The sequence below is a fragment of the Bos mutus genome, chromosome 27 (assembly GCF_027580195.1).
Source record: "Bos mutus isolate GX-2022 chromosome 27, NWIPB_WYAK_1.1, whole genome shotgun sequence".
Lineage (NCBI taxonomy): Eukaryota > Metazoa > Chordata > Mammalia > Artiodactyla > Bovidae > Bos > Bos mutus.
In genome coordinates this window covers 30,263,339-30,551,696 of record NC_091643.1, presented here as the reverse complement: position 1 = coordinate 30,551,696, position 288,358 = coordinate 30,263,339, and the positions used below count along the sequence as shown (strand labels likewise).

The 288,358-nt window shown below is 43.7% G+C and overlaps 4 protein-coding genes and 1 pseudogene across 7 annotated transcripts; 1 reads left to right on the top strand and 4 right to left on the bottom strand.

Moving 5' to 3' along the window:
* Window positions 1–81,245: 81,245 nt before the first annotated feature.
* On the bottom strand, window positions 81,246–106,328 carry CASP3 (caspase 3). The gene is made up of 7 exons (XM_014480600.2): window positions 106,242–106,328; window positions 91,707–91,775; window positions 90,157–90,281; window positions 85,831–85,959; window positions 85,343–85,518; window positions 84,879–84,999; window positions 81,246–83,587 (listed from the first exon to the last, which is right to left on the bottom strand). Exons 2-7 carry the CDS (start codon window positions 91,763–91,765, stop codon window positions 83,364–83,366), a joined length of 834 nt encoding a protein of 277 aa, XP_014336086.2. The 5' UTR covers window positions 91,766–91,775; window positions 106,242–106,328; the 3' UTR covers window positions 81,246–83,363.
* Window positions 106,329–106,503: 175 nt separating this feature from the next.
* On the top strand, window positions 106,504–157,086 carry PRIMPOL (primase and DNA directed polymerase). The gene is given in 14 exon segments (XM_070364073.1): window positions 106,504–106,765; window positions 112,361–112,598; window positions 113,830–113,927; window positions 115,116–115,245; window positions 125,594–125,741; window positions 132,693–132,980; window positions 146,713–146,826; window positions 146,829–146,874; window positions 147,696–147,781; window positions 149,472–149,561; window positions 149,639–149,747; window positions 154,024–154,106; window positions 154,187–154,233; window positions 156,828–157,086. Coding segments are annotated over 13 exon segments (1,665 nt in total). The 5' UTR covers window positions 106,504–106,765; window positions 112,361–112,418; the 3' UTR covers window positions 157,074–157,086.
* Window positions 135,634–137,580, bottom strand: LOC138985960 (large ribosomal subunit protein uL24-like; annotated as a pseudogene).
* A 590-nt stretch (window positions 157,087–157,676) lies between the features above and the next one.
* Window positions 157,677–203,439, bottom strand: CENPU (centromere protein U). 3 transcript variants are annotated; one of them, XM_070364074.1, is made up of 14 exons: window positions 203,369–203,405; window positions 200,612–200,841; window positions 200,295–200,343; window positions 197,502–197,619; window positions 181,492–181,597; window positions 170,184–170,244; window positions 169,467–169,700; window positions 165,949–166,009; window positions 164,744–164,852; window positions 162,878–162,956; window positions 162,632–162,679; window positions 161,443–161,504; window positions 159,240–159,396; window positions 157,677–157,814 (listed from the first exon to the last, which is right to left on the bottom strand). In XM_070364074.1, the coding sequence occupies exons 2-14, from the start codon at window positions 200,713–200,715 to the stop codon at window positions 157,701–157,703; spliced, it is 1,302 nt and encodes a 433-aa protein (XP_070220175.1). In that variant the 5' UTR covers window positions 200,716–200,841; window positions 203,369–203,405; the 3' UTR covers window positions 157,677–157,700. The 3 variants fall into 3 exon arrangements, with proteins under 3 accessions (XP_070220175.1, XP_070220176.1, XP_005906615.2); XM_070364075.1 differs by lacking the exon at window positions 203,369–203,405 and adding an exon at window positions 202,225–202,428; XM_005906553.2 differs by lacking the exon at window positions 200,612–200,841 and having other exon boundaries at window positions 203,369–203,439.
* A 14,072-nt stretch (window positions 203,440–217,511) lies between these two features.
* Window positions 217,512–282,463, bottom strand: ACSL1 (acyl-CoA synthetase long chain family member 1). Of its 2 annotated transcripts, none has more exons than XM_070364249.1 (21): window positions 282,311–282,463; window positions 261,521–261,747; window positions 246,977–247,091; window positions 246,226–246,290; window positions 242,711–242,812; window positions 240,160–240,259; window positions 239,767–239,945; window positions 237,076–237,108; window positions 236,872–236,923; window positions 235,885–235,958; window positions 233,433–233,510; window positions 231,030–231,164; window positions 229,056–229,190; window positions 228,109–228,204; window positions 227,216–227,288; window positions 224,292–224,380; window positions 223,218–223,334; window positions 221,616–221,759; window positions 219,702–219,803; window positions 219,499–219,570; window positions 217,512–219,145 (listed from the first exon to the last, which is right to left on the bottom strand). In XM_070364249.1, the coding sequence occupies exons 2-21, from the start codon at window positions 261,716–261,718 to the stop codon at window positions 219,005–219,007; spliced, it is 2,100 nt and encodes a 699-aa protein (XP_070220350.1). In that variant the 5' UTR covers window positions 261,719–261,747; window positions 282,311–282,463; the 3' UTR covers window positions 217,512–219,004. The 2 variants fall into 2 exon arrangements, with proteins under 2 accessions (XP_070220350.1, XP_070220349.1); XM_070364248.1 differs by lacking the exon at window positions 282,311–282,463 and adding an exon at window positions 276,286–276,405.
* Window positions 282,464–288,358: the final 5,895 nt, after the last annotated feature.

Here is a 288,358-nt window from a genome sequence, read left to right as displayed (position 1 = left end):
AGTGGGTTGTGTGGGCCTGGGACTGCCGGCCCTCTGCAGGGGCGTCCTTAACAGTCTTGAGGAGACAGGAAAGAAAGAAACCTGGGTCTTGACCTTGAGGCATTTGCAGTTGGGAGATGGGACCCACAATGGAAAGATGATTATTTCAAGACACAGATTATATGTGGCCCCACTCCCAGGTAATATTTTAATACATTTTTTAATCTGCTCATTCAGCATCTGTTTCTTGACTTGATAGTACTTATCTATTTTTATATTCTAAATGATATTTCTAATATAAATAATATATATTATTTATATATGTAAATACATATATACATATATGTATTATATTATACAGATATGTAGTTATATATGTAAATACATATATGTATTATATCTAATATATTACAATATCTATATTATATATCTAATATATTACATCTAACATAATAATACATATATGACAGTAGGAATGCTGAAACTACCATAAAATTGCACTCATTTCACACGCTAGCAAAGTAATCCTCATAATTCTCCAAGCCAGGCTTCAACAGTATGTGAACTGTGAACTTCCAGATGTGCAAGCTAGATTTAGAAAAGCCAGAGGATCCAGAGATCAAATTGCCAACATCCGTTGGATCATTGAAAAAGCAAGAGAGTTCCAGAAAAACATCTACTTCTGCTTTACTGACTACGCCAAAGCCTTGGACTATGTGGATCACAACAAACGGGAAAATTCTGAAAGAGATGGGAATACCAGACCACCTGACCTGCCTCCTGAGAAATCTGTATGCAGGTCAGGAAGCAATAGTTAGAACTGGACATGGAACAACGGACTGGTTCCAAATAGGGAAAGGAGTACATCAAGGCTGTATATTGTCACCCTGCTTATTTAACTTATATGCAGAGTACATCATGAGAAATGCTGAACTGGATGAAGCACAAGCTGGAATCAAGATTGTGGGGAAAAATATCAATAACCTCAGATATGCAGATAACACCATCCTTACGGCAGAAAGCGAAGAACTAAAGAGCCTCTTGATGAAAGTGAAAGAGAAGAGTGAAAAAGTTGGCTTAAAGCTCAGCATTCAGAAAACTAAGACCATGGCATCTGGTCCCATCACTTCGTGGCAAACAGGTGGAGAAACAATGGAAACAGTGATAGTCTTTATTTTCTTGGGCTCCAAAATCTCTGCAGATGGTGACCGCAGCCATGAAATTAAAAGACGCTTGATCCTTGGCAGGAAAGTTATGACCAATCTAGACAGCATATTAAAAAGCAGAGACATTACTTTGCCAACAAAGGTCTGTCTAGTCAAAGCTATGGTTTTTCCAGTAGTCATGCATGGATGTGAGAATTGGACTATAAAGAAAGCTGAGGGCCAAAGAATTGATGCTTTTGAACTGTGGTGTTGGAGAAGACTCTTGAGAGTCCCTTGGACTGCAAGGAGATCCAACCAGTCCATCCTAAAGGAAATCAGCCCTGAATGTTCATTGGAAGGACTGATGCTGAAGCTGAAACTCCAGTACTTTGGCCACTTAATGGGAAGAGCTGACTCATTTGAAAAGACCCTGATGCTGGGAAAGATTGAAGGCGGAAGGAGAAGGGGACAACAGATGATGAGATGATTGGATGGCATCACTGACTTGATGGACATGAGTTTGAGTACACTCCGGCAGTTGGTGATGGACAGGGAAGCCTGGCATAGTGCAGTCCATGGGGTCACAAAGAGTCGGACACGACTGAGGGACTGAACTAAACTGAATGATGACAGTAGAAAATAGAGCAATGCAGACTTATTTGTCATGACAAAATCAGGAAGAACTTGAATGTCTGTTGGTAACTGAATGATTGAATAAACTAAGGTTGATCTATTCAGTGGGATATTAGGCACCAATAAAAAAGAAAAAATTAAGAATATCTGTTTTTATGGATAGGGGCCAAGATGTAAAGAATGATGATCATGATGCAATGAAATGTTCATAGTTTGATATCCTTTTGTGCAAAGACGACAGTGCTAGTAGTATTAATTGCTCAGTTGTGTCTGACTCTGCCACCCCACGAACTGTAGCCCACCAGGCTCCTCTGTCCATGCGATTTTCCAGGCAAGAATATTGGAATGGGTTACCTTTCCCTTCTCCAGGAGATCTTCCCAACCCAGAGATCGAACCCGTGTCTCCTGCATTGTAGGAGGATTCTTTACTGTCTGAGTCACCAGGGAAGCTCAAAAGACAAATCAGTGGACCCCTCCACAAAACGTTTGAATTTAAAAGGATAATGATGCAGATACAAAGCTGCTAATGTTGGTCACCTTAAGGACAAGTGGGCTACTCGTTTTTTTTCTTTTTGTATTGAGGAAAAAGAAGATAATCTTAAAACAAAATGAAAATTTGGAAATACAGAGCAGATTAAAGAGAAAGATGAAAATCCCTTTGAGGGGCTTCCCTGGTGGTCCAGTGGTTAAGATTACACCTTCTAATCCAGCCGGTGTGGGTTTGATCCCTGATCAGAGAACTACAATCCCACATGCTTCAGGGTGCAGCCAAAATTCTTTAAATTATTACTATAAGGTAAAATAAAATTTAAAAATGTGTTTAAAAAATTATATTGACTTCTGATTTCTGTTTTGTTTGGTATTATGTGTGTGTGAGAGAGAGAGAGAAAGAGAGAGAAACTGCCCTTAATAATTAATTATAAATAGCCTTCTTGAGGGTCCACTAGTCTACGTCACTTCAGGGCCCTTCTGGCAAGATCGCTCTAACCCAGAGCCACCCCACAGAACCACAACGGAGAGACCTAAGCAGGCTGACATTTCCCTTCCCGAAGGCGCTGCCCTCCCTGTGGGAAAGGCCTCAGATCCCTTCTGTGTATCTCCACAGCCTAAAAGGAGAGCAGGAGTTTCCTAAAGTGTAAAACTATGGGACTAAAGGCCGTGGCTTCATGCCAGCTTGACCCTGCTCTTGTTAAGGCTCTTCTCTGGTCACCCTGAGGAATTCTCCTACGTCACCGTACAGAACCAAGATGGCGTCCCCCTGGGCAGGCCGGATGCGCCCACCAGAGGGACGCCAGCAGCTGGTGGAGTCTGGTCCACTGAATACCTTTTGACAAAGTGTGTGTTCCTGCTCAAAACAGTGCTTGTGCCTCCATGACATCAGTTCAGTGGCCTCAGGAAAAGCAGGGACCTTAGTCCAGTTTTCTGTGTACCTCTTCTGAAGGATAATTCACCGAGTGATAGGCGTCCATTGCGTCAGTATGGCACGTCATCAGTCAAGCACAAAAGGAAACGGTTCCACGTGGTAAACAAGGAAGCAAGGATACCAAAGGAAGGGATGGGGCTTCCACTGATGGTGGAATTTGAGCTGTTCCTTAACAGGTTCACAATGAGTAATTAAAAATAAATTCATCTGTGAGTGTGTCATACTGAGTCGTTAGCCTTAAAATTTCTTGCCAGGAGCTTTCAGAGTTTAAAATGTCCTCGGATCCCACACGGAACACCTAACAAACTCATCTGGTCCTACAGTCCCAACCAATTCGGTGTTTAAGCCAGAGGGGTTTTGTTGAATTATACATCAAATGTATTTCTAGAGTTAAGAAACTAGTTTGTTTTCAATTAAAAATTAGATATGGGAGTAGGGGGGATAGAAACACTCCTACATCCAACATGTGGAAGAAATATGTGCATTTAATAAGATCTCTGAGGCAGCTCTTCAGCCTCTCAAACTATAGGTTGAGAACTATTTCCTTGCGATACTTTGATTCCATGGGAATGAAAGGGAAGACAGACACCAGATCAGTGCCTGCAGACATGAATTCCTTGAACGCTCTGAGGTTCCGGTGTGTGTCACTGGATGGGCAGATGGAATACTGTGGACCTGCCCTTAGCCACATTCAGGATGTATAGAAAAGTCTGTGCTCAGTCGCTTTCGTTGTATCCAACTCTTTGTGACCCCAAGGACTGTAGCCCACCAGGCTCCTCCATCCCTGTGATTGTCCAGGCAAGTATAGCAGAGTGGGTTGCCTTGCCCTCCTTCAGGGGATCTTCCTGACCCAGGAATTGAACCCGCATCTCTTATGTCTCCTACATTGGCAGGTGAGTTCTTTACGACTAGTGTCATCTGGGAAGCCCCATATAGAGGAGTAGCCTCAAGTTATTAACGCAGCATTCTACTCACAAGTTATTTTAATTACATGGCCTTGACCATTCCATGATACCAGACAGCTGGTGAAAACTACAGAAGGAAAAAAATCTAACGTCCAGATGTTTGTGGTCATGTAGGCAAAACACCTGTGCACCAAACTAGTAATTTATCCAGATATTTGATGACCTTTAACCCTTTTCTGTATAGTTTATTTCTTCCTATTAGCCACTAGATTAAAATTTAATTTATCTCCAAGTTTAGGCTTTAATGAAACAAAAATAAAGGAATTATAAGAATCCACCCCATGTGGTAAGTCCTGTTTTCTGCTACAAAAATATGGGAGACTCTGGTTTCAGAAGGACAGAGTAAAGACATACCCACCCAACCCCTTTCTCTCAGATTTGACCAAAAAACATCAAGGAGAACAGGTAACAGAAATTCACACCCATCATTCAGAAACTGAAGATGTCTGTGCTCTTGGTATATGGAGACAGGATTTCGAAAGAGGAATATCAAAGAGTCAGAGAGAAGGAAGGTCAAACCTCAGTGTCTGCAAAGGGTGTGGGAGGAATGTCTATGAGAAGTGAGCTAATTTTCCATGCAGAACCCAGAAAAGCACAGGAATGGGAAAATCTGGGCAGGGGCCAGCAGGATTAAATTGAACCCGCCCCATCCCCCACCCCGGTTCTCCACCCTCATCCAGTTCCCAAGCAGTTTATTGACCTCTCTTCTCCTTCCAGACAGTAAGGTGAGCATAAAAAGTGAAAGAAAGTGAAAGTTGCTCAGTCATATCTGACTGCAACCCCATGGACTATACAATCCATGGAATTCTCCAGGGCAGAACACTGGAGTGGGTAGCCTTTTCCTTCTCCAGGGAATCTTCCCAACCCAGGGATCAAACCCAGGTCTCCCGCATTGCAGGTGGATTCTTTACCAGCTGAGTAACATAACTCTCGTCCCTTAAGTGCAGGACACATGTAATGAATTCTTTCCAAAGAGAACAGTATGGAAATAGAGGCAAAGGTAACTTTATAGTGGAGAAACCTGACCAACTACCTCACCCAAGTGATCAAATTTAACATCATCAGTGATAAATTGTGTTGATGGCACGAACCTTTGATATGATATAATGACAATGACTCAGCGGCCTTTGTCTCAAAAACCCATAACTCCAATGAGGTAGGCAGAATAATGGCCCCCCTCCCCCGCAAATGTCCACATTGTAAACCCCAGAATGCATTGTGGTGGTTTAGTTGCTAAGTTGTGTCTGACTCTTGCAACCCCATCGACTGTAGCCTGCCAGGCTCCTCTGTTCATGGGATTCTCTAGGCAAGAACCCTTATGGGAAAAGAGACTTTGCAGATGAGATTAAGGATAGGGACCTTGAGATGCAGAGATTATCCTGGATTATCTGGGTGAACCCAATCTAATCACTGCTGCTACTGCTGCTAAGTTGCTTCAGTCGTGTCCGACTCTGTGCGACCCCATAGACAGCAGCCCACCAGGCTCCTCTGTCCATGGGATTCTCCAGGCAAGAACACTGGAGTGGGTTGCCATTTCCTCCTCCAATGCATGAAAGTGAAAAGTGAAAGTGAAGTCGCTCAGTCGTATCTGACTCTTAGCGACCCCATGGACTGCAGCCCACCAGGCTCCTCCATCCATGGGATTTTCCAGGCAAGAGTACTGGAGTGGGGTGCCATTGCCTTCTGCAATCTAATCACTAGAGTTCTTAAAAGTGGAGACCTTTTACTGCTCTGTCGCCAGAGATGAGAAGTGACGATGGTAGTAGGGTCAGAGGTGAAAGTGTCGGAGAGAGTCGCTCAGTTTGTTGCTCCAGGAATGGACCACTGGCCAAGGACTGTATTGATAGACGGCTTCTAGAGACTGGAAAAGGCGAGGACTCAGTATCCCCCAGAATTTCCGGAAAGGAATACAGCCCAGGTGACTGATTTTGTCCCAGTGAGACTCATGTCAGACTTCTGACCTACAGAACTGTAAGTAATAAATTTGTGTTATGTGGTTTAAGCCACTAAGTTTGTAATAATTTGTTACAGCAACAATAAAAAAAAGTAATACGCTCCATCTAACCATGATGAAAACGTCACCGAGATGCCTAAGGAGGCAGGATAACTACATATAAGGTGGCGTGCTAGATGAGAAAAAGGACATTGATAAAAACTAAGAAAATCTGAATAAAGTATAGACTTTAGTTAATAGTATCATAATGCTATTATGGTGGTTCACCAGCTCTAATAAATGTATCACGATAACATGTTAGCAATACAGGAAATTGGGTAAGAGTATATAGAAACTCTGTACCATCTTTGTAATTTTTCTGTAAATCAAGAGTTTTCTCAAACAAAAGTTTATTTAAATAAATTCACTGGATAGGAATAGCAGTAGATTAGGCACAAAAGGCCAGGGAATATGAAGTGATACCAATACAATCTATCCATAGTAAAGCACAAAGATTAAGAAAAAAAAAGATTGACAGAAAATATAAACAAAGACAAACAAAAGTCTTGAAAACTGACTTAAAGCCACCAGAAACTGGAAGAGACAAGGAAGGATTCTCCCCAGCACTTTTCCAGGCCAGAAGCTATGGTCACATGTACACTTTGTTGCATGTATAATAACTATGATCAACCAACCACCCCTACCTTTCTAAGTACATAAAGTCAAATCGGTATAACACCACTAACTCTACAACTATCTGCTTCACAGACAGACTCTGGATTGGTTAGAGTTTTATCATCCTTCATCTTAACCTCATGGTCTTATGTTGTCCCATATGGAGTTCAGGGTGATTCATCTCCTTTTCCAAGTTGATAATTTTCCAATATCAGGCAAATTCCTGACTTTAGTGTTCTGTACCTTTTTATGCCAATACAATGCCATGTGAGATCCAGAGATTGGGAGAACAGAATGGCACATAAAGGCTAGTTGTTAATTCTAGCAAAATGATCAAGTACTTTTTTTTTTTTTTCCCTCTGTACCTAAGGATAATTTTTTAAAACCTTTTGGATACATTTTCCCCAGTTTTATTGAAAAACAGTTGACATACATCACTGTGTAACTTTAAGGCCACCAGGATAATGGTGTGATTTACACGTTAATACTTTTAATGAGGACAATTAAATAGATTGAAACTAAATGTGTTTTCAGAGCATCAGTAAGGCCAGTGATCTTGATAAACCTTAATCGGTAGAAAAATTTTAGCTGTTTCATGTGGCTCAACAAAAATATGGACACACCTACACATATATCAGAGAGTCATAAACAAAATTTGAGCGTGAGTCCACTCACTTTTTTTAGGGTGTTGTTTTTTTTTTTTGATGTGGACCATTTTTCAAGTCTTTATTGAAGGTTTGTTGCAATATTGCTTCTGTTTTATGTTTTGGTTTGTTGGTTATGAGGTATCTGGGTTATTAGCTCTCCAACCAAGGATTGAGCTCACACCCCCTGCATTGGAAGGTGAAATCCTACCTGCTGGACTGCCAGGGAAGTCCATTCATCCGCTTTTAATGATGATATCTGACCTGTTTTTAGTAGAATGAATCATTTTTCTGAGAGTGATGAGAGATTTGGACCAAACCAATACTCCCAGGCTTTTTATCACCAAAGAAGGAAGGAAAGTGTAGGGAAGGAGCATTTACTGGGTACACAGTATGGACTAGGTGCTCTGCTTAAACACCCTACCTCCCTAATACATCACTACCTCTGAGGTTGGGGTTCTCATTCCCATTCCAATATTTTATCATCTCTTTTCAGTCTTCTTTGTTTCCTGAACGTTCGCTCTGGACTCAGAGGCACTGAAGTGTTACTAAAATATATCACGTCACACTCCTGCCTAACGTGCCTCAGGCATTCCCCAGAACAATTAGAATAAAATCCACTCACTTCCATGGCCTACAAAATGCCTGCTTGGGGTCTGGTCCACACACACCTCTCTCTGTCTCTCTCACCCCATCTGGGATCACTCTCTCCCCCATTTGCTCACCATGCTTTAGCTCAGGGGTCAGCAAACGACGGGTTCCTCCGATGGTTCAGCAGGTAAAGAACTCACCTGCCAATGAAGGAGACACAGGTTCGGTTCCTGGATTGGGAAGATCCCCTGGAGAAGGAAATGGCAATCCACTCCAGTATTCTTGCCTGGGTAATCCCATGGACAGAGGAGCACGGTGGGCTACAGTCCACGGGGTCACAAAGAGTCACACACAACTGAGCAAACGACAGCCCACAGGCAAAAGCCAGGGAACCTATTTTTGTACAGCCCCTGAGCTGAGAATGGCTTTTATTAACACGTTTTTTGTTGTTCAGTCGTTCAGTTGTGTCCGACTCTTTGCAACCCCATGGTCTGCAGCGCGTCAGGCTTCCCTGTCCTTCACCATCTCCCAGAGCTGCTCAAACTCACGTCCTTTGGATCAGTGATGCCATCTAACTGTCTCGTTCTCTGTAGTCCCCTCCTTCAATCTTTCCCAGCATCAGGGTCTTTTCCAGTGAGTCAGCTCTTCTCATCAGATGGCCAAAGTATTGGAGCTTCAGTTTCAGCATCAATCCTTCCAATGAATCTTTAGGATTGATTTCCTTTAGGACTGGTTTGATCTCCTTGCAGTCCAAGGGACTCTCAAGAGTCTCCAAAACCACAGTTCAAAAGCATCCATTTTTTAGCACTCAAACTTCTTGATGGTCCAAGTCTCACATCCATACAGGACTACTGAAAAAACCATAGCTTTGACTAGATGGACCTTTGCTGGCAAAGTAATATCTCAGCTTTTTAATATGCTGTCTAGGTTTTCATAGCTTTTCTTCCATGGGCCAAGCATCTTTTAATTTCGTGGCTGCAGTCGCCATCTGAGGTGATTTTGGAGGCCAAGAAAACAAAGTCTGTCACTGTTTCCATTGTTTCCCCATATATTTGCCATGAAGTGATGGGACCGATGCCATGATCTTAGTTTTCTGAAAGTTGAATTTTAAGCCAGCTTTTTAAAATGGTTGCAAAAAAGTCAAAAGAAGAATACTGTATTGCAACATGTGAAAATGATAGGCAATTCAGTTCTCTGTGTCTTTAAATGAGGCTTTATTGGAACACAGCCACCCTCATCCATGTGGGCTTCCCTGGTGGCTCAGATGGTAAAGAATCTGCCCACAATATGGGAGACCTGGGTTGCATCCCTGAGTCAGGAAGGTCCCCTGGAGGAGGAAATGGCTACCTACTCCAGTATTCTTGCCTGAGAAATCCCATGGACAGAGGAGCCTGGCAGACATCTCTAACCTATACGAGCATCCCTGGAGACTGGGTTGAAGATTCCTTCTTTCCCATCCTGCGGCAGCAATGAAATGAGAAGTTTTCTGGAGACCAGGCTTCGTGCTCAAGGACCTGGCCATTCCTCCTGCAGTCAGTGTGAAGGATGCTCCCCACCTAAGCACCAAGAGCCTAGGGAGCAGGAGGAAGGGACTATGAGCTCCATCTCCCAGACTCCAGGCAACAGAGGAGCTTCAGAGCCCTTCCCTGGGGTCATTCCTGCCATGGCTCCGTCAGATCACAGCCGGCAAAGCAGCAAGCACCGCCCAGAATTTCTGGTGTAACTTGTGAACACGGGGAAGGGGGTGAGGCGTTCCTTCATCGCATCGCTCTGGTCTACGGGAGCAGTCTGCCACTCTGGATGAAAGGGACGGGAACTTAGTGTGAGGAGGAGTCAAAGCGCACAACTCTTCAACCAGAAGGCTTGTTCTCTCCACAACAGCTGCAGGACCACGGACAGTCACTCGCCCACTCAGAGCCAGGATCCTCGAACTGCTATTATCAACTTGTCTACCTTATCTACCTGGTAAACTCTGACTTACAGGACTATAAAGTCTTCATTCATTGTCTCTTTAAGGCCATGAAGCTGAGAACGCCAAAGTCTACCTAATACACAGCCCTGTGACAGCCCCACAATGAGGCCTACTTAGTTAAATTGATACATCCTTTTTTTTTTTTTAATTGGATCATCCCTAGGTGTAGTATTTTTGTTCTTAAAAATATGAAAAGAGAAGATGTGTGTGAGTCTTTAAGGGATGCCAGCTTAAAATGCAAATACATCGTGTGAGATGCAGGGGGAAGTCTGTCGGAGGCAGCGATGAGAAAGGGAGATTCTGAAAAAGAAGAAACAGATCACGGCTGGCCGGGGAGAGAAATGCCTTGATACTTCCGCTCACGTTTAGTGGCAATTTTCATTTGGAAACAAAATATTTCCCAAAGCAATTCAGTGAGTGGGGCTTGGTTAGGAATGGTTTTCGTGGAACTGAGAGCACTGAACTCCAAGGCGAGCATTCTGATAGAGGCTGTGGGGGGATCTTGAACCGAAATTTAGAGGGAAATGCAGTGAGTCCACCGAGAGTGAGGACAATGCTGGGCTCAGAGCTGTTTTAACATAAACCTATGTCTCTAAGACTCTGATGCTGAGAAAGATTGAAGGTGGGAGGAGAAGGGGACGACAGGATGAGATGGTTGGACGGCATCACCAACTTAACGGACATGAGTTTGAGTAAGCTCCAGGAGTTGGTGATGGACAGCGAGGTCTGGTGTGCTGCAGTCCATGGGGTTTCAAAGAGTCGGACATGACTGAGTGACTGAACTGAACTGATGTCTGTTAAGGCTGGTTTTGAGAGCCTTGGCCCTGGATTTGGGAGATGGGGGCCCAAGAGGATATTCTGACACTTTCTAGCTATGAGAAGCTACTCTCGGGCAGGGAAGGGGGGCCCGTTTTCACTGTAAAATTGGGATTCTACCATTCAGGGCTATTGTGAGGAGCAAAAACCCTGCATGTAAAGTGACTTCCATGGTGCCCTGTTCAGAGGGAAGCTGTCAATGCTGTGTTAACCTGCCAAGTCAGTCGCTGTGTAGACGCACACTTCTAAAATCACCTCACCATCTTCACTAGGCTGCGAAGCTACCAGTGTGAAAGCTTAGCTGATATATTGTTCAGTCGCTCAGTCCTGTCCAACTCTCTGTGACCCCATGGACTGCAGCACGCCAGGCTTCCCTGTCCTTCACTATCTCCTGGAGTTTGCTCAAACTCATGTCCATTGAATTGGTGATGCTATCCAACCATCTCATCCTCTGTCGCCCCCTTCTCCTCCTGCCCTTGATCTTTCCCAGCATCAGGGTCTTTTCCAATGAGTCGGCTCTTCACATCAGGTGGCCAAAGTATTGGAGCTTCAGCTTCAGCATCAGTCCTTCCAATGAATATTCAGAGTTGATTTCCTTTAGGATTGACTGGTTTAATCTTACTGTCCAAGGGACTTTCAAGAGCCTTCTCCAGCACCACAGTTCAAAAGCATCAGTTCTTCAGTGCTCAGCCTTCTTTCTGGTCCACTCTGATATGAAAAGCTGACAGATTCTACCTGGGGTACCTGGAGACGCTTCACCATGAGAGAACCACAAGAACAGAAAGAACCATCTGCTGCCACAGATGCCAAGGGAACAGTGAGGGTCCTTGCTTGGCTGAGTGAGTCTGGGGTCTGACTCAGATAATTCATGCAAGGCCAGAGCCACAGGAATTGTTCAGAAAGGGACGTGGGGCCCAGAGAAAGCACTCTGGCTGAACGGAGAGATTAGGCTGGAAAGACAAGAGTGGGAAGCAGAAAGTGGGTATGGGCCAGGAAGGTCTGAGCAGGTGGTACACACAGTTAGCTGGCTGACACGCTGGCACTGGGGCGTGGCAGGGGCACTTTCCTCCGCTATCTCGCAGAACACACTGATCTTGCACAGGGGTGACCTTTCTCACCCATCCCCAACCCACTCAGACCAGCTGTCAGCTTCCTTGTATGGATGCTTGCCCAGCTGCCTGTCATGCCCCAGTGGCATCCAGAGCTCTGCTCCTTTCCTCACCTGCAACAAACAAGAAGACAAAGAAGAGAGCAGAGGCAGGGCAGAGTGAAAGGCCACTTGCCCTGGCTTGCAGTTAGAGGTGAACCAGGAGGCTCCAGGCCCCTAGCATCTGGAAGATTCCTTGGGTACAGGTGGAAGAGGCAATTCCATGTAGCAAAGGCCAACCCTCTTGTACACTTACAAAACCATCTCTCACCATCCATTTACAGCAAGCACCTTCAAAGTTTAAGACTTAGAGGTGGGAGAGAGCAGGACAGTGCTGATGAGAAATAGCCCCGAGTTCTAGTCTGTACTGCTCTCCTCCATCTCTCATGCATCTTCCTGGCCTGGCTGTTGGCACCAGTTGGCAGATAGGATCACTGTCCAATTGTTCAATATTACCAGCCAATCTATATGAGACAAAAGACAGTTTAGGATCCTTGATTTTAAAATGTATGAAACAGTGGGGTGGGTGAAAGATGAATACTGAATATTTTTCAAGACTTTGTATAATATTTTATATACAAATGGGCTTTGTGGATTTCCAAGAAGAAAACAGAGCATGTAGCATTTCTCTTGTACTGCAGAAAACGCTACAGGCTGGGTTGAGTGCCACTCCGAATTCACAGGTTGGAGTCCTGAACCTCGGAATGTGACTGAATTTGGAGATAGGACTTTTAAAGAGGTAACTAATTTACAATAATCAGAGTGGGCCCTAATCTAATGACCGGTGTCTTTATAAGAGGAGATTAGGACCCAAGACACCAACAGGTGCACCCACTAAGAAATGATCATCTGAACACATAGCAAGAAGGCAGCTGCCTGCAAGCCAGAGAAGCCTCAGAAGAAACCATCCATGCAAAAGGTTGATCTCAGACTTCCAGCCTCAGAAAATAGTCATGATAAATTAGAAGTAAGCAACGACAGATTAAGCAATACTGTAGAAGCCAAAAGAATAGAATGTGGCCGTCCATTAAAGAAGGACGCCAAACCAAAGAAGCACATTCTCTCCTACCTGCAGCCCTTGTACAATAAACCATCATTATATGAAGAGAGACAGAAGGAGGCTGTGACCTGTATTTCCAGTTTGGGGTGAGATAGATTCCAAGAAGAGAAGATAACTTAGTCTATTTCATTCATTGTTTTATTTAGTTTTATTCCTTGTAGCACCCTGGTTAGAGAGGGCTTGTAACACAGCATTCCAGCCAGTGTATTTGGCCAAATGGGTGACAGGAGGGGCCGGAATGGATGAATCCCTCATCCTTGGGGTGACCAAGTGCAGTATTTTCCCCAGCATGCAATAGACAAACGTGAGTTTCCATCATTATCATTCTCTATATGTTTCCAGTGAGATGAAGAAGGTTGGGAGGTTGGGTTGTAGCTGAAATGGTTCTTGATCTATGAGGCCTTCATGTAGATAACAAAAGTCTGTACGTAATCTTACCTGATTCCAGCTAGTTATGGAGAAGGGAAATCCACTTTGAGTGATCTCACTATTCCCCTGGGACACTCTCTGCCCTCACCAACTCGTGCTCTCCTCTCAAATTTACACAGAAGAGAAGTCAAGTAGAAGTGTAACTGGGTAAATGTTCAATCGTCACTGATCAGTGTAGTGACCTTGGGCAAATTACAAAGATCATATACTGAACTCCCTTGAATGTATAGATGAGGAATTGACTACATAGTTTGAAATATCAAAGAAGTAGTTAGCGGTAACACCAAGGCAAGCATCCTTATTCTCTCTAGTTCAGGTATTTGGCTGCAGTTGCCCTTGAACCAGAAAACTGTCATCATGCTGCAAGGAAATTATTTACTGATACAAAACGAAAAAATCACCATGTGCGCTGTCATCACGGCAGATCAGCCGAGCTGTGATCCAACAAGACTGGCTTCCTCCAGACGGGATGGTCAAAATGGACAAAGAGCCTTGGCATGCTCATCGCGTTCAAGGATCAGGGTTCTGGTTTGCTGATGCAGAAGCCCCAGAATTGGTCGTATCCAGGACAGACTCACATCAACTATTCCCGAAGACCTGAGATCTAAAGCAGAATGCTAGTTTATTACATTATAAGGAAGGATAGATCTTTCCGTCTACTTACCCCAATCTCAGCAGCTCCTTCTAATTTTCCAGGTCCCTTAGAGGCTGTGTGATGATCATGAAATCAGAGCGCGGGGATTCCCAGGCCCCAGAACACCTGATGAAGCAGCCTGTTGCTTAATACATAGAGGGTTTCAGTGCCTGCCAGTTACTTCTTCCCTCTACATACCCCCACCCCCCGCCCCCACTGCTGAATTCCTGCCATCCAGCTCCTTCCTTGAGAGGGTGGTGTTCAGCCTTGCCCCTCCTGTTAGCAGTCATCCTTCCCTAGATAAAGCAAGCACAATTGATTCCTATTCCTCTTGGTTAATAACACCTATTATGTCCCAGCCTCAGATAAGTTGGTATAGATGTCCTGATATAACGGCATTGATTAGCCTAGGGCATCTCTATCTCCTTAGTCAATAATTTACTGATTTCACTCATTATCTTTTGGTACTTCCTCATTTGGTCCTGAAGTTGAGTGTCTTATTGTTACTCCGTGTACTGACTACAATATCTGCTAAAAGCAAAGCCTACGTGAAGGAGGAAACAGACAGAACAGGCTCCATCTTGAAAGCAGGACTCCATCTTGGGCTGGATTGTGGACTTTGAGCTCTATGCCCAGTATCTATGGAAACGACATACCAACTGGAAAACCAGACCCCCCCCTCCCCATGGAAGAGCCCCAGGGCTCGTACCTAGGCTCTTTGTCGCCTAAAAGAATACCCTAATTATCTGTGTAACCAAGTAGAATCATAATTTCTATTATGCTTATTGGGGTATGACCACAGGCCTATTGTTAATTGTCCACTGTTAACTACCTAGGCTTAAGGCATATGAATCATGGGTTAACTTTGATTGTATCTTTCTTTTCCTTTGTTCAGACTAGTTTCAGAGAATTTGGGGAGGTGGGTTTGAGCACGTACACTTAGGGTATATAAGGTTTTCACAAAAACTGGTCGGGGTCCTTGGCTAAGAGGATTCTCTGCCTTGGGCCCGCTGGTGTAATAAACTGCACTCCACTATCTGCATTGTCCTTCTGAGTGAGTTTGTTTCCCAGAACGCGTGGCTACAACATAACTGACCAGCTAGGGTGCCAACCAAAGAATTCTCACGGACCCTCTTTGGAGAAATCATGAAGCGTAGCACATTCTGTTGTTATTGTTTAGCTGCTCAGTCATATCCAACTCTTTTGCAACCCCATAAACTGTAGCCGAGGGCTCCTCTGTCCATGGGATTCCCCAGGCAAGAATACTGGAGTGGGTCCCCATTTCCTTTTCCAGGAGGTCTTCCCGACCCAGGACGAGCTTCCAGCATTGGCAGGCAGCTTCTTTATTGCTGAGCCACCAGGGAGGCCTGTAGCACATATTACAGCCTCTCGTTTCCTATTTTCACCCTTCGGCACATGGGGCTGATTTTGTTGCCCTGAGCCACAGTTTGGCATAACTTCTCTAGTAATTCTTAGCTCTCTTTTGTCTATATTCCCTTTCGTTTCTAACCTTCCAGCCACCTTTCATCTCCATACTTACACCCAGGCACTCACACACAAGTATTGGCTGTACTGTGCTAACAAACACCCTCAGTGCCTTCTGGAAAGCAGTAGAGATTAAATCCTTATTTCTGGTGCAGAGTGCCACTGCCACTTCTCAGCCCTGAGACCTCTTGGAGCCTCAGTTCCCTCACCTGCAAAATGATGGTCACTGTTGTCTCCTGCTTCCTTCTCAAGATTGCTGAGAAATTCAGAGAAGATGATACAGGTCAGAACACTCTGTAAAGGGCTTGGCAAGCCACCCAAAGTTAGGGAAAACAGTGCAGATAATTTGCAAAAAAAAAGGGGGGGGGGCATTCATTTAAATGTGGCTTTGTTCCTTTGTTGCATCTAATTAAATCAAAGGAAATGTCAGATTTAATTCTTAAGGACCAAGATTATGTTTTTGCCCAGGCAGAGAAATGTGCCTTGGGGATACACTTAATTTGGTTTTTCTATGCTTTAGGATTAAAACCCTATCTGGAATTCTCATGCCTTTTTATCCTTCTACGCATTTTGATGCTAATGTAGGAAAGTTAAACAGAGATGAATATTCTAAATATTTATTACTTTATTTAATGAGTATCTTCATTAATACTTAGGGTTCATCACATGACTGGGCTTTTCAAAAGCAAGAGTAGGCAGATGGCAAGCCAAGCCTTGTGCTTGCTTGGAGAAAAAAAAAATTGGAGACACAAATAAGTAAATTTAATTAGGGATTGCACAGGACACAATTGAGCCATGCAGGCAGATTTACCCTGCCTTCCAGCAGGAGGGTTTTGTCCTGCTGGGTAACATTTCAAAGGCCCTGGTTCGTGGGAACCATGTCTCCTTTCTGCCTAGATGCTCTTGCAAGCTGCTGTCAGGTGTAGAGATTTCATTTCAAATACCAAATCTTCTCCAGCTCCGTAATAACCCGCAGCTGTTTGACCACTCGGCTGCAAGAGGCTGGATGTTGTACATTGCCCTGGAGCTGCCTCAGACCAAAGCACAATATTTTCCGCTTCCAAGAATCAGTGAAGGGCCACCGATTAGTGGAATTTAAAATATTTTTTCCAATTAAGTTCCAGACCTACCGAGTCAGTTTTGAATGTGAGAAGAAAGGGACAGCAAGTGAACGGAGTTGCTCTAAAAACGCTGTTTCTTGAGATGACGGAGTTTGATGTTTGGAGCAGCCCTCCGCCCTCTTTCTGAATAAGGAAACACCTGTGTTAAGCCTCGAGGGACAATGAGAAAGAAAACACTGTGGATTTTTCAGCGCTGTTATCCAACGGTCAAAAAGTGAGTGTCTAATAAGCAGTGGAGATAGTCGGTAGATAAGCCATGTTTGTTGAATGAATGAATGAATTAGTGAACAGCATACTTTTAAAAACATTATAGCTTTGCAAAACTCCATTACTCTGAGTTCAAGTTGTTTTTTTTCCCCCCTTAAAATTCTAAAAATACACACTTGGAAGGTTGTCACACCCCACTAGGACGGGCACCCAGAGACGGGTGAAGGGGAGATGGGGCATATCTGTGACAGGCCGGGTCAGCCGACCCAAACCTGGCTTGGCGCTTAATGAAATCAGAGAGGTTCCGGCAGCATTCGCATGTCCTTTTCTATCTGTACGTTTTAGGAGCAGACAGTGGGCCCCGGTTTGCGTGCGTGTGGGTGTGAACTGAGTCGCTTCGGTCATGTCTGACTCTTTGTGACCGTGTGGACCATAGCCTCTGTCCATGGGATACTCCAGGCAAGAACCTGGAGTTGGGTTGCCATGCCCTCTTCCAGGGGATCTTCCCCACCCAGGGATCAAACCCGTGTCTCTTAGATCTTCTGCATCAGGAGGCAGGTTCTTTACCACTTACTGCTTAACTATTACTTTTTTTCTTTCTGTTTTCTTTTTTTTTTTCCTTTTAGATTGTTCAGGATTGACCATACTAGACTTGGTCATATTCCAAATACTTGTGCGAAGTATGTGTATAACACCAAGTGCAAGACTAAATGGTATTTAGTTGTCCAGAAGGCTATGTGGGTGATGATTATAGACTCTAGAATTAGGAAAAGAAATAATGGGTATGATTTTCATTGTTTTCTGTTATCCATTCAACCCCTCTGCCTTGCTTTTCTTTCTGTCATAAAAGTAGAATAGAAGCAAAATGTCAAGGTCTTGTTTTTGCCACTGAATTGTCATGTGTATCCATCTAAATTTTTTCCTCCCCAGAACCAAGATGTCCTTGACTGAGGGGAACTTTGGGGCCTTGGATACAAGGTTACACAAGAGGGTTTGCACAGAGTTGCTGCAGCTGACCGCTTCTCTCTCCTCGTTCCAAACCTGAGGACCTTACTCTGAAGACACTCTGAGATTGGTCGTGTTGTAATGTCCACAGGAAATGAGTTGTGGGCCTGATAAAACCAACCTTGCTGAGGCTTCTCATGTGAGAGCTCGGTAGTATTTATCTGTGTTCTCTTTGTGCTGAGCAGCTTAGGGACATAGTGGAATTGGAGTCTGCAGAGTTAAACACCAGGATTCCAAGAGCAAATGTCTTATGTCAGAGCTGTGGCTCAGAGGCGCTGGTAGAATGTCTTTATCTTCTGCGTTTTCCCAAGAGCTGAAGGGCCTTTCACAATATGTGTGTGCTCAGTCAGTTAGTCGTGTCAGACTCTTTGCAACCCCATGACTGTAGCCTGCCAGGCTCCTCTGTCCATGGGACTTCCCAGGCAAGAATACTGGAGTGGATTGCCATTTCCTTCTTCAGGGGATCTTCCCAACCCAGGGATAGAACCTGACTCTCCTGTGTTTCCTGCATTGCAGGTGGGTTGTTTACCCACTGAGCCATCGGGGAAGCCCCTGAGCCATTGGGCAACTATGAAGGGAATGACAATTTGGGATCCTTGTGAGATACACTAAGAGTATACAGGAATGGAAGAGGGCGATGGAGAGGCGAAAGGAACATCCCCTCATTTACTCCCTTGCATTGAACCCAGTCTCACAGCCTCACCAGTCATGGGCCATGGCCTCCTGAATCAAAGCCGTGACACCCAGGAGTCCTCCGGGACCGCTCTTGATTAATGGTTATGCTGAATGGTTGACCCAACCTGGAACTTGCCTTTCCTACTCCCCACACCTCTGACGTCCCTGAGCTCCTTTCCAATGAGATCACTAGTTTGAGGAACGTGCCCAGGAAACCAAACCACACTGCTGTGCCTTTTTTTCAGCTTCTTTTTATTACAGACTTTCCCCTTCTAACACATTGAAGAGTGCCGGTATTGAATGTACATGCGAAGTTGTCAGGACCGAGAAATGTGATAAAGCATTACGGATGTCCTCGTTTTCAATCTACAGTGTCAGCAGATCCTTCTACTTAATTATGCCAAAAACAAAAACAGAGTGAAATTCTGTGTATTCCAGCCTCTGTCACCCTGGCAGTGCCTCGCTTACGTCACTGCTGGGAGCTTGGATTGATGGCCAGTTTTCAAAGACTGTCCCTGAGCAGAACCAAGATGCTAAAGTACAGTTTTCAAATGTGGAGTTTCCTGTTCAGGACCTCAGGCTCATTCGTGCTCCGGCCCACGGGAGGAGTACAGAGAGAGTCACTTGCTAAAAGGCTGAGTGCCCGCAGCTGGCGGGGCTGAGCTGTTTCTGAAACTCAGAGCAGCTATGACTCACCCCTCCCACAGTCCGTTAACTTCTCTCTCCTCTTAGGAGACCAGCTACCCTTCTCACTCTGACTCCTACTTATTTTCAAATTTGCTCAATAACCGTGACATTCAAACCCAACCTGCTCCATGCACAGGGTGCTAAGAAAACACGCACAGGGAGTTGAGAGTCTACAGAAAAATACAGTGACCAGAAAGGCAGGACTGTTCAATTCTGGGTGTTGAGAAGGAGGTGCTAAGAGGAGCCTCCAGCACATTTTAGGACATGTGCCATCCTGCCCAGTCGAGTTAAAGGAATGTAGTCGTCCCAACTGGTGATTTCGGGAAGTCACACCAGATGCTGAATTGAATTCACAAGTTCCTGTGTGATTAGGAACATGATACTTTGGTGCCCAAACCGGACTGAACTGGTGACAGTAGAGCTAAATGGTTTCCTACCGTAAAGCAGTGATGCTCAAAGTTATTCTCCCTCTGCTACTTTCAGGCTCTGTTGCCAAAGTCACAAAAGGAACATTTTTAAAACAGAAAAAACCATTTTCAGAGAAGGTTCAGGTCTTTCTTCTGTGGCTCCAACTGGCAATGCAAAAAAAAAAAAAAAAAAGCAATGAATGCATGAGAGAACTGCAGCTGGATTTAAGAGAAACTTTGAAGAAAGGGTAAAACAAAAACAAAAAAACATCAGTTTGGTGGAAAGCCACTGAAACCAGGTAGCAAGTAGCACCAACCCCTCCCATCCTTCCATCAGGCATTATGAATTTAAGAGCCTTCAGTTGTGCAGCCATTTCTGAGTTTGCCTCCTAAGCTCACCTGTGTTCACAGTCCATGGAATCCAGAAGCCTCTGAAAGTTGGCAAAGAGGAAATATTCAACAGATTCACTTAGCAAATATTTGTTGTGTGTTTACCATGTTTCAGCACTGAGACATAGAGAATTACCATAACAATAATTGGCTTGGATATCAGCCCAATAACATTAACCACTGGACTATCAGTGGGGACCCCAGAGAAATGTATTCGATGTATTCAAATATATTCAATGTATTAAAAATATAAGTGATTTTCTACATTGTAATATTTTTTCCGTATTTCTTTGCTTTAGAAGTTAGATTAATGTGGGCTGTAACCTTTTACTTGGAACTCTGACAATCTGTACACAGCACTCAGTGGAAGGCTCATCAAGGTGTCTGTCCAGGCAGCTCAGTGGTAAAGAACCTTCCTGCCAATGCAAGAGACACAAAAGACATGGGTTCGATCCCTGGTTGGGGAAGATCCCCTGGAGGAGGAAATGGCAACCCACTCCAGTATTCTTGCCTGGAGAACCCCATGGACAGAGGAGCCCGGCAGCAAAGAGTTGGACACAACTGAGCATGCACACATGCCCTAGTTTAAACTTCATCCCTTCTGTCTCCTTATTGGTTTCTCCACCTTCAGTGTCTTGTTTTTAGCCATACCATGTGGCATTCAAGCTCTTAGTTCCCTGACCAACGATCCATTCTGTACTGCCTGCATTGGGAGCATGGAATCTTAGCCAATGCACCACCAGGGAAGTCCTTTTAATCTTTTTTCCCCTCATTTCTTTTTTTACCTTTATTATATTTTTAAAGTCAAGTTTATAAAGGCAAAGTATATAAAAATAAAACTCACTCCCTTAAGTACAGTTTGATGAGATTTGCCAAATGTATATGGTTGTGTAACCACCACCATAATCAAAATACAATAGATTTCCATCACCCCAAAAAGTTCTCAACCTTTTATAGCCAATCTCCTTTCCAGGTTTGGCAATCACTAACAATTTTTCTCTCTAAAATGTTGCCTTTTAAAGAATTCTATGAAAATAAGATAATATATAACCTTTGTATCTGGCCACTTTGACTTAACATAAACCTTTTGATTTCATCCATGTTGTGGTTATCAATAGCTCAGTCCCTATTGGTTTATCCATTCATCAGTTGAAGGACATTTTTAGTTTCCATTTTGATGATGCTATGAATAAACCTCTAGAAACATTCACAGGTGGGTCTCTGTGGGAATACTTCCTTTCTCTTATGTTAAGTAAATACATAGGAATGAAGTTATGGACCATATACAAAATGTATGTGGATGTTTGGCTTTATAAAAGTCTCTCAAACTGTTTTTCAAAGTGGCTGTATAATTTTATATACCAACCCGCAGTGGATAAGAGTTCCAATTGCTCTGTATCTTTATCAGGACTTAGTGTTGCCAGTCTTTTAAATTATCTAAGATATCTTTGCCTAAGCTAAGGTCATAAAAACTGTGTGTAAAATTGATACTATTCATTTCTTAAATGGTTGGTAAAATTCAAGTCATCTGGTCTGGAATTTCTTTGTGGAGAGGTTTTTAACTACAAATCCAATTTCTTTCATTCAGTTTCTTTAGTAGAAGGCTGTTCAGGTTATCTGTTTCTTCTTGAGTGGGCTTTAGTGGTTTGCGTTTTTCAAGAGCTGTCTATATGTGAACTATCAAACTTACTGGCATGAAGTCGACCATCATATATCCTCAGTATCATTTTAGTATTTGTAGTGGTGGCCCACTTTCTTTTGAAAAATTGCTCATTTGTGACTTTGTTGTTCTTTTTTTGTCAATCTGGCTAGAGATTTATCAATTTTATTGATCTTTTCAAGAAACAGCTTCTGGTTTGTACTTTATTTTCACCTGTTTTCTAGTATAGTAATTTCTGTTTTTATTTTTGTTATTTCTTTCCTTCTGCTTGCTTTGGGCTTAATTTGTTCTTGTTTTTTAACTTTTTTAAGGTGAAAGTCTAGGTTAACAGTTTGAAACCTTTCTTCCTTCCTAATATAAGCATTTAATGCTATAAATTTCTGTATAAGCCCTGCTTTAGCTGTAAGCTAGAAATTTAATATGTGTGTCATAAATTTTACTCAAATGATATTTTAAAATTTTCTTTGTAATTTCTTCTTTAACCATGGGTTATTTAGAAGGGTAATGATTAATATGCAATATTTGAAGGTTTTTTCCTAGAAATATTTCTGTTATGACTTATAGTTTAATTTCATGTGATCAGAAAACTTACTTTGTATGAACTACTTTTCTCCTCAAAGCCACACTCTAAATGAAAAACATCTCTATGTATTGCTATGGAGTGGTCTCCAGAATACAGTGTGAATAAAGCAAGGTGGAGATATATCTCACATATGTTTTCAAATGGAAGGAAAAGCAAAATTGAATGAAAGTAAGAGAAAAAGACAAAAACTCTTAAAATCAGAAACAAAAGGCTCCCAAAACTGTACAGATGGGCAAAATTTCTAAGCAAATACAGTGCTTTGTATTTGCTTAGAAAAATAAACAAATGTTTCATGTGGACCTTCTTAAAAGAAGTATTGTGGCTAAAGTTGGCAAACTAGTTTTTCTCTGGGAGCCAAAGAAAAAAGATGCAAACATAAACCCTAAATCTTAAAAAGGACATTTTTATAATGAGAAATGCCTATTTGCTCATTCTTATCCTATATAAAAATTTTTTAATTTCTATTTTTCAGAAAGAAAGTAAATCTAATAAATCATTCCTCTGCTAAAAACCCTCCAAGGACCCTACTGCTTACCCAAACAAGCACAATACACATTCATTCTCTCAGTGCTATCTGAGACGATTTTTTTCTTTTTCTTCTTTTTTTTTTTTTTTGAGATGATTTTTAAGTGATCCATAGATAGATATTTTCTAAAATTTTAATTGTAACCCATTTGTTGTAAAGTGTATTATTAGAAATGTAAAACTAGTATAACAAAACTGGTTTGGGGGATATTATTGCTTAGGGCAAGATTAAGTAAAAAAGACCTGATTTTAATATTAAGCAAATAATAAGACAGAGGGCATGGATATGGCAAAATGTTAAAAAAAAAAAAAAAAAAAGTAGGGCAAAGATGTTTGGCAACAGTGACTGACAAGATGGAGTTCAAGTGTTCCGCAGGGCACCCAGGGTACTTTCCTCCCCAACCTCATTTCTTGCCACTTTTTGCCCTGCATCTTATGCCTCAGCCACAAACACCAAATATCACTGGTTTTCCACTCTCCAAAAGGTGTCTTGCCTTCCTAAGCCCACCTTTCCCTACTCACCTACTCTCTGAACTCCAGATTATCCTTTAAGGCAGCTCTCAGGCAGACCATGCATCTTGACTTCCACTCACTGCACTTATCTACAGTATCTGGGAACGCTCTCTGTGTGTTTTTAACCCACAGGACTTTGAGCTCTCAGGGCGAGGACTGTCTTATTTATCTTCGTATCCCCAGTGGTAACACAATGATTATTAACTCACAAATGTCTTGCGTAAAACCTAGAGTGGGCATGGAATATGCTTAGTCATGAAACAGTAGCGCTGTTATTGAAGTCTCTTCTCTGTGCAAGGCACAGTAATGGAAATTGGAATCAAAGAACATGAATAAACTGTGCAGGGAGCTTACAGTGATCTCATTTAACCCTCAGAATGATTTTATGGGTTAGGAATTATTCTCTATCTTAACAGATGAGAAATCTGAAGCTGAGTGGCAGCAATATAGCATAATGGCTAGATGACTGATTTCTGCCATTCAAAAGCCTGCATTCAAATCTGTTTAATAGCTCTGAGTGGATTACTCAACTTCTCTAAATCTTGATTTCCTCTTCTATGAAATAGAATACTGATAACAGTACCTATCTCTTAGGGTTATTTTCAGGATTAAATGAGATAAGGTTGATAAGGCCACGTCAACAGTGCCTGGCCCACAGTATCTATTAAGCCTGTGTGTGTGTGTATACATATATATATCTCACATTTATGAAACCGTATATCACAATGAATATAACATAATAAACACAAAGTCTGCCTCAAGAATAGAAGACATAAGTAAATTTTATCCAAAAATAATAGAAAAGCAACTTAAAACTTCACACATGTTTTGAAAGTACCATAGAAGATTTCCTTTATAATACACAATGAAATGTCTATGAATATCCTCCTTATCCAGCATATAACTGCCCAAAACACTATGGATCACAGCATTCAACCTCCCCCAATCTTTCTCTTTCCATGTCTCAACCCCATCCCCACAAAGGAAAACAAAATCTTCTCTCAAACACACCCTGTGCTGGTTCTTTCACGTTTTGCCCATTTCATTTCATTTGCCAAACCCGTTATCTCCTTTCCCCAAGTAACTTGTAACCTTTCCATTGTGAATCAGTTTTGTTGTGAACTTAAAACTGGTCTAAAAAAAATTAAAACTCTATATTTTTAAGAAATCTTCAGAGCCTTCTCGGTGTATATGCTGCATCACAACTCTTCAGCATGGTCTGGGCAAAACCGACTGTATTATTCATTAGACTAGTAACTTCCTAAAGGAGGAAATGGCAACCCACTCCGGTTTCCTTGGGCTTCCCAGGTGGCTCAGATGGTAAAGGGTCTGCCTGCAATGCAGAAGACCCAGGTTCAATCCCTGGATTGGGAAGATCCCCTTGGAGAAGAAAATGGCAACCCACTCCAGTACTCTTGCCTGGAAAATTCCATGGACTGAGGAGCCTGGTAGGCTACAGTCTCCATAGGGTCGCAAAGAGTCAGACACAACTGAGCGACTTCACTTTCCCTTTCTTTCACTTTCCGGTTTTCTTGCCTAGAGAATCCCATGGACAGAGGAGGCTGGCGGGCTCAAGTCCTTGGGGTTGCAAAGAGTCACACATAACCGAAGAGACTGAACAGGCATGCCCAACCTCTGCCTCACCACACCAACCCTTAACTTTACTCCGATCTTTTGAGTAAGGTTGAGATAGGAGATGACAAAGGCAGACATCCTTGCTGGGCCGGACCTTATAAATGTTTCCTTTTCTTTCCATGCCTCATTAAGTTAACCTCCCCCAATCCCATACTTAGTAATGGAGGACACAGCTGCTCTCTCTGACACAAAAACCCCATGGTCTTTGCAAACTCTGTGAGGATAAAAGACAAAATGATTCAAAGTAGAGCTGTCTCAAACTATAGTGATGGGGAACAGATCAGTGGCTGCCGAAAGTGAGCATGACTACACAGATACATCCCCGGGAACATTACATGGTGGTAGAACCGTTCTGTATTTTCACTGTGCTGCTAGTTACATGAATCTACACGTGTTAAAATTCATACAAAGTCCATTTACCTGTATGATGACTTTTTCTTTTTTAAAGCAAAGCTGTTTCAACACTTGGAAATTTTCTCCTATGCAATGTGGATACAATTAAAATTGACTCTAAAATTAAAAAGTAAAAAGTGTAAGCTGTCTTTCCTCCTCTAGCAGAGCTGTACCCAAGGGTCAGCCCTTGGTAAAGCTGTCACTAAGCAAAGGCTCAGCTTTCTTTATAAAGAAACCTGAGAAAGAATTGATGCTTTTGAACTGAGGTGTTGGAGAAGACTCTTGAGAGTTCCTTGGACTGCAAGGAGATCCAACCAATTCTTCCTAAAGGAAAACAGTCCTGAATATTTATTGGAAGGACTGATGCTGAAGCTGAAACTCCAATATTTTGGCCACCTGATGCAAAGAGCTGACTCATTGGAAAAGACCCTGATGCTGGGAAAGATTGAAGGCAGGAGGAGAAGGGGACGACAGAGGACAAGATGGGTTGGATGGCATCACCGACTCAATGGACATGAGTTTGAGTAAACTCCGGGAGTTGGTGATGAACAGAGAGGCCTGGCATGCAGCAGCCCATGGGATCGCAAAGAGGTGGACATGACTGAGTGACTGAAGTGAACTGAAAGCAAAGTCTCCTCTTTTCCCTCCTCCTCCTCCTCCCTTTCTAAGCACCTACCTTCCTCTCCTGGTGCCCTCCCCTCACCCGAACTGCAAGCGGAGCACCCATGGCCTCATGCTGCCCTCCCCACCAAAGCACAAGCTCTGCTGTGTGCAACATCCAGGCCCACTGCCCTTGAACCCCTGCATTGGAGAGTTCCTCCTATTCAGCAACTATTTATCAGTACTTGTGGCCACCTGATTCAAAGAGCCGACTCCTTGGAAAAGACCCTGAGGCTGGGAAAGAATAGGGCAGGAGGAGAAGGGGCAACCAAGGATAAGATGGTTGGATGGCATCACCGACTTGAGGGCCATCAGTTTGAGCAAGCTCCAGGAGATGGTGATGGACAGGGAAGCCTGGAGTTGGGATTTCTCTTTCCAGTGCACGGAGTATGGGTTCGATCCCTGGTCGAGGAGCTGAGATCCCGTATGTCTTGTGGCCAAAAATCCAAAACATAAAATAAAACTAATATTGTAACAAATTCAATAAAGACTTTAAAAATGGTCCACATCAAAAAAATCTTTAGCATAAGAAAGAGTAAAAATTTAAAAAGTCTTCTGAAACTTCTCAGTATATACTCTACAATTCTTCAAAACTGACTGTATTATTCATTAATAATGATAGTAACTATTACTATATATACAGTATTTATATATTAAATAATTAGTACTATAAACTTATATTGAATAATTATTATATTTTAAGTAGTATAGTATTAAAGTTTAAGTATTATAAATAATGATAGAATGATACACAAGAGTAGCTGCTAGTCTTTTTTGAAATTTTCTCATATGACAAGCACTATTCTTAGCGTTCCCTGTGGGCTGTTGTTGTCTAGTCACTAACTCGTGTCCAGCTCTTTGCGACTCCATGAACTGTAGCCCACCAGGCTCCTCTGCCCACACAAGAATACAGGAGTGGGTTGCCATTTCCTCCTCCAGGGGATCTTCCTGAGCCAGGGATCGAACCCACATCTACTGCATTGGCAGGCAGGTTCTTTATCACTGAACCACCCAGCAAGCAATGTGTTACCGTGCTTAATTCTCTAACAATCCTAGCAGATGGATATTATCTCAGTTTTACAGGTGAGGAAATGGAGGCAAAGAAGGTTAAAGCAACTTCCTGTGATAGACACAGAGATGTTGCACCCTGAGGCCTGGTCATGTTGCCCACCTTCGAGAAACAGAGAGGTCAGCCTTCTGCCATCAGCTCCTTCAGGGTCAGCCACAAGTGCAGCGCACACCTGGCCTGCGAGCCTGCCCTTCCAGGGCAACACATACCAAACTTTAGCACAGTCTCTGTAAAACGGCCTGGCCATTTCAGCCCAGCACAAGACATTGATAGTCGGGGTTGGCTGAGGCTATGTCAGACCTGCAGCTCACTTCCATCTTTTTCTCCAGCCAGCCCTGCTTCTGCCCTGCCTTCATAAGTCCCGATCCTTCATAAACATCCTACACCCCAATCTCCATCTCCATGTGGGCTTCCAGAGGACACAACCTCCAGCACTCAGCAAGGGTCATGAAGCTGCTAAGTGGTGATGCTTCTAAGCACTATGAGATGCTGTTCCCAGATATAAAAACAAATACAGGACACTCTGAGAGTGATTGAACAAGGGCTGAAACTATTACTTGGAAAATCTGAAACTCTGCCTTTAATTTTTTGCTAGGTCGCTTCAGTCATGTCTAACTAAAGTCTTTGCGACCCTATATTGAGATAACATTTACATACCATAAAAATTCACCCTTCTCAAGTATACATGTGAATTGCTTTTAGCATATTTTCAAAGTCATGCAACCATCAACACGATCTAATTCGAGAACATTTCATCACCCCAAAAAGAAACCCTGTACCCTTGAGCAGTCACTCCCCATTTGTCTTCAGTTCTGGTCTTCCTGAACAATAATTAAACTATTCATCTCTTCGTGCCAGTGATGAGAATTTTCTACCATCATCCAAGGTACAAACTTTCCTAATTTCACTCTCTTTCAAAGTACCAAAGTCATAAACATGTTCAAATTCTTGTTTGGTAATCTCACTCTTGGGAATTCTTTATTTTTCTTGGGGGGGTGGGGAGTTTATTCTTTAAAAAAAAAATTACAAAAAGATGGGGGGAAATCAGTTTGCATAGTTTATAAAACTGAAAAACTGAGAATAAGATTTGCTCATCAGGGGATTTTGTTAATTAAGTCATGGCTCATTAACGAAATGGAATATTATGCATCCGCTACAGACTAAACAGGAACAAGAAAATGCCTGGTATAACATTCACCATAAAAGCAAAATATAAAATTGCATCTATAGCTATGTGAAATATGTACACGTGGATAAGGATCAAAAGGAAATGGACAAAAATGAAAACAGTTACTGAGACAGGATGTTAAATTATTTTCATTCTCCTGAGTTCCTTTATTATTGTCCAAAGGTGATGGTTGCAGTGAATCAGACTTGGAGGAAAATATGCATGTAATCTACTCTCACCAGTGAGACTTCGAATTCAGAAGGGGAGGTAAGTACTGCATACAATTCTTGTTAAGAGCAAAGGTTTTGGAGTCACACGGACTTGGATTTTAATTCTGGCTCTGATACTTCTGAGATGTGACCTTGGACAATAATCTAACCTCTGTAAGACTCATTTTTCACTATTAACAGGGGCTCATAGCACATCAACCCAACAGGGCTGCTGTGAAGATGCAGTGAGACAGTCACTTCATATCTGTTCAGTCGCTACACTCATGTCCAACTCTCTGTAGACCGCCAGGCTCCTCTGTCCATGGGATTCTCCAGCCAAGAATACAGGAGTGAGTTGCCATGCCCTCCTCCAGGGGATCTTCCTGACCCAGGGATTGAACCCACATCTCCGTGTCTCCTGCATTGTGGCAGATTCTTTACAGCTGAGCTGCTGGGTGCCACTTAACAAATGGTAGCTGCTGCTGCTTTTGTTGCATAGGTAATGGTGGCAAGAGTGATGGCCATGGTACTGACAAGGGACAGGAGTCAGAGAACAGAGATTTTTGCTTATGAAAATATTCCTAACACTGGGAAACTTGAATGGCAGTGTTATTTTATACTGAACACACAGGCAGAGGACTTCTCATTATTTCTATCAAACTGATTTCTCCAATTCAGACCAAGGGAGTGTTGCTTCAAAGGAGAGCTAGGGTTGCTGGCATCACCCTTTCTCAGCAGGAGACCCAGAAATCTGTACCAACAAGATGCTCATGGGTGTCCTGGTTGAAAATTTTACCAAAGAAAATCAAGTTCTACTGAATTGGTGTGACTCATTTTATTAATGAATACGGCACCTACTGACTATTCCCATTGCTGTGATTGTGGATATCGTCTTCATTACTAACAAAGAGCCAGTGTGGCGTATGAGGCAAGCCCCACCCTTGTCTGTCTTGTCTCCCGTTGTGGATGAGCTGTCCTCTTCTCCCAGGCCCAGGCCTCCCTCGCACACAGGATACCAGCCCAGACTTTCCTGCCCACTCAAGGGCTCTGGCAGGTCCTCTTACTCTTGCATCTGTTTGTTGTCTCTGCTCATCAGCGTCTAAACATGCTGTGGCATATCCCAGCTTCATAAAAGACCAAAATCCTCGCTTGATCTCATAACCTCGTCTAAGTTCGCTATTTCTTTCACCTGCCCATTACCCCCAAACTCCCTGAAAGAGAACAGCAGAAGGTTGCAAATTATTGAAGCTATAACCAGCACAGGCTTCCCAGGTGGCTCAGGAGTAAAGAATCTTCCTACCAACGCAGAAGACGCAGGAGATGCAGGTTCAGTCCCTGGGTGGGGAAGATCCACTGGAGTAGGAAATGCAACCCACTTTAGGATTCTTGCTTGGAAATTCCATGGACAGAGGAGCTTGGTGGGCGACAGTCCATGGGGCTGCAGAGAGTCGGACACAACTGAGTGACCGAGCACACAATATACCTAGCAGACAGTAAACTCTATGTATTTCCTATGTACAATTTAATGATGTACAGTGGGCGTATGATGTACCCACGAAACTCCCACCACACTGAAGATAATAAACATACCACCCTATCCCTTCCCTCCCATCCCTGACTCCCCAGGCAACCACTGATTTGCTTTCTGTCACTTTGTGTTCATTTGCCAGAATTTTCATAAATGAAAGCATTCAATAGGTACTCTTTTCTGTCTTTCTTCTTGTATGTACCACAATATTTGTGAGATTCATCCATGTTGCGGCATGTACAAACGTTTCTATCCTTTTTATTGCTGAATATCATTTATCTGTACACCAGTTTGATTACTCATTTACCTGTTGATAGACACTAGCATTATTTCCAATCTGGGGCTATTATAAGTAAAGCTGCCATAAACAATGATGTACAAGTCTTTGTATAGAAATACGCTTTCATTTATCCTGGGTAAATATCTAGAATGGAATGTCTGGTCCAAACCAAAAGCAAAATCGTTTCCAGGGTGTTTGTACAATTTCACATTCCCACCAGCAACAGAGCAGAGTTCCACATCCTAATCATCACTTGCGATGTAGTCAGATTTTATTGTATTTTTTTTTTTTTTACCATTCCAACAGTTGTGGTTTCTTATTATGGTTTTAATTTGCATTTTTCTACTGACTAATGAAATTGAGCATCTTTTCATGTGCTTATTTGCCATCCAGAAACATTTTTTGGTGAAGTTTAGTTCAGTTGCTCAGTCGTGTCCAACTTTTTTTTTTTTGGTGAAGCATCTAGTCAAATCTTTGCCCATTTTTAAAATTGTTTTCTTATTGTTGAGTTCTGAGAGGTTTTTTTTTTAATATCCTGGATGTATATTCTTTATTGGATGCAATTTACAAATTTTTAACCCAGTCTTTTCATTCTCTTGACAGCGTGGGTTTTTTTGGAAAGGATTTCTTAGAAAGTTTATTTTAAAAAATACATTTATCTTTTTTTTTTTTTTTTTTTCATGTGGAAGGTGGTTCTGAGGTGCCTACACTTGGATTTTTTTTTTTAACTTTTTACTTTGAATTGGGGTATAGCTAATTAACAAATAATGTTGAGACAGTTTCAGGTGAACAGTGAAGGGACCCAGCCATACCTATTCATGTATCCATTCTCCCCAAACTCCCTTCCCACCCAGGTGACCATACAACATGGAACAGAGTTCTATGTGCTATATAGTAGGTCCTTGTCAGCTATCCATTTAAAACATAGCAGGGTGTACATGTCCATCCCAAACTCCCCAACGATCCCTTCTCCCTTAACAGTGTCTTTTAAGAGCAGAAATTTTAATTTTGATGTGGACAATTTATCAATTTTTATGCATAGTTCTTTTGGTGTTGTAGCTAAGAAATCTGTGCCAAATTCAACGTCATAGATGTTTATCCTATGTTTTCTTCTAGTAGATTCACAGTTTTAGGTTTCACATTTGTCTATAATCCATTTGAGTTGATTTTGTATATTGTGTGAGATATTTAGATTAGTGAAGGACAGGGAAGCATGGCGTGCTGCAGTCCATGGGGTTGCAAAGTTATAAACAAATGAGCAACTGAACATTTAGATTGAAGTCCTTTTTCTTGCTTGCTTTTTTTTGCATCTAATTGCAGCACTATTGGGTAGAAAGACCACTCTTTCTTCACAGCATTCCCTTTTACACCTTTGTTAAAATCAATTGTCCGTATGTATTTAGAAATACTTCTGGTATCTTCATTCTGCTCTGTTATCAATTTGTCTGTGTCTATGACAGGGACTTCTCTGACTGTCCAGTGGTTAAGACCTTTAGACCACTGCCTTCCAAGGCAGGGGTTACAGGTTCAATCCCTGGTCAGGAGCTAAGTAAGATCCCATGTGCCTTGTGGCCAAAAAACCAAAACATAAAACAGAAGCAGTATTGTATCAATCCTTCTTAATTTGACATTGAATTAAAGTGACATTTAATTACCCTTAATTTGAAAATAATACATGTGAAAGAACTGTTTTGATTCTTTATTATAAACATGTCGAAAACAAAATACACAGAAAAGCAAGGAGGAGCTCCATTTAAATCCATTTCTTTTCATTTGGGAAACAGCACAGAACGATGATCCCTTTTTGTCCCACCCCTAACATTTAGACAAGAAATTATTTTATAATCTTGAAGGAAGGTCAAGGTGACCCTTGTTCCCCACCAAAGTCAGCCATCCCAAATTGGATGATACTCAAAAATAAATGTTACTCCAAATTCCATAGTCTTCCCTATGTGAAGAAATGACCTGGGGTTAAAGAACTGCTGAAAGAATCTATCATTCTTAAACACTTTCGTTTATTTCTTATAACAAGTGAGCAAAGCAGAAATCAAGAAACAAAACACAGCTCAGAATGCTGCAGCCAACTGTCTATTTTTTCACAATCTGCCCACTCCTTAAACAAACATGAAACGTTATAACTAGCTGTAGTCAGATACTACGGGAAGCAAAAAGACCAGAAGAAAAACCTCAAACATCCGGCCTTCATCTGTCTTCTGCATGAAATCTACTTGGCTTGTGACTGTAAATGTTTCCCTCTTAAGAAGTTAAAATCAGACATGATGTCATAGAATGACCAGGTCCACACTATATTTTTCAAAATTAGTATTTTTCTGATGAACACACAACCCACATATCATAAAAACCATTATGTTTTATCAGAGGGGATCAAAACTAGAAATTGTTTGTATAATATCAATAGGTAATCAACAAGATGTGTATTGGTTTCAACGTGTGTATTTCCTTGTATCTTTTTAAAAAATGTTTGTAGCTGTATGTGGTAATAATTACCGTGGAGTTGGGTCAGGGTAGATATAAAGCTTTTTTGGAATCTAGCATTTCTCTTGTTGCCCAAAGCAACGACCTCAGGGGAAAACAAAAGAACCCTGGTGAGAAAACATCTCAGTTAAAATGTACATTTTTCTCTCAAGTGTTGGTAGGAAGCAAGTGAATGGGGCCTCTGACCTGGAACCAATTAACCCTGCAGTTAAAATGGCAGCTTGGGGCAAAATGAAGGGTTTGGTGTCAATTCATCTGTTTTCTGGACTACATACACTACAAGATGTTCATCCTGTTTTAAAAAAAATTAAAGGACCCTGACCTAAAATGTAATATGCCCCTTACTCTCTGCAGGACCCAAACTTGTATATTAATGTCACTTCAGACTTTAGCATCCCAAGCTTACAGGCCCTTAAGTCTTATGCTTTTAGTCTACTTTAATGATTCTTATGAAGGTCCTTACTCTGATACTGAATGATAATGATGATATTAACAATAGCTATCTCTTACATGCTCACTGTGGCAGGTCCTAAGCTAAACCTATTTTAAGTTCCTCATTATTGGAACAACCCTGAGTGTGTGTTCAGCATCTCATATATGTGTATGCATTACACATACATGCATATGTACTCTATATGTACAGTATACACCCATATATGCACATATGGTAGATGCGCACACACACACACGCACACATAAGGTATACTAAGAGATTTCTTTTAAAGAATTGGCTTCTGTAGTTGTGGGGGAGCAAGTCTGAAATCTCTAAGGTGGGTTGGAAACTTGGGTGGGAACTGATGTTTCAGTCTTGAGGCAGAACTTCTATTTCAGCAAAACCCCACCCATTATGGAGGGTTGACTCCCACACAACTTATAGATGTTAACCACAGCTCCAAAATAGCTTCCCAGCAACACCTAGATGAGTGTTGCTCATCTAAATAACCAAGTACTATAGTTCAGCCAAGTTGACACATAAAGCTGACCATCATATCCTGGAAAATCTTTGCTCAATATTGTGTTTTTATAACATTGAAAATCGTAGCCCTCCACACAGATAGCCTTACATACCTATCTTCCTCTTTTCTTATGTTGCCCTTAGCACCTATTATCTTGAACCCATCACCCTATATTTTATTTGTTTACTATCTTTCTGCCCCTTGTAGAATGTAAGCTCCACAGCACAGTGATGTGTGGGTTTTTCACCGATGTATCGTCAGCACCCCCACCAGTACCTAACACACAGTAGGCCCTCGAGAAATCTTTGTGAGTGACCAAAGCGAATATGAAGGTGGGCAGTCAGTAAATACTTGCAGAATAAATGGAGGGTCTCATCCTGAAGTATTCCTGAACAGACTCTTTTGAAGGGTGGAAGGACAGTGGATCGTAGGGGAGAAAAAGGAAGGATTTCAGAGTTCATATCCATGAGGTGGAAGAAGTAGTGAAGAAGCAGCATACACAGATCCAGTTTGCCTTCCCTTTGCCCTTTTACTTCGCTGTGTGACTTTGGGCAGATTATCTCATGTCTCTGGGTCTCAGTGTTTTCATCTGTAAACTGAGAATAACAATACTTAGTATACAGGGTTGTTCTGATCTTCCCAGGCAACTCAGTGGTAAAGAATCCACCTGGCAATGCAGGAGAAGCAGGAGATGCAGGTTCAATCCCTGGGTCAGAAAGATCCCCTGGAGAAGGAAATGGCAACCCACTCCAGTATTCTTGCCTGGAGAAACCCGTGGACAGAGGAGCCTGGACGGCTACAGTCCATGGGGTCGCAAAGCGTCAGACACAACTGAGTGCATGCACACCATAAACACACACACATACATACATACATCCTACTGGCTGTTTCTCTGGAGAACCCTGACTGATATATGGGGTAAGAGTGTTCCAGGCAGAGGGAAGGCAAGAGCAAAGGCCTCATATGTTGGACACCATGCTAGGCATCATGCAGACCAGTGTGAACAACACAGATGTGGCTCCTACCTTCCTTAAGCTCAGCGACAAGTCATAGATATTGCCAACTGACCCATCTGTCTCTCCCCGATTCTCAGCTCTTCCCAGACTCATTTGCTTTACTCTTCAGCCTTGACCCGTGGTCCCCAGTTTCAACTTTTAACTAGCATTCCTAGTTGCCCTGGCCTTTCATTACACTTGCCACATAACTATCATTACCAACTCACTTTGGGGTAATTATGGAGTTTAAGAACTATGTTCACATACTTTAACTTGCCTTCACAAAAACATATGGGGAGGAAAGGAAAATTCATCTTTATTTCACAGACTAGGAGACTGAGATTCAAAGAGGCAAACTAACCTGGATGAAATTACAGTTAATAAATACCAGAGCTGGGAATCCAGCTTTCTCCTCAAGAACACATTTTTTAAAAACGCACTTTATGGTTACCTGTAATTGTTCACCTCCCACCCACCATTCACTCTTCAACCCATTTCTCTCTGATATTCCCCACTCTTGAACTGGAACGTTTCTGTTTCCAGCGGGGGTTGGGGGTGGAGGCTGTAGTTTCCCACGCATTACATTTATTGTCATATTACATTTATTAATTATATATATTAAAATTGTTAGTCAAGTGATTACTTAGGAGACTTCCTATTCGCTTTAAATACAGGCATTCCTCCACGCTTCTGTTTTCAGAGCATAGTAACAATCAGGAGTTGAAATATTACGAAAATAGAAATCCCAGGCCCAACCAAAACAAACTACAAAACTATAGGAACAATCTATCAAGAAGCGCGCGTGGATTACTAGGGTAAAAATATCTGACTTGAAGTCTCCTCTGGAGTCTTCTAATTTCCCGCGAAAATATAAAGATTGAAAAAAACAATCCATCACTCCAAGAAAACCCAGGATTGTCAGCCTCTCCCACGCCCTCGGAGCGATGTCGGACAGCTTCAAGGAACAGCTGATGGCGAGGACCAACGCAGGCCGCGACCACCTGTGCAGGTGCCTGAAAGACTCTTCTCCCAGTTGAGAAGTCAAGCCCGTGCACACCACAAAGACAGGCAGCCGCGCACCAGTACACTTCGCTGTAGATCAGCAAAGGTTTTGTGTGATCGAAAAAAATAAGCGGCGCCCAACAGCTTCCCACGCAGCCCACAAACTCCACCCATCTTTAACTTTTCTTGGACTCGCGGAGCCACTGTTGCTCAGGACACGCCCCGGCAGGAAGTAGAGCGGCGAGAGCGGCAGCACGATGCATCCTGGGAGTTGTAGTCTGCGCTCAGAATGCGCAGGCGCACGGGTAGAGGCGGGGCCCCCAGGAGCAGAGCCCCACGGGAACTGTAGTTTCTCTTGCATTACACAGAGCGTTTTAGAAGGTCTGCTAAGTCGCTTCAGTCGTGTCCGACTCTGTGCGACCCCATAGACGGAAGCCCACCAGGCTCCCCTGTCCCTGGGATTCTCCAGGCAAGAACACTGGACTGGGTTGCCATTTCCTTCTCCAATGCATGAAAGTGAAAAGTGAAAGGGAAGTCACTCAGTCGTGTCCGACTCTTCGCGACCCCACGCACTGTAGCCTACTAGGCTCCTCCATCCATGGGATTTTCCAGGCAAGAGTACTGGAGTGGGTTGCCGTTGCCTTCTCCGGGTTAGAAGGTCAGACGCATGCAGTTCTGAGAGTTCTCAGTTCAGTTAGCGGTGATGGTTTCAACGAATGTCTGAAGGACAGGGCAACCTGGTTTGGGAACTGTGAGTGCCGTCTTCTGTTCGACAGTAGATCTGAGATGGGTTGAGATATCCCTAAGTGAACTGTGTGAGCCGAAGGACAAACCACGAAATCTGCAAACGGGATTATGGAGCTGTGAGAAAATACTGTAGAATTAATTCAAATTAGTCCGAAAGACTCAGAGAAAGAACGGACTTCAGTATCATTCACCTCATGAATCAGAACATTTTTGAGAAATTCTGGCCCCTTTGAAAAAGAATACCAAAAAATTATATGTACGACATGCAGGTTAATGGAAATATGGCACTATCTGGAAGAATGTTAAGTTCATTTTTTTGGATGAGGGTTTTTTGTTTGTTTGTTCTTTTGCACTTCTGTATATTTTCTGAATTGTTTACCAGAGATCAGTATTCCCTTTTGATATAAAATATGAAGAAAAGTATACAAAACAATTTTAAACCTCCTGGAATCTATACCTTGGAGTTTTGTCTTACTTACCTTAGTTAGGTTCTTCTTTCCTTCCTTCCTTCCTCTTTTGCTTCCCTCTTTATTTTCTTCATTCTGAAAGAAAAAATTTGCTGGGGATAGAGGGAGATTCTACAAATAGAGATGTCCTTTATGTAGTCCTCTGTAATGCAGAGAAATACACACACGTTCTGAAGAGTTTTTATGTATATATCTGTGTAAATATCTACATACACGCGTGTGTATATTGTATGTTTTTCAGATAATGGTGTCATACATCCTGTATGATATCATTATTTAATTTGCATTTCTGCCTATTCTGTATCCTGTTTTTTTAGATTTATTGTAAAACCCAATACATACAGATCTAATTCATTTTTTTACTTCCATAAGAACATATACTCATATTTGCTTATTTGTCCTTAATAAAGTTATGCCACTTAAAAAAATTTTTTTGGCTGCCCCTCTCAACCTGCAGGATCCTAGTTCCCAGGATCCCTAGTTCCCACATCCCCTGCAGTGCAAGCGCAGTCTTAACCACTGTACCACCAGGGTAGTCCCCGAGCCATGACATATTTTAAAGTGTATGTTTAACTGTGGTGTTGGAGAAGACTCTTGAGAGTCCCTTAGACTGCAAGGAGATCCAACCAGTCCATCCTAAGGGAGATCAGTCCTAGGTGTTCATTGGAAAGACTGATGTTGAAGCTGAAACTCCAATACTTTGAATACTGGAATAGGTTGCCATGCCCTCCTTCAGGGGATCTTCCCAACCTAGTGATTGAACCTGCATCTCCTGTGTCTCCTGCATCGGCAGGCAGGTTCTTTACCACTAGTGCCACTAACCTATTTATTGACTTCTCTGATCTGTACCACCTCAAATCCTTGCCCACGTGTGTCCCTGTGTCTCCACTTTCCTCTTCCACTCATCCCTACCTCATTCCCTTTGTCCCAGTTGCACTAAACTATTAGCAGTAATTTGGACAAATTATGTGGTACATCACATTACATTCCATGTACAGTATGTGCTGGCTAAGGGGTAAGATTATAAATCATAGAATTTGGATCAGTTCAGTTCAGCTGCTCAGTCATGTCCAACTTGTTGGCTCCTCTGTCCATATGATTCTCCAGGCAAGAATACTGGAGTGGGTTGCCATTCCCTTCAGGGATCTTCCCAACCCAGGTCTCCTGGATTGCTGGCAGATTCTTTATCATCTGAGCCACCAGGGAAGTCCTTAATCCAATAATACTGGTGGCCTTATAAGGAGAGGAGAAGAGGCACAGAGACAGACACCCAGGGAGAATGCCAGCGACCACAGAGGTTCAGGTTGGAAAGATGCTTCTACCAGCCAAAGAATGCCAAGGATTGACAGCCAGCACTGGAAGCTGTGAAGAGGCAGAGAAGAATTCTGCCCAGAATCTCAGGGCACAGAGCCCAAGATGACACCTTGATTTCAGACTTCTGGCCTCCAGAGCTCTAAGAGAATACAGTATGCTTAAATTGCTGATAATATCTTTATTGTATTAATTATTTGCATTTTTATACCAGTTAAGAAAATAATTCATACTAAATAGTAAATAACTAATAAACACATAAAATAATAATAGTTAACTCTGAATTATGGTACTTTGTGTAACTTTTTTAAAGCAGCCCTAGGGACCAAATACACTTGCTATGAATACTTCTCTCATGGCCAGCTGATGTGACTGCTGAATGCAGAGTCAGAAGGGCTGTACACAACCAGTTCTCATGAGCTAGTATAAGCTGTACCATTGAACTTCTGACTTTGGGCTCATCTAAGACAGACTTTACTTTCTTGGGCTGCAAAATCGCCTCAGATGGTGACTGCAGCCAAGAAATTAAAAGACGCTTGTTCCTTGGAAGAAAAGCTGTGACAAACCTAGACAGCAGTCCACCTAGACAGCTTATGAAAAAGCAGAGACATTACTCTGTCAATAAAGGTCCGTCTTGTCAAAGCTATGGTTTTTCCTGTAGTCATGTATGGATGTGAGATTTGGACCATAAAGAAGGTTGAACACCGAAAAATTGATGCTTTTGAACTGTAGTGTTGGAGAAGACTCTTGAGAGTCCCTTGGACTGCAAGGAGATCCAGCTAGTCCATCCTAAAGGAGATCAGTCCTAGGTGTTCATTGGAAGGACTGATGTTGAAGCTGAAACTCCAATACTTTGGCCACCTGACACGAAGAGCTGACTCATTTGAAGAGACCCTGATGCTGGGAAAGATTGAGGGCAGGAGGAGAAGGGGACGACAGAGGATGAGATGGTGGGGTGGCATCACCAACTCAATGGATATGGGTTTGGGTGAACTCTGGGAGCTGGTGATGGACAGGGAGGCCTGGCGTGCTGCGGTTCATGGGATTGCAAAGGGTCAGACACAACTGAGTGACTGAACAACAGTAACAATAGCCATAAGAAAGTTCAAAGCGTGTTCAGGGAAGAATTTGACATGGGTTCAAGAAAGAACTTTCAATATAGAAGTATCATCTGTGGACATTGTCTTGTGTTGTATGCACTTTATCTTTTAAAATCTCCATGTTGAGTTCAAGACGTTCATTAACCTATTTCACTTCCAGGCAAGCAAGCAAGGACGTGAATGTGAAAATACCTGAGAGTATTCAAATCTCAATGACGACATGAGAAAATATATGTCAAATTACTCAGTTTAATCTAATTCCTGTGTTCATTTTTTTTCTTTTGGGGTTATTTTTTTGGGGATGGGGATGTATAATTAATTTTCTTTCATTTGTTATTCTGACTGTTTTGGTTAAGAGAGGTTTTAAATTGCTCAGCACTAAAAGATCCTGGATCAAGAGGCCAACACGCCTACAGGAGTGTCAGAAATTTGTCACAAAAACGTACTTATCAACTTCTCAGTGAATTTGATAGATAAGAAGATGACATTTGCTCAGTGACAGCATGTGTGACAGAACTAAATGAGAAGAAGATGAAAACCACTTTACAGTAACTTCTGACATTGCCATCAACATTAAAAATGCTGAGATTTACAGAAACTCCTTCCAAGGTCGAGGTCCAGAGGAGGAGCTGTGTGAGCCTGAACAGAAGAACCAATGATTAGCACTCAAGATGCAAAACAAGAGCAACTTTGACTTCACAAAGGACCGCATTCCTGGCTGCCATTTCCTCGTGTGGATTCCTGGTTGCAGCAAGGTGATAAGCAACCAGAGAATCCTTCCACTTCATGTGTGACTGAGCCCCTCCTTGTAGAACATATTAGATGTACTTTGATGTTTTTTTAAAGAAAATACCCATCTCCAACTAGCATAGGTTCCTGGGAAAGAAAGCAAAAGAGGCAGAGAGAAGGAAGAGAGGCAGGAAGGAGGGGAGAGAGAGCAAGAAAGGAAGGAACAGAGGAAGGAAGGAAAAAAAAGATGGCTTGGCTTATGCAAAAAGATTTCTCCAGAGAGCTTGAAATAGGAATGACCAAAGAAAGCAACTTTCTGGCATGATAGAGCCCATTGGTGGCCGTTGGAAAGAATCTAAATTTGAAATCTATGTCCATTGAGTCTTAGATATCCTCCTTTGCCCTTTGTATTTCAAATAACTTTCAAAATAAAATCTTCTTTTAGCAAAAGAAAAAAAGATCTCACTACCACCTTGCCATATTTGTTGTTCACGTCTGACTCTTTGCAACCCCATGGACAGCAGCATGCCAGGTTCCTCTGTCCCTCTCTATCTCCTCGAGTTTGCCCAGGTTCGGGCATATCTATATAGCCTTGCCATTTACAGAATCATGCAAACCTTTATAATCAGGTGTTTTTACAGAACAGTCTGATGAGGGAACTAGAAGCCTGAGTATTTAGGACTCAGGTTTTAACCATGTTGTACTTCAGTTTTCTCCTTTATAAAATGATAGGGTTGTACTATGTAAGTAATTCTCAATTATCTTATATTTCAAGTTCACTAATCATTCTATTCCAGAGATTTCTTCCCACCCTGTCCTGGTACTTGGTGCCCCCAGGCCAAAAGAAATACCTAAACACTTGTCTTTATCAAGTAGTGAGGTCTAAACAGCTTAGTAGTACTTTCTGTGGTATCCAACAGATGTCTCTGGCCCTCAGAAACTTAAAATAACCCACGGTGCCTCTGTAGGTTCGCTTGTCACCCCAAAGTGCTTCAGTACACAATTTAAGAATCGTAGTTCTAATCAAAGAAACTTAGTTCTACTCTGATAGAAATTTAAGTCTTTTTTTAGAGAAAAAATGCTTGGATCATAGTTACTTACACAAGTTTTATACACGTGACCATTACAGTGGCAATTACTGAAGGTATATTTTATTTTATTTTTTTGAAGGTATATTTTAATGTCAAAGTTTTAAAACACAGATAATTTTGTTAGTAAGAAGAAACATAAAATTGCTGCTGGGAATATAGTTTACGGTATCATCATAAAGCACAAAATAAATTCTGGTAATACTACTAGAATTATAGATCTAATACATAAAAATTATTTCATTAGAAATGAAATGCTTAGGACTTCTCTGGTGGTCCAGCAGTTAAGAGTCCGTGCTCCCATTGCAGGGGGCCTGGGTTCGATCCCTGGTCAGGGTCTTAGCTCCGCATGCCGTAGCTAAGACCCAGTGCAGCCAATTAAATAAATATATCTTTTCAAAAGAAATTAAATGATAGTAATACTACTGACAATTACTTTTACAGCTATCATTATAAATTCAAAGATAAAAAAATGAATCCATCAGGAGACATATAACAATTATTGAACCTTATTGTTGAGAAACTTGTAGCTGCATTTTATTGAATAGCATCTCAGTTCTCGGGATAAAGTTTTAAACAGCAACTGGAAGAACAGCTTTATGTTTAAAAATGTTTTATTTTTAGAGTTGTCATGGTGTAAAAGTTATTCCTACATATCAAAGCTGCTGGAAAGAGCCCAAGTTTTGTGCAAGTTTTTCATTAAGTGTTTCATGGTGTCCCTGCTTTAACCCCAAACAAGTGCACACTCTTCATAAGCTGTTGAATATTGGTTCAGCTGATAAATTAAGAAAATCCCCCTTCTTTGAACTCCTAAGCCACAGAACATGTGTTACATTGCTAATAAGAAGGATTAGACAGATATGGGCCACCCAAAGTTTCTCCTATTCCTGGATCATCTGCAATGAGAAAATAGCAATTTAATTGTGTTTCTTGCTTATCCAGGTCAACAGTTAGCACCAATACGAAGATACCCAACTGCGTAGAGATAAAACCTAGAGCAGCAGGAGACAGTATCTGAAAACACAGGGTCTGAGGAAGCTGGGAAGGGGCAGAGCTATAGTTTGGAGGAGGAAATGGCACCCCACTCCGGTACTCTTGCCTGGAAAATCCCATGGATGGAGAAGCCTGGTGGGTTTCTGTCCTTGGGGTCGCCAAGAGTCGGACACGACTGAGCGACTTCACTTTCACTTTTCACTTTTATGCATTGGAGAAGGAAATGGCAACCCACTCCAGTATTCTTGCCTGGAGAATCCCAGGGACAGGGGAGCCTGGTGGGTTTCTGTCTATGGGGTCGCACAGAGTCAGACACGACTGAAGCGACTTAGTAGCAGCAGCAGCAGCAGGATGTGACTGGTAGCTAGAGGAAGAGAATTAGAAGAAATGATGCTTATCCAAGGTTATTTTGATTAACTAGCCAGAAGCCCACCAACGGATACTCACAGTAAAATGATTGAAGGAGAAATAGCACACTTGGCACATAGATTTGGAAATTGAAGGAGAATTAATTTTAGCTTTATTTTTAAAATAGTATTGATTAACTTTTATTTTAATTAAAAACACTTTAATTTTAGAAAAGCTTTTAGTTTTTTTTATTGTGGGTGTATGTATGTGTATATATATATATAAAACTAAATATACCATTTTAAACATTCTGAAGCATATACGTGATTTTTTGCCAAAGTCACACTGTTAAATTAGGGAGTTTGATATATTTTTGGAAGAACATGGAGAATGAACAAACCAACAGAGAAAGAAATTGTTTGTCGAAATTAGGTCTCCTGACTTCCAGATCAGATTCAGCTAAAAATGCTCTTACTTTTGTACACGCCTTGTCTTCACGTCACAGCTTTGACACAGCTGGAGTTGCACACCCTAATTGCTGGGCCATGCTGTATGCAGCTGTATGACTGACTCATCTTTGAAAATCTTATTTACTTTTTGAAGTCAATTGGTTTCCCTGAAACATTGTGTTGCTGCCTAGTAGTCAATAGTTCAGCGTCATTTTTTTTTTTTTGCTTCAAGAAATAGCAGAGAAAAGGACATTAGCATTTTAAGGTGGGTTTTATTTCTCCATATGTAAAAATATATATCGTTTGATCAAAAAATGTATTAGTATTCAGGTGAAGATTATAGAGATCTTTTGGAACATCTGCTTTATCTGGATTAGTTTTAAAATCAGATGCAGCAATTCCATTGCAGTTCAAGTTGTTTCTATTTCATTATACTAGGTTAATTTTTTAATATTTTATTTTTACATTTTACTTCTTTGCTTTCTGGTTGCACTGGGTCTTTATTGCTGTGCATGCAGTTTCTCTAGTTGCGTCGAGCAGGGGCTGCTCTTCGTTGCAGTACGCAGATTTCTCACTGCATTGGCTTCTCCAGTCGCGGGGCATAGGCTCTAGGGTGTGCAGCTCGGTACTTGCAGTGTGTGGGCTTCAGCCATTTCAGCTCACAGGCTTAGTTATTCTGCAGCATGTGGAATCTGCCTAGCCCAGGGATCAAACTTACATCCCCTGTATTGGCAGGTAGATTCCTATCCACTGCGCCAGCAGGGAAGTCCCATACTAGGTTAATCTTGAAGACCCCTAATAGCTTTCATTAAGTTTACACCAGAATATCACACGTCTGTAGACTGAGTAGCATAATGTTCTCTCTTCACATAAATGCAAGCTCTTATAATGTAATGACACCTCCAAATGCTAAAAGCAGACCGTGGGTATTAAGTTGAGGTAGAGAGACTATTACTCCTATTTATTATTTTCGGCAGAATTATCCCAGTTTCACTGATTACAAAGTAAAATGGAGACTGTGGTGGACAGGGACTTGGGGATCACACAGACTGGCTTATAATTCCCACCCTTACACAAAGAAACTGATGACATTGTGTGGATTGTGAACTCCCCCAGAGTTTGAATTTTCTCACCTGAGAGGTTAGCGTCTGCACACTATGATTGATGTGGGATAAAAGAGAGCTAACACGAATGCCATGGGCAGCACCTGGTCCTTAGAGCACGCGACGTTCAACAAGGGTTAGTCCCCTTCCCAGCCTTTCTCTGCTTGCACTACGAATCTGAAAATACACAGCTATAAAAAGTTGTCTTGAAAGAGACTGAACTGGAAACTTATGTTTGGAATAACGGGATTGCAAGGGTGTCACTGTTGCAGCATAAGGATTTGTTGGCAGACATTTGGAGCTTTATGCCTGCAAGGTGTTTGCAGAGCTCTTATAGTTTTAAGAGAATAGTCTGTTACTGTCAGTGAGGTTAAGCCTCTTTTCAAATGTTCAGAAGCCTTTTCCTTTCCTGCAAAGGATTCTGGGGAACCTTACTTGAGACCTAAATCAGAATGGCCAGGTTCCAGAAGTTTTGATAACCACTATGCCAGAGGGACAAGCCCTGTGGGGGAGTTTGGGCCCCTGGGTCAGAACCACGGGCCTGTGTTCCCCACCCCCGCACCCCGCCTAGCGGTCCCACTTCTGAACTTAGTCTTGTATGTGTTCTTGTTCACCTGTGCAAGGATGTTTATCACAGACCCATGGAAGTATTCCTTGTGATTGTAAATGGCTGGAAGCAACCTAAATAGTACCAACAGTGCATGCGTGCAGGCTAAGTTGCTCAGTCCAACTCTTTGTGACCCCATGGATTGTAGCCTGGAAGGCTCTACCTGTTGATGGGATTCTCCAGGCAAGGAACTGGAGTGGTTGCCATGCCCTCCTCCAGGAGATCTTCCCGACCTAGAGATCAAACCCTCGTCTCTTACATCTCCTGTATTTACAGGTGGGTTCTTTACCACAAGCGCCACCTGTGGTAAAGAAGCCATGTGGGAAGCCATGCTAGCAATGGTAAATATTAATTAAATGTTGGCATATCCCTACTATTAAAAAAAAAGAGAGAGAGAATAGTCTGGATGCTATCTTCTTCCTCTGGCACAGAACTTCCTTCCCTTTGGTGAGATTTGTGGACAGTACTTTGCTCAGCTCTAAAATAATGCCATTCTTTTCCAATTGTCTGGACTCGTCTAACAGTTACAAAACAGTATTTCACCAGCAGAGGCTACTACAGTTTATTTAAAGGTTACAAACTGAAACTTCCTCTTAAATTATGCAATGGTTTTTTTTGGTGGTGAGGGAAGGGAGGAAATATTTCAGTTTAAATTTTTATAAAATAAATGGAAGATGATGGCTACTTGTTGCACAAGTCTATAGAACTGTATTTATATTTATAGGCATATCTGGGTCCTGTTTTAGAGTATAAGTTACTTGAGAGCTGAGACTGTGCCATAAGTTTCCTGTACCCTTCGTGCCTCGCTAAGTAGAGTACACAGTAGGTGCTCAACAAGTACTTTTCAAAAATGCACAAAGAATAAATCTTGGTAGACAGAAAAATATATGAGTATTGACATGGCCAGGCCCACAAAATTCAATTTCCTGTCAAAATCTTCCCCATCTTTCAAGGCCCAGCTCAGGAGCAAAGGAACTTCTTCCTAGACACTCCACTGACCTTTCCACAACTCCAAGAGATCATTTTCCTCATGTTTGCATACTCACAGCATTTTATATCTCTTATTTTTGAACATCTGCAATCTTCTGCCTCATGTTATAATCTGTTTGATGACTTAAGTATAAATTATTATTAACTTCTACCTGTCCATTATTGCATCATCCTCAAATTTCTCAGAGTCCTCATCAAATGTGTGTCGAATTCACCCCTTATTCAACAGTTAACGTTTGAAATACTGAAGTTTTTTAAAAGTTTTAAAGTAGCTTCAAAACCCTTTTGGAACCAGGTATGTTCATAACAACATGAAAATAGGAAAATACTGAAAGCTTCATATAGTAGAAGGATACTAACTGGATTTGCATCTGGGCTCCATCATTTATTAGCTGCTGGATCTTGGTCAAGTGCCTGAGCCTCTCTTTGCCTCAGTCCCTTCATCTGTAAAATGGGGAGGATAATAGTACCTAACGAGGCTGGAGACAGTATAGGCAGAGGTCTCGGAAGAGACCTTGTCACCTAGGGAGCACTCAATCACTGGCATGTACTGCTTGGTCGTCACCATCATAATCGACTCAGAGAAAGAGTCCTACTTTATATGCAGCTTCTCAAAAGAATACCAGGCTTTGGCAACGTGAAAGGAAATGACACTGATGTGATTGGTAAAAAAATTGTGTTGTGATAAGAACACTTACCATGAGATGTACCCTCTTCACAGATTTTTAGGTTCACAGCACACTACAGTATTGTCATCTGTAACATAATATTGTACAGCAGATTTCTAGAACTTGCATCATCGTGTATAATTGAAAATATGCCTATTAGCTGTTCCCTGGCAACATTCTAAAGAATCTTTGCTTCTATGAGTCTGACTGTTCAACATATCTCGTATAAGTAAACCATGCAGTATTTGTTCTTTTGTAACTAGCTTATCTCACTTAGCATAATGTCTTCAAGGTTCTTCCGTGTTGTCACATATTATTGTGGTATATCCTTCTTCTTAAAGGCAGAATATGGTAATAGTCCGTCATATGGATGTTTTCCTTTATCCATTCATCTGTTGATTGATAGGTATGATAGGTCTTGAGGTTGTTTCTGCATCTTGACCACTGGGAACAGTGCAGCAAGGAACACAGGAGCGTCAGTGTTTTGTCAAGATCCTGTTTTCAGTGTTTTCGATACATACTCAGAAGTGGCATTGCTGACTCACATGGTGGTTCTATTTTTAATTTTTTGAGGAACTTCCATACTGTTTTCCATAGTGGCTGCACATTTTGCATTTCTTCCAACTTTGTACAAGGGTTCCAGCTTCTCCACATCTTCACCAACATTTGCTGTCTTTTCTGTTTTGAATTGTAGCCATCTGAAGAAGTGTGAGGTGGTATCTCATTGCGGTTTTGACTGGCATTACCCTGATGATCAGTGTTGTTAAACAGCTTTTCCTATACCTGTTGGTTACATGTATCTGCTTTTTGGAGAAATGTCTTATCTGGTCTTTGTCCATTTTTTAACCAGATTATATGTTTGTTTATTTGTTTTTGTACTGTGTTATATGCGTTCCTTACCTGTTTTGGAAATTAATCCCTTCTCCGATATATGGATTGCAAATATTTTCTCCCACTTCATAGGTTGCCTTTTCACTTGGTTTTTATTTTCTGTGCTTGGCAGAACCTTTTCGTTTGATGTAGCCCATTTATTTCTTTTTGCTTTTCGCTTTTGTTGCCTGTGCTTCTGGACTGATATCCAAGAAATCTCTTCCAAGACCAACGTCCCGAAGATGTCCCCTATGTTTTCTTCCAGGAGTTTTACAGTTTCAGGTCTTACATTTAATTAATCCACTTTGAGTTGATTTTTGAATGCGATGTAACATACGGTTCTAGCTTCTGATGTGAACTTTTTAACTTTACTTTTATTTATTTATGGCTGCACAGGGTCTTTGTTGCTGCATGCTGGCTTTTCTCTAGTTGCAGCGAGTAAGGGCTGCTCTCTAGTGGCAGTGCAAGGGCTCCTCGTTGCGATGGCTTCTCTTGTTGTGGCGCAAAGGGTCCAGGCACGTGGGCTCAAAGTTGTGGCTCACCAGCTTGGTAACCCCACAGCATGTGGGATCTTTCCAGAGCAGGGACTGAACCTGTGTCCCCTGTGTTGGTAGGTGGATTCTTAACCACTGGACCAGCAGGGAAGTCCTATTTCTGTTTCATTATATCATACTCAGTTCAGTTCAGTTGCTTGGTCATGTCCAACTCTTTGAGACGCCATGAACCGCAGCAGGCCAGGCCTCCCTGTCCATCACCAACTCCTGGAGTTTACTCAGACTCACGTCCATTGAGTCGGTGATGCCATCCAACCATCTCATCCTCCGTCATCCCCTTCTCCTCCTGCCTTCAATCTTTCCCAGCATCAGGGTCTTTTCAAGTGAGTCAATTCTTCCCATCAGCTGGCCAAAGTATTGGAGTTTCAGCTTCGGCATCAGTCTTTCCAATGAATATTCAGGACTGATTTCCTTTAGGATGGACTGGTTGGATCTCCTTGCTGTCCAAAAGACTCTCAAGAGTCTTTTCCAACACTACAGTTCAAAAGCATCAATTCTTCGGAGCTCAGCTTTCTTTATAGTCCAACTCTCACATCCATACATGACTACTGGAAAAACCAAAGCTTTGACTAGATGGACCTTTGTTGGCAAAGTATTGTCTCTGCTTTTTAATATTCTGTCTAGGTTGGTCATAACTTTTCTTCCAAGGAGCAAGTGTCTTTTAATTTCATGGCTGCAGTCACCATCTGCAGTGATTTTGGAGCCGGAAAAAAATGAAGTCTGTCTCTGTTTCCATTGTTTCCCCATCTATTTGCCATGAAGTGATGGGACTGGATGCCATGGTCTTAGTTTTCTGAATGTTGAGTTTTAAGCCAACCTTTTCACTCTCCTCTTTCACTTTCATCAAGAGGGTCTTTAGTTCTTCTTCACTTTCTGCCATAAAGGTGGTGTCATCTGCATATCTGTATATATCATACTAGGTTAATCTTAAAGATCTCTAATAACTTGCATTCAATTTAGACCAAAATATCACAAATCTGTAGACTGAGTAGTGTAATGTCACTGATTCAGATAAGAGCTTTCTAGTTACGGTGTGAAGGCTTCTCACTGCAGTGGCTTCTCTTGTTGCAGCGCACATGCTCTAGAGCTCGGGCCCAGCAGTTGTGGGGTAGGGGCTTAGTTACCCCATGGCGTGTGGAATCTTCCTGGAGCAGGGCTGGAACCCGTGTCCCCTGCATTGGCAGGTAGATTCTTAACCATGGACCACCAGGGAAGTCCTGAAATTTTACACTGATAAATTGGCTGTTTATTTCGCCATTCAGTTTCTGCGGTCCCCTCTTCAAACTCACAGTCCATCTCTTTCCTTCTTCTAAAATGTTTTCTCTTCTTGTAAGTTTCATCTTTGCCTGGGACAGGGCCTGTTTCTCTCTGCTTTGCTTCCCACATCCCTAACTGACCCAGATACGCATCACTCCTGGTGCTTCCCTGCCCCGCCTGCAGCCAGCCCTGAGTCAACAAGCACAATCTCTCCTGTCATATTCTGAGATTCAACCCTCAGGTGATAATTCTCCTGTGTTTAGTCATTCACATCCTTTGGTTCACAGAGATGTTCAGTCTAGTGCCTTCAAATTGCTGACCTAAATAATATCCCTGGATTTTTAAAAATAATATAAAGTTTATTTTAGAAACAACCATGAGTCATTACAGAAGCTAATGAACTTGGGAATTCTATATAAAGTCATCCAAGCATATAAAGCCTATTTTTTTTCAAGGTTCCTGTTTCTTAGTTCAGTTCTGTTCAGTTCAGTCGCTCAGTCGTGTCTGACTCTGCGACCCCATGAATCGCAGCACGCCAGGCCTCCCTGTCCATCACCAACTCCCGGAGTTCACTCAGACTCATGTGCATTGAGTTGGTGATGCCATCCAACCATCTCATCCTCTGTCATCCCCTTCTCCTCCTGCCCCCAACCCTCCCAGCATCAGAGTCTTTTCCAGTGAGCCAACTCTTCGCATGAGGTGGCCAAAGTATTGGAGTTTCAGCTTCAGCATCAGTCCTTCCAAAGAACACCCAGGACTAATCTCCTTTAGAATGGACTGGTTGGATCTCCTTGCAGTCCAAGGGACTCTCAAGAGTCTTCTCCAACACCACAGTTCAAAAGCATCAATTCTTCAGCACTCAGCTTTCTTCACAGTCCAACTCTCATATCCATACATGACCACTGGAAAAACCATAGCCTTGACTAGACGGACCTTTATTGGCAAAGTAATGTCTCTGCTTCTGAATATGCTATCTAGGTTGGTCATAACTTTCCTTCCAAGGAGTAAGCGTCTTTTAATTTCATGGCTGCAATCACCATCTGCAGTGATTTTGGAGCCCAAAAAAATAAAGTCTGACACTGTTTCCACTGTTTCCCCATCTATTTCCCATGAAGTGATGGGACCAGATGCCATGATCTTTGTTTTCTGAATGTTGAGCTTTAAGCCAAGTTTTTCACTCCTCTTTCACTTTCATCTTAGTTCAAGGCCACAAAAAATTGGAATGTGATGGAGCTTGACTCCCACATTTGCCATATGTCTAAATAACTGTGAGTTATAAATCAAGCCAACAAACTGTTAAATAAAACATGCTCTATTCTCCTACCTTGACAGATACCCCATAGGAATGACCTCTAGAGATGGAGGTTGAGTTTCGAATTCTCAGACTCCTTGGTGTTCTGTATGTGGTAGCCAAGGGAAAGCTGGCCCCCCAGCCCTGGGCCACTCCCCTCCCCTCTCCCCCCAGCCCTGTTCTCACATGAGGGGGTTTACATCCCTGTGTGGATGCCCTAAGCCCCAGTCAAACCCCATTCACACCTTCTTGCCCACCTTAGACAGCAGCACCTTGGGTACTGTTTGGGTAAGCAACCTGCCTTTGAAGATAGGAGAGGCCATGCAGACTCACAGCCGTTCAAGGAGGGTCCTCAGGACACAGCGTGTGGTCCAGAAGAGAGGGTGCAAGCTCTGGATGGGAAGGGGTGCAGCTGGGGGATGGCCAGAGGGGCACCTTCTAAAGCACAAGGTCCAGGCAGGGGCCTCCTTGCCCAAGTCAAACAAAGGCTCAACCAACGGGACCTCATGAGCTCTTAGACCTTTCCTTTCAGTCCCAGCCCCAGGGGACCGTTTCATGGAAGCACAGACTTTCCTTGTACTCCAGCATCTTACCTCAAGCTCAAGTTCAAGCCAGACTTCCTGCCCCAAGGTCAACTCCAACACACACAAATGCAGCTCAGAAATACCAGGCACTTCACAGCCCAGGAGGAAACCTCAATGAATCCAAGTCAGAAGCAGATGGGCAAACCTCAAGCCACTCCGTTTTTTTTTTTTTCAGGTGGACAGTTCTAAACAGGTTTCCATGAGGTTCTTTTGAGATCCCAGTGGAAACAAGCCCACCGCTCCCAGCAGCAACCTCAGCAGCCCACCCTGTTTACGCTTTTCTTCCTCCCTTCCTCACTCTCCTGCCTCCTGGAGTCACCACCCAAGTAAACCACCCACACTCCTCAGCCTCTGCCTTGAGGGGTACTTAAAGGAATTGTCAAAGCTATGGTTTTTCCAGTAGTCATATATGGATATGAGAACTGGACCATCAAGAAGGCTGAGCACCAATGCTTTCAAACTGTGGTGCTGGAGAAGACTCTTGAGAGTCCCTTGGAAAGCAAGGAGATCAAACCAGTCAATCCTAAAGGAAATCAACCCTGAACATTCATTGGAGGGACTAATGCTGAAGCTGAAGCTCCAATACTTTGGCCAACTGATGCAAAGAACTGACTCATTTGAAAAGACCCTGATGCTGGGAAAGATTGAGGACAGGAGAAGGGGACAACAGAGGATGAGATGGTTGGATGGCATCACCGACTCAGTGGATATGAGTTTGGGCCATCTCCAGGAGATAGTGAAGAACAGGGAGGCCTGGCGTGCTGCAGTCCATGAAGTCACAAAGAGTCAGACACAACTTAGCGACTGAACAACAACAACAAAGGAATAAAGAGACAAAGCCAGGAAACAGAAGGACCAGCCCCTTCCAAGTACAGCTGTAGCATCAGCACAATCTTGCTGATGACCTTCATCAACAATCGTGTAAGAACATTTCCTAAGGGTAAAGTGTTCTCGACAAATTTATGTTACAACCTAAACACGTATTCAAGAGATCTTTTGTTTGATTTTGTTTTTCTTGCAGGGGGCAATCCCTTTGCTCTTTCCTGTATTTCAATGTCTAAATTCCTCATGCAATGCCTCACTTTCAAGCTTAAAATTTCCCTGAATCGACTGTGGCCTGTTGGGAGGCAGAATGGAGGGAACTGCATATGGAAAATGAACAAGGAGGGGAAGCCAACCAGAAGCCAAAAGCTGTGACTAATTTTGACACCAGAGATGACAATGGACATGACAAAGTGCAAACAGCCCTTTTCACAGCTGACCTTCCAGCTGAGGATGGCGGACTCCAAATTTTCCTGGACAATTCCATTTCAGATTTTTGACATGAGATTTATAAACACATTCCTCTTGTCAGACCGTTTGTCCAGATTTAAGCTTCAGAGAATACTGTCCCAGACCATCCACAGCGATGGCCAGGCCAAGGTCTGCTTTCTGTCACCTGGGCACCTTGCCCGATTCTCAGGCTTGGCCTCCACCGGGACACATAATACCCAGGTCCTGGGTACCCCTGGGATAAGGCTCCTTGACAAGGCCAATCAACCTCTCTTCTTACACAGCCTGGCCCTGTTAGGGGTGCCCTGCTGCAGAAAGTGCCCTGCAGCTTGGTGACTACCAGCCTCTGTTGTTGTTGTTTAGCCGCTAAGTTGCGCCCGATTCTTTGCGGCCCCATGGACTTCAGCCCACCAGGCGAGGCCTCTAGAACCACCTCTCCCTAGCACCAGCTCTTACTAGCAGCTCTGAATGGAGAATCCTGTGCCCAGACTTCGGGCCCTCTGGGAGGCAGCCTGGCTGCCTTCAAAGAGTTTGGCTCTGAGCTTCCTTTTTGTTGTTGTCTTGTTTTTTCTTTGAGGTTTCTCATGTCTAATTTTTAGGTAATTTTTTGAACTGGATCAGAAAGAGGATGAAAAGGGGGAAAGGCAAATTAAAAAAAAAAAAACGCAAGAAGGGACTTCCCTGGTGATCCAGTGGTTAATATTCTACCTTCTAAGGCAGGTGGCATGGGTTCCATTCCTGGTCAGGGAGCTAGGCTCCAGCAAGCCATGCTGCATGGCCAATAAAAGGAAAAATTTTTTTAAAGAGAAAGAAAATAGGGTCGCCATGCAATAAGAGGCCTAATTAGGGTCCTGGAGCTCTTCTTCCTTACAGCCTGATTCTGCCCTGAGGCTTCAGACATTCTTGACCTAAAAGTGAACCTGCTTATCTACTACTTACCCCCACATTTAAAAACCAAAAACGGGGTGTGCAGCAGAGAGACGATCAACTTGGAAAACCGGTCATCTTAGAGCTGGAAGGAACCTTAGACTAATCCCTCACATAAAACAGGAGATTCTGTCACTGGATTATAGCCTAAGGTAATATGTTGGAGATTTCTGTCGATTTGGAAAAAAGAGTCCTAAAACCTGAAATGGTGGCACATTGCTATTTAATCACGTTTTCTGGGGATTCTCTGGTGACTCAAAAGAATCTGCCTGCCAACGCAGCAGACATGGGTTTGAATCATGATCTGGGAAGATTCCACATGCCACAAAGCAGCGAAGCCCGTGTGCCACAATTATTGAGCCTGTGTTTTAAAGCCGGGAAAAGCAACTCATGAGCCCATGTGCTGTAACGACTGAAGCCTGCGTACCCCAGAGCCCTAGCACTGCAACAAGAGAAGCCACCGCCATGAGAAGCCCATGCACTCCAACTAGAGGAAACGTGCGTGCAGCAAGGAAAACCCGGCACAGCCGAAAATAAAGAAATAAATTCATATAAAAAATAATGTTTTCTACAAGCAAGGGGCTATTTTGTATTATAGATGGTGTGGCGGGATCCTACACCGTGCAAGGGGACAGAGGTGATTTCATTATCTATGCTGCCCCCAAGTGGTGGAGGCAAGAAAATACATCCAGAATGGGGCACAGGCTTTAGCGACTCCAGGGAACAGACGTTTACATACAGAATAGACAATTCCCCATCATTGTAAACAGTGCTACAATCATCTAGGTTTTATCCTCCTCATCAGAAATTAGAACACCATCCATATAATTACGAGTAACACCTTTTATGTACAAGCCCTGGAAAAAATCACATTTTAACCTCCAACAAAAGGCCACAGAAAGACGTTTTAAATATTCTAAGTATTATTCAGCAAACATTTATTGAAATAAGCCATGGGCCAGGCACTGCTCTAGGCTCTTGGGATAGAAAGATGAATCATACAGAACTCTTGGCTTAAGGAACCCACAGTTTTTGCCCAGGAATGAACAATCAACAAATCACTGACCAGTGTGATGTGGACTATAACAGACAGTATAATGATCTTTTTCATATTTTCCTTCTAGGCAACAGCGATTCAACAAAATGTAAATGGAGGAGTACACGGATTCTCTCTTCCCTCCTAATATTTGGAGCAAACCTTCCACGGCTGCCTCTCCGGGCTCCTCTTCTAAGATGCAGACACCTAAGAAGCACAGTCTGCTTGTCAAATCAGTTGCCTCTTGCTTGAGATTAGCCTGAGGTCACAAGATGCAACTTTCACCAGATAATTTTCCCCATCTTTCATAAACTTTTAATTGTAGTCTGTGAAAAACCTTGAGGACAAAACAAACAAATGCCCCCACCCCCAAGAAAAAAACCTGCTTGCCTACTAGTCACGTTTTTAAAAACACCTATTACCTTTAACTGAATGCAGAGTTCCAAAGACTAGCAGGGAGAGAAAAGAAAGCCTGCTTAGGTGAACAATGAAAAGAAAGAGGGAAACAATAGAATGAGAAAGATGAGACATCTCTTCAAGAAAATTAGAGATACCAAGGGAACATTTCATGCAAAGATGGGCTCGATGAAGGACAGAAATAGTATGGACCTGAAAGAAGAGGATATTAAGAAGAGGTGGTAAGAACACACGGAAGAACTGTACAAAAAAGGTTTTAATGACCTGGATAACCACAATGCTGTGATCACTCACCTAGAGCCAGACATCCTGGAGTGTGAAGTCAAGTGGGCCTTAGGAAGCATTACTATGAATGAACAAAGTTAATGGAGGTGATGGAATTCCAGCTGAGCTATTTCAAATCCTAAAAGATGATGCTGTGAAAGTTCTGTACCCAATATGCCAGCAAATTTGGAAAACTCAGTAGTGGCCACAGGACTCGAAAAAGTCAGTTTTCATTCCAATCCCAAAGGGCAATGCCAACAAATGTTCAAACTACCACACATTTGCACTCACTTCACATGCTAGCAAGGTAATGCTCAAAATCCAAGCTAGGCTTCAACAGTATGTGAACTGAGAACTTCCAGATGTACAAGCTGGATTTAGAAAAGGCAGAGGAACCAGAGATCAAATTGCTAACATCTGTTGGATCATAGACAAAGCAAGAGAATTCCAGAAAAACATCTACTTCTACTTCATTGATGACTACACCAAAGCCTTTGATTGTGTGGATCACAACAAACTATGGAAAATTCTTCAAGAAATGGGAATACCAGACCATTTTACCTGCCTCCTGAGAAACCCATATGCAGGTCAAGAAGCAACAGTTAGAACCGGACATGGAACAACAGACTGGTTCCAAATTGGGAAAGGAGTACATCAAGGCTGTATATTGTCACTCTGCTTATATAACTTATATGCAGAGTACATCATGAGAAACGCTGGGCTGGATGAAACAAGCTGGAATGAAGATTGCCAGGGGAAATATCAGTAACCTCAGATATGCAGATGACACCACCCTAATGGCAGAAAGTGAAGAACTAAAGAGCTTTTTAATGAAAGTGAAAGAGGAGAGTTGGCTTAAAACTCAACATTCAAAAACACTAAGATCATGGCATCCGATCCCATCACTTCATGGCAAATGGAGAAACAATGGAAACAGTGACAGACTTTATTTTCTTGGGCTCCAAAATCACTGTGGACAGTGACTGCAGCCATGAAATTAAAAGATGCTTGTTCCTTGGAAGAAAAGCTATGACAAACCTAGATCAGATCAGATCAGTCGCTCAGTCGTGTCTGACTCTTTGTGACCCCATGAATCGCAGCATGCCAGACAGCGTATTAAAAAGCAGAGAGATTACTTTGCCAACAAAGGTCCATCTAGTCAGAGCTATGGCTTTTCCAGTGGTCATGTATGGATGTGAGAGCTGGACCATAAAGAAGGCTGAGTGCTGAAGAATCGATGCCTTGAACTGTGGTGTTGGAGAAGACTCTTGAGAGTCCCTCGGACAGCAAAGAGATCAAATGAGTCAACTCTAAAGGAAATCAACCCTGAATATTCATTGTAAGGACTGATGCTGAAGCTGAAGCTCCAATATTTTGGCTATCAGATGCAAAGAACTGACTCACTGGAAAAGACCCTGATGCTGGGAAAGATTAAAGGGGAGAGGAGAAGGGGGTGGCAGAGGATGAGATAGTTGGATGGCATCATCAAGTCAATGGACATGAGTTTGAGCCAACTCTGGGAGATAATGAAGGATGGGGAAGCCTGGCGTGCTACAGTCCATGGGGTCACAAAGAGTTGGACACAACTGAGCAACTGAACAACAACTGTACCTTTATCACTTTATTATGTTTCCAATATCAGTGTAGAAGCAACAAATTGTCTCTTTACAGTAATAATAGATTGACAGCATCAAACATCAGAGATATCAGAGAAGAGAAATTAACTTGCTAAATATAAGGTTGCCAGAACAAAACAGTGGAAACGGAAAACTTTTAAAATAGGCCAAATTACAAATTAAATAGAGGACTTCCCTGGTGATTCAGTGCTTAAGACTCCATGCTTCCAACACAGGGGGTGCAGGGTCAATCCCTGGTAGGGAAATTAGGATCCCGCATGCTGCATGGTGTGAGCAAAAATAAAATAATAATAATTTTTAAAATAAACAAGATTAAAACATGTTTTTAAACATTGAGATAAACCAAATTAAATAGAAAATAGCTGGAAATATGGTAATGAAGCCAACAGGAGAAACTTGGGAAGCAGTATTAGGCAAAGAAAAGAAAATACAGTGACAGGAGCTTTGGGTGTCTTTGTCATGCAGTATGGAGTATGCAAAAGAGGCAGTATGCAGTGGTCCAAATGTATTAAAAATTTCAGTAAAAGCAAATTGAAATGTATTTATTCTTAGTAGATGAAAGGAATAATGTTTCAGATTGGACCAGCTTTGCTTTAAAACGTGGAAGCACTTTTGAGCCATTTAAGAAGAAAGAATCAGGCCAAAATTTAGGATTCATTTCATATAATTAGCACTTAATGAATAATTTAGGGGGAAATCTAACCTGAACAAGTGATAGCCAGGGAATAACAAACACATTCTAAAGTATCAAAAGCGAATGATGTCTTGGTGTCGGTATTTCTGAGAAAGGACCAAAAAATGACAGTTTATATTCTTAAAGAAGATTGAAGTTGGACCACAGAGTCTACCTCCCTCAATACCTAATGAAATAAAGTATCCCAAAAGAAACAGCATAATTTTCTTGGCATAACCAACATGGAAAAGGATATAATTAATGCCAGGCTATACACTTCAGAAGGAGATGATGATTGATGAAACAGAAAGGAAACTTTGACAAGGCTGTGCCAGGCGTCAAACCGACTCTCACCCACAGAATGAGACCAGAGCCACCGGACTGAAGAGGTGCGCGCCCAGGACCACAAGACCATAAGGACTTCCGAGAATGCTCACTGCTGTCTCAAAGTGAAAAATGAAAATTAACAAAAACTTCATTGCCGTATTGTTAAAATTCCTTCAAATATTTTATAGGAACATCATATGTAAAGTGAAATATGTGATCATTTTATCATATCTAATATGGTAAAGAACAAGAGTGTCACCAAAATTGAAGACCTGACATAATCTCTAAGAGATCCTATTAATATTTTCCTTATTGAGGAGAAGGGATTGAGGCAATACCTTTATATTGTCGTGGAGTGAAAAAAAATAATTGCTCTAAAGGTCAGCGTTGAATTCACTTTTATTTCAGGGTTTTTTTTTTTTGTTTAAATTCAAGCAAAATACAATAACTCAAAAAGGTTGTTTTTTAATCTTGCTGAATAGACTCAACAGGAGAGTGGAAATGATAGAAGATAAACGCTTAAGAGCAGTGACTAGAAATTACTCAATCTGAAACACAGAGAAAATAGATTGAAAAAAAAATTAAAAGAGCTTCAAAGACTTGTGGAGCAACAAAAAAAAAGTTACACTGCTTGAGTCACTGGAGTTCCAGAAGGTGAGAAGAAAGAATGGGGAGCTGAAAAAAACATTTGAAGAAATAGTGACTGAAAGACGGAAACCTATCAATTCACGGAACTGAATGAAGCGCAAATCAAAGGAATCCACACCAAGACAGTCTCATAAGCAAACATTTGAAAACTAAAAGCAAAGAAAAAACTCCAGAAGCAATCAGAGAAAAATGATACATTACCTATAGGGGAACACCACTTCAGATAACAGCAGATTACTCATCAGAAACCATGGAGGTTGGCAGGAAATGACACAACCTTTCTCAACAGCCAAAAGAACGGAAGAGGCTCTGTGAATTCTGTGTCCAGAGAAACTATCCTTGGGAAAGAAAAAGAAAGACATCCTCAAATGAAAGAAAACTAAGACGACGTGTCACTAGCAGACCAACCCTTAAAGAATGGTGAAGGAAAGTTGATCAGGTGGGAAATGACAACAGAAGAAGGCTTGGGACTTCAGGAAGAAAAAAACAAACGATGGAATGGGTGAAAATAAAGGTAAATATAATAAGCTGTCCTCATGCGTTTCTGAAATCATATGTGACAGTTGAAGCAAAAATTATAACAACATTTTTTGATGCTCAATATATGTAGAAGAAATACTTGAAACGATTATATTTTAAAAGCAGGGGTAAAAAAAGATATAAATGGAAGTAAGTTTTCAGTACTTCACTTGTAGTCGAACATGGATATCTATAGATTGTAATGTCACGTCTGTATATTGTAATTCCTCAGTTCAGTTCAGTTCAGTTGCTCAGTCGTGTCCGACTCTTTGCGACCCCATGAATCGCAGCACGCCAGGCCTCCCTGTCCATCACCAACTCCCAGAGTTCACTCAGACTCACGTCCATCGAGTCAGTGATGCCATCCAGCCATCTCATCCTCTGTCGTCCCCTTCTCCTCCTGCCCCCAATCCCTCCCAGCATCAGAATCTTTTCCAATGAGTCAACACTTCACATGAGGTGGCCAAAGTACTGGAGTTTCAGCTTTAGCATCATTCCCTCCAAAGAAATCCCAGGGCTGATCTCCTTCAGAATGGACTGGTTGGATCTCCTTGCAGTCCAAGGGACTCTCAAGAGTCTTCTCCAACACCACAGTTAAAAGCATCAATTCTTCAGCGCTCAGCCTTCTTCACAGTCCAACTCTCACATCCATACATGACCACTGGAAAAACCATAGCCTTGACTAGATGGACCTTTGTTGGCAAAGTAATGTCTCTGCTTTTGAATATGCTATCTAGGTTGGTCATAACTTTCCTTCCAAGGAGTAAGCGTCTTTTAATTTCATGGCTGCAGTCACCATTTGCAGTGATTTTGGAGCCCCCCAAAATAAAGTCTGACACTGTTTCCACTGTTTCCCCATCTATTTCCCATGAAGTGATGGGACCAGATGCCATGATCTTCATTTTCTGAATGTTGAGCTTTAAGCCAACTTTTTAACTCTCCTCTTTCACTTTCATCATGAGGCTTTTTAGTTCTTCTTCACTTTCTGCCATAAAGGTGGTGTCATCTGCATATCTGAGGTTATTGATATTTCTCCCGGCAATCTTGATTCCAGCTTGTGCTTCTTCCAGTCCAGCGTTTCTCATGATGTACTCTGCATATAAGTTAAATAAGCAGGGTGACAATATACAGCCTTGATGTACTCATTTTCCTATTTGGAACCAGTCTGTTGTTCCATGTCCAGTTCTAACTGTTGCTTCCTGACAACCATAAAGAAACCTATACAAAGGAATATACTCAAAAAAGGAAAAATTAAACAAGATAAACCTTAAAAAAAAATTGCCCAATCGCCACAGAAGAAAGCAAGAAAAGAAAAACAGGAAACAAACAAAAAATAAATTATTAAATGGCAGGCTTCAGCTTAAGCATTTCAAGAATTGGCTTAAATATAAGATCTATACACATTAATTAAAGGGTAGAGATTAGCAGAATAGATTTTTTTTTTTAAAGAAAAGAAAGTATGATCTAACCAGATGCTGTCTGCAAGAAACTCACTTCATACCCAACCAAACGGGTAGTTTGAAAGTAGAAAGATAAATGTCATGTTAACAATAATTGTAAAAGCAAGAGTGGTTCTATATTGTTAACAGAAAAAAAGAAAAGGGATGAGGGACAATATATAATGATTTTTAAAAATCCACCAAGAAGACATAGAGACACTAAATGTGTATGCACCAAACAATAGAGTTTAAAAATTCAACTAAATGTAAAACTTTTAATCAGAATTAGCACTGGTGATATCGTTTATTCAGAATTATTTTATTATCCACTCTTCCGTTTTCTATTTTTCGATCTTCCTATTTATCTGTATATGGGCCCAGAGGATGAACGGCATGGTGTTTTCCTATGTTAATGATGGTTAACGCTGTGTCCTTCCACTGGCTTGGAAAGAAAGAAGGTGAAGGAAGTGAAGTCGCTCAGTCGTGTCCGACTCTTTGCGACCCCATGGACTGTAGCCCACAGGCTCCTCCGTCCATGGAATTTTCCAGGCAAGAGTACTGGAGTGGATTGCAATTTCCTTCTCCAGGCTTGGAAAGGGAAAGTACAAATGCTGTGAAGTGTGACTCATAACGTTTGAGGGGGTTTGTTTTTTCATCAAGATAACCACAGTGGTGTGGTCACTCGCCTTTCACTGCTCAACTGTCACTCAGCATCTCAGGTGAAAAGGGCCTCTTGTACGGGGATTTCCCCATAGTTCTTTGTGGTGCATGTATGCAGACCCTGCATTTAGAAGCATTTAAGTACTTTGTATACCAGTGTGATGATTAAAGGAACAAATTATTGTTGTGTGTTTAGTTACTGAAGATAAGGCCACAGTGACAGTAACGAGTTCAGGACAAGTTATCTGGCAGAGTGAGACTTGGTCTTTGAGAGTGGATCCCCTCTACCTCTCTGCCACGACTCATTGACCAAAAAAGTTTAGGTGGAGCAATGCAACAAGAAACAAACACCCCGGTGTGTGATCACTATCGTGTGCTGCTGATACTTGTGATGTGACTAGACCTGTCTTCCTGTTCACAACAGATAGACTGAAAAAAAGAAAAATGTCTCCTTGGAGATTTCCCAGTCTCCCAATTGTATCAGGATGAAATTACTTAGAATTCAGGAAGCTAGGAACATGGATTTTATTTTACTCTTTGGCAGATGTAGACCGGAGTAAGGGTCTGGCCGTTGTCCTTGTGGTCTCAGGTCAGCCTTGGGAAAACATCACCGTGCCACTCCTGATTTTATACTCGATGGGCAGTGGGTGGCTAACCCGTGTCCAGGGAGAAAAGCAGACTTGAATATCTAGAGTTATCAAATGAATGGCACTGACATCTGCTTATTGTGCATGGGATAAGATAGAAGAGCTTAGGACTGGACAGCCACATTCACTAATGGGGCTTGATAAAACCCCTTCCAGTGACCTTTAGGCAATGTGAAAACTGATGAACACAAAGGTGAAACCGGTGTTATTTCATGATCCTCCAGATCAGTTGGTAGAGCTCTCCTTCTTGTGAATGAAATATCACACCTCAGAGCTATTGTTACAATCCAACACAACACCACTCAACTCGTCAATTCTGCCACCTATGTCTGTTCTGTCTATGTTCGTGCCTAGAAAGGCAAGTGCTACAGATTAATATGTCATATGGGGAGAGTGCCTGTCTTTTTTAAGCTATAGATTTTATGCTTATAAGAAATAAGGGCAGGGCCAGTTTTAACACAGATCATGGCAAGTTTAATTTTCAAAATGTACTTTTGAGAGTTTACTATTCCTGTTGGGTAAAAGAGGCATTGTTGGTGTTATAGGGCTTTACAAACTGTTTACACCATCCTGTAAAAAACCCACTCACTCTTTTTTAAAAAAATTTATTTGTGGTCTTGGTTGTGGCACACAGGATCTTGTCTTCCGGCGGTGAACAGGGAACGAACCCGGGCCCCCTGCATTGGGAGTGCAGTCTTAGCCACTCACCCACCAGGAAAAGTCTCCCTGCTCACTCTTAATGGACAAGGTGTTTCAAATGTTGAAATAAAATATTTTAAAATTTGCTGACAAATATTTGTATGAAAGCTGCTTCTCTCCACTCTGAAAAGATAGCAGAGTGTATATCTATAAGGACAATACTTAATTTACTAGAGTATATTTATAAGGATAACATTTTGTTTGAGTGGACTGTCTGAATAATTACAAATGTCCTTTCAGGAGAAGGACGAACTGCCTTCTTTGTCTGTAAGGTTTTTCTCTTACTGTGAGCTTGAAAAATTGGGCAGTTCTGACATTCCTGTAGAGCTCCATTGGCAAAACTGTGGAGCTCATTACTCACCTCTCATTATTCACAGAATCCCTTCTTTGTCCTTTTGTGCCAAGTTGTGAGTTAAATTCGTGGGAAACGGGAGTATTTTTTTGGCAATCCCACATGGCCATTGAGGGAGTGCCAAAGATATTTTGGGTACTTAGTCACCCTAACAGACTGCTAAGTATTACTGCCCCCCAACCCCACCCTGAATTTAGGGTTGGCAAAGAAAAGTGGTCATTTTTAAAAATCCAGCTCCAATCTGAGAACGGGGAATAGCAATCACTTGTGTTAGCGACCTAGCAATGCAATAGTCAATAGAAGGACCATCTGGACATCTGAGCTCTGTACAAGGGAGGTGCCCTTATGGTTTCATAACCACATTGGCTATGAATTACCCCAAAGCATAGCCAGTGCCATTGAAAATGTTCACAGGTTTGGGGGGACTTTTTTAAAAGAGGAAACTATACTCACTTGAAGAGTTTCTGCTGTGTGGGCGCCCGCTGCTCAGGTTGGGGGAGGTTTTTTCTGTAGTGCTGGCTTGAGTGGGCTGGTTATTTCTGTTTTCTGTCTTCTTAGGCTGCCCCTTTCTTTGGAAGCTCTTTTATCTTTTTTTTTGTTTGTTTGTACCATTGGCCTTTCTGTGTTGCCAGCTTCTCTGTTATTCAATCCAGGATGCATGAGACAATGAGAAAACTCACTGCCACGTCACTCTCTGGGTTCTGAGGTCGCTCCCCCGTCTTCCTCCTTCTCTCCCCTTTCCGAGTTTTCTATATTTGCTTTATAATATCCAGGCTTTCTAGCAGGAGGGATAGGAGGAGTGCATTGACTCTACCTTAGTCTCTGTGGTATTTTTATATCAATCAAACAAGAATTCCATTGGAATTGAGACGCAGCATACATTTCAGAGGTCTCTAGGGATGTGCAGTGAACTTCATCAGTGTTTTCTCCAGTAGAAACCCTGCATCTGAGTCATTGTTTAAAAAATCAACTTTTGGGAATTTCCTGGTGGTCCAGTGATCAGGACTCTGCACTTTCACTGCCGAGGGCCTGGGTTTGATTTCTGATCGGGGAACTAAGATCCTACAAGCTGCATGGCATGGCCAAAAAAAAAAAAAACTTGTTAGGTTTATTATTCATATAATAATGACTATTTTACATAGACTTAAATGTACTCATTTTAAGACTGCACTTTGATGCATTTTGACAAATATATACACCTACGCAGCCATCACCACCATCAAGCTGGCAAATATTCTGTATTTTCTAAAACCTTCCTTCTGCCCCTTTGCAGGTTCTCTGTCCTAATCTCTGCCCCAGGGAGGTACACAGATTTTTCTCACCGAGGGCTTGGTTTTTGCCTGTTCTCATCCTTATTTAAATGGAATCTTACAGTATACATTTTCTTGTCTGGTTTCTTGCATTCACAACGATGCTTCTAGGACTCATCCATATTGTATGTATTGGGAGTCTTACCTTTTATTGGTGAAGAGTATTCCTCAATCTCTGTATCCATTCACCTCTTGATGGATATTTGTGTCATTTCCATTTTAGGCCCTTAGGAATAAAGGCGCTGTGAACACTGACGTACAAGCCTTTTGGTGGACATGCATTTCTATTTCTCTTGAATAGACACCTAGCGGTTGAATGAGCGGCTCATATAGTAAGAGTGTATTTAACATTATGAAAGTGCTAAACTGATTTCACAAGTGGCTGCTCGAGTTTGCATTATCAGCAGTTGTGCACGAGAATCTGAGTACTTCACATCCTTGGGCTCTGGCCCTGGTCCCTGCCACCAGCACTGATGAGGATTCTTCCAAAGCTAGTGTGGTTTCAGCCTTTGGCACTTCTTACTAAAACTAGTCCCTGCCCCCACCATCTCAGCTCTTTACATTCCCTTCACTGGAGCTAGGACAGACTCTGGGATCTTCCCTTGCACAGACCCAGAACCCACTCCTCCCATTTAACTTTGGAGGTCTGGATTTTTGACTCCAAGAAGTCTTTCTCATACCCAAATCCACATGTTTTTCAGCACAAAGGAGTCCTTCTTTAAGGGAAAACGATTATTTCCAGGTGTCCTTGAGAAGCTTAGCCTGAAAGAGATGTAAAAATCATTTGGGGCTTTCCTGGTGGCTCAGGGATAAAGAATCTGCCTGCCAATGCAGCAGACACGGGTTCAATCCCTGATCCAGGAAGATCCCACATGCAGTGGAGCGCTAAGACCTTGCACCACAACTATTAAGCCTGTGCTCTAGAGCCCGGGAGCTGCAACTACCGAGCGCACCTGCCGCAACTACTGAAGCCTGCGTGCCCTAGAGCCTGTGCTCTGCAACAAGAGAAGCCACTGCAATGAGAAGCCCAGGCTCCACAACGAGAGAAAGCCTGCATGCAGCAGTGAAGACCCAGCACAGCTGAAAATAATCAATGAATAAAATAAAATAAAAACCATTTGGAGGTGTACTAGAGACCAGCAGACCAATCAAGTTTCAGTTATCTGGATAGGAGGTAATGAGCAGGATCAATTTGTGCTATTTCCATCCTAGTAGATGTTGAAAGGAGAAGGCGATGGCACCCCACTCCAGTCCTCTTGCCTGGAAAATCCCATGGACGGAGGAGCCTGGTGGGCTGCAGTCCATGGGGTTGCAAAGAGTCGGACATGACTGAGCGACTTCACTTTTCACTTTTCACTTTCATGCACTGGAGAAGGAAATGGCAACCCACTCCAGTGTTCTTGCCTGGAGAATCCCAGGGACGGCGGAGCCTGGTGGGCTGCCGTCTGTGGGGTCGCACAGAGTCAGACACGACTGAAGCGACTTAGCAGCAGCAGCAGCAGACCTTGAAAGATCAGCAAGTTACTTACTTTCAAAATGTGGCTTGTCCCATGGAGCCTATTAATATTAACACAAAATTGTTATTTCATTGCAAATTTGGGGAAAAAAGGTTTTATGCAAAAGAAATAGTCCTCCATTAATTCCATTTCAATCAATTTGAAAATAATTTTTATTATCTCTTGGACTCTTGTGGTGTCTAAGGTGGTTTCAATTCTCTATAGTGGTAGTCATCAGGACATTAAATTTTATTTGGAAAATGCCTCAGCCTCCCCTACACTGGCTGGTAGTTTTTCCATTTTCTGGTGTTCATCTATTTATTAGACCACCTGCAGGAATCTTATTCAACTGGTGGCTCAGATGGTAAAGCACCTGCCCGCAATGCAGGAGACCCAGGTTCCATCCCTGGGTTGGGAAGATCCTCTGGAGAAGGAAATGGCAACCCACTCCAGTCCTCTTGCCTGGAAAATTCCATGGTCGGAGGAGCCTGGTCGGCTACAGTCCATGGGGTTGAAAAGAGTCGGACACGACTGAGTGACTTCACTTAAACGACTTCACTTCCGTCGATAGCCAAGGCAACCAGTCTGTGGACATTTTGGTCAAGACATCACTGCATGAGGCCCGGAGCAGGGGACCAGGTGAATTTAATCCTGTCTGAGCATTAGTTTCCCCATGTTTAGCTTGAGAGTATTTTAAAAAGTACATCTCATGACCTGAATTCCTGTGGATGTACATTACAACCTCAAGATGTCTGCAGAACAGAATGGAAGGTGTCTGAGATGGTACTAGAGGCTTTCTCCAGGGCAAAATATTTCCCAAAAGGACAATATTCTTTCCAGGTGTGGTATCTGGGATTTTTTTTTTTGCTGTGATTCTGTAGAATACGGCAATTTCACAAGAAGAAAAATCACCTGGTGAACTTCCAAGTGAATCAAAGCTGATTCACAAGGTGTCTACCAAGTGTTACTTAAGTCCGGGCTCAGCCTTGGCCCTGACTTGGAGCTGGGCGTGACCGAGCAGGCACAGGAGGTAGAATTCCTGCCCCTTGAGGTCCATGCACTGTGTCATTCTCACCCTTTGAGTGTGGATGAGACCTCGGAATGTGGTGGGATTTCATTCCTGTCAGGCTAGGTCACGTGGCAGAAGGGAAGGGATCTCGCAAATGCATTAATAACCAAGGCCTCTAACTGGTTGCCTGTAAATGAATCAAAAAGGGAGATAATCCTGGCTGAGCCCCACCTGAGCAAGTGTGAACACCTTGCAAGGGGGCCTGGGCCTTCTTTGGAAAGAGGAGATACTTGAACTGAGATATCTTCCTCCTGGCCAGGAAGGAAACAGAATGTCATGAACTGCCTATAAAGAGGCTCTCGTGGCAGGGACTGCAGGGTGGCTCGTAGTTGTCTGAGGGTGGTGTCCAGCTGACATTCAGCCAGAAAACAGATGTAAGGGACTGAGTTCTGCCCATAACGTTTATGTGGCTGGCATAGCCCACTAGCATCTTGATTTCAGCCTGGTTGGCCCCTGATCTGAGGTCGTCATGCCACTGTGCCTGGACTCCAGACCACAGAAACTGTGCAAGAATAAATATGGGCTGTTTTAAGATGCTGTGGTGCTGGTTTAGTCGCCAAGTCATGTCCTACTCTTGTGATCCTATGGACTGTAGCCCACCAGGCTCCTCTGTCCATAGGATTTCCTAGGCAAAATACTGGAGTGGGTTACCATTTCCTTCTCCAGGGGATTTTCCCTACCCAGGGATCAAACATGCATCTCTCATGTCTCCTGCATTGCCAGGTGAGTTCTTTACCACCAGGGCCACCTGGGAAGTTGGTGTGTGGTAAGATGCTGAGTGTGTGGTAAATAGTTTCACATCAGTAGAAAATGACTTCAGCAGGTTCCAGACATTATTCACATGCTCCCAGCTTTCTGCAAAGCTGTTTTCACCTTGAAGTCACAGTACTGGCACAGACCTTGCCTATACGCAGTAGGGCAGTGATCCAACCTATTGTGAGCACTAGGAATCTGAGGCAAGCCATGGTGGGTCCCATAGGAAATAAATGAGCCTTGATGTAAGACAGCACTGATTGCTTATGGGCTCCTAAGCTGCGTTCTTTTTAAAAAATTATTATTTATTTTGCTGGATCGGGTCTTAGTTGCAGAACTTGGGATCTTCCCTTAGGGACTGTCCAGTTGTGGTGTGTGGGCTCAGTAGTGAGAGTGCATGGGCTTACTTGCTCTGCAGCATGTGAGATCCTAGTTCCTTGACCAGGAATTTAACCCTCTTCCCCTGCATTGTAAGGTGAATTCTCAACCACTGGACCACCGAGGGAGTCCCCTAAGTTGTGTGCTTTATGTGTATCCGCTCTAATCTTCCCACCCACACTGCAAGGATGCTGTATGGTTATAATTATTTTCTGACTGAGGAAACTGAGGTTCGCAGAGGTGAACTAAGATGGCCAAAGCCATGTTGTTAATGAGCAGAGATATTAAGCTCCGTGGCTGGATCTTGCTGACCCCAAAGCCGGTGAACTTTCAGCTGTTTTACAATGCTGCTTCCTGTTTCTCACCTCCACTTTGAGTTCCTAAGAGCCACAGCGTCATTTGGCTCCCCAAGTGCCCCACTCTGTGGCACGCTCACGCAGTTACTCCTTGCTTGGAGCCCAGACTTGTGGGTTTTCTTGCTCACATCTGTTTGCTGCCGCCCACGTGCAACACCATGACTGATGCTCCTGACTTCAGTCCCTCAGCTCGAGCAGCTATCTGTGTCCTAAAGTAACAGAAAGAAGAATGCAGCTGGATAGAAACTCAAAAAGAAACGTAAGAAAAGAAAATTATGGTGTTTAAAATGTGTTGCCAAGAGACTTCAAAAAACCAGGGTACACAATGCCAAGACAGGGATCTGCCCATTTTCAACCAAATTTGACTCTCCAACTCTGTAGGGTTCCCCCTCTATTCTGAGACTTGTTGCCCCTCCTTTAAGTCGGCTTCTTTAAAAAAAAATTTTTTTTTTTTTTGGTATTTATTTGTTTTTGACTGTGCTGGGTCTTTGTTGCTGTGTGGACTTTTCTCTAGCTGTGGTCAGCGGGGGCTACTCTCTAGCTGCAGCGTGCAGGCTTCTCATTTTGGTGGCTTCTCTTGTTGCAGAGCACAGGCTACAGGGTGCATGGGTTTCACGAGCTGCAGCATGAGGGTTCAGTAGTTATGGCTTCCAGGCTCTAGAGCACAGGCTCAATAGTTGAGGCACGTGGCTTAGTTGATCCATGGCATGTGGGATCTTCCTGGATCAGGGACTGAACCCGTGTCTGCTGCAGTGGCAGGCAGAATCTTTGCCCCTGAGTAAGGTGGCTTCTTCAAGTGATGTGCTGAAGTATAGTTGTGGGTCCTTTTGAGGGCAGGTTCTGGAAAAGTGAGCCTCTGATATATTTATTCAGATTGTTCATAGGGATCTGAGATCCTGTATTCATCTGCTCTTCCCTCCAGCTAACGTCCCCCCACTCAGCCAATAAGAGATTCTTTCCTATCTTCCACACTTCGGCCAAATCCACATACACATGCTAATTTGGTATCTCGGGAGAAATGGAATGTTTCCTGCCATTATCAGTAAACAGAGGATGTCAGAGTCATCAGCCATTTCAGCCACCGTGGATGGTGAGCCAGTGAGCCCTGAGGAGCTCAGGAAGCAAAGAATACCCGCCATCTAGCAGCCATCAGACTGCAGCCAGTCCCCATGGTGAGCCCTGAGGAAACTCAGGTGTGAAAACACCGGATACTAGCCCCAGGTGCACATCAGGGGAACGATGTCAGTGAGCCCAGACTCCTGCATCTTCCCATACATGGAAAACCACTAAACTCCTTAACTTGAGATATCCGGTTTTCTTTAATTAACAATAATCTTTTGATGTTTGGACTGCCTGCCTTTTGTTACAAAACTCCTCTGTAACCTGGCTTCCCTCCTCGCCTCCATGGGACAGTTCTCTAAGGGTCACTTGAGATGCTGTCTCCAAGGCTTGAAGTCTTAAAAAATCCCACTGAATCAAGCGTAACTCTCAGCTTCTAGGTTATGAATGTTTAAGTCCACACTCACAAGGGCAAAGCTGTCAGTATCAGGGGCCCGGTGTTTCCTCAACCTTTACGGATGCAGACTCTCTGCTAGACGTCAGCGAATGCTTTGGCTCATGTTTTTAACTTGGTGTCCTTTGGAGAAGTAAGTTGTTGATGGGACAGTAGAAAGAACAAAGACTTGGGAGGCAGTAATCCAAATTCACGTTCAGGCGCTACCGGCTGCAGGCTGGGTGACCTTAGGCCAGCTGTTCAACATCTTTTCCGTTATGAAATTTCAACCTCAGTTACAAAACGGAGATGATAATACTATTTCATGATTCTCATGAGAATTGAGGGAGATGAAGTTTGAAAAGAGCTTGGCATAGAGATTCTGCCTAAGAGCTACTACTAAGCACTTGTGACAAAACCCTCATCCTCACTTCCTTTCACTCTGTCGCCGCCTCCTACTCCCACACGGTTCATTTAGCTTTTAGACACAGGTCTTTGTGGCCCCCAAGGAGACTTGGCACATTAAGTTCTTGTGTTTTGCCACTTAACAGCTGAAGGCCAGGTGTGACACAGAAAGACAAGGTAATCTGCCTCTTCCCTCTCGGCCCTTCCCCACAACTGGACCAGTGTCCTCCAAGCTGGGGAAGAGGGGCAAGAGGGGAAAGAGTCGGGATGATACACTGCTGAGGGCCTCTGGGAAGGAGCCCTGCTCTCCAGCCACTTGGATTTGGCGTTCTGCAAATTAGAACAGACTGGCGCGCCATTTCCTGGTTGGATCCCTGAAGGAGAAGCCACCCCCCCCAACCCAGCACCCTCCCCATCACGGTCACTGTAGAAAAGGCTTAAGCAGGTGGGCTGGGGGCAACCTCCCGGATACCTTGCTGCCCCCACAAGGCTCAGGAAACAGCACGATAATCTTCCTCTGTGGTGAAGACACAATGGACCTTGATGGGTGATGGGTAGAAGCAGAAAGGTGGTGGTGGTTTAGTCGCTAAATCATGTCAGACTCTTGCAATCCCGTGGACTGTAGCCCGCCAGGCTCCTCTGTCTGTGGGATTTCCCAAGCAAGAATACTGGAGTGGGTTGCCATTTCCTCCTCCAGGGGATCTTCACAACCCACGGATTGAACCCACATCTCTTGCAGGCAGTCTTTGGCATGACAGGCAGATCTTTTTACTGACTGAGCCACCTGGGAAGCCCAGCAGTAGAATATGCCCCACTAAAAACATACCTCTATGGCACAGGATTATTTTGAGAAACTACAGACAGACAAGAAGCTCTGAAAACAAAGGAGAAGTTAGTCTTTTGCAAGAGAAATGTACATTTGCCAAGGAAATTTCCACTTGTACCGTTGTCTCCCTCTCTGGACCAAGAAGAAAAGGATAATCCTAGGTCACAGGGGACCTACCTATCCATGGAGGAGACAGCCTGAAATCCATAGAACAAAGCTTACCCTGTCTACCTCGCTCTTCCTGGTAACGGCCCCATAACCAGCCTCCCCTTGCTTGTCTAAGAAAGACAAGATTATTTAAGCCCGTGGTTTAGATCACAACTGGGGAGTTACTCAGTTTTGCTGGGTGTCTCCCATGTACACATATAAACTCCTCTTTTTTTTTTTTCTCTTCTGAATTTGTCTCTTATTTACAGGGCCTCAGCCAAGAACTTAAAAGAGTAGAGGGAAAATTGTTTTTCCTCTGCTTTAAGGACGGGGATGACTGGAACGGGAGAAGGCAGAATGGCTGCAGAGCAAACGATAAGAGCAGAAACTCCATGGGAATGCAGATACCCTGATGGGTGCCTGAGAAGGGGAGGGGCGGGGAGGGGGCCAGCCCAATGGGGAATGACATGCATCTCAGCAGGACCCACGGGTCACCTGTGACAAGGGAAGAGCAAATGTCCCCAACCCCCTCTTCCGTCCATGACAGGGTGCTTCACGAACTCCCAGGCAGGGAGGGAGCCCCAAGTTGGCTGGGTTAACTCTGAATGGGTCAGGTTTGTCCCAAACACTAGCAAGCAGAATGGAGGTTCAAGTAACCTGACTTATTAACAGAATGATAAAGCTAGTTCATGTATTGGGACCCTTAAAATGGAGGGCACCCCAGTGAGCCCACCCATGTCACAGATCTAAAGCTACATCAGCCTGCACTTACCAGAAGCACCTGTCCAGGAAACCACTCACAATCCTCCAGCTCAGCTTTGGCTAGCACAGCTTACCCTGGAAAGCAGGACCTGCGAGTCTTAGAAGGAAATCCCCAACCTCCTACCCAGTCACGCTCTGGTTCCACGTTGCCATTTCTAACTCTGTAAAACTCCCTCTTGTCCAAAATCTCTCAAGGAGAGGGTTTCACAGCTGGCAAGATGCTCCTTGAATAAGGGACAGCAAACTCATTACTAAATCATTTTCATTTTGTTATCTAATGAGAACGTTACGTAGGGGAACAGAATATGACACTCCAAAATATGCCACTCTGACATGCGGGTTGTTTTGGCCTGAAGGCAGTGAAGACACAGCAGACCTTGAAAGCTCTATGAGTCTCCCTTAACTGCCTAAAAGAATTTAGATAAAGGACTGGTAGCAGAAAAAGTTACTACCAGAGATAACTTTTTTTTAAGACTAATTTAGGGTTCTACTGGGGTCATAGTCCAACCTGTGTTTCTTTTTAGGATTAATGCATTTTAATTTTCGGCTGTGCTGGGTCTTTGTTACTGCACATGAGCTTGCTCTAGTTGTAGTGAGGGGGGCTACTCTCTAGTTGCGGGGCACAAAGGCTTGTCATTGCAGTGACTTCTCGTTGCGGGGCATAGGCTTAGAGTGCTTGTGGCACACGGGCTCAGTAGTTGCGGCTCCCAGGTTCTAAAACACGAGCTCAGTAGTTGTGGCTGCAAACTTACTTGCTCTGTGGCATGTGGGATCCTTCTGGACCAGGAATCAAATCTGTGTCCTCTGCATTGGCAAGCGGATTTGTAACCATTGGGCCATCAGGGAAGCCCCAAAGATAGCTTTTATATCAGAAAGACTTATCTGCAAAGCAAGGCAAACATTTGTTTACCAAACATTTTTTTTTCTTCTTATCTGCCTGTGATTTGTCCTCCTCCCTTTTGAAGCCCCAGACCCCCTACTCCCTTCTCCTTAGCTCAGGATGGTAGGTAAGTCTCACTGAGAATAGAAGGGACACAAACTTGAGCACTGTAAGGAATGATAAGTCAAGAAAGAAGTTCTATTGACCTTTCCAATGACAGCAAAATGATGGATATGTGGAATAACCTGCCATGGTTCTCTATAGCTTTAATCTGTCAGAAACTTTTCCGTCGTTATTATTTAAAAAAATACAATGGATTAAAAAAAATATTTAGTTCTATTTATTTATTTATACGGCTGTGTCATGTGTTAGCTGCGGCATGCGGATCCCTGAGCAGCGATTGAACACGGGGCCCCTGCGTTGGGAGCGCTGAGTCCCAGCCACTGGATCACCAGGGAAGTCTCCATCATTGTTAAATGTTCTCATGTCACTCCTACTGGAAGGAATATAGTTGACCTCATTTTAGAGCAAGAGAAACTGGAGTTCAGACTGGGGAAGAGACAGCTAGTAAGAAGATTCCAGAATTAGCACAACTTGAACAGTATGAAACCAACCAACAGAGGAAGTGTGCCCGTGGGAGGTGAAGTGGGGATGGGGGAATTCTGAGTTGAAATGAACTGTGACTGTATTTAGTGAAAAACATTTCTTAGTCTTGGTTTACCTGTAAGTTTCACATGCTGAAAAAATGGGTTGCCCAACAACCATAGGACCTTCAAAGACAATGCAGATGTCAACTCAGTATTTCTAAGAATTTACTTGATGAGATTCGAAAGTATGCTCCTCTCCAGCTAAGCAAGTTGATAGCAATGCAGTGGTTTCAAGGGACTTTTACATCGAGGGTTGAACACAGAGTAGATGCCCTTAAAGCTCATAGATAAACTTTCACAGTAAGCTGCTGTCAGTGACTTGATGACTTTTGAGAAGAAATTTGTGAAGAGAATTTGTAACATTTTTAGCAGTTAACTTTAAGGATGTGAATGTATTACAGTAGCTCTAAGTCTAGCTTTTTTATTATTTACTTATTTTCATCACGCATGGCATGTGGGATCTTAGTTACCTGACCAGGGATCAAACCTGTGCCCCTTGCATCGGAAGCCTGGAATCTTAACCACTGGTCAGCCAGGGAAGTCCCTAGCTTATCTTTTTATGTTCTTGGATCAGCCAAAGCACCCTTTTGGTTAAACTATTTCAGCCTTTTAATTCTGTTCTATGCTTGAGGGCATGTGGGAGGATGGGAGAAAGCAGGGATAAATCCAATTCTGATTTTGTATGGTTTTGTACTTGTATGAGAAATTCAAATGAAATATAAAGAATATGCAATTGCTTTGAACATCAGAGAGATATACCCAGAAGGTTCATAATAAATTTCTCACATGAAGATTTTTTGAAAAAAAAAAAAAAATTGTTTAGAAGCTACCAAATTGATCAATAGGGATAAAGTACTGAAACTAAAATACACAGATGGAATCTGTCCTCCATGGACAGACTTAATATTTAAATCATTTAATTTTGTATCAGCCTGGGTTGGGTCAACAGATGATGATAAATCAGACCTAGAGTTGATACACACAAGCCAGACAAATCTGGTTGGTTTCTCACTGCGAGGTCCCAACTGGTAGCTGGGGACAGAGAGCCAGGAGGGCTGGAAGGGGAGCAGGGGATGGAGAGGACAGGGTGGGGTGTGGATGCAGAAGATTTTGGTATCCAGACTGCCTCCATCACTCACCCCCACAGGAATCCAACTCGTTCTCACAGATTTACAAATAATTGAAACTCTCAACAGGCACCACTTGCAAATTTGATTGCTCAGTCTCTTCCCTCTGAATTTGCATCAGCAACAGGAGCTCTGGAGGGAAATGTTCAAAACAGAGGCCCAGCAGCATTGTCTGGAAAGAGGGAACTGCTATTTCTGCCTGGTACTTTTGACAATATTAGGTTCTGATTAAAAACTGAAAGCAAAAATGAGTATTTTAAGGTTTTGAGCAGAATTTTCAGTTATTTTTCTAAGCTGTAAAAATGAGTAGGCACCTTGAAAAATGTGAGAGTATGTCCCGTCTGATTTTGGGGATCAAGGAGGAAATGGGAAATTCATAAAATGTTCTTTTATGAATAATGTTGATAACAGGTGGTAGTTCTAAAAGTGTTATTTGGCAAAAACAAAAGATGGGTTTTTAAAAAATTCCCTAAAATGAAAGGTTTGTAAACATGACTACATTGTATCGCATTATCTTGTTTCTGTACTCCTACACATGGAATGGGCTTCCCTAGTGGGAAAGATGGCAAAGAATCTGCCTGCAGTGCAGGAGACTCGGGCTTGATCCCTGGGTTGGGAAAATCCCCTGAAAAAGGAAATAGCAACTCACTTCGGTAGTCTTGCCTGGGGAATCCCATGGACAGAGAACTGGTGGACTACAATCCATGGAGTCAGCAAAGAGTTGGACACAACTAATCGACTAACACACGCACACACACACACACACACACACACACGGAGTCTCATTTCAGCACATCATTGCTGGTAGGGAGGAGGGCACATCCAACATTCTCAGCCCTTAGATCCACAACCTCATTTCCAAAATGGTCCTTCATTCTACTTCACGGTTTAACTCAACCAGTCACACTTTTCCACGATCAAACGTGCCTCACCTCCCATCCATACTCTGACTACAATCAGCAATCATTTCTTTTTCTTAATATATATACATTTTATCAAAGTATAGTTGACTTACAATGTTTCAGGTGCACAGCAAGGTGATTCAGTTATACATTTATACATATATTATTTTTCAGATTATTTTCCATTATAGGTTTTTATAAGATATTGACTGTAGTTCCCTGCGCTATAAGCCTTTGTTGCTTGTTGCATATCTTTTTAAAAAAAAAAAATTGTTGAAGATAGCTTTTGGTTCTTTCTGTTTACAAATGATTCATTTTGATTGGGCTAGGTCTTTGTTGCTGTGCACGGGCTTTCTCTAGTTGCGGCAAGCTGGGGCTGCTCTCTAGTCGCAGTGCCCCGGCTTCTCACTGTGGTGGCTTCTCTTGTTGAGGAGCGCAGGCTCCAGGGGCACAGGTGTCAGCATTTGCAGCATGCAGGCTCAGTAGTCGTGGGGCACAGGCTTAGCTGGTCCGCAGCATGGGGGATCTTCCCAGACCAGGGATCGAACGCATGTCCCCTGCATTGCAAGGTGGATTCTTAAGCACTGGACCACCAGGGAAGCCCTATTAGCCATCCTTTAGTCTTATTTTTTTCACTATTGTATGATGAGGGGTCTTCAAATTCATCAAGACCTCCAGGCCATGGACCACTTGTCTTATTCCCTAAAATTACCCCCTTTCTGTATTCACCGTCCTATCTATCCAGCCCAGCTTCCATGGTCCGTCAGATGAGTAACTGATCTTGCAGTCTTCTGAAATCTGTGACTTCTCTTTTTTCGCCATGCCACACGGCACATGGGATCTTAGTTCCCTGACTAGGGATCAAACCCATGCCCCTTGCAGTTGACCCTTGGGGTCTTGACCACCAGGCAAGTCCTACTACTCTTTTTTTTGATTTTGGGCAAATTTCCAAAGTTGGATGAAGCCAACTAATGCCAGTACCAAAGCAGCTGAATGTTCCCAGATAAAACCCCACAATGGGGCAAGTTGGTTCCACTGTGATTTCAACTGGGCCCTAAATGCTGCCCAGAAATCTCACTAAACCTCTCTGGTTTATCCACTCTCTAGCTCTTGACAGTGATGGTTTCAAACCTTCCTTATTCTTCTAACCCTTTGAACAGCTAACTTTGAGTAGAGTCCTTGTCTTCTACTTCTTAAAAAATATAAGAGAACTTCCTGCCACAAAACTGACAAGCCTAGCTTTATTCACACCCAGCTTTTCATATTTCCTCCTGTTAAGAAAAAAAAAAGGCTTCTTCTCTGGATCCCCACAATTATGTTAATTTAAATTGATTTAAATTAACATAATTGCTAAAGCTGAAACTCCAGTACTTTGGCCACCTCATGTGAAGAGTTGACTCATTGGAAAAGACTCTGATGCTGGGAGGGATTGGGGGCAGGAGGAGAAGGGGACGACAGAGGATGAGATGGCTGGATGGCATCACTGACTCGATGGACGTGAGTCTGAGTGAACTCCGGGAGTTGGTGATGGACAGGGAGGCCTGGTGTGCTGCGATTCATGAGGTTGCAAAGAGTCGGACACGACTGAGCAACTGAAGTGAACTGAACTGAAATTGATTTAATTCTCTCTCATTTCTTAGGAATCCTACACGGTCAGTTACTTCTTCCTCCAGTATTTTCAGTCTTTATCCTGACTTGATTCTTGCCATCAGCATTTAAACATGTTCAGTCTTGCACACATTTCAACTTCCTATTCCCCACCCTGCCCTTCCTTCGAAGCCAATTTCTCAAGTTTTCTATACTGCTAATTTCCATTTCCTCACTTGGCACTTCCCTGTCAATCCTCTCCAAGCTGGCTTCTGCCTCAATATTCGCACAGACTCCCTTTTGTCGGGGCTTCCCTGGTGGCTCAGATGGTAAAGAATCTGCCTGCAACGCTGGACACCCAGGTTCGATCCCTGGGTCAGGAAGATCCCCTGGAGAAGGAAATGGCAACCCACTCCAGTATTCTTGCCTGGGGAATTCCATGGACAGGGGAGCCTGGCAGGCTATAGTCCATGGGGTCACAGAGTCAGACATGACTGAGCGACTAACACGCACACACCCTTTGTCAGGATCACTTATAACCCCCCGTCGGGAATCCAATGCGTATTTCAAATGCTCCTTTCCTTGCCATTTTCAGTAGTGTGTTCCCAGCTGGCCACTGCCAAGCAGCTTCTTCCCCTGGCCTTCTCACCCTCTACTCCCGCTTTCCCATCTTCAGCTCTGGGAGTCCTTTCCAGTGTCCTTTCCTAGGTCCCTGGGCGTTGGAGTCTCTTCTCTTTGCACGGGTACTCTCTCCCTCGGTGGGATCTGAGAAGTAGCATCCTCAAGGTCGTGCACTGCGCCGCCTCCCCACGCCAACCTCACCTGTTCTTCTGCTTATTCGCCCCATCCACAACAGGCTCCTCAATGCTCCTTAAACCTGCCAGGCAGAAGAGAGTCTGGGGACTTCCCTGGTGGTCCAGTGGTTAAGAATCTGCTTCCCAGTGTGGGGATTTGGATTCCTGGTCAGGGAACTAAGATCCCACCCAGGAACAAAGATTTCACATGCCACAGGGTAACTGAGACCTAACACAGCCAGGTTGACTTTTAAAAAATTAACGAGTCTTTGGAAATATTTCAGTAAAATCAGTGAATCAGCTTTCAATACTTTGGCCAAACATTCTTCCCTCTTGGGGAACTGTATATGAGGGTGTTTAGGTCCCCAAGCTGACATTTAAGTCACTTAAAACCAAAGCATAAGAGGTAGATCAGACATTGGCTCTTTAGCTCAAACGTGCTACTTAAAGCTTTTGCACCAACTTTAAATTTGGAAAAACATTTTCTTGGGAGTGAGGTGCTTGCTTTTTCTGAACATCTCTAAACATATCAGTTCCTCAGTTCTTTTCATTAACAATGTGGCAGATGGTAGATGTTCTGGGCACAAAAATCCTTTGGTAGATATTTGTTGGCCTGCCTCATCATGTGATAGTTTATTATAATCATATTGCAAAGGGTAAGGATGGAACACCTAGAGAATAAGTTAGAAAATACATAGGAATTGTCTAGATTCCTCTTTGAGCTATAAAAAATTGATGCTGAGACTTTAGGCTCAAGTTCTAATATCAAGTGTGTTATGACTTCTCAACGCGTATGTACAGATGCTGAGTCAAAGAAGAAAATAAACAAGCTGTACAAAATCCTGGAATGTGGCTATTGCACAGTTATGATGCCCTCTCCACCCCTACCCCCTGTACTGATCCACGTTCTCATTCCTGAAATAGTTTTGTGCCATTCCCACCTATTCTTAGTTTATTCCCATTTTTTGAAACCAGGAAATATATTGACATGTTCAAAACTGTAAGAATTGATGCTTTTGAACTGTGATGCTGGAGTAGACTGTTGAGAGTCCCTTGGACAGCAAGGAGATCAAGCCAGTCAATCCTAAAGGAAATCAACCTTGAATATTCATTGGAAAGATTGATGCTGAAGCTGAAATTCCAATAGTTTTGGCCACCTGATATGAAGAGCTGATTCAATGGAAAAGGCCCTGATGCTGAGAAAGATTGAAGGCAGGAGAAGGGGGTGACAGAGTATGAGATGGTTGGATGGCATCACTGACTCAATGGACATGAGTTTGAGCAAACTCTGGGAGATAGTGAAGGACAGGGAAGCCTGGCGTGCTGCAGTCCATGGGGTAGCAAAGAGTCAGACACACCTTAATGACTGAACAACAACAAAAATGTCAAAATGATATAGAAAAGGAAACAGGTGAGAAACCTCACTTCCGCCCCTGCCCCCATCCACCACTTTCATTTGTATTGGTTTCCTTTATCCTTCTGGTGCTACTTTATGCATAGTCTTTTTAAGAATTTTTAAAATTTTATATTGGAGTATAGCCAATTAAAAATGTGATAGTTTCAAGTGGACAGCAAAGGGTGGATCAGCCATTCATATACATGTATCCATATTCTCCTCCAAAATCCCCTTCCATCCCTGCGGCCACATAACAGAGCGGACTCCCTGTGCTATAAAGTAGGTCCTTGTTGGTTATCCGTTTTAAGTACAGCAGTGTGTACATGTCCACCCAAAACTACCTATCTCTTCCCCCGACCTTTCCCCTCAGGCAACTCAAAGTTGGTTCTCTGTTTCTATTTGTAAATATGCTCACTGTATCATTTCTTTTTAGGTTCCGCATATTCGGGATGTCACTCACAATTTCTGTTTCTCTTACTTCACTCAGCATGACAATCTCTATGTCTATCCATATTGCTGCAAATGGCATTTCACTTTTTAACAGCCGAGTAATATTCCATTGTGTGTGTGTGTGTGTGTGTGTACATTATACATCTTCTTTATCCATTCCTCACTTTATGCATATTCTTATACCCTCCCACCCCTATTCTTCTTTTATACTAACTACACCCCACTGTCTATAGTGTTCTGTGTTTTGTTCTTTCCCACCTCCTCATGCATGCTGATCCTTGCCTACCAGTTTAAGAGGATTCTCCTCATTCTGTTTTATAGCAAATTGTGTTCCACTGTGTGGATATATCTTTTTTACAGTTGGGTTGCTGCCATTTTGTACCATTAAAACAATGCTGCGATGAAGAATTGTGTATATACTTTTATACGTGGACAGGTTAGTTTGAATTTCAAGACCTGCGCTTGCTACTTCAAGAGTAAATGATTAGACAGCTATTGCTGGATTCTACCCCCAACATTTTGCACTCTTACCAGTGGGAGAATACATTTCCCCACAGCTCAGCCAACATAGTGTTATCAAACTTGAGGATTTTTGTCACTCTCACAGGCGATGAATGATACCTTAGTTTAATTTGCATTTCTCTTATTAAGATGATAAATCTCTTCCTCTGAGGTTTAAAGGATATTTGGTCTTTCTTTTTCTGTGAACTGTCCGTTCACTGCCCTTGGTTCATTTTTCTATCGGGTTCTTGGTCTTTTTCTTTTTAGTCTTTTTTATTTAGCAGAGATTAGGAAGGGCTCAGGGCTTCCCTGGTGGCTCAGTGGTAAAGCATCGGCCTGCCAATTCAGGAGATGCGGGTTTGATCCCTGGGTCGGTGGGGAAGATTCCCCAGAGAAGGAAATGGCAATGCACTCCAGTGTTCTTGCCTAGGAAATCCCACTGACAGAGGAGCCTGGTGGGCCATCGCCCATAGGATTGCAAAACAGGTGGACATGACTTAGTCACTGCTGCTGCTGCTAAGTCGCTTCAGTCGTGTCCGACTCCGTGCGATCCCATTGATGGCAGCCCACGAGGCACCCCCCCCCCGTCCCTGGGATTCTCCAGGCAAGAACACTGGAGTGGGTTGCCATTTCCTTCTCCAATGCATGAAAGTGAAAAGTGAAAGTGAAGTCGCTCAGTTGTGTCTGACTCTTCGAGACCCCATGGACTGCAGCCTGCCAGGCTCCTCCGTCCATGGGATTTTTCCAGGCAAGAGTACTGGAGTGGGGTGCCATCGCCTTCTTAGTCACTAAACGACCACAAAGAACGGGCTCAACTGTCAATGTACTACAAAACTACAGCTTTAACAGAGTCTTTCTTAAAAAAGTAATCTGCAGCACACAGGACCTAGCTCCCCAACCAGGGACTGAACCTCAGCCTTCTGCACTGCTAGCACGGTCTTGGCCACCGCGCCACCAGGGAAGTTCCTGCAATAGCCTTAAAGGAGTTATTCCTGCTGCCCTCCACTCCTTGGAAATAGGAATCGTTATTCCCAATTAGAATTTCAGTTTTCTGACTTAAAAGTAATGTAGGTTTACTACAGAAATATTAGAAGAAATGCAAACCACTCAGGTTTTCACTTACATTCCTTTGTTAAGTATGTAAAATAAAGAGGAAAATTCTTCCCTTCTTATAACACCTCTCCCAGAGCTGACCATTGGGGAACATCAGTGTTTTATTCCTCCCCCATTAGCCCTGTTAACAATTTATGGGTGGAAATGATTAATTTCAGCGATAGCCTTTATACTCTGCTACTCCCCATTCCTCAAAGCAAGGAAACAAACAAAAATGTGGTCATATTTAGGAGCTGTGGTTTGTGAGAACTTAGTATCCTTCCTGGCATCATGTAATTTTAGAAAATAGGGCCTTCTGAGAGGGCCCTAGAGGGAACAGGAAGGCTCCTTTACCCTATTTGGTAATTTACCACCATCTCAAAGTGTTTGATTAAACGGTCCCGCCACATCATCGTTGGTCCTCCCAAATCAAGCTCTTGGTTAAGAATATATTTTAACTTCAATTAGCAGCACATCAGAACAATAACAGAAACTTGAACGCACTGGTCATTTTAAATTAAAATTTGTATTTGGAAATAGAAATGCATAATAACAAACTTTTTACAAAACTGTCACATAGGAACATACCTTCTGATTCCATAGCATGTTTCATTTACTCAGAAAAAGTTACAGACACAATCAAAACAAAGAGCTTTCATTTATAAATGTGAGCGCCTTTGTTTAGCACAAGAAAGCTCACGGGAACCAGTGGGTTACAGAGATGCAGAAGGTTCAGCGCCTCCTGAGCAACCAGGCCCAGAGCCTCCCCCGTCTGCATCCCATCTCTGGCCTTCAGTTTCCCTGGGCACCAAAGGAGGAAAGACTGGATGACTGCTAAAGTCCTGGGCACCCTGGTTCTTTCATTTCAGAGAAAAGTACACGATCATAACTGTATCATTCTTCCTTGATTGTAAACATCAACAGAATAAAAGTTAACATGCGCAAAAATTTTACTGCTAAGAGTGCTATGATTTTTTTTTTCCCATCTTCTGCAAAGGATGGATGAGGGTCCAGACCATTAGGCCACACTCACTGCTTATACTGGAAAATGAGGAAATGCTAATGAAATTGCTTTTACGGGCTGACATTCAGGGATGGCAGAAAGGGACGTTCTGGAATGAGTACAGGACTTGTTCTTTGGGAGAATTGTAGCTCCTGGACAAAGTTCAGTGGTCACACTTGGGCACATCCATGCCCACGCACAGCAAAGGTGATTGAGACCTTGTTAACCATGAAGGGGAAAGAGAAACCTTAGTGTTTTCCCCAAATACTCAGAGCCTCTTGTAAGCCATATTTAGGTATGTAAGCATTAATTTACACAATTCCTGATAAGCTGAAAACTGTAGACCTCCTCCCCCCAAGCGTCAAGTAAGAAGTAGACTGATACTCAGTGGTAGTGATATCAAGTCTATTTTATAAAATGGGCTATCTGCAGAAAGGCGGATAAGAATTCGCTTTAACATCCAATTAACAGCCATCATTTGAAATAAAACAAAAATTAGAGGGCTAGGATTTTTATGATTACTCTTACCCTCTTTGGAAAATTTCCATTTCAGAAGTTTAATTTGATTCACTTTGTTGGAGCTTCTTGCCTTGGGAGCATCTTCCACACACACCCGTAGCTGTGAAGAATCTAGCCCGCATTCTTTTTCCTGAAGCCATAATCTATGGCTCTGACCCCACCACACAGAGGCTGCGCAGTGTCCCTGGTCAGGCTCAAACCATCTTCTAATTACGGAGTGCCCAACTGACTGACTGACTGTTTCTTCCTTATACCTCACTGTATTTAAGTTGTGTTTTAGTGTGTCCCTATAGAATTTCTTCAGTTCCCGCTCTTATCAGTGTGATTGAAGTCTGAGGTTTTGACAGAAGAGCCCTATAGATATTCTGCAGGTATGCGAGGCCCGGCAGCTGGTGGAAGAGTTGCATTTCAGCACCTTATTGTCCTCAACCCGTCTCCCTTTATATTGCTGCATTTACCCTCAAGGGTCAATTTAGTTTTCTCACACCTTCCCAAGTAAAACATTTAGTTCTTTTTCAGTGCTAAAACATGATTTTTTTAAATAACAAAGACATGCTCAGCACAAACATCACAAAACCATGAGCTCAAATAGGTGATGTAAAAATACCATTGTCTTAAGATCAAGGTCTTCAGGTCTTAGACCACATGTATGGACCACCAAGTTCTAGGATACATCATTCCATATCGTCATTGCTGTTGTTTGACAAAAACCATAACATGTTCCCTGATACAGTGGCATACCCACATCACTGAAATACACTACTGCAGTGTTTAACTTTTTCCCTCATTGCTTGCAAATGTGTAGCATAGCATCGGCACTAAATCTTGGTAATTAAGAGAAGTGCTAATTTACAGTCATTTTCTTCTCATAATGATTTCCACAATCCACTTTTATTTCATCTTCGTTAAACTCAATCTCAACTACCCAATTGTGTTTGAGGTAGCTGCACAGTAGTTCTATTGCTAGGAAGGCGGCTTGTTTCAAAGTTATCACCTGGGTCATTAGGTTAGATTTAGAGGTAAGAGGAAAATATAGTACCAGTTACACCATTTGCTCACTTGGCATACAAGTTAAAATCAAAAATCATCCATGTCTTCAGTGATTAGAAATACAGTTCTTTTGTGAGCATAGACATAATACAAGGAATCTGTTTCTTTGCATGAAAAGCAGCATCGGTAGAAAAGGACTCATATTCTATTGCTACCTTTCGGTTAACCCGAGTAAGAATGTGCATGAGCTCGAGCCTGTGAGCGTACTTATTCAGCATCTCACAAAGAGCCTGGATGAACCAGGATCCGTTCTTTGCATTTCGCCAGGAAAAGTAACCTATAGGGCAAAACATAACCAAAATATCACAGATAGTTGATGTCAGCTGATTTAATCAATTGTGACATATTCACGAAGGTAAAAACAACATAAACATGCATAGGTATTATTAGCCATAAAAGAAAAACAGACCATAACTTTGGTTCCAGGGGAAAACAAAACAAAAACCAAGCAGGTGTTGTCTATATACCTCTGCTTTTGACAAGGAAAACAATTGCAGGCTAACTGCACCACTGAGTGAGAATTCTACTTCCTGGGCTTCCCTTCTAATAGGGAAGAACCGGTTTATCGGCAGAAAATGCAAAAGCAAAGAAATAAAAAAGGATCATTATAAGTAGCGTGGTGTTGCAGTGAGATGATTGGCTCATCCAACAACTGGCTTATGTACGCACACACATTTGAGGGTCTTAAATTTGTCTACGGGGCATCAGAATAGAGTATAATGAACACATTATAGCATATTCAAAAGTCCAAAAGGGGAAATAGTGTATTTATCATTCTTTTCCCAGATAAACTAGTGGATTCATTGCTGTGTTTTTGGCCACGCTGAGTGGCTTGGGGGACCTAATTCCTGGACCGGGGAGTGGAACCCAGGTCCACAGTAGTGACAGCACCAAGTCTTAACCACTGGACTACAGGGAAGTCCCTGGATCCATTGCTTTTAATCTGAACTGGAAAGATGCCTGGAGGTTAAAATAAATCATATTGACTATATTTAAAAATGTAATACTGTTTACACTTGCCCAGTATTTCCTAACCTTCCAAACACACCCTGAGTTAATTGTATGCGTAAACAAGTACATGATCAATATATATTAATTTATATGATGACAAGCACACACGCACGTAACGTGTAATACAACCACAGACAAAGTGGAGGTTGATAACCTAGCCATAAATCATTTTTAACCTTATTTTCTCTCGTTCCACTTCTACCCACTCATATGCTATTCACGTTTATCCTTTCAGTTTCCTAGCTCCCAACGAATTCCCGGAAAACACACCTCTCTCCTATTTCAGGAAGTGGGCGAAGCTCTGACTTGGCCTGTATTATAATATGGATTCCATGTGGTATCAAGTTCATGAATGACACTGTGTAAGTGTGCTTTCTTACACGGGCACATTTTCTAGCCAAACTGGACTAAAGACAACTTTTTGAGACTTCTCTGTGGTTAGGGTACCCTAAAATAAGACACAATGGCTTTTTATGGATATCAAAATCCCTATAGCCTTTGGAACACACTCTTCAGTGTTTAAAATCTGCCTATTTCAGTATTTATAAGTTTCTTACCAGGTGCTGTAGAATATGCGTACAAGAAGTCTGCCTCAACTGGTATTTTCTGACAGGCCATGTCATCCTCAGCACCACTGTCTGTCTCAATACCACAGTCCAGTTCTGTGCCTCGGCAGGCCTAGAGGTTAGAAAATAAACACCTATTTAAAAATTAGAAAAAAAGAAAAGAAACTTTTATTGGGGGAAAAAATGTATGTACATGCATAAATGCATAACTTATTCCCAAGAAATGCAAAGGCTCTGTAAAAACTGATGTGAATTATTCAGAACCATTTTGCTAGAAGTCTAAAAATTAAAATTTATGCTATGTCTCCTAAGTGGTGGTTTAAATAAATAAAAAAGTAGCAATAGTTTAGTAGCTTCAAGGAAGAAAAAAATTAAAAATCCTTTGGATAATCCACAATGAAGTAAATTAATCCCTAAAGAAGCCTCAATAACCAAATCGCTCTGTTATCTATTACCTGAATAATGAAAAGTTTGGGTTTTCCAGTCAGACTTCTGCAATAGTCCCCTCTGAAGAAACTTGCTAATTTTTTCAAATTGACGGGTCCATTGGTTCCAAAAATGATTCCTTCTTCACCATGGCTTAGAAGCACGCAAATAAAACTGCTCCTTTTGCTATGGTCTTCTTTAGAAACTGGAAAAACATTTACAGACAAAAAAACCAATGCAATTTTATTCAACAATTTCATATGTACTGTATGGGAGTAAGATGAAGAAATCTGAGAACCGAACAAAGAGATGGTGTAAACCCAGCTTGGGGCAGCGCAACACATCTCAGACTACTCTGGGGAGTCGGTATGAATAACTTGTTTTACTTACATGAAGTGTGCAGAGTAGGACTGTGTACAGTTTAGTTCCACAGTTCTCATGCTTTACTTTCATACAGGTTATAGCTAGACTGTATATACATTGGACAATGAAGGTCATTCTTTTCATTATTTCTTACCATTGCTCATTAATTCCAACATTTCTTTACATGTAAGATCATTTTTAATCCTGACTTCGTATTTCAAGTTCATGAATGTTTCCCTGAGGTTTGCTGCATCCACGTCTGTACCAGATCGACAGGCCATGCCTTGAACAGAAAGTTACTTTTAATTGCATGAAAAAAAAAAGATAAACTGCTTTGAAATGAACTATTCAGGGATCCACACAATCCACAAGAAACTCTTCCTTTCAAATGCTAAGAAAATTCAATATTCTGACAGTGGTGACACTAAGTCTCTTATTTCTTCACATACAAGACACTTCATGATATAATCTGCTATCTGTGTTACAGTCACAAAGATGTTTTTCACAGCTGCTTAGACAGTGATAAATGACTTAAATGCCTAAAAAGAGAGGTTTGGTTAAATAAATTACAATTCATTTATAATACGGGATCCTATGTTGCCACTGAAATTTTGTAGACAAAATTTTGCCATAGGAAAATGGTCACTGTTATTAAAATTAAAAAAATGGTCACTGTTATTAAAATAAAAAAAAGAGTAGAAAATAAAAGGATCCTACTTTTAAGAAAAAATTATACACACACACATAAACATTGACAAACATACACATCACCATACACAGACATATGTATCAACACATACCTCACACACTCAGAGGAACTATTTCTTTGATTCTAAGTTTTCAACAATTCTAAGATACATCATTAGTTTCATCATATCTTTTCGAGGGAAACAAAAAAACCCCCACAAACCACTAGGCCACATTAACACTGTTCAAAAGCCTCTAAGCCTTCCGACCACCACGAAACCATGATCACGACTGGCTTCATTTGCAGAGGTGTGGGACCCACGGCACAGAAGAGTCCAGGAGAACTCGAACAAGGCTTTGCAGCTGCTGTGTGGCCTGTACCCAGTAGTCCTGGGCTTTCCTCACCCCTTAAAGCGCCTTCCACATGCATGTATGGACTGACTGAACAATGCCCTCAGACTTAAAAATCTAAAGTGTTAGGCGTAGTAGGGGGAAGGTACCCATGCTTTTGAACTGTGGTGTTGGAGAAGACTCTTGAGAGTCCCTTGGACTGCAAGGAGATCCAACCAGTCCATTCTGAAGGAGATCAGCCCTGGGATTTCTTTGGAAGGAATGATGCTAAAGCTGAAACTCCAGTACTTTGGCCACCTCATGTGAAGAGTTGACTCATTGGAAAAGACTGATGCTGGGAGAGATGGGTGGCAGGAGGATAAGGGGACGACAGAAGATGAGATGGCTGGATAGCATCACTGACTCGATGGACATGAGTCTGAGTGAACTCCGGGAGTTCGTGATGGACAGGGAGGCCTGGCGTGCTGCGATTCATGGGGTCGCAAAGAGTCGGACACAACTGAGCAACTGAACTGAACTGAACACATATGAATAAAAAAAAAAAAAAAAAAAAAAAAAACTAGATGTTTCCAGCTCCAAATTATTGTTGATTGTCTCTGGTGTGATTATGAATGATTTAAATTTGTTTCTTTTGCTAATCTGTAATTTCTGAAACTTATCGCCATATATTATTTTTACAAAATTAGAAGTAAGCTCATCAAGGTTTTGACATCGGAAAAGGGAACACCGTGCACTTGTGTGACAAAGCAATTAAATTCTGGCCCTGGTGTGTGAGCCACTTAATAGTTGAACAGAAGACACCAGGCTGTCAGAGATGGGTTTGAGAACCCGACCTTCACATTTCAAAGCAGAAAAGGAGCTCACTGTAAAGGTTAAGTCAGACTATGGGCCAAGGTATTTTGGGGAGAGAGTAGAACAACATGCCCCACCCCCTTTAAAGGTAAGTAAGTACTCAGGCTGTTGTTTAGTTGTGTTGTGATCCCATGGACTGTAACCTGCCAGGCTTCCCTGTCCATGGGATTCTCCAGGCAAGAATACCAGAGTGGGTTGCCATTTCCTTCTCCAGGGCATCTCTCTGACGCAGGGATCAAACCCATGTCTCCTGCATTGGCAGGTGGATTAACTACTACTGAGCTGCCTGGGAAACTTGGGCTGTAATGTACACACGATAAACATAACTAACAATGCTGTATGTTATACATGAAAATTGTTGAGAGAGTAAATCCTAAAAGTTCTTATCACAAGGAAAAAGGCTTTTTTCTATTTCTTTAGTTTTATATCTATACGAGATGATGGCTGTTCGCTAAGCTTATTATGGTCATCGTTTCATGATGCATGGAAGTCCCGTCATGCCACACACCTTAAATTTATGCAGTGCTGTGTGTCAATTACATCTCAGTAAAACTGGAAGAAGAAAACAAAACCCCAATAAGTTCAACAACGTAAAATTCTATGGGAAGAGGGCATTATAATTAGCAACGCGAGGCAGAATACCTAAGGTTGAAGGTGGTCTCTCAACTTACAGCCAAAAGCAATACAAACGGGCTAGTTTTAGACACTCATTTTCAACTATGCTTTCCTCATTCCTTATAATGAATCTAACACCCAATCCTGCTTATCTCCCAGTGTAATTTTGCTTTTTTCCCTTTTCACCAGCATTATGATAGATAGCCTCCTAAAGTGAATCAGGAGATTCTAATTTCTTTAATTAAAATTCTAATATGATTAATATGCCAATTCAGAGTTAATCACGGTACCAATTTAAAAGTGAAAAAATGAAGGAACAGCCAAAGTGTTGATTTATATGGTAAATTATGCAAGTCAAGTGAACACTCTATTTCAGGAATGGGATATTATATAATCATTACAATAGCAGATATGAAAATTATACAACACAAAAAACACTTATATTACATTAAATGGAATAAGCAGGATACAATATTGCTTACATGTTATGGATAAAATTTAACTTTGCAAGAAACTGTTAAGGAAAAATTATAAGTAATATGGTAGGATGTTAATTAGCTTTTTTAGGATCATGAGGGATTTTATTTTTCATATACTATTAAAAAAAAAAGAAAAAAACATCTGAAATATGTTATTAGATTCAAGCCAGACATGTACAGGGACTGAGACGTGGATCTGGCGATCAGGCTATTGTGACCCTAAGAGCAATTTCTATAGAGTGGTCGAGGTGATGGGAAGAAGAGGCCAAGTTTAGAACATCCGTTGTCAAGACTTAGGGAAGGAGACAAAAATCAGATCAAAGCTTAGGGGGCAGCAGGATTAAAAAAGATAAGGTCTCTTTAAGGTGGGGAGTCTGTCTTCTTTTCAGGGGAAGAAGACAAAGTTAACAGAACAAACGAAGGCCCAGGAGGTGAAGTGATACAGAGGTGGATTCCCAGCTCGGGCTAGTGTTGGGCACACTAAGGCCGAGAGGTCCAGCTACTAAATCGTCTGTGGGACTCCTCTGTGCAAGGGCTTTTCACCTTTCGGTAACTAATGGCGGTTACTTTTCATGGTTGCTAGAAGAATTAAATAAGATTTCTGTGAGGTGCCTCGTGTAGTTCCTGGAAAGGAAAAATACTTCTCCTTACTGTCTGGTGAGATCCTTCCATTAACATGAAAGAGGGAGCAGGAAGATAAAGCAAGGGTTGCACAGAAGTCAGGCCTGGGACTTCCCTGGTGGACTGCTGCTGCTAAGTCGCTTCAGTCATATTCGACTCTGTGCAACCCCACAGACAGCAGGCCACCAGGCTCCTCTGTCCCTGGGATTCTCCAGGCAAGAATCCTGGAGTAGGTTGCCATTTCCTTCTCTAATGCATGCTTGCATGCTAAGTCACTTCAGTTGTGTCCAACTCTGTGTGACCCTAGGGACAGCAGCCCTCCAGGCTCCTCTGTCCACGGAATTCTCTAGGCAAGAATACTGGAGTGGGCTGCCATTTCCTTCACCCCCTGCCGCCTCCCCGGTGGTCTAGTGGCTAAGAATCTGCCTGCTGGTGCAGGGCACACGGGTTCAATCCCTGGTTGGAAAGATCCCACATGTCACGGGGCAGCTAAGCCCCGGGGGCTGTAACTACTGAAGCCCGCAGGCTCTACAGCCTGTGCACTGCAACCAGAGAGTAGCCCCTGCTAGTCGCAACCAGAGAAAGCCCTAATGCTGCAATGAAGACACAGCACAGCCAAAAAGGAAAATAGAGAGAAGTCAGGGCAGAAGAGGTCGACATACAGATAGAAGAGGGAGAGATCTTGATCATACAAAGAACGTTTAAGAGTTCCTGTTGAATTAAAGGACTCGTAGGATCCTGGCTCTGTTTTTACTTCATGGCTATTCTATGTCATTAGTTTACTAACTAATAACATGAATTCTGTTTTTTTATACTATACCAAATATAAACGGTACAAATACTTGTAAAGGTTTAAAAACTGTCACGACACATACCAGTATTTTCGTGGAAGTTCTTATTATTGATTATTATACATAAACCCATTTCAGGATAATCCATTTTGTAACTCTCTTCCAAGGATATTCCAGAGTCCATTGATTTGCTTCCATGTAAGATCTTTCTGTTTGGAAATCAGACAACGGTTTACGAAGAGAGAAGTGACCAATGCTGCTATTCGCATGAACACAAACTTCTCTAACACATAAGAACAGTTGATATTTGTTGAATATAATGTGCCAGGTTGTATGCAACAGGCTTCTCCTCCCTAAAATTTCACAAAAACCCACTTCACAGATAAGGAAGTGATTACTATGAGGCTAACAGTTATGCAGACACTGTGTAAGACACAAGACTGAACGCATCTGTTGAACTACAGGGTTCACGCTTTTAATTTCTATATTGTTTTCCTTTACATTTTATTAAAATTTCATTAAATACATGTTATACTTAGCCACTTCATCCAGCTGGTGGAAGTGGCCCAGGACAGTATGTATATAAATGGGGGTGGTTATTTTTCAATAAAACTTGATCAGAACAGTCTACAAGCCTGACCCCTGACCTGGCCAGGAATCAGGAAACAACAACCAAACACTGATACCTATTGTTCATGTATCCCATACACTCAGCCTAGGAGTATTTCACATTATATGCAATTTAAAAAAAAAATTGTTGGAAAAAGACTAAAGTAGTAAATTATATTCTGTATGATAGGAAAAGGTAGGGAATGTGTAAATCACTTTAAAAGGGTTTTTAAAAAGACAAAAGAAAAACACCAATCCTACCTCCAAGATGAGATTGCATTTCAATAGTTTAATTTTTAGGCAAATTCTTTTGCTAAACAAATACTACAAAAATTTTTATTAGTAATCTAGTAATAGCTCTGCTATAACAGTACTGTTTAGTACTAAAATTAATTTATAATTCCCTAGGTGGTCCAGAATGATAATACTATACCTCAGAAAGAAACTTTTAGAATTAAATGTACCACAAGAGATCCCAGAGGGATAATAACAGACATGGATTAAATTAAGAGTGTTTTGAGTTTTATCTTTTCCCTTTCTCCATCTATTGAAGTATTAATAAGCAGAATATTCCAAAAAGGAAGACTGGGAAGGAAACAAAAAAGGGGGAAAGATAATCTATAAGCAGGCAATTATTCCCCAGACTGAGAACTTGCATTTTACCTTAGCCTTAAAACACATAAACAGGAAGCCAAAAAACACCCCAAAACACAAACCTCTTATCCTGCAGAGATTCAAGAAGGTGCATCTGCCTCTCCTGGGTCATCCGACTACCAGGGAGGGGTCTCCAACCACAGGTCAGGCCCCCTCCAACTTCCCCATATTCTACCCAAGTTTTATTTTAAGGAGATTCAGAGAGGACAATTTAACATGTGTACAGTCACACAGCTGTCACATGTGGTAAGAAGTCACCTGGGCCTCTCCGGTTTGAAAGCCCCAATTCTTTCTGCTTCCTCCGAGTTTGCTGTATCATACTACACACACCCACCCTCCTTGCTGGTATGAGATTCCTTTTAAATACTCACGTCTCTGAAGTTTTAATGGATTTTGAATCCACTGAATTTTCAGTGTTCTCCATGGACATTTTTTATTTACTAGAATAGAAAGAAAATAGATGTTAATCAAAATCAGTCATTCTAAGATCACGGCATTATACTAATTATGCCAATGATTATTTCTCTAAATAAATGTGCTATATGGACATTTTCACATTAGCAGTACCATCACTCCCCCAGCTTCACCCCTGTCGTGCAAGGCTTTTTTGAGTCAAACCTGAGAATAACAATCTTTTATTAAAGTGCACACAATGTAGCCCTTTTCTCTCTTTCCATTTTAATTGAGTTATGAAATGCACGCAGAGCACAGATAAGTGTGCAGCCTGATACAGTTTTACATTTGGCTGCTCCCCTAGATCAAGATACAGATTGCAGCTTCTTTCTACTTCAACAGATCCCATCGTTGGTTAAGAACTGTCTTCCAGCTCAACACAGTTAAAAACAAAACCTGAAAACTTCCCATAGCAATGGTATACCTCACATAACACAATTTTATGATGCTTAGATTCCCAAGAGATTCAGTGCCAGAAGTTCCAAACCTCCACAAAACCTTTACTCTTAAACTAGACACGAGAACCCCACTTTCTCATTTAAGGTGGTCGACTGGCTTGAGGAAACCTGCAAGTAAAAACTACAGTTCCTGCCTCCATTCTTCCATCTGGTAATTCTGTTTACCTTCCACAGTGAATGAGTCCTTCTAGTCAAAGCGGCTACCACGTACTGAGCGTTTATTACACAGCAGGTACTGTGCGAGGCATCTTATATCTTCCCAACAACCCAAAAAGTCAGGAAACCCAGCCCTTAGTGATGAAATGACTTTGTCCGCAGCCACAGAGCTAATGATGTTGGTCTTCTTCTTCCCTCTCCCCCTGGCTGCCTTGGAAGAAGCCAGTCCCTCGCTATTTGTCTGGAGTTTTGCCAGGTCTTCTCTGGTTTTCCAAAAGCAAAAGGTACTTCCTATGACCATCAGTCTGCCTCCCTAAATAAAGAATATAGAAAAACAGGGACAACAACCTTTCTCAAGCCTCTAGAAGCCCTGCCTATCTCAAAACTCCAATCTAAACAGAACTTTTAACTTTACTCTTATGCTAAAATCAGAAATCTTAAAAGAATACACACCCCATCAATAGGACTCCCTCCTAGGGATGGAGTCTAGGATGAGAGTTGAACAGTGGATATAGGTAATTAAGAGTCTGGAACTCTGAGAGAGATCAAGGCTGGAGTCATACTGGGGCACTCTGACAATGAAAGGGTTACTAGACGAAGTACAGCCAGCAAGAGACTCAAGAGAGGTACAAGAAATGGGAGGACATTAGGTAACTGGGGTGTACCAAAGTATGCAGAAGTCTTTCAATGAGCATTTGATCATTACAAATCTCACTAAAAGTTCAGTTCAGATGAGGACAGAAGACCATTAGCTTAGGCAAGAAAGTTATGGGGCGAGCAGAGGTTGTCAGGAAAAATTGTCCAGGACTTGGATATAGGCAAAAGAAACGACTGGATATTATTTTCAGGTTCAGTTCAGTTGCTCAGTCGTGTCCGACTCTTTGCGACCCCATGAACCGCAGCACGCCAGGCCTCCCTGTCCATCACCAACTCCCAGAGTTCACTCAGACTCACGTCCATCGAGTCGGTGATGCCATCCAGCCATCTCATCCTCTGTCGTCCCCTTCTCCTCCTGCCCCCAATCCCTCCCAGCATCAGTCTTTTCCAATGAGTCAACTCTTCGCATGAGGTGGCCAAAGTACTGGAGTTTCAGCTTTAGCATCATTCCCTCCAAAGAAATCCCAGGGCTGATCTCCTTCAGAATGGACTGGGTGGATCTCCTTGCAGTCCAAGGGACTCTCAAGAGTCTTCTCCAAGACCACAGTTCAAAAGCATCAATTCTTTGGTGCTCAGCCTTCTTCACAGTCCAACTCTCACATCCATACATGACCACTGGAAAAACCATAGCTTTGACTAGACAGGCCTTTGTTGGCAAAGTAATGTCTCTGCTTTTGAATATGCTATCTAGGTTGGTCATAACTTTCCTTCCAAGGAGTAACCGTCTTTTAATTTCATGGCTGCAGTCACCATCTGCAGTGATTTTGGAGCCCCCAAAAAATAAAGTCTGACACTGTTTCCACTGTTTCCCCGTCTATTTCCCATGAAGTGATGGGACCAGATGCCATGATCTTTGTTTTCTGAATGTTGAGCTTTAAGCCAGCTTTTTCACTCTCCTCTTCCACTTTCATCAAGAGGCTTTTTAGTTCCTCTTCACTTTCTGCCATAAGGGGGTGTCATCTGCATATCTGAGGTTATTGATAGTTCTCCTGGCAATCTTGATTCCAGCTTGTGTTTCTTCCAGTCCAGCGTTTCTCATGATGTACTCTGCATATAAGTTAAATAAGCAGGGTGACAGTATACAGTCTTGACGTACTCCTTTTCTTATTACCCCCTGGTAACCATAAGTTTCATTTTCTGCATCTCTGTAACTCCATCTCTGTTTTGTAGATAAGTTCATTTGTACAGGGTGTCCTCTTTTGCCTGACCCCCTGACTAGGCTATTTTACAACTTATAGGAAGTTAAGCCACAGGAAAGGGAAGCCATGCAAATGACTCTTATTGACAGCAGTGAAAATAAATTTTGTCTTGAAATGATGTAACTAATTTGCAACTTGCAGAAAAGATGACCCTCTCAAATAACACTTTACTGTCCTACAGGATATTAACCAGTTTCCCTTCTACTAACAAATTCATTTCATTGTATCCAACCATTTACATCTGTGTTTGTTGTTTAAAGTCTCCTTTGAACTGGTCTTATCCTACTAGTTCTATTATCGGTTAATTGAATAAGATATTTGACATGTATTTTATATTTACACAGCATCCAAGTTTTATACCTTTTGAAAATTCTACTTTAAAAGGATCAATGTTGCTGCAGTGGGTTGAGGAGGCAATGGGAAAAGAAAAAATGGATAAACACAACATGAGTAAGTCAACATAGTTTTACTGTGAAGGGGCAAGAAGAGGGGATGATGGCCAAAGTGGGACCAGGAGTAGAGGACACTTCTTGTTTGCCTTGGTTTTAAAGACGAGCCATCTAAGGCATGCTTTTATGCTGATGAGAATCACCCATAGAAAGTGAGAAATTAATAAGCCAAGAAGAGAAAAAGAACAAAGTTCTTGACGGTAAGAACAAGAACACCTATGACAATCCTGGACAGCATATTAAAAAGCAGAGACATCACTTTGCTGACAAAGGTCCATCTAGTCAAAGCTATTATTTCCAGTAGTCATGTATGGATGTGAGAGTTGGACTATAAAGAAAGCTGAGCGCCAAAGAATTAATGCTTTTGAACTGTGGTGTTGGAGAAGACTCTTGAGAGCCCCTTGGACTGTAAGGAGATCCAACCAGTCCATCCTAAAGGAGACCAGTTCTAAATAGTCTTTGAAAGGACTGATGCTGAGGCTGAAGCTCTAATCCTTTAGCCACCTGATGCAAAAAGCCGACTCATTGGAAAACTCTTTCCCGATGCTGGGAAAGATTGAAGGCAGGAGGAGAAGGGGACGACAGAGGATGAGATGGTTGGATGGCATCACCGACTTGATGGACATGAGTTTGAGCAAACTCTGGGAGATAGTGAAGGACAGGGATGCCTGGTGTGCTGCAGTCCATGGGGTCACAAAGAGTTGGACATGACGTGGCGACTAAACAATAAGAACAGGTGAGGGCTCATCCACTGTCGTGCAAGGAAGACAAACTATGTGGCACAAAGTATGAAGGCTGGTAACCCGAGTGCAAGGAGGATGAGGCACTCCTCGTACGATCACATCCACTTGCTCTCTCGTTAGAAAACTGAGAGAAAAATCCCCAAATGTCTATCTATCCCTTCATGTGTACTTATCCATGCATTTTACCATGTAATACAAAAACTAACCATGCATACATCTAGCACAGCTGTATGAGACAGGCGTTCCCAGACATGAGTGGAAGGGACACAAGTTGGTATTACCTCCTGAGAACATGTGGACAACATGTCTCGCCATGTCTCAATAGAAGCCTTAAAGTGTGCTCTAGGAGAGTTACACTGCTAAGAATGGAGCCTAAGGAAGCAAACATTTCCAGCTCAACACAGTTTAAAACAAAACCTCTCGTTGGCCCTACTTCCTCTAGTAACCCTACTCTAGAGATTAGGGAGAGGAGAGAAAGGGAAGGATATGCATTACTCATCAAAATATTGAGAATTTGGACAGAGAAACAGTGAAGTCACGATGCAGCCAATACACTGGTTATATAGCATCTTTACCTTTTAACCTGTTTATTTAACAGTAACTATCTCTGGGTGATGGGATTACTGGCAACTTAATTACTCTTCAATATTTTTGTATATTTTTCTGTAACATCTGCATTTTTTAAAAGTTAGGAAATAGTAACACAGATTATTTTATAAAATAATATCTTTTAACAGTGGTGGACTGTACCAACCAGTACATGTCCCTGGGATTCTCCAAGCAAGAACACTGGAGTGGGTTGCCATTTCCTTCTCCAATGCATGAAAGTGAAAAGTGAAAGGGAAGTCGCTCTGTCGTGTCCGACTCTTCGCGACCCCATGGACTACAGCCTACCAGGCTCCTCCATCCATGGGATTTTCCAGGCAAGAGTACTGGAGTGGGGTGCCACTGCCTTCTCCAAGTACAGTGCTAGCCAATTTCAACTCTCAGCCCTGTTTCAAAAGCAATAATAAGGGTATGTTGCTAGTATGAAAATCCCATGGACAGAGAAGCCTGGGAGGCTACAGTCCAAAAGGTTCACAAAGGGCTGAGCATGACTGAGCAGCTGAACATGCAAAAACACGCACTCTTCTGAAAGCAACAACGCTTCCTTGACTGCTGTGGACCACATCCCAGTCTGTCTTTTTCTTTTTCTCCCATACGTACAATAAACACGTATTATTAGGTACAGAGAAATCTCAAACTTCCTCGAACCAGAAATACGGAGGCCAACTTGCCTCAGTGCATGTCAAAACAATTATCTACCCATGGTTGAAAAATAAAGTTCTGGTTAATCTGATTAATTGAGAGAACAGTACACGGTAGCTAATAAGTGTGGAAACGTAGGCAGATACATAACAAATGGCTTATTGATATTATATTGTAATCCATGATAGAACAGTATTATCTATATTTCAAGACTTTCCAGCTAGCCTGTAGAAAATCTGGAGTGAAAACACAGTGGAATGGGAAAACAAGACTTAATAAAGATCATTTCTGAAGGGGATCCCAGAGCTCCTGCCAGCGTCTTTCTGGCTCCAGGGTTTTCCCTCAAACTGGCCCTCTGAATAAGTTTGCCAAATGTGGGGTATACTGTATGCGTTCAGGAACCCCTAAATGCTGCTACATTCCATCAGTGATCAAGGCCTTACGGTCTTTAGCAAATACTTCTGCAAAGAGCGCAGTGATTATTGGACTGAAACACTAGCTTCTAACAATTTTTTATTTCTTGCCATCAATAAAGCTCTGGGATAAAGCAATTCTATCCTTGTGACTGGTAATAGGAGGTTTAGATTTACATAGCGGCCAGCCTTCCAGAGTTTTAAAATACAGTTGTCTCTTGAACAACTGGGGTTTGAATGGGACAGGTCCACTTACACGTGGATTTTTTAAAATAGCAAATCTACAGCATTACACCATCCAAGGTTGGCTGACATCCACAGACATAGAACTGTGGATACGAAGTGCCTGCTATAAATTATACACTCAGATTTTCAACTGTGGGGAGGGTCCCCTCTGTTGTTCAAGGGTCAACTGTGTTTGGCTTCTTGGTTCATACCATGGTTAAGATTTCATCTAAATATAAAGTGACTTTCAAGTAATAACTTCCTTTTCATACATTTAATCAACATTCTTTAACCAAATCATTTTTCAAAGTTAAAAAAGTTTCAGCTAGATTATCCTTAATATAAGTAACTGTAATTAATAATTTCCAAAATTAGACATCAGAGACAATTTTGTTTCAATAAGGAATTTGATGGCTGAAAGAAAAAAAAAACACCTGAATTCTTTTAGAATAGGATTTTTCTATTTGATAAGGATTTCTCAGGAACAAATACTATAATGTATTATTTTGTTCCCTTTATTATTCATAGACTATTGAAAATTTATATAATGGTAAGTAAAACCCTCACTACATCAGACATTTGCTTTCTGCCTGTCACCATCTGCTTTTCCCACATGAAAGCATCTAATCCACACTCTTGGGAGCAGCGCTTTGGTTTCTGCAGAACCAAAAGGGTTAAGCTCAGCATGATCTCATCTCCATTAGCGAATGCCTGGCTGAATATAAGTTATTCTAGGTGTGGTGATCTCATCTCAGAAGGATAAAAAACATTGTCCCCCAAGGGGGAAAAGTGGCCTGTATGATGACAAGGAATTTCAGTTCTTAGAACACTGTCATCTGACAAAACATAAATAGGAAAAATACACAAAAATAGATTGCAGCATAGCAATGGATTTAACACGAACTGCTTCTTACTGTACTGAGTATATAATTCTTCCCATCAGTTCAGGGTGCTCATGGTAAATTTCTGAACACATTTTGGGTCCCAGGGAAGTTCTAAGGTAGACCAGTTGCTATTAGGTGGCAGCCTGGAACCTGACTCTTATAATCAAGTCTCTGAATTCCTAGATCCAGTTGACACTTGCCAATGAAGCTATAATAGGCAGATGATTCGAAAGCTAAAGGTCCTTCCAACGATGCTTTGAGGCAGAGTGATTTCCATTTTTCATAGTTCAGCTGATTGAGGCTCACAGCAGATAAGTAACTTAGGACTCTGCCCTAACTAGGATCTGTCAGCTTCCCTCACTTCTCCATGACTTACTACTACCTATGAGGAGTAATGCTATCACTAATTTCAAGGAAGGAAGCAAATCTATAACCTACAAATATTGAGACAGAAAGCATAAATAACATATAGGAACTGACTGCAGGGACAATGAAATAGTATGAAGTACACTTTCTCTAATTCATGAAGAAAACAGGAATGATGGTTATGGTGTTTTGGGGGCCACTGGGTAATTTACTTCTAAAAGTAAAATTACAAAATATGAATAACTTTCATATTAAGTAAGCATCGAGCAGTTTTTTCTATATCTCTGCTTGTTTCTAAAGAAAAGGTGAAGCCTTTTTGCTATGATTTCTGGGGAGATTATTCAGTCCTTCTTCAGTATCTGTGGAGGATGCGTTCCAGGATACCCACCTCCCCTTCATTCCCCACCCCACCCTTGCCACCCCCTACCAAAATCTACATATGCTCATGTCCCTTCATGTACAATGGTGCAGGAGAACTGGCGTTCCATATATAGTTACAGATCCTGCAGACAAGATAGGTGGCCGGTTCTTTGGCCAAGGAACTTGAAAAACATTGGGATTACATTTATTACCAACTAGAGAGGACAAATGCTGAAAGACTGATGCTGAAGCTGAAACTCCAATACTTTGGCCACCTGATGCAAAGGACTGACGCATTTGAAAAGACCTGATGCTGGGAAAGACTGAAGGCAGGAGGAGAAGGGGACGACAGAAGATGAGATGGTTAGATGGCATCACAGACTCAATGGATATGAATTTGTCTAAACTCCGGGAGTTGGTGATGGACAGGGAGGCCTGGCATCCTGCAGTCCATGGGGTCGCAAAGAGTCGGACCACGACTGAGCAACTGAACTGAACTGAGAGAGGACAAAAATCTCAAAAGCAGTTATGTTTCTAGATTTGGTAAGTGAAAGAGAAACAAGATTTTCTTTTTTTCACAATAGTTTGGATAAGTGGAGATTTCCGCTGTGACGCCCTAGAGCTTTTACTGAAATAATTTCCTAACTGGTCCCTGCATTTCTTTGGGAAGAATCACCAAATTGGATACTGTCATTTGGCCTGGTGAAGTCAGATGGTTAATATTTATTTTGTAATAAAGGAAGAATGTCACACATGGCAAGTAAAGTTAAATACAGAAGAAACTTAGTTCCGTTGCACCACACAAACAAAACCATTCTTTCCTTTTCTCTGGCAAGGCCCATACCACCAGGCAGACAGACAGGAGGGCTCCCCACTACTTGAAGCCACAAGCCAGAATGGACACAATGCTTACTGAGTGCCAAGGGCCTGCGTCCCCTCACCTGATGCCCTGTCCTAAGATGGTATCCCTGACGGGGCAGAAGAAGAAACGGGGAGGAGGAGCCAAGATGGCGGAGGAGTAGGACAGGGAGAACACTTTCTCCCCCACGAATTCATCAAAAGAGCATTTAAACGTCAAGTAAATTCCACAAAACAACTTCTGAATGCCGGCAGAGGACATCAGGCACCCAGAAAAGCAATCCAACTCTTCGAAAGGAGGTAGGAAAAAATATAAAAGACATCTTGAGAAAGAAAAATGGAACTGGAGGAATCAACCTACCTGATTTCAGGCTCTACTACAAAGCCACAGTTATCAAGACAGTATGGTACTGGCACAAAGACAGAAATATAGATCAATGGAACAAAATAGAAAGCCCAGAGATAAATTCACGCACATATGGACACCTTATCTTTGACAAAGGAGGCAAGAATATACAGTGGATTAAAGACAATCTCTTTAACAAGTGGTGCTGGGAAATCTGGTCAACCACTTGTAAAAGAATGAAACTAGAACACTTTCTAACACCATATACAAAAATAAACTCAAAATGGATTAAAGATCTCAACATAAGACCAGAAACTATAAAACTCCTAGAGGAGAACATAGGCAAAACACTCTCTGACATACATCACAGCAGGATCCTCTATGACCCACCTCCCAGAATATTGGAAATAAAAGCAAAAATAAACAAATGGGACCTAATTAAACTTAAAAGCTTCTGCACATCAAAGGAAACTATTAGCAAGGTGAAAAGACAGCCTTCAGAATGGGAGAAAATAATAGCAAATGAAGCAAACCGACAAACAACTAATCTCAAAAATATACAAGCAACTCCTACAGCTCAACTCCAGAAAAATAAATGACCCAATCAAAAAATGGGCCAAAGATCTAAATAGACATTTCTCCAAAGAAGACATACAGATGGCTAACAAACACTTGAAAAGATGCTCAACATCACTCATTATCAGAGAAATGCAAATCAAAACCACTATGAGGTACCATTTCACACCAGTCAGAATGGCTGCGATCCAAAAGTCTACAAATAATAAATGCTGGAGAGGGTGTGGAGAAAAGGAACCCTCTTACACTGTTGGTGGGAATGCAAACTAGTACAGCCACTATGGAGAACAGTGTGAGATTCCTTAAAAAACTGGAAATAGAACTGCCTTATGATCCAGCAATCCCACTGCTGGGCATACACACTGAGGAAACCAGAAGGGAAAGAGACACGTGTACCCCAATGTTCATCGCAGCACTGTTTATAATAGCCAGGACATGGAAGCAACCTAGATGTCCATCAGCAGATGAATGGATAAGAAAGCTGTGGTACATATACACAATGGAGTATTACTCAGCCATTAAAAAGAATACATTTGAATCAGTTCTAATGAGGTGGATGAAACTGGAGCCTATTATACAGAGTGAAGTAAGCCAGAAGGAAAAACATAAATACAGTATACTAACGCATATATATGGAATTTAGAAAGATGGTAACGATAACCCTGTATACGAGACAGCAAAAGAGACACTGATGTATAGAACAGTCTTATGGACTCTGTGGGAGAGGGAGAGGGTGGGAAGATTTGGGAGAATGGCATTGAAACATGTGAAATGTCATGTATGAAACGAGATGCCAGTCCAGGTTCAGTGCACGATGCTGGATGCTTGGGGCTGGTGCGCTGGGATGGCCCAGGGGGATGGTATGGGGAGGCGGGAGGGAGGAGGGTTCAGTATGGGGAGCATGTGTATACCTGAAATTTAAAAATGTTTAAAAAAAAAAAAAAAAAAAAAAAAAATCTGTAGAACAGAGAATTTTTAGGATATTGAAACTGTTCCATGTGATACTGTATGAGTGCATATATGTCACTGTGCATTTTTGTAAATCCATAAAATGTACAACATGCAGAGTGAACACTAAAAATAAACTGTAGATTCTGGATTAAAAAAAAAAAAAAAAAAGTCAGAAAAAAAAAAAAAGAAGAAGAAACAGGAAGTCCTTGCCAACCTAAGTATTTATGAAATAAACCTAGAATGAAGGCTCTGGGATGCCTTTTATAAAAATTACAGATAACCTCTAAGACCTCCTCCCTCCCACTGAGAATCACTCCTCTGTAGAAACAATTCAGTTTTACAACCACCTGCCAGAGAAGGTCTGAAACTGCGAAAAGCCAGGGTCAGTAGTGTTCATTCATTTGCGCTGGAACAACTGACTGAACACCAACTGTGTTGGAGGGGTCATAAACCCTGAGTGTTTGAAGTAATGGAGAATAAGATCTATCCCTGTTTGTGACCTGCCCCGAAGCTCACTATATTCAAAAGTGGCTCAACAAGACAGGTGCTGATGTACAGTACAAAAGAGATAACTTTATCATGTGCGCATGCTCAGCTGTGTCTGACTCTTTGCGACTCTGTGGACTGTAGCCAGTCAGGCTCCTCTGTCCATGGGATTGTCCAGGCAAGAATACTGCAGTGGGCTGCCATTTCCTCCTCCAGGGAACTAACCTGTATCTCCTCCTCCTGACTCAGGGAACTAACCTGTATCTCCTGCATTGGGAAGTGGATCCTTTACCACTGAGCCACCAGGGGAACTTTATCTTACTACTCTAATGCAAATACTCTAAAAGCAATTTGAAGAACAAAATAGGTGGAGAATTAATAACATTACATAGAGATTTACAGAGCATTGTCACAGACATTATCTCATTTTATCCTCATAATAACCCTCCAAGGTATGTATATTAACTGCTGCCTGATTTATGGATGAAGTAGGAAAGTGTTGCCTTTGGGAAGTGGCCTCAGGTTCTATGACAGCCAAGTCCCTATCCCCCTCCATTTTATTTGGATTTGTTACAAGTGTACACAACAGTAGCTAACAGTCTAAGTACTCTACATCTTGTAGATCCAAACACCAGTGGTTCCATTTTTGAGGCAGAGCCTAAAGAACTCATACTAGGCACCAGAACTGACCTAATGCCATTACAGAAAGACCGGGTTTTTAGCATCAGAAGGGGCTGAAGCAGTAGGAGGTTGTGTTAAATTAGGTGTGAAAGCAAAACAGTGAAGAAGCATTGTAATTGCCTCTATCAGACGTCAGTCTCTTAAAATCAATTATAATTGCCTCTATCAGATTGCAGTCTCTTAAAATGCAAGAAGGCTGCTGCTGCTGCTGCTGCTACTACGTCGCTTCAGTCGTGTCCGACTCTGTGCGACCCCAGAGACGGCAGCCCACCAGGCTCCCCCGTACCTGGGATTCTCCAGGCAAGAACACTGGAGTGGGTTGCCATCTCCTTCTCCAATGCATGAAAGTGAAAAGTGAAAGTGAAGTCGCTCAGTCATGTCCAACTCTTAGCGACCCCATCGACTGCAGCCCACCAGGCTCCTCTGTCCATGGGATTTTCCAGGCAAGAGTACTGCAAGGAGGCTAGGCTTCTTTTTTCAGGATTGTGAAAGATATAATGTTTCTCTTCTTTCTTACTGGGAACAGGTTTTATTGCTACACTCCAACTAACTGTTCATTCCTTCATTCATTAAAACACATTTTAACCTTCAAAAGCCTTCACTGCAAAAGAGCAAAGCAAAACCAAAGCTCAAACAGCAGGTTGGGGTAGGGATGGTTTAAGTTTTTACATTTCATTCTTAGAGATCACATAACTCTAACATATTCAAAGTGGCAGAGTGAATTTTGACACAGGCAGGTCTATGCAGCTTGCTTAGCACTATCCTGCATACACACACTATTAGAGCAACTCCTGTATTTCACCTCTACCATCCCTTTCTAGTATGCATCATTTAATCATAATTTGCTAAGTAACAGTAAAGCGTCTGCCTGCAACGCGGGAGACCCGGGTTCGATTCCTGGGTTGGGAAGATCCCCTGGAGAAAGAAATGGCAATCCACTCCAGCACTCTTGCCTGGAAAATCCCATGGACCGAGGAGCCTGATAGGCTACAATCCATGGGGTTGCAAAGAGTCAGACACGACTGAGCGACTTCACTCAACCTTAAAATACATTTATTTTTTTTCTAGATAGGGCATAATTATTTAAAAAAAAAAAAAAAAAAACATGATATTGTAGTATTAGCATTCATTTGTACCAGGCCCTGGATATGAAGGAAGACAAGGAACAAGATAACAAGCCAGAATTCCGTGTGGAATTTGCTTAGGAGCTAATAGAGGAGAATGTAAAAAGCAGCTGCAAAGGATATGACTCTTTCCTCTCAGGACCAGGCGGATGCGAAAGGAATACAGAATAGATAAGACTTAACCTTGAAGTGTTGAATCAGAACATAAACATCAATAGGAGTTTCTCAAGGAAAGGTGTGGTGATGGAAGAGAGAGGGAATGCAAGACTGTTCGAGGAAGAGAATAGTTGCTGTTGAGATCAGCATGGCTGTGCAGAATGTGACAAATAAGGCAGCAGAGTGGACCAAGGAGCCAACCTGTGCTTGACTTGTTAACTGTTAAGGGACTGGATTTATCCTTAGGGCAAAGGAACAGCTTTCTGGATTTTTATTCTGTAAGATTCTAGATTTTTATTCTGTAAGATTCCTCAGTGGCTGGAGAGGGGCAGAGGACACAGACATAATGGAGGCCAATGAGGAGGCTCCTATAGCCAGGTGAGCGCTTGCTGCTGCTGCTGCTGCTAAGTCCGACTCTGCGACCCCATAGACGGCAGCCCACCAGGCTCCCCTGTCCCTGGGATTCTCCAGGCAAGAATACTGGAGTGGGTTGCCATTTCCTTCTCCAATGCATGAAAGTGAAAAGTGAAAGTGAAGTCGCTCAGTCATGTCCAACTCTTAGCGATCCCATGGACTGCAGCCCACCAGGCTCCTCCGTCCGTGGGATTTTCCAGGCAAGAGTACTGGAGTGGGGTGCCATTGCCTTCTCCGAGGTGAGCGCTTAGGGTGGCTTGAATCTGAGATGGAGAGAAAAGGCCAAATCCAGTGGATTTCAGGAGGTCTAAGAGGCTTGGCCGCTAACTGGAGGAGTCGGGAGAGTTAGCTGAGAAGGTTGGTTCCTAGTTTTTTGGCATGGGAGCCACATACTGAGAACTGGCAAAGAGGCTGCTGCCTTGGGAAGTAAGGTTTGACAGCAGACCCACTGGACACAAGAGTGACTAAGGAACTCTTACTCCACTTGGGCTGAGGGGATTTCACATAGGCTTCCTTAAGTGATTCAGACGTCTAAAGAGCCTGCGATGCAGGAGATCTGGGAATTTCACAGCCTAAGGGATTTGGGCCAGGAAAAATAGTCATCAGCACGAGCTAGGATTCATGCAAGCCTTCACGTCTGAAAATGAACAGGAGTTTAATACTTGAAACTGGGACTTCCCAGGTGGCTAAGTGGTAAAGAATCCGCCTGCCAATGCAGGAGAGGCAGGTTCCATCCCTAGGTCGGGAAGATCCCTTGGAGGAGGAAATGGCAACCCACTCCAGTATTCTTGCCTGGAGAATCCCCTAGATCGAGGAGCCTGGCGGGCTATACAGTCCATGGGGTCGCAAAGAGTTGGACACAACTGAGCTACTGACCACGCAAGCACTTGAAATCAACTCTTTGAAAAGCAGAGTCACACCATCTCAACCTGAAAAAAAAATCTAGACAAAAGCAGCAGAGACCAAACCCTCGCCAGAAACGGGAGGATAAGCCCCGAGGGCCAAAGCCTCGGAAACAGCGCCAGCCAGGCTCCTGCCCTCAGGCCATCTCCTCTCCGCGCTCTGCTTCCTCACCACCTTTCTATTCAAATTTCAGCCTGCGATTTCCTCTGCCTCCCTCTCCCGAATCCCACCTCTACCACTCGGCCTCGGCGCTCCCGCCTGGCCTCCCCGCGCCTCTCCTCCCCCAGCTCAGCCACCCGGGTCACGCCTCCTGCTACCAGGCTTCAGCGTTCCGACCGAGTCTCCCGACCCTCCCCCTCCACCCCCATTCTCGGCCAGGCCACCTGTCTGTCCCCCGGGCTCGGGGTCTACGGCCAGGTCTTCGCTCCCCAGCCTCCCGCTGTCCGGCCGGTCTCCCGCCACCCCCCGATCCAGCCTCTAGATCCTCGGCTCATTTTCAGTCCCCCGGGGCTCGGCTCCTGCAGCCGGATCACCGTCCCCCGGCCCGGCCTCCAGTCTCCCGCCCCAGCCCCACGTCTCTGCATCTGCGGGCTTCAGCGCTCGTTCCCGCCCTCGCTGTCGGGGCAAAACAAAGGATCCGCCGCCGGATCGTGCCTGCATCCTGTCTCTTCCTCGGGGTAGCTGCAGGCCGGTGCAGGTCCCCTGGGCAGGCGCTGGGCTTGGGGGCAGGGGGTGGTGGTGGAGGGAACCAGCCCAGGACTGACGGCGCGACAGCGAGGGACCTGGAACACGTCACTCACCGTTCAGCTACGACGCTGCAGCTCTGCTGGACTCCACTCCTGGTCTGCTTCCGCCGTAGCCGCGCTAGGAGCTGACCCTCAGAGCAGGCCCCGCCCCTGGCCCCGCCCATCGCCCGCCCCTCTGCTTTGAGGGTTCAGTTCAGCCCCGACGCGTCCGTCAGACCCCGACTCGCCCCTCCCCGTGCCCCGCCCGCCCTTGAACCCCGCCCCCTCAAGGCCCCGCCCAGCACGGAACCCCGCCCCCTCACAGACCCCGCCCCGCCCGACAACTCTGCCCCCTCACGGATCGTGCGAGCTCCCGCGTCCCGGCGACGCTGCGCAAGCGGTTCCGGGCTGCCGCTTGGTTGTGGTCCCGGTTCTGCTCTAGAACGCCGCCTCCCTGGAGGCCCGCGCGCTCCCCCACTTCCTGCTCCGGCCCAGTTCCCGCGCTCGGTTTGAAGATTCCGTCCCGCCCCGGAGGCAGAGCTCGTGTCCAGCCAGCCGCAGAGGAGCCACGGGTTCCGCCCCCCGCGAAGGTTTTGGAGGTAAACGGAGGCCGGACCCCGGGGCAGAGAGCAGGACATTACCAGCGGGCCTTCCGGGAGAGTAAACCGTCTCTTCCCGCCCATTCTCACTGCCCCTTCCCCCACTAGCCCTCCAGGCTTTTCTGTCCACGGGATTCTCCAGGCAGGAATACTGGAGCGGGTTGCCATGCTCTCCTCCAGGGGGTCTTTCCGAGTCACGGATCGAACCCAGGTCTCCCTCATTGCAGGCGGATTCTTTACCATCTGAGCCACGAGGTTTACTTCTGTATAAATCAGGGCGATATTTTGTTTACTTCGTTCTGTGTATGGCTACATACACAGTGCTTATATGTGCTCTTACATTGTGGTAATGTCTTTTCAACAACCCTTGTAGGAATAACAGTTCGCACCTGGGCTTTAAAAGGTTGGTTTGCTTTTGGTAAGGGTTATGCAACTCAGATCCTAGGAATAAAGCCTTTATGCCTCCCAGATTGAGAAAAGACCAGTGTTTGGCAGTCCCTTTGTTGCTGCATAAAACTGAAGACTAGGACCTACTCCCAACCTGAAGAGTGGTTGGCATACAGTTATTTGTAAGAGATAACTAGTGGACTAGCTTTTTTAAACCAGTCCCATCACCCCATAGTGAGGCTCAGGTCGCTTCCTGTACTAAACTTTCTTATCAAAATGATGCTCCAGTTAAAGCAGTAGGAGTGGGTTTTGTGTAAATTACACTAATTTACGTAGAGAAACTTTAGAGGAAAACAGTTGGCAATGTCTTCTGAGTTTTGAAATTTCTTTTTATAAAGGTGTCTCCCAGGTGTCAGTACTTGATCTGGGCCTCCAGGGGAAAGACTTGGGGGGAAGGTGGGTGGCACTCCAGGTGAGAGAAATGTGCAGGAGTGGGCCAGATCTTGCAGGCAGTGGTCCTTATGGTTCATTTGGTGAGAAGGCTGAATAGTAAGACATCAAATGGGCAGTGGTTTAGGGCCAGATTTTGAAGAGTTTGGACTTACTGAGGTAAACTTGAGTGTGTGTTGTGATGCTCTGAATCATTAATGAGTGATTAATTATGGAAACGTTACATAAATGGTCTTAAAAATTTTTTTTATTGGAGTATAGTTGAGTTACAGTGATGATTAGTTTCAGGTGTACAGCAAGAGTGATTCAGTTATGCATATATCATTCTTTTTCAGATTTTTTTTCTCATATAAGTTGTCACAGAATATTGAATAGAGTTCCCTGTGCTACTCAGAAGGTCCTTGTTGGTTATCTGTCATCTATATAGTAATGTGTATATGTGTTAATCCCAAGCTCCTGATTTATTACTCCCACTCCCACCACATTTCCCCTTTGAGATGGCTGGATGGCATCACCAACTCAATGGACGTGAGTTTGAGTAAACTCCGGGAGTTGATGATGGACAAGGAGGCCTGGCGTGCTGCGATTCATGGGGTCCCAAAGAGTCGGACACGACTAAGCGACTGAACTGAACCATAAGCTTGTTTGCAATATCTGTCTGTTTTGTAAATAAGTTCATTTGTATCGTTTTTTTTTAAACTTAAGATTCCACATATGAGTGATACGGTAGGATATTGTCTTTCTGTGTCTGACTTCATTTAGTTTGATAATCTCTAGATTCATCCCTGTTGCTGTAAATGGCATTATTTTACTCTTTTTTATGGCTGAATAATATTTCATTGTATATGTATACTGCATGTCTTTATCCATTCCTCTGTTGATGGACATTCAGGTTACTTCCATGTCTTGGCTACTGAAAATGGTTTTAAGGGTGATTAGTCTGGCAGAATTAGGCTGTTTGGTTGGGAAATCCTGTGAGCAGGGTAGAAAGGTGAAAGAATAAAAAAAAACCAAAAAAACAGTGCACCACTGAATGTTTTCTTCCTTACAGGAGACTTTTGGGAAGTTTAAATTTGAGTTACTCTGTTCAAGCATAGACAAAATGATTGAAGGAAGGGGGAAAAAGAAAAAGTCAATCAGTATACTTAATTATGTAAAGAGTATATTTCATCTGGGAAATAAACTGAATTACTGTAAATGAAGTTTTAGTCACATACTCTATTATGAATACTTTAGCAGTGGGAGAAATAGTGTAAATGTATTACAAGAGGCCCTGAAAGGAATGATATTAAGAAAACATTGCCAAATATTAGAACATTACTAAATATTAGAACTGGAACATACATATCAGAAAACACAAAATACTGTTGAAACTATTCTCAGGACAGAGGGAGAAGTTGTAGTGGGGAATAGAAATTGACTTGTGATTAGACAAACTAGGAGAACTGGGCTGGAGAGAACCCTGGGAGGCAGGCTTCAGCTCTTCTGGTGTGTGTGTGTGTGTGTGCTCAGTCAGGTCTGACTCTTTGCGGTCCCACAGGCTAGCCTCCTCTGTCCATGGATTTTCCAGGAGTACATTGCCATGCTGTTCTTCAGTGTATCTTCCCAACCCAGGGATCCAACCCTCATCTCCTGCAATGCAGGCAGATTCTTTACCACTAGCATGGAAGCCAGTAACCATGAAGCGTGTACCGACTGTCCAGGTGGTAAAGTGTCAACAGATGAGCAAGTCTAGCCATAATCCTAGGGAAACCAAGGCTACTTAGGTTGGCTTCTGAGTCATCTCTGCACCCCTGTTCTCACTGCCCTCTCTCTCTCTCTACAGTTACTCTAAAAATACTCAGCCAGCCTTTTTCCAGCCTGACTAGCTTTAGTTATAAAATCGGTATCCAAAATGGTTAAACAATCTTTCCTGTGCAAATCTAGGAAATAAAAGAGCGCTTAAGCCTGCTATTTTAAAATACAATAAATATTTTTCTTTGGGGCTTGGAAATTGTTACAAAAATAGTTATGGTCCCTATGTGAAAAGGGGTTTTCATGTTTAATTATATATATACAATAATAATAGTTTCCCCACCCGTTGTTAAAAGCACTTCTAAGTGGTGATATTCTCCCAGGGTGTAGGGATAAGGAATATGACGGTCCAAAACCAGAATTCCAGATGCTTTCCTGTTCTCCACTTCCTCTGCTTTTGTCGTTCACACCTGCTGCTTGGATAGTCTAAGCTCCAGTTGTCTTTCGACCCCGCTGTTACAATTTTAAAACTGTGCAAAGAACAAGAGAGCATAATGTATTTTGAACTTCTCTCTCTCTCTCTCTTTTTTTTCTGTTGACATGGATGGATTCCTCAGTCTAGTAAGTGTTAAATTGGCTTTCTATTGTGACCCTGACTTTTATATATACTTCTGTGGTCATACTAACATTTTTACAAAACCAGAAAAATTTTTTCCTGATACTCTTAAGTGTGAACATCCACATGGTTATTTTTAGCCAGTTATTTGTTAGATACTAGTCAGTTCACATCTGATTGGATTCTGTAGTTTATTTTCTTCATTATGTAATTGGTGGACTTTATTAAAGGTTAGTTTCATAAAGTCAGTTCTCAGCTAGGAGACTAGTGGTCTCCTAGCTGTCTAAATGGAGGAGACTTTTATCCATGTGTGAAGCAGATTAAAATAATACTCAGAATCTAGCAATAAGGAGCAGCAGCACTTACATTGAAAAATTAACACAGTTGTATTAAAAATTGCCCCATCTCTTCAATGAAATTGTATTCCTTTCCTAGGCATATGTGTTATGAAATTTATGTTGATAGAATTTTATTTCTGTTTCTTGGTTTATAATTTTCATGTGGATTGAATCTAACTCAGAGAATGAAATTTCTTAGTCTGAGTCAAATTTGAAATCTGTGGATAACATGTGTTTTTTCCCCTGACAGTGTCCTAATATTCCCACACTCTCTTAATCTTCTAGGGTGATTCTGTTTTTCCTTCCAGAAAATATGTTATTTGCTCGTGAGTTTATGTCATTGTAAAGTTTTCTGCTAGCATTCAAGAGTAGGTTTATCAACATAATAAAGTCCTAGATATGCGTTGCCAAAGGAACATGGGGATTTTGCCCTCAAATGCTTTAGTATATGATACTGTGTCACTTAAGAGAAACTAATATATCTGTTTTCTGCATACATAAATTACAACATAGTTGAAACTAGTGAAGAAGGAAACTATTAGTTATTTCTATTTTTTTGTAAAAACTAGGCCAAAGCTTGCTGGCTTTAAAAACAATTTTTTGGGCAGGTCTTTGGATCTCTCACCTGAACTCACTTAGGCTTACTCAAGCATTGAGTTCAGGTGATCGTTTAAAATGGCTTAACTCCCATATCTGATAGTTAGTGGTACTGGCTAACAGCTGGGATACCTTGGTACCAGGAAAAAACTCTGTGAGGTTTGAGCTATAGTGTGAGGTTCTCAGAGCAGAACTCCAGGATCGCCAAATCCCATGCAAAATCACTTATTAAACCTCTACTTGCTTCGCATTTGTCAATGTGACCTTGGCCAAAACCAGGCACATGGCCAGGGCCAGAGTCTATACGGGAGTGGTCTTAGATGGCAGCTCTTGATGGGAGGAATGCCAGAGAATTTGTCCCTATTTTTTTCTCTACACTGGCAGCTTTTCCCCTCTTCTAAAAATCCTTTTTCCTTTGTAAGTAAATCATAATCCATCCCAAATCGGGAAAGTATTGCCGGACTCCCTTACCTTGGTATGGCTAACATGGAAGCTTTGTATTCAAACAAAAACATATGTCATTAATAAAAGGGTTAAAATGCAATCATTTCAATTTACTAATCATGAAAATACAGTTATTAAATTAACAGAGATGAAGATTGATTTGGGGCTTCCCTGGTGGCTCAGATGGTAAAGAATCTGCCTGCAATGCAGGAAACTGGGGTTCGAGCCCTGGGTCAGGAATATCCCCTGGAGAAGGAGCCTCCCAACTTCAGTATTCTTGCCTGGAGAATTCCATGAACAGAGGAGCCTGGTGGGCTAAAGTCCATGGTGTCTTTTTTAAAACCATGCTTATGATTACCATACATCCCAAACCAAAACTAGCCAATATTGTAATTTCTCATTCATACACTGGTTATCCTCCCAACTAATAGCTGTTTGAGGAGAAAAGAAGAACAGTGGGCCAAAAAGGAAAAGGGAGCTAAGAATTGTACAATGGTGCCTTAGAAATGAATTCTGCAGTAGGAAATAATAGCACAGGAATGCCACCCACCATCTGGGCCAGGTAGATGGCACTTGATGTAACAAAATGGTTATAGTAATGCATAGTGATGCAAAAAAACCCACAAAAACCCACATATTTACATGAAGTATTGTAATTTGTAAAACATTTTCATATTGCACGTGTCCTCAAGATAACTACCTAAAGATATGTTACTTGTCTTTTTGCAGCTGATTACAGTTTAGGGAACTTCAGGTCTCCTGCCTTGCAGGTGGATTCTTTGCCATCTGAGCCAGCAGGGAAGCCCATGAACTTCATTAATGGTTCAGAACTGTAGCACTGTCAGATGAAAGAGCCAGAATCTAAAGATTTCTGATAGCCAGTCCTCCTGTCCTTGTTTCACATTGAAACTTCATGCAAAACACGCTGTGGAAGCAGACAGAGAAACAAGCAGAAATGAATTTTGAAGTTTTACAAGACACAATATATTCCAAAGACGGAAATTGACATCCTTGTTTGTTTTGTTTTAGTTGTAATTGATAGAAGTCCTACAGGGGACAGATTTAGTCTTCCCATACTCCTGATCCAATGAAGAGAAAATGGGAAGCAACACTGAAGCAGATTGAGGAGCGAGCATCCCATTATGAGAGGAAACCATTGTCCTCGGTGTACAGACCGAGGTTGTCCAAGCCAGAAGAACCACCTTCCATTTGGAAACTGTTTCATCGGCAAACTCAGGCTTTTAATTTTGTTAAAAGCTGCAAACAGGTAATTGTACTCATCTTTTTCTTTAGGGCTACTATAACTTAAGATTTCTAAAAAGACTCTGTTGTCTGTCTTCATTTCAGGCCACATATTTTACCAGAAGAATTTAATTGCAGTCTTTTTATACTATTTAGGAAAAATATCCCTATGAATCATTAACCATTTACTTTATATGAATAATGAAAAAGGGTGACATATCTGGTGCCAAATAGTTTAAAAATTTTGTAATGACTTGGAAATGAAGCTATGCTTAGAGGAAAAATGACTGTTCGTGGACTGAAAAATAATAGTATGAGTTTAAAACTAAAATAATACCCACAGAAATATCAGCAAAGAGAGTGAGTGGTGTGTGGGATTTTAAGGATGAAATTAGGGATCAGAGATTTGAATTGGAACAATGGCAAATGACAATGTCTCAGATGTCATAGCATTGATAAGCCCTGGAACTTAAATCATTCTACCAGAGCACCCATGTTTCTCTCTCTCTTCTGTCCCCTTTGTGTTTTGGAGTAGTAGAGTGGATTTCTCATAATTCCCAACACATTAGGATAGCGGGAGGAAGATGTGCTTGCTGCATGCTTGCCTTACAAAGGGGATGGTACTCAGAAATAAACAAGCAGCTGTGTATTGCACATCGTTTGCTTCTTGGGCCCTGTTGGGAATATAAAAAAATATAATGAAAAGAGGCATGTATCCAGCATAAATCCGGCATAAGTGAAATATATTGTGATTCCACTCATTGATGATCTATAAAAATATGCTAAATGTTTTTAAGGAGGAGGACCTTCTTTCCCTAGTAACTTGTTAAAGTTAAGCATTTTAAAACTTTGCTTAAGCTTTTGAGATTAACAGGCAAATATATTTTTTAAGTGGCTCCCATGTTTTTTGTATGTTCTAGGGAATTTATTAATTTTATAATAGTGTTCAGGTAGTTTTAAGAATTACATAAATTAGTAAAATTACAGTAGGAAGTCAAATGATTACAAAATATTTATTTTTTTTCTTTTTAGTGTGGATGTTCGCGCCTTAAACATGTATTACCTGAGTGACTAAATAGAAGTAAAAACAACTAGATTTTGACTGGCATTGATTTAGTGATTAATTTTCTTATTTTTAATAATACAAATGTTCCAGTTTTTGACAATTTGGTAAAATTCTATATGAACATTTACTAGCTATAGTTGATTTTGAATTTGCATTTTTACTGATTTTTGATAGTTTTGATTTTATAAAGGAAGTTCATGTATTTGCTTTGGAATGCAAAGTGGGTGATGGACAGCGCATTTACCTCGTAACAACCTATACTCAACTTTGGTTTTATTATAAATCCCGGTAAGTAGCTTTTAAAAGACAGCACGTTGAAGTTACATTTCCTTCATCTGGAGATGCTTGTGAAGTTAAATCAGGCTGCCTGGGCTTTCATAGTTCCCAATCACCAGTTAGTTACTCCTTTACTAGTAGAATTGAATTCTGAAGTTTCCTTGTCATAAGCAACACTGAATCTCAGCAGGTGCTAGGAGAGAAAAATTGTGTGTGTTTGAATTCCTGTGCCACGTGATGACGCGATTCCCCCATCACTTTTTTGTTCAAATTAGTATAAATGTTTTATTTGCATGTGATATCACTAAGCAGTTTATCAATCAATTCAACATCTGTTCTTAATAACCCATATTAAAGTCATACATCTTTTTTCAAATTACTCAAATGACACCTTTATTTTTAGTTAATTTTCATTTATGGATGCCTTTCAGTTTTCTATCACCTGGACAGAGCCATGAATTCTGTCAATTTTTTCCATTTCTGGCATTTGTAGAGATCTCTGCAAATAGAGAAATCTGTATATATATCTTCCCCTGGCTAACGTCACACCTTTTTCTCCCCTGAGCATTCTTAACGTCTGAGGCCAGAGCCGGGGCCAGACTGAGAGGAGAGTGGGCACACTGTTTTTATTGCTGCTTCTGTTTTACCTTTCCCTTCTTAAAGTCGTACTCCTCTTGGTACCAGTGAGAATGAAATTGCAGATGTGAGCGTTGAAAGCTCCTTCAAGTCAGATGATTCAGAATGTGTGTAAGCAGTTTTTAAAATATTCTTAATGAAAATGTGAAAGTTAAAAATTTTCTTTAAAAATTCAGGGACTCCCAAGTATATGTGATCCCGGGATCCCAGTTTGAGAAAGTTCTTTTCTCAAACAAAATTTGCTTCATGGTAATATCAAAAGCAAATGTAAAAGTGATGTCTGATATCAAAATCATCTGTGAATAAATAACAGTATGAAGTTAGACTGTATTTTCGTTAAGTAGTGTTACAGAATGTGATTATTATATCTTGTTTGATGGAAACTCTTGATACTGTGATCCGTAAACTTGGGGTCAGCAGTTGTTCATTTTATCTTGTCTTCACAATGTCATAGTTGTATGTCATTAAATCACAGTTAATATGCTATTTTGAGATACAAGAGCAGCTTCTATGATTTAAAAAGAATGAGATATAAGCCTAACAATCTTGAATTATTCAATTCAGAAGAAATCTCTTACACTGCTATGAAGTCATTCCTGAAAATGCTGTGTGCAAGCTTTATTTTGATTTGGAATTTAACAAACTTGCCAATCCAGGAGCTGATGGGAAAAAGATGGTTGCATTACTCATTGAGGTAAATTTCAGACTCAGGTTTTTCTCCTTATGTCTACTTGTATATCTTTTCGTCATTCAGTCCTGAAAAGAATTAAACGAATCCAGCCCATGTAACATAAAGGTTCAGTGTTTCTCCTCCTTTTTCTTGTTGCTTGTACTTTTGCCTTTCATTCCTTAATAGCACTCCTCAGAGTAAACCTCTGAAAAGGAGGAGGTTTCAGTTTGTGTTTGTATATTTCATAATATTACTGTATCCAATTAAAAAAAAACAAGAAAAGTGGCAGTTTGGGAATTTTCTGTTTCTTATATATTCTTTTACATTACAGTTGATTCTGAATATCAAATGAAGTAATTTTATAGTAGAAATTGAGTTCTGAGATAAAATTCAAGAAAATTCAGATAAAAATAGCATGAGAATTTTTGAGCTGACAGAAATTTTGGAAACTATTCTTACATCATCATAAATGAGGAAGCTAAAGCCTAGAGAGACTTAATTCCAGTTCCAGGTCCAACAACTAGTTACTGGCAAAACCTGGTCTAGAAACATATCATTATTTTTAACAAAGAGAAAAGTGTAGTTCTAGTATTTATTTTTGATTTAGCAATGTCAACTAGGAAGTTAGTAATAAAAGGAATATGGGCTTGTGCGACTAAGCTCTATTAGGTTCATTTATAAAATCTTTTAAGATTGTATTGGTTAAGGTGTACTATATTAACTATTGTTTGGCCTCAGAGTAGGTATTAACAGTAACTGTTTTTTGTTTTAGATGTTAACTGTAGATGACTCATAATGTTAGAAATACATCCAAATTAAAATGTTTTTGATTAAGAATATCTGCTGATTATGATCGATATCTACATGTTTTATTATGTTTATTTGAAAAAGATATTCAAATGCTGTTTAAAAAAAAATTAGCTTTCTCCTGGCTTTGAAGCAAAAAAGTACACATAAGTTCCCCTACCCCTCCCAGAAAACAGCAAAAAAGTTATGTTTTTCTTAAGGTAGCCATTGGACTCTTAAAAATAAATTTAAATGTTTTATTTCATTATAGTTGTTATGTTTAATTTTTAACCTGAATTACATTTTAAATAATTGATAAACACTGACTCTCTTCTGATGTATGATATACACTTCTACTACCTAAGGAAGTGGTCTCTGGCGAACAAGGAGTTAAGATTGAGACTTTTTTCCACTGACACTTTAATACTGTTAAAAAAGAAGTACTTCATTGTATTAGAAACTAGAAACTTATCCCTAAAGGAATCAATACTAGTGCAAATCCTATTTTTAATAATGATTAATGAACATTGGTATGGCAAAGATCATGTAGGTATTTTTTCTTTTTCATTCTTTACACTCTTACACAAATTAGTCTTGAACCACTAATCTTTTACATCAGCAAAAGTTGGAAAAAGTTGTAGAAATCTGAATTTAAAATTATACAGCATTTTTATTTAACACATTTACTGTGTTGATAGAAAATTATTAGGATTATTATACTTATATGATCTTATAAATGATTATATTGAAATTAATTTCATTTATTAGTTACTTTGTAATAAGCTTATAATCCAGTAAGTACTTTTCCTTTAGAGTCTCTGTGAGGAGGTGTAAGTTAGATTAACTGTTACAACAGATTGTTAATAAGTAACTGGCTAATCATAACTAGTGATAATATATAATGGTCTTTGATTCAGTAACTTAACTGACAATTTCAGTAAGCAACTTCTGCCAAATGGAGTGAATTCTGGTGCTTAAAGTGTTTTATAAAACTGTTGATAGGTAACATCACTCAAATAATTTATTTTAATGTCTGGATTTTACAATTTAAATATTTAAATAAATTAAAAACTTTAAAAATTGAGTTAAGTTACAGTATTATGTTAGTTTCAGGTGTACAATATAGTGATTTAAAACTTATAGATTGTAAATTTTATTTTAAATTTAACTTGGAAAAGAGAAGGGAATTATGAATATTTTTATTACCTCAGAATTACTACATTAATTCTGTAGAGCTCCAAAGTTCAAAACTCCACTTTATTAATTTATCAAAATCCTTTCAGTCTGTCCTGTTGTCAGTGTGGCTAAGCATTGAGAATACAATGGTTAGCCCAAAGAGGCATGATTTCTGCTTTTGTAGTTTATCGTGTAATGGAGGATAATAAGTTAGGAGAGATTTACTTCCATAATAAAGGCCTAAAACTAAAATGGCATAAACAAGACAGAAAGTTATTTCTCTCTCATGTAACACCTGGATGTGACTCTACTGTATTAGAGATGAGGCTTGTTGCTTTGCTGTTCTAAGACGCCTTTATTTACATTGTCCAAGAGGGCTCACCACCCCTGTGTCTGCATTTTAGTCCGTGGAACAGGGGGAAGGGTGAGCATGCCTGTCAGCTTTCAGACTGTAATGTAGAAGCGGAATATTGTCCTTCAGCTCACATCCGTTGTCCAGAACTTGGTCACATGGCCCCCACCTTACTGCAAGGGAGTCTGGGAAACGTGGTCCTTTTTCTGGATGATATTGTATCTATCCATAATCAGGGTTCAATGACTACAGAAGCAGGAGAGAACAGATAGTGAGAGAGATTCTCTGTAATATAGAGGAAACTTATCAAAAATTTCATGCAAGTTAACATAAAACAGCAGCTATGTAAGTGCTGCAACTGGAGGTAGAGTATATGGGGGAATTTGATGTAGATAAGGCAATTAGGAGGCCTTCTCAAAAAACTTACTGAAGGAGAGTAGGATCAGAGAGCCTGGTGGGAGATGGCATGCTATAAGAATGTCAAAATAACATTAATAAACACAATGTATTGCTTAACTATTAGGTGTCTAGGGCTTCCCTCAGAGCTCACTTGGTAAAGAATCTGCCTGCAATGCAGGAGACATGGGTTCAATCCCTGGGTCGGGTGGATCCCCTGGAGAAGGAAATGGTAACCCACTCCAGTATTCTTGCCTGGAGAATGCCATGGACGGAGGAGCCTGGCAGGCTACAGTCCACGGGGTAACAAGAGTCAGACACGACTTAGCGACCAAACCACCACCACCATTGGGTGTCTAATCCCAAGATAACCCTGAACGGTGGTTCTTAGTATGTCCATTTTGCAAAAGAGAAGACTGAGGCTTCATAAGTGACCCATCTGATGGCTGCACAGCCAGTGCTTTTACGCAGTTATGTGTACCAAGCACTGGGCCAACTCTTTACTCTCAGTTTTCTGCTGCTTAACAACAACCCGAAAAGTTGGGTTCCAGCATTATCCCATTTTGCAGTTGAGTAATCAGCCCTGGGATTTCTTTGGAAGGAATGATGCTAAAGCTGAAACTCCAGTACTTTGGCCACCTCATGCGAAGAGTTGACTCATTGGAAAAGACTCTGATGCTGGGAGGGATTGGGGGCAGGAGGAGAAGGGGACAAAAGAGGATGAGATGGCTGGATGGCATCACTGACTCGATGGACGTGAGTCTGAGTGAACTCCGGGAGTTGGTGATGGACAGGGAGGCCTGGCGTGCTGCAATTCGTGGGGTCGCAAAGAGTCGGACACGACTAAGCGACTGAACTGAATGTTAGGTTTGGACTTGACTAAAGTGACAGATTTGTTAAGTGGCAAAGCTAGAACTCAAACCTAGGTCTTTCTGATTTTTTATTGAAGGATAATTGCTTTACAGAATTCTGTTGTTTTCTGTCAAACCTCAACATGAATCATCCATAGGTATACATATATCCCCTCCCTTTTGAACCTCCCTCCCATCTCCCTCCCCATCCCACCCTTCTAGGTTGATATAGAGCCCCTGTTTGAGCTTCCTTAGCCATACAGCAAATTCCCGTTGGCTGTTTATTTTACATGTGGCAATGTAAGTTTCCATGTTACTCTTTCCATACATCTCACCTTTTTGTCCCCTCTCCCCATGTCTGTAAGTCTATTCTCTATGTCTGTTTCTCTATTGCTGCCATGTAAGTAAATTCTTCAGTACCATTTTTCTAGATTCTGTATTTGTGCATTAGAATATGATATTTATCTTTCTCTTTCTGACTTCACTCTGTATAATAGGTTCTAGGTTCATCCACCTCAGGACTGACTCAAATGCATTCCTTTTTATGGCTGAGTAATATTCCATTGTGTATATGTACCACCACTTCTTTATCCATTCATCTGTCAATGGACATCTGTGTTGCTTGCATGTTCTAGCTATTGTAAATAGTGCTTTAATGAACAGTGGGATACATGGGACTTTTTCAGTTTTGGTTTTCCTCAGGGTATAAGCCTAGGAGTAGGATTGCTGGGTCATATGGTGGTTTTATTCCTAGTTTTTTTTAAGGAATCTCCATACCGTCTTCCATAGTGTCTATATTAATTTCCATTCCCACCAGTAGTGCAAGAGCGTTCCCTTTTCTCCACACCCTCTCCAGCATTTATTGTTTGTAGACTCTTTGATGATGACCATTCTGACTGGTGTGAGGTGATATCTCATTGTAGTTTAGAGTTGCATTTCTTTAATAATGAACGATGTTGAGCTTCTTTTCATGTGTTTCTCAGCCATCTGTATGTCTTTTTGACGAATGTCTGTTTAGGTCTTTTTCCCACTTTTTGATTGGGTTGTTTGTTTTTCTGGTATTGAGTTGTATGAGCTGCTTGTATATTTTGGAAATTAATCCTTTGTCAGTTGTTTCATTTGCTATTATTTTCTCCCATTCTGAGGGTTGTCTTTTCACCTTGCTTATAGTTGGAGATCCAACCAGTCCATTCTAAAGGAGATCAGTCCTGGGTGTTCTTTGGAAGGAATGATGCTAAAGCTGAAACTCCAGTACTTTGGCCACCTCATGCGAAGAGTTGACTCATTGGAAAAGACTTTGATGCTGGAAGGGATTGGGGGCAGGAGGAAAAGGGGGCGACAGAGGATGAGATGGCTGGATGGCATCACCGACTCAATGGATGTGGGTTTGGGTGAACTCCGGGAGTTGGTGATGGACAGGGAGGCCTGGCGTGCTGCAATTCATGGGGTCGCAAAGAGTCGGACACGACTGAGCGACTGAACTGAACTGAACTTATAGTTTCCTATGCTGTGCAAAAGCTTTTCAGTTTAATCAGGTCCCACTTGTTTACTTTTGTTTTTATTTCCGTTACTCTTGAGAGATGGGTCATAGAGGACCTAGCTTTGATTTATGTCATCAGGTGTTCTGCCTATGTTTTCCTCTAAGAGTTTTATAGTTTCTGGTCTTACATTTAGGTCTTTAATAGAGTTTATCTCTGTGTATGGTGTTACGAAGTGTTCTAATTTCATTCTTTTACATGTAGTTGTCCAGTTTTTCCAACACCATTTATTGAAGAGGCTGTCTTTGCCCCATTGTATTTTCTTGCCTCCTTTGTCAAAAATAAGGTGAAAAATAAGATATCCATAGGTGCATGGGTTTATTTCTGGGCTTTCTATCTTGTTCCATTGGTCTATATTTCTGATTTTGTGCCAGTACCATACTGTCTTGATGACTGTAGCTTTGTGGTATAATCTGAAGTCAGGAAGGTTGATTCTTCAGCTCCATTCTTCTTTCTCAAGACAGCGTTGGCTATTAGGGGTCTTTTGTGTTTCCATGTGAATTGTGAAATTTTTTGTTCTAGATCTATGAAAAATGTCATTGGTAATTTGATAGGGATCACATTGAATCTGTAGACTCTGTTTGGTAATATAGTCATTTTCACAATATTGATTCTTCCTACCCAGGAACATGGAATATCTCTCTATCTGTTAATGTCATCTTTGATTTCTTTTTAGTGTCTTATAATGTTCTGTGTACAGTTCTTTTGTCTCCGTAGGTAAGTTTATTCCTAGATATTTAATTCTTTTTGTTGCAATGGTGAACAACCATTGATTGATTCCTTAATTTCTCCTTCTGATTTTTCATTGTTAGTATATAGAAATACAAGTGCTTTCCGTGTATTGATTTTGTATCCTGCAACTTTGCTAAATTCACTGATTAGCTATAGTAATTTACTAATACTATCTTTAGGGTTTTCTATGTACAGTATCATGTCTTCTGCAAACAGAGCTTTACTTCTTTTCTGATCTGGTTTCCTTTTATTTCTTTTTCTTCTCTGATTGCTGTAGCTAGGACTTCCAGAACTATGTTGAATAATGGTGAGGAAAGTGGACACCCTTGTCTTGTTCCTGATCTTAGGGGGAATGCTTTCAGTTTTCATCACTGAGAATAATGTTTGCCATAGGCTTATCGTATATGGCCTTTACGATGTTGAGGTAGGTTCCTTCTGTGTCCGTTTTTTGAAGAGTTTTAATCATAAATGGGTGCTGAATTTTGTCAAAGGTTTTTTGTGCATCTATTGAGATGATCATATGGTTTTTAATCTTTCAATTTGTTAATATGTTGTATCACATTGAGTTGCATATATTGAAGAATCCTTGCACCCCTGGAATAAACCCAACTTGGTCATGGTGTAGGAGCTTTTTAATATGTTGTTGAATTCTGTTTGCTAAAATTTTGTTGAGGATTTTTGCATCTATGTTCATCAGTGATATTAGCCCATAGTTTTCTTTTTTTGTGTTGTCTTTGTCTGGTTTTGGTATCAAGGTGATGGTGGCTTCATAAAATAAGTTTGGAAGTATTCCTCCTCCTGCAATTTTTTGAAAGAGTTTTAGAAGGATAGGCATTAGCTCTTCTCTAAATGTTTGATAAAAGTCTCCTGTGAAGCCATCTGTTCCTGGGCTTTTGTTTTTGGGGAGAATTTTGATCACAGCTTCAATTTCAGTGCTTGTAATTGGGTTGTTCATAATTTCTATTTCTTCCTAGTTCAGTCTTGGAAGATTGAACTTTTCTAAGAATCTGTCCATTTCTTCCAGGTTATCCATTTTATTGCCATATAGTTGTTCATAATAGTTTCTTATCCTTTGTATTTCTGCATTGTCTGTCGTAACCTCTCCTTTTTCATTTCCAGTTTTGTTGATTTGATTCTTCTCTTTTTCTTGATGAGTCTGGCCAAAGGTTTGTCAATTTTGTTTATCTTCTCAAAGAACCAGCTTTTAGTTTTATTCATCTTTACTATTATTTCTTTTTCATTTATTTCTGCTTAGGTCTTTATGATTTCTTTCCTTCTACTAATTTTTTATTGTTGTTGTTCTTTTTCCAGTTGTTTTAGGTGTAAAGTTAGGTTGTCTGTTCGATGTTTTTCTTGTTTCTTGAGGTAGGATTGTATTGCTCTAAACTTCCCTCTTAGAACTGCTTTTGCTGCATCCTGTAGATTTTGAGTTGTCGTGTTTTTATTGTCATTTGTTTCTAGAAATTTTTTTATTTCCCTTTTGATTTCTTCAGTAACCAGTTGGTTATTTAAAAACATATTGTTTAATCTCCATGTGTTTGTGTTTTTTACAATTTTTTCCTTGTAATTGATATCTAGTCTCATAGCATTGTGGTCAGAGAAGATGCTTGATATGATTTCAATTTTCTTAAATTTACTGAGGTTTGTTTTATGACCCCAGATGTGATCTATCCTGGAATATGTTCCATGAGCATTTGAGAAGAAGGTGTATTCAGCATTTGGATGGAATGTCCTGAAGATATCAATGAGGTCCATCTCATCTAATGTATCACTTAAGACTTGTGTTTCCTTATTAATTTTCTGTTTTGATGATCTGTCCATTGGTGTGTGTGGGGTGTTAAAGTCTCCTACTATTATTGTGTTACTGTCAATTTCTCCTTTTGTGTCTGTTCCTGTTTGTCTTATGTATTGAGGTGCTCCTATGTAGGTTGCATAGATATTTGTAATTGTTATGTCTTCCTCTTGGATTGATCTCTTGATCATTGTGTAGTGTCTTTCTTATCTCTTGTAATCTTGTTTATTTTAAGGTCTATTTTGTCTGATATGAGGATTGCTACTCCAGCTTTCTTTTGCTTCCTATTTGCATGGAATATATTTTTCCATCCTCTCACTTTCAGTCTATGTGTGTCTTTAGGTCTGAAGTGGGTTTCTTGTAGACAGCATATATATGGGTCTTGTTTTTGTATCCATTCAGCCAGTCTGTGTCTTTTGGTTGGAGCATTTAATCCATTTACATTTAAAGTAATTATTGATATATATGTTCCTTTTGCTATTTTCTTAATTCTTTGGGGTTGGTTTTGTAGATCTTTTTCTTTCTCTTGTATTTCTTGACTATATAAGTCCCTTTAACGTTTGTTGTAAAGGTGGTTTGGTGGTGCTGAATTCTCTTAATTTTTGCTTGTCTGAAAAAAGCTTTTTATTTCTCCATCAATTTTGAATGAGATCCTTGCCAGGTACAGTAATCTTGGTTGTAGATTTTTCCCTTTCAGTACTTTAAATATGTCCTGCCATTCCCTTCTGACCTGCAGAGTTTCTGCTGAAAGATCAGCTGTTAAATGTATGGGGTTTCCCTTGTATGTTACTTGTTGCTTCTCCCTTGCTGCTTTTAAGATTCTTTCTTTGTATTTAGTCTTTGTTAGTTTGATTATTATGTGTCTCGGTGTGTTTCTCCTTGGGTTTATCCTGTATGGGACTCTTTGTGCCTCTTGGACTTGATTGACTATTTCCTTTTCCATGTTGGGGAAATTTTCAACTATAATCTCTCCAAAAATTTTCTCATACCCTTTCTTCTTCTCTTCCTCTGGGACACCCATAATTCCCAGGTTGGTGCGTTATATTATCCCAGACATCTCTGAGACTATCCTCAGTTCTTTTCACTTTATTCTGCTCTTCAAAAGTTACTTCCACCATTTTATCTTCCAGCTCACTGATTCGTTCTTCTGCTTCAGATTTCTGCTATTGATTCCTTCCAGAGTATTTTTAATTTCAGTAATTGTGTTCTTTGTCTCTGTATGTTTATTCTTTAATTCTTCTAGGTCTTTGTTAATTGATATTTGCATTTTCTCTGTTTTGTTTTCAAGGTTTTTTTTATCATCTTTACTATCATTATTCTGAATTCTTATTCAGGTAGTTTGCCTATTTCCTCTTCACTTATTTGGACTTGTGTTTTTAGTTTGTTCCTTCATTTGTGTAGTATTTCTCTGCCTTTTCATTTTTCTTTTTTAAACTCACTGTGCTTAAGATCTCCTTTTCCCAGGATTCATGGTTGAATTCTTTCTTCCTTTTGGTTTCTGTCCTCCTGAGGTTGGTCTGGTGGTTTGTCTAAGCTTCCTATAGGGTGAGATTTGTGCTGAGTTTTTTGTTGTTGTTTTTTTGTTTGTTTTTCCTCCTATGGGCAAGGTTGAGTGAGGTGATAATCCTGTCTGCTGATGGTTGGGTTTGTATTTCGTTTTGTTTGTTGTTTAGATGAGATGTCCCGCACAGGGTGCTACTGGTGGTTGGGTGATGCTGGGTCTTGTATTTAAGTGGTTTCCTTTGTGCGATTTCTCACTGTTTGATCCTCCCTAGGGTTAGTCCTGGTAGTCTAGGGTCTTGGAGTCAGTGCTCCCACTCCAAAGGCTCCAGGCTTGATCTCTGCCTCAGGAGGAGCCCCCGCTGCCCTCTGCTCCCATGGCCGGGGCGGGGGCTCCCGCAGTCCTTCCCTGCTGCTGACCTGTTCTCCACGGCTCTTCGGCTGTTTCTTTGGGACCCCTCCTGGGCTCCGGGCCTCACCTCATTCCCGGGGTTGCTGAGCTTCCTTTCCAGCATCACACTGGAAACGTTAGATGTTCAGCTCACTCCCTGTTTCCCATTTCCTGACATTGTTTCTGGTCTTTCTTATTTCTAGTCGTGTCCTCCTGACCCTGCACTTGCTACTTTTCCTGTGATGCATAACTGTCTTTATTATCATTATCTAGCCCTGGAGGCCTTATTCTTGGAGGTAGATTTGGGCTCAGTGGTCTTGAAGAGTTGGACACGACTGAGTGACTTCACTTTCACTTTTCACTTTCATGCATTGGAGAAGGAAATGGCAACCCACTCCAGTGTTCTTGCCTGGAAAATCCCAGGGACGGGGGAGCCTGGAGGGCTGCCGTCTATGGGGTCACACAGAGTTGGACACGACTGAAGTGACTTAGCAGCAGCAGCAGTACATGAGGAACTTTCTGAAAACTAAAATTATAAACAACAGAATTAGTGACTTTTTAACTCATAGATAATATTTAAAGAGCTGCTTAAAAATATTTTTATTTTTATTTTGGAGATTAACATATAAGGTAAATTATTTGAATCTTGAGAGGCCTTTAATCCAGAGAGCCTATGAATTTTTGAACATAAATGTGTAGTAATTTAAATATGCATATTTCAATAAAGTAATTCAACAAATTGTTATGTAATCTGATATCAAAATAGGTTAGGTTTATTTGTACTAAGATTTGAATTTTGCTTATGAAAAAAGTTTAAAACAAATTTAAAATAATGTCTAATTCTCTTTGCATTCTCAGCATGTTTGTAAAGCCCTTCAAGAGTTTTACACAGTTAACTGTTCAGCTGAAGATGTTCTCAACTTGGATTCTAGCACCGAGGAAAAATTTAGCCGCCATTTAATATTTCAACTCCATGATGTGGCATTTAAAGATAATATTCATGTTGGTAAGTGAACTGTTTTTTTTAAGTTGCAGTTATATTGAAAACATATTTTCCTTTCTTCTTAACGTTTTGTATTTGTCACATTTTTAATGGTCATTAATTAACCCGTCCTAAAAAAATCAATCATGATTTTTCATGTTTTCAGTATTTGCCTCTAGTTCTAGACTTCCTTCTGTGCCCGACACAGTTTAGATGGATTCACGTACTCAGGATATCTTTGGCAGTGGTGCCTCTTGCTTTGGATACTGGGATGGTCATGCGTGCCACGGGCCTGGTTTTTATTCCAAGAAGAGTCGTTTCAGAAGTTTTCTGGGTAATGCAGGAGAGACCCAATTCAGGTCTTACCTGCGATGCCTCAGATTGGGATTTCTGACCTTTGCTTTAGCATTGTAGCATTGCTTTATCCTTTAATACATAAGGGCTGGGCTTGGGTTCCAGGCCACACTCATGAAGCCTTGTTTGTTGTTCCAGGTCAAATATTAGGGTGGGGAGAAGTCTAGATGTGTAACCCTGAAAGTATAACCAGAGGATTAATTCCAGGACTGGACATTTAGGGGTACAGGCCCAGATATAAGTGAAATCAGTGCACAGGAGAACAAATAGGCAGAAAGGGAACACTGAAAACCAAGGTCTGAATAAAGGTCAAACTCCTGAGTGTATGTCTTAGCAGAGGTAGGGCAAGCAGGTGACTGACTGAAGTTCAGGTAACAGGTAATCCATTCAGAACAACTATCTGACAATTTCAAGGGTACCAAGGGCAAAGGCATGAACATAGCTATAAATGGACTGGCATATAAAGGTCAAGGTCTAATTGCTAGAGTAGGGTAACACTAGGTCAAGTGGCCTAGTGTGCTGTGTACCAAAGACTCATTATCTTCCCATTTTGTTTGCTTAGTTGGATATTTCTTCTCTCTTTAGTCCCTAGTTGTTCAGTTGATCAGTCATGTCTGATTCTTTGAGATCATATGGACTCCAGCACACCAGGCTTCCCTGTCCCCTACTACCTCCTGGAGCTTGCTCAAACTCATATTCATTGAGCCAATGAGGCCATCCAACCATCTCATCCTCTGTTGCCCCCTTCTCCTCCTGCCTTCAATCTTTCCCGGCATCAGGGTTTTTTCCAATGAGTTTGCTCTTCACATCAGGTGGCCAAAACATTGGAGCTTCAGTATCAGTCCTTCCAGTGAATATTCAGGGTTGATTTCCTTTAGGACAGACTAGTTTGATTTTGTCCAAGGAACTCTTAAGAGTCTTTTCCAGCATCACAGTTTGAAAGCATCAGTTCTTTGGCACTCAGCCTTCTTTATGGTCCAACTCTCACATCTGTATATGACTACTGGAAAAACCATAGCTTTGACTGTATGGACCTTTGTCACCAAAGTGATGTCTCTGCTTTTTAATACGCTGTCTAGATGTGTCAGAGCTTTTCTTCCAAGGTGTCAGAGCTTTTGTTCCGAGGAGCAAGCGTTTCTTAATTTCATGGCTGCAATCACCGTTTGCAGTGATTTTGGAGCCTAAGAAATAAAGTCTGTCACTGTTTCCACTTTTTCCTTTTCTATTTGCCATGAAGTGATGGGACTGGATGCCATGGTCTTAGTTTTCTGAATGCTGAGTTTTAAGCCAGCTTTTTCACTCTCTTTCACTTTCATCAAGAGGCTCATTAGTTCCTCTTTGCTTTCTGCCATTAGAGTGGTGTCATCTGCATATCTGAGGTTATTGATATTTCTCCTGGCAATCATGATTCTAGCTTGAGCTTCATCTAGTCCGGCATTTTGCGTAATGTACTCTGCATGTAGTTTAAATAAGCAGGGTGGCAGCATACAGCCTTGATATACTCCTTTTCCAGTTTTGAACCAGTTCATTGTTCCATGCCTGGTTCTAACGGTTGCTTCTTTTCCTGCATACGCATTTCTCAAGAGGCAGGTAAGGTGGTCTGGCATTCCCATCTCTTTAAGAATTTTCCACAGTTTGCTGTGATCCACACAGTCAAAGGCTTTGGCACAGTCAGTGAAGCAAAAATAGATATTTTGCGGGAATTCCCTTGCTTTTTCTATGATCCAGTGGATGTTGGCAGTTTGTTCTCTGGTTCCTCTGCCTTTTCTAAATCCAGCTTGTACGTCTGGAAGTTCTCAGCTCACATACTGTTGAAGCCTAGCTTGAAGGATTTAGAGCATTACCTTGCATGTGAAATGAGTGCAATTGTGCGGTAGTTTGAACATTCTTTGACATTGCCCTTCTTTGGGATTGGAATGAAAACTGACCTTTTCCAGTCCTGTGGCCACTGCTGAATTTTCCAAATTTGCTGGCATATTGAGTGAAGCACTTTCATAGCATTATCTTTTAGGGTTTGAAATATCTCAGCTGGAATTCCATCACCTCCACTAGCTTTGTTTGTAGTGATGCTTCCTAAGGCCCACTTGACTTCACATTCCAGGATGTCTGGCTCTGTCAGTGGTCACACCATTGTGGTTATCTGGGTCGTGAAGACCTTTTTGTACAGTTCTTCTGTGTATTCTTGCCACCTCTTCTTAATATCTTCTGCTTCTGTTAGGTCCATATCATTTCTGTCCTTAGCCCATCTTTGCATGAAATGTTCCCTTGGTATCTCTGATTTTCTTTAAGAGATCTCTAGTCTTCCCATTCTGTTGTTTTCATCTTTTATCACTGAGGAAGGCTTTCTTATCTCCTCTTGCTATTCTTTGGAACTCTGCATTCAGATGCTTATATCTTTCCTTTTCTCTGTTGCCTTTCACTTCTCTTCTTTTCTCAGCTATTTGTAAGGCCTCCTCAGATAATCATTTTGCCTTTTTGCATTTCTTTTTCTTTGGGATGGTTTTGGTCACCACCTCCTATACAGTGTTACGAACCTCCATCCATAGTTCATTAGGCACTCTATCAGATCTAGTCCCTTAAATCTATTTCTCACTTCCACTGTATAGTCATCAGGGATTTGATTTAGGTCATACCTGAATGGTCTAGTGGTTTTCCCCACTTTCTTCAATTTAAGTCTGAATTTGGCAATAAGGAGTTCATGATCGGAGCCACAGTCAGCTCCCAGGCTTGTTTTTGCTGACTGAATAGAGCCTCTCCATCTTCACCTGCTAAGAATATCTAATCAATCTGATTTCAGTTAAGAACATCTGGTGATGTCCATGTGTAGAGTCATCTCTTGTGTTGTTGGAAGAGGGTGTGTGCTATGAGCAGTGTGTTCTTTAGGCAAAACTGTTAGACTTTGCCCTGCTTCAGTTTGTACTCTAGATTCAATACTTATTAATATCCAAGCTTTCATCCCTTGGATGTTAGTAATTATCCAATCTGAGCTTATCCTTCTCATTCTGTCTATAACCTTCATGATCATCCACTATCATGGCTTCAGTTCCCATTTGTGTGTTGATGACTCTCAAATCTTTATCTGCAGGCAAGATCGGTCTCACATTAGACATCCCCACACACACTTGAAACGCGGCATGTCTTTAGCCACACTCCTCATCTTTTCCTCCAGACTTGCTCCTTCTCCTGGGGCACGTGTATCTGAGTGCTGTGAGCGTCCACCCAGTTACCTGAGTAGAAGTACTCTCACTCACCCACCCTACTCAGACAGCGAGAAGGATCTGATCATACCACTGTGTGCCTCGAACTGCTCCAGGATCATTCCTTGCCTTCAGGGAAAGGCGCAGAGGTTCTGGTTCGCAAGGTGAGGCCCAAGGGCGCCGGCCTCGTCTCTAACCGCTTGGCTCTTCTTAGTCCGCCCTTCACTTAGCTCCCACCAGGCCACGCTCTTCCTAGTGCTTTGCGCTGTTTTCGCCTCACTCTGGCCAGTTCGCTTGGTCTGTTGAGATTCCGTGTAGGCACTGTCATCTGAGAAGCCGTGTCTGTTACCTCTCAAACCCGAAGACGTTGGTTTGTGTGGCATCTGGGTTGCAGGGCGCACCCAGTACCTGTTCCGTCAAAGCAGCCACCGCCTTTCAGGGTAATTTCTTGTTTTTGTTTTGTTTTCTCTGTTCTAGTTAATGTTTCCTTAGGGCATGGATTGATTCTTACTCACTATTGTATTTCCAGATCTTATCAGGTAATAATGTCTTCATCAGTAACATTAATAAGATAACAATCATAAATACAAGTAGTGATGTAACATTTGCCGAATGAATGACTGCACGTTAGGTGGGCTCTGCTGTCGGTGTGGACACGGAGCCCTCAGCAGGACATTTCTTTGGTTCCTACTTACTCCTCACAGTCTGCTCTGTGACTCCTAGCCCCAAGGCTAAAGATTGAGATTTGTTGCTGGGGAAGAAGGGGAGAAGGGAACTTGGACAGATAAATAATCAGTCTCTGCTACAGCGATTTTCTCAAGGCAGCTGACAGTCAAGCTGGGCTTGAAATCAAATTCTATCATACAGACTAAAATAAGAAAGGCTTTACTGTCAGAGCAACATAAGCAAAAGTACAGACACGAGTTTGTGACTAATTTGGGGAGCAGTGGGAATCTAGAGTGGCGAGAGTGAGAGACACAGTCCCAGGTGATTAAGTGGGGTGCCATCTGAGGCTTTGATCCCCTTGCATTATGAGCGGCCAGAACCAGAGGTGCAGAGACTATGAAATTACCCCAGCTCTCCACTTTGGTTCCTCTCTCTCGGTGTATCTCTTGGTGACATTTCTGTTCCCTGTTGTCAGCCTTTTGGAAAGAGGAATTAGGCTAGGTGTAAGAGCACAGACTGTGAGCAGGATGTACAGATTTGGTCTGCTTGAAGCACTCTGCTGCCAGCCTGCCACAGAAGCTGACATTCTGTGATTGATATGTTCTTTTGGGTTATTCCCAGCCAGCAGTCCCTGTGTGAATGAGGAGGGGAGGGAGACACGGCCGGGGAAGGGCAGCAGAGGGCAGAGCTGTTTGTGGAGCCCGTGTTGGCATTAAGGTGGCCCCTCCATGGTCCCAGCCTGGCCTGGTTGGCTCCGTGCCACAGGTCAGAGGCCTCCCGACCTGCTCAGCACGGCCTTCACAGCCAGGCTGCAGCCACGCCTTCTGGAGTGTCAAGTGATACCCAGGAAAATGGACTTTATCAATGTATTGCTTTACTGTCTTTTGATATATCATGATTACAGCTGGTTCAGTAACCACGCATTCTTTGTGTCAAGTAGCTGTAATTTTTTGTACATTTCCAGGAAAATTGACTCTTATCAATTTTTTGCTTTATTGTCCTCTGATATATCATGATTTTTTTTTTTTTTTTTACTCAGTATATGTTTCCCTCATCCCGGAGATAATCTTGTCTGATATGATTGCAAGCATCAAATGCTTTTGCTTTCATTTTGATGCTTAGTGTTATACAAGGTAGTGAATTGTTCCTTTGATTAAGAAAGTAATTGAGTCTAATTTGGAGGAAGAATTTTGAACTTAGAGCATGTGTATCTTGTGATTAAAGGGTTCAAGCTGTCCGGTAAATAAGTAACAAACCCAGACTGTACTAGCTTTAAAGACTAAAATTTAGTTTTTCTTGTAGTGGTGCATTTGTCCACTGTTGTTACGCAGGAAACAGCCTAACCAAATTATTTACTTGACTTTTGTGGTATAAACAATATATGCAAGTTTAAAGAGGCTCCGGATTGTCATACCATCTTTTCTAGGTACAGATATCACTACTGATACTAAGAGCCCTTAGAATAAATCTTGACATACAATAAATGTATTTACTTGCTTTAGTTCTGGATTTTAGTTATTGGGCCACAACCCAGCTCGTGGCCGCATAGAAGAAGGGAGGAAGAGCGTGACCCTTAAACTGACGGCTGTGAATGTCGGGTTCTTGGGGATGTCAGGGCAGCTAAAGGAGACAGAAGCAAGTCCTGAGAAATTTGCTGACATCCTGACTTCAGGAGAGTATGGCAGAGCTTGGGAGAGCACTGTTCACACATATAAGCCTTGCTTTATTTTATTAATAAATAAAATTCTTCAGTCACTGATTTGACTGTAAACTCTATGCAGTTTGTATTCATCCGAGTGCGTTTTTGGTGACAGAGCATTAGACCCAGGCGCACACTAGCAACAGTGACGGATCTCACGTTCACCTTCCCTTCCGAGATGTGATCCTAAGCTACACAAGCTCCCTTGCGAAAGGGAGTTTAAAAAGTTACAGATTACGCGAGAGGAAGGACGCACAGGAGACTTGTGTTACAATTTGTAATAACTACTCAGCCTTAAAACCAGCAATCCCACTGCTGGGCATACACACTGAGGAAACCAGAAGGGAAAGAGACACGTGTACCCCAATGTTCATCGCAGCACTGTTTATAATAGCCAGGACATGGAAGCAACCTAGATGTCCATCAGCAGATGAATGGATAAGAAAGCGGTGGTACATATACACAATGGAGTATTACTCAGCCATTAAAAAGAATACATTTGAATCAGTTCTAATGAGGTGGATGAAACTGGAGCCTATTATACAGAGTGAAGTAAGCCAGAAGGAAAAACACCAATACAGTATACTAACGCATATATATGGAATTTAGAAAGATGGTAACAATAACCCTGTGTACAAGACAGCAAAAGAGACACTGATGTATAGAACAGTCTTATGGACTCTGTGGGAGAGGGAGAGGGTGGGAAGATTTGGGAGAATGGCATTGAAACATATAAAATATCATGTATGAAACGAGATGCCAGTCCAGGTTCGATGCACGATACTGGATGCTTGGGGCTAGTGCACTGGGACGACCCAGAGGGATGGTATGGGGAGGGAGGAGGGTTCAGGATGGGGAACACATGTATACCTGTGGCGGATTCATTTTGATATTTTGCAAAACTAATACAATTATGTAAAGTTTAAAAATAAAAACAAAAAAAACCAGAAATCAAACGTAGAAGCCCTGCTGCGTAAAATTGCCACGTGTGGCTCTGTGCCTTGATCTTGGTATGGTTTGCAGAAAAGAATTTGAGTAACCTTTTTATTTTTCCTTTAGGTAATTTTGTGCGAAAAATCTTGCAGCCTGCTTTTCACTTAATTGCCAGTGAAGATGAGGATATGACCCCAGAGACGACGGCCCGTGAATTTACCCATTTTTCTGAAACACCAAGTGAACAAGGAACTTGCTTTGGTAAAATGTCCACAGATATCGACGTAGGAGAGAGCTGGACATCGAATTCAGAGAAACTGGGGAGGCTGGGGTCGGCTCAGCAAAGCAGTCCTGATCTTTCGTTTTTAATAGTGAAGAATGACATGGGAGAAAAGCGTCTTTTTGTGGATCTGGGTACGTGGAATTGACCGCGTTCTGTTAGACAGATCTGTCTGCTGCTGTGAGGCACCGCTCCGTGCCCACTTGTCACTCGCCTAGGATTCTCACCCCCAGCACTGCCCCTCGGTGAGAGCGGGGTCACGAGCGGAGTGGGATCGTGAGCTCAGGTGCTGGACTCTCGGAGGTTTCTGGGCTGAGATCTCAGAGAGGGCCTGGAGGACCCACAGACAGGCTGGCTGGGGCTCGGGAGGAGGGTGATGGTGGCCGGCTCCTGCTCTGAAGTGCTCACAGGGGTGCAGTTGGGTCAGCAGTCTCCAGCACTGCTGACAGGTTTAATTAGATGAAATAACCTATGAAAAACAGATACAGTGTAATAATGACATGCTCCGTGGGCAGAGAAGGCTGGCTTGTTCTGCACTGAGGAACTTTGCAGGGGCTGCCTCGTCAGCTTCCTGCTGCGATCGCACCAGGCTTCTTCAGCTGTGCTCTCTTCTGCCCTGCCCCTTTCTTCTTGCTGAATCCGAGGGTTTATGTATGAAACACTGGCGCGAGACCTCAGCCTCGTTAGGTAGCACTCAGGCCAATCAGCACCCCTGATTCAGCTGAGCTTCCATTTGGCAACCTAAACCCGACTTGGTATTGAGCTCTAGCTTGTGCTTTGAAAAGCTGTTAAGAGCAGCATTTTTCCATTGATGGTTAGAGCAATTCAGAGAGCTTCAGTGTCTACAGCTTGAAGAAAAGTGAGTTTAAACCATAAGCAAGGTTACCAGGCCAGCCAGGCTGAGAGTGTTCCTGTTGTATGGCCTGTCTTCCCAGCACCCCTGAAGACCAGCTATAAGAATTTAGAAGTATAATAGCCGTACCTCATTTTATTACACGTTGCAGATACTGCATTTTTTTTTTACAAAATGATTTTTACGAGTGAATTAATATCACAATTTTTCCAACAGCATTTGTTCACTTTGTGTCTTTGCTTCATGTTTGGTAATTCTTGCAATATTTTAGACTTTTTCATTGTTATTATATTTGTTTTGATGACCTATGATTACTGGTCTTTGATGTTAACTGCTATGACTTGAAGGCTCAGATGATAGTTAGCAGTTTTTAGTAATAAAGTCTTTCATAATTAAGGTATTTACATTTTTGAAGACAATACTGTTTGCACCTTGAATGAACTGCAATGTAATGTAAACATAACTTTAATATGCACTGGGAAGTGAAAAATTCCGTGTGACTGTTCTGGTATCTGCTTTATGGTGGTGTTCTGGAACTGATCCCACTGTAGCTCAGAAGTATGCTTGTGGTTTTCAGTGCACAGGTCTTTCGCTTCCTTGGTTAGATTTATTCTTAGATATTTTATTCTTTTTGATGCAATTGTAAATGGGATTGTTTTCTTAATTTCTCTTTTGACATTTGTTATTAGTGTATAGAAACATCACAGATTTCTATACATTGATTTTATTTTCTGCAGCTTTATTGTATTCATTTATTCTAACAGATTTTTGCTGGAGTCTTTAGAGTTTTCAGAAAGACGGTCCCCGACTTACTGATGGCTTCACTTAGGTTTTTTCTCCACTTCCTGATTTCACAATGAGGTAAAAGTGGTATATTCAGTGGGAACCATACTTTGAATTTTGAGTTTTGACCTTTTCCTGGCCTGGCGATGTGTGGTGTGTATCACGCTCGTGTGATGCTGGGCGGCGGCAGCGAGCTGCAGCTCCTCAAGGACGGGAAACTGACGCGCTTACACCCAGTCTATACGCGGACGGCAAGTCTGCTTTTCACTTTCAGTATGCTGTTCAATAAGTTACATGGGATATTCAACACTTCATTACAACATAGGCCTCGTGTTAGATGGCTTTACACAGGGGTAGGCTAATGTAAGTGTTCTGAGCATGTTTAATGTAGGCTAAGCTAAGCTGTGCTGTTTAGCAGGTTATTTAAAGCGAGTGAGGACATTTACCTTCGGCAGTTGGCTGCCTGGAAGTCAGCTGTGTTTGACATTTACTTCTCCAGTACCTGCCCCAGGAGGTTTCCTGAGCAGCTGTCATTAACCCAAACCCAGGCCCTGTGAAATGAGGTCCTTTGAGCACCAGGGATTATGTAGTAGTTACAGAAAATGGAAACAGTGACAGACTTTAATTTTTCTTGGGCTCCAAAATCACTGTGGAAGAAAAGCTATGAAAAACCTAGACAGTGTATTAAAAAGCAGAGATATTACTTTGCTGAAAAGGGCCATATAGTCAAAGCTACAGTTTTTCCAGTGGTCATGTATGGATGTGAGAGTTGGACTGTAAAGCTGAGTGCCAAGAATTGATGCTTCTGGATTGTGGTGTTGGAAGACAATTGAGAGTCCCTTGGACTGCAAGGAGATCCAACCAGTCCATCCTAAAGGAGATCAGTCCTGGGTGTTCATTGGAAGGATTAATGTTGAAGCTGAAACTCCAGTACTGTGGCAGCCTGATGCAAAGAGTTGACTCATTGGAAAAGACCCTGATGCTGGGGAAGATGGAGGCAGGAGGAGAAGGGGACGACAGGGATGAGATGGCTGGATGGCATCACCGACTCGATGGACCTGAGTTTGAGCAAGCTTTGGGAGCTGGTGATGGACAGGGAGGCCTGGCGTGCTGCAGTCCATGGGGTCACAAAGAGTCGGACACAACCAAGCGACTGAACAGCAACACGGAAAATGCACCGAGGCTGCAGCACTGTCTCGCCACCTTTGTTTCCTGCAGCAGCCAGAGCCGTAGGGAGAGTTGGCTTCCTGGGCTGATTTGGAATGGACTGTGCCTGAGCAAACATGAAAGGCTGTGAGTCTACCTGCCTGTTCCCCCTAAAGCAGCACACAGACGCCCCGTCCAGACCAATGTGTTCGGGCTCCACAGTACACTGCTGCGGGTGCTGAGATGCTGGGAGGCTCCACTCTCAGGAGGGAGGCTTCAGCTGGGATCCCCAGCACAGGAGAGATGCAGACCGGCTGAATTTTGCCTTGAAATTCCTCGAGGCCTTGATGCCACACCGGCCTCTTGTCCCAGCCAGACCTGGCACAGTGTAGACCCTCCCAAGGGGTTCAGCCCGGGGCACCGAGCCCGGCTGTGTTGACCCCACCTTCGTTGAGCAGTGGGACCCAAGCCTGCTCGGTCTCCAGGGATGGGCCAGCACCCCTAGTCTGGGAGGTCGGAGAGGATCAACAGGCACTGCTTTTACCATCTTGCCGACGCCCTCTTGTAGTTGATTTGCCGTGTTGTGATGGCTGTCAGCGTACAGCCCCTGATTCAGGTATTACGTTATCTATGGGCTAGCTCTACTGTTTTCTCGAACTTTTGCCCTAGAAATTGAGCAGAGTGGTGAGAATAGGTCCTTATGCATTATTTATCTCAGAGACACTTTTCCGTGAACACCAAGCCGGAAGAGAGGAGATAAGTTTTGTGGATTATCTTGTAGAGATACAGAATCCTGTATATGTCCAAGGAAGGAGGGAAGAGGGTAATCGTTGTGGACTATTTCTTACAGATAGTGATTTCTTATTGATTTACATACTGACCTCCTCGTTGGTTCCAGCCCTTCACTTTGGTTTCTTCGTTTTGGGCGTCTCTGTGGCTTTGCTTTTTCAGACTCTCTTTGAATTGTTGGTTTGCTGCCTCGTATGCCTGTTTTTGTTTGCTTGGAGAATTCCTCATCCACCATGTTCCACCTCCGCATGACTGACTTTCCTTAGTGTGTGAGCCCATCCCTGCGCCACCAGCGTCATAACTCTGTAACTTCAGGGGCGGTTGTACAGGAATGAGAAATAGCCTGCCGTATCTCAGTGGCACGTCCTGTTTACGCTCTGATCTCCTGTCGCAGATGCTGGTTGTGTCCTGGCAATCGGAGGCGGCGCTGCAGTGTTCCTTGGGCTGCGTGTGCCTTTTGCTCTGTGGCTTTCTCAGGATACAGGCCCCTGTGTGGGGAAGTCCGATTCTAGGCTTAGCCTGTCTTATCAGTTTTATTTCAGTCATTTGAGGCCTCTCCATTATACTGGCTGCTGCCAGTGTGTATTTCCACCGCAGCTTAGGGGCATTCTTTTCTTCTCCAGGCAGCTTTTTCTGGCAGCACTGATTGTTTTTAGAGTTGAAAAGATGGCCATTGTGATGGGTGGGATGTGAATTCCGTTGACTTTTTTTTTTTTTTTTAAGGTTTTAATGAAATCTGTAGACAAGATGACTTCATTCCTGCATCTTTTCAATTGTTTCTTCCTGATATTTGCCCTTTTCCTTTCCTACTGGGCGAGATTTGGCTTTGTGTTTGAGGATCTTTTTGCAGTCCTTGTCCAGTTTCAGTCTGGTCATAACCACCTTGCTGGGGTGAGTGCCCACGTGGGCAGTCGCGCCATTAGCCTTCTCTGACGCGCGTTTCTTCCTGGAAGCCTGGACTACTTTGCCAGTGTGCTGCCCTTTGTCGTGCCCTCGTACAACCTCAACTTCATCATCCTGTCGGATGGGCGTGGATGGAACGTTGTACTTCTGTCTTAGCTCTTTAGAAAGAAGACACAATTTTCCTGTGAATCTGGGAAGGTGCAATGAAGTGCGTTTTTCAGTTGTTGCTTCGGTCAGAAGTCAAAGGGGTTGAACTTCATTTTGGCAGCTGGCGCTTCAGCGATGGCCACAGAAGGGAAGGGATCTGTGGGCTGCCACCGGCCTTCTGATTGTCATTGCTGCAGCAGTTGGGGACGCTTAGCGTCTCACCTGAGGTGCAAGTGTCAGGTGGTTTTTCCTTTTTTTTTTTAAAGGGGGTGAGGACAGTTTACTGTTGTCAGTAGACTTCCTGGAAGTCGGCTGTGTTTGAAATTTACTTCTCCAAAGGCAGAGCAACCAGAGATCAAATTGCCAACATCTGTTGGATCATCAAAAAAGCAAGAGAGTTCCAGAAAAACATCTCCTTCTGTTTATTGACTATGCCAAAGCCTTTGAGTGTGTGGATCACAACAAACTGTGGAAAAGTCTGAAAGAGATGGGAATACCAGACTACCTGACCTGCCTCCTGAGAAATCCATATGCAGGTCAGGAAGCAACCATTAGAACTGGACATGGAACAACAGACTGGTTCCAAATCGGGGAAGGAGTATGTCAAGGCTATATATGGTCACCCTGCTTATTTAACTTCTATGCAGAGTACATCATGAGAAACGCTGGGATGGAAGAAGCACAAGCTGGATTCAGGGTTTCTGGGAGAAATATCAATAACCTCAGATATGCAGATGACACCACCTTTATGGCAGAAAGCGAAGAAGAACTAAAGAGCCTCTTGATGAAAGTGAAAGAGGAGAGTGAAAAAATTGGCTTAAAACTCAAACATTCAGAAACCAAAGATCGTGGCGTCCGGTCTGACCTGGACCTGACCTGCTCCGGGAGTTGGTGACGGACAGGGAGGCCTGGTGTGTTGCAAAGAGTCGGACATGACTGAGCGACTGAACTGAACTGAGTACCTGCCCCAGGACATTTCCTGAGGGCAGCTGTCATTAAAACAAACCCACGGTTTTATGAATTTAGGTCCTGTGAGCATTCGTTAATTAAGTTCTAGTTATGGTAAATGTCCACAAAGCGGGAGCACTTTTTCTCACCCACCTTTTTATCCTGAGGCCACACTCAGTCATGTCCAACTCTTTGCGACCTCAAGGACTGCAGCACACCAGGCTTCATCCTTCACCATCTCCCAGAGCTTTCTCAAACTCAGGTCCATCGAATCAGTGATGCCATCCAGCCATCTCATCGTCTGTCGACCCCTTCTCCTTCTGCCCTCAATCTTTCCCAGCATCAGGGTCTTTTCCTGCGAGTCAGCTCTTCGCATGAGGTGGCCAAAGTATTGGAGCTTCACCTTCAGCATCAGTCCTTCCAATGAATATTCAGGACTGACTTCCTTTAGGACTGACTGGTTGGATCTCCTTGCAGTCCAAGGGACTCTCAAGAGTCTTCTCCAACAACACAGTTCAGAAGCATCAATTCTTTGGTGCTCAGCTTTCTATATAGTCCAACTCTCACATCCATACATGACCACTGGAAAAACCATAGCTTTGACTAGACAGACCTTTGTCAGCAAAGTAATGTCTCTGCTTTTTAATATGTGTCTAGGTCGGTCATAGCTTTTCTTCCAAGGAGCAAGCATCTTTTAATTTCATGGCTGCAGTCACCATCTGCAGTGATTTTGGAGCCCAAGAAAATAAAGTCTGCCACTGTTTCCATTGTTTCCCCACCTGTTTGCCATGAAGTGATGAGACCAGATGCCATGATCTTAGTTTTCTGAATGTTGATCTTTAAGCAGCAACACAGAAAATGCGCCAAGGCTGCAGCACTTTCTCGGCCACCTTTGTTTCCTGCAGCAGCCAGAGCCGTAGGGAGAGTTGGCTTCCTGGGCTGATTTGGAATGGACTGTGCCTGAGCAAACATGAAAGGCTGTGAGTCTACCTGCCTGTTCCCCCTAAAGCAGCACACAGACGCCCCGTCCAGACCAATGTGTTCGGGCTCCACAGTACACTGCTGCGGGTGCTGAGATGCTGGGAGGCTCCACTCTCAGGAGGGAGGCTTCAGCTGGGATCCCCAGCACAGGAGAGATGCAGACCGGCTGAATTTTGCCTTGAAATTCCTCGAGGCCTTGATGCCACACCGGCCTCTTGTCCCAGCCAGACCTGGCACAGTGTAGACCCTCCCAAGGGGTTCAGCCCGGGGCACCGAGCCCGGCTGTGTTGACCCCACCTTCGTTGAGCAGTGGGACCCAAGCCTGCTCGGTCTCCAGGGATGGGCCAGCACCCCTAGTCTGGGAGGTCGGAGAGGATCAACAGGCACTGCTTTTCTTTCCTTTCCTTTAACACCTTGCCGATGCTCCTTTGAAGTATAGTGGATTTGCCATGCTGTGATGGCTGTCAGCGTACAGCCCCGGGTTGGGGTGTTACGTTACCAATGGGCCAGCTCTACTGTTCTTTCGGACTTTTGCCTTAGAACATCTAGCAGATGGTGTGCAGCAGGTCGTGGTGTATTGGTAATCTCAGAGACACTTTTCTGTGAATACCAAGCTGGAATATAGGAGATAAGTTTTGTGGATTATCTCTTAGAGATACAGAATCCCTGTATATATCCAAGGAAGGAAGTAAGGAAGGGGATAATCATTGTGGATTATTTGTTACAGACACAGAGTTTTTTTGTCAATTTACATACGGACCTCCTGATTCATTCCATTCTTTCACTTTGGTTTCTTGTTTTTACCGAAACCATTTGTTTGACTTTGATTTCGTAGACTCTCTTTCTGCATTATAAATTTGCTGCCTTGTATGTCTGTTTTTTGTTTAACCTGGAGAATTCCTCATACATCACGTTCTACCTCTGCGTGACTGACTTTCCTCAGTGTATGAGCCCATCCCTGCGGCCACCAGCGTCATAATTCTGTAACTTCAGGGGCGGTTGTACAGGAATGAGAAATAGCCTGCCGTATCTAAGTGGCACGTCCTGTTTACGCTCTGATCTCCTGTTGCAGGTGCTGGTTGTTTCCTGGCGGTCGGAGGCAGCGCTGCAGCGCTCCTTGCTGCGTGTGCCTCTGCTGTGTGCTTTTCTCAGGATACAGGCCCCGGTGTGGGGACGTCCGATTCTAGGCTTAGCCCATCGTGACAGTTTTTTTTTCCCAGTCATTTGAGGCCTCTCCATTATCCTGGCTGCTGACAGTGTATATTGCTACCAATTTCGGGGATTCCTTTCTTCTTCAGGCGGCTTCTTCCAGCAGCATTTATTGTTTTCAGAGTTGGGAAGATGGCCATTGTGCCGGATGGGATGTGATTTCCCATTGGCCTTTTGACTGACATTTCCTGTGTCACTTAGGGATGCTTACCATCTTACCCGTGGTGGACGTTCAAATTGTTTTTCCTTTTCTGTTTAAAGTGGTTGAGGACAATTTACCTTTGGCAGTTGGCTTCCCGGAAGTCGGCTGTGTTTGGAACTTACTTCTCCAATACCTGCCTCAGGACGTTCCCTGAGAGCAGCTGTCATTAACCCAAACCCAGGAGTGAATTGAGGTACTGTTAGCACAGGGATTAAGCTGTAGTTCCGAAAATGGGCACAAGGCGGCAGCACTTTCTTTTCACCCACCTTGGTTTCCTGGGGCCACCACACCGTGAGGGAAAGTTCGCTTTTTGGTTGGTGAATTAGAGTGGATTGTGCCTGAGAAAATACTAAAGCGTTTAAGTCCTAAAGCATCACACAGACACCCCGTCCACACTGATCTCTTAGGGGCTCACAGTACTTTCTTGTGGGTGCTTAGAACCTAGGAGGCTGCGCGCTTAGAAGAGGGCTTGAGGTGGGCAAGGAAAAGTGCTGCCGCCTTGTGGAAGTATTCGGGAACTACAGCTTAATCCATGGCGATCGCAGGATTTTAATTCATAGGACCTGGGTCTGGGTTAATGACAGCTGCCCTTGGGAAATGTCGGGGCGCAGGTATTGGAGTAAATTCCAAACACAGCTGACTTGCATTAGTGTTGTTATTCAGTCGCTCAGTCCTGTCTACTCTTTGTGGCCCCATGGACTGCAGCACGCCAGGCTTCCCTGTCCTTCACCAACTCCCAGAGCTTAAACTCTTGTCCATCAAGTCAGTGATGCCATCCAACCATCTCATCCTCTGTCGTCCCCTTCTCCTCCCACCTTCAATCTTTCGCAGCATCAGGGTCTTTTCTAGTGAGTTAGCTCTTCTCACCAGGTGGGCAGATATTGGAACTTCAATTTCAACATTAGTCCTTCCAATGAATATTCAGGACTGATTTCCTTTAGGATGGACTGGTTGGATCTCCTTGCAGCCCAAGGGACTCTCAAGAGTCTTCTCCATCACCAGAGTTCAAAAGCATCAATTCTTCTGCACTCAGCCTTCTTTATGGTCCAACTCTCACATCCATACATGACCACTGGAAAAACCATAGCTTTGGCTAGACCTTTGTTGGCAAAGTAATATTTCTGCTTTTTAATATGCTGTTTAGATTTGTCATAGCTTTTCTTCCAAGGAGCAGCAAGTGTCTTGTCTTTTAATTTCTTGGCTGCAGTCACCATCTGCAGTGATTTTGGAGCCCCAAAAAATAAAGTCTGATACTGTTTCCACTGTTTCCCCATCTATTTGCCATGAAGTGATGGGACAGAATGAGTTGATCTTCGTCTTCTGAATGCTGAGTTTTAAGCCAGCTTTTTCACTCTCCTCTTTCACCTCTTTAGTGAAAGAGGCCCTTTAGTTCGTGTTCAACTTTTGCCATTAGGGTGATGTCATCTGCATATCTGAGGTTCTTGATATTTCTCCCAGCAGTTTTGATTCCAGCTTATGCTTCATTCAGTCCAGCATTTCACGTGACTGACTTGGCATATAAGTTAAATAAGCAGGGTGACAATATACAGCCTTGACGTACTCCTTTCCCTATTTGGAACCAGTCCATTGTTCCATGTCTGATTGTAACCGTTGCTTCTTGACCTGCATATGGATTTCTCAGGAGGCAGGTAAGGTGGTATTCCCATGTCCTTGGGATTTTTCTACAGTTTGTTGTGATCCACATAGTCCAAGGCTTTGGCATAGTCAACGAAGCAGATGTTTCTCTGGAATTTTATTCCTTTTTCTGTTATCCAGCAATTATTGGCAATTTGATCTCTGGTTCCTCTGCCTTTTCTAAATCCAGCTTGAATATCTGAATGTTCTACAGTCACGTACTGTTGAAGCCTGGCTTGGAAAATTTTGAGCATTACTCTGCTAATATGTGAAATGAGTGCAGTTGTACAGTTGTTTGAGAATTCTTTGGCATTGCCTTTCTTTGGGATTGGAATGAAAACTGACTCTTTCTAGTCCTCTGGCCACTCCTGAGTTTTCCAAATTTGCTGACATATTGAGTGCAGCACTTTCACAGCATCATCTTTTAGTACTTGAAATAGCTCAGTTGGAATTCCATCACCTCCACTAGTTTTGTTTGTAGTTATGCTTCCTAAGGCCCACTGGACTTTACATTCCAGGATGTCTGTCTCTAGGTGAGTGTCCACACCATTGTGGTTATCCGGGTCACTAAGACCTTTTTTGCACAGTTCTTCTGTGTATTCTCGCCACATCTTCTTAACATCTCCTGCTTGTTAGGTCCTCACCACTTCTGTCCTTTATTGTGCCCATCGTTGTATGAAATGTTCCCTTGGTATCTCTAATTGTCTTGAAGAGATCTCTAGTCTTTTCCATTCTGTTTTTTATTTCTTTGCATCATTCACTGAAAAAGACTTTCTTATCTCTCCTTGCCATTCTCTGGAACTCTGCATTCAGTTGGGTATGTTTCTCTTTCTCCTTTGCGTTTCCTGTCTCTCTTTTATCAGCTATTTGTAAGGCCTCCTCAGACAACCACTTTTCCTTCTTGCGTTTCTTTTTCTTTGGGATGGTTTTGCTTGCCACCTCCTGTACAGTGTTATGAACCTCTGTCCATAGTTCTTCAGGCACTCTGTCTACAAGGTCTAATCCCTTGCATCTGTTCGTCACCTCCACTGCGTAATCATAAGGGGTTTGATTTAGGTCATATGTGAATGGTCTAGTGGTTTTCTATACTTTCTTCAATTTCAGTCTGAAATTTGCGATAAGTAGTTCATGATCTGAGCCAGTCAGCTCCTGGTCTTGTTTTTGCTGACTGTATAGAGCTTCTCCATCTTCGGCTGCAAAGAATATAATCAGTCTGATTGCGGGAGTGGCCATCTGGTGACATCCATGTGTAGTCATCTTTAAGAGGGTGTTTGCTATGACCAGTGCATTCTCTTGGCAAAACTGTTAGCCTTTGCCCTGCTTCATTCTGTACTCCAAGGCCAAACTTGCTGGTTAATCCCAGTATCTCTCGACTTCTTACTTTTTGCATTCCAGTCCCCTGTGATGAAAAGGACATGTGTTTTTGTTTTTTTTTTGGTGTTTTAGCTCTAGAAGATCTTATAGGTCCTCATAGAATGGTTCAACTTCAGCTTCTTCAGCATTAGTGGTTTGGGCATAGACTTGGATTACTGTGATGTTGAATGGTTTGCCTTGGAAACAAACAGAGATCATTTTGTAGTTTTTGAGACTGCACCCAAACACTGCATTTCAGACTCTTCTGCTGATTATGAGGGCTATTCCATTTCTTCTAAGGGATTTTTGCCCACAGTAGTAGATATAATGGTCATGTGAATACATTTACCCATTTCCATCCATTTTAGTTCACTGATTCCTAAAATGTCGATGTTCACTCTTGCCATCTCCTGTTTGACCACTTGCAATTTACCTTGATTCATGGACCTAACATTTCCAGAGTCCTAGGCGGTATTGTTCTTTACAGATTCGGACTTTTCTTTCACCACCAGGCACGTCCACAACTCTGCATCCTTTCTGCTGTGGCTCAGCCTCTTCATTCCCTCTGGAGCTGTTTATCTGCTCTTCTCCAGTAGCATATTAGACACCTACTGACCTGAGGGGCTCATCTTTCAGTGTCATATTTTTTTGCCTTTTCATAGTGTAAATGGGGTTCTCAAGGCAAGAATGCTGAAGTGGTTTGCTTGCCTTCCCCAGTGGACCACGTGTTGTCAGAACTCTCCACCATGGCCCATCTGTCTAGGTGGCCCTGCCCGGCATGCGTCATAGTTTCGTTAATTACATGAGGCTGTGATCCATGTGATCATTTGGTTCCTTTTCTGTGATTGTGCTTTTCATTGTTTGCTCTCTGACGTACTTACTGCCATATTGTTCATCGTTTTCTGCTGGCTGTTTCGTGGTTCCTCTCTTTCCTTCCAGCTCTCTTGCTCTCTCCCTCTGAGGTTTGATGCATGTCTGGTGGGCTTCCCTGGTAGCTCAGCTGGTAAAGCATATGCCTGCAATGCAGGAGAGTATGCTTCACTTCCTTTTGTCCTGTTGTGTATGTACTGTGGGTTTTTACTTTGTGGTTACCATGAAGCTTACATAGAACAACTTTTAACAGTCGTGTTTTAAGTGATAAGAACTTAGGTTTGGGAATATTCTAAATTTGTAACTTTTAGCCCCAGCCCTGTCATCTGTGTACCCCTTAACTAAGCATAGCATTTGTACTGCTTTTGTCTTTTAACCTTCATACTAATTTTGCGTCTCAGTCCCCTACCTCTCCTACATATTTGCTTTTACCGGTGATTCACACCTTCATGTTTTCTTAGGGCTTGCCAGGTGGCTCAGACGATACAGAATCCACCTGCAGTACAGGAGACCTGGGTTTGATCCCTGGGTCACGAAGATCCCATGGAGAAGGGAATGGGCAGCCCACTCCAGTGTTCTTGTCTGGAGAGTTCCACGGGCAGAGAAGCCCTTAACACGTCTTTTATTTTTTCAGTATAAGGAAGTCCCTTTAATATTTTTTACAAGGCTGGTTTGGTGGTGAACTCCTTTAGCCTTCACTTGTCTGGAAAGCTCTTTATGCTTCCATTACGCATGGTAGCTTTGCCAGTATTCTTGGTGGTTCGTTTCCGTCAGCCGGATTCAATATATCATGCCACTCCCTTCTGGCCTGGAACATTTCTTAAAAATCTGGTGGTTGTCTTGTTCCCTTGCAGGTAACAAGCTTTTTGTATTGGTACGTTAAGATTCTCTCCTTGGCTTTAACTTTTGACATTTTATTTATAATGTGTCTTGCTGTGGGTCTCTTTGGTTTGATCTCATTTAGAACTCTCTGGACTCCCCATATCTGTATGTCTGTTTTCTGCCCCAGGTTAGGAAAGTTTTTGGCCATTACTCCTTCCGATAAGTTTTCTGTTCCTCTCTTTTTCTAGGACTCCTGTAATGTGAATATGAGTCTGCTTGATGTTGTCCCATAAATCCCTTAAGCAATATAGTTTTTTTCTAGTTTTTTTTTTTTTTACTTTGATTGGGTAGGTTCATCTGCCCTGGTTTTGAGATCATTGACCCTAAAAGCTCCCCTCTGGGAGATACTGGCACTCTGGAGTAAAGTAGAGGGGTGAAGATGATACTGCTCATACAAGAAAAAGGAAAGGTGATTCTCTCCAGCTTTAGCAAGGCAAAGGGCGAGAGGGAAGGCGGTGCCCAGCAGGCTCCATCCTTTATACCAACGAGACCTTGCCCCTCAGCCCAGGGCTTTAAAATTAGCAAACAAACCTCTCACATGAAGAATGGGTGCTTTTCAAGTGGCTGCTTCTGAACTTGACTCCGAGGCAGGTGAGTCTCACACTGCCTTGTTCTTCAGGAACCCCCGTAAGTTTTCACAGCCCCCATGGTTTCTTGCCTTTTCATTGTGTTCGTGGGGTTCTTGAGGCAAGAAGCCTGGCGTGCTGGAGTTCATGGGATCACAGTCAGACACAACTTAGTGACTGAGCAACAGTGGCTCTCGTGGGTGGGAGCCCAGTTGGTCTTCAGATCCAGGTGTTTGCAGCAGTACTTTGCTCCTTGGGGAGAAGCTCCCAGTTTGAGTTCCCTGCAGGCTGGGAGCTGCTGTGTCTGGGGTGGGGTTTATGGCCAGAGTGTGTCTCAGCCTTTCCCGGCTGCTTCGGTGTGATTTCCCTCTCACTGCCTGATGAGAAGGGTCTTCCACCTGGTAGATTTTGCCCACGTGAAATTGTTTCGTATACTGTTGTAGAGTGTGTCCACGGGAGAAGGTGAATTCAGGATCTCCGTTGCTGTTTGGAACCAGAACCATGTGTTTTTTCTAATAATGCTGAACAGGATTAATATTTGCTGACCTAGAAACACACCACTGAAACCATGAACTCATACTGTTTTTTTAATTATATAGGAGTTTACACCAGGAATAGAAACTTTCGACTGTATAAATCATCAAAAATAGGAAAGTATGTGGCTTTGGAAGTTGCTGAAGATAACAGATTTTTTCCTATACAATCGAAGAATATTTGAAAGAAAATCAATACTTCCTGTCTTCTTTGGTCAGCAATGTCAGGTATGCAGGACCAGAATTAAACCATTGTGTGTTCAAGAATATTTATTAAGCAATGAATGGCATTGTGAATTACTAAAATGTGAACTGTATAAAGTTTTTGTATTTTGAGTAAAAGAAAGTTCTTAAAATTCTAGGTTAACTGTTCTTTTTTGCCTATTAACTAGAAAATAATAAACGTTATTTTTAACTATTTTTCTCTTTATGTCCTTTTATATGTGATATATTTTCCAGGTTTTCTAAAATGATTATTCTATTAAAAAAGAAAATAAAAACTACTTATTGCATTTGGAAATGTAATTACTAAGATAAAATTTTCTTTTTATATATGCACATACAGAAATATAATTTACATAGATCCTTCACTTGAAACATATTTCTTGGGATCATTATTTATATATCACCTGTCTTGTCTACTCAACATTATATCATAAATATTTGTCAAATTAATAACTGACCAATAAATTATCAATAATTTTTCTGTAGAATTTTCTCCCTTTGCTTTTGTTCCTCTTCCTTTTTTTCTTCCTATTATCCAGACTTTTAAAATTAACAAAAATTTCAGAGGCTTCTGTAGCTTCAGCATTTCTCAGGTCTTCTGACTGACTCTGCAGTTAAGGAAAATACTATAAATGGTCACCAAACTAGTCTTTTTGTAGGGGTTGGATTGGTGTTTTTGTAGGCAAATGTGGCATAAACATCCTAGCACAATGAGCTGTTGAACAAAGGATTTTATTATGAGACTGACTGAAATTGTGTCCTTTCAGTAGTCAGATCTCTCTAATTCTAGTATTACTTTCTGTTGTACACATTTTCTTCTTCAGGTTCTCAGATGCTTTACGAATTCTGACATGTGACGTACCTCAAAGTAAACAGCGAGTTCAGTGTTTCAGTCGTACCGGTACTTCAGGTAAGTTTAAGAAAACAATTTGCTGTGAAAATTTAAGGACGCAAAATCTATTTTTCTTCAAAATCTTAAATCTTATATATTTGTATGTACTGTTCTTTCAGAACAACTGCATTTCTCTCCAAAATGGAAAATGTGAAAAAAAAAATGTATTTTAAAGCTTACTAATTTTCATTTTATAGTGTTTTGGGGGAAAAATATGAAAATAATGTAGGTTGTCTAAAATAAGCACATATTAAAATGAAAAAACTTAAAGATCTCTTCACTCCTCTGTCCACAGAGGGGTCACCGCTGTTAGCAGTTTCCTGTTTAACCCAGTACAGCTCCCCTGCATTTCCAGCACATGAGGAGCCTCTGCATTCTTTTAATGGCCATATAGTTTTTCATAAAATCTATATATTCTTCATTCGTTTACTGAAGAAAATATCTTTTTCTAAGATATAAACTCCAGTAAATATTTTAATACACACACTTTTTAGGCTATCATTCTAAGAATGAGACTGAAAATTTTAATATATAACAAAATTGGATTGGTTACATACTGTAAAATACTCTGTAGACATTTGATTGAGATTTATAAAGCCTATATAGTATGAAAAATGCCCATTTAAGATGTTGAGATAAGGCTCTAACATTATATGAGGTATGATCACAAGTTTATTTTAAAAATATGGATAACATTTTCTTATCTGTTTACTGTCTAACAGTTGTTTCTAGACATTGATTTGAAGTTTATTTCTCTCATTTCTGCTTTAATATATTTTCCAAAATTTCTTTAATTATACTATTATGTATACTATTTTTGTAAGTGAAATTGGGCTTTAAGAAAAGTAGATTACTCTGTCTTTAAGATTTTAAATAATTTTCCTTAGAGTTGTAGATAGAAGACATAAGATGTTAGTGCTCTGCAGCCACAGGACCCTGGAGAATGCGCCTGTGATGAGTGAGTTTATCGCTAGTTACCTTGGTGGAGACTGCACACCATAGGAAACAGGCATCTCAGAAAAAGGGCGTTAGAAAGGACTTCTTATAGGATCCAGGCTTGAGTTAGATGCTTCTGAGGAGTCTCCGAGGAAGAGTGGGCTGTTTTTTGAGTTGGGCGCTGTCAGTGACAGTTTTATGATTTAAATATCTTGATAAATCTTATCTGGAAAGAAGGCTGACTACGGGGGAGACTAACGCCACAGCTGGTAAAGGAGCAGCTACTGAGACAAAATAGGCTGGCGTTTGGTCCTTTTTGTGGTTTGGTCTTCATTCTTGTCCTGAATTATTGTGGCCACAGTGACCTTATATGATGCTGAAGTTCTGTGAAGCAGTTTATGATTAATGGGAGAACACCAGGGCTGAGCTCCAAGTCCCCAGCCAGCTTGTGGCCACACTGTGGTCTCAGTGACAGCATTAATACAAGGCCAGCTCCCAAGTGTAGGGGGCTGTTTTTCTCTTTATCAGAATGAAGCAAGCAACTGAAGTGATTCTAAATGCTTTTTATGAAAAGTAGCTACAATTTGATTTGAGAGGTTTGCATTTTACCTGCTTCCTTGTGAGAATACACGACTGATTAAAAGACAAACTGCAGAGAAGCAAGAAAACTAAAAACTGGCAGGAGGCGGCTGTGAACACAGCTGTACTGAACAACTTAAAATTTAACTCATCTCTTAGCTGTTATGATTTATAATTATTTTTTCTGTTGCAGTAGAAACCATTGAAGGTTTTCAGTGTTCACCTTACCCTGAAATTGATCAATTTGTTCTCTCACTGGTGAATAAAAATGGCATTAAAGGAGGTAAAGATAACTTTATTCTTTATTAACTGTTATATGATAGAGTAATAGTACCTTTAGAAACATTATTTGTGGTTCAGGAATTCGGCGGTGGAACTACTTTTTCCCAGAAGAATTGCTGGTTTATGACATTTGTAAATACCGCTGGTGTGAAAACATTGGAAGAGCCCACAGGAGTAATAATATCATGTAAGTATTATTGCTTGTTAATGAGTTCTATGTATTTACCCAGTATTATATTTTAAGTGTTTATAATTTAAGATGAAAATGTAAAAATGATTTTGTTATAATAGATTTAGTTGTAACTCATACAACTTATATTTGGCTTGTGCTTTTTAATATTTAATTGTGAATATCTTAATTATTACTTTGCCTCAGCACATATCATCTTTATTTGTACTTTATTTGGTAAAATAACCCCTTAAATAGTGAAATCTTGAGGAAACTACAGCAGAATTGAGTGGGGCTAGAAAGAAATGAGAGCCAGTAGCCATTAGCCTTTGACACCTACGGAGTCTAAATCAAACGTGAGCAAGTTTGGGCAAGAAGGAAACTACTCTGCTAGGGTTTAAGAATTAGAGTTAAAGGTTATGTTAACATGTTCAAGACAAAGAATAGTCCAGAAGAGAACCAGTATTTATTGAATGCTTGCTGTATATGCAAGGCCTTGTTTTGGACTTGTCTTTTGCCCCTGGTAAAATAAGAGGAAATAAAGGATGAAGTAAGACCAGAAGTAGAATTTTACATCATATAAGGAAATATTCAGATAGGGATAAAATAGAAACCCAGTCATTATCATTTATGATGTTAGCAGAATTTCTGTGTTTTAATATCTAACATCTGGAGGAAATGGCAACCCACTCCAGTATTCTTACTTGGGAAATCCTATGGACAGAGGAGCCTGGTGGGTTACAGTCCATGGGACTGCAAGAGTTAAGACACAACTTAGCAACTAAACCACCACCAGCCAATACCTAATATCAAAGCTCAGACTTCAATATATAAAGCTTTTACAGCACATGGGCCAGGCATGAGAAAATGATCATGAAACTTTAAAAAGCTGGAAAACATCTTAGATATTATGATTCAGTGCTATAATGTATACATAGGTTAATTCAGTTTTTAAAAAAAACTTCAAAAACTCAGTGCACAAATCTGTACCAAAGACCACCTGTAGTCCCAGAACTATGGTTGTGATTTTGGTGTATCTTCCTAGTCTTTTTTTCTGTTCATGAATGTTTGCCAGAAAGTCATTTCATATAATGATTATTTAACTTTGAGATTCTCAGGTTGCTATTTCTTTCTGAAGAATTACAGGTTGTATTATTGTCCAGTGTATTCCTTTTAAGTGTGAAATACATCATGTGTGTGTGTGTGTGTGTATATATATATATATATACACACATGTGCATATACTTGCCATATCTACCACTTTTAACCTCAGAAGTATCCTCTGGGCCCAGGTACAGTTTCTTTAGAGATAATAGCTGTTGTCCTGAATTTTGTGGCAATCTTTCCATCTTTATGGTTTTTTCCATATTTGCTTGCATCTCCAGACATTTCATTTTACATTTTTTAATCTTATGGTAAATTGGTCCTTTGACTTGCTTTTTGGTCAACATTATATTCATGAGGTGTTTGCATAGTGCAGAATGTAGCTGTTGCTTGTTTCCATCATTGTATATGTAAGTAGACCAGTTCATCTGCTGTCCTGCTGTGGACATTTGGCTTGCTGCTATAAACAGTGAAGCTACAAATACTGTATGTATCACTTGGCGCACATACGCAAGTTTCTCAAACTAGAATTGCTGTGTCACAGAATATGCATGAATTTTATTAGATAAATTATTTTCCCAAATGGTCATGCTACTTGATATTCCCACCAGCAGTGTTTTCAGATTTTGTCCTGCCCCATATTCTTACCAAAATTTTACTATCGTTAGGTTTTTAAATTTGTTTTGCTAATCTGGTGAGTTTAAATGGTATTGTGGTTTTCATCTGAGTTTCCGATTACTAATTTGAGGATTGGATCGTCAAACCTCCTTCATCCAAATCAGAGATCTTACCCAATGATAAGCTTTACTAGTAGTTTTAAAGGTATAAGGAAGCAGTCAGGCCTGGGACACCAGGCACGGCTCCCCACGTCCTTCCTGCACGGGACGCTTTCTCTAACTCCAGCTCAGAGCTGAGGCAGGAGCTAGCAGCCACCGTACACAGCAGGGAACACTGAGGTTATGAACCATCTGTTTTATATTCATGGTTACATAGCATGTGTGACATGTGCAGGGAACCGTGTCTTATAAACCCACAGACTCTAGGCCTGTTTACCATACACAGAAATCAGAGACCTCCTGCCAAGGGCATTCTTTATAGACAAGGACGCTCAGCTTGGCAAACTGCCACTGGCCCAGTGGTTCCCAGACTCAGTTCATGGTGCCCTTAGTGTCTGAACTTTTTCACATTGTTCCAAGGACAAGAGAAATACCTATACTTATTAATCAGTTTCAAGCAACTTAATATTTGCCCTGATAATTTAGTAGCACTTTGAAAAAACAATATGCATCAATTGAAATGAAGTATTCTTATTTCATTTTTAAATTGAGATATAATTGACATTTAACATTATACTAGCTAGCTTCAGGTGTAAAACATTTGATATCTATGTACAACTGCAAAATGATCTCAGCAGTAAGTCTGGTTAACATCCATCACCATATATAGTTACATTTTTGTTTTCTTGTGATGAGAACTTTTAAGATTTACCAATTTACAAATATGCAATATAGTATTAACTGTAGTTGCTATGTGTATATTACATCACAGTGACTTGACTTATCCTTGGAAGTTGGGACCTGTTGACTCTTAAGTATGCTTATTAATGAGCTGTGTGTCCTTTTGAAGCCTGCATGCATAAACTCAAACTTTGGGATCAAGCTGGACACTGCCAGCCTCACCCTCACGTCTCATTCCATATTTATGCTACTTTTTTATCACTACCACCAATATCAAACACCCAGCTCTAAAAAGACAGGACATCACTGAAAGGAATGGAGAAGGGTGATGCCGTACTGTAGAGCCTGTGAGTTACAAGCAAGCGGTTGCAAGGTGCCTGACAGATGTCACCCTATCCCCTGAAAGACAGACATATCCTGTATCGCCCTGGGGCATTTCTGTGCACAGTTTGGAAACTAGCATTTGTCTGTTAGGAAGTCTGTTACTGGACTTAGACTGAGCTACCAGCCCATTTTTCTCTCCTTGGTAAATGTCCCAAACACATAGTTAGCCATTTTGTGTTTCTTTTCTATGAAATGTGGGAAGATTTTAAACTACTTAAAAAAAATTCTAGTGGTTATAGGATTCTTTGGGTTTTCTGTAACTCTGCTTGGTTTGGTATATTTTTATCTAGTACTGTGTCTATTCTACGAAAATTTTCAGCATTACTAGAAAAAGTTCATAATATATATTTTTAATATATTTTATATTTGTAGTTATATCTCAACTTCTAATACCACTTATGTCTTTATACCTTTTTTGATTAATCTTGAATTTTATTAGTCTTCATTCTGTCCTCATTGACTTTTAGAAATTTTTGTTATTACTTTCTGCCTTTAAGATTTATTGTTGTTCATTTTCTAAATTATTTGTGTTACTGCTAAAGATTCTAAATTTCTTTCTAAAGATCACTTTAGCTCAGTTTCACATTTTATTATTTATTTTTGGCACCACTGTGAGGCTTGTGGGATCGTCGTTTCCCGACCAGGGATTGAACTTGGGCTCTTGGCAGTGAGAGCATGGAATCCTAATCACTGTACCGCCAGGAAATTCCCCTCACCTATTTCAATATGTAATTTCAATCCATTTAATTCTAAGCATATTCTAATTTCCATCATGAATTTTCCTTGAGTCACTTGGTTATTAAGAAAAATGTTTTAAATTTCTAAGTTTTGAGTTTCAGTTCTTTTTATTGCTTATTTCTAAATCTGTTTTGTAGTCAGAGAATGTGTGAATGAGTACTTATACATTTAATGATTCATACTGTACCTAGCATAGTCAGTTTTTTAAATTGTTTTAAATTCTCAAATTTTTGATATCCTGAGTTTTGGGGTGATTGGTATCAATTATCAGAAGAATGTTTTCTTTTTTAAATCTTAAATTATGGTTGAATATTTGTTTACCCTTGAAGTTCTGTAAGCTTTACTCACATATTTTGAAGATCTCTTATTTGGCGGGAACAAGTTGAGAATTTTATCTTCTTGGGAGAAACTTTGGTCAGTATATAATTTTTGCCCTAAAGTTCATAGTTTTGGCAAACACCATTTGTCAGATATGTTTGTATCCTTTTACTTTCTATCTTTTCTCCCTCTTTAAGTCTTAGGCATCTCTCTAGTAAATGGCATGTAACGGGATTTTGCTTTTTATCCTGTCTGGAAAGTACTAATTTTTACTTTTTGTTTTAAATGTAAAGGATTTTGGTTGACTTGAAAAATGAAGTTTGGTATCAAAAATGTCATGACCCTGTCTGCAAAGCAGAAAACTTCAAATCTGACTGTGAGTTACTAATTTTTACGTTTACCACAGAGTAAAAATTAGATATTATATAAAACAGTTCTACTGTCTTTCTGATTCAGGCTTTCCACTACCTGCTGAAGTATGTCTTCTGTCTCTTCTCAAAGAGGTAAGTGCACTTTGTAGTTTCCTCCTGGTTTCTACGGAGAAGGCAATGGCAAGCCACTCCAGTACTCTTGCCTAGAAAATCCCATGGATGGAGGAGCCTGGTGGGCTGCGTTCCATGGGGTCCCTACGAGTCGGTCACGACTGAGCAACTTCACTTTCACGCAATGGAGAGGGAAATGGCAACCCACTCCAGTGTTCTTGCCTGGAGAATCCCAGGGACGGCAGAGCCTGGTGGGCTGCCGTCTGTGGGGTCGCACAGAGTCGGACACAACTGAAGCGACTTCGTACAGTGGTTCAAGGAGCTAATGGTGTCCAGGTATCATCTGAACACAGGTTGGAACTTTGTTTCCACTTAGGAACTGCTGCAGTGGTCGTTCCACCTCAGCACACATCTGCTCTCAACCTCATTTTTCCCCACTGCTGCATAAGAAATAGATAGCTATTAACCAGTTTCAGACATTTTAGCTTCTCATTTTTTGCTTTACAAAGTATATCAAAATATACTTTCTTTATATCTAGAAAGAATTTCTAGAGATAGTTCTATAGGATATATATATACACTTTAAACTTTGGTAGATATTACCAGACTGCCAAACCAATATTTTTCTTTGAAAAAAACTTTTACTTACCCAAGTAATTCACATTCATTGTAGAAAAACATTACAAAATACATAAAGCGCAAAAAGAAAAAATCATTCTCATAATTTTACCACTCAGATTAATGTTTTGGTCTGTAGCTTCCAAAATTAGTAGTATATATACTATATTGTAGGGATTTTTCCTACTTAAACTGTCATATTTTCTGTATTACCAAATTGTTCTCCATGAAAATGATAGGAAATTAGGTTATCCTCCACTTGCCATTTCTTATTTTTACCTTTTAATCTGTACCAAGCTGGTAGACATAAAGTGGTATTTCAGGTGTTTTAATTTACAGTTTAACATTCAGGTTTCTATGTTTCTATTCTGGATTGCCTGTAACTGCCCTCTGTTTACGTTAATATGAGGTCTAATATTTTACAAGAACTTTGTATTAAGGACTCTTCTACACTTTTCCCCCTTTTGTTTATAGTGTTATGGTTAAAATGAAAGTTACCTACTTGAGTGCTTGAGTTTATAATCTAGGTAACTGTCTGGTATGTATTCAACTTTAAAAACGTCTCTCCTGAAAAAATTTATACTGAAATGGTAGAAACCTCCTTGATCTGTAGGAGCTGGATATAAAATACCTGATCGCCAGTCTCTGGTAAATTACTAGGTTAAAAAGTGTTTTCAAAGAACCAAACTTTGTCTCTGAGAATATTTCACCCTAGTTTATTTGAAGTGTTATTTTGATAAATGGCTGTGGTTTTAGTGGGTTTCTGAAAGTTTTTTTTTTCCTGCTAATCCAGTAATACCTTGAAAACACCAAATTGTAAGTACCTTTGGTGACCAGTATTACCACTGCTTGGATTTAACTTATTTTAGCTTTTTACTTAAAAACTGAGTGATAGGTTTATTATACTGTTTAACACTTTTAGTATTTTAAGCTAAACTCCAGTGTTACTGATATTTGCCTGTTTTCTATTGCAATGAGAGAATTTTAACCTGCAGAAATGCTGCAGAAGAACAAGGAACCCTCCTGTGTGTCTTTTCTTGATTGGTTCTTAAACACTTGGCCACACTTGTTTTCTCCCGCTACTGTACACATGACACATTATTTTTGATGAATCTTGTCCTAGGCATTTCAGGCTGCTGTAACAGAGTACCTCAGACTGAGTGACTTAAAAACAACAAATTTCTCACAGTTCTGGAGGCTGGACAGTCCAAGATCAAGGTGCTGTGGACTCCCGTCAGCTCCCGGGTCACTGAGCGGTGTCTCTCACTGTGTTGTCCCTGGGAGACGGGGTCACAGAGCACTGGTGCCATTCCCTTCTATCTCAGCACCTGCCTCCTGCAGCCCTCACCTAATACCACCACACTGGGCGTTGGGATCATCTAACGGGGAAGGGGGTGACGAACGTTCAGTCCATAACAAATCTCTTTAGAGTAAGAGCAGATATCAAAACCCTTCGTCTCTTAATACTCAAGCATGTAGCTGGAGAATAAGAACATTCTTATACATCTATAGTGAAATTATTCAGGAAATTTCATGTTAATACAATATGTTTAATACTCAAAATCCAGTCATACTTTTGATCAAATCAGACACTCAGTCATGTAGTTATCTCAAAACCGTTTTCAGTCTAATTTTAAAACTATCAAGAACTTAGTCTGTTAAGACAGCAGACTCCAGTTTGCCTTCAGCTAGACTATCGACCGTCCACTCGTGAAGACTCAGTGTCCCTTTGCTGTAGCCCATCTGTGTACACCGGAGAGGGCGTACCAGGGAGCTGCAGGCATTTCCAATGTGGAGTTTTGTGAGTGTCCCACAAAGGCAGCAACGATGAGCCCGTGATGACTGCATTGGAGACTGTACCGTCCCGTGTTTGGTATCTGTTGAACTGAATACCTTAATGCAGTACAGATCAACTGTATGGTGAAATTATCACACATTCTGTTTGAATAATTGGTATTTTCTTCCTACTCTGTTCTCCCTCCTCCTTGGAACTACAGGAAGAGGAGTTTACAACAGATACAACAGCAGACACTGAAACCAAGAGTCCTCATGGACCGTCATCTAGCGTGTTGTCGAAAGGGGCATTTTCCGACGCTGACTGGGATAACAGCATTGATGATACTTACATTTTGGAGGCTACAGAAGATGCTGAATTAGCAGAAGCTGCAGAGAACAGTCTTCTGGCTTATAATAGGATGGATGAAATTCCTGATGAACTACTAATAGAAGTATTACAAGAGTAGCTAATTATGGACACTGACATAACTAGGCTGTAATCTACATGAAGGCAGATTTAGTACCATTAAATTATAGTAACTTATTAAATAAGCCTGTTATATCAGCTGTTTTATTTATCACTTTACTTCCAAATCTTATGTACTCAAATAAACCAGTTTTATTGAAAATTAGCTCCAGTGTGCTTATTAAAATTCAGTAGAATTCTCCTTATGTGATTAACTATGTTCACATCAGCTTAATTTTGCATGTTTATTTGTAGGGTAGAGCTTCTAAGGGCTGACAAGGTGTCAACACTGTAAAACATTTAAAAACTTAGTACTTGGTGTTAACTAGAAAAGTTAATTATGGCCTCTAAAACTACTATACTTAGCTATTTAATTTTAATGACAAAGCAATATTAAATTCTGGTGACAAGCTCAAGGTCATACATACAGTCTGAACAGTAAGACAGTTTCCTGCTTTTAAACTTATCTGAGAATGTTATAACAATAAAAAATATTCAGTTCAAATTAATAGTAATAAAGTTCAGGTTTTCTTCCCATTTTCCTTTGTGCAAAAATATATACTGTTGTTACCTTCTAAAACTGTATCATGAGACTAATCTTAAATGTGCACATCTTAGTAGACTGGTCTCATTTCTGGTCAAGGAGATTCTCTAATTGATAGTTGATATTTTGCAGATGATGTTCGGCTCCTAAAAGGGGTCTTGCTTTGAACAGCAAAGCTGGAAGGCTGGATGAATCATACTGTTGAAGAAAAATATTTAGATGAATAAAAAAACTTAACCCTTTTAAAACCCTATCCATTTTATGTAGTTCAATGTTATGACCAAATGCCAGTGATAATAGTGTTTTCCATGAATCACTGTTCACTCATTTTTATGAAATTGTTTTTAATCCGTCACCTCAGAACAACTGATAAACAGGCTGCAAGGGAACTGCTCTGCAAAGCCTGAGCTCCTCACCCAGAAGACCAGCCAGGTCAAAGAGCAATGGCATCCGAATGACTTAAACCAAAGTCTCCCTGGACAGGCCAAGACGTGGTCTGGGCAGGTTAGCCAGAGCTCTGTGGCTCAGCAGGTTCACTGTAAGAACCGACGTAACGAGACACCAGGCCCATAAAACTCATCTAGAAAAATTACTTTTTGAGAAAATTAACCATGTGGTTCTCAGTTGCCAATCCAAGTGTCCTTAATGATTAAAGACAAAATTAAATACAAACCCAGCATAAAAATAGGAAACAAAAACTCAACTCATGAGTTTGAAACTTACGCCAAATATCATGGTACAACTTGTATCTAAGGGCCAGTGACTAAAGTCCTGACAGCTATATTATACTTAGAATATTTTGTTGCTTATGTTTTCAAGGTGGTTTTCTTAGAAACAAAATTAAGCACAAAGCTATCAGAGTGACTACAACCCAAATAATTTTGTCTATATCACCTACCATTAGGCAATTCAGTTTAACAGATATTTGAGAGCCTAATGTGTTCAACCTATTGTACCGGGGGGCACCTGCTCTCAGGGGAGGAAGAACTAACATTAGGTACTGGATTCTTAGTTTAAGAAAAGAGGTAAGGCATGTACCCTGGTATCTACACTCTGAAAGCATAACTCAGACACACTACTATATATAAAGCATGAACAGCAAGGACAGGGCCAGCTATATTCACTATCTTGTAAGACCACAGAAAAGAATCTATGCCAACCACCCTTTCCCCTCCTGCATGCCCTCTTAAAACATTTTTCAACTTCTAAAATCATACCTACCATTTATATGGGATAATGGCTACTTTTGCAGATACAAAAGATAGTAAAAATACGGGCTGAACAAAGAACAAGAGGTTGGTCTTTAAAACTTGTATAGGTTTTAGTGGTCTTAGTCTTAGGTTGACGACAAGTTGAGTTTTGTCCAGAGGATACACTTTCCCTTCAAGAAATTCAGTTCTCTGAAGCTTAAATACCTTAGTAAAATCAGTGTTTCTGATTTTCATTTACCTCTCTGGCCTTAATTAATTAGCTAAAGAAGTGGTGTGAACAAATTTTCACCAGTTTATAGGGCTGCTTTTTGGGTAGACCTGGCGTCTCCACTGCTCTCCCCTCCAAGCTCCGGCTCTCTAACAGGAGCCCTGTGTCTTCTGAAGCAGAGTGAAAATTAAAAACTGAACTTACTGTTTCCTTTACACTTGGTTCTTCCTCTTGAACATCTGAGTAATCTTGATGAAGCTGCTTGAGATTAGACAGGAAATATGCTGCCTTCCTAAGGGAAGCTTTTCTCTCCTGAAGTTCCTCATACTTTATTTGTAGTTGTTTCAGCTCTGGTTCTACCCTAAAACAGAAAGATATTTTTCCCAAAAAGAAATGACAAAGTGGAACTTCAGCCTAAGGTGGAGTGTGTAAGGGTTTTGAGTGAAGTAAATAAACAGGGAAGGTGGACTAGGTGGTTTAAGATATCATTAGCTTTCAAATTATCAATGTGAATGATTCTGAAATCAATTTAAATATAGCAAAAACTCTGAAATATGATGCCTAAAAAGTACTTAGCAGTGAAGCCCACAGAAAAATATGCCTTATGTATCTTAAAGTTCATTAAGTCATTTTTAGAGTCTTAGGAACCACTGAATTGAAACATATACTTGGGTATCAAGATTTTAGCGCCCCAGATGGATGTAGACCAACACTGCAGTGTAGCAGTAAAAGCATGGACAAAAAGCCTTTCCTCTGCCCCTCTGTCTTATGAAATTTTGTCCAAGTCTAATAAAAGCAGTGGAAAAACTATCTCAGTGCCTGGATGAGATGTGCAACCTTGGGCAACCTGCTTTCTGATTCAGTAGCTCGTAAGTCTCTTAACATACAAAATAAAAAGGATAACTTGGATATTGTGGACCAATTTATAAAAGAATGGGGAATGGCTACCATGTTTCATTCTCACAAAGATGTATTTAAAACCTGCTCTAATATCATTTTATAGAAGTCCCCGTACAGTTCTGTGTGTTGAACCAGTGGGAAACCCCCTGAGCCAGCAGGGTCGTGGGCAGGAGAGCTGGGTCGGGCGCCAGCAGGGTCGTGGGCAGGAGTGCTGGGTCGGGAGCCAGTGGGCAGACACCGGGTCCTGCCTCCCCCATTTCCGGGTTGGGGGCTGTTGGAATGTTACCGCCCTGTGCCTTTTGGGTTTTCTACATGTAAAACAATGATACACATTTTCTTTCTTTCTATGCCTTTCCAAAATACTATACCTCTCAAGTTCTACAACTCCGTCTAGAAAAAGGATTGGAAGCTCTGAGAGACAGATCCGAGTCTTACATAGTTGTCTTGTGGCCAAACACCCTGCCTCCTGGGGTTATGGTGACGATTAATATGTTGGTATCACAAAGCACTTAGGACGGCGCCCAGCGACACACAGCTAACACCTGAAAAAGCGTCCCGTCATGATTACTTTTCTGACTCTGGCCTGGGCCCATGAAGGCTGCAGCGCCAGCCAGCAGCACCTGTTCAGAGGCTGGATCTGGGAACCAAAGGCCAAGACAACCCGTTTCTCCCTCTTCTAGACTTCTGGGGCAGGTCTCATCTTTCAAACTTAGTACTCACTCATAGGTTGTCTTCTAAGACCACTTTCCAAGCTATTTTAAGGCTCCTGAAGGGCAGAGAGCGTACCTGACACTGCTTATTCTGCTGCTGCTTTGCTGCCAGCCCTCCGGCTCACCCGGCCACCCCGTCTGTAAGGAAGACCACCAGAAACAGAGCAGACGGCTTGCGCTTGTCTTCCTAAGCACACGTGGAGACAGACCTGGAAATTCTTCTGGCCCGACACCTGGGCCCAGGTGTGTCACACCAAGCAATGCGTCTCAACGACACTCATGAAAACTGGTAACGCCGCATACGACACTGTGCTATGCCAGTCACGGTGTGGCACTTTCTGCGCATTTACTCACTCAGGCCTCACACACCCTGGGAGGTACAGTCACCGTCATGCTCATTGCAAACGAGGGAATGAGGCACTGAGAGGACGGCCTGCCCAAGGCTGCCCAGCCAAGTGGTAGAGCCCGCACTTAAGCCTCACGTCCACGCGTTACATGTCCAATCAGAGCGCCTCTCAGGCGGGAACTGAGAGAGCTCGTGGTGGGCACATCAGGGCTGATCCAATCAGAGCGCCTCTCAGGCGGGAACTGAGAGAGCTCGTGGTGGGTACATCAGGGCTGATTTGCTAAAAGCTTCTCAACTCGGCAGTATAACCGCCCTTGACTGAGCTTCCAGCCCAGAGAAGACCTGGTGTTTAAATGCAACACGGCAGCAAGTTTTATGGCAAAGCCTCACGTGAAATGCTGCGATTAAATCCCTATTTTAAGTTCTCAAAGAGAATTTTGATATTACTTACTGAAGCAATTCATCCTGGACTTCAATCAAACGCTGCCTTTTCTTTTCGATATTGGAGATTATCTAGTAACAAAAATTTGTTACGTTAGTTTTGTAAACATTTGAGCACTGCCTTGTACACTGTGCCAGGTACTGGAAGCACAGTGGGAAACACGGCAAACCCCATTCTTACCAACTCTGGTCACACAGGGCAGACAGACATGACATACAAAGGGATGTAATTACAGCCTGTGACGTGTGCTATGAAGGGAAAGAACAGGGAACTGGAGAAGTCCAGGGGGTCCTCTTGCAGATAGCCCCGAAGAGGAGGGCCTATTTTACTACCCTGTGAGCTACCAAGTAAGGCATTCCTACGCCCTCTAATACACTAGGAAAATCCTGAAGCACGGGAATGCCATGACACAATTTGTATTTTACAGAGAACATTTCAACAGGATTCACTGCATCATCTCAACCATCACTTTCAGCAACTACCTCATGTTCTACTGCTGGACATTCAGACTACTCTCCTGCTTGCTTATGAGAGACGCAGGAATGACCAACAAGAGGTTAAAACTGAAAAACAGCAAAGGCTGTTGTTTTTCACCAGAATAGTTTGTTTTTCACCACAAGGAAAACTATCCACTTCACGCCCATTTCTGTTATAAACACAGAGGGCGGCTGTGCTTCCACACGTGGGTTCACGCAACTTTAGAGCCAGAACAAGGCATGCGTTTTGGTCCAACTGTAAACAGGCGGGCTGGAAGGGCCTCGTGTTTCCTTGCAGACCAAGTGGCAACAGGACACTGAGGCAGCAGCACCATGACAAGAGATCTCCTGACCTTGGCCCCGTATTCTTCCTAGCCTGCCCTTTCTGAGACTCGAGCCAGTTCTTTAGTCTGAAAGACTTCTGACACACACACAGTAGTGATACACGTATTACATAATATGCAACTATGTAAGGGGTCATTTGGGGCTTGAGAGCCATTTTTAGGCCAACTGGGACCCCTGTTCCTTAGCCTACGTCTCAACAACATTACTGACTTGATCAGTACTCACCTGAACAGTCACCAGATCGACCAAACAAAAGCCTGACTAAAAAGATAAAAGGCCTCCACAAACTGTAGGTCACAAAACCCAGAGTCGGGTCTTACTTGCCACGTATGTGCACCTTCTACAGGACTGCGTCTTTAATCACGTAAGTGATTTACCTTAGCATTCTTCCTTTTCAGAGTCTTCAACATCTGGATTTCTTGAACCTACACAAAACAAAAACAAATATTTGCATGCATTTTCCAAAGTCAAGTGTTTATCATTTTATAACATATCATATCCAGTTTCTAATCTTCACCACACTGGCAGCAAATGCAAGCTTTTCCAAGACAACAGTGAGTTGCTCAGGATTAGTTTTTAAAAAAATAAAAATCAGACCAACCAATTTATGTCACTGAACTTACCATTTTGATGAGTTCTTCTTTCAAATTAGAATGAAATTTGTTGATGGCTGCCTTACAAACTCGAGAGTCTATTTTTTGTCTGTAGCAGAATGAAAAAAAAGTCAAACTCAGGTACTCTCTGAAGGATTTGGAAAGGCGTGTTTCATTTGTTCAGCATTCCCAGGGACACACAGTTTGGCATGTGCCATTCTGGATATCTAAGAGGGCATGGTCAGCTTGCAGCCCCTTCTCAGGTTTAAAAAAAAATACTGGAAGCATCTCAAGAAAAGAAAAACAACTGGAACTCTCTTCCCTAAGTCCTGACGCATGTGGCCAGCACTTCCCGACACTGGCCACAGCCACAAGTGACACGAAAGCGTGTGGAAAGTGATGGTCCCAGACAAGCCCGGGCTTCCCTGCAGCCTGATCCAGTGGCAGCAGACTTCAGCCCTTTCCTCCCTCCCTGCCACAACTGGGGAAGGGACTGGGCCTCACATTTGGACTAACCGATATATAAGCAGCCAGAAGCCAGCTCTTCAGCTCTGCAAAAGCTGACCCAAACAAAGAAACTGGTTTGGGTCCCTGTTGTCAGGGACAGAAGAGCCCAGTCTCCCTCCCTCACAGCTGGACACAGACCCATGGTGACCCACACCCTGCCAGGGTGGAGCTAACCCCTGCTCGGCCTCGTCACAGAACAACACTAGAATTTAAAGTCTGAATTGAAAATAAACCTCTTGTGTGAGTGAGAGCTTGTCATATAGCCATTTTTTTCTTGGGGCAAATACATGAGGAAAAGTCACCCAGGAGAAGGGGACTAGGCCCGTGGCCTAATTCTTCAGACGCTAAGCAGGAGAGATGGCCTGCACTTTTGACATCAGAAGATGGAATAAGAAACCCCAGACCTCATTCCTCCACAGGGAAACCAACAACCACATATAGCCCTAAAAGCCTTATGAGGAGGACTCCAGGAACCATTAAGAAGCTGCAGTTCTTAACTGGTTCTGGCAAGTTCAAAGTCTAGACCCTAAATTCAAACAGCCACTTCATATCAACTCTGATCGCCCTTTTCCCAGAATTAAACAGTCTCCAGGTTAAACATGATGCAGTTTGTGGTGGGGGCAGGGAGAGAAGACCAAGATATCACAGCTTGCTAAAGTTCTAATCTTACTGGTGGGGAGTTATAAATTTAAAAAAGGATAAATACATTCTTCTAAAGGTAAGGATAATTAAGTGTAATGGACTAAAGTGAAATTCAAAGATGGACACTGGACTTAAAAAGGATTTTGTAATAAATAACAGTTTAACATGAGACAAAGGTAGGAAGTAAAAGTTAAAAGAATGTAAAATCTGGCAAATACTAAAGAAATCTAGTGACATATGAGATAAAAGATTTTAAAACCAAAAAAAGCATTTTTAGGAATGAAGAGAGTCACTTCATAAGGATAAAATGTTCAATCTAAAAGAGCAATTTTAAACATGATATCCTAGTAAAATAACCTCTATAGAGATAGCATAAATTGATAGAAATACCAGGAAAAACTGAGTAATACTGATTCTACACAGATCCAATAATTAGAGCTTCCACAGAGATTATGTGCTAGGCCATAAAGGAAGCCTCAGTATTTCAAAAATAGGTATTACCAGTCCATGAAATTGGACTGTAACTATTTAAGACAGAAGATTAATAAATACAAATTAAAAAGTCACATACAAGGACATACAATAACATACTACTAAATCAGAGGCTTAAAGAAAAAAGTATAATAGAAATTTAAAAGTACATAAAAATGATAATGAAAGTTCTCCATATCAAGCTGTGGGGTGAACAGAAGTGCTATTTCAAGGGAAATTTATTAGGCACATAAATGACAACATCAAAAGACTCACTCATACTCTAGAAGAATGTTCTCGAATGCAGACAAAAACACGTCTAATTCCATGATGTCACTGGCTTTCTTTTCTTTTAAACACCAAACAGGTGCACAGTCGGAAGTATCTACAACATCAGGATAGGTTAATTTAATATACTGATTATCAGCAATTTAGCTCTAGGTCCAGGGATCTGAAAGCCTACAACAAAAGTATTCCACCAAATTGCTAAAAATAGTAAGAGGTTTTGAAGAAACACATGGGAGAAGACAGGCTCACAAACCCCTGTCGGTAGGGCGCCCTCTAGTGGCCGCCTCCTTGGTTGGCCCACTTTTGAAGCAGCCAAAAGCAGCCGTCCCTTAGTTACCCTGCTGCGCCTTTAACAGCCGGCTGTTACTGAATGCTACTGGTGATGCAGATCTGTGTTTTGTTAGTTTTAATCTACCTGACGGATCACTTCTAGGACACAGGAAGGTTATTGCATATATTGATTCAGACAGCTGATATAAGAGATTAACTATAACTTTGTACATTTGTGAAAGAAATATTACATATTCATTAAAATGGTATGTAGAATACTGAATGACAGGATATGAGCCCACTTAGGGTGAGAAAAGCTCAGTAAAAGGACTGAAGAGTATAGACCAAAAAACATGGCAGTTACTTTGGGGTGATGGAATTGTAGGTGATGTTATCATCCTTTCTATATCTTTGAAATTTTCTAAAATAAACATTTTTATAATTAGAAAAACAAAACTTATCTTTTAAAAAACTGGAGAGAAAATGCTTTATTTTCCTCCCATTTTTCAATAAACTTTGTGCCAATAAAAATGATGCAGAATAATATGCATGAATCTCAAAGTTACGTTGAATGAAAAAAGGCTTCTAAAAGTGCATAGTTTGATGTCTGAAAAGAGTGATAACGTGATGAAAAATTAAAATAGATTAATGAATAGGTGCTAAGGCAAGTAGAAACAAATTCTGATGGTAAAATCTAGTTAGTAGGTATATGAATATATATTGTTCAATTCTTTATCCTTTGTTGTATACTGAAAATTTTCATGACAGATTGCTGGAAAACTCAGTTACTCCAAAGTCATATATTTTTTAACTTTTTAAAGTGGAAATTTTATATACTTAAATGTACTACTTTATTAAATTAAAAATATATTTTTAAAAAAGAACTTCTTGAACGATTGACTACATATAAAACACTTCTATACCTGTGGTGTAACTTCTTGGTTTCTTCCTTTTGCCAGGAAACATCTTATTTTTCTGAGTTTTCTAAAAAACAAAACAAAACAAACAAACAAAAAACCACAGCAAAGATTTTCATGTAGGAGAAAGTTCTCTTAAAACAAGAATTAAGACAGCATTATCAGACACTGTCAATACTTTAGCTACAATTCGATCCAGGAAAATACCCTGGAGAAGGAAATAGCAACCCACTCTTGCCTGGAAAATCCCTTGGAGAGAGGAGCCTGGTGGGCTACAGAGTCAGACACGACTGAGTGACTTTCTCATTTTGTTCTAAGTGAATATATTAATCATATAAATTATCTAACTTAATATAAGGAAACACTGAACAAAATAAACTACCTCAAAATAAAAAGTAATTAAAACTTTCAGTTGGCTTTTAACAATGGGTGCCTTGGAGGAAATTGAGCTTTTATTATTTAAGATAATAATATGTGGAATCAGCTCAATTTCTGCTCCAAGCTATGATGAAGTGACAGCTTCTGAACTAGCTCTCTTGCCAGCACAACCATAAAGCGGGGAGGGGGGGGCATCGGACAACAGGCAGGACAAGCCTGAGACTCTCAGAACGCAAACCTACGGCTGCCCCGGCCCGCCAGGCCCGGGACACCTTCCTTCAGACGGCAGCACAGCAGCTGCATCCCCATTGAGAGCAGCGTCCTGCCCCGCTGAGGAGGCAGAAAGCAGGGCACAGTGGCCGAAGCCCCTGCAACAGGCTGTCAGAAGAGGACACGAGAGGTCTGGCTGGGGTCCCTGACGCCTACTCCATGCTCGCAGGGAGGCTACACAGGGGCACCGGATGTGCTATCATGGGAACAAGGACGTAACAAGTGATAAAGGACAAGGAATACTGCGGGAAATTGGATGGAGAAAACGCAGAGGCCTCACTAACTAGTTAAGAGCTGTTGATCCAGCTGAGCGGGTGCTGGGGGGAGACCCCAGCTCAGGGGTAAGAACATGCCCGAGATCGTGCCATCCCCAACTGTCCCCAGGGTGGGGAGCAGACAGCCTTAGAGATTATAGTACAACAGTTTATGACCCTCCAAAGTACCTGATACATAGATAGATACACAGCATACTTATGATGTTCAAATTCAGTTGGGGGAATGGTTAGGAGGAAAAATGTCTAAAAAGGCTTCTTAGGGAAGACAACAATGAAAAAGGTTTAAGAAACACTGCTCAAGAGTTAGGGCTGCCCTAGACCCACCCTACTGCTGCTGCTGCCGCTAAGTCACTTCAGTCGTGTCCGACTCTGTGCGACCCCATAGACGGCAGCCCACCAGGCTCCCCCGTCGCTGGGATTCTCCAGGCAAGAACACTGGAGTGGGTTGCCATTTCCTTCTCCAATGCATGAAAGTGAAAAGTGAAAGTGAAGCCACTCAGTCCTGTCTGACTCCTAGCGACCCCATGGACCACAGCCTACCAGGCTCCTCCGTCCTCTAACTAAGGCTAAAGCCAGTCTCTGACCAGACTCAACAGAGCCTGGGGGTGCGGTAAGCACGATTCCCACTGACCTGTATGCTCCCTGCTCCTGAGTGTGGGTGACTCCTGTGACTCTGGTGGGATGGTCACCCCTTGATTAGTCACATCGCACAGGAGATCACTGCAGACTGAGAGGCCCTGGTGGCTCTGAAGACATCGCCAGCTGCCCCGCCGGAGAGGGCCCTGTGAGGAGGGCCTCGGGGCAGCCTCTGCTTGCTAAGTTGACCCCTGGCTTCCACCAGAGAGGAAACAAGAACGCAAGGATCTGAATTCTATCAACAGCTTGCGTGATCTCAGATGAGGACCCCAAGTCTCAGGTGACAGTCCGGTCCTGGCTGGCACCTCGACCCCAGCCTATGAGACCCTGGCCCTCACCAGCTGGGCGAGCCTGGACTTCTGACCTACAGAGACTGTGTGAGGCATAAACGTATGTCGTTTGAAGTCACACAGTTTGCGGTATTCTGTTTTGGTAGTCTTCAATAGTGATTGAAGACTATTAATACAGAGGTTGAGTCCACGGACTTAGAGAGGCTTGGGAGACCCCCTGAGGCTTTCCACAGACTGACCCCAACAAGGGATAAATCACACCCACAGAAGTTCAAGCTGATCAGCCAATAATCAAGATACCTATTAGAATGAAAGTCAACATTCAGAAGAAAACACAACTCAAAATCTCAACCACCTGTCAACAACGTGTAACACACAGTTTAAAACTCCTAGATGAAAAATGTCACACAAAATGTGACCTGTAGTCAAGACAGAAAAGAAGTACTCAAAAGAAGCTGACCCACCACAGTCCAGGTACAGTCACCCCTTAATGTCCAAGGAAGGTGGGTTTAGAATCCCCAGGGACCCCCAGATCCGTTGATGTTCAAGCCCCTTGTATAACATGTTAGCACTTGCACATAACCTTCTTCCCATTACATTTAAATCATCTCTAGATTACCTATAATACCTAATACAAATACTATGCAAATACTATGAAATACATACAAATACTATGAAAATAGTTGCTGGTGCGTGGCAAATTCAACTTTTGCTTTTGGGGAATTTTATGTAATTTTTGTCCCCGAATATTTCCTATCAAATAGTTGGTTGAATCTGTCAATGTGGAACCTGCAGATAGAGAGGGCTGACTGCACCTGACTTAGAAAGCAGAGACTTCAAAGCCACTCTCATAAACATTAATATGTCCCAAGAAGGAAATGATGGACTTAAGGATTAAGCAGATAAGGAATCTCAGCCAAGAAACAAACTATGACGGAAAAAAAATAAAGGAAGTTCTAGAACCCAAGAGCATGATACTAAAAAGGAAAAGTTATTGGGTGATGTTTTATACCCTATGACCACTATAATAAATTACTACAACTTGGCTTAACAAAGATATTTCCATAGATCTGGAGTTCAGAAGCCTGAGATCCATTTCAGTGGGCCAAAATCAAGATGCTGGCATATTATTACATATTAAAAGCTTGATTAAGAGATATTACATGTCAAGAATCTTAAAAGAGAATAAATATGACCCAGAATTCTTATCAGAGCAATTTCTTTCCTAAGGAAATGACCAAGGATGTGCACAGAGATTTCGCGAGGGGGGGAAAAAAAAATCAAAGCACTTCTATTTTAAAAACTGCAATTCTTCATTAGTAAAAGATTAACTAAACTATGGCACATTCACGAATGAAATGTCATGTGTTAAAATGGTATGCAGAATACTTAATGCCAAGGATGTGGTTCATGTACGGTAAGAAAAGCTCAATGAAAGACTGAAGAGTGTAGACCAGAAAAGGCAGCAGTTATTTTATTCTGGGGTGATGGAATTAAAGGATTTTATCTTCCTTTATACACCTTCTAAATTTTTTAAAGTAAATATACTTTTATAATAAGAAAAATAAAAAAAAAACGTATCTTTCAAAAGAAGCGAAGGAAAAAAAAATGCTTTCCCTTCCCCCGGACATTCTCAGCTTCTTCTCCTCTCCAGGGGGATGGCAGACACTCTTACCAGCTGATGTTCTGTGGCCAGCGTCGCTTTCTCAGCAGAGGACTCGGCACTCTGGGGTCCTGTCTTCTGAGGAGTGACCGCTTCAGCTGGTTTCTCCGACAGTCCTGGAAGTGCTGTAGCTGAAACAGCTTCATGCTGTGTACTTATGTTCTCTGTGGGTTTAACTTTTCTCCTTACATCACTTTCTTCAGGGCTTTCAGATTCGTCACTGATGGGCTTGAGTTTTCTTCTTGGCTATATCAAGAAAACAGCCTTACTGTTTAGAAAATACAAATGCTTATCATTCCTGTTAGTAGATAACCATAAGGTCCACATTTCTTAATTCCAAACTTCAAAACTGAACATACTAGAAAGATGGCAACCTCACTCGTGCACAGGACCAGAAACCCGGATTAAAGGGTTCCCAGCAAACACTCCCAACAGAGTGTTTAACCACCACCTACGCACATTACAAGGACACTATGAAAACTGACACGGTACACAGATTTGAGATCTCGGGGATGAAAACACTTCAGGTATAAAACTATCCCATTTTTATCTTTAAAAAGTACCTTCTGAAACATAATACACTCTTTATGAAAAATAATGCTACAGAACATTGTCTCTATTTGCATCCACACAGTATATGAAACACTTTACAAAACATTTCTTCTACTTGCATCCAATCTAAATAGGATATGAAATATCTTACAAATTAAGTTGGGAGATCGTGCATACCTTTTTGGCACTAATCTTTACAGACTCGTTTTCACTTGCTTCAATTTCAGAAGTGTCCGAACTGTACCAAAAACCAAACCATCAGTATCTTGTACACGCTTCATTTTTATTCACATGTGTCTTCTAAAAGCTGCTCCTCTGACACAAACACAAGCTCAGTTTAATGAGATTTCCCACTTGTTACGGGTGGGCCTGCCACCTCCCCAGCCTTACCGTCACCTCCCATGCCTTTGCACACCCAGGCCGCATCACTTGAGCTCGAGCAGGCAGTAAGAGCCCGTCACTGCAGCCCCTGTGGCCCCGTCAGAAGCGTCCCTTCCTCCGCCACCACAGGCCCAAGTTTAGGGGACAGAAAAGGGAAAACCTTCTTTCATCCTTTGAAAAGGAAAAATAACCTAAATTTCTGATGAGAGTGCTTTCAGTTTTTTCATTCGACATTTAACACCAACTTCGAAAAGCAAGTATAAGGAATACAATTACTTGAACAATGAGGAGGCTTCCTGTGATGGGATCCGTGTCTAGGAAGAAGGTCAGAGATAGCGGAGCAGAGGAGACCGGACACCTGGCTGTGGCGCCAGGAAGCATACCGCGGTCATAAGATGAGCAGACTTTTGACAGCACTTTCTCAGGCAGAGAAAAAAAAAAGGAAGGGGATTTAAGGAAGAAGGAAAAGTAAACAGAGAAGCAGGTGGGTGTAAAACACCCTGGACGATCAAGGCACAGGACGGGAATCAGAGTAGAGATCACACATCTTGAAGAGAAAACAGTGCCAGAGAAGCCAAAGGTCACGACTGGGAAGACAGCAAGGCGCGGGGTCCTGCTCGCCCCTCCCCGCGCTCAGCGAAGAGCCGCTGCTCATCTGCACAGAGGGTCAAGCGAGCGGCGATCCCCTGCCTGCGACCGCAGAGGTAGCAGCACCAGGCCCAGTCTAACCCCTCCCCAGGGAGGGCGGGAGCTGAGAGGGCGCTGGGGTCTGAGGCCGTCTCTGCTCCAGCCCGATCCGTCCCCCTGTAACGCTCATGGATGCTGCTAACAAACCTCTTCAGTCTCACTGCCTCGGTGTCCACTGACAAGGGGAGCCAAACAGGCGCCTGAGTGACCCTTGCACACATTTGGGGTGGGGGGTGGGGACGCGTGAGACTGAGCCTCCACGCTGGACACACTGTGCTGGGAGGTGGGAGGTGAGCCTGGAGGGGGCGCGACTCCAGAGACAGAAGGACCAGGCGGGGAGCAGGCAGGAGGGGCGGGTGGCAGGAGCCTTGACCGTGGCCACTGCACAGCGAGGAGGGAAGGCAGGCAGCCAGAGGCAGAGCAGAGAGGCCAGCAGGGGCGCGCCAGCAGAGGCCCGGACTACTCCGCTGGGTGCCGGGGTGCCAGCAGGACCATGCAGCCAGAGAACACAAAGCGGCTGCTGATACCGATGAGGGGGCGGTGATGGGGCCTGGGGGCGCCTCTGTGGAGTCCGAGGTGCCTGAGAGCGTCCGGGGGGTGTGGTCCACGTGGAGGACCGCTGGGGGCTTGGGAGAGAGGCTGGGCAGAGGGAGCCCTGGGGACAGTGTGTGGGGAACCATGAGAGGAACTGGGGGAGGGGCGGGAGAGGAGAGGGTCTGACAGAGATGAGGAGAGGCGCCTCCTGAGTGCTGGCACCGCCCCTGCCCCCGCGCATCTCTTCCGCCCCGACTTCCTTCTGTATCCATGTATAAACCCTGTCCAACTTATCCAAATGATGCTCTTTGTTTGGGCTTCACACACGTCCAAAACCAAGGTCACTGAGGAGGTCCACACTGTCTAACAACCGCAAGTGTTCAGCCTTAATCTGACTCTCTTATCAACTGCACTTCAGCCTCCTGAGAATACACCCTCTCCTGGCTTCTTTCTTCCCCTCCAGCCAGGGGCTCCTCTCTCCTCCACAAGCTCCTCCTCCCCTGGACAGGTGCCAGGTCTCCTGTGGGCTGGCCCTGGGCCTCTGCCCCATCTCAGGCCACCATCTCTTCCTGGGAGGCCCACCCGAGGCCACAGCCCGCTCCTGTGTCAAACCGCCAGTCTGATCACCAGTTCAACCCCTCCCCTGAGCGCCAGACCGCAGACACAGCAGCCTGATACCTCCACAGCACGTCTAGGGTCCCCTCGGGAGGACCGAGCACTGGCCCATGGACACAGCAGCTGACATCTCCACAGCACGCCCCCGGTCCCCTCGGGAGGACGGAGCACCGGCCCATGGACACAGCAGCCTGATGCCCCCACACCACGCCCACGGTTCCCTCGGGAGGTCTGAGCACCGGCCTGTGGACGCAGCAGCCTGACACCTCCACACCACGCCCACGGTGCCCTGGGGAGGACTGAGCACCGGCCTGTGGACGCAGCAGCCTGACGCCTCTACACCACGCCCATGGTGCCCTCGGGAGGACTGAACACCGGCCTGTGGACACAGCAGCCTGACACCTCCACACCACGCCCACGGTGCCCTCGGGAGGACTGAACACCGGCCTGCGGACACAGCAGCCTGACGCCTCCACACCACGCCCACGGTGCCCTCGGGAGGACTGAGTACCGGCCCGCGGACGCAGCAGCCTGACGCCTCCACACCACGCCCACGGTGCCCTCGGGAGGACTGAGTACCGGCCCGCGGACGCAGCAGCCTGACGCCTCCACAGCACGTCCATGGTCCCCTCAGGAGGACCGAGCGCTCAGTCTCCTAGGGCAGCCCTACCCTACACAACAGCAGACCGCCAGTCCTCTGACCCAACCCTGAAAGCCAGGAGCTGTCTATGACAAACAGGGTTAATTTCATTCGTGTTTAAACACAGTCATAGAAGTCAGAAGAAAATGACCAACATGGGAAACACGGAAAAAGGATCTAAAGAGCTTGCAGAAAGAAATTCAAGAACTTGTAACACATACAAAAGAGGTTACTTAACTCAGTCATGAGAAAAATCAAACTAGAACTGAGCTAGCACAGCACCCTGGCAAAAACCCAAGCCTGATGCCATGCTGGTGGGAACTCGGCAGCAACTATGACAATCACACGTTTCACGTGACCGAGGCTTTCCTTTTCTACAGAAACAGGCATATACATGTGAACTGGCGTCTGTACCACCTTATTGATTACGGCACTGCTGGTGACAGAAGACTGGGAACGACCCAGCTGCCTGCAGACCCAGGCCTGGGGAAGGAAGCTGTGACGGTCCAGACTATGGGAAACCCGCGACTGTGAACAGAAGAACGAGGGCGCTCCACGTGCACTGACACGCACGGCTCTGCCACACACAGAGAGTGGGAAAGCCAGGTGGCAAGGTACCCTGTCTTTTTGAAAAAGGTAAAAACTCTGAACTCTTACTTTGACGGGCACAAATGAAATGGAGCAGGACCCTGCGGTCCTTGCCCCCGGCCATGTCCTCCGCCTTTAGTCAAAGAATCAGCTTAATCAGAGAAGAGAGAAATGTGGAAACAAAGGAAAACAGTCAAAGGAGACTAATAATAATGTAGTCATTAAGCACAGTCAAGGACCTTTAGTTCTTTCTCAAGGGCTAATATTCTGAGCCATATCCTGTGCGCTGTCTTACAGATGCTGAAACCCCAGGTGGAGAAGTTAACTACATGATGACCAGACTGTACCCACAACATCAGAAGCCATAATTCCAAGAACTGGCCTCAAAAAAGGGGAACAGACAGACTCTGGAACTGAAGATTAACTGCACCTACAACATCCAAGGAGACGCTGGTCAGACCACAGATGACCAATTGAAGATGACTGTTCGAGATGACTGTGCTGTTTCTACATGTCGTCCCTGGCCGCCACTCGGTCTATAAAAACTCTCACCCCTGCTTGTCAGCCTTTGGACAGATGTTTGCCCCTCTTCCCCACAGTTGCTGGCATAATAAAATAAAGCAACCTTTCCTTTCCACCAACCTGGTTTATTGGCTTTTGAGTGGCGAGTAGCCAGACCCACATACTCCTTGTCGTTAAGATTCTGGTGCCCAGCGTGGGGCTGGCTCCTGTGCTTTCATGGTGCCTGGCTGTCCTGGGATTCCCAGGGGACGCTGTGGCCATGACGGTGTACCAGCTTGCTGCTCGTAGCTAGCCAGCCCTGAGTAGAGGATGTGGGGACGTTTCGAGCAGCTGCCTAAACCATTTGTTTTGAGGATCCTCCCTGTTTCTCCCCTGCTCAGCTCTGGCTACAAGCTTAATCTTTTCCTTGGTAGAATGGAAACTAGTATTTGGGAAAAGCTGACGAGCTCTAAGACCAGGTTAAGTCCACCGGTGTGCAACCTGCCCATTTGTGCATGCTGGTGCCATTCAGGCATTCTTGACAACTGGTTCTGACTGCCACTGAGGACTGTTTGTAAGCACTAGTACTATTTGGGCCAATTTAATTCAAATGACCATTATATCTACTACTGTGGGCAAGAATCCCTTAGAAATGGAGTAGCCCTCATAGTCAACAAGAGAGTCCGAAATGCAGTACTTGGGTGCAATCTCAAAAATGACAGAATGATCTCTGTTTGTTTCCAAGGCAAACCATTCAATATCACGGTAATCCAAGTCTATGCCCCGACCACTAATGCCAAAGAAGTTGAAGAGTTCTATGAACACCTACAAGACCTTCTAGAACTAACATCAAAAAAAGATGTCCTTTTCATCATAGGGGACTGGAATGCAAAAGTAGGAAGTCGAGAAATACCTGGATTAACCAGCAAGTTTGGCCTTGGAGTACAAAATGAAGCAGGGCAAAGGCTAACAGTTTTGCCAAGAGAATGCACTGGTCACAGGAAACACAATCTTTCAACAACAAGAGACAACACTACACATGGACATCACCAAATGGTCAACACCGAAATCAGACTGATTATATTCTTTGCAGCTGAAGACGGAGAAGCTCTATACAGTCAGCAAAAACAAAACCAAGAGCTAACTGTGGCTTAGATCATGAACTCCTTATTGCAAAATTCAGACTTAAATTGAAGAAAGTAGGGAAAAGCACTTGGCCTTTCAGGTATGACCTAAATCAAATCCCTTATGATTATACACTGGAGGTGACAAATAGACTCAAGGGATTAGACCTGGTAGACGGAATGACTGAAGAACAATGGACGGAGGTTCGTAACATCGAACAGGAGGTGGTGATAAAAACCATCCCCAAGAAAAACAAATGCAAAAAGGCAAAATGGTTGTCTGAGGAGGCCTTACAAATAAATTGAGAAAAGAAGAGACGTGAAAGACAAAGGAGAAAGGGAAAGACGAATGCAGAGTTCCAAAGAACAGCAAGGAGAGATGAGAATGCCTTTTTAAGTGAACAGTGCAAAGCAAGAGAGAAAAACAACAGCATGGGAAAGACTAGAGATCTCTTCAAGAAAATCGGAGATACCAAGGGAGCATTTCATGCAAATATGGGCACAATAAAGAACAGAAATGGTATGGATGTAGGAGGAAGCAGAGATATTAAGAAGAGGTGGCAAGAATACACAGAACTATACAAAAAAGATCTTAATGACCCAGATAACCATGAAGGTGTGATCACTCACCTAGAGTCAGACATCCTGGATTGTTAAGTGGGCCTTAGGAAATATCACTACAAACAAAGCTAGTAGTGGTGATGGAATTCTAGCTGAGCTATTTCAAATCCTAAAAGATGATGCTGTGAAAGTGCTGCACTCAATATGCCAGCAAATTTGGAAAACTAAGCAGTGGCCACAGGACTGGAAAACGTTAGTTTTCATTCCAATCCCAAAGAAGAGTAATGTTAAAACTACTGCACAATTGTGCTCATTTCACATGCTAGCAAGGTAATGCTCAAAATCCTTCAAGCTAGGTTTCAACAGAATGTGAACCAAGAAATTCCATATGTACAAGATGGATTTAGAAAAGGCAGAGGAACCAGAGATCAAATTGCCAACATCTGTTGAATCATAGAAAAAGCAAGAGAATTCCAGAAAAACATCTACTTCTCCTCCATTGACTACATTAAAGCCTTTGGCTGTGTGGATCACAACAAACTGTGGGAAATTCTTCAAGAGATGGGAATACCACACCACCTTATCTGCCTCCTGAGAAACCTGTATGCAGGTCAAGAAGCAACAGTTAGAATCAGACATGGAACAATGGACTGGTTCCAAATTGGGAAAGGAGGATATCAAGGCTATATATTGTCACCCTGCTTATTTAACTTCTATGCAGAGTGCATCATGCGAAATGTCAGGCTGGATGAAGCTCAAGCTAGAATCAAGATTGCCGGGAGAAACATCAATAACCTCAGATATGCAGATGACACCACCCTAACGGCAGAAAGTGAAGAGGAACTAAAGAGCCTCTTAATGAAGGTCAAAGAAGAGAAAAAAAAAGCTGGCTTAAAACTCAATGTTCAAAAAACTGGTCCCATCACTTCATAGCAAATAGATGAGGAAACAGTGGAAACAGTGACAGACTACTTTTTTGGGCTCCAAAATCACTGCAGATGGTGACTGCAGTCATCAAATGAAAAGACTTGCTCCTTGGAAGAGAAGCTGTGACAAATCTAGACAGTGTACTAAAAAGCAGAGACATCGTTTTGCCAACAAAGGGGCATACAGTCAAAACTATGGTTTTCCAGTAGTCATGGAAGGATGTGACAGTTGGACCACAAAGAAGGCAGAACACTGAAGAATTAATGCTTTCAAACTGTGATGCCGGGGAAAACTCTTGAGAGTCCCTTGGACAGCAAGGAGATTCAACCAATCAACCCTAAAGGAAATATACCCTGAATATACAGTGGAAGGACTGATGCTGAAGCTGACGCTCTAATCCTTTGGCCTCCTGATGCAAAGAGCCAACTTACTGGAAAAGACCCTGATGCTGGGAAAGATTGAAGGCAGGAGGAGAAGGGAATGAAAGAAGATGAGATGGCTGGATAGCATCACCAATTTCAATGGGCATGAGTTTGTGCAAACCACAAGAGATAGTTTAGGACAGGGAAGCCTGGTGTGCAGTCCATGGGGTTGCAAAGAACTGGACACAACTGAGCAGCTAAACAACAAAAACAAGCGCTGTCTTGGTATTCCTGCCAGCTGGTTCTGATGTGTGTCTGATGTTGAGAACTGTTTGGAACATGAGGTGCTACCTGGCACTCCTGCCAGTTGGTTGTGTGTGTCTAATGCTGAGGATCATTTCTGAGCACTGACTGCTATTGGGCATTTTTGCCAGTTGGTTCTGATGTCTGTCTGCCAATGAGGACCGTTTGTTCGCATGAATTGCTACTTGAGCATTCTTGCTAACTGGTTCTGACATCTGACTACCACTGACGACCATCCGTGCGCACCGAGTGTCATTCGGACATCTTCCCAATTGGTTCTGAGATCTGATTACCTTGAGGACCGTTTGTGTCATGGAAGTGTTTGTTTCAGGCTCTAAACCGGTCACCCTGAGAGAGAGCTTGTGACAGATTTGTCATTTGGTGTGTGAGCATGTATTCCATTTGTATGACTGGTACTCCTGTTGCCTTAGGTAAAATGGGAAATTCAGGTTCAATTCATTAAGAAAAATTTGAGCTGGGAAATTATGACTAAAGAAAAAGAAAGCTGATTTATTTTGGACTATGTATGTTTGGCAATAGTATTCTTTAGACTCTGAAAAAAAAAATGGTTAGGATGAAACTCTTGAAATTCACAAAAACCAGTTTTTTGCATATGCAGTTAGGGAAAGCTAGCTTGATAAAACACTTTTTTTCAGACCCTGGGAAAATAAAAATATGCCTAGGAGAAAATCTGAAGTTAAGGCTTATTGTGTCCTTGAAATACAACCACAGTCCACATTGCCTGGAATGCCAGCCCTGGGTTAATTATAAAACTTCACGCTAAGAGGAAAAAAAAAAAGGAGGAAAGCCTTTTAAGATACAGTATGTGAGTTTGGCTATTCTAACTACTATCCATAAACTGCTAAGTTTAATTGCAATGCCTAATTCACGAAATGTGAAAAGATAAAACAATGAGATCTCTGTTGGTCTGGACATTTCTATGTCTCAATATGTGTTTTTGTCTTTGGATGATATTGCTGAGGTTAATCTGTAAAGGAGCTCTATTTAATTTGCCTTAAAAAAATATGAGCACTTACAAATCAAACAAATCTAAGTTTACCTACTTTTGTCTTCTTTTAAGACCAAGAGGGAAATTAAAGATGTTTTGGTTTATTAAACATGCATGTTATACAACTGAAGAAAAATTATGCTGTGAAAAAATGTATGTTTTCAGAGGTTGTGGAGTATGTTCTTAAGTTTGCCAATCAGAAAATGCTGGTGTACCATTTCAATCACTTGGTTTTCTTAAGGTTTCAAGGGTTAAAAATTGTGAAATGTGAAAATGATAACATTTCTATGTGTAAAACAAACAGGATATGAGTTGTTGGTGAAGAAAAGGTATAAACAAATGGAAATATTTTTGTTAAAAAAAATGACAATACTGTTCTACAGTTGTTTGCTTCTGGATAGGGAAACACAGGACAAATTTGTTTGGATCCAAAAAATTATAAAAGGTTTATAAAAAAGGAACTTTGAGAACAAAATTTTGTATGCTGTCAGGATTAAGATTAGACTAAATTTAATTAGGTATATAAATTCTGTTATTAACAGTAAACTGATGCAAGATTAAATTTTTTTTTTCCTTTTTGTTGAAAAAACAAAATTCTCCTGGAATATTGATCTAATTCTGATAACAGACACTTCTAATGGAAAGTAATTGTTTTGTTTCTAGTCATATTTTGACCCTAATATTCAGGATGGAAAAAATTGTCCAGTAAAGTTGTCACAGAGTGTAACTACTCATGATGTATAGCACTACTGGCTTTAATTTTACAGCTTAAAGCACATGTACAATGTTTGTGTGAAAATTGGGTACAGACGATAAAATGTGTGGCCTATAAAACATTTCCCTATGAACATGCCCAGAGTCTGTTCATGGTATCTGAGTAGGTACCCCCTGATGTGGACAACTAGTCAAGCATATAAATAAAAAGGAGGCCTAGCACCAAGGGACATGGACGGACCCAGAGCAGGCAAACCACTCTGGCAACGCTGGAAAAATACACTGATTATCAACACTCTCTATGGAAAGAGCTACAACTTAAAAGGGGAAAATGATGGATGAAGTGCTCACATACTGAGGTATGGGGAAGTCATTCTGACCTATACATGATTAAGTCCGAACTTTAGGCTAAATAAAACAGCCTGTTTGTGGCCTATTAAACAGACATTGTACATCAGCTTTAATCATGAAGACAGAACAGTACAAAGGTGCATTTTGATTATAATCCTCTTTGTAATATGTCTAGTAATTTTCAAATGTTTGTCCAGGTACTACGAAAGTTTATTGCCTTTCCTGTTCTGTACCTGTCCTTCCTCAAGACTGAGAATATCAAAGAAAACGGGGGACTGAAACGGAGCAGGACCCTGTGGTCCCCGCCCCCGGCCATGTCCTCTGCCTGCCTTTCGTCTGTGGAAAACTTTAGTCTGAATAAGTTTAATCACAGAAGTGAGAAATGTGGGAACAAAGGAAAACAGTCAAAGGAGGCTAATAATAATGTGGTCATTAAGCACAGCCAAGGACCTTTAGTTCTTTCTCAAGAGCTGTAAGGTAATGTTCTGAGCCATATCCTGTAGCTGTCTTATAGACACTAAAACCCCAGGTGGAGAAGTTAACTAAATGATGAGCAGGCTGTACCCACAACACGAGCTGCCACACTGGCCTCAAAGAAATGGCAACAAACAAACCCTGGAACTGAAGATTAACTGTACCAACCAAGATGACGCCGGTTAGACCACTGATGCCATTTTGAAGATGACTGCTGGAGATGACTGTGCTGTCTCTGAATGCAGTCCCCCACTCTGTCTATGAAAGCTCTCACCCCTGCTTACGAAGGGGTGGGGGAGTCAGCCTTGGGACAGATGTCCACCCCTCTCCCTGCACCATTGCTGGCATCTGAAATAAGGCAAACTTTCCTCTCCACCAACCAGTAAGCAGCCAGACCGCACACTTCTTTTGAGAACACAAAGAAACTGTAAAAAGACATCAGAAATGAATATTGGGTTTGGGGGGTTCCTTTCCTGGCGGTGCAGTGGATAAGAATCTGCCTGCAAATGCAAGGGATACAGGTTCGATCCCTATTCTGGGAAGATCCCACATATCACAGAGCAACTAGACCTGTGCACAACTATTGAGCCGTGCTCTAGAGGCGGGAGCCGCAGCTGCTGAGCCCCGGCGCCCTGGAGCTCGCGCTCCTCAAGAGAAGCCACTGCCACGAGCACTGTCCACCGCCACTGGAGAGCAGGCTCTCTGCAACGAGAGAAAGCCCTGCAGCAAGGGAGACCCAGGACAGCCAAAAAAGAAGAAAACCACTGGCAGGGAAGGGAAGAGGTGGGTGCAGGAGCGGAGTGATGACAGAGAGGAGATGAAGGCTCTTATTAACCTTTTTAAACCACGTGAACGTGTCACCCATTCAAAAATTCTTCTGGAAAAATTACATTCACCACTGTTTAAAACGAAGCGTGTAGTTTTCCAAATATTTGGCTTTTGTTACTGATTTCCAGTAACATCTGGTAGAAAACCTGGAATCTCCTGACTGACCAAGGACCACAAGGCATCCCCAGATAGAGAAACTTGGACAGACGTCCCATCTAGGCTACTGCCCAAGTGGGGTGTTTGTTTTAAAAATGCAGTTTGTCACTCTCAAAATATAGTAACTAAAACTGACTTATTACCTAACAGAGGTCCTTAAGTCAGGGCTTGCTCTAGCAAATAGTTTATAATTCATACTATAGCTACTGAAGAGCTCTTCACCATGTGGGCCCTCAAGTTGTCTATGTTGAGTCATTTGTACAGATTTTCCTGACCCAGAACCCCAGAGAAATCTATAAAACTCCAACCTATGCACCCAAGGGACAACACAGCTGAAATTTACAACAGACTTTGTGTTTCCTCTGGGATTATCAGCTTCTTTCCCCTATACCCACCCTGCCCCAAAAAACATCCCGTTTGTGATGGGTAAGAGAATTTGTAAAATCACCTAAAATTCTACGCTCTTAAAACCTTTCTTCTCCTCATTGTATCTCAAAGCTAAATAACCTTCACTGGCATGTTTCTAGGATAATCAGGTGTCAGTTACAGTTATTATAAGTAACATCAATTACTGAATTATTAAGTTTTTATGTCCCAGTTCTCTTGAGGAAAAACATAAAATGGCTCAACGGATCTTTAAAAAGCTTTGGTCTTGTAAGCATCTATCTTAAAGAACATCTAAGAAATGCCACTAGCCATGAGTAAACAGCTGCTTGTGATCCACCCATACCTTCTCTTTGCTTCTTTTTCTTGAGGAGTTGAGGGGAGATGTGACCCGCACTGCTTGGAGAATTCTTCCTCATCAGCATATATAGCTGTGCTGTGTAGAGGAGGGTCTACAAGTGATTAAAAAATACATATATATTTAGAAGTCTGGTCGTCTGGGAAGTAATCAAGTTTGTCTCTTTACACTGGCATACAAAGCAACCTATTTACATGGCTAATAAAATCAAAACCAATTGCACAGGCTACTTCTGATCTCACACCTCAATAAGAACAAATGTAAACCGTTTCACCAATACATGCATGGATAGTCATCCTATAACCTTACTGTCCTTATAGATGATACAGAAACTTTTAAATGAGCTAAAAGATAAGCATAAACAGGACGTCTGACATTGCTCCATCATCCTCTGGAGCATCACACGCTACCTGGGAGACACTGCACAAACTCCAAACCCAAGGGCCCGGGGTGCCTGGCCATTCCCCTGACTCTCTCGCCCCACAAAGTGCCTGGCAAAGGCGGGCTCAACACCCGTGGACGACTGGCCCTTTGGGGAGGATCCAGGTCCTCCTGCACATCCCTTCCCTGCTCCTCCCCTCTGCACTGCCAGAGCATGGAGAGAAGCAGGAAAAGTTCACTCGAATCAAGAAACAGGAGAGGAGACCAAACGGCCTTGGTGGGAAGATACAGAAGAGATGCTGAGAAGGATGCTCCTACCTGCTGAGGAAACAGAGGTGACAGGAGAGGCCTCAGCCCTGGGGCTAGGCCTGTGAGAGGCAGGGAGGGAGGGAGGGAGGGAGGGAGGAGGGAACAGCTGCAGGGGTGCCTGGAAAGAGCCAAGCACCCAGTTCACGCTCAGGCTTCACCATGAATGCACAATAAACAGCTGTTTAGATAATGAACAGAGCAACTGCACAATTTTAAAGTTAGTAATATACTTGGTACTGACCTCAAACTAGGGATTGGAAGGACTGATGCTGAAACTGAAGCTTCAATACTTTGGCCACCTGATGTGAAGAGCTGACTCACTGGAAAAGACCCTGATGCTGGGAAAGATTGAAGGCAGGCGGAGAAGACAGCAGCAGAGGATGAGACGGTTGGATGGCATCACTGACTCGATGGCCATGAGTCTGAGCAAGCTCCAGAAGATAGGGAAGGGAAGGACAGGGAAGCCTGGCGTGCTGCAGTCTAGGGGGAGCTCAGAGTCAGTAGGACATGACTGAGTGACAGAACAACAACTAAGAAAAGGATTTACTTACTTTAAAACTACTGGGAATAACAAGGGAAAAAAAAGAAAACTAGACCAATTTTTGAATCTCCATATATAACCAGTCACATGAGCTGGACTCTTACCTCTCAACAATAAAAAGATAAATAACCTGATTTCAAAATGAACGAAGGATGTGAACAGACACTGCTTCAAAGAAGATACAAGAGTACCTCGTTTTACTGCACTCTGCTTCACGGCGCTTCGCAGACACTGCACTGTTTACAAATGAAGGTCTGTGGCAACGCTGCACTGTCCGGTGGTGATTAGGTCAGTTAGGGTTGCCACAGACCTCACCGAAGCCCCCGATAACCCCTAACAAGCTTCAGGACTCCCGATTAAGCAAAGACGGCCACTCCAGTGAACACCCTCAGTTCAGTTCAGTCGCTCAGTCGTGTCCGATTCTTTGCGACCCCGTGAATAGCAGCACGCCAGGCCTCCCTGTCCATCACCAACTCCCAGAGTTTACCCAAACTCATGTCCATCGAGTCAGTCATGCCATCCAGCCATCTCATCCTCTGTCGTCCCCTTCTCCTCCTGCCCCCAATCCCTCCCAGCATCAGAGTCTTTTCCAGTGAGTCAACTCTTCGCATGAGGTGGCCAAAGTACTGGAGATTCAGCTTCAGCATCAGTCCTTCCAATGAACCCTAGAGCGCCCCCAAAAATAACACTACCATTCCAGCAAGAATTTTGTCTTGAGGCTATAAAAATTGGCTATTAACTCATGAAGATGGTTGGCTTTCCCTGGTCTGTCAGGAGGTCAGTCCACTGTGCTCTCAATGTCAATATTACCTCTGCTCTTTGTTCTTAATAAACCCACTCCCTTCTGAAATGTTCTATATCTGGAAATTCTTTTCAAACACGCACTCATATTGCCTCAACACTAACTACACTAAAGCCTTTGTGTGGATCACAACAAACGGAAAATTCTGAAAGAGATACAAATACCAGACCACCTGACCTGCCTCCTTAGAAACTTGTATCCAGGTCAAGAAGCAACAGTTAGAACCAGACGTGGAACAACAGACTGGTTCAAAATTGGGAAAGGAGTTACATCAATGCTGTATACTGTCACCCTGCTTATTTAACTTATATGCAGAGTACATCATCTGAAATGTGAGGCTGGAAGAAGCACAAGCTGGAATCAAGACTGCCAGGAGAAATATCAATAACCTCAGATATGCAGATGACACCAGCCTTATGGCAGAAAAGCCTCTAGATGAATGTGTAAGAGGAGAGTGAAAAAGTTGGCTTAAAGCTCAATATTCAGAAAACGAAGATCATGGCATCTGGTCCCATCACTTCATGGGAAATAGATGGGGAAACAGAGGAAACAGTGTCAGACTTTATTTTGGGGGGCTCCAAAATCACTGCAGATGATGACTGCAGCCATGAAATTAAAAGACGCTTGCTCCTTGGAAGAAAAGTTATGACCAACCTAGATAGCATATTCAAAAGCAGAGACATTACGTTGCCAACAAAGGTCCGTCTAGTCAAGGCTATGGTTTTTCCTGTGGCCATATATGGATGTGAGAGTTGGACTGTGAAGAAGGCTGAGCGCTGAAGAATTGATGCTTTTAACTGTGGTGTTGGAGAAGACTCTTGAGAGTCCCTTGGACTGCAAGGAGATCCAACCAGTCCATTCTGAAAGAGATCAGCCCTGGGTGTTCTTTGGAAGGAATGATGCTGAAGCTGAAACTCCAGTACTTTGGCCACCTCATGCGAAGAGTTGACTCATTGGAAAAGACTCTGACGCTAGGAGGGATTGGGGGCAGGAGGAGAAGGGGACGACAGAGGATGAGATGTCTGGATGGCATCACCGACTTGATGGACATGAGTTTGAGTGAACTCCGGGAGTTGGAGATGGACAGGGAGGCCTGGCATGCTGTGATTCATGGGGTCGCAAAGAGTCAGACACGACTAAGAGACTGATCTGATCTGATAGCAATAATTATGTTTTGAACATTTGTTTAAAACACTCTGCAAATTTTGGAAAATTGAAACTAAATTAAGTTCAACGACAGGAATTCATTGAAAATCCAGGCCTTTTCAAATAAGATAAAATATTGGGAATATTAATTTATACACAGGCCCAAATTTACCAACTTTTGTCTTCTTGTGAGAGAAAAACTAAAGATGTTTTGTGCCACCTTGAGATGTCCTTCACCAACCTATGGAATGCTAACGTAGAAGACAGTTCATGGCTGCTTAAGGAAAACAGGATGTGTGTTTTCAGAAAAGACGGTATGAGAAATGGAAATGCATATTGTTGAAAGGGGAAAAGGTGCCTTTGCCCTGGAACTGGCTATTTCTGAATGGGGAAAGAATACGGGACAAAATATGGCTACAGAAAGTAGTGAATGCTTGTAAAAGAGGAACACTGATAAAGGAATTTTGTATGTGGTCAAAATTTTCTCAAGTTGGATTAAATGAGATAAACACATTTTATTAAGAATAGGTTGATGTGAGACTGGATTTGGTTTTTCTTTCATAAGGGAACAAGGTTTTGCTGGAATACGCCTTTTGATATCAGATCATGTGAGTTCCTATGCCCTTAAGGGATCGGTATTTATTTTTGAAGAATTTTTTCACCTAAGCTCAACAAGTCATTGTTTGACTCTATGATTCTATCTGGGTGTTTTAAAACTTTTTGAGAGGCTTCCCTGGTGGCTCAGTGGAAAAGCAACAGCCTGCAATGCAGGGGATCCCAGTCCCATCCCCGATCCTGGTTGGGGAGGATCCCACGTGCCATGGAGCAACTAGTCCGCGCGCCACAGTGCTGAGCCTGTGCTCCAGAGCCCAGGAGCCACAACCACTGAGCCACGCTCTCAGAGCCCGTGCTCCGAAATGAGGGGAGGCACCACAATGAGAAGTCCGCACACGGCAATGAGAGGAGCCCCTGCCCGCTGCAAGCAGAGAAAGCCTGCCGCAGCAACAAAGACCCAGCACCGCCAAAAATAAAATTAAACACCATTTAAAAAAAAAAAAAAAACTTTGAGATTTTTGACAGACTCCCCAAATATCAAAATTGAACTAAAGTTCTTTTGACCTAAAGATACTTTGGGGTGCTTCAAAGGGTCCCTGGAGCACCCCAAAGAAAGATCCTAAACTAACTGGGTTCATTTGGTATGTTAAATTACGTGGGAAACATTGTCTAAATTCAATGTTGCCTGCATCAGATAGAATCATTACCCTCTCCCGATTTTCCTGAAGTCATCCAACAGACAGAAGAAAGGGTCTGCGTTCTTCTGCTGTCTAGTCTCTCACCTTACTCCAGGTCCAAACAACCCCCTGTGGGAATACTCCCACCTCCAGGCCCTCCTTGTCTAACACCCATGGCCTTTTCCACTGCATCCAACCTCAATTTCCATCGGAGAGGCCCTGCAAGTCCCCCAGGAGTTCACTCTGCACCTCCAGGACGTCCTTCACTCCTCCACTTGCCAGCACTCACACAGTGACAGGCTAACTACCGGGCTGGCCACTTGCAAGCAGCCCAGATCCTAGGTTTTACAGATGCTCCCCATCAAGGAGTACACTCCAACACAGGGAAAACTGTCACAGGACACGAGCTTCATGGACAACAGATCCCCAAGTGGAGTCCGGCCAACACACTGCACTGCTTCAAATGGCCCCTACAGGCGCCCCTCACTGGAGGGCCTGGGTTGACCAGAGATGTCAGGTTACGAATGAAAGGGAGCAGAGACTCTCAAAATCCCATAAGATGAGAAAGGAATTCAGAAGACACTCCAACTTCCCTCCTACAAAAACCTCCAAAGGACTGTCTCCAGGACTCTGGACTTCAATTCTAGAAGCGCTCTTGGTTGCAGGTTACTCAACATGGCAGGATCCTCTTCTAAGCCATAAGAAACATCTGGAACGCATACTCAGTAGTAGTAGTGTTAGTCGCTCAGTCGTAGCCACCTCTTTGCAACACCATGGACTATAGCCCTCCAGACTCCTCTGTCCATGGCATTCTCCAGGCAGGCATACTGGAGTGGGTTGCCATTCCCTTCTCCAGGGGATCTTCCCAACCCAGGGATTGAACCCAGGTCTTCTGCATTGCAGGCAGATGCTTTAACCTCTAAGCTACCAGGGATCCCCTTTAACCTTCCCCAATTTTCAGAGGTGAAACAAAGGCTCCTCTGCTTCCCCAGAGCCACCAAGTTTCCAGATCCCTATGACCAATCCCAAACTCCACGTTCCTATGTCTCATACACCCTTCATCACCCTGAAGGGAGACTGACTGCCCCTAGGGTAAACTCACAGTGGACTTCCTATCAACCAGGATCAGAGAAAATATGCTTTTGAAGGGAAGTGACAAGCAGTGAAGGGACAGTCCGAGAACACGCGCCATCCTCTTGAACTGATTTAGTCCAATGCTAAGACTGGGCCGGTAATACTGAAGACAACAGTCAGTTTGTTGCAGGGTTTCAGGCCCTAACTCTGGCCTTTGACTGGGAGGATGTCCAAACAGTCCTACTAGAATACTTGCTCTGGACCTGAGGAAAAGCAGAGCATGTGGGCAGCAGTCCAGTGGCATAGTACCAGCTTGACCAACCCGAACATTTTGTTATGGATGGAGATGCGGTCCAAAGTCAGGAGCCCCACTGGTATTGTGAATCCAGGGATGGGACAGAAGCCGTGAAACACGTGATCCATTGTGTTATTTGAAGGGATGAAAAAACCTATCAAAAATGCAATTAACTATGAAAGGATTCAAGGAGTGACCCAAGAAGAAAAAGAAAATCCAGCCTTCTTTCAGGGACCACTTGTGGAGGCTTCTGGAAAACTGATTAACATTGAACTCTCCAATCCCAAGGGCAAATCCCAGCTATGACAACATTTGATCAATCAGTCTGCCCTTGATACTACACAGAAACTCCAGAAGGCACAATTACGCAACAAACCCTGATGACCCAGCTCCTAGAGGTGGCCTTTGGGTATTTAATAATGGAGTTCAAGCTGAGTAGGAGAGAGAGCCCAACATGAGGAAGACAGGCCAGGGCTCAAGCTAAACTGATGGGGGGATTTTGGGGGCTCGCTCTGAGATGTCTATCTGCATCGAGGGGCTCTGGGTAGTTCCTGACATGACAGGTAAGAGGATGGATTTTTAATTGATACGTGAGCCACTTACTTCTTCCTGATTTTTCAAGCGGGGCCTCTTTCCTCCAAAAGCTGCCCAGTGACTGCTGTTGATGGAAAGTCTCTCATCCATTACCTCACTGGGCTTCTCCCGGGCCAATCTGAAGTGTCTGATGTCACCTGCCTTTCTGGTTGTCCCTCAGTGTACTAACAGAGAGGGGACCTTCTGGGTTCTCCTAGGAGCAGTGAACAATTAGGATACCTCGAACAGCCCCATATTTTGACTCTGACTACAGGAGGCCAATGAAAAGAGCAAGGTCCTATTCCCAGCCATATTCTACAAGGAGTGAACCTGCATTTTGGGAACAATGCGTACCCAGGAGGGCCCTCAATGCCCAATCTGAAAGAATCAGCCTTAAGCCAGAAGCCACTGTCCCTAACAAGAGACAATATCCCATGAAACTAGAAACAAAGAAAGGTTTACAACTCCTCATCCATAAATTCTTACATGGCCTCTCGGTGCCATGCCAGTCTCTATGCAATACTTCTATTTTCCAGTAATTAAACCAACTGGGGAAAGTAGAGTGGTACAAGACCTCAGAGCAGGAAATGATGCTGTGGGCCCTATTCACCCACTATGGCCAATACTTATAAAACATTAGCCCAATTCCTGAGGATGCTAAATGGTTTACTGAGCTCAACCTCAAGATCCCTTTTCTTGCATCCAAGCCTATCCCCCCTCACAACTGTTTGACTTCCACTCAGGCCAAATACGGAGAAGGCAATGGCACCCCACTCCAGTACTCTTGCCTGGAAAATCCCATGGACAGAGGAGCCTGGTAGGCTGCAGTCCATGGGGCTGCGAAGAGTTGGACACGACTGAGCGACTTCACTTTCACTTTTATGCATTGGAGAAGGAAATGGCAACCCACTCCAGTGTTCTTGCCTGGAGAATCCCAGGGACAGGGGAGCCTGGTGGGCTTCCGCCTATGGGGTCGCACAGAGTCGGACACGACTGAAGCAACTTAGCAGCAGCAGGCCAAACAGCAATAATACACTTGGACACTATTGTCTCAGGGGTTTCAGGACAGCCCACACTCGATCTCCCAGGCCCTAAGGACGTAACTATGGGAGACACACGTAAAAGAACGGGCTGTTCTACGGTCTGTACACGACATATTAATATGCACCTCCCCGGGGGCTCTCAGATCAAAGCACCACTTAGATCAAAGCCATGATGTCCCTGGGGCTACAGAGCCTCTCAAAAGCATGACAAATCCCCAAGCAATGAATTAAATATCTAGTATATACTATAAACCCCAGGAATAGACAATTATCTCCATATAAAAAACAAGCTATATTTGGACCTAAGTACTGCAAAGATCTGCCTGCAATGCAGCAGACATGAGTTTAATTGATTAGTCAGGAAGATCCCATGGAGAGGGAAATGGTAACCCACTCCGAAATTTTTGCCTGGGAACTCTCCAGGGCAGAGAAGCCTGGCGAGCTGCAGCCTACCAGGTCTCAAAAGAGTTGAACACAACGACTAAACATCTCTGTTACTGAGGAAACCAAAGTTGAAAAAGACACGTGTACCCAATGTTCACTGCAGCACCATTCACAATAGCTAGAACATGGAAGCAACATAGATGTCCATGGACAGATGAATGGATAAAAGGCTACAGCTGCTGGCTCAACAGTAAAGAATCAGCCTGCAATGCAGGAGACGCAGGTTTGATCCCTTAGTCAGGAAGATGCCCTGGAGGAGGGCATGGCAACCCACTCTAGCATTCTTGCCTAGAGAATCCCATGGACAGAGGAGCCTGGCAGGTTTCAGTCCATAGAGTTGGACATGACTGAAGAGACTAACCAGCAGCCACAGCAGTATACACAATGGAATATTCAGTTCAGTCCCTCAGTCGTGTCCAATTCTTTGCAACCCCATGGATTGCAGCACACCAGGCTTCCCTGTCCTTCACCAACTCCCAGAGCTTGCTCAAACTCATGTCCATTGAGTCGGTAAAGCCATCCAACCATATCATCCTCTGTTGTCCCCTTCTCCTCCTGCCTTCAAACTTTCCCAGAATCAGGGTCTTTGCTAATGAGTAAGTTCTTTGCATCAGGTGGCCAAAGTACTGGAGTTTCAGCTTCAGCATCAGTCCTTCCAATGAATATTCAGGACTAATTTCCTTTAGGATGGACTGGTTGCATCTCCTTGCAGTCCAAGGGACTCTCACGAGTCTTCTCCAACACTACAGTTCAAAAGCATCAATTCTTCGACACTCAGCTTTCTCTATGGTCCAACTTTCACATCGATACATGACTACTGGAAAAACCATAGCTTTTGACTAGATGGACCTTTGTCGGAAAAGTAATATCTCTGCTTTTCAATACACGTCTAGGTTTGTGATAGCTTTTCTTCCAAGGAACAAGCGTCTTTTAATTTCATGGCTGCAGTCACCATCTGCAGTGATTTTGGAGCCCAGAAAAATAAAGTCTGTCATTGTTTCCCCATCTATTTGCCATATGTGATGGGACCGGATGCCATGATCTAAGTTTTCTGAATGCTGAGTTTTAAGCCAGCTTTTTCACTCTCCTTTCACAATGGAAAGGAGAAATTTGGAAAGTAATATTTCACAATGGAATATTACTCAGCCATAAAAAGGAACACATTTGAGTCAGTTCTAATGAGGTGGCTGAACCTAGAGCCTATTATACAAAGTAAAGTAAGTCAGAAAGAGAAAAACAAATACTGTACACTAACATATATATATGGAATCTAGAAAGATGGTACTGATGAAATTATTTGCAGGGCAGCAATGGAGAAACAGATACAGAGCACAGACTTATGGACACGGGGTGAGGGGGAAGGAGAAGGTGAGATATATGGAGAGAGCAACATGGAAACTTAACATCACCATTTGTAAAACAGATAGCCTATGGGAATTTGCTGTATGGCTCAGGAAACTCAAATAGGGGCTCTGTATCAACCTAGAGGGGTGGGATGGGGAGAGAGATGGGAGGGAGGTTCAAAAGTGAGGGGACATATGTATACCTATGTTTGATTGATGATGTTTGGCAGAAACCAACACAATTCTGTAAAGCAATTATCCTTCAATTAAAAATAAATTAAAAAAAAAAGACACATCTCTACCTTTTTGCACATGATAGGATTTTGTAGAGTTTGGATTCCAAAATTTGGGCCAATGGCTAAGCCTCTGTATCAAGTGACTAATGCTCAGATATAGAACCATTACTTTAGAATGAGGAATAAGAAAAGGCTTCACATGATTATACAACCAGACCCTCACCAGAGCCCCTGCTCCCGGTCACTCCAATCTGAAAGCGCCATTCATCCTGTATGTGGCTGAAAAGCACGGCACTGCTCTGGGGTTCTTACACAGAAGCTGGAGAAGATTCTGAGCCTATTGGGCATTTTTCCAAACAGCTAGATCTCATGGCCCAAGGTTGGCCTGGCTGTCTCCAGGCAGTAGCCGCCATCGATTAGTGGAAGAAGCTAACAAGATTACTTTTGGACAGCAGCAGCAGTCCAGTCCCGTCATCAAGTACAGGGATTCAGGAGATTACAGGTCACTACTGGCTAACTGAAGGCCGTCTTACTAATACCACGCTGTGATCCTTAAATCATGAGAACTAACCTACAAAACTTTCCATACCCTCAACTTGGCTATGCTTAAGCCTGATGAGAGCCCACAGCTAGCAGACTCTTGCCTCAGAACCCTTGACCAGGTTTATTCCTGTAGGCCTAATCTAAGAGACCAAGCTACAGGAAACCAAGGACGAATGGTTTCCTGCCAGCAGCAGCTTTATTAAGGACGGAGTCAGGAGGGCAGGGGACACTACCGTGAGTGCTGAGTGTCCAAGAAGCAAAACCTTTCCTGGCCTACACTCCAGCCCAGAAGACTGAACCGACAGCTCTCACCTGAGCCTTAACCCTAGAGAAAGGATAAATTATAAATATATACACAGGCTCATGCTTTACATGCTAGTGGAGCTATCAGGAAAAAAAAAAGAAAGAACTTTCAAATACAAGAAATTCTTCTATAAAGTATGAGGCTGAGACTTTGCATTTGATAGAAGCAGCTCAAAAACCAAAATACGCAGCAGTCATTCACTGCCACAAGCATCAAAGGGAATTTCTCAAATTATCCAAGGAAGCAACTGGGCAGATTGGGATGCAAAGAAAGCAGCCCTGATGCCCGTAACAGAAATGGCATTGTTCCCAGCCCTTGCCCCTTCTACCACTACACTCAAGATACTCAATTTCCAAAGAGACCTGGCAACAAGACCAAGGGGGGACAAAGGGTACAGTTGAGCGCAATTGTGCGATAGTTTGAACAGTCTTTGGCATTTCCTTCTGGACTGGAATGAAAACTGACCCTTTCCAGTACTGTGGCCTAAATTTGCTGGCATATTGAGTGCAGCACTTTTATAGCATCATCTTTTAGGATTTGAAATAGCTCAGCTGGAATTCCATCACCTCCACTAGCTTTGTTCATAGTGATGCTTCCTAAGGTCCATTTGAATTCACACTCCAGGATGTATGTCTCTAGATGAGTGATCACACCATTGTGGTTTCATTAAGACCTTTTCTGTACAGTTCCTCTGTGTATTCTTGCCACCTATTCTTAGTATCTTCTGCTTCTGTTAGGTCCATGCCATTTCTGTCCTTTATCGTGCCCATCTTTGCATGAAATATTCCCTTGGTATCTCCAATTTACTTGAAGAGATCTTTAGTCTTACCCATTCTATTGTTTTCCTCTATTTCTTTGCATTGTTCACTTAAGAAGGCTTTCTTATATTTCCCTGCTATTTTTTGGAACTCTCCATTCAGATGGGTATATCTTTCCTTTTATCCTTTGCCTTTCACTTCTCTTTTCTCAGCTATTTGTGAAGACTTCTCAGACAACCATTTTGCCTTGCTGTGTTTCTTTTTCTTGGGGACGGTTTTGGTCATGGCCTCCTGTACAGTGTTATGAACTTTCACCCATAGATCTTCAGGCATTCTATCAGATCTAATCCCTTGAATCTATTTGTCACTTCCACTGTATAATCATAAGGGATCTGATTTAGGTCATACCTGAATGGCCTAGTGGTTTTCCTTACTTTCTTTAAGTCTGAATTTGGCAATAAGGAGTTCATGATCTGAGCCCAAAGAAGGGCAATGCCAAAGCATGTTCAAACTGCAGCACAACAGGGCTCATTTCACCCGCTAGCAAAGTAATGCTCAAAATCCTTCAAGCTAGGCTTCAACAATACATGAACCAAGAACTTCCAGGTGTACAAGCTGGATTTAGAAAAGGCAGAGGAGCCAGAGATCAAATTGCCAATATTTGCTGGATCAAAGAAAAAACAAGGGAATTCCAGAAAAACATCTACTTCCGCTTCATAGACTATGACAATGCCTTTGAATGTGTGGATCACAACTGTGGAAAAATATTAAAGAGATGGGAATACCAGACCACCTTACCTGTTTCCTGAGAAACCTGTATACAGATCAAGAAGCAACAGTTAGAACCGGACATGGAATAATGAACTGGTTCAAAGCTGGGAAAGGAGTACATCAAGGCTGTATATTATCACCCTACTTATTTAACTTATATGCAGAGTACATCATGCAAAGTGACAGGCTGGATGAAGCACAAGCTGGAATCAAGACTGCTGGGAGAAATATCAATAATTTCAGATATGCAGATGACACCACCCTAATGGCAAAAAGCAAAGAGGAACTAAAGAGCCACTGATAAAGGTGAAAGAGAGTGAAAAAGCTGGCTTAAAACTCAGCATTCAAAAACTAAGATAATGGCATCTGGTCCCATCACTTCATGGCAAATAGATGGGTAAACAATGGAAACAGGGACAGACTATTTTCTTAGGCTCCAAAATCACTGCAGATGGTGACTGCAGCCATGAAATTAAAAGACACCTGCTCCTTGGAAGAAAAGCTATGACCAACCTAGAAAGCATATTAAAAAGCAGAGATATCACTTTGCAGATAAATGTCTCCAAAGTTATGGTTTTTCCAGAAATCATGTATGGATGTGAGAGCTTGACCATAAAGAAGGCTGAGCCCTGAAGAACTGATGCTTTTGAACTGCGGTGTCTTGAGAGTCCCGTGGACTGCAAGGAGATCAAACCATTCAATTCTAAAGGAAATCAACCCTAAATATTCATTGGAAGGAAGCTAAAGAAGCTCCAGTACTTTGGCCACCTGATGCTAAGAGCAGACTCATTGGAAAAGACCCTGATGATGGGAAAGATTGAAGGAAGGAGGAGAAAGACCCTGATGATGGGAAAGATTGAAGGAAGGAGGAGAAGGGGACGACAGAGGATGAGATGGTTGGATGGCATCACTGACTCAATGGACTTGAGTTTGAGCAAGCTCTGGGAGATGGTGAAGGACAGGGAAGCCTGGCATGCTGCAGTCTACAGGGTCACAAAGAGTTGGACACGACTGAGCAACTGAACAACATCACTTCATGCTGGTCAGAGTGGCCACCATCAAAAAATCTACAAAGAATACATGCTGGAGAGGATGTGGAGAAAATGAAACAATCCTACACTGCTGATGGGACTGTAAATTGATACAGGGACTCTGGAGAATGGTATGTAGATTTCCTTAAAAACAAAGAAAAATCTACCATATGACCCAGTAATCCTACTTCTGGGCATATATACTGAGAAAACCATAATTCAGAAGGCCACATGTACACCAATGTTCACTGCAGCACTATTTACAATGGACAGGACAAGAAAGCAACCTAGATGTCCACTGACAGATGAGTGGATAAAGAAGGTGTAGTATATATACACAACACAGTATTATTCAACCATCAAAAGCAACGAATTTGAGTCCGTTACAAGCGAGGTGGATGAACCTAGACCCTGTGAAGGAAGTCAGAAAAACAAACAGGTATTACAGCAGAAACTAACACTACATTGTAAAGCAATTACAATCCAATTAAAAATAAATTAAAAAAAAATAAAGAAACATACAGGAATGATCATCACAGTGTTGTTCCACAAAACCAAAAAACAATTATTTTCAAGATTAGTTTGCATGACTAATGTGCGGCATCATCATACAATGTAGCAACTCACACCAATGGAAATGAACAAACCACTACTATCTATAGCTGTTTAGGGGCTTCCCTGGTAGGTAGTTGTCAAAGAATCCACCTGCAACGCAAGAGACCCTGGTTCGATTCTTGGGTCGGGAAGATCCGCTGGAGAAGGGTTAGGCTACCCACTCCAGTATTCATAGGCTTCCCTTGTAGTTCAGCTGGTAAAGAATCCGCCTGCGATGTGGGAGACCTGGGTTCAATCCCTGGGTTGGGAAGATCCCCTGGACAAGAGGCTACCCACTCCAGTGTTCTGGCCTGGAGAATTCCATGGACCGTGTAGTCCATGGGGTCCCAAAAAGTGGGACAGGACTGAGCGACTTTCGCTTTTACTTTTCAGAGCTGTTTAGATGATTTCACAAAAGGAAATAAGTGAGCAAGAGAGCCAGAAAAGAGAATATACAATGTATGAGAGCATTTATATAAAGTTCAAAAACAGGCAAAACTAAAACAAAATGTTAGAAAGATGATAGGGGTCACTTTACATCCAGAAAGAGGGAAGAGTGCTTCCATCCTGGTGGCAACATTCTGCTTCTGCATCTGGGAGGTGACACCTAGGTGAGTGTTTTCTAGTAACTTCCTGGGCAGAATGCTAAGAGAAGTCAGTCAGACGAGAAAGACAGATACTGTGTGATATCACTTATGTGTGAAACGCAAAAATACAACAAACTAGTGAATATAACGAAAAGCAGCAGACTCCCAGATACAGAGAAAAAACCAGTGGTCACCAGTGGGGAGGGGAGAGAAGGGCAGTACAGGAGAGGATGAGAGGTGCAGACCACTGGGTGTGACTGGGCTCAGATGTCCTGTACAACACTGAGAATACAGCCAAGATTTTATAGTAACTGTAAATGGAAAGCAAGCCTTAAAACTGTGTAAAAAATTTTTTTAATTAAAAATAAATTTTGAAAAAAAAGAAAATGAGGCCTATCCAAACCATGGATTATTGACCTGTAAGAATTTTTAGGAATAAAATACTGATATTTACTACCATGTAGATGAACCTTAAAACTACTACCCTAAATAAAAGAAGCCAGTCACAAATGACCACATACCTCGTGTAAGAAGCTATTTAAATGTTCAGAACAGACAGATTCACGGAGACAAGAAACAGGTTCATGGTTGCCAAAGGGCTCCAGAGAAATTACTAGTGGACGTGGAGTTTCTTTCTGGGATGATTAAAACGTCTTGAAATAGAAAACAGTGATGGCTGTACCATCTTGTGACTAAACTAAAATTGAACTGAACCGTACACTTTAAAACGGTGAATTGTACGGCATGTGAATTACATCTCAATTTTTAAAATTATGATTTCTTTTAGATTCAGACCTTTTACATTTAGATTTCTTTTAGGTAAGAAATTAAAACATTTTACAGGTCACTATAAAAGATGTTCTGGTAATGATTACTTTTCATCATGCCAGAAGTACAATAATTTCCCTTATTAACAAAAATTAAGACTCAAAATACTAGACACCAAATAAAAAGTATGTGAGAAGGTTTATGTTGTCAAAATTCCCTTGAAACTTACTCCTACAACATATGCTGTATGCTTGCATATGACAACTCAAGAAAAAAATGTAAATTAATATATGAGATTCATAAATTAAACAGGTTTTATTTTACCCCTACTTTGATTCAAGTTTCCCACCTCATTTAGAATAAATTCAATTTCTTTTTGTGTGTGTGTTAGGAGAAGGCAATGGCACCCCACTCCAGTACTCTTGCCTGGAAAATCCCATGGATGGAGGAGCCTGTTAGGCTGCAGTCCATGGGGTCGCTAAGAGTCGGACACGACTGAGCAACTTCACTTTCAGTTTTCACTTTCATGCATTGGAGAAGGAAATGGCAACCCACTCCAGTGTTCTTGCCTGGAGAATCCCAGGGACGGGGGAGCCTGGTGGGCTGCCGTCTATGGGGTCGCACAGAGTCGGACACGACTGAATCGACTTGGCGGCAGCAGCAGCAGCTGTTCTAGATGTGGGCATACCAGCCCTTCTCTATCACCTCTGGCCTCTGGAATGGCCAATGACGGACAGAGCAGGCCCGCCCGGGCAGGTCACACACCGTTCCCTGGCCCGCCAGTGGCGGCGCTGTCTCCCAGACACTCTGGGCCCATGCGTGAAGCTCTCCTGCAGCGTCCTCCGCCTTCCTGTGTCTAAGAAAAGGAAGAATATCCTTCTGCTCCTCCCTAAATTAAAGCCCATTTCCACGTGACTACTGGAGGTATGAAGTGAGAAATATTAGTCTACATCCCTCGTTACAAAGTCATATAACAGGAGCCCAACATATGTCTGGCTTGCTGACCAGTGCTAGCAGGAGAGCTCCACTTTTTTAGTTTCGGGGTACCCAGAAGTGAGAAAAATTAATTCAAATTATCAAATACTCCCCAGAACACTGTATTCATGTGTGGACCACCTTGCTTTTGTATGTGAAGGCATTTCTACATTTTTATTAGTAATTAGCCTAAATGCTGTTGCTCAAAATACTTTAAAGTTTTCAAAATATAGATTAAAAATACTAACCAAAGGTTTCATAGGATTCTTCATCTTTCTCGTTTTCACCCAGCCTGCTGAGGCTTGAGAGCTGAGAATGATCAGGAAAATCAAATACATCCAGAGGCCTGTGCTTCCGGCCAGCTTTCTGAAAGTGAATGAAGTTCAAAGTCACTGGATTGGCCATAACAAGAACATCACAAAGCCGATCTGCATGGCAAGGACGCTGCTGCTGTCACCGGTGCCTACGGAGCGAGTCTTCGCACTCTTGGGGATCTAAGGCGGGGTTGGGGAACTTTTCTAGAAAGAACCAGGGAGTAAATACAGTTGACCACTGAACAACGCAGGGGCTGGGGTGCCCAGCCTCTACACGGTAGAAAATCCCCGTATGACCCTGGCAGCTGGCTTCCTTATTCGAGGTTCCACCTGCGGGGGTTTCAACCACCTGTGGATAGTGTAGAACCTACTACTGAGAACAGTGCAGGTAGAGTGGATCCTCCCAGCTCAAACCTGTGTTGTTCAAGGGTCCCTTGTACCCAAGACCGTGGACCATGAGGCTCTGTGGCAGCTCAGCCATCGTGGTGTGGAAGCAGACGGGGCCGTGCAGAAAAAGCACAGTCGTGCTGCAATTCAGCCTTATGGATCCTGAAATCTGAACTTCATGTTTTCACATGCCGTGAGATAGTCTTCTTTGATTTTACTTCAGTCATTTAAAAATGTAAAAACCATCCTTAGCTCATAGGGCCACAGCCGGCCACTCCTAAGCCACCAGGGGCTTGCTCCCCAGAAATAGCCACTTAGCCCAAAGTTCCCAGATGTTTTTAGGTCCATGAACCAAGGTAAATTGGAAGTGGACAAACAGGAAATGGCAAGAGTGAACATCCACATTTTAGCAATCAGTGAACTAAAAGGGACTGGAATGGGTGAATTTAATTCAGATGACCATCATATCTACTACTGTGGGCAAGACCCCCTTAGAAGAAATGGAATAGCCCGCAGAGTCAACAAGAGAGTCTGAAATGCAGTACTTGGATGCAATCTCAAAAACGACATTTCCAAGGCAGACCATTCAATATGACAGTAATCCAAGTCTATGCCCCAACCACTAATGCTGAAGAAGCTGAAGTTGGATGGTTCTTTGAAGACCTACAAGGCTTTCTAGAACTAAAATCCAAAAAAGATGTCCTTTTCATCATAGGGAACTGGAATGCAAAAGTAGGAAGTCAAGAGATACGTGGAGTAACAGGCAAGTTTGGCCTTGGAGTACAAAACGAAGCAGGGCAAAGGCTAACAGAGTTTTGCCAAGAGGACACACTGGTCATAGCAAACTCCTTCCAACAACACGGGAGACGACTCTACACGTGGACATCACCAGATGGTCAATATCGAAATTAGATTGATTGAACTCCTTATTGCAAAATTCAGACTTAAATTGAAGAAAGTAGGGAAAACCACTAGACTACTCAGGAATGACTAAAATCAAATCCCTTACGATTATATAGTGAAAGTGACAAATAGAGTCAAGGGATTAGATCTGATAAGAGTGCCTGAAGAACTATGGACGAAAGTTCATAACACTGTACAGGAGTCAATGATCAAGACCACCCCCAAGAAAAAGAAATGCAAAAAGGCAAAATGGTTGTCTGAGGAGGCCTTACAGATAGCTGTGAAAAGAAGAGAAGCTAGAGGCAAAGGAGAAAAGGAAAGATATACTCATCTGAATGCAGAGTTCCAAAGAACAGCAAGGAGAGGTAAGAAAGCCTTCCTCAGCTTTGAGGATACACAGGGGTAAAACTCCTGACTGCAGGAAAGAGACTTACAGGGCAATATACTAATAAGCTCCATGAAGATTGCCCCCTACATCCTCATGAAAGACCACAACACATAGAAAGCTACATTCAGTAGCTCTGGACAATGTGGAGGGAGCCATTAACAGACAAAAAAATTAGTGGAAATTCTGGAGATAGAGTAAGACTCCAAACAAAAACTAGCACTCACAGACCCTCAGTGCAAAACCACCCAAGGGGTGTTTGGGGTTAGAAGGAACATTGAAGGAGAGCTGACGGATCCTCTGGCCTCCCTGAGCAAAAAGGCCCCCAGCCATGTACAGCAGCTGCCTTCCCAAGAAGAGGACAGGAAGCTGGAGAAACCCATCCAAAGAACGGGCGGGCTGCGGTGGGGCTGCAGAGGGACCCCAGGACTTCCCAGGGGAGAAAAGGGCCCCCTCCAAAGCCAGGGGCCTAGGGAAGCAGGGGGAGACACCCCCCCAAGAGAGAGAATCAGGGGCGGGGCACAGAGCAGGGAGAACCCCCAAGGGCTGGGCACCCCCAAGCAGACACTGCCTAAGGCGTTTCATGTGAATCTCTGAGGCCAACTCAACAAGCTGCTGGAAAAGCACATGAAGTGAGCTGAGAGTATTAAAGAAATGCCCCTGCCTTCACACATTTATTTCTAAGGCTCACCCCAGCCTACAGTAAAAATACCATGTGAGTAAAACTACATGGAAGATGATGAGACCATAACTGTGGAAAACTATTAACATGGAGAAATGGCTACGAGTGAAAAAAGCAAAATACAGAACACTGCACAATTTTTAAACGATGCCAATTATCCAAATGAAAATGAAACCTAGGCCCAGAAAAAAAGATTTAAAATGTTAATGTTCTCTCACTTGTACTGGAACGAACACAAGGAAAATGAATATACTTTTCCACTACAAGAAAATAGAGCTTACCAAGTCGACGGAATACTGAGTCTCCCACAAAATGTTATTTTGCATTTTCAATTACGAGCATTATATTAAAATATATAATGATAACTTACATCTTTCATGGAATGTGTTCTGCCTGAATGGTTCTTTGAAAATCTTGCACTAGGAAAGAGCAAACACACACACAAGTTAGTAAATACTTTAAAATAACTGGGGAAACACTAGAACTGGCGATGGAGTCCAAGTATTTTCTTTCCAAGTTACTCTCCTTGTTAGTTGCACTAACAATGTGCATGCGATGAAATTCAGGTAATGGCAAACCCTTTGGAAAGCAGAAGCCACATCTCCCACACATAAATAATTTATAGGCCAAATCATACTACCCACATATAAATAACATAGCTCTGCCCTCAGGGCACAGAGAACTAACCCTGCCATCACCCGTGTCCCTGAAGTCACATCAACAGCCAAGGCTGGCATCCTGCAGAAATGTGCTAGAGGTGCCTCTTCCTTAAGCACCGGACCCCGATGCATCCCGTGCCTGGCTCTCTCACACAGGTGTTCTCATTTAGCTCCTTAACGGTCCTCCAGGTAGAAGTGAATCCCTCCATCCAGAAGCATGTTTGCCCAAAGCCGCAGGTGGCTGGGAAGGAGGGAAGCCTATGATAAAATCTGCTGTCAGTCCACACCCAGAGCTGCCCTCTTCCCTCCCCTTCAGGATCCCTCCAGAGGGCATCAGGATGAAAGGATAAAGTTGCATCTTTAATCAGCTTAAGTAAACCAGATGTCACAACAGAGACCCAAAGAATAAGTGAAAATAAGCGACACGGGAAATACCTCTGCCGGTGACTGTGGGCTGAGTACCCTATGGGCTCCAGCGTGGTGCCAGGGAACAGGACATCCTGCACCACCCTGCACAGACCCTCCACTTTCAAATGAACCTTGCACACACCCGTTAGCAAAGAGCAAAGTCCATTTAGTGTCTGAACGAGTTTTGAGAAGAGTCTGAGAACCTTCTGTACAGCCTTTACCCCACTTCACCCACTGTTCATTTTGTCTCACCGGCTTCCTGTGTGTCTGTGTACAGTAACCTGGGGACACACGTGTGTCTTTTCTAAGAGGGCATTATCCTGTGTAGTCACAGCACAATTTCCAAAGCAAGAAATTTAACACTGACATCATTGTCTAATTTACAGTCCATATCCAAATGTTATCAATTGCCCTGTCATGTCCTTTAAGGTTTTCCCCAGCTTTTTTTAAAATTTGTTTTGCTGTTGTTTCCTTTAAAAATTTTCTTCTTGTTCTAGCATTTTTTTTTAAAGGAAATACAAGGGGACATAAAATTAAGATTTCTTAAAACTTGTGTTTTATCATACGTGCACACTTGTGTATCCATTGTGATGTAAACTATTAATACTGTGAATTACAGTAAAAAGAAAAAGTTGGAAAACTGAGGAGTGGGTCACAAACATCAGGAATCAGAATCACCTGGAAAGCTGTTAAGACTGCTTGGCTCCACCTCCAGAGTGGCTGATTCAATAAACCTGGGATGGCCCCTGATGGACCCTGCATTGTTAACAAGCTCCCGGGGCTGCTAATGCTGCTCAAGACACCACAATTTGAAAAAAACAATCCTTTATTTGATTCTCAGACCCAAAAAAGAAGATGGAGCAGGTATTCGTTTTACAGCCTTTATGATTCTGGGGTTCAGAAAAGTTAACTGACATCAGTGGTCACACAGCCAAGTAACAGGACTAGAAGGCACATCATATAAGGTCTTAACCCACTCTTTCCTGCCTTGTCTTTGCTCAACAATGTGGTCAAGTTTCCTCCTCACCTTAGGCTAGGAGGAAGGTGAGGTTACCAAAAGATAGAAACCTCTGTGATAACACATGGAAAAATTTTGGTGTAGGCATACTACTGCGTTTCCCGGGGAGGGATGAACAAATTTCATGAGTTTCGATCAAAGACAAAAATGCTATATGTGTGTGTACCACGTGGGGAGGGGCGGGGGAGGGAGAGAGAAACCCCCTACTGGCATACCTGATAAAGTTCACCTTTCATAGATCAGCTGGTAAAGAATCTGCCTGCAACCCAGGAGACCCAGGTTCCACTGCTGGTTGGGAAGATCCCCCGGAAAAGGAAATGGCAACCCACTCCAGTATTCTTGTCTGTAGAATCCCATGGACAGAGGAGCCTGGTGGGCTACAGTCCATGGGGTTGCAAGACTCGGACAGGACTTAGCGACCAAACCACCGACACCACTATGTCAGCTGAGTCTCAAGCATCTTATTCCTTCCCAATCCTCTCTGGGAGAGTCTGGTCCTACCCGCTGGCCACAGGAGCCTAGTCTGTTTACTCCACCACCCTGCTTTGTCCTGCTCCAGCCTGTTCCCTACACTGGCTCTCCTGCACCCTCACGCTGCATCTACAAACTGCACCTTCTCCAGCAGCCCTCGCACCGCCCAGGTGGGACTCCTCCGGCCTTGAGGACCAGCCCAGGCCTGCCAAGGACCCTCCAAGCCAGGCCCAGGCAGAGCCCTGGATGTGCTTCAAACACCTCCAGAAACACTTGGCAATGACTCCGAGAAAAATAACGTTTTAGAGAGCAGATAGGCAACGTATTTTAACCTGCATATCTTTTCAGCTTAAAAAAAAAAAACCTTGAACCATCCTGGCTGGAGTCCCCCCCTTTAAAAATAACAAGCGGCAGCCTGGGCTCCCCCGCCGACTTAGTTCAGCTTTACAGTCTGTGGTTTGTGTTACAAAAACAAGCAGGGTCTTGAAAATAAGCATACTGACTCCAGCCCGAGTGTCAATGCTAGTGTTCTTGCTAGAAGGTGAATTCTGGCAAGTAGTAGGTACTCCTTAAGTTACTATTCGTGGGATAGTTTCAGAACACCTGGCGTCTACTTTAGAGCACGTTCATCCGCACAAAGTAAGGGGACGCTAGCCGACGCCTCTCCCCGCGCCAGACACGGCTGTAAGCGGACGCCTTTCAACCTCCCAGCAATTCTGTCACAGTGGGGACGTTAACCCCACTTTACAGAAAGGCCCCGGGCGGTCAGTCGCTCGGACACGGTGCGCAGAGGCAGAGCCAGGGAGCTCGAGAAGCCCAAGCCCGGAGGAAGAGGAAAATAAAGGGGGGGGGAACCCCGGCGGCGCTACGACGGCCCGCAGAACTTACTGCGACAGCCGCGCAGGCCGTGGCCGATCCATTCCAGCCCGCAGCGCTCGGCGCCAACGCAAAAACTCCCGCCAAACCTCGCGCTACTCCCGGCGGCCAATCCGGGCCGAGCATGCAGAAACGCCCCGCCCCCAACCCGTCCCCGGCCCCACCTCCCGGCTCTGTCAGTCTGAGGGCCGGGGCTCCGCCCCATCCTAAAGCGCTAGAGAAAATACAGCCTGGAATATGCGAGAACAGAGCTGGAGTCCACGCCTTACAACTAGTTGCTGACGGTCCCCGCCCCCTCGAGACGCTAAATCCTTACCTGGTTTTTCTGCCTACCCGTCCGCCATGCAAGTTTTCCGCCAGGGCCCGCCCCCGGGTTGGGGAAGGAGGAGCCACTGCCGTAAAGCTACCTAAGCGCGAGCTCGCCGCCGAGGGGCGAATCCAAACCCGGTGTCCTCTCGCCGGGTGCTTAGGCGCCTGCGCAGTTGTCTGGTGTCGTGCATTGAAAATTGACAGGATTAGGCTTTCAGTACCGCTGGTACTGAATCAGCTGTGTGAGCTTGGCTTATTATTTTATTTCTACCCCAGTGTTTTTATTCGTAAACGGGGAGGACCCCTTCTAATATGCTCTGATTCTCTGCTTTCTCTTTAAAAACGTATAATCCTGCAAAAGAATGATGTTGGACTTTTTATCACACCATAAATAAAAATGAACTTAAATGGGTCAAAGACCTAACTGTAAGAGCTGAAACTCGTAGAAGAAAACACAGGGTAAAGGCTTCATGACATTGGATCTGGCTATGATTTCTTGGATGTGACGCCAAAACCACAGTTTGGGATGATGAAAAAGTTCTGGAAATGAATAATAGTGGGTGGCTGCCTAACTGTGAATCACTTAAGTAGGGCTACTAGATTGTACAGTTAAAAATGGTTAAAATGCTAAGCTTTGTCATGTACATTTAACCACAATAAAAAATTACATTTCATGCATACACAAGAATATAGCACATATAATATACAAATAAAAATGGCCACTTGGGAGTTCCTTGGTGTCTTACTGGTTAGAACTCAGCACTTTCAATGCAGAGGCCCAGGCTCCATCCCTGGTTGAAGAACCATCCAGCATGCCTCACAGTACAGCCAAAATACTAAAATAAGTAAATAAACACAAATTAAGAAAGAAAGAAAATGGTTGAAACTTAAAAGCTTTAACAACAACAAAAAAAGAGCATCCGTGTGCTCACCAGTGGATTAGGAAATTAATAAGTCATTTCCTTCCAAGGATAACCACTGTTCTGATTTTGTATTTCTCATTTCCATGTTTTTTCTACCATGCTGCTGCTGCTGCTGCTAAGTCGCTTCAGTCGTGTCCGACTCTGTGCAACCCCATAGACGGCAGCTCACCAGGCTCCCCCATCCCTGGGATTCTCCAGGCAAGAACACTGGAGTGGGTTGCCATTTCCTTCTCCAATGCATGAAAGTGAAAAGTGAAGGTGAAGTCGCTCAGTCATGCCCGACTCTTAGCGACCCCATGGACTGCAAGCCTACCAGGCTCCTTTGTCCACGGTATTTTCCAGGCAAGAGTACTGGAGTGGGGTGCCATCGCCTTCTCCGTTTCTACCTTGATACATCCCTAAATGATGTATTAATTATTGTATGTTTTAAACTTTATATAAATGATATTTAGTATGTATTTTGGAAGTGCTCTTTCTTACTCAAAGCTTTGATTTTTGGGTTTATCCACATTGATGCAGGCAGCTGTCATTCATTCATTTTCATTGTCTTTGGAAAGTATTAAGTATATCACATTTTACTAATCCATTCTTCTGTGTATGGAAACATCAGTTGTTTTCAGTCTTTGCTGTTGCTAAAAATGCCACACTAAACATTCCTGCAAAACGCTTACTCCAAACCTAAGTGTATTGCAGTCAAAAACCTAAGAGACAAAGATAGATTCAGTAGTAGTATTATTGCCTCAAGGGATAAAGACATTTTCAGCTTTAGATAACAATGCCAATTTTTACTCTCTCTCAAAAACCTAAGAGACAAGAATAGATTCAGTAGTAGTATTATTGCTTCAAGGGATAAAGACATTTTCAGCTTTACATAACAATGCCAATTTTCACTCTCTCTCTCTCTCACTCTCTCTCCTGCTATCTTCTAAATAAAATAAAGCTGTAACACTGATTTGCCTAAGAACTATAACATGGTTTGTCCAAGACCTGAGAGCTGTGACACGCCGAGGGCTTTAATGTCCGTCGCTCCAAATCTTTGTTGTGACGAGACAAAGAACCGAGGAACATACACTCGCGTGACATCTATGGTGCCGTGACTCGGGTTTAACCTGGCTGAAAGAACCTCCGCGCAGAAGAGGCCAAGCACAGCAGGAGCCCAACTCAGCAAAGCTCCTGGGCTAGAAGCAGAAGGCAAAGAAACCCAGAGCAGGGAAAGGCCCATCGTGCTGGAAACTGGGACAGCGAAAAACGAACTCAGCAGAAAGCTCACGCAGCCCAGTCTCAGATTCCAGAAGACCTCCGGTTAAGGTAAGAGGTCCTCGCTCCTATGGCTGGAGGGACCTTTACAATCTCTCGTTTCTTGTTTCCTCGAACCTCCCGCGAACAGGCAGGCGGCAGGGGCACAACTGAGGGAGTCTGGAGAGGCTACTCCTCAGCATGTCCCAAAGGCACTATCTGCTGAGCCCCAGTAGCTGTTACCCAAGCCGGTGGGGGTTCTTCCGTCCTTTCTCTTCTCTGTGCCAAAGATCAGACCAATGAAACTGTGGGCACCGGTCAGATATTTAGCAAATTTTCCGGTGGGCTATGGAGGGGATTCCTTGGCACGTTTTTCCCACTGCTTTTTCTTCCTGTCCTTCAGCTCTCTCCCGGGACTCAAGCCCAGCCAAAACTAATGAAACTCAGGCTCTGATGTCTCATTGCAAAAATTCATTGAGAGACAAAGAGGTGGATTGGTTAGGATCCAGAGAGAACCACTCTTCAGAGTGTGAACCATTGCCGAGGGCAAGGGCTGGGGCCTGGGATTAGGTCTGGCTAGGTTTTAAATCCCATGGACGGAAGAGCTTGGTAGGCTGCAGTCCATGGGGTCGCTAGGAGTCAGACACGACTGAGCGACTTCACTTTCACTTTTCACTTTCACGCACTGGAGAAGGAAATGGCAAGCCACTCCAGTGTTCTTGCCTGGAGAATCCCAGGGACGGTGGGGCCTGGTGGGTTGCCGTCTATGGGGTTGCACAGAGTCGGACATGGCTGAAGTGACTTAGCAGCAGCAGCAGCAGCCAATTTTTACACATTGTTTTGTTGACTATATAATTTACACCCCCATCAGCAATATGTAAAAGTGCCCTTCACTCCACATACTTGTCAATATTTAGAATTTTCAGGATTTAAACATTTTTCTTGAGTAGCAAGTTGAAATGGTATCCTCTTGTGTTCTTGATTTACATTTCCCTTAAGTTGGTCGTCTTTTCTTTGTTTACAGGTCCTTCCTGATTCCTCTTCAGTGAAACACCTATTTACCCCACTTAGGAATCATTTGGGCAATTGCCACAGAAGAATAAATCATCTTTGTGGTTTTGAAGGTAGTTCCCCGCTGATGCATAGAAATAGGGTTCCTAGAATCACTGGAAGCTGTTAACCCATAAGAATGTGGAAAGCTAGCTCAATTTCCCAGGAAAGGGGTTACAGTCAAACCTTTTGCAGTTATGGAGCTGAAAACCACCCAAGTGTTACAATAAGAAGAGGCTCAGTGCTCTGGGTGGAGATAAAAACTCAACCCAAGTAGGTTTAAATGCTAAAAGAATTTATGAGCTCATGTCACTGAAAAGTCCAGTGGCAAGATGGCTGCAAGATGGCTCACTTTGACCTACAGGTTGGAGAAGCCCCCAGGGCTCTGAATCTATTTCCTTGCCCTTCTGGAGCCTGAGATTTTCCCCCAGCCTGGGTGCTGTCACCATCATCGCCTGGATTTAGTGAGCATTTACTATGATCCAGGCATCGTTCTAAGTGTTCTAGCGTCTATGAACACATTTCATCTTCTCAATAACCCTCTGTGACAGGCACCAGAACCTCACCCTGCACGTGAGGAGACTAAGGAGCAGCCCACAGGGAGGAAGTGACTGTGGTTGTGCTAGATCTGAGGACTCTGTCCGGGAGCCTGCACCCAGCAGCTTTTCCATGTTTCACATTGGAATTCCATCTTTCAGAGAAAGCCGCTATGTCCCAGCAATCTCAGAAAAAGATGTACTCTAATTTTACCAGCGTGTATCATGTACCCACCTGTATTAGTCAGAGTTCCAGAGAGAAAGAACCAATAGGATGTGCACTGGGGTTGTGAAGAAGTAAGGACAGGGTGGGGTGGGGCAGGGTGTTGACAGGACTGGAAACAGGAGCCAGCAGGTCTGGAGCCCCAGGGAGGAACCTGGAGCCACATGAGGAAGCTCAGAGGTGCTGCAGAGCGCCTACGGCCCGATCATTGAGCTATGTAATATACTTTCATGTTTGGAGAATTAAAGAAAAAACAAAAACTGTTGCTTCTCTGATATAAATACAGAAAATAAAGAACTACAAAACATTCTGGATCCTTGGGATAAACAGAATGGTTAGGTATGGACACTTCTCTGCAGAAATATATCTTCCTTGTGGAGTAGGTTGATCTCTATATTAGTTCTATCAGTTCAGTTCAGTTCAGTTCAGGTGCTTAGTCGTGTCTGACTCTTTGCAACCCCATGGACTGCAGCACACCAGGCCTCCCTGTCCATCACCAACTCCTAGAGTTTACTCAAACTCATGTCCATCGAGTCGGTGATGCCATCCAACCATCTCATCCTTCATCGTACCCTTTTCCTCCCACCTTCAATCTTTCGCAGAATCAGGGTCTTTTCAAATGAGTCAGCTCTTCGCATCAGGTGGCCAAAGTATTGGAGTTTCAACTTCAACATCAGTCCTTCCAATGAATACTCAGGACTGATTTCCTTTAGGATGGACTGGTTGGATCTCCTTGATCCCTCCTTGAGGGTCCAAGGGACCCTCAAGAGTCTTCTCCAACACCACAGTTCAAAAGCATCGATTCTTTGGTGCTCAGCTTTCTTTATAGTCCAACTCTCACATCCATACATCACTACGGGAAAAACCATAGCTTTGACTAGATGGACCTTTGTCGGCAAAGTAATGTCTCTGCTTTTTAATATGTGTCTAGGTTGGTCATGGCTTTTCTTCCAAGGAGCAAGTGTCTTTTTATTTCAAGGCTGCAGTCACCATCTGCAGTGATTTGAGAGCCCCCCAAAATAAAGTCTGTCACCATTTCCACTGTTTCCCCATCTATTTCCCATGAAGTGGTGGGACCGGATGCCATGATCTTAGTTTTCTGAATGTTGAGTTTTATATCCTGGAATTATTAGCTTGATGTTTAAGTAAAGTATAAATGAGAATATTATTATTTATCTTATAGGATTATCATAAAGATAAGAGAGAAAGAATTTGGAGGTCAAAGCATCTGCAATGCTGGAGACCCGGGTTCTATCCCTGGGTGGGGAAGATGCCCTGGAGGAGGAAATGGCAACCCACTCCAGTACTCTTGCCTGGAAAATCCCATGGACAGAGGAGCCTGGCAGGCTACAGTCCATGCGGTTGCAGAGTCAGACACGACTGAGCAACTTTACTAGACAGATAGAGCCTGGCAGGCTACAGTCCATGGGGTCGCAAAAGAATCGGACACGACTTAGTGACAAAACAAGACAGAAGAAGGGCTTAACCACTTCTCACTGAGCCTCTCTGCTCTTAGTTGTTGGTAGCGCCTTCCGATGAATGTGCTGTTCTGCACTATGTCCACGAGAGGGCAGCAGAGGAACGGGACTGGAGACTGGAAAACAAATAACCGGAGATCAGAGCTACTTCCTTATGTTCACTGTCAATAATGTTTACAGTTGATTAAAAGTCAGTTCAAGATTGATAAGGCTAGCCATCTTAACTGCCACTGCTCAACTCATTTTCTCCTTCATGTGCATGATGCTCTTCCATAATGTATCAAAGCCATTCCAGTAAGTTTCCCTTAAGGCAAAGAGGATGATTTTCTGTTGTGGAAAAGAAAATCAGTTACTTCCTAAACTTTCCAACTTTCTTTTTTAACTTCTTACGCACCTGTGAGTTATTGGGTATGCACGAGAATAACCCACTGAGCCTGGTAATTCTCAACAGGAAGAAACTAAAGTAGTTACCTATTTCAAACAGACCAACGGTTTGACACTGCAGAAAGAATCATCCCAGGAGGGTGAGAGGCGGGGCCAGGAGGAAGGAGACCTCCCCTTGGATGCCCCCTCTTTCAGAAAAAAGGCGAAATAAAAATTCAGAAAGGTAGGACTATTCGGTACCATTTACTAAGTCAGAGGGCAGAAAGATTTTTCCATCAGAGCAAACAGCAATGACATTGGTTCCCTCCCTCCCAGGTCACGTGCTTTCCAACACCATCCTGGCTCGGATACCCAGCTACTAAACTTGTTTGTTCTGTAACTAATGTTCTACTTTTTCCAGACCTAACTGGCACTTCTCTTATCCAAGCTGAGATCACAGGGCTAAATAGGTTGGGTCACTACCTCCAGACGATGCTTTGTCACGTGTTTCAGATTCCGTTCCCAGCTCCCCGCAGGACTCAGACTGTGGTGTAGGAACCCAGGCAGGAGCATTCTAGCAAAATCCAGGATTTCACTCTCACTGAGGAAAACCAACTTCCAACCTGCAGAGGGAATAACTGTATGACTCAGACTTGTACAAGGACCAGAGGAGTTCAAACAGCTGAGAAAGAGCAAAGGAAATGGAAAGACACCCCAAAGAAAACGATTTTCTTAAGGCAAGAAGGGACATAAAATTTCTACACGAGAAATTCGTCTCCATGATTCACTCTCAAGCTCTGGTCAGAAAAGAACTTTCTGGAAAAAGTTTTCATCCTGGTAATGAGCTTGCTTACTTCCCAGAAGGAATCAAGCTCTCACTTACCCCTGGGCCTTTGCACGTGCACCCTCCCTAGAGCACTCTCTTACCCTGCCTGGCTGGCTCCTGTGCTTTATTGCAGTGAGACCATAGAAATCGCTTCCTCTAGGAAGCCTTCTCTGATTCTCCAAGTCCAGGACAAGCAGGGTCCTCTCCTCAGGGACCCTTTCTGCTTAGCTGAGAAGGGAAAAGTGGATGAGCCAGGGACCTTCAGACAAGCTCAGGTCACCTGCCTCTAACCCCAAGTGACCCAGAGACCATCTTCCTGGAACCTTCTGTAGCAAGAAACAGCTCCCCCACCCCACTCTCTGGCTGTTGCCGTGTGCAGGTCACTCACCCCTTTGACTTTGTGCCTTAACAGAAAAAGATTATCTCCTTACCCCTCCACCTCACACCATTGCCAGACCACAAATATGCTCAGTAATCTGTCTCCTGGACTTGGAGAATCAGAGAAGGCTTCCTAGAGGAAGCAGCTTCTATGGTCTCACTGCAATAAAGGACAGGAGCCAGCCAGGCAGCGTAAGAGAGTGCTCTAGAGAGGGTGCCTGTGCAAAGGCCCAGGGGTAAGTGAGAGCCTGATTCCTTCTGGGAGCTAGAATAAGCCCCATGTGGCTGGAGGAGAGTTGGGGAGGTGGCAAGGGATGAGGCTGGGGAGACAGGCAGGAGCCCTGCAGTTCCTTGCTCCTCAAAGTATAACGCACAGGCCCGCAGCACTGGCTTCAGCTGGAAGGTTATTAGAAGTGAAGAATTTCAGGCCTGATTCCAGATTTATTGAATCAGAATCCACATTTTAAGATCCCCTGGGGATCTGCTGTACAATCAGGCTTGTGAAGCCTTCCTCTAAGTACATTCAGCAGTTCCAACTTGTGAGCAATAGGAAACCTGGGCATGATTGAGCAGGGGAATCACGTGACTAAGACTTGGGATTTGGAGAAGTCATTCTTGCTGCAAAGTGGAGGGAAAGGGGCTGAGTTAGTAGAGATCAATGTAGGAGATAAGGACGTCAAATAAGAGGATGGTACATGGTCAGGGCAAGAGATGGTGCTCTTGGGCGGTGGGACTAAGGGAATGCGGGAAGGGGACGGATTTGATGGCCCACAGGGTTAGCAGCAGCAATCCTGGTGCCTGAGCCACCTGTGGCTGCCCTGGAGTTTCTCCCAGATGGCAGAGCCTAGAGACAGCTCCGCCTGGGCAGGGCAGGGAGCTGGCAGGAACCAGTATCAGTGGGTGTGGGAAAGCAAGAGACTCAAGAACAAGAGTCCCTCTGGACCTGCGCTCGCTGCCTAAAGCAGAGTGTGAGCCGACTGGTTCCCCACACCCTCCGGGTGGAGCAGGGACCTTGTAGCTGGCAAGGACGGTTTCTATTAGATAAATGTGACATCCACAACCATCCCCTCCCTAAAAGATCTCCACAAAAGAGAGTGGCTAGGAACTTACATGCAAAATATATTTGTGAAAAGAATGCTGCTTCCGGGCAAAGAACAAATCCCTTTGCACCTGAAGAACGGTGCTGGGGGAGCAGAATTTACCTGGCGAGACTGCCACCATCCAAGGAAATCAGCAGCGAAGGAGTGAGAAGTCAAAATGAAAATGCTAGACTTCTTTTTATGCCAGATGTATGGATGAATAAGTCAGGCTGGCGAGTTTTCCAGTTCCTCACGCTGGGTGAAGGGGTGAGATCAAGATGAACACAGAGTTGAGCATCACTCAAGGTTACAGGGGTGAGAGGGCAGCTGGCTGCAGGGATTGGGGGGTTGATTACTCAGCTAAGGGAGGACACAGAGGAGCTATCTCTGTGCTGTGAGCCACAGGAGAGTCCCCTTTAGCCACACTCACAGCCACGGCCACCACCTTCCATAGTAACTGCGGAGAGGGTGGAGACTGTGGGGGCAAGAGGGATGCTCTGGGCCTGATCATCCAACAGACCCATGGCCTCCCTTCTCACGGTGCTCCCTTCAGTCCTCTGTCCACTGCTCTGCCCAGTGGCTGGGGGTGGGCTGGCAGCTTCTCTTCCGCTGTGAAAAGCAGCCATCACTGGGAATAAGGATAAAACACGACAAGCAGAGTCCAGAGTCCCTGGCATTTACCCGATTCCTCCGGGTGGCTTGACTCAAACTGCAGTGGAGACTGTAGCTGGCCCTGGTTGCCTAATTAAAAAAAAAACAACAAAACAAAAAACTCATCCAACACAGCAGTGGGGCCTTTGGGATGCTCAAGACACTCACCAGGCATCATACCATGCAGGGGGGAGGGACAGAAGGGAGGTGGTCCAGACACGGAGAGACCTTGGAGTCAGAAAATCCAGCTCAGTCACTTACTAGGACCAGTTGGCTGATCTCTCCAAGCCTCGCGTTTCTCATCCATAACAAGGACATAATACTTAAACGAAAGAAAAAGAACTATTCAGATAGGAGCTCCTTAATTTTTCTAGGTCAATCACCATGGATCTACCTATATCTACCCCACGTTCTCTAGTCCCCTTCCTATTACAATAGAAGCCGCATCCTACAATAGAAATGCCCCATTGATGGGCGATCTCTGCAGTTGACTGCGGCTCTAACCTGCCCCGTCTCAGGACAGCTGTCCCCCTTGTTCCGGATTCATCACTTTCTGGGTTGGTGGGTCATTGTCACCACTGTATCTCTCATCTTCAAAACCCCCACCACCAGCAACAAAAAAAAAGCAAGACTCTCTACTTCCCTGCCGTTCTCCAGTTACCATCCCTCTACTCATGGGACAAAACTTCAAGACAGAGCCGGCCACCCTGTGTCCTGACTCCCTAGGACTCAGGAACTCGCTCCAGCAGGCTTCTGGCCTCCTTGCTCTGCCGGACACTCACTGCCAAGTTTGCCGCCATTGCCAAATCCAGCTCCTCCGTCCCCACCCTATTCCCTGATGCAACAGCAGGCTGTCATATCGACCGCCTCCCTCCCCTCCTGACACTCTCTGGGCTTCAGGGACACAGTGCTCTTCCTCCCGGCAGGTGACTCTCCACCCCCGTGGCTGCCCCTTTTCTCAGTGCCCCCAACCGTGGAGGTCCCCTGGGGCTCTGCTTGGGACCTGCTCCACTTCCTTCCAGGTTTCCACTTCCCCAGGCTGCATTTTCTGTGCTGTTAACTTTGCAATCTGTCATCTCCTGAGCAGTCTTCTGAGTGGCAGATGATATCTATCTTTTGAGTTGTCCAGCAGGAACTTGAGATGGAAACCGGCCCCACCCAGCCTCTCAAGTCCTTTCTCCAGGGTCTTCCCATCCCAGTAAGTATGGCTCCACCATCCACCGCAGCACTCACCCCCGAGCCCACCCTCTTCCCAATTCCATCTATCTTTTGAGTTGTCCAGCAGGAACTTGAGATGGAAACCGGCCCCACCTGGCCTCTCAAGTCCTTTCTCCAGGGTCTTCCCACTCCAGTAAATACAGCTCCACCATCTACCGCAGGGCTCACTCCTGAGCCCACCCTCTTCCCAATTCCCCAAGCACAGTGGTTCGGCCACCAATGGCTTTTAAATTGACTGTCTTCTGTCTCCACCGCCACCAACCTGGTTCAGGCTGCCTCACTTACAGGTTAGCCTGTCCTCACCCTCACTCGGCCTCTCCTCTGACCCCTCTGCACCTGGCTGGAGGGGTCATTCAGGGAACGTCACTCCTTGCCTCAGAAGCCTTTACTGGTTTAAAAACCCCGGATTCCTTTCTGGGCTGCAGGGCCTGGTAACCGGTCCTCACGCTTCTCTAACTTCTCTCAGTCGCACTCTTCCCCGCGCTTATGATGCTGCAGCCACGCCAGCTTCCTTTTAGTGCCTGGACTGGAGCCAGCTGGCTCCCACCTGAGGGCCTTTGCACACGCTGCTTCTATTTGAAAACTCTTTCTCCAAAACTTTGCAGGGTTCCTCCTCCATCTTCAGGTTATCACCCCAAGTGTCACGTCCTCAAAGAGACCTTCTCTGGACACAACACTGAAGACAGGCCCTGGTGGTCCCCTCACCGAGACTCCACCTGTTGTCTTCAAAGCCCCCATCGTGATCTGAAGTTGTCCACTCACTTGTCTGCTTGCCGTCTGTCTTTCTCGGCAGAGAGTTACAGGGCAAGGATCCCGTGTGCTGTACTCACTGCCGAGTTCCTGCAGCTCAGAACTGTGCCTGGCACTTAGCCAATGCTAGACACAGAACTGTGGATCTGTAGCCTGCAGTTTTGTGGGGGCTTTGTGAGGACTGAATGAGAACGTAAGTTGAGCACAGCCTGGTGCACTGCTCATAGCAAGGCCACGACACGGAGCTGTCATCACCTCCACAGCTGATGATCCTGGGACGTCCAAGGGTCCTCATGAACCTGCCACATGACTGTGACCCAGCTTTACACCTACTTTCCTCCTGAAATAGAGTGGCTGGTTCTACCTGACTTTTGATCCTTGATGGATGTGGGGTTTCCAACATCACAGACGGCAACTGTATTTCATGTATGATGAGCTATAAACCAGAATGACACTGGCAAGTGGTCACAGCCTGTGCTGTGGCAAAGGAAAACCATTAGGTAGGAATCAAAACCATCTGGACTGAAGCTCAGAGGCATAGCTACTGGCACCAAGAAACAATCCAATGACATGTCTCTGTCAGGAGGTTACTGGCCCAGGCAGACAAGAAGCAACTTCCACAGTGTGAGGTGGAAAGCTCAGTGTCTGGAGCCAGACTGCCCAGCAGATATACATGTGACCGGTAAGCACACGAAAAGACGCTCAACTTTATCATCATTCAGTTCAGTTCAGTCACTCAGTCGTGTCTGACTCTTTGCCACCCCATGAACAGCAGCACGCCAGGCCTCCCTGTCCATCACCAACTCCAGGAGTTCACCTAAACTCATGTCCATCGAGTCGGTGATGCCAGCCAGCCATTTCATCCTCTGTTGTCCCCTTCTCCTCCTGCCCTCAATCCCTCCCAGCATCAGGGTCTTTTCCAATGAGTCAGCTCTTCACATCAGGTGGCCAAAGTATTGGAGTTTCAGCTTTAGTATCAGTCCTTCCAATGAACACCCAGGACTGATTTCCTTTAGAATGGACTGGTTGGATCTCCTTGCAGTCCAAGGGACTCTCAAGAGTCTTCTCCAACACCACAGTTCAAAAGCATCAATTCTTTGGCACTCAGCTTTCTTCACAGTCCAACTCTCTCACATCCGTACATGACCATTGGAAAAACCATATCCTTGACTAGACAGGCCTTTGTTGGCAAAGTAATGTTTCTGCCTTTTAATATTCTATCTAGGTTGGTCATAACTTTTCTTCCAAGGAGTAAGCGTCTTAATTTCATGGCTGCAATCACCATCTGCAGTGATTTTGGAGCCCCAAAATATAAAGTCTGCCACTGTTTCCACTGTTTCCTCATCTATTTCCCATGAAGTGATGGGACCAGATGCCATAATCTTCGTTTTCTGAATGTTGAGTTTTAAGCCAACTTTTTCACTCTCCTCTTTCACGTTCATCAAGAGGCTTTTTAGTTCCTCTTCACTTTCTGCCATAAGGGTGGTGTCATCTGCATATATGAAGTTATTGATATTTCTCCCGGGAATCTTGATTCCAGCTTGCAAATCAAAACCACAGTGGGGTATCACTTCACACCCACGAGGATGGGTATTATCAAAAGAAGAGAAAGAAACTAGCAAGTAATAGCCAAGGAGGTGGAGAAGGTGGAACCCTTGTACACTGTCTCTGAGAATCTAAAATGATTCGAAAAACAGTGTGGCAGCTCCCCAGAAAATGAATGACACAGGATGACCCAGTGATCCAGCAATTCCACTCCTGGGTGTTTATCCAAAAGAACTGAAAGCAGGGACTCAGAAAGATATTGTACAGTGACGTTCACAGTGGATAGTCTCAATAGCTAGAGGGTAGGAACAAATGTCCATCAACAAATGACTGGATAAACACAATGTGATGTAATCGTACAAATATTAATTCAGCCAAAAAAGTGAGAGAATCTTGACATTTGTGATGACACTTGGACCCAGAGGGCATAATGCGAAGTGAAATAAGCCAAAGAAGGATATGCACTGTATGACTCATTCATATACGGCACCTAGAGCGGTCAAGTCCAGAGACAGCAGAATGGTGGTGGCCAGGGGCTGGGTGAGGAGTGAACGAGGGTTATTACTTAATGGGCAGAGCTGCAGTTCTGGAACGTGACAAACTACTGGAGATGGATGGTGGTGACGGCCGCACAGGTATGAATGCACTAAATGCCACTGAACCATATGCTTTTAAATGATGAAGATGGGAAATCTTGGGTGTGTTTTACCAGAATTTTTTTTTTTTTAAAAGAAAAAGACAATGTTTTTATCAACCTCATTACAGAAGCTTGGTTCAAACTTTCAAGTATTTGTTCAAATGAGAGTTATCTAACAAACACTCACCAGTTCCTAAGTCCTGTGCTGAGAACTCAAGCAGACAGGAAGGTCACTGGGCTCCCCAATGACTTGAGAGAGCAAGAGGGAGATAGGGAAGGAAGAAGGCAAAGCACTTGAAAAGTAAGATAAAATGGCAGCCTGGATGAGGAGTCTTACCAGAGAGCTGGGCACAGGGCTTAAGCTTTAGAGGAAGAAAGCAGACTTCAGCACCCCAAAACTGAGACCAAAGCAGGGGATGAAGGCATATTTAAACACAACAGGCTACAGAAGAGGCCAGGGCGGGGGGTGGGGTGGTGGGGAGGGGGTTGGGGAACGGTTAATTCACACTTCTGGAAAAGACAAGTCTTTTAAGATGACAGCGTAGGGTAGCGACAGGGGAAAAGAAACAGTCAGCCGCTATGAATGAGCCATCTCCCCCGACAGCGTTATGGGAAGAGGATGACTAAAGACGCACCAAATGAAAACCCCCAGAACCACCCACCGCAGCGACGCCTCCTGCAACATCGCTTCCCCCTGGAGAATTTGCGTTTTCAAGAACACCTGTGCCATTCACACCATGACTTTCTTCTCTGAAACACAGCAGGACCGCTGCTGCCGGGAACGGGTTGGAGCCCCGGGTCAGCATCTGGAAGTGGCGGGATGACGGCGCCCTGAGAAGGAGCCCCGGCAGGGAGGACACACAGGGAGGAGCCTGTGGCTGAGCGCGTCCACGCGCGAACCGAGGCCGCCCCGAATGCGACTGCTGACATGAAAAACGGAGGCGTCACTCAACTCGCTTGAAATGCAGAAATATTTATTTTGGTTTCCTTCACTGTTTTTGGAAATTCTGTTTTGGTTTATAAAACATAGAAAGAGCCAACACTTAAAGCAAACATTCAAAACCCCCATGTGACAAATTACTGACTTCTTGGGCAATTAAGAGTACACGTATGAAGTTAGGCTACCAAATAGTGTTATAACAACGACAGCTCTTTAGGGCAAACCCCATTGTGCTTGTATAATACAGGTACTCCTCTATCCCAAAACAACTGCTTTCGGTGTACAAATGAAAACTAAGTTCAGTCACATGTAGCAAAGACTTGCAGTAAAAGTGAAATGCGGCTAATTTCCCAAATTAACTTAAAAAAAAAAAACAAAAACCCTTGAGAATCTAATCCCAGGAAATGAGTTTTCCAGATTCCTATGTCCTAGAATTTTGGCTTGTCAAATATATTTCATAGAAATCAAGTAGCATTACGACAGAAGAGCATTTATTTATCACCATCCATTTCAATAAGTACCCAAGTGTATCTACCTCCTTAATATTTTTAAAGACATGCCTTGCCTGAGAGTTTATATTCTGGGTGGGGGTGGGGGGTGGGAAAGCCACTTGATCACAACATACTCTTTCGATATGAAAACCACATTAAAATCCATCAGAGACAGAGTGACCGGTTCCTCGAAGGTAAAGTGGACAGTTATTCAGGCGTCACAGTTGAGCATGGTTGATCCAGCTAACTGTTTCCTTGTTGAAATGCTTGTTGTCACTGCAGAGTCTAAGGCAGATTTTTTTTTTTAAATAACCCCTGGGAGGCGACAGATGGAGGAAATCAGGAAATTGGGTCTGGAGAAGAGGGTTGGAGAATATTCTGCTCTATGGGCACCAGAATCCATCCTCTCTGGTGAGCGGCTGTCCATCCAGGATTCAATACCTGCACTGTTCTGAGCTGGGTCTGCCCTTTGCTTCACTGAGAATCTCTGCTCCGACAGGAAGGACAGGGGTTAATCAGAAGGCTCGTGAGAGTGAGTGTGACACAGGGAAGGGAGGGTAACAGGGATTAAAAAAAAAAAAAAAACCCTCTGGTCCTCTTGCGACCTCCTGCAGGTGAGACAGGTCTTGCTTGTAGGAACGGTGGTTCCCTCCAGTGCACGGGACTCTTTGAGCAGCAGAAATCTGCAGAATTTGCAGTGTGTAGCAGACATCTCAGAAAGAGCAAAGTCCTAACCCTTTGGTTAGCAGATGGGGGAGACAAAGTGTTCACCCGCCTTTGTAACTGAGGAATTGGTAAAGAACTTAGCACGTTTGCAGTTTCCCCTCTACGATATTTTAAGGCTCGTTTTGGAAATCATGGATCACCGTGGACACGGTCTGCAACTCGAGGTGGCTATAAGGCAGTGTTCCATTCCCTCCAGGCTCCTATGACGAGAATCTGGATACGCGAGGCACCCAAAGATGCTCCCTCCCTTCCTGCCATTGTCAAACTCCCCTCCGCTTCCTCCCTCGCATTAGACTTTGATGGTGGAGTAAAGCTCATCGATCTGTGACCTGAAATAATTCCGAAGCTCTGGCCTTTTAGCCTTCATGGTTGGGGTCAGAAGGCCATTGTCGATAGAGAAGAGTTCAGGGTGGAGATAGATGCCTTTGACCTGTAAAGAGACCAGGAAGTCAAAGGAGGCAAGGAGGACAGATGCCTCTGAAGGGATAAAGACCCTTCTGGGCCATTCCAACCAGCTTCACAGGCCAGGCCCAGCTGTACCATCTCAACATAGGGCAGGGAGTGGCCTGACATCAGGACAGAATCAGGACCACAGCCTGTCCCCCCAGGAAGAGGATACACCCCCCTGGTTACAGAAATCCCTCCCCAGCCAAAGCACACCACTCTCTCTTCCGCATGATGTCTTTACATCACCTCATCCTCTTCTAGAACCTATTCACAAAAAACACCCTCAAGTCAAAAACTCATTTTTTGGGAATTCATACACTTGGATGTGAGTCTTACCTGTTCAAATGGTTTTAGGCCAGACTCCTTCCCGAGCCTCACCATGTCTTCTAGAATACCTTTTTTGACATCCTAATAAGGTAAGAAAAACAAGATCCTTATTCCCTTGGTGGGTTCAGGGGGCACGGGGGGCAGGGGTCCCTGCACTTTGCACTTAACGCAAAGGGAAGCTCAGGAGGACTGCTGCACACTTTGGAACCTACCTTGTTTCTGCACAGTTCTTCAAAGGAGCCCACAATGCCTCTCTTCTGGGCCCAGGTACCTAGTGTCTCAACGTCCGGCACCACGATCGCTATGAGAAATGCCTTTAACAGAGACAAGTGAGTTATTACACAGTTTGTTCCCAATGTTCTAAAATTGTAGTTCCTTATTATCTGCTTCGTGGCCCCTGGGAGAAACTGGGAGTTAGAGACCCTCTCTTGAGAGCATGGTAACAGCCCTGGTGTCCACAGGGCCCAGGTTAACAACTCCTGCCTCTGAAATACAGACAGTATTGGGAACTTTGCAATACATGTTTTCAAAGAACCAGTGGAAATCAAAATCTAATAAAACCCTAGTTTTTACTTATTTTTATATATACTTTTAAAAATAAAATAGGGTCAAATACGCAAATAATGGGATAGATATCAGATAAAGCTTTATAAAAAGACAAAAAGAAAATATATACAGGTTCACTTTAAAAAGAACTCTAGCATATACACAATGGAGTATTACTCAGCCGTTAAAAAGAATACATTTGAATCAGTTCTAATGAGGGGATGAAACTGGAGCTTATTATACAGAGTGAAGTAAGCCAGAAAGAAAAACACCAATACAGTATACTAACGCATATATATGGAATTTAGAAAGTTGGTAACAATAACCCTGTATACGAGACAGCAAAAGAGACACTGATGTATAGAACAGTCTTTTGGACTCTGTGGGAGAGGGAGAGGGTGGGATGATTTGGGAGAATGGCATTGAAATACGTATAATATCATATATGGAACGAGTCGCCAGTCCAGGTTCAATGCACGATACTGGATGCTTGGGGCTGGTGCACTGGGACGACCCAGAGGGAGGGTATGGGGAGGGAGCAGGGAGGAGGGTTCAGGATGGGGAACACATGTATACCTGTGGTGGATTCATTTCGATATTTGGCAAAACCAATACAATTTTGTAAAGTTTAAAAATAAAATAAAATTAAAAAAAAGAAAAAGAACTATAACAAACAAACAAAAAAAAGAACTCTAGCATCTCATTCTTTACAACTGAGTGACAATGAAATGAAATAAAAATCAAAGGCATAGTAAGATTCCAGGTCTAAGAAGATGCAGTGCATTCTCAAAGAAAAAAAGGTGTATTTTCTTATAGGAAAATATTCTGCCACAATTATTTGAAAATTTCAAGATTTGTAGAAATATTTTTAAATTTATTTAAATGGGAGGATAATTACTTTATAATATTGTGATGCTTTTTGCAATGAATATGAACCAGCTCTAGGCATACATGTGTCCTCTCTGATTTGTAGAAATGTTAACCCTCAGAAAACTAGAACCCATTCTCTTCCTTTCCACCATCTGTCCAGAATTTTGGCAAATGAGATTCCATTGCAATACATTGGTTTTCAACCTTAAGATATGCTGGCTTCCAAACCATCATTTGCTCAAGAATGATGCAGAAGGTATACCATAAATAAGTTAGGTTTAATATGTCTGAAAATGCTAAGCTTTCTTATAACCCATATATCAATATTTCTCCTCATAATTAAATTAGAAGCTTATTTTTACCTATCCCCCAGTATTTTTATGCCACTTCCCTTGGTACAGCAGACTAAGAACTGCCAAGAATAAGAGGCACAAATTTCTAGTTACAAAATAGATGGGGGGAGAAAACAGAAAAAAAGAAAAGAAACGCCAAGCAACAAAACCCAATAACGTGTTGATTATGTTCTAGCAAGTCAGGCATCAAAGTCAGAGAGTCAGAAAGCCAGTTCACACACGTGGCAAACTTCCCATTACACTGAAGGTACCTGGACGTCTTATAATATTGTGATGCTTTTTGCAATGAATATGAACCGGCTATAGGCATCCATGTGTCCCGCCGGCCACAGAGCTCCTGGCTCGGGCAGCACATACCTGCAAGCTCTCTCCGTGGACAAACACCTGAGCGATAGGTTCACTCCGCTGGTAGATGTTTTCGATCTTCTCGGGAGCTATGTACTCCCCCTGTGCCAGTTTAAATATGTGCTTCTTCCTGTCGATGATCTTCAAGGTGCCATTCTGTTTGGGGGTGCGGAGGGGAGGTGTGGGCTGTGAGCAGGTCCCAGGGGCTGTTTCCCCCACAGCAGTGGCCACTCAGGGTACTGAGCATTTCCTGTGCACTATTACTTAATCCTAATAAGGTCTGGCAGGGGTCGGCTATTAACCCATTTTACAGAGAGACAAACTGAGGCTGACAGAGATTACATAACCTCCCCAGGCTGAGTAGTGAGACAGAGAAGGGATGAAGGAGTCCCTTTCACTCCACTTCCTCCTCTCAGCCAACTAGAGCACCCTGCTTGCTCCCTTCAGCTTGGCGAGCTTTACTCTGTGCCACAGGGGCCCAAGACAGGGTCAAGGTGCTCTCGAGGAGAGATGCGCTCATCCTCCCCACGGTGCTCGGTGTGGAGCAGGGGCTGCAGAGGGCCAGCTCACGGCCCTCTGTCCCTGCTCCCGGCTCTCTGGGTGATGACTGTGGGGACGTGAGAATCTCTGGGCCAGACTCGAAAACGCCAGTGGTGCCTGCCTCCCCACCTCTGGTAACCCAAAGCCCCATTCCCACCCCAGGTCACTTGCTCACTTCCCAGAGTCATCTGCTGGAAATGCCTGCCTCTCAGCCTGCAACAGTTCTCCGTTTCCAACAGGAGCGGACTAAGGTCCATGGAGATTAGGATTAGGAGATGCACTCCTCAGAGCCAGAGTCAGAATTAGAACGGATACTTAATCCCTCCTGAGTCTGGAAAGAGGGACTTGATTTATTTCTAAATAGCCTGGGTATTCTGAAATCTGAATTAATTTGGGGTGGGGATATTTTTTCAGGCAAAAAAAAAAAAAAATTAAGCACCTTAAATCTGTAAGACTTGAACAATTATACAATAATAATTAAACTAGCCACTGGAGTGTTTGCAATGAAAATCAGTAATGACTTTAAAAAGCAATAGCTGTCACCACAACAGCAAAAGTTGTGACACCTATGGGTCTGCTTCTTGCAACAGCGTCTTGACTCCCGAGATGGACTCTGAATTTCTCCATGGTAAACAGTTCTGAGGCTACACTCAAAGGGTTTGGCCTTAACCTCTAAACACTTACCCTGTTTTTACTGAGATGACGATGCTAAGAAATGTGTGTGTTCACAAATTCTGGCCTGTCATCCATTCCCAGCAGCTTAAATACAGTGCCCTCTCCCCTCGCCCTGAAATGAACCAAGGCCTCAACTTCAAGGCACAGCACTGAAATGGGAAGTGTGAAACAAGCCAGTCGCAGTGTTTCTGGATTTCAAACCAGGAGCAGCAACCAGAAAGGATGTCAGGTATCAAAACAAAACCTGTGTGCAGCAGTTATAGTGAAAATGCTAGAGGAGGATGCTAAGCGTAAGCCTGTTTCCTGCGGGAGAGGAAGCGAGGGAGAAAGAGGCGGGAGAGTCAGGGCGCCGTGGCCCTGTTGGGGCTCGTCTTCCCGACAAGGGAGGGGACCACTTACGGGTAACCACTTGCCAATGTCCCCTGTGTGCAACCAGCCGTCTTTATCCAGAGCTTCTGCTGTTTTCACTGGGTCTTTCAAGTAGCCTTGAAAAACATTTGACCCTTTCACACATACCTGAAGGAAAAAGAGGGCAAGGGAGGTGTGGCCATGCAAATTGGAAGAAGTAGGTGAAAGGTGCAAACATCCAGTTATAAGATAAGTAAGGACTGGGAATGTCACGTACAGCACGGCGACTGTGCTTAGCGTGGCTGCGTGGGATGTTTTCAAGTTGTTAAGAAAGGAGATCTTCAGAGTTCTCATCACAAGGGGGAAAAAATATCACTGTTCTTTTTGTTAGCGGTATGAAATGGTGGATGGCTACGAAACCCACGGCCGTGATCATTTCACGATACATGTGAGTCAAATCACCTTACACTTACACAGGGCTGGTGTCAATTCTATCTCAGTAAGACGGGAGGGGAAAAAAAAGATGATCTGTTAAGAGCACTGACTGGGACTTCTCCAGAGAAAACTGTGCATGTATGTGTGTGTGTGTGTGTGTGTCTCCCTCAACCTTTAGCCAGACTCTGAACCTTTAGCTAGGATCCAGAGGGAGCCACCAGAGCCTCACTGACGTGCTGGTACCTCCAATGCCCCCACTTCCTTCCTGAGTGTCTTCGGCTACAGATTCCAGGGCTCACAATCACCCTAGGTTCTGGCTCCAAGCTGCCAGAAAGCCCCAAAGGGGATGAAGTCACACAGCAATTGGGCACACCTTCCACTAGCCGGCGGTCACTCAGGCACTGAGGGCAGTCAGCAGACAGGAAGCTGGGGCCAGGGGCTTTGGGCCCTGAAGCCTTTCCGCCCTCCTGGGCCCTCAGCCCCATCGTGCTGGCGGCAGAAGGTGGTGCTGGTGCCCCCCATGCCCCCACCCCCTGAGACTTAGACATATGCAGCTTCAAAAAGAAGCCTGTGTGACTGCAGGATCAGCAGCAATACCAAGCTCAGTGGCTTCACCTGCCGCGGTGCTGAGAAGTGGCTGGTTACCGGAGGCGATTGCCCTGAGGGGGTGACTGCGGGGGTTTTACTCACCTCGCCCTCGCCCTTGGCAGCCAGGTAATTCATTTCTTCCACATCAACAAGTTTGATAATGCTGCAAGGCATTGGGGGACCAACATGGCCTGTGTATCAAATAAAAGAATGATCACTCCTAATGTGATGACCAATATCCTTAGGCCAGATTGCTTTGATCTCCAATAAGCCCTGTTCTCATGCTGAGAAGAGCTGGTGCAAACCTCTGGCTTGGCAAACACAGCCTGTCTCCTCCTGGCAAATTAATTGAGAGTTTATTCCCAGAAAAGAGAGAGAAACATTCAAAAGTCTCTCAGGGACCTTTCCTAAGTTTGATGCTTCAAAATACTTTTCAAAGTGTAAATGATTTGGCTGCTGATTTTCAGGGTTTCTTTGAATACCTGGAAGTGGGTTTTCTAAAACTCTTATGTGGTTCCTATGATCTGACGGCCCTGCTCTCCCTCATACAGATGTAATTAACGTCTGCGTTCTCTATGAGAATAAACAGTGATCGGTCAGACGGTTCTGACCAATATGGCCTTTCCCCTAGATTATGAAAGAACATGTCTTACATGTAAATTCATTAAGACAGGACAAGGCTTCTTTTCACAGCTCACTTCACTCTCTTGCCAAAGGGTGCTCGGTTCAGTTCAGTTCAGTCGCTCAGTCGTGTCTGACTCTTTGCGACCCCATGAACAGCAGCACGCCAGGCCTCCCTGTCCATCACCAACTCCCGGAGTTCACCCAAACTCATGTCCATCAAGTCGGTGATGACAGCCAGCCATCTCATCCTCTGTTGCCCCCTTCTCCTCCTGCCCCCAATCCCTCCCAGCCTCAGAGTCTTTTCCAAAGAGTCAGCTCTTCGCATGAGGTGGCCAAACTATTGGAGTTTCAGCTTTAGCATCAGTCCTTCCAAAGAACACCCAGGACTGATCTCCTTTAGAATGGACTGGTTGGATCTCCTTGCAGTCCAAGGGACTCTCAAGTCTTCTCCAACACCTCAGTTCAAAAGCATCAATTCTTCGGTGCTCAGTTTTCTTCACAGTCCAACTCTCACATCCATACATGACCATGGGAAAAACCATAGCCTTGACTAGACAGACCTTTGTTGGCAAAGTAATGTCTCTGCTTTTCAATATGCTATCTAGGTTGGTCATAACTTTCCTTCCAAGGAAGAAGCGTCTTTTAATTTCATGGCTGCAATCACCATCTGCAGTGATTCTGGAGCCCAGAAAAATAAAAGTCTGATACTGTTTCCACTGTTTCCCCATCTATTTCCCATGAAGTGATGGGACCGGATGCCATGATCTTAGTTTTCTGAATGTTGAGCTTTAAGCCAACTTTTTCACTCTCCTCTTTGACCTTCATCAAGAGGCTCTTTAGTTCTTCTTTACTTTCTGCCATAAGGGTGGTGTCATCTGCATATCTGAGGTTATTGATATTTCTCCCGGCAATCTTAATTGCAGCTTGTGCTTCTTCCAGCCCAGCATTTCAGATGATGTACTCTGCATAGAAGTTAAATAAGCAGGGTGACAATATACAGCCTTGACATACTCCTTTTCCTGTTTGGAACCATTCTGTTGTTCCACGTCCAGTTCTAACTGTTGCTTCCTGATCTGCATATAGGTTTCTCAAGAGGCAGGTCAGGTGGTCTGGTAGTCCCATCTCTTGAAGAATTTTCCACAGTTTATTGTGATCCACACAGTCAAAGGCTTTGGCATAGTCAATAAGGCAGAAATAGATGTTTTTCTGGAACTCTCTTGCTTTTTCCATGATCCAGCGGATGTTGGCAATTTGATCTCTGGTTCCTCTGCATTTTCTAAAACCAGCTTGAACATCTGGAAGTTCACAGTTCACATATTTCTGAGGCCTGGCTTGGAGAATTTTGAGCATTACTTTACTAGCATGTGAGATGAGTGCAACTGTGTGGTAGTTTGAGCATTCTTTGGCATTGCCTTTCTTTGGGATTGGAATGAAAACTGACCTTTTCCAGTCCTAACCAAAGGGTGCTAGGACTGGGCTATTTTCCCAAAACAAAAATAACAGAAATCAGATTAAGTTTTAAGAGTGTCACAAATCATTCTTCTGATGTGTTGATCATTTCATCTTAAAGTGGTCACTATTCCAAATTCTCTAGCTGGTAAGGCACCAGGGATTAAAAAATAAGTACTGTGAAAAAGGTTTATAAACCGTCAGTGCCAACTGCAACAGAATGATGTTCCCAGAGACAGCCTGATATTAGAATCTGTGTCATTAGATATTCAAACGTGTAAAACGGCAAATGTATCAGGGAATCTATTGATCACGGTGTAGGGTACACTGCTGGTATGGGACAGGGGAGGCATACAAGTCTTGTGGTCAGACGTGGGCTGGGATCCTGGCTCTGAAGCATAAAGCTATATAAATTCTTAGACTTTATGGACAAGCTTCTTAGTCAACAATCAACTGTGTCCTCCCAGAGCTGGCAAGGCTGACCTCACAGGCATGTTGTTGGGATGAAATGCACATAATCTGTGTCCCTCAGTGCCTAGCACAGAACCCCATCCAGAACAGGTATTTGTGTTTATCATTCACTGTTCTTTTTTTTTTGGAAAAAGGACTTGTGTTTATTTCTGCCTGCACACAGTGGAAATGCCAATAAAATTCACCAGCAAGTAATCAGGCCCCAGTCAATTCCCAGAAAGCTCTGGTGGGCCAAGCACTCTGAACCTAGAATAAAGGGCACCGTCTTCAGATGTGAGCTCCACCCAACCTGACGAGTCAGAACCTCCAAATCACCACTGTGCCCTGGGAGACACCATCCACAGGGCTCCTGGGCTCACAGGATTGTTGGCCCCAAGGCCAAATAATCGGAGACACAGCACTTGTTTAAGTTGGTTAACCCAGTTCCAACAATTTTGATGTGAAGAGTAAGATCCTCGTGAGCAAAGTCCCGCCCCCTGTACCTGCGGTCCAGTCTCCAGCAATAGTCAGGCAGCAGCCAGCGGTGCACTCGGTCTGTCCGTAGCCTTCGTAGAACTGGGTCCCCAGGCAAAGGGACAGAAAGAGAGGGGACAGTCACATTTCCACTGCAAGTGCTCAGTAACTAAGTTCCTCTAGCTGGATTAGAAACCTCAGCCCAGACGTTACAACACGCTTTATTACAGCGTGAGCATGCTCACACACACAGAAGACAATACCGCAACAGGTCACACTTCGCAGGATCCACCTGGGGACTCACTCACTCCACGGGCTCACGGCTACTTGTCACCCAGTCTCTGATGCTCCCCCCATGTAAGCCAGGGTCTCTGAGTGGTTTATGACCCATCCCCACGCCCTCACGCCTGATCTAAAGGCATCTTTTGTGCCTTACCCCAGTGAAAATTACCCTACGGTGAACACAACACATACTCTGCCAGAGGTGAAAGATATATGCAGGCGCACCAGAGATTGCATGTCTTACAAATTGAAGGTTGGTGGCAACGCTGTGTTGTCAGAAGATGGTTAGCTTTTTCTAGCAATGAAGTGTTTTTAAATTAAGGTATATACAATGCCTTGTTTTTTGGACATAATGCTACTGCACACTTACTAGACTACAGTCTGGTGTAGACAGGGCTTTTATATCTACTGGGAAACCAAAAAGTTCAGGAGACTCGCTTTACTGTGACACTGGCCTTACTGCACTGATCTGGAACTGCAGGATCTCCAAGCTGTGCGTGTGCTTCTTTCCCCAAGCCACCCAGGAATAACACATCCGAAGAAAAGAAGGGGCACACGCAGGAGAAGAAGACAACCTTTTGGAAAGCGGCCGTGTGGGTGTGAGTCAGTCTGAGAGCCCGAGTGGCAGGGAGCCCCTCACCTGGCAGCCCAGCGCAGCCCTCAGGAAGGTGAGCACGGTGGCAGACACAGGCGCTGCTCCTGTGATCATCAGCCTCACTTTTCCTCCCAGGCTCGACTTGCAAGGCAGGAAGAGGGGAGAAGGTGAGGGTAAGTGGCTGGAGAGCGGTGGTCTTCTCCAAGATTCCTCCTGGGAACCCTGATGCCCTAGCCCACCAGCTCCTGGTCGGCGGGCTGCACAGAACTCACTCCGCACGAGCACACACAGGCGCTCCAAGAGGGACACCCGAAGAGTTTGGTTCCGCCCCAAACCACGCCACTCGCTCTCAGCGGCTGTGGACAGCAAAGCAACACCTCTACACTCACAGGTGTTTTAAGGAATTAGAACAACAGTGTCGTGGGTTTGTGGCAACCATCACATTTTGGGGAACACACTGTTATTCCATATTTTTTTTTTTATCACTCATGTCTAAAAAAATAACCTCAAGAGTTCCAGAAAAGTAAAACAAAATGGAGAATCAGAAAGGCTATGCTACCTGATCCCTTTTCTGCCCTGGATAGCGAAACACTGTTCAGAGTTTTCTTGGACACTGAGGTTTTGCTAATGGCTTTGTCCTTAGTTTTAAGAGATGTGCCAGAAATTCTCTTTCTCACTGACCTTCTCTTTTAAAAAGAGCTCTCACACAATAAAGGGGTAGGGGATTAAGAGGTACAAACAACTAGGTATAAAATAAGCTACAAGGATATATATTGCACAAGGATATATTGGGGGGGATATAGCCACTATTTTATAATAACAATAAATGGAACATCATCTTTAAAAATTGTGAATCACTATATTGTATGCCTATCACTTATATAAAATTGTACATCAACTATTCTTCAATTAAAAAAAAAAGAGCCCTCCCAGAAAGTTTGAAAGCCACATTAGTTTAGATGACAAGCAACAGCTGAGAGTCAACGTGCTACCTGTATTTTGTGGAAGATCAGTTTATCCCAGAGGCTGTTGTTTCTAATGATGCCACTGCGAAGTTCAGCCTCTTTCCTCTTGGAGGCAAAGTCCAACAGCCATCGCTTCAGCGTAGTGTTTGCTTGTCCGAAAATCTAGTGAGTCAAGAGATGAGAAGGTTTCCTGATGAGCAGAATGGCAAGAATTAAAACGTCAGGTAACAACGAGTGTTGGTGAAGATGTGGAGAAACTGGAACCTTCACGCCTTGCTGGCGGGGATGTAACATGGTTCAGCTGCTTTAGAAAACACAGAGTTAGTCATGACCCAGCAATTCTGCTCCTGGGCACACATGTAAGAGAATGAAAACACATGTACATAGAGCCCCTTGCCTGTGGATGTTCACAGCAGCATTATTCATAACAGCCTAAAAGAGGAAACACCCCACTGACCATCAATGGCTGGACAGATAAATAAAACATGTTGCATCCATGCAGTGGAATATTATTTGGCCATTAAAAGGAACAAAGTATGGATGCAGGCTATAACACATATGCCCCTGGAAAGCATACTTAAGTGGAAGAAGCCAGTCACAAAAGAATATTCCGTGAGCCCACTCATATCAAAATCCAGAATAGGGAAATTTATAGGTTCAGGAAGTAGATTCATTTTATGGGGTAGAGGGAGGTAGTGGGGTCAGGATGATACCACATTCTTTCTGAAGTGATACAAATGTTCTAAAATGGACTTTAATGATAGTTGCAGAACTCTGTGAATGTACTAAAAACCTTTGAATTGCACTAAAAACATTTAAATGGGTGAATCATATATAATGTGAATTATATCTTAATAAGGCTGCCTTACAATTTTCTTTAAAAAAAGAACCATTAAAAAAATGAGAAAGAAGAATATGTCTGCAATGCAGGTGACGTGGGTTCAACACCTGGGTCGGGAAGATCCCCTGGAGGAGGAAATGGCAACCCACTCCAGTATTCTTACCTGGGAAATCCCATGGACAGGGGAGCCTGGCGGGCTACAGTCCATAGGGTCGCAGAGTCAGACCCAACAGAGTAACTAAACAATCACGGCCACAAAAGATTAACAGAAGCTAAAACCTTAAGGTCTCCCATGGAAACTGGGGAGTATTAGCTGGCAGGAAAACAAAAATGTAAAAAAATGAGAAGGTTCTCATAGATGACAGAAGCCATGCTTCAACATGAAGAGCGTTAAAACTACCTCGTGCAAATTCACCGTGGAGACTGCTCCCGTCACACGGGGTCCTGCCCTGGCTGTGGGCCTGTGGTCCAACTGCCCACCACCTTCTCTTCGTCCCGGGCTTGGCTTGGTCACGTCTCCCACTGTGGCTAGTAAGTAGGTAGCATTTTTGTACATGGTGGAACTTTACAATTTATAAAATCATTTCATATTTATTATTTTCATTTTTTGTTTGTTGAGTTTTAAGCCAGCTTTTCCACGCTCTTGTTACCCTAGACAGCACTATGAAAGTGGAGGCATCAGTTGCTCACTCATGTCTGACTCTTTTGAGACCCCATAGACTGTAGCCCGCCAGGCTCTTCCCTCCATGGGATTCTCCAGGCAAGATTACTGGAGTGGGTTGCCGTTTTCTCCTCCAGGGGATCTTCCTGATCCAGGGATCAAATCTGGGTCTCCAGTGTTGCAGGCAGACTCTTCTTTACTGTCTGAGCCACCTGGGAAGCCCAATAAAATCATTTGATAGCTATTATTTGAATGTGATGTAGTTAGCAACTTTATGAGATGGAGGAGAAGGTAACAGTCCATTGTCAAGGTGAGAAAACGGAGGCTCCAAGAGTTTATTGTGAAAATAAAGCAATCTCCACCTCACATCTGTATTGTGCCTTCTGATGTATAAGGTACGCTCACAGTGCTTTCTCTTAGTCCCACAAGTCTAAGAGCAGCAGCCATGTTCGCAGAGAATTTTGGGTTCGAGATCCCACACTCTGCCCCTGGCACTTACTCGGTCAAACATCCGGTTCAGCAGTCTGGGGACCACGGGGAAGATGGTGGGTTGAAGGGCCTTGAGATCATCCATAAGCAGCCTGATATCTCCTTGGAAAAATCCTATTTTAGCTCCATGACAGAGCATCACACACTAGAGAGGCAAACAGAAATATCTAATGTGTCATCATTGCAGTGGGGGTTATGCAACACACACAGACACACAAAGCTTTGGTTTTAGCATTTCAGCCCAGTTTCCAGAAATCATAAGGTTCCTAAATGTAGGGAGCTTTCGGAACAACATTCTTGGGATTCCCCTGGCGGTCCAGTGGTTAAGACCCTGAGCTTCCAATGCAGGGGCTGCAGGCTGGATCCCTGGTCAGGGAACTAAGATCCCACATGCCATGTGGCATGGCCAAAAATAAAATAAAATGAAACAGCATTCTCGTGTTTTAGGGTCCTTGTACAACAGGGGGCTATTGCACTACTCCTGATCATCCTGAAGATAGAGGAGCTAGCTAATCAGCAACTAGGGAATGTGGCTTTTAGTGATGATCTTAGAGGTTCTGCTGTTTTAGCTTCAGGATCAGTATCTGCCAAAGGAAGGACATGGTATCAGATAATCCAAGTTATTTTTAACCTTCCAGAAAATTTAGGTCTAATTTATCCCATAATAAAAACTTAGCTACTTGCCTACAGTCCAAGCTTTTTAAATAATGTTTATTTATTTAGGGCTGTGCTGTGTCTTCGCTACTGTGCAGCTTTCCTCTAGCTGTCGTGAGTGGGGGCTTTTCTCTAGTTTCGGTGCTTGGGTTTCTCAGTGCAGTGGCTTCTCTTGTTATGAGCACAGGCTCTAGAGCGCATGGCTTCAGTAGTTCAGGCACGTGGGCTCAGTAGTTGTGACTCCCGGGCTCTAGAGCACAGGCTCAGTAGTCATAGGGCACGGGCTTAGCTGCTCCACGGCACGTGGGATCTTCCCAGATTAGGGATCGAACCCATGTCTCCTGCATTGGCAGGCGAATTCTTTACCACTGAGCCACCAGGGAAGCCCCAGTCTAAGCCTTTTAAAGTTTCATTTTTCCTGTTTTCATCCAACTAAAAAAAAATCTGAGTTGTCAGAATATACTGCAGTTGAGACTGCACAGAGCAGTCTGCCTTCGGTTATAACCTAGTGCCTGAATTTCCTCCTATCTGATGCAAGCTGCACTGGCAGGTCACAGGCACTTGACACAGAGTCTGCCTGTTTTAAATTTTAAAAGGAAAAAGAGATTCAAGGGATGATGCAACGGAAGTACAAAAGACCTCAGGCTTAAAAGCAGAAACCACTTTAGAATGGTACACCGTGGTTCATTGTTTAAAAATTAAAGCTCAGAGGCTTTGTTCTGTGTGAACTGACTCCTGGGCTCTGTGAAAACTAGGGAGGTAACTACAGTCCACTGTCAACACATTTGTGATCACTCTGTACACGTGCAAGGTCTCCCGAGGCGTGCAGGAAACAAAGTGTCGGCTGGCAGATCCTTGGTCCTTTGGGAGAAATAAATCCTCCAGGGCAGCAGCTGGTCAAAGCGCAGAGTCCTTATCAGCCCCTCATCCCCCAGTACCTGTCCAGTGCCTGAAACACAGCTGGTGTTTCATGAATAGACATTAAACGAATGAGCAGTGCTCACTGTTTCTCCCATAAGCATACAAAGCAAAACTGTCCAAGAAGGAAAAACAGATGGTTCTTGGTCAGCTTTTAAATGAGTCACACAGCTGTGTGTGAGCAGCTCAAGGAGAACTTGGCTGAAGGTCATCCACTTTGCCAAGGGCACTTGGGATATTGGTGAAAAAAAATGAATCTGAAGTCAACTTGTGCCTTATAGATAAGCATAGTCAAAAATAAAACTTCTGGGACTTTCCTGGAAGTCTGGTGGTTAGAGCTTCATGCTTCCAGTGCAGGGGGCCACAGGTGTGATCCCTGGTCAGGGACCTAAGATCCCACAAGTTGCTCAGCATGGCCAAAAAAAAAAAAAAGAGACCGAGACATCTTACAGAACTTAAGCCTCACCAGGCTTTGTGGGATGCTATTCATAAAAATTCTACATTTACATCTCATCTTTCTGAATTCATATTCGTGTCCTTCAAAAGTTTGAGCTTCTAATTTTAAAATGAGTATTAAAGTTCAGTACCTGGACCTAGAAAAAAAGTATACTCTTAAATAATTAGCTCTATTTCTAAAATGGGGGCTGAGCAAAGAACTGCCTACGGGGAGGATGGTATACACACTTGAACTTACCAGCATGAGCTGCTCATACATGTGTGCAAGCGGTAAAAACGAAATGTGTATGTCACTGGTATTCAACACAAGTGCTTTCTGTAAAACACAATGACTTAGAACACAAACAAACACGTACGCATAGGCAAAATAAAACCCCATGCCTACCTCTACAACTCTCTCAAACATATGGGCCAGAGGCAAGAAAGAGATCAAAGTGTCATCTGAGGTAGGAATGAACGTGTTCTGCAAGCAAAGACACCAGCGGGCAGAAAAGCATTAGGATTTCCAGGAATTCTCCATTTATTTCAGAGCACATAATATCTCAAGGCTAAGAAGTAACAGCATGAGGTTACATCTGCAATTATTTCTCATTGAAAAAGGAAATGCTAAGCAATACTTTAATAAGTTATTCAAATAGAGTAGAGGTCATTCCTAATGACAAAGTAAATCCATGCAGGACTTGAGTCACAATTAGGAAAATGTGGCCCACGTTGGGATGGCCAGATATCATGTGCTCTAACCACCCAGACTTTCAAAACTACAGGAGCTTGATGACCAGCAAGCTCCGCTCCACCCTAAGAAATACAAGCTTCACTCCAACAAAAGACCAGCATCTTTTGTTGTCAAGGACAAGGGGAGAAAAGAAGAGAAACTTGGAGATTTCCATGTTCCTTTTATTTACAGTACAAATGTATTTTGAGCATTTTAGTTTGATCAACATTTTTACCTTAAAGCCCTACTCGACCCCATTAAAAAAAAAAATCCCAATGTGTTTAATGCAAGCTCTGAACTGGCCCCAGGGAATTTGCTCTCCCATAAAATGCTGATCATGACAGGTCTACATCTCAAGTAACATCTGGTTTCCATTTCATGGCTAAGAATGAGCTTAACTTAGGGTCAGGCACAGTGAGGGATGTGCATGGAATGTTCTTGCTATTAATATAGAGAATTCTGACCCAAATAGGGGCTGCCAACAGCAGCTGCTGCCCCACCAACTAAGAAACAAAGGCTCTGTCAAGTTGCCTAGGGATGATGCGCCCAGCTTAGAGTTGGGCTCTCCCCTCTCCAAGGCTGGGCCATCCTTCATTATAAAGCAATCACACGTGATGTAGTCTGATCATCCCATAATCTGAGATTAATTTTATTCCTGCTTCCCAACTGGTTCCTGTCAGTAGAAAAGTGCTACATAATGAGAAATCAGACTCAATAACATCTATACTCTTCAATTTTCTGATTTAGGTTAAACAAATAATGTGCATTTGCATAATGAGAAGTTTTACAAAGTTGAGAATCCCCCTGATAATGTTCACATTAACATTAACTGTAATCATTTGCCTCAATGATTCATGCATTTTAAGTTATCTTTGAAGGCCAATGAGGAAATTAAAATCTCACTTTGGTAAAGTATTAAATGTTGAACTCTGTTCAGAAAGTATATACCAGAAGGACTAAGAAGGTGTAAGAATACACTTACACAGTCGCTGAAGATACGCATTCCCCAAAACCATTAAGCACAGGCTCCTACCACAAAAAGCAGACCTTAGAGAACCCCTCCAGAGGCACATAATTTGCAAACGCAAATTATGAAAAAATGTGCAAAGGATGCGAGGGAAAGGTATTCATTACATTATTCAATACGTACTTTTTTAAAAAGCAAGTTGGAAATAGATTTTTGGTGCTATAGACTGATTGTAAGGACCCTTCTCAAAGTCATATTTAAAGCCCTAACCACCCTGCTCCATGTGACTGTATCTGGAGACAGGGAAGGTCATTCGGGTTCAATGAAGTCATAAGGGTGGGGCCCTGATCCAATCAGGCTGGTGTCCTTCTAAGGACAGGAAGCGACACCAGAAACCTCTCCATGTGCACACAGAGGCGAGGGCAGGGAGGCATGGAGAGGAGTTGGCTACAAGCCAGGAAGAAAGCCTTCACCAGAACCAACCAGATTTGCTGACACCTTGATCATGGACTTCTCGCCTCAAGTACTGTGAGAAAATATATGTCTATTGTTGAAGCCACCCCACCCAATCTGTGCTATTTTGTTATGGCTGCCCACACAGACTAAGACACTTATACAGCCAATTTTAAAAGTATTAGAAATAACTATAAAGTTATTTGATCTAAAGTTCAAGGCTTTAATCCTTCATATAAAGTGGAAGTCAAATTAAGCATAATAAACAGTGCAAACAATAATAATTCTAAACACCTTCAGCAACATTTAACATTTCCTTGTCCACCTAAAGAAATTAATTATTTTCCGCACACTAAAACAGGAGATAAAATCACAAAAGAGTCAGTTTTTCTCTGTCCTTTCCTAAAAACATTTATAAGGCAGTATCCAAATGAAGTTTTACTATATAAAAAAATGTAATAAATTTGATTTGTCAATTCATGTTAACGGTCACAGCAGGAGTTGGGGATCAGGTCCATAGTGAAAAACTATTTGAGAGGAGATGACCTCAGACCTTGTGAAAGCTCAGACCTTATCTATATTTCAGGTACTGTTTCAAATACAGTCCAGGCCTAACATGATGGTGGGGCCTTGACCACCTTCATTCCTGAGGCCTGATGCCAACCACTGGATACATGGAAAGATGGCCCTCTCCCAAAAGTTTACCTCTGTCATTTTCACAAATGCTGAACAATCGCTCACTACATTTCGATGCGTGATCATTGCTCCTTTGGGGTTGCCTGGGGACACATATGAGCAAAATAAAGTTAGAAGACAGAAACTCCATCCAAGAATGGCGGACGTGAGAGAAGCCCATAAACCCCACATCATTAGGGCCTCTGATGCCTCTAATGTGAGGTACACTGTGAAAGCCAAAAGCTGAGTCGCACCAAATTCCTGAGCAACCTGTAATCCTTTAAATGAAGCTAATTATCTTAACAACTTGTTGACCAGAGACGCATTAATACATCTTTTGATCAGATCAGATCAGATCAGTCGCTCAGTCGCGTCCGACTCTGCGACCCCTGAATCGCAGCACGCCAGGTCTCCCTGTCCAACACCAACTCCTGGAGTTCACAGAGACTCACGTCCATCGAGTCAGTGATGCCATCCAGCCATCTCATCCTCTGTCGTCCCCTTCTCCTCCTGCCCCCAGTCCCTCCCAGCATCAGAGTCTTTTCCAATGAGTCAACTCTTCGCATGAGGTGGCCAAAGTACTGGAGTTTCAGCTTTAGCATCATTCCTTTACCTGAACGTTATTGACTGGAGACATTTCAACATTCACTTACATAACAAATTGCCAGCCACAGGTGTTAGTTTCTGGAAAAATCCCCAGGTCAATAACGTGTTAAACCATCTTTACTAATATGGGCAAGTCTTAGAGGGTGCGTGTAGCAGTAAGAGACGAAAATCCAGGAATTTTATTTCTGGAAACCATGGATACCGTTTGTCCCAGATAGATGGGTGATGTAAATGTGTGAGGATACACTCAGATCCTGGGGATGTTGTATCAAGCTACTGGAAGATAGGCTTGAATACTTCTGTCTCTTCTGCATCCAGTCCATCTACAATTCGAATAAGTCATCCACAAGAGGAAGCAGGAAATATACACTTCCAGGTACCACTTAGAAACAATTTCTTTTCAAAACTGACCTGTAGTTCCACTGGTGAAGCAAATTACTGCAAGATCTTCAGGTACTGGAGGCTACAGCACAATAAAAAGAAAAAAGCCAGTACAAATCAGAATAGAATAGAAAACTCTAAGTTGTTATCACCCAATATTTTTACTAGCCTCTGAACTAATTAGACACAGAAGCTGGACAGAGGCTGGGGCCGGGTCAGACACGGTGCACTCACCTTGGGCTTCTGTCTGTTGGCTCTTCCCAAGTCCTTAAAAAGAAGAGAAAAAAAAAATTTGAAATGGAAACACTTAAGTTCAGTTCAAGCTGACTTTTCTGTGGGATTGATTCACTCACAGCCAACACAAAGACAGCACAGATTTCAAATTACATAAACGACAGCAATTTAACCTGAACCCAAATACTTACCCATTGTTCTAAGAATCCGTTTTCTGGTTGTTTTCTCTCTTATATAAAACCATATCGATGGCCTTAGGACTGGCCTTGGAAACAGGACTGATTCCAAGGACAGGAATCGAAGTCTCTTACATGTAATTCCAGTCTCCACTGCCATTCCTATCATGGCCTTTAACAAAGCCCGGCTCTTCACAGTAATCAGAGAACCACAGCTGTTCTGCACTCTCCCAGAACCAAAACTCAGCACTGATCCATGATCACCGGTTCTACAAAACTGACATCTTCAGTCTGGAGACAGAAACCAGCCTCCACCAGATTTAAATGCTGACCATTCTAGAAAGGCTCAAATATCTGCAGTTCCCCACATGGAGGGGAGAAAGGCCTTAGGCATCTCTGATTACAGATCAGGCCACGACAGAAGCTCCAGGAACCCCATCCAGTGGCCATGAGGGTTAAAAACGACAGATTCAATTCTGAGGTGTGGCATCTCAAGGAGAATTCTGTTAATACCCAGGGCTCATTCTGATGTTACTGCATGAAGGTATCTCCACGACCACCTTAATACCTATTATTTTTTGAATGAACGATTTATGTTATTTTCCTATTAAACAGCTTGAGTGAGCATAGGAAATGAGTGTGCCTAGAATTAAGTGGAAATTAGATGGGTGGGCTCTGGGCTCACCTGAGTAGGAAATGGCAACCCATTCCAGTATTCTTGCCTGGAGAATCCCTACGCACAGAGAACCCTGGCGGGCTACAGTCCATGGGGTCACAAAGAGTCGAACACGACTGAGTAACTAACACTTTCACTTCCACTCAGGGCTCAGTGAGTTGCTGCCCAGTATACAGTTTTAAACCCTAATCACACTTTTAAATTATGTGTATGATTGACCACTAATTAAAAATAGGGACACTGATATCCAACTAGAAGTCAACTAAGAGCTAAAGTAATGATAATTCCAATTTCTTCCCCAAATAATCTTTTATCAGATTCAAATTTCCATGCATCTTTTAAAAATTCCTATATTCCTTAAGATCTTTAATTCTTTACCATATATAGCAATCAAAAAAAGACAAAAAAAAAAAGCCTATGTATGTGTCTGGGGAAGGGTAGGGGGATGAGGAAAAATGGGAGGAAAAGAAATTACATTATCTTGAAATGGGATTACAAGTGAAAAAAAAAAGGGGGAACACTAGCTGAAAAACTAGCTAAAAACCCCATTTAACAATTCTGCACACCTACTAACTCTTACAGGTTCCTGTCCTATGCTGTTGTTTCTGTGTATATGTATGTGTGGCAGATGCTCTAATAGAACAAATGGCAGATTCCCTACTAAATTCCCCAGAAAAGGTTTTATAGATCCTTACTTGGAGCTCAAATTCTTGGTAGAAGGAGAACTATAAATAAAATTCAAAACCCTATTTGTAACAGTTCCAGGAAAAATATTTATAACATTTTCAGAAAGAGAATGATTTATCTATTGAACCTATTACTTCCCGCGATGTGCATGTAACAGAAGCTTCCTCTTGCCTGCTGTTGTGGATGGAACTTTAACCCAAGAGCAACCGGGGAAACCAGCTTCATCAGCTTCTTGTATTGGGTGGCCAAAACGTTCACTCAAGCTTTTCTGAAAGATCTTACGAAAAACCGAAACGAACTTTTTGGCCAACCCAATACAATCTAATGTTGAACAACCAGTTTAAATATGGACCCACTCATTTTCCTAGACTGGTTTACCTTTACAACTGTGATTAATCTGAATCTTAAAATGCAAATAAATCAAAACAAGCAACTATGCTAGAAATTCACCAGAGGCCTAAAAAAGCAACCTTGGAAAAAGAATAAGGAGGCAGATTTCTATGTCTGACTCTGTTTTAGAGACAAATCAGTTAAGTAAAAGGCTTAAATACTTTAAGAGGACATACAGACTTAAATCTCCACTTGAATCTGAAATTCTCATTTCCAGCATTTATTAGCAGGACTTGTCAGTGCTCTGCTGCTGCTAAGTCACTTCAGGCGTGTCCGACTCTGTGCGACCCCATAGACGGCAGCCCACCAGGCTCCCCCATCCCTGGGATTCTCCAGGCAAGAACACTGGAGTGGGTTGCCATTTCCTTCTCCAATGCATGAAAGGGAAAAGTGAAAGTGAAGTTGCTCAGTCGTGTCCGACTCTTAGCGACCCCATGGACTGCAGCCCAGCAGGCTCCTCCATCCATGGGATTTTCCAGGCAAGAGTACTGGAGTGGGTGCCATTGCCTTCTCCGTCAGTGCTCTAGAATGACTTTGTTAGCACTGCAACTTGCTAGATGACAGCACTTAAGCAGGATGTGATGGGTTAACGCTGGGAATGTGTGCAAAATTCTTCTTTCCAGTAACGAGACAGATTTCTGTTCTCTTTTACAGGACCAGCGAGAGTTGCGACTTTGTGATCACACTGGAGAGACACCACATTTGAGTCAAAATGACTTCGGAGGAACTGTTCAGGGAAGTGGGCAGGGCAGAGTGACTCACCTCCATGGCCTTCATGCTGATGATCTCCACCCCACACTTCTTGCCTCGTTCCAGCAGATCACTGCCGTAGGAGTCCATGAGAACAATAGTTTTAAGGCATGGTATTAATTTATTTTCTACACCTTCTAATAGGAGGTTGGCCTTCTCTGGCTTGTCCACAAAAACCAAAGAGAGTTCGGCTGGAAGTAAAGAGACACAGTGAGGAAGCAGCTCTGGGATATTAAAAGCTTGACTGTAACATCTGATATCAGGTTTAAGAACTATCTTCTTTGAATAGGAGGGTAAGTGTACATTTAAATTAAAAAATTCCTATTCCATCACGTAATCATTACACGTAGCTGCTGTATCTACCCAATAACTAGGGTAAGATGCTCCCAAAGACCACAGACATACCTTTGTTGATGATGTAGGTGATGGCTTCAGTTCCGAGGGTGTCATAGAGGGGAACGATCACCATCGAGTAAGTAAAGCATCCCTGTTCAATGATCACCCACTAAAGAAAAAGTAGAGGTCGGGGTGAGAATATGAGAGGTCACCATGGAACCCCTCCAGGAAAAACAAGACTCTAGAGACTCAACGTGGAAACACTGGATGTACCAAAACTAACATCTGTGTATCAACTACCCTGCGTCAGGCACTGGAGGGATTCCTAATGAACAAAACACTTGCCCAGTTCTTACTGATAAAAAAGAAAGTGCAATCTGCCTGAAGATTTGGGGCAAATATGTGAAAGGAGGATGAAGAACACAATAAAGTGATGAGCTCAGAGGTGAGAGCGCCCACAGCAGGCCTCCATGCAGGGGGAGGGAATCGAGCTTGCCCTTGGCAAGAGCAGCACAATTTCGACAGATGGAGAGAAAGGCACGGGGACTCCAGGAGAGGGACCACGAGGTCCAAGCAGGGAGGAGGGATGTCAGTGAGCTCTGAGGCTGGCAGGGATGGCCCAGCAGGGCTGTGGGGACCGGCTAAGCTTGACAGAGGGCTGGAGCCAGCCTGAGGTCACAGAGGAGCCTGGCTCTATGAACCAGGCAAGACACTGCCTCTGGGGCTCCTCCGAGCCCCAGCGACTGGAGGTCCAAGGAAGAGCAATCTGGCCACAGTGTGCAGGAAGGCCTGGGACTACGGGAAGAGGCACATGCCACCCACTGGGAGAACTGTCCATGGAAGTCTCCCCAGGAAAGTGAGGAAGGAAAGAAGTGACACGGGTTGCTGGTCATCTTCCTCTAAACCCGTCAGTCACATGGCAACTGACCTGCCTACAAGGCAGTTGCAGCAGTCACTCTCTCCCTGATAACCCTCGTGGCGCCCATCACTTGCAGAACACACAGCATGGACAAGGGCACAGGGCCATGGGAAGCACAACCTACTCACGTTCACTTGGCCTGGAGCTGTTTTCTCTCTCTTTCTGCCACTCCACCCTCCACCACATTGAAATGATTCATCTCCCAACAGACACGCTGCTCCAGGCAAACATGCCCTTGTTCCTGACATTCCCTTGGCCTCCCCACCCTTACAGCCATCAAGACTCTACTCGGATGCCACCTCTAGGAAGTCCTCCTTGACTGAGCTCCCATAACCCTTCTACTTTATGTCCACACAGCACATGAAGAGAAAACATGGGTTTATGAGGGCTGTCTTCAAGGTACCTCACGAAGAAGATCCACTGTGGTATTTTGGTGCCTGGCAGTGCCTGGCAATATAGAAGGTTCTCAATAAACATTTGGTGAACTAACTGATACATATAGGAAGAAGCCCATTCCATCCATGAAGTAAGGAACTTATGTCCTAGTCATAGATGCATGACTAGTGATATTCCACTGAAACAAAAAATTTGGATGTGTTCATTCAAATGGGCTTCACTGTCAATGAAAGAAATGAAATTCCATGAGCCTAATTGTGGCCCAGCTGTGGAAAACGCTATTCCTCCTTTAACTGTACACAAACGCTGAGAAACCACTGTAACCTATAAAACAGTAGCACGTTAAACCAACATGTCTTTGGAAGCAAGCAGGTCTAAGAGTCAACGTAGCGTCTTCAAGTCCAGCGCTTGAATTTTTCTGTGCCAGCTATGCCACTAATTTGTTTATTCACAGCATAGGTAATAACTCCAGAGGGGCTTCTCATTTCAATGTACTTTAACGCAGAGGTTACAGAAGACCACGCACAGGCCTGGGTGGCCAAACGACAGTCCACCTGTCTAAATTACGGTCAGCTACTGCTGAAGCTCCTTCCCCATGCCCCCTGAGATTTTAACGTTTGCAATCTGAGCAGGGGGAAAGCCTAGACCTTTCAGAAAGAAAAGGCATGAGTTTGCTACTGACAAAAACGTACCCAAGTTTCTCTGGCATTGACTAATACTATTTTTCTGACCACAGAGGCAGCCCTTAAAGTCGGAAGACATTTTTGTTAGTTATTTGTTTTTATTTGTTTGTCTTTGTATAGCAAAGACTTTGCCAGTTTCTGTTTGGGGACCTGGTTTAAAAAAAAAATTTTTGTTTCTTCCCCCCTGCTACTGCTAAGTCACTTCAGGCGTGTCCGACTCTGTGCGACCACATAGATGGCAGCCCACCAGGCTCCCCTGTCCCTGGGATTTTCCAGGCAAGAACACTGGAGTGGGTTGCCATTTCCTTCTCCAGTGCATGAAAGTGAAAAGTGAAAGTGAAGTTGCTCAGTCGTTTCCGACTCCCAGTGACCCCATGGACTGCAGCCCACCAGGCTCCTCTGCCCATGGGATTTTCCAGGCAAGAGTACTGGAGTGGGGTGCCATAAGAAGGACCTAGTTTGGGTTTTCATACATGTAACTCTCTAAGGCACAACACAGAGCTATATTAGTGGCAATCAGACCACAGAATCTGGTCTGAAGCAGAGGCGGGGGTGAACCCTAACTGACTCTTATATCGAGAATTCTCTGAGCTTTGGTTGCCCAGTGCGTAACGGTTAATACCTCAGGTCTGTTCTGAGCAAAGATGCCGATGAACTGGTCTGGAGCTGCCTTGAAGCCCTTGTGGAGCAGTGCTGAGCCCACACACTCTGCCATGTCTTCAACCTACAATGGAGGAGAAAAAAAAATCAGGAACAGCATCAGGTCCAACTCAAGGAACACAGCTTCCCGTGACGGCCGAGCCTAATATCTTCACCAAGAAGCAGTTCTGCCCAGAGAGAAAGAACAGGGGTAGACAGGTATCCCTGTAGTTACAAATTTTTGTAAAGTTCAAGGTTTGACTTTCCAGAACTCATGGTGAGGGGACTGATCATACAGTTCCCTCTGCAAAGCAAATGAATCTCACCCCAACAGCTGCTAGATCACACACGATTCATGTTAGAGTTTCTATTTTATACTTTAGTTTTACAAAAGCAATCCAGGGACACAGAATTTTGTGTCTGTGTTTATAAAGAGCAACAAAAAAGCTGAAACTTGTCCTTTGTTATAAACACAGAAAGGACAAGTTTGGGGGAGACCTTTGAAAAATAAGGACAAGTTCTAATTATTAGGCTCCACAACTGTATTCTTGAGAATTAGTTCTTAGGAAATAATCCAGTCCTAAAGGGAAGTTTGAAAAGACTTTAGGTACAAATACATATATTTCAAAATTATGTAAAGTCATAAAAGTGTAGGGGGGAAAAAGACCAATGGCTGGATGATCAAGTAAATGAGAGTAAATCTAACAAAATGCTCTACAGCTAGTAAACACTACAATTAAAAAAAACCATATCAAAGTTGAGTGTCTGTTACAATTTTAAGATAAATGAATATAAAATGTACACTATTAATTACAACTAAGTAAAACCAGGCAAGACTATCTACCTACCCCAACTTCCCATCCTCTCCTCATTCCTACCCCAAATGTACTTAAAAAAATTTTTTTTTTTAATGCTAACTTGGAATTCTTTATTCTTGGTTGGTAAATTATCATGAGCACTGTAAATCCACACCCACGCCTGCAGAGAACAGAACCACACCTGATGCTGCTCCAGAAGCCTGTTGGTTCGGGCACATGGTGCCATCCCTGCTCTGCCAATGGCAGTAAGAGTGACAGCAAGAATGGCATTAGCATGCTTATTCTCCCATACCCCAGGGACTGCTCCACAGATCCTGCTTGTTTGTAAGGGCTGGGAACCTGTGAGTGCTTAGACGGTCTGCAGAGCTTACTGGATTCTATGCACACACTTGGGTCTCTAGAAAGACGGTCCAGACCTTTCTTTGAAAAGCTTTACAGGGATTCCTAACCCCTAAAGCTCAGAATCACCGGGCTGGGGCGGGGGGGAATGATTTAAATACACACATCCAAAGTTAGCTTCAGTCTACTTTTTTTATCTTCACTGGTCTCTGTCTGAAATGTACAAAACACCTTTTGAAACCCCAGGGATTTTCAACCTGCCTCAAACATCCCATTGGCAGTGGACCTGTTTTCCCTCTGGCAGTCAACACATAACAGAAAGTATACAGAACATATTACTACAAGTAAGCGTAGTACAAAGCCCAAGGGTTTGGTTTTCTCTTATTTGGTAGTCCAAGCACCTGCCTTCAGCTTTGACGGCTGATGCATCCACTTCCAAGGCTGATACATCGCCAGCCACAAAAAAGATAAGGAGCCAGGTCCCCTCCCAAACGAGCCTCCTTTGTTTTAGAGATCTTGGTTGATGCGGATAACTGTCCATTTTGGCCACTTGTGTTTTCTTTTGCCTGTGCTTTAAGTTACTGCTCTTATGCTTCAAATTCATTGATAAGAGTGAGCCCAGACCCCACGGGAGGATATTGACCCCAATAAAGCAAAACCCCAGGTGCTCTGCACTCTCCCTCCCCCTACCAGAGACTTCACATGTGAGGCCCAGGTGTGCTGTGTCATTTCCAAGTCTTGTAGTAAGAAAGCTTTATTTTTTTTCCAAGTTTCTTATAGTTATTGCTGAAGGGCATCTTGCAATCATCTTATGAACTACATGGGCTGGTCCAGCCACAATACTGATTATTGACAGGCTGAGACCCACACAAAACAGTAACATGACAAGAAGATGATGTAAACCAGAAGCACCGGTAGGTTCTGTGAGGCCTGAAGACCATTGTGCAATGTTAAATCTCCAACAAACATGAACTGCTTTTACACCGCTTGTGAAAATGAAGGATCTGAAAACTACTATTTCGATGGAAAACTACTATTTGGCTCTGTTAAGGAAAATAAAAACAGCAGTCTCTCTGCTCACCAGACCTACAGCTCACGATTCCTACAAGCAAGGAATGCGAAGCTGTCTTGTCTGTCTCTCTTTATCTCTGCCTCTATCTCTCTTGCCTTTTGCATTTCATTGATCCTCAGATGTGGGAGGACCAAGAAGCATTTTCCCACAGACTGGTTTTGCAGATCCTAACGACAACCCACTTCACACACCCCCACCCCTTCCCAGGACACATCAACTACCCGGAGCCCCAGCCACAGAAGGGGGATTGGTCCTCTGCATCCTGCCCCTACTCCAGGGAGCCCTCTCGACAGCTGCGCTGGAAGCACAAGGCAGCAAAGCGGATGCCCCCATTGGCTCCCGCGTGTCTCGGGGGTGCTGCCTTGAACTGGGGAGAGTCAGGAGCAACTAGACTTGTTGTAATCACGATACAAACAAGAAAAAGGAGCAAGCCTTCCTGCTACCAGCCATCTGCAAACTACTATGTACAGTTAAAAGCCATGGATCTGCTGGGACCAGAGTGACAGGAGAGAGACGGCCCAGATCCCAGCCACCTCCGTGTTGGTTCGGTTACACAGGTGTCATCTCTGAACATCTCTGCTGCTCTCCATGCTGCCCTAGGGTTAAAGGTCACCCCGGGATCAGTACGATGCTTTGAAGACTCCTTACAACAGATGGCGCGGGCCTCCCTCCTGGCCCTGGTTCAGCTGTGACCAGGGGTGAGTCCCAGCCCTGCCTGGGGCCCATTTTCTCTCATCTATAAAATGAGAGGGCTCCTCTACACTGGGGCATCTATATCTGTCTAGCACCCCTCAAGACAGAAAGGAGTAATCTTATCCTCCCGTGGGGTCTGGGAGAAGAGTCACCTGCTTCAAGCACATTTCTAGCATTTTATTTATTTGTTTGGCTGCACTGCCTGGCTTCTGGGATCTTAGCTTCTTGACCGGGGATCGAACCTGGGCCCTTGGCAGTGAGAGCTCAGAGCCCTAACCTCTGGACTGCCAGAGAATCCTCTAGCATTTTATTTTAAAATTTATACTGTACTCCACAACACACCCACAGCAGCTCTAAAATAAACTACTTTGAAACACCCGTTCAATTACTGATCTAGTGTTCCCCAAATCTGTGTGTTTAACGTCTCAGGATGCTGCACGTCTGTTCTAAAGCCCTGAGCCAGGTCGGCATCCACACTCCGTAGAAACCTTCCAATCCAACCTACAGAGGCTCCAGAAACTGCCGTGTTCCCGCCCTATGGCTCACATGAGGCGGCCACAGAGCGGGACAACTCACCTGTTTGTATGAAAGCCATTCATAGGGTTGGTCTGGTTTCCGAGAGCCTAAACAAGGGCCATTATCTAAAAGAAGAAAACAAATGAAAGAATAAACGATGGGCTAAACATGCCTAGATATTCCTAGGTTCTCATTTGTATCCTCATTCCGCAAAGTGGTCCTCAGGTGTGAAGCAACGAATTCAGATAGGAAGCATTTCCCCCTGGGTTTGGGTCTGAGTTTTGCTTCTTTATTTCTATTTTGTTTCTCACATGGGGCAGGAGGGAGATGGGCTGGAAGGGTGGGCAGCTGCCAGGTACCCGGGGTCTCTGGTGCCACCGTCAGAGATGAAGGGCAGTCTCGTGAGCCAATATCCCTCAAATGTCTCTGATGGACCCCCGCTTCCGTGGGTATCAATATTTCTCAAAATATGGGTCTCCTGGTTAAGCAAGCTTGAGAAATGTTGGATCAGGCCTGGTTAAATAGGTCTCTTTATGCAGGAAATGTCAGAGCCTGTAAGGAGCTAACAGATGTGTAACTCTCCATGAAGCACGCCGCATGTGACTGCAGAAGTGCCTTGACCATGGGCCACACCTGATGGGACCTGTGTGCGGGGGGACTCGCTCTGCAGAAGTTACAGGAGGAGATAGGGAGCTGGGAGTCAGATTGCGTGGGAGAGAGTTGTGAGCAAATATGGCTTCTTGAAGAAAGACCCCTCTGTCGAAAGCAAAAACCTGAAGCACTAGTTGCACAGATTCAGGCCGATGCTTACTGGACACGTGTAAGCCCCTCTGGAAACCTTCGTATAACGTTCTGACGTCATCGTAGAAATACACCAGGGGCTCGTCACTGTCCAGGAGCGTGGATCTCCGGGCACCATCACTGCCCTGGGAAAAAAGACAGACAGACAGAAGGTCTGAAAAAAGGATTAAAAAGAATATGTCTACCGTGCGCCCTCAATCCCCTCCAGGGCCTGGGAGGGGTGAGTGTTTGCTGCATGGACTCCAGGGCCGGATGCGCTGGCGTCTGACATAAATCCTCCCCCTGAGATGAGTGCCGGCTTCAGAGAAGCAAGGCTGGGCCCATGTCCGTCCAGGAAGAAAGAAAGAAGAAAGAAAGACAGTGCTAAGTCGTCTCCGACTCTTGTGATTCCAAGAACTGTAGCCCGCCAGGCTCCCCTGTCCAAGGGATTCTCCAGGCAAGAATACTGAAGTGGGTTGCCATTCCCTTCTCCAGGGGATCTTCCTGAACCAGGAATTGAACCCAGGTCCCCCGTATTGCAGGCAGATGCTTTACTGACTAAGCTACACAGGAAGCCCGTCCAGGACCCCTGGGAAAAGGAAGTGATGGAGGGAAAGGATAAGGAGCCCAAAGGGCTCACAGACTTATAAGCATTGGTCTTGTCAGACGAGGCTGAGGAGTCTGAGGACTGGAAACCAAACCCTTGGACACAAGCGTGACGATTCTCAAACCATAGCCACTGGCAGATAAAGGACTGATTCTGTCCGGTCTTGGGGAAATGACACACCACCATTCAGTTTTACTTTCATCACCTTATCTATATTCTTTTGGAGATCATGTCTACTGTTTTTCCTCTTTGCTAACTACCCTGTAATCTGTTAGGAACTTCAGTTTCCCATGCAGCATCTACTAGTTACCATCATCAGCTATAAAATGTACGGATGTGTATGGACTCCTCATCCCTACATGACCGGAGGGACTCCACGGAGTACAGGCTGAGCAGAGGAGCACCAAGGGAGCTGGAATGGAGAAAGAGGAGAAGCTTGGAATCTACAGGGCACTGGCTCACCCCAGAGCCGAAGTCCTAGGAGGACGGGCAGGGGAACACCTGGGCCTCATGGGGAAAGCAGTTAGCAAACCCTTCACCAGATCTACTGAGTTGGAAACTCTGGGGGTGTGATCCAGCAGTCCGCCTTTCAGCCAGCCCTTCAGGGATCCGGTGCACCACTTGGACGCATTATGGTCCCAAATTAAGCCTTCCCTGGTGACTCAGTGGTAAAGAATCTGCCTGCTAATGCAGGAGATGTGGGAGACCCAGGTTCAATCCCTGGGTTGGAAAGATTCCCTGGAGAAGGAAATGGCAAATATTCCACTCCAATATTCCTGCCTGGGAAATCCCATGGACAGAGGAGCCTTGGCGTGCTATACAGTCCATGGGGGTGGCAAAGAGTTGGATACGACTAAGTGACTGAATAATAACACCATGGTCCCCAATAGGGAAGTGGTGAAAATCAGGGTAATTCCTAGAAGGAAATCTACAAGGAAGGTGATCAGTGTGCGGAACACAATGGAGACAGACCAGCTGACGTGGGCCTGATGAGGGCAGGGCAAGTCAAGTCTGAGCGGGAGGCACTAAGCGCTAATGACCGGGATTTGGCAGGTTACTGAAAGCAGGAGGACAAGAGCGCATCGGAGGCCTGTGAGAATAGCAGTTCCAGTCTATCCAAAATCAAACACTAGGACTTAGGGGTAGGTTTGAGAGAAGAGATTAAGTTTGCATGCTTAATCATTCAGTCGTGTCTCACTCCTTGCGACCCTCTGGACGGCAACCCACCAGGCTCCTCTGTCCGTGGGATTTTTCAGGCAAGAATACTGGAGTGGGTTGCCATTTCCTTCTCCTCCTCCAGGGGATCTTTCCAACCCAGGGGTTGAACCTGTGTCTCCTGTGTCTCCTGCACTGCAGGCAGATTCTTTACCTGCTGAGCCATCAAGGAAGCCCAAAACAGATTAAGTTTAGCTTTGAATATATGCAGACTCTATCTCTTCAAGACAGCAGGTCAACTCCCCAGTTCCTACTTGGAGAATCACTGCTCTTGAGTATCATTTTATAACAACTTTTGCTAAATAACTCTGGTTACACTACCGTTCTGGTGATATACGAACTTCAGGACTTTGAAGGTAAAGTCTTCAGGACTGTTTGGTAAAACAGTCAACTCAAAGTTAAAGAAGTTAATCACATCCCAAATAAAGCCATCCTATTCAAAAAGTAACCCGAGGACAAAATATTTATTACTATTCTAATTAGAAATCAGAATAAATAGCAAAAGTTTAGAGATGAAGCAGTAAATGAATTCTATGCCAAAAAGGTATAGGTGAAAACGCTGGGTGATAGGTCACATTATCAATTAATTGTAAGGCATACTCTGTAATTTCAGGAAAAGGGGTGAATGAAATGGGAGTGGGGGAGACCAAGCAATAAAGTCTGTGTTTTGAAAACCGTTGCTCTGTGATGATCAGTTCAGTTCAGTCGCTCAGTTGTATCTGATGCTTTGTGACCCCATGGACTGCAGCACACCAGGCTTCCCTGTCCATCACAAACTCCCAGAGTTTACTCAAACTCATGTCCATTGAATCGGTGATGCCATCCAACCATCTCATCCTCTGTTGTCCCCTTCTCCTCCCGCCTTCAATCTTCCCCAGCATCAGGGTCTTTTCAAATGAGTCAGTTCTTCACATCAGGTGGCCAAAGTATTGGAGTTTCAGCTTCAGCATCAGTCCTTCCAATGAATATTCAGGACTGATTTCCTTTAGGATTTCCTTTAGCATGGACTGGTGATGATGATGATCACACATGCCCATAAGAAATCATTTTTGATGTGCATGTACCACCATTCTTCTTGAATTAAAGTCCTGTCCATAAACACTGAGCACTGGCAACCTTGGTGACACCTGCAAAAGTGTGGGCTTGCACAGCTACAACAGCGAGGGCTCAAATGTCTGTATGTACTACAAAATTGAGCCGTTTCAAGGGCAGGGCATTTAACTACTGGGTTATCCAAGTACATGCAGCTATTTTTAGGAACACCTACTTAAATGAAGAAATATTTTATATCTGGCCCCTTTGGACTTCTGCCATATCCTACAGGTCTGGTGTAGAGGTGTGGGTTTCAGCTGTGCTCAAGAAATAGGGAGAGGGATGCAGACACCCTGTGTGTAATGTGCAGGAAATCACCAGTAAGACTGAGTCACGGAGAACTACGGGTCTTTTATTTCCTCTTTAATGGGGTTCTACAGTTTTTCCAGTATTTTTAAAAAAGGAGTGAGTCAGTGTGTAGTGACCACACTACAGTCAAATCAGCGGTCACGAGGTTATTTGGCTGTACAAGCAAAGGTTCCTCTAGAGGTCAGTCTCCCCACGTGGCTGAGTTAGGAAATAAAAGTTCAAGTTCCCCTCGAGGGCAGTGAGGACAGGACCACAGTGAACCATCTGTGAACCAATGGTTCCCAGGACTAGAACTCTGGCCAGTATTTGAGGAAAAGGAACACCTTGATGGGGAGAGTCATTTTGCATCACTTCCTTATTTAAATGCAAAAGCAGATGATTACATCCTTGAGAATTTCTCTGGGATAGAAAGGCCTGAGCTTTATGAACTGTGGTCCCATTTATCTTGATCTAGAAAATAGACAACTATGCTGTGAAAGTGCTGCACTCAATATGCCAGCAAATTGGGAAAACTCAGCAGTGGCCACGGGACTGGAAAAGGTCAGGTTTCCTTCCAATTCCAAAGACAGGCAATGCCAAAGAATGCTCAAACTACTGCACAATTGCACTCATCTCACATGCTAGTAAAGTAATGCTCAAAATTCTCCAAGCCAGGCTTCAGCAATACATGAACCGTGAACTTCCTGATGTTCAAGCTGGTTTTAGAAAAGGCAGAGGAACCAGAGATCAAATTGCCAACATCCGCTGGATCATGGAAAAAGCAAGAGAGTTCCAGAAAAACATCTATTTCTGCCTTACTGACTATGCCAAAGCCTTTGACTGTGTGGATGACAATAAACTGTGGAAAATTCTTCAAGAGATGGGACTACCAGACCACCTGACCTGCCTCTTGAGAAACCTATATGCAGGTCAGGAAGCAACAGTTAGAACTGGACATGGAACAACAGACTGGTTCCAAATAGGAAAAGGAGTACATCAAGGCTGTATATTGTCACCCTGCTTATTCAACTTCTATGCAGAGTACATCATGAGAAACGCTGGACTGGAAGAAGCACAAGCTGGAATCAAGATTGCCGGGAGAAATATCAATAACCTCAGATATGCAGATGACACCACCCTTATGGCAGAAAGTGAAGAGGAACTAAAAAGCCTCTTGAGGAAAGTGAAAGTAGAGAGTGAAAAAGTTGGCTTAAAGCTCAACATTCAGAAAACGAAGATCATGGCATCCGGTCCCATCACTTCATGGGAAATAGATGGGGAAACAGTGTCAGACTTTATTTTTCTGGGCTCCAAAACCACTGCAGATGGTGACTGCAGCCATGAAATTAAAAGACACTTACTCCTTGGAAGGAAAGTTATGACCAACCTAGAGAGCATATTCAAAAGCAGAGACATTACTTTGCCAACAAAGGTTCGTCTAGTCAAGGCTATGGTTTTTCCTGTGGTCATGTATGGATGTGAGAGTTGGACTGTGAAGAAGGCTGAGTGCTGAAGAATTGATGCTTTTGAACTGTGGTGTTGGAAAGACTCTTGAGAGTCCCTTGGAGTGCAAGGAGATCCAACCAGTCCATTCTAAAGGAGATCAACCCTGGGATTTCTTTGGAATGAATGATGCTAAAGCTGAAACTCCAGTACTTTGGCCACCTCATGCGAAGAGTTGACTCATTGGAAAAGACTCTGATGCTGGGAGGGATTGGGGGCAAGAGGAGAAGGGGACGACAGAGGATGAGATGGCTGGATGGCATCACTGACTCGATGGATGTGAGTCTGAGTAAACTCCGGGAGTTGGTGATGGACAGGGAGGCCTGGTGTGCTGCGATTCATGGGGGTCACAAAGAGTTGGACACGACTGAGCGGCTGATCTGATCTGATCTGATCTGACAGGCCCTAACAGTCAAGCACCCACTATGTTACTACTACGGTTTATTCCCTCTAAGGAGAGGGCTAGACAGTGGGAGGGATGGGGGAGGGAAAGGAAGAGAAAGCAGAGAGGGGTCAGGGAGAGCCGATAATGGCTAAAGAGACAGCTGATGACTTGGCTGGGCTTAAATGTCTCATCCATCTCTAGGAAGGAAAGCAGCAGGTGAAACTATGGTCCTTGGGGGAGAAAATGACTCCCCCCACCCTGCCCCACCAAGCATGTAGCTTTCCCATGCATCTTATTTACCCAGGCCACCATCACCTACCACCTTTTATGAACAGGCACAAAGAGGCTTTTCCAATCTAGGGACCTAGACGCACCTCTGGCCATGGGTTCTCCCCTCAGTAACACGGGATCTCTGACAGAACAAACTAGGTCTTTATTCAAGACCAGCCAACAGGTGATGCTCCCAACCAGATCTTTCAGGATAATGAACAGGGAATTTTAAAAGTATTAATAGCTAGACTCCTCCACTATGCTAACATAAATGCAACCACATAACTACGAACCCTCAGGTTCACTACCAACGCTCCACCATTGAACCAGCCAGCTTCCCGAGGTCCTCCACACCCAGTGAGTGAAGGGGCAGAAGCACCAATTACAGTGGGTGCTAGGTATCGAAATGTGAGCACAGGAGAGATGGAAGCAAGGGAGTATTCACTTTGCAGATGAGAAAACAGACAGACAGATGGTGGGGAGGCCTCCCTGTCTCATTCCCACGTCTAAAATGCAGTGGAGCAAGCTTCAAACCAGCCTGAGGGACTTGCCCACACACGGTCCACCTCCATCTTGGAGGATTCCGGCCGGAGCCCGGTGGGCAACTGGGGGTCTGGCTCTCCATCGCTCTCCTCTAACCCTCAGAAGGCGCTTCCTTGTCCACCCTCCCTCCCTAGCTCGCTCTCCAGTTTCCAACTTCCTGAGCTGCTCCTGTCCCCATGGGAGGACCTGCCCTGGGGGTGACGGAGGCTGTACTTAGCAAACCAGTTCTGTGCCACCAAACTCAGGGCAAGCTCCTCACCAGAGCAAACCAGCCAATCCCTCAAGGGAAAAATAGCTCCCTCCCACCTCTGTGGATGGGGAGAGAGTTGAGTCACAAATTCAAATCCCCTGCCTGTAGCATCTCCAAGTGCCTGCCACTTGGAACGTTCAAGGCACTAGCTCACAGTCTGAAGGAAATAGGTCTGTTCCCTTACTTGCTCGGCCTTTTAGACGCTGTCAAGGAAGGGTTTTTGCTGAGAGCCTCACAAAGGCCTATCTCTGCCAGTGTTTTTCACTCCACAGGAGTGGACCCCGCTTGTGGGGGAGGCTATTTTTAAACTTCGAAAAAAATTACAGCACACATTTCCATTGGGTATGTATACACATGGTCCCTGCTTCACTAAGCCCATGAGAATCGTCTGTGCAAAATCAAATCGTGTCTTCAGGCTTGTTTTACCATATGTATTCCCAGAGAGTAACTTGAGCCTTTCTTCCTGGCTGAAGGGAAGCTGGAAATTAAAAAAAAAAAAAAAAAACTGACATAATTGCTGGGGACCAGCCCCAGCTGATCCAGGGTATTCGAAGGAGAGACGGCCTAGGCGACTATTTATATGCTAATTAGAGATATAAAGAATAATAGAATGAGGATAGCTCAGTAGGAAAATTCAGTGGAGAAAAGAGGCTGAGTAGCTTGGTTTACACGGGAGACCAATAAAACTTCAAGACAAGAAGTTTGCACCACTTACGTAGGCCGCAGGCGCCCTCTCGAATAGCGGAAGGTGCCTCACCCTAGACACCTTCTCGAGTGGGTCTTAGAAGCCCAGGCATAATTAGTAAGCGTGGTGGGTTCCAAGGCTCCAGATGGAGACTCAGCTGGAAGTTAAAGGGAAGAATGACATGGGGAGACCAAGCGTTGGTGAGCAAGGCCCGTAGCTTTATTTTCAACAGGGGCTTATATACCCTAAGTTACACATAGAGGATAATAGGGGATGCAAAGTCAGCAGTCTTTGATTCTTATCAAAAACCAGGGTTTCTTTCCTGCAAATTTATCGTATACAAATGGTTTAGGTGATTTACATCATCTTCTGGCCAGAAGGCCTATTAACATTTTATGACTCTTGACAAGGACTTATCAACAAAGACTTATTTTCTCTAAGAGTAATTATTTTAAGGTTTGGCGCCATCTTCCAAAGATAAAATTGCATTCCTATAGGTCGGATGTGTAATGGGTTTACAACAAAGGAAAGAATTTATTACCTGAAGGGTCTAAAGTTACTAACACCAAGGCCACTATTTATTTTTTCTATATACCAACTATTAATTAATACATATTCAAGGATACAATTTAGGGGATGTGAAAACTTGGCAACAAACATTGACTCATCAATGAAATCCTTTACTAGTCTTATTCTGACAGTTTCTAATTCTCTGAGAGGCTCTAAGCTATTTGAATATCTTAAGCTTCCCGTGCCTCTCGAGGCTGGGAGACTGTAAACAATCGTATGCATAGCTGCAGGAGTCCGGGTAAACTTGTCAGGAGAGTTAGAGAGCCATCTGAGGGGTTTGGATTTAAACACTCCTAATTGCCCAGGAACTTTATTAATTGGAGCTGTAAGTTAACTCTTTGACAGAGAGAGCGAGATGGTGGTAGGGGACAGCCCCCAGTAAAGTCAGAGGTGAGAGCACAAAGCAATAAAGTAGGCAGACTCTGGTTTTTTTTGGGGGGTAGATGCTAGAGAATATCCGGGCGGACTCCTGAGGCTCGATCCCGCCTTTGCGTATGCCGAGCCTCCTTCCTCATGACCTTTGTCTCGAGTGGAATGCCTCACCGGCTCCCGGCACATAATCACCATTCTTTCTTTGAATTCCTAAAGGCAGCTCCTTAATACTCTGGAGGTCTATCGTTGGCACAAAGATGAGACCCTCTGCCTTCAGTTCTCTGGGACTCCCGCCCCTCACCTCACGGCTCATCCCACCCAGACACTGCGGCCCCCTGACCAACTCAGTGCTTCTACGCCTGCTTCAAATCACCGGCCACTCTCCAGCGAGCAGACACGTCTAACCACACTAGAAACTAGTTAGGTTTCCACTAAATAGTTTCATTAAGAAGTACTAGTTAGCAAGGTTTTTCATAGCTGTTATTAAGAAGCCCACTAAGTTTTAGAAACAATGCTGAGATTAACTTCAGGTATAAAAACACTCCCAGAAAAACATTTCTCATCAAATCCACTCCCTCCCAGCCATCTCTTCATCCCACCCTCTGTGCCCCAACTGCTAGGACAGCTGGCGGAAAATATGCTCAGATGTTGTGATGTTTCCTGAAAACGTGCATGAAAATCTTCTGAAAACCACAGCAGCAAAGTCGCCAGGGATGAGGTTGAAGGATTTATCTCTGTCCACTCTACCTGACCACACGCACAGCCATACAGCAGGGAAGAACCAGCTGAGGGGTAAAAGGACTAGAGCCTGCAGTCACAGGAGGCAAGTGAGCGAGCATCAGTGCCCACACAGGTTTACACAAGGACTGCTGACAGATACGAAGCCAGAGCCTCAAACCCAGAGATTCTTCCGAGGTCTCACACACCCTGCTAGCCGGCTGTTCTCGGGCTTCCGGGGGTGAGAGTGATGCTCATGTTCATGTTCCTATTTACTGTACAAATGACTGCAGGGACGAGACTGCCCCTGTTCTCCCTCCCTTCCTCCCACTTGAGGGCCTGGCTCACACTCGTCAGGCTAATTATGCCCCTTGCAGATGGCCCTGCCAGTCCTCCACGAGCCCACGGGGCTGGTGGCAGTGGTGTGAGTGATCCCACCATCTGGCCGCACCTGCCCTTCCTGGGCAGCCTTCCCCCTGCTCCCCTGCAGCTTCCCCAAAGGCTGGTCCCGACCCGGCCGCCTCCCATCCTGCCCAACTCAACAAACTGCTCAAGCCCCCTCCACTCTGGTCCAGAAGGCATTGTCATTCTTGATGTGGTTTTTTTTTTTTTTTCCAGCTTTGGTAAGGTATAAATGACATGGTGGCAGTTTATTCACTAACTTGTATCCAACTCTTTGCAACCCCATGGATTACAGCCTACCAGGTTCCTCCATCCATGGAACTCTCCAGGCAAGAATACTGGAGTGGCTTGCCATTACTGGAGAAGATCCTTCTCCAGGTGATCTTCCTGACCCAGGGATCAAACCTGCATCACTGCAGGCAAATTCTTTACCAACTGAGCCACCAGGGAGTTCAGTAATTGATATATTTCATATTTTAAAATCTTTTTTGGTAGGGACACCTAAGTTCTACTCTCTCAGCAAATTTCAATTATGCGATACAGTGTTATCAGCTTCACCTCATCATACGTTAGATCCTTATTCCTCTGACAGCTGACAGCTTGAACCCTTTCACCCACCTCTCCCTGTTTCCTCCAGCACCACCCTCAAGCCCTGACAACCACCATTCTACTCACGGGTTCTAGGAGTTCAACTCTTTTTTTGGGGGGCACTGTCATCACCCCTTCATCTCCATAAGTCCAGAGTGAGAACTTCATACAAACTTTTAAACAATGCTCTCTTCTTGTGCAGAAACTGCTTTGTCAGTTTGCAAGTGGGTCTTTACACCCATGCCTGTGTGACAGTGTGATTCTATTGGCTACGGGGGAAATCCTACTCAGCGACAGTCTCACAGGTACCTGTACACACAGACTAGGAGCGCCATCCCTTGTCACAGTGGCCCCAGCCTGAGGTTTGTCTGGATAACCCATGGCATCCAGAAGGCCTCAGTGGATGGGAACTTTTGAATTTCAAAGCCTTGCAATTTACTGAGCATGGCTTCCAGGGGTTTGGTGTGCTCCATTTAGGTTGCTTCCTTCAAGTTCTTCTCTGACGAGGAACCATGGTTCTAGTTTCATGGCATGAAAATAAGTCACTCATGTGACTCTTAGGAAGGACCTCTCCACGGCGGTCCTCCCTGCTGGGCCGTCCACTCCGCAAGGGCAGCAGCCTCTTCCTCCTGTGTCCTGTGAGCACCATGAACTTGCTGAACGAATGCCAGTGAATGCCAGTTTCATGCCTACTCTCTGTGAGCAGGGAGAACTGAATCCAGAGGGTCACAGCCTCCGTACTCAACTTTTTAGCAGCACAGGATTCAAATACTAATGTAAGTTCCTCACCATACAAACCCCAACACATGAATGCTTAAATCTCAACCTTTCACGTGAAAGAGTCACCCAGCCAACAAGTGACCTGGATGTCATGAGGTCATTTGGAGTTAAGTCATCCAACAGGGAGATAAGTTATACCCAATGAACTTGTTCTGCCTACTAAAAGAGGTGAACACACACTAAGCCAAGGCCTGGTAACAAGTTTAAACAGTGACTCTTAAGTTATTACCAGAGGTACAGTTTTATTTTTGGCCGCACTGTGTGGCTTGCTGGATCTTAGTTCCCCATCCAGGGGTTGAACCTGAGGCCCCTGCAGTGAAAACGTGGAGTCCTAACCACTGGACCGCCAGGGAAGTCTCCCTTGAGGTACATTTTTAAAACAAGTTCTGATATTCTTCAAATGAAGCCTTTAAAAGGCTAAGGACTGGAAGGTGTAAAAAAGTTTTTACTTGCTATGATTTATTCCCTTATTTCACTCTATTACAATCCCCTGGCAGGCCTCAAAAAACTTCCTGACTTCATTTAAGAAGATAGTCATCTCAATGCCTATAGGACATTGCAGGAACTCACAGACTGGTTCTGCCACCTCCTTCTGCAATGGCAATGGTTCTCATCAATACTTTGCAATTGGTTTGTTGCCTAACCCCCTTAAACTCTGGCCCACAACCCCTTCAGCAACTAGTTCTGCTGTGACCTGGCTCAGGGAAGGCAGGAGTCACCAGGACCCACTTGGACTGCTGCTGCCCAGGTTCTGCCAGTCCTCTGTCCCTCCCCTAGTCCTCACCTCCACCCCGTCCTCGACAGTTTCTGATCCTACATCCAACTTGGGTGGGGAACCCCAGACTCCATTTCTTATCTGACCTGCCCCTTTTCCGCCTTCCATTTCTGCCACTGCCTTTGCCTGCAAATCCATTTTCAGAAGAGTCTGCTCCCGGGTTCAGAAGGTCTAGCCACTGGCTCATCAAATTTATCTACATGAACGGAAAACTTCCTTATTTACTCTGCTTTATCCTCTCCTCACACCCTCCTCCCATCCCCAAACAAAGAATCTTAGTTAAAATACGTAACTTTCAACCACTGTTAGGAGGCAGCATAACAGAGTTTCAGATCTTCCTCTTACTATGTGGTATAATTTCACCTGGGTGGGCTCCCATTGTTCTCCCATCTCTAAAATGCGAGAGTTTAAAGAGAAGAGCTTTAGGGAAAAAGAAACCCAACATTTACTGAACACTTCTCTTGGGCTCAGTTGATCTCTGCCTGTATCTACGCAGCCTCTCAACGTGGTGGGAGGGAAGGCCCTGGTCGTTTCTCTTCTCCAGATGAGGAATCTGAAGGTCAGGCTGGATGAGCCTGCCCAAGGCTACCTGGCCCTTAGCAGAGCAGACCGGGTTAGCCTCAGCTACATCCCCCTGCTTCTCTGGTCCTTTCCGGCTCCGACACACTCTCCTATGCCCTAGAACAGCAACCACCACGGCCTGGGCCCTGACCAGTCCCCCTGGGTTTCTGGTCACTCGAGAAAAGACTGTTTTCACGAGGGGAACATGGGGACCTCAATTTCAGAGAAGACTTTTGTGGTGGTTGTTTTAGTCACTAAGTTGTGTTTGGCTTTTGCAACCTCAGGGACTGTAGCCACCCAGGCTCCTCTGTCTATGGGATTTCCCAGGCAAGAACACTGGAGTGGGTTGCCATTTCCTCCAGCATATCTTTCCCACCCAGGGCTCGAACCCAAGTCTCCTGAATTGGCAGGCAGATTCTTTACCACTGAGCCACCTGGGAAGCCCAGAGAACAGGTTGAAACCAGAAAACTCCCTTATCACTCGAGTGTGATTAAAAAATAATAATAAAACAGACGAATACAGAAAAACTTGCTTCCATGCTCTGCTCAAAGTTATGGGGAAAAGCAGAGAAATCTGTGGAAGAGTTCTTCCTGGACTTGCACTGTTGCAGCTGGGGGCTGCACCCCAGACAGGAAACAGCTCTCTAAACAGGGTCCTGATCAAATCAGGCTCCAAAATTTAAGAGAGACTTTTGGGATTCTGTGGCCAACTCCAGCTTCTCTGTCCCCTTCTATAGCTCGTGTCTGCATTCTCTTTCTGGCACAAGTCTGTAGCACGGGTGCTAACATCTTCTTTATTATCCTGATTTGTAAAAGGAAATTTTAGAAACTTATTTAGAACTTCTGTGCTGCTGCTTTAAAAAAAAAAATGGTGTAATTGGGAAACAGCTAGTGTGGATAATGATAAGATGCAGCCAAACCCAAAAGGGCAGATTCTTCTCATTTTAATAGCCACGTGAAGTTTACGGAAAGAGGAGGGTGAAAAAACTGTTCATGTGACATGGGAGGGGGTGTGAGAACGGGGTTGTGCAAATGGTGCTTACTTGACTTTAAAGTATGAACAAAGCAAGAAGACTTTAATCTGGTGATCAGCCCCTATGACAGCCTAAGATAGACAGGCTCTGGACTAATACTTAATGAATTAAGCTCCTACTGCTGCCATGGAAGCCCATATGACAATGCTAGCAATATATAAGCATCTATAATTATTAAGTGTCATAACTCCCAAGCTAATCTTAAGTTCAATATTTTAAGTTCTTTTTTAGAAATGCAAAGCAAATTTTGTACCTCTTCCTAAGACCTACACGTTCTGAAAATCAGAGCTAAATCTACTATTCCTATAAAGAGCAAAGTCAGGAAGCCCCTATACCAAGTTGTAGAATTTGAGATTTTAATTTTCTTTCTATTTATCTGAAGTTTCAAATTGTTCTCTAAAGAAGATGCATGATTATTTTAAAAAGGCTCATTGACTTTACGCTAAGCTGGAACTTAAAAAACACATTGCCTCTCCAATTTCTCATACAATAAGAATTTGGCTTTTTTACTTTTTACAGTTACTGCTAAATTATAAATATCTTAAATTTGCACTTGCCAAGGACTGTTTTCCTAGTGATGGCAATGCTACTATGAGATACCGGGTCCTCTGCCAGAAGAGAAGAGATGCCAGAAACTCCACACACACTAGGAAAAATTAAATTCTTCTCACGATTGGTATACGATTAGCTGTTGTGAAATACCAAGTTCATCTGCTAACTAGAAATGAAGTACAAAGTCAACTTGCCTCAGCAATAGTTCATTCTATTTTTACATTTTGGCATGAATTAGACTGATATTTTCTATATATTTTAAGAGTTTCACATGAATGAATCCAAGAGACAGTCTGAAATTAAAGAAGCGAAACCCTTTAAATAACAAAAAGGTATTAATCAGGCACGGGTTTATTTGGAAGGACACACTTTCCCCCTCATGGCCAACAGCCTGGGTTGGGGGGCGGGGGGAGGGGTGCGGGTGACCTTTCACCACATAGCTAAAGGTAAATGAGGTGATTCTGTCTTTCACAATGTTCTTTTGCAAGTCATAAGTCCTGAAAATGAAATCTGACTTGGGGAGGGGAAAGCAGGAAACGTCAAAGCAGAGCAGGTGAAGAGTCAAAGCATCTGTGAACGCCAGGCTGCTTCATCTTTGCTGCTGACCTTTGAAGGGATGCGCAAGGAGAGGAAGGTAGAGTGGGCGCACTGAGAAAAGAATCCTTCTGGAAGAACCTTTAGACTGCCCTCTCATCCCATCCAGGAAGCCCTAATTATGGAACATCACTCACTGCCTAGATTTTTACAACAATGAGAGCATGACCTTTCGTTCGCCCAAGTTAAACGGCAACCACGGTACTGAACTCGACTTCTTGTTGAAGTCCTTGTTTGACGGCTTGTTGGATGTCCTTGTTTTTTCTCGCCCATCCTAAATTCTGTGGCTCCATTATTCCTGAAGGCTCCTAGACTGGCCTCATTCTACCATTACTAGAAATGCCCGAGTCCCTTTCAACCTCTGCATGATGTTCTCCAGGTATCAGACAATCACAGGTGAAATCCTTCTTTCTCTAACAACTGACAGCCCTCTTCTTGGCTGAGGGAGGGGACCCTGTGCTTGCCTTCTCCCCTCTCAGGGCCCTCTGGGCAAAGCGCACTGCCCAGCGGTGGGCAGAAGAAGCCCCATGCAATTTGGGGATGAGCCTCTGCTCCGTGTGTAACGTGGGCAGACACCTAACCAGCACCACCACGTGCATCCCTCTGCCCTATATTTTGACCTCTTCCTCTCATCGCTGCTGAAGTTCTGTCTGGGGAGCACATTTCAGTTTGCAAAGTGCCCTGGAAAACAAATATTTGCTTGGGATTGTGATCCTGCTGGATGTCACCATGATGGGGCCTAGAAACTGGGGAGAGAGGCGGGAAACCTGGGGGCGGCCAGGTTCCACTTACCGGCACCTCCACTGACTGCATGGCCAGGTCGCATGGAGGCTTCAGGGCCCGTGGCCGCGTGGCGTACCAGAAGGTGGTGAGCGCTGCGAACGCGCCGAAGCCCATGAGCGTATTGGTTGGAAGGGTGCGCACGTACTGCCGGAAGTCAAGCAGCTCTGGCAGCCGAAAGTACTGGAACAGCTCGTGGGCTTGCATCATCCTGGGCTGGCAGCGTCCTAAGCCACAGTCTGTGGGAGAGAAAAAGGTCATGTTCATTCCAGGGAGGAGGGATGCTGTGACAAACTCCCCAAGGCTGATGACCATCAACTTGATGGTTGGCTCATCAACGGGGGCATTAGAGCCACGGGCTGATGGCTCAGGCCGTCTTCTCCTGGCTGGCAAATCTCACTTTTCTAAAAGCACTTTAGGAATTCATTTTACTCTGTTGGCTTGTGTAAAGTTCTCATTATCCCCATTCAAAAGACTTAGCCACTCAGAATTCTTGCTGTAAAATGTTAACATAAGGGGCATGAGTTACCATTTTCTTGTCTTACATTTTCTCCCTGTTCTCTGCCACCTGATCAAATACACTCAACTCTCATTATCAAGGCAGATGGGGAGAAGGACAAAGAGGCAGACACATGCCCAAACCACCCGAGGGCCATCAGTTTTCACGTCTTCTCACAAAATGCAGCACAAGCTCCCCAGCTGGTGAAACAGGTCATGCTGGGTTTCAGGGTGTGTGTGGGGTGTCTCTCACCTTCCCCACACTCTTTGTAGCATAAAAGCAGCCACGTAGATGTAGGGGAAACTGGAATCAGTTATCCTGATAAAACAGTGTCTTTTATATTCCTCAAGCTATTACAGCTAAATAATAAAAGGGTGTGCATAAATATCTAGAGAGATTCATTCAGCAACTATCTAGAGAGATTACAGAATAGTATTTGAAAGAAAGTGTAAAATAGTACTTAAGATTCCAGATTCTAGAGCCAAATCCTGCCTCCCTGGTTCATTTGCTGAATAACTGGGGACAAATCACTCCCCTCTCTGTCCTCAGTCTCTTCATCAGTAAAAACAGCACCTATCTCATAGGGCTTTTATGGTTCACATAAAGAATTTAGAATGGTGCAAGGCATCACAATGAGTTCAATTAAGCTGAGCATTATTATTATTTCCTCTACTAATATTCTATATTTCTCCTGCATGAGGAACAATAAGAGATACAGGTAATAAAAACTGACACTTATCTACAAGGAGTTTACATGCAAAATTAAGAAGCCAAAATACACAGAAGAAAATCAGATGAACAGCCACACACACACACACACATATATAGAAAAGCCTCTAACTGAATATTATAGACAATTTATATACATATAATGATATAAAAAATTAATGTGCAGTACAGAGAACAAATAATAATTCTAATTAAAAAATGATTGATCAGTAACTACTCTCAAGTATGTCTGGCACACATATGGCAGGAAATCCTAGTAAACTATCTGAAAGACTTCTCAGAAAACTCCCCTGTAATGCGGTAAGTGGTAACCTTTATCATAAATTCAGACAGTATGTTTGAGCTCCTTACTATATGTTCTTTTAAATAGCTAGGTCCCAAGACTGAAAGTAGTTTTTCTCCCCCTCAGATACAGAAATCCTCTTCAAATTTAAATCTATATTATTGTATAAATATCTTCACAGTCACAGAATACCAAGAACTTTCCCTGGCCATCAGTACTTCTAGAAGGCAATGTCACAGCCAGCCTTGTGCTCCCACAGCCTGGGGCAGGCGTACAGAAAAGACACACACATATACACAGACACAGACAATTTCTAGCTTTAACACGACAACAGAGAAGAAGCAGGTTAAGTGCATTTCTTCAGGTCACCACTGCGGAGAGAACGCACTCACCGTCTGTGCCACCGACAGCTGACTGCTGGGTGACACACCAACCTCAGAAAGGGACCAGGACACGGGGGTGGGGGCGGGGCTAGGGGTGTACGCGCTCAGCCGTTGCCTGCACAGCCTGCCAAGGTCTCTCCGGGCATTCGTCACATGCCCAGTCCTGTGCTGCTGCCCACTGGGCTAAAGGTAACTAGCAGACAAAATCCATACGTGACTTCTCAGGAGAACAGACGGTGGAGGGTGGGCCAATGAGAAGCTGGGAGCAGTCACCCCACTGCTCCACCCATGGGCAGGGACAAGCATCAGTTAGTGTCACTGCTGGTGCCAGTTCCAAAGGCAGACACTGGTTTCTTTCTGCTCGCCTCCCCAGTCAAGAGAGACAATGGGCATATTTAAGAAACAAAACAAAACACTGAAATGAATGATCAAATGCTGGGTGGTCATGTCAAACAGACATGAGACAGATCAAGAAAGGAACTGATTGTCAGCCGTACACTGACAGCAGATTTCTTCTAGATGAATTCATAGCTCGGACTGACCTACCCCAGCCATTCACCAAATGTGAGCATCTAGTGTAGGCTAAGGGCTGGAAGACGGTGCCCATGACCTGGTCAGGGCTCTCAATGGGTTAACCAGCTATTGGGGGAGACTGTTGTTGTTCAGTCACCAAGTCGTGTCCGACTCTTTGTGACCCCGTGGACTGCAGCACGCCAGGCTTCCCTGTCCCTCACCATCTCCCGGAGTCTGCCCAAGTTCAAGTGAGGGAGATACAAACTTTAAAAAAAGCAGTTATCTGTTTGCAGGTGGGGTGTTAGCACTGTTAAGATCCAGTGATCAGGGAAGACCCCTCTGAGGAGAGGGTGTTGACACCGAGACTTTAAAGATAGGCAGACAGAGTCCAGGTCCTAGTAGCCCCAAGTGGTTAGATTTCATAAACAGTATTGCAATTCCACGGATGCACAGAAACATTATGCATAAAATGTGCATACCTCCTTTTCCCTCTAATCATTCTGGCTGTCTTCATCATCCATGGCACTTCAAGTTTATTACACACATCCCTGCCCTTCCCTCCTGTCTCCCCAAAGTCCCTGAAATAATTTTCATTATTTCATGTGAATTTACAGGAGTTGTTCAACAGACTCTCAGCCCTGTGAGAGAATATTAAATCATCCCCCCATAAAACAAACACTGTCATAAACAAGTGATTAACTTTTTTATCTTAAGCATCGGTAATAGCCAAGCTACAAGTAGCCGGCATTGTACTAAAAAAGAAATAAGTCTATTTCTAGAAATAAATCTAGGAAAGAAAACTTAAAAACAAACAAACAAACAAAACAGAAAACTGCTGATTCAGTAGCATCCCTGCAAAAACTTTTTACTAGGTACTAATCTGTAAGGCTAAGGAGTTAAATCCAGCTAAACTCTTTATCTTTACAGGGTGATGACAACAAGGTTATCGTTGCTGTTCAGTCACTTAATCATGTCCGACTCTTTGCGACCCCATGACCTGCATCACACCAGGCTTTTCTGTCCTTCACCATCTCCTGGAGCTTGCTCAAACTCATGTCCATTGACTTGGTGATGTGATCCAACCATCTCATCCTCTGTCACCCCCTTCTCCTCTTGCCCTCAGTCTTTCCCAGCATCCGGGTCTTTTTCCAATGAGCTGGCTCTTCACATCAGGTGACCAAAGTATTGGAGCTTCAGTATCAGTTTAATTCCCACTTCTTAGATGGCAGCTAGGTAAAAAGGTGCAAATCAACTCTGCTGAACAAACTGGCTAACGTCGTACATGGGAAAACTATAGTCCACGCAATGAAGAACAAACCCAATATCTCATACAGGACCACGTAAGGAACAACTCTTAAATGTGAATGGGGGGCATTATAAATCATTTCCCTTCTGATTAACTACTTTTAAGGAAAAAGCTTTTAGGCTATTTAGAAATGGAGGCAGACCTACATGCAAAGAAAATTGCCTACAATAAATAGCCTTTAAATGCTCAAGGTGAACACAAACACCAGGCTTTAAAAAGTTGCATCAGGTCTTCTATAAGTATCACAAGACACACGTACTAGTCAACAAGTGGTAGTAAAATAAACAAAACCCAGATTTTATTACTGTTCCAACGGTGCTTTAGCTGGAATAGTTTCCTTAATTTTTTTGAAAAGCAAATTTCTACATCATCATCTCAGGAAGTTTTTATAGCCAGGCTATATACTCATGGTACTGCTTGCTAAGAACATGATTTAATCAGCTTAAAGGCTTAAGCAGCCAGTATTTCTTGATGACACGGGACTAGTGACAGCCTGCCTCTCCTGTAAAGCTACTCCCACAGCTACAGAATGTGAGCTTGCTCAGTTGAGTCTCTCGACTCTCCTATAGAGCTGGAGTCTAACACTACGGATGGCAGGGAGCATCCCAAGGGTGGCAAAAACCTGGCAGGAGCTCAACACAAAGAACCAGAGTGAAGGACGCCTTCAAATAGATGGAAACAGATGTAGAGGCAGGGGAATCAAAACCGACTGCATGACTGTCGAAAAACACAAGTCCTAGTATCCAGCTGCCTGAACTTTGGGAAAAAGAGATAAACCACACAGTATCAATTTTGTGTTTTGGAAAGGTTTTCACGTCGTGTGTCTTATCTAAACATCACAATATAAAATCTGATGAGGAAACTGAGGCTGGACATTTCCAAGGCTTCCCAAAGGTATCTCCCAAGACGTGGACACCAGCCCAACTACATTCACACTTTTTCCTCGACAGGATTCATTCTTACCCTCTGCTGGGCAGCTGACTCTCTCTACTCAGGACATGCACACTCTTCTGTGCACCTGGGGCTCACAAGGTCCCTGCAGTCCACGCCCCAGGTTAGGAATCATGACAGCAGGCAGCCTCTACAGATCCCTCCAGAACATACATGCCACGGTATTATCAATAGGAGAGCTCAGCGTCTGAAATCCATTGCACCCTCCATGTCCCTCAGAGCTGCTAGCATCTTCCCCCTTCACCCCCAGCCTCGGAGCATGCGGGTTCAAGACCCACTGTACACAAAGGTTCACCTCTTACCATTCTATTTGCACCAGGAAAAGAGTGGCTCAGGGTCACTTTCTGTGTGACTCACAAGAGCATCGTTTTCTAAGGACACACACACACACACACACACACAGCTCCGGTGATTCTGCAAACAGATACTTACATTAGCATTTTATTTCCTTTGTGTCATTTATAAACCCCCAAAATGAGTGAGGTGGATGTTTCTCTCCTTCTAAAGGTCCTCAAGCTTTCATCCAGTTGAGCAACAGCGGTTTGACGGACTACTTCACCAAGAATGCAGCCCTCCAACAAGCCCACATAAATAGCACCCTTGCCCGGGCAGCGGCAAACGAGGAAGTCCTGACATCTCGCCTTAAAGCAGCAGGCCGAGCTGGCAAGACACTGCCGTTCCTTGCTCCACCTCCTCCCCTGCACAATAGGCTCTTTACAGAGCCCTGAAAGCACCCTCTTTGTCTGGCACTAGCTGGGCAGAGCTGGGCCTCGGGAGCAACAAGAGAGCAGCGGCCAGGCCGTGTGCTGTTCTTTCAACGGGCCTCTCCAAACCCACTGGATTCTTGCTCCTTAACCCTGGCTGGCAAAGTACCTAAAGCTAGGTTTGCTTAAACCATCCCCTCTGGAGCTAAATGAGCAGTCGGGCTCTCCATAGAGAGAGGAGCTACAGAAGCTCCACAGTGGTGCCAAAGTCCATAGGCCCAACCTCATTCGACGCGGGAATTTCTGACCATGGTCACTGCCCTAGGACCATCTCCTCATCCTGAGTATGAGCCACAGAAGGACCACCTGGGTCACTGCAGGACCCCGGACACACAGAACAAGTAGTTCCATGGGAATTTATCCACATCCGCTGCCTTGGGGCTTTCCCTCCCAAGGAAGCAAAGAACACCTTAAACCCGCTGAATTTTCACTAAAGTGATTCCGTGGCTCCCCAGGTCAATTTCCAAAAAGATTTTAAAAGGAGAAAGGGAACAGAGATGCTCTATGTTTTGAAAGCTGATTTAATGAAATAGCTGAGGCAAGTTGAATAATTCTATACTCAACCATTCTCTGTTCACCTTCTTAAAGTTGTCCAAGAGTGGGACACACAGCTTTCCCAGGCAAGTTTAGGGCTAGACTGATTTTTTTTAACCCATAAGACTAGAGCCAGGCCTCACCCATTCACATTGGCCACAGGTCACCACTACCACATATGCCCCCAAATAAAGAAATTCCAAATATAACGTGCCCCACTGGAACGGATATATTTTGGGGGATTGGTCAAATGTCTACTTATAACAGTCTCTCTATTACACATATTTTTAAGTCATCCAACAATATACATTACTTTATAAATATCTGTTGTTTTCCTATTCACATTTCATGAATTCAAGGTCTTTGAACGTGCTTTTCCCAATAGGGTCTCTGGAAACCCCAAAGCCATTTTTTGAGGATTAAAGTTTTCTATAGCATATCTTCACAGTTTTCTCTTCCATTTAAGCTGGTTGAATGGAAGCATTTCTTGAAGTTCTATCTGCAGCTACCACTGCAAAAATTCTCCTAAGTTACAGGAATATAATTTGTATATTAGGACAGTTTAAAAAAAAAAAATTTGTCCTACAGGTCCATATTCATATAACTAGACCAAACATGTCACTGCTTTTTACAAAAATATCCAACACTTGCCTTTATAAAGCCCAGCTCCCAGAAGTAATTACCTAGCCAGTGTTCAATTTCTTTGCCTTAGCCTTTTATAAAAACCCAAAACTTGGACTGCTGCAGTCCATGGGGTCATACCACTGAGCAACTGAACGGACTAACTGAAGACCTGGATTGGCAGGGCTGGCTTCAAGATTGGGTGTCCCCCTCCACAACTGACATTGTTCAAAATAGCATCCAAGAGAGCATTCCAAAATGGAAAAGCCTTAGTAAGACTCTAAAAGAGGACTGAAAGAGAGTTTGGGGAAACCTCGCCTTCTTTGGGGCAGGGATCTGCCAAAATCTTGCAACCCCATTCATGAAGCTTGAAGCAAACTGCATAACAATGGTATAGATAATAAATAGAGAATAATGAGGTGGCTTAAGTAAGAGCCAAAAAAAAAAAAACCAGACTTTTTCTGGGGGAGCTGCGTGCAGAGGCAAGAAATGAGTGTGGTCTAACTTCAGACAGAAACAGGATGATGAGAAGTGACTCCCCACCTCACCTCTAGGATTTGGGGAAGTTAATCTGGAACGAATGACAGGGGTGAGTCACACAGCAGAAGGGAAGGTACACCTTCGGGGAAATCAGCATGAGATGACAACGTCTGTGAGGCCGCTGTTAGCTAAGCACGCGCCTTGTGTCAGGCCGGTGCTGAGCAGTTACCCGTGACAGCGTGCTTAAGGCTCCTAAGAGTCTTCATTGCACGGAGTCATTACCATCAACGGAAAGATCAGAAGACAGAGCAGGGAAGTTCAAGTCCCCGCCCAGCTCCACACAAGAACAGGACCAGAGCCCGAGCCAAGGGCAAGGCCGCTGCACCTAGAGAGGCAAGTGCACGCGGTGAGATTCAAAGCCAGACGAAGGTGGGACACAACACAGAGGACAATAAACAGCCAGGGGCTTTCAAAAGTTGGGGTGTGACTCCCAGTGTGAAGGGACAAACGGGGCTTGAGCACAGTCGAATACTCTTCAGCCTTTACAAAAGGAGGAAATTCTGATACACGCCAAGACGTGAGCGAACCCTGAAAGTGCTATGCCAAGTAAAAGAAGTCAGACACAGAAGGACAAATGGTGTATGATCCTGCTTATACAAGGGCCCGAAAATAGGCAAATTCACAGAGACACAAATAGAGGCTACCCGGGTAGGGTGGGTGGGAGTTAACTGCTCCACAGGTACAGTGTCTGTTTCGGATGATGAGAAATTCTGGAGCTAGAACATGGTAATGGTTACACAACACTGGGAATGTACTTAATGCCTCCGAACCGTATACTTAATGGTGGTTTAAAATGGTATATATTATATTTTATCAGAAATTTTTTAAAATCTTAATCACTTACAAAAATACTGACCAGGATTTAGTAACTAAGTGGATATAAATGAAAAAAAAAAGGGGGGGAAGGAATTGGAAGGCTGAGTTTTTGAGCCCGGAGGATGATGGTAGAACCATGAAGTGGAGGGAAGGCTGCAGGGGTCTGCAGGGCCCTCACGGACGGTCTGTCCTTTCTGCGTGCTCCTCTGGGCTCCCCTGCTGATTGCATAGAGGCACAGGTCCTGCTGCTCATCACTTCCATTCCTCCTCTGAGCTCCTCCCTTTCTGGCACCTCAAAACCCAAGGTTCAAAACCCCTCCACACCGGCTCCATGGTCCCCCTCACCTACAGCTCTGCTCCCTGGTCCTGCCATAAGATGCCCAGTTCCTACCCAAATAGGCCAGAGGCTGCTTCCCTGAGAAAATTCTTACAGAACCCGCTCAGTCAGAAGCAGCGAGTCCTTCCTCTGAATTCCAGGCATGCTTTAGTTCCAGCCCTCGTGTGGTCCTCAGCACCTGGGTTGTGCTTCTGGTGGGTGTAGGCTCCCCATGGGGAGATGCTCCCCCTCCTGGTGGGGTGTCACCCTGGCCCACCTGTCTCAAGAGGCCCTTGCATGGTGCCCTGTCTAGAATAGGTGACACTTCCTGAGTCACGAACAACTCTGTGATTCTGCCTGGTTCTCTGCTGCAAGCCCCAGAAGATGTATCATATACACAGAGCTGCGATTCTCCAAAGACAAAAGGGGGTATTCAAGGTATTTTCAAACTTCAGCCTCCTCCCTCAGCAGCCACGCTGCTTGTGTGAGTGAGGGCCCTGGGAGGAAGCAGCACCTTCCAGAGGACGTGGAGGCAAAGAGACACACAAGAGGGCAAGCCACCCCTGACACGCGGCCTTAATACATTCTCCTTCCCAACTCAAACTTATGCATGATGTCACCCCATGGTTATCTAAAGCAATCATCTCCACTTCTCCTTCGCAGAAATTTAGACATCCATTCACACAATAGTGTGATTGTGCTGTTATTGTTCAGTTGCTCAGTCGTGTCCGACTTTTTGCAACCCCATGGACTGCAGCACACCAGGTTTCCCTGTCCTCCGCCATCTCCTAGAGCTTGCTCAAACTCATGTCCATTGAGCCAGTGATGCCATCCAACCATCTCATCCTCTGTCGTGCCCTTCTCCTCCGGCCTTCAATCTTTCCCAGCATCAGGGTCTTTTCCAGTGAGTTGGCTCTTCAAATCAGGTGGCCAAAGTATTTGAGCTTCAGCTTCAGCACCGGTCCTTCCAATGAATATTCAGGGTTGATTTCCTTTAGGATTAACTGGTTTGATCTCCTTGCAGTCCAAGGGACTCTCAAGAGTCTTCTCCAACAACACAGTTCAAAATCATCAGTTCTTTGGCACTCAGCCTTCTTTATGGTCCAACTCTGACATCCATACATGGCTACTGGAAAAACCATAGTTCTGACTAGATGGACCTTTGTCGGCAAAGTAATGTGTCTGCTTTTTAATATGCTGTCTAGGTTTGTCATAGCTTTTCTTCCAAGGAGCAAGCATCTTTTAGTTTCATGCTTGCAGTCACCATCTGCAGTGATTCTGGAGCCCAAGAAAATAAAATCTGTCACTGTTTCCCCATCTATTTGCCATGAAGTGATGGGACCTGATGCCAGGATCTTCATTTTTTGAATGCTGAGTTTTAAGCCAGATTTTTCACTCTTCTCTTTCACCTTCATCAAGAGGCCCTTTAGTTCCTCTTCACTTTCTGCCATAAGGGTGGCATCACCTGTGTATCTGAGGTTATTGATATTTCTCCTGGCAATCTTGATTCCAGCTTGTGTTTCATCTAGCACAGCATTTCACATGATGTACTCTGTATAGAAGTTAAATAAACAGAGTGACAATATATAGTCTTGAGGTTCTCCTTTCCCTATTAGGAACCAGTCTGTTGTTCCATGTCTGGTTCTAACTGTTGCTTCTTGACCTATATACAGGTTTCTCGGGAGGTAGGTAAGGTGGTCTGGTATTTCCATCTCTTTAAGAATTTTCCACAGTTTGTTGTGATCCACACTGTCAAACACTTTGGCATCGTCAATGAAGCAGATGTTTTTGTGGAATTCTCTTGCTTTGTAGGTTAGTGTAAAACAAATCAAGGCTGCCCATGGGGAAGGCAAGAGCACAAAGGCCTCTCTTAAGTAGAACAGCCAATGCCAGAGGAAAGTCTTGAGTCCAGAGCCTGACCCTAGGGCTGGCCACCAATTTCTGAAAGTGTGTTTCCCCTGACAGAAAAGCAAATCTTCCAAACCAGAGACGCCACCCAGGGACTGGCATGAGGAGCCCTCAGAAACGCCCAGAGTGGCCATCTGGGACACAAGGAATGTTTACAGCAGGACCTGCCTGCTCAGCATTCCCCAGAGAGAAAACACCACCAGGAACACGGCTCTCCTCCTTCCTCTTTCCAACACCCAAAGACCTGTCAGGTACACACTTGGGAAAGTGCTAATTACAGTCAGGCCCTGCCCAGTGAAGATATCCAGGTCACCTCAGAGCCTCCGGGTAGGAGCCAGGACAGAATGGATCTAAGAGGAAACATTTCCATTCAAAACAAAATTCCTATGAGAAGCAACATGTTTTCCCTTTAAACAGCGATTCACGACCATGAGGCAGTATCTGGATACGTGTCAGGTAGGGGCACAGGGGCGTTTCCTGATACGAGTCAGACAAGGGACAGCCCTGGACAGTGCAGGCCTGTGGCCCGTCGGCTCTGCTTCAGCGGCCAGAGACCGGGAGGCTGTCTGTTAGGCTGACCCAAGGTTTCTGCAAGAACCATGGCAGAAGAGGCTCCTGCGGGCCAAGCTCCCTGCTCACGAGCAGGTCTGACAGGCGTGTGGTTTCAGCTGATCTGCGCACAGGGAGGGCCCTCATTACGTCTGCGGGTCCGCATGTCATAGACCATGACGCCGTGGTCTGGGTTGGTCAGGCAATACAAGAAGAGCCTGTTATGATCACAGCTGCAGAAGAAGGAAAATTCCTCCGGCCACTGAAACGACCCAGAAGAAAAGCCTCTCCACTTCCCTGGCCAGCAAGAAACCACAAAGTAAACCCCGAGACAGGAGGCTCCCAAGAGATGGGGAGAACAATCGAAGAGGAAACAGGACCAAAGTCCTTTCACAACAGCCAGCGCTGGACCCAGCTGGCAGGGGCCCTCCTCTGAAGGCCTCAGGACTGCAAGGAGGAGGTCCATTTGTTCAAGGAGCTGCACACAGAGAAGGGACCAAAGTCCTGGGGTCCCCTCAGATGCTCTGTCCAAAGCTAGTATGTAGCTTCCCGTAGCGGCTACGGGAGGAGGCAGAAGAGAATCAGGAAAGAACGCGAGACCCACGTGCACAGAGCTCTCTGTCCAGGGACTGGCCGTGCCCCATGAGCTGCAAACCCCTGAGCCGACGCCCCCTGCAGCCAGGGTGGGCTGGGGCGGCGGGGGGTGGGGCGGCAGGGAGAAAGGGGGAACAAGGGAAGATTCATCCCTTCTGTCACCAACATACCACACCGCATCTCTGAGACGATGCTAGAAGAGGCCCAAGCTGGCCACACAATCCTGGCATTCAGTACCAAATAACAGGATCCCACCCACCCAGAAACTCTGGGTGACAGCGGGATGTATAAAAAGAAAACATCTAAAGGAAACAACCTGTTGTTAAAAACCATCAATTCTACAGGTGTCTGCTTTATGGTTTTATTATTCTTTGTACTTTTCTGTGTTTTTTTTTTTTTTTTTTTAAATTTCTCAAGATAAAGAAGCTATAACTAGGTCAGGTCAGTTCTTTTCCTCCTGTATTTATGCCTTTCTCACCTGCTCCAGAAAGGGTCCCAGGTGGTAAACTGCCCTTCCCACAGAATGACAGATGGGGTGAAAGCCCCTCCCAGAAAAGACATGTCTAAGCTCTCACCACCTGTCCTAACCTTTAAGAGTGAACGCATCTGCAGGAGTGAACCAAACTATCCAGGGCCCTGGCAGCCAGACGGGTAAGAAAGCACTGTGTATGGGCTGGAGTGCAAAGGGAGGTCAGTCCAGTGAGCCAGGAGCCAGACAGGAACAGGCAAAGGCAGGCAGGGGTGAGCGAACACCAAGGCCCTGCCTGTGCTGGGAGTCACCGGGGTGGCAGGTGGGTTAAAGACGTTGGGGACATACACCAGAGGCCCGGACACTCCTCTCTCCCAGGAGAGCACCCCGGGCAGGCCGCAGGCTGGGCATCGGCTAGCTGCAAGAGCCGATGGAAGAGGAAGCAGCCCAGTCCTTGCTGCCCTCAGAGGTCACGGGGATCAAATAGCAGTGACCTGGAGAAGAAGGCTAAGGGGACACATGGTTGGGTAGAGTTACTCACACCTCTCAAAATAGAGCAGGGCTTCAGAGGGATGGATAAACCCAAAAAACAGTTAACAGAGCAGGGGTGAGTGGAAAACTGAATAAAAGTCAGACTTTGACCCAGAGACAGAGCGAGGCCAGCTGCTCTCAAGCTTGGAAGAAATCCACTTTTGAGTGTTTAGAGATTTCAGCCCTGGGGATGCCCTCCGTGGTGCTGGAGTGGGAGAGACAAGAGAAAAGGTTAAGCAGGATCTGGCTCATTGTGGGTGGAGAGGTGAGCGAGCCCTTGGCAGCTAGGGTTACATCCAGAGTTCAGGTAACTATAAGAAAAGGTGATTAGCCCTGGGGAAGCTGAAGACAAAACAAATCCAACCAGTTGCAGAGAGTTACAGAATAATGCCCCAGTGTTTAAAAGAAGGAAGGGTGGGGTGGGGGGAGGGGAAGAGAGATCGTCAATCTGGCCTCCTTGGAACAAGCAAATGCTAGTTTGGGGTCTCTATTTCCCCCTTATGCTTTCTTTACATTTTTATTATGAAAACTTCCAAATCTATTCAAAAGTATATAGGGTAGTACAAGAAGCCACCATGTACGCATAATAATCCCAGCTTCCGTTTTAATAACGATCGACACCTTGTCAGTGTTGTTTCATTCTATATCTGTTTCTAAAAAACAAAAGCAAATCCCAAACATCCTATCATTCAGGTGACACTTCTGAGGCCCATTTTAGCTCTATGATTCTACAGCTTCAGGGACTTGGTTCTAAGAAGACTAAGACTGGCACATACATGGCCACCTGCCACTGACCAAAGGTTTAAACAAAGAAAGCCAACACAAACATTGATTTGAAGTGGCCAATCCAGCATGATATTTAATTGACACGTAAAAAAAAAAAGGACATATATACACACATTTAGGGAGCTAGAGGAGAAGGAAATGGCAACCCACTCCAGTGTTCTTGCCTAGAGAATCCTGTGGCCAGAGGAGCCTGGTGGGCTGCTGTCCATAGGGTCGCACAGAGTTGGACATGACTGAAGCGACTTAGCATGCATGCATGTATTGGAAAAGGAAATGGCAACCCACTCCAGTATTCTTGCCTGGAGAATCCCAGGGACAGAGGAGCCTGGTGGGCTGCCGTCTATGGGGTCGCACAGAGCCGGACACGACTGAAGTGACTTAGCAGCAGCAGCAGTGGGAAAGAACCTGCCTGCCAATGCAGGAGACGTAAGAGATGTCTCCATCCCTGGGTCAGGAAGATCCCCTGGAGGAGGGCCTGGAAACCCATTTTAAAAATGGCACTTGGAAGGATCTCGCCACACTGCTGGCAGAGAAGGAGTTACTATTCTGGCTCTTGAAATTTTCGATAATGCATCAAAAATAATACATAAATGTACCCCTAACATGTAGATGCACTTATTTATAAACTATATATAAATATTTTCTGGATGTTATGAAACAAAATTATGAATTTGAAAAGAAAGCTAAAAAATAAACATCTACATAAGCTGTAACACATCCACCTGCACCCTAATAGATGGTCTACCCCACAACAGAGGGTGGGCAGTGCCCCCAGTCTTGGAGACTAGTGTTCCTCCTCTGTGTCACCTGCCTGCCGAGAGTCTCGGTCAGTTCCCGATTGTGGGCGGCAATAAATGCAACTGCTCACTGCAGCACCTGCAGAAGGAAGCCTGCCACACCCAGGACGTGGGCTAACGGTGCCCGCCCAGGCTGCCCATGGACTTGCCATCCAGGAAGGAGACAAAAATACCCTGCAAGGCCCCGTGATGGAAAGAAGAATGTTGGGGAGGGCAGGACAGTGAGGGTCATGGGCACCCAGCTCAGTGCGGAGGCCAAGTGTCCCAGGCAAGGCCCCCGGCAGGCCGAGGGGCTGGCTCATCAGAGGTGGTCTGTCCCAGACCCCACAGCTGGAGTCCCTACATGCCCTCCCAAGATGCCATGGAGTCGGAGGCATTCGTCGCTGACTCATGTCAGGAGGGAAAACTCAGCCTAGCACCACCTCTGGCATCTAGGCTGCTCAAGCTGCCTGGCGTACCCTGTGACCTCGGGTCCCTCCCCCGTGAGGTGGTTGGCTGGACTGCCTGACAGCAAGGTCCCTGCTCGGTCTGGGGCACCTCCAAGGCTTGCTCGAGGCACAGCGTGGCTAACCGTCTTAGAGGAGGAACAAACATCTATCTGACAATTTCACCACCCACACAGAAACAAGGTAGGATTTTTGGTAGGAATACCAGGTAAATGAAGGCTACAGTACAGTTACGTAACATTGTCTAGAACTTGACATTGATCTTCTTCCTGTGAAGCCCATAGCCACCTGTTGCTCAAATATAACAAACTACCCCCGGAGAGACCTCAAATGCCCTCTGGCTTGCCAAGTTCAACCCCGGGAAAGCACAGGCTTTGGTCTGGGGATTTTCAACAGCTTGATGTCAGCTACAAGATCTGAGCCTTGCAGGGATTATACAAACCTTGAACGATGGAACGTACATTCTTTTCAGTGACAGCATCTATGGGATAACTGTCCATCTGAATGTCTCCTGGCCTCAGTTAGTCATCAGATGATATTAAGTACTTAGAAGCAGTCAGGTCCTGTGTTAAATGCTGCTGAAGACACAGAAATGACAGTGACCAGGTCTGCTAAATGCAGAGCTGAGTATGTGGCTGGGGGCCTATCTGGGGGAACTGAGCTGAGCACATATGAAGAGGCAAAGGAAGGGTGGGAGGGGTGGGGCAGCGGCTTGCCACTCAGAAACTGAAGAACCAATACACCTAGGCACCCAACAACTGGAACAGAAGTAGGCCAACCACCAGAACAGGGTTCAGGAGAGCCTCCCCCGGCCTGGCATAACCCTTCGGTTTCTGAATGTGGTGGGGGGTGGGGGTGGGTGGTACTCGGGGTAGCAGCTCTTTTCTAACCAGAATGCGAGTGTCTCAACATTTTAACCACCAGCTCTTGTCGGCTGAGGGTTCCAGTGAGTGATGTGGAGTCTGAGGACGGTGAGGGTCATTCCAGGAAAAGGGCCTCTGAAAAGCAGGGCCATGAGCAAGGAGGCGGGGACCAGGATATCACTGCAGCTGGTGGGTGGGGGGGACGTGCCAGGGAGGCTCACCCGGGACACAGGAAGGTGGGTCAGGTGGCAGACAGAGCTCACGTACAGAGTAGTCATGGGTGCAGAGGCCTTGGTTCAACCCTGTGCCACCAGAGTCTCTTTCCAAAAGTCCTAGCATGTGGCCATTTGGCAGACTCACGGGAGACAGCAGGTTTGAACTGGACTCCAGAAGCCCCCAAGAGCCAAGCTACCCGAAGACTTGGGGCCTTCCAGAGGGACCCTGGAAGGGATTTGATCAGAACTCTGTGTTAGGAAGTGTCACCATCATTTTTTTTTTTTTAACTAAGCACCCTTGTTTTCTAAACTAGAGGTGACAGACTGTGGATGAGGGTGGCAACCTGGACAAGAAAAGGAGGAAATGCACGTGTGCTGGGCAGCATGGTACAGAATAACAGAAAATGCCGACTGGCTGGGTCTCAGGGTGCAAGTCAAGGATGACACCAAGGTCCAGCCATTCCCCCAATAGGCACAGGGCCCAGAAACAAACTCCACCGTGCGTCACGGCCCGAGGGGAACACAGCTTACGTAGCCTTGGTAAGTCTCTCCGCCCCTGGGCTCTAGGTACCACCATGTCAGGTGATGAGTGAGTCAGGCTCCCTCAGGGACCGGGGGAGCCAGGGGGTGCCGGAGTGCCTCCAGTTTATGTGACCTGGGACTCCCACCCTGCCCTCCTTCAACCATGGCAGCCCTGCTTTTATTTATTTCATATACGGGGGTTCTGCCTAAAATTGTCTTGGGGGAAAGGAGGCCACAACTGATAGACAATATCTCTGTGCCTCCAACCCTGCAAGACATTTAAAGGTTTCCAGCACAATCTAGAACAGGAGCAACTTCTAGGGCAGGCGAAGCCTTTTGCTCTCTAATTCTCTAAAAACGTCACAGCTGTGTAGCAGGTGATCTTATCACTGGCCGAACAGAATGGAATCAAAATCTGTCTCCGTTTCAGCCCGCTGATGGTGAAGACAACGTGTGAACAGAACAGGGGACAGCCAAGGAGCAAGGCCAGGGAAGAACCAGCTCTGTCCTCAGTCTTGCCACCAGCTGGATAACCTGGAACTTTCCAGGGCGCCCCCTTAGACTAAGATCCCTTCAAGTTCGAGAAGAAGAGTTGAGCCAGTAGGCGCTCTGGCCCTGAAACCGGACTGCTGAGGTTCAAAGCCTGGTCTGGGAGACTTAATCTGTGTATGTTCCTTTTCACCTTTCATCCGATATGGATATATGTAGGGCTACTTTACAGGGTAGCTGGGACGATGAACTGGGTTAACAGCTCTGAAGCGCTGAGAGCAGTGCTGGCGCTGTTGGCTGTACGACCCCTCATCCTGCCCGCTCAGCTAACACTCCCCTGCTTCGTAGTTGACAGCTGAGCCTGGCGGGAAAGGAGCTCCTGAAGCAACTTTCTATTTACCCTGGTTAACAAAAGAACAAATAGTACTCAGGGCATTTTGGCCTTATGTATATGGACATTTTCCCCACAACAAACCCATGGGGAAAGTGCCAATTTCTATAGCGGCCAAGTAAGTGTAAGTGTGCCAATGGACAGATAATACATTTATCAGAAGTCCCTCCCAAATGAGGAAATGGTCTAAAAGGCAGCCCACACTTCCCTCTGTGGTGCCCTAACTTCTTTCCACTTATCTTTCCAAAGCATGAATCCTTATTTCAACAGTTTTTGACTAAAACACATGAACCCATGGTTCATTAAAACCGTCCAGTAATAAAAAATAATTTCCAAATCATGGTCAATTTCAACAGTTTTAAAGCAGTGAAAGTGAAAGTCTTAGTTGCTCAGTCATGACCAACTCTTTGCAACCCCATGGACTGTGGCTCCTCTGTCCATGGGATTTCCCAGGCCAGAATACTGGAGTGGGTAGCCTTTCCCTTCTCCAGGGGATCTTCCCAACCCAGGGATCAAACCCGGGTCTCTTGCATTAGCAGGCAGATTCTTCACCATCTGAGCCACCAGGGAAACCCCTTTAAAGCAGAATATTCCCTAACTTTAAAAAAAAATACATACTGAAATATATAAGATATTTAGTAAACTGTTCTAAATGTCCAATAATAAGGGAAAGGTAAATAATTTATGACATATCACATCAACTATATAAGATAGCCATCTTCAAAACTCATTTTTTTCAAGAGTATGTAACAACATGGAGAAAGTGTCCACAATATAACAAAGGAGCAAAAATATTATCTTCAATGCAAAATCAAAAGCAGCCTGCGGGATCTAGTTCCTCAACCAGGGACTCAACCACAGCAGTGAAAGCCCAGAATCCTAAACCACTAAGCCACCAGGGAACTCCTAGATTTATTTTTTATGGTTCTCAATTTTCCATAACAAGTATAGATTTCTATTATAATATTAAATGGATATGTTATATAAATTATACACCACATAATTATATACTATATGTATGCTGCTAAGTCACTTCAGTTGTGTCTGACTCTGTGCAACCCCATAGACGGCAGCCCACCAGGCTCCCCCGTCCCTGGGATTCTCCAGGCAAGAACACTGGAGTGGGTTGCCATTGCCTTCTCCAATGCATGAAAATGAAAAGTGAAAGTGAAATTGCTCAGTCATGTCCGACCCTCAGCGACCCCATGGACTGCAGCCTTCCAGGCTCCTCCATCCATGGGATTCTCCAGGCAAGAGTACTGGAGTGGGGTGCCATTGCCTTCTCCGACTGTATGTATATAAATTTATTATTTACTGTTGTATATAAATACACAATTTTACTCATATAGCTTTTCTGAGGCAAATGGTTTTTGAGTTAGATATTAGACAGCTTTCAAATTTTCATTTACAACTCGACAACTACATGGAGCCACCAGTCCTGAAATCTTAGATACTGGGGACAGAATTGGCCTCCAACTGAATGTATTCTTTGGCAGAAGAAAGCACAGGGGAGGAGTCTTCACCTCCAGCTAAGTTTTTGGCCAAAGAATGTGCCATCCCTCCAAGTTGGCCAAATTTCTGGGAATAAAAGTGACCGCTAATAACTGTGTCCTCTCCAACACAGTGAAAGTGAAAAGTCAAAGTCACTCAGTCTGTGACGCCACTCAGAATACTGGCGTGGGTAGCTTTTCCCTTCTCCAGGGGAGCTTCCCAACCCAGGAATCAAACTGGGTCTCCTATGCATTGCAGGCAGATTCTTTACCAACTGAGCTATCAGGGGAGCCCACAGTGAAGAACTTCTAAATGTTAGCATGTGAAAAAGCAGACAGATGAAGATGACACAGATTACGTGACCAGTTTCTTCTGTCACTGTGGTACAAATTATGTATCACCTCAAGCTTCACAAACTAGGAATTCTTAAGAGTTCTCATTCAGCATTTTAGGTGATGAACGGGAGAGGAAATGACATGGAGCCGGGCACACAAGCACTGGTGAGCCTGCCTCCACGTTCCAGTTCATCAAGTCCAGCTATGTATTTGTTTAAAAGTTCCCCAAAGCTCCTGTTAGGACCAGAACATTGAAACTCAAACTCAACCACCGGCAGCTTCAGATTAGCTCTGTTCACTGAGACCTGATCTCCAGGAATGAGTGTTAAATCGAAGTGACTCTAATGTGTTTGTCTGAACACCAAGTTGGACAGTTGCTGCTGCTGCTAAGTCACTTCAGTCGTGTCCGACTCTGTGCGACCCCATAGACGGCAGCCCACCAGGCTCTCCCGTCCCTGGGATTCTCCAGGCAAGAACACTGGAGTGGGTTGCCATTTCCTTCTCCAATGCAGGAAAGTGAAAAGTAAAGAGAAGTCGCTCAGTCATGTCTGACTTTTAGCGACCCCATGGACTGCAGCCCACCAGGCTCCTCCGTCCGTGGGATTTTCCAGGCAAGAGTACTGGAGTGGGATGCCATTGCCTTCTCCAATAACTGTGAGAAAAGGGTGATTTTAAAAGTCTTTTCCATTTACAGCAAATGCAGAAAACAGATCTATAACACATGGTCTATGATGTGTCTATCTGAAGTGAGGGAGGGAGATATGAAGTGGGTTATTCTTCAGGGTTTGCTTTTTTCAGTCACAGAATTTTAGTTTCTGAAAGACTTTAGTCTAATGCACCCTTTCCCACATGAGGAGTCAAGTTTCAGCCTGAAAAGAGATTCTCCCAGTTGAATCAGAACAAGAATGAACATTTCCCAGGACTAGGCTCCACCCTGATGGGAAGGGAAGGTTACTTTAAAGGTCCCACCTTCTCAAGCCCATCCAACCAGACAATAAACTCAAATCTTAAGTTTTAAGCCAATTCAACCTGCTACTTCAGTCTGAAAAAGCTGAATCAAGCCGGAGGTACCGACTAGCTTTTAGTTTGTAAGTGTTAAGCAAATAATTGTTTAGGAGATAATAATCACAGGTGAAATTTGTCAGAAACTATGAAATTAACCAGTTTCTCTCATGCTAAGCAAAGGTAAAAAATAAACGGATATTAACAGTTGGGGCACTTTACATACACCTGCACCAACAAGAAGCTTAAATGTTTGAACTTTCAAAGGCAAGGGCACTATTATAACGGTATTAATTAAGCTTCATAACCTTGAAAGTGGGTAGGGTGGGGAAGGGGTTTGCAAATTCTAGCCTACACATCTTAAGAGGAGCATCTGTCTCTGTGTTCTCGTCCACGTGTTCATTCAAGTCACCTACCACCACGCTCCGTCTAGGCTGCAAGGAGATAGATATCATGATTTTTACTTCCTAATTTCAAAACATGCCAGGCTCTTTAAAACGACTCCATCACGGCCATGTACAGCAGCTGTGGCACTCCTCTGCAGGCACCGCGAGAATTTCCACATGTGGTCACCGGCTTCGGATGCTACCTTTGACCCTCCAGCGGGCGCGGCATGCAGGGACCACCCTTCACGCGGAGGCGCTGATGCTTCCACGCGCGATCGGAGCATGCCCCCAACCCGCCTCGGAGGGGAAAGAGGGAGGCCGCGACCCAGAGAGCATCGACATGGCCCCGCGGCGATCATCGTCCCGAATCTGCAGCTCCGGGTCTGGCTTCCCGCTGGGCGGTCCCCGCCGCTACACAAACAAGGACCCGGATCCGCGGCGCGCGTCACCCGCACCCCGCCGTACACCAGCCCAGCGCCCGCGCCGCCCGGGGGAGAGGCGGGCGGGCATCGCCGGCTCTCTTGCACAGGAAGCGGCGGCGGATCGGGCGGCTTGGAGGCCTCCGCGGCGGAGGGAACTCGGGGAGCCGCCGGGCAGAGGCCGGAAAAGCGGAAAGTCGCTGCGATCCGAGGGCGGGTTCTCGCGTCTCCGCTGCGGCCGCCACCTCCCGGGCTCCGGCCGGCAGGGCAGCCTTAGACCCGAGCCCCAGCCTAGACCCGGGCGGCGCCGTAGCGGGTACGGATGTGGCTCCCCCCGCTAGAAGGAGCACTCACCTCCTCCGCAGGCCCGGCCGTCCGCCGCCGGCTGTCACTACAGCCCACTGCCGGCCCCTGCCGGTCCCCGATGCTATTTAAGGGCGCCGCGGCTGCTTCCGAGAGCTGGCTGCGCTCCAGCCGCTCGCTGCAGCCTAGGAGCCGGGCTGAGGCCAGTGCGCGGGCCCCGCCCGCCCCGCCTCGGGCCCCGCCCCCGGCCCCGCCCCGGCCCCGCTCGGACCCCCGCCCCCGTCTCAGCCCCGCCCTCACGGCGGCCCTGCAGCCGCGCGCCTGCCCTGCTGTCCCGTCGAGCGCGTGCCCGGCGGCTGAGGGAAGCTTGGGGCACTGCGGGGGACGAACGCATCTCCAGGCGTCCGGACTGCCCTGGATTTCACAAGGAGTCCAAGGAAGGGCAAAGAGTAAATTGTGGTGGCTCAGCCCAGAAGTCTGAGTGCCGGAGGGCGGGCCGGGAGACGCCCTTTCGTGTCTTCCACCTTCATCCACAGGCCCTCTGACTCCTTGGGGGCGGGGGAATCTGCCGGGAGGCTCCCTGGGGTCCTGAGGGCTTTCCTTTCCTATTGGCTTTGGCAGAGAACTTGCCTGATCCTCTTAACCTGGTTTCACCTCCCCATCCCCCACCCCTCCCATGCGGTTTCACCACAGTGCCTGGCCGGGAAAGGCCCTGCTCTGGACTAATGCAGAGCGCTGGACATAAGACCAACAGGACAGATGAGCCCCAGGATAGTTGGAGCAGAGCGCAGGCTCGACACCACTCAAGAACAGCGTCCACCTGCCAAGTTCTGAGGGCCCGTTCTCGGCTCAGCCCTGGCCATGCGGTTTTCAGGGCTTCTGTCTGTGTGCATGCGATGTCCATTGGGGCCTTCCAGAGCCCAGCGCAGTTTTTTTCAGGCTCCTGGTCCGAATGGTATTTTTCCTCTTAGCTCCTGAGGCCTGCCAGTAGCCTTAACCTCTAATACCAGGGTTCTAGTTACAGTGGCACTTGGGCCCTGTGGTGGATGGAGGACTCTCATCTAGTACTGCTTTGAATTGGAGGCCTGAGAAGAATTAGAATAAATGCCTCTAATAGTGACAGATAACCTCTACTGAAACATTTCACACGCATTATTTTATTGAATCTTCATCATAACCTTATGAAGTGGGTGCAGTCTCTATTCCTTTTTCACAGATGAGGCCCAGAGAGGGTGAATGCTGCTGCTGCTGCTAAGTCGCTTCAGTCGTGTCCGACTCTGTGCGACCCCATAGACGGCAGCCCACCAGGCTCCCCCATCCCTGGGATTCTCCAGGCAAGAATACTGGAGTGGGTTGCCATTTCCTTCTCCAGTGCATGAAAGTGAAAAGTCAAAGTGCAGTCGCTCAGTCATGTCTGACTGTTCGCGACCCCATGGACTGCAGCCCCCCAGGCTCCTCCGTCCATGGGATTTTCCAGGCAAGAGTACTGGAGTGGGGTTGAATGCTAGGGAAGGCAAAATTATGTGGGAACTTAGGCAGTCTGGTTCCAGAGTACATCCATAATAGTCAGGGGTAGTGTACAGGTACTTCTGCTCAGGTGAACTTGTGCTGGCTGAGGCCTCAAGCACTCAGATCGAGGCCATGATGATACCCTAAGGACTTCTCCTGGGCCCCTCTCACGGGCTCAGAGCATCTGCTGTGGCAGCAGCACTCATCTCCTGCACGTGGTACAGCAATGGTGAGGCAGCCCACACTCCAGCGGCCTCTGCAACAGCTCACTTCTCCTAGGCTCTCTTCTCCAGTTAGATCTGCCAGCTCTAGACTCTCCATTTAAAACTAAAAATGGACTCCACTTTCGTTTTTATTCATTTCCACTTGGCTAATCCTGGATTTAGATCTCTGTCCAGGTCTCCTTCTCCTCACCTGTGGTTTCATCATTTCAGTCCCTCTTTTCCCCCCTGACTGCTCCAGCCAGTCCTCCAGGCCCGGTGCCTCTTCAGATGCTTCCCAAGGTCTGTGGTGTACTAGTTTGCCAAGGCAGCCACAACAGAGTCCCACAAACTGGGTGACTTAAACAACAGAAATGTATTATCTTACAGTTCTGGAGAACCATACAAAAAAGATCTTAATGACCTGGATAACCACGATGGTGAGATCACTTACCTAGAGCCAGATATCCTGAAATGCGAAGTCAAGTGGGCCTTAGGAACTATCCCTATGAACAAAGCTAGTGGAGGTGATGAAATTCCTAAAAGATGATGCTGTGAAAGTGCTGCACTCAATATGCCAGCAAATATGGAAAACTCTGCAGTGGCCACAGGACTGGAAAAGGTCAGTTTTCATTCCAGTCCCAAAGAAAGGCAATGCCAAAGAACGCTCAAACTACTGCACAATTGCACTCATCTCACATCAAGCAAGGTAATGCTCAAAATCGTTCAAGCTAGGCTTCAACAGTAAGTGAACTGAGAACTTACAGATGTACAAGCTGGATTTAGGAAAGGCAGAGGAACCAGAGATCAAATTGCCAACATCCATTGGATCATCAAAAAAGCAAGAGAATTCCAGAAAAACATCTACTTCTGCATCATTGACTACTCTAAAGTCTTTGACTGTGTAGATCACAACAAACTGTGCACAATTCTTAAAGAAATGGAGAGGCAGACCATCTCACCTGCCTCCTGAGAAACCTGTATGCAGGTCAAGAAGCAACCATTAGAACCGGACATGGAACAACAGATTGGTTCCAAACTGGGAAAGGAGTACGTCAAGGCTGTATATTGTCACCCTGCTTATTTAACTTCTATGCATAGTACATCATACAAAATGTCAGGCTAGAAGAATCACAAGCTAGAATCAAGGTTGCTGGGAGAAATATCAATAACTTCAGATATGCAGATGACACCACCCTTATGGCAGAAAGTGAAGAGAAACTAAAGAGCCTTTTGATGAAGATGAAAGAGGAGAGTGAAAAAGCTGGCTTAGAACTCAACATTCAAAAACTGAAGATCCTGTCATCCAGTCCCATCACTTCATGGCAAATAGATGGGGAAACAATGGAAACAATGACAGACTGTATTTTCTTGGGCTCCAAAATCACCACAGATGGTGACTGCAGCATGAAATTAGAAGACTCTTGCTCCTCAGAAGAAAAGCTATGACAAACCTAGACAGCATATTAAAAAGCAGAGACATTACTTTGCTGACAAAGGTCCACTTAGTCAAAGCTATGGTTTTTCCAGTAGTCATGTATGGGTGTGAGAGTTGGACTATAAAGAAAGCTGAATGCCAAAGAATTGATGCTTTTGAACTGTGGTGTTGGAGAAGATTCTTGAGAAGTCTCTTGGACTGCAAGGAGATCCAACCAGTCCATCCTACAGGAAATCAGTCCTGAATATTCATTGGAAGGACTGAGGCTGAAGTTGAAACTCCAATACTTTGGTCACTTGATGCGAAGAACCGACTCATTGGAAAAGACACTGAGGTTGGGAAAGATTGAAGGCAGGAGGAGAAGGGGATGACAGAGGATGAGATGGTTGGATGGCATCACTGACTCAATGGACATGAGTTTGAGTAAACTCCGGGAGTTGGTGATGGACAGGGAAGCCTGGCGTGCTGCAGTCTGTGGGGTTGCAAAGAGTCGGACACAAGCAAGCAACTGAACATCAACAACAGTTCTGGAGGCTAGATGTTCAAGATCAAGGTGTTAGCTGGGTTGGTTCTCTCTGTAGCCTGTGTGGAGAGAATCTGTTCCAGCCCTCTCTCTTTGCCTAGGGAATAACCATCTTCTCCCTGTGTCTGCTTGTATGATTTTCCCTCCATAAATGCCTGTGTTCAGATTTCTCCTAATAAGGATATCAATCAAACTGGATTACAGGCTTCCCTGATTACTCAGCAGTGAAGAATTCACCTGCAGAGCAGGAGACATGGGTTTGATCTCTGGCTCAGGACGGTCCCTGGAGGAGGAAATGGCAATCCACTCCAGTATTCTTGCCTGGAGAATCCCATGGACAGAGGAGCCTGGCGGGCTACAGTCCAAAGGGTCTCAAAAAGTCAGACACAACTGAGCAACTAAGCATGCACTCACACACTGTATTTTGTTCAACTTAAATCACAGTCAATTGTAAGATGCGCCATTACTTTATGTATCCCTGAAAAAAAAAAATGCCGCCCGTTATAAGTGCAAGACATAATCAATTGGAAGATGCATCCTATATTGATTAGCTTTTATAGCACATCGCCCTAAAGTGGCTTAAACTACAATCGTTTGTTAGCTTATGATTCTGTGGCTTGGCAGTTGGGCTGGGTTTAGCTGGGCAGTTCCTCTGTTGGTTTCTCTTGGTCTCTCTCCTGCAGCTGGTCAGCTGGTGGATAAACTGGGGCTGGCTGGTCTGAAGATGACCTTGCTCACAGGTTTGATGATCATCGGGCTATTTGCTGGGCTGCCTTACTTCTCTTCCACATGGCCACTTCAGTAAGCTAGTTCAAGCATGTTCAATCGGTGGTCTCAAGGCTCTAAGCTCTCTAAGCTCAACAAAGGGGACAATTGTTTTTCAAACCCCTGTTTACATCATGTTTGCTGCTGTTCCATTGGCCAAAGCATAACCATGTCAAAAATCCACATGAGAAAAAACTACCCAAGGACATGGATACAGGGAGGGGAACCATGATGGCCATTTTGCAATACACACATATCAGATAATTATGTTGTACATCTGAAACTAATGTTTTATGTCAATCGTATCTCAATTTAAGAACATAAAGGAGAAAAGAAATGTTCAGTAAAGCAAACATAGTTTAGGCATATTTATTTTGTTTGTAGCTTTCATTTATAAAGATGGAAGAGATTACAGTGCGTACAAACCTATAAGCTCCAAGTCAGAAGCCAGCAAAATGGAAGAGATTGAAAATGAAATAGGGAACACGCTTTACTGGTAGAGTTAGATCTCGATGTTGGAAGAGAGAAGGGAGGCAAATGTTTTTGAAAACAGAGCTTCTAGCAGAGGAAAACATTTTTTTTCTGGGTCTGGCGAGAAAGAGTTATAACAGCAAACAGATAAAGTTGGAAAATATTAATTGAAAGAGAAAGGAATTCCACTCTTCACTTTAATGACTAAAGCAAGTCAAGGAGTCTCCATTCTAAACAGTCAGATCAGATCAGTCGCTCAGTCGTGTCCGACTCTTTGCGACACCATGAATTGCAGCACGCCAGGCCTCCCTGTCCATCACCAACTCCCGGAGTTCACTCAGACTCATGTCCATCAAGTTGGTGATGCCATCCAGCCATCTCATCCTCTGTCGTCCCCTTCTCCTCTTGCCCCCAATCACTCGCAGCATCAGAGTCTTTTCCAATGAGTCAACTCTTCACATGAGGTGGCCAAAGTATTGAAGTCTCAGCTTTAGCATCATTCCTTCCAAAGAAATCCCAGGGCTGATCTCCTTCAGAATGGACTGGTTGGATCTCCTTGCAGTCCAAGGGACTCTCAAGAGTCTTCTCCAACACCACAGTTCAAAAGCGTCAATTTTCCGGCGCTCAGCTTTCTTCACAGTCCAACTCTCACATCCATACATGACCACAGGAAAAACCATAGCCTTGACTAGACGAACCTTTGTTGGCAAAGTAATGTCTCTGCTTTTGAATATGCTATCTAGGTTGGTCATAACTTTCCTTCCAAGGAGTAAGCGTCTTTTAATTTCATGGTTGCAGTCACCATCTACAGTGATTTTGGAGCCCAGAAAAATAAAGTCTGACACTGTTTCCACTGTTTCCCCATCTATTTCCCATGAAGTGATGGGACCAGATGCCATGATCTTCGTTTTCTGAATGTTGAGCTTTAAGCCAACTTTTTCACTCTCCACTTTCACTTTCATCAAGAGGCTTTTGAGTTCCTCTTCACTTTCTGCCATAAGGGTGGTGTCATCTGCATATCTGAGGTTATTGATATTTCTCCCGGCAATCTTGATTCCAGCTTGTGTTTCTTCCAGTCCAGCGTTTCTCATGATGTAGTCTGCATATAAGTTAAATAAACAGGGTGACAATATACAGCCTTGACGTACTCCTTTTCCTATTTGGAACCAGTCTATTGTTCCATGTCCAGTTCT

Coding starts and splice junctions, on each gene's coding strand:
- ACSL1 (XM_070364248.1), bottom strand. CDS start 276,343: ATGGACAGTTATCCCATAGATGCTGTCACTGAAAAGAATGTACGTTCC. Junction 236,924..237,075: donor CCAACAGACAGAAGCCCAAG/GTGAGTGCACCG, acceptor ATTGTGCTGTAG/CCTCCAGTACCTGAAGATCT. Junction 231,165..233,432: donor TGTTTGAGAGAGTTGTAGAG/GTAGGCATGGGG, acceptor TTGCCTCTCTAG/TGTGTGATGCTCTGTCATGG.
- CASP3 (XM_014480600.2), bottom strand. CDS start 91,765: ATGTCCATGGAGAACACTGAAAATTCAGTGGATTCAAAATCCATTAAA. Junction 85,960..90,156: donor GAACTTCCACGAAAATACTG/GTATGTGTCGTG, acceptor TTTCTGTTCAAG/GCATGGCCTGTCGATCTGGT. Junction 85,000..85,342: donor CCAAACTTTTCATTATTCAG/GTAATAGATAAC, acceptor TCTAACCTCTAG/GCCTGCCGAGGCACAGAACT.
- CENPU (XM_070364074.1), bottom strand. CDS start 200,715: ATGCATCGGGGTCCGGTGCTTAAGGAAGAGGCACCTCTAGCACATTTC. Junction 162,680..162,877: donor AAGAAGAACTCATCAAAATG/GTAAGTTCAGTG, acceptor TGTTTTGTGTAG/GTTCAAGAAATCCAGATGTT. Junction 161,505..162,631: donor TGAAAAGGAAGAATGCTAAG/GTAAATCACTTA, acceptor TTTTGTTACTAG/ATAATCTCCAATATCGAAAA.